The sequence below is a fragment of the Neoarius graeffei genome, chromosome 20 (assembly GCF_027579695.1).
Source record: "Neoarius graeffei isolate fNeoGra1 chromosome 20, fNeoGra1.pri, whole genome shotgun sequence".
Taxonomy (NCBI): Eukaryota; Metazoa; Chordata; class Actinopteri; order Siluriformes; family Ariidae; genus Neoarius; species Neoarius graeffei.
The window spans coordinates 43,706,634-43,994,991 of NC_083588.1; the positions used below are offsets into that span (position 1 = coordinate 43,706,634).

The 288,358-nt window shown below is 42.4% G+C and overlaps 4 protein-coding genes across 4 annotated transcripts in view; 3 read left to right on the plus strand and 1 right to left on the minus strand.

Annotated features, from left to right (window-relative positions):
- Window positions 1-7,987: 7,987 nt before the first annotated feature.
- On the plus strand, window positions 7,988-9,544 carry LOC132869053 (paraneoplastic antigen Ma2-like). Its single transcript, XM_060902408.1, has one exon. It carries the CDS (start codon window positions 7,988-7,990, stop codon window positions 9,542-9,544), a length of 1,557 nt encoding a protein of 518 aa, XP_060758391.1.
- Window positions 9,545-38,013: 28,469 nt separating this feature from the next.
- col1a1a (collagen, type I, alpha 1a) lies at window positions 38,014-58,441 on the plus strand. The gene is made up of 51 exons (XM_060901756.1): window positions 38,014-38,241; window positions 39,929-40,120; window positions 40,914-40,936; window positions 41,179-41,214; window positions 41,948-42,040; window positions 42,534-42,608; window positions 43,183-43,227; window positions 43,547-43,600; window positions 44,036-44,089; window positions 44,373-44,426; window positions 44,530-44,583; window positions 44,677-44,730; window positions 44,824-44,868; window positions 44,974-45,027; window positions 45,547-45,591; window positions 45,733-45,786; window positions 46,244-46,342; window positions 46,447-46,491; window positions 46,597-46,695; window positions 46,827-46,880; window positions 47,096-47,203; window positions 47,490-47,543; window positions 47,683-47,781; window positions 48,145-48,198; window positions 48,494-48,592; window positions 48,679-48,732; window positions 48,863-48,916; window positions 49,049-49,102; window positions 49,198-49,251; window positions 49,869-49,913; window positions 50,038-50,136; window positions 50,273-50,380; window positions 51,868-51,975; window positions 52,082-52,135; window positions 52,350-52,403; window positions 52,663-52,770; window positions 53,060-53,113; window positions 53,223-53,276; window positions 53,396-53,557; window positions 53,710-53,817; window positions 54,065-54,172; window positions 54,318-54,371; window positions 54,499-54,606; window positions 54,734-54,787; window positions 54,896-55,003; window positions 55,230-55,283; window positions 55,382-55,489; window positions 55,586-55,865; window positions 56,098-56,288; window positions 56,391-56,633; window positions 57,045-58,441. The coding sequence occupies exons 1-51, from the start codon at window positions 38,160-38,162 to the stop codon at window positions 57,189-57,191; spliced, it is 4,350 nt and encodes a 1,449-aa protein (XP_060757739.1). The 5' UTR covers window positions 38,014-38,159; the 3' UTR covers window positions 57,192-58,441.
- Window positions 58,442-91,030: 32,589 nt separating this feature from the next.
- ppp1r9ba (protein phosphatase 1, regulatory subunit 9Ba) lies at window positions 91,031-233,942 on the plus strand. The gene is made up of 11 exons (XM_060901757.1): window positions 91,031-91,156; window positions 94,682-96,093; window positions 187,548-187,680; window positions 188,043-188,163; window positions 194,777-194,881; window positions 208,553-208,688; window positions 222,951-223,094; window positions 223,462-223,515; window positions 223,626-223,855; window positions 227,085-227,181; window positions 233,336-233,942. Exons 2-11 carry the CDS (start codon window positions 94,729-94,731, stop codon window positions 233,387-233,389), a joined length of 2,439 nt encoding a protein of 812 aa, XP_060757740.1. The 5' UTR covers window positions 91,031-91,156; window positions 94,682-94,728; the 3' UTR covers window positions 233,390-233,942.
- Window positions 233,943-240,486: 6,544 nt separating this feature from the next.
- The window catches only part of rapgefl1 (Rap guanine nucleotide exchange factor (GEF)-like 1), a 91,629-nt gene continuing 43,757 nt past the window's right edge, over window positions 240,487-288,358 (minus strand). Inside the window, exons 2-15 of the mRNA XM_060901758.1 lie at window positions 278,888-278,966; window positions 273,657-273,807; window positions 270,502-270,599; window positions 266,236-266,348; window positions 265,504-265,671; window positions 263,823-263,920; window positions 262,949-263,071; window positions 262,649-262,827; window positions 262,369-262,459; window positions 261,842-261,892; window positions 260,013-260,100; window positions 255,353-255,417; window positions 255,161-255,215; window positions 240,487-242,604 (exon numbers count right to left, since the gene is read on the minus strand). Coding sequence (XP_060757741.1) covers window positions 242,480-242,604; window positions 255,161-255,215; window positions 255,353-255,417; window positions 260,013-260,100; window positions 261,842-261,892; window positions 262,369-262,459; window positions 262,649-262,827; window positions 262,949-263,071; window positions 263,823-263,920; window positions 265,504-265,671; window positions 266,236-266,348; window positions 270,502-270,599; window positions 273,657-273,807; window positions 278,888-278,966 — 1,484 coding nt within the window. The 3' untranslated portion in view covers window positions 240,487-242,479. The remainder of the gene's footprint in view (window positions 242,605-255,160; window positions 255,216-255,352; window positions 255,418-260,012; window positions 260,101-261,841; window positions 261,893-262,368; window positions 262,460-262,648; window positions 262,828-262,948; window positions 263,072-263,822; window positions 263,921-265,503; window positions 265,672-266,235; window positions 266,349-270,501; window positions 270,600-273,656; window positions 273,808-278,887; window positions 278,967-288,358) is intronic.

The window sequence follows — 288,358 nt, forward strand, 5'->3', positions numbered from 1 at the left end:
GGGGCGGAGGACTCTGTCCATCAGCCACTGAAACGTAGCGGGTGCCCCAAACAGCCCAAACGGAAGGGTGACGAATTGGTGTAAACCAAACGGTGTGGAAAAGGCCATTTTTTCTCGGGATAGGGGAGTCAAGGGGATCTGCCAATATCCCTTCGTCAAATCCAGTGTCGAATAAAAGCGAGCAGTGCCGAGTCGATCGAGCAACTCATCAATACGAGGTATTGGGTATGCATAGAATTTAGACACCGAGTTGAGTTTTTGGTAGTCCACACAGAGCCGGACCGACCCGTCGGCCTTGGGTACCAAGACCACCGGGCTGCTCCAGTCACTGTGGGACTCCTCGACAATGCCCATTTCGAGCATGGTCTCAAGTTCTTCCCGAACCACCTTTTTTTTGTGTTTGGGTAGTCTGTAAGGGTGGCTATGCACTACTACCTCTGGGGGCGTCTCAATGTGGTGCTCTATGAGGTTAGTGCGACCGGGCAGGGGCGAGAACACATCCGAAAACTCGGTCTGCAACTGGGCGACCTCCATGAGCTGGGTCGGGGAGAGGTGGTCTCCACAGGGGACCGGAGGGGTACATGATGTCAATGCCCCTTTTTGAACCTCCGGTCCCAGCTCTGCCTTCTCCGGAACCACTGACACCAACGCCACGGGGACCTCCTCCTTCCAGAGTTTAAGCAGATTGAGGTGGTAAATTTGTAGCGCCCCACCCCTGTCCGTTCACCTCACCTCGTAGTCGACGTCCCCGACTCGCCGTGTGACCTCAAAGGGCCCTTGCCACTTGGCGATCAATTTGGAGCTCGAAGTGGGCAACAGTACGAGTACTTTATCTCCCTGTGTGAACTCCCTAAGGCGCGTACCCTTGTTGTACAGGTGGGCTTGGCGTTCCTGGGCCTGCCGCAAATTCTCCTGGGTTAGGTGGGTGAGCGTGTGGAGTTTTGCGCGCAGGTCCATAACGTATTGAATTTCGTTCTTGCTTTGTGAAGGTCCCTCCTCCCAATTTTCCGGCAGCACGTCTAGGATGCCGCGCGGCTTACGCCCATATAATAATTCGAATGGGGAGAACCCCGTGGAGGCTTGAGGAACCTCTTGCACTGAGAACAACAAGGGCTCGAGCCACTTATCCCAATTACGTGCGTCCTCACTTACTAATTTTTTAATGATATTTTTGAGGGTGCGATTGAACCGTTCCACTAAACCGTCCATTTGTGGGTGATACACACTGGTGCGGATCGGCTTAATCCCCAATAACCCATACAGTTCGCGCAGTGTCCGTGACATAAATGTAGTGCCTTGATCAGTCAGAATCTCTTTCGGGATTCTGACTCGGGAGATGACGCAGAAGAGTGCCTCTGCAATACTGCGTGCTGAGATATTGCGTAGAGGCACTGCTTCCGGGTATCGCGTTGCATAGTCCACCAGAACTAATATAAAGCGGTACCCCCGTGCTGACCGATCTAATGGCCCGACGAGATCCATCCCAAGTCTCTCAAATGGGGTCTCGATCAATGGAAGAGGGCGCAAAGGCGCTTTTGGAATGGCCGCTGGATTCACTAACTGGCATTCGCGGCATGCCATACACCACCTACGAACATTGCCGCAAATCCCTGGCCAATAGAATCGGGCCATTATTCGGGCTAGTGTCTTATCCTGCCCTAAGTGTCCAGCCATGGGATTAAAGTGTGCCACCTGGAATACCAATTCCCGGCAGCTCTTCGAAATTAAAAGCTGCGTGACTCGCTCTTTAGTTTGAGTGTCCTGCGTCACTCAGTATAACCTATCCTTCATAATCGCGAAGTAGGGGAAGGACGGGGTGGCGTTTGGCTGGAGCGTTTGACCATCGATTACTCTCACTTGGTCAAACGCATGTCGCAGAGTCTCGTCTCGTGATTGCTCTAATGGGAAATCTACGAGGGATTCCCCAAGAGAGAGAGGAGGGGCTGGAGGCTCCTCACTCTGACGCAGAGATGACGTAGACGGCTCTGTGACAGCTGCTCCCGCCAAAGCGACACCGGGACCTCCCCCTGTTAAATGGCAGGACCCACTCTTGACTAAGTGCGCCATTAAATCCCGAAATCCCGGCCAATCAGTCCCCAAAATTAAAGAGTGGGTAAGGCGAGGATTAACCGCCACCTTCACTATAACTTTTTCCCCTCTGAAAAAAATGTGGACCGACACCAAAGGGTAGCTGTGAACGTCTCCATGCACACACAACACCTTCACCCCCTGTGCTCCCCCCAATGCCTCGTTTTGCACCAGGCTTTGGTGAACTGAGGTCTGATTACAGCCAGAATCCACCAACGCCTGATATGTATCCCCTTGGATACTCACCAGTATGCGATACACTCCGGCCCGATCGAGGGCAGCCTCTGGCGCATCGGGGAGCCAAACCACCGTGCCCACTTCCATTGCTATGCACTGCTGTTGAAGGTGGCCCGGCTCCCCGCAACGCCAGCAAACCGGCCCAGGCTTTCCCTCTGCACCGGTGTTCTGGGGCTCACTCACCTGAGGGGGGGGAGAGACAGACACAGAAGGAAGAAACGGGAGGGCACCGCGGGTGCGGCGGGCTGGCTGGGGTGGGGCCGGCCCCCGCCTCCGCGGTGGGGGAATGGGGAGGAGGGGGAGAGAGAGAGAAGAGGAGAGAAGAGAAGATGCCGTCTGCTGTCCTGCCACCGGGACAGCCGCCAAATGGTCCTCTGCCAGCTCGACTGCCTGATCCAGCGACGCCGGGCGGTGGCACTGGACCCACTCCGCGGTTCCCGCTGGCAAGCGAGCGATGAATTGTTCCAGCACCACCTGGTCGATGATTCCCTCGGCGTCGCGGTTGTCGGCCCTCAACCACTGCCAGCAGGTGTCCCGGAGCTGCTAGCCAAACGCGAACGGCCGGCCGACTTCCTCCAAGTGCAACGCGCGGAAGCGCTGGCGCTGCTGTTCTGGGGTGCGCCCCACGTGCTGGAGGACGGCCTGGCGGAGGTCCGCATAGGCCAGCCGGCGGTCGGCGGGGAGCTGTAGTGCGGCCAGCTGTGCCTCTCCCGTTAGCAGGGGGAGGAGGCGCGCCACGCACTGCTCCATCGGTCACCCCAAGGCTTCTGCAACTTGCTCGAAGAGCGTGATGAATGCCTCGGGGTCGTCCTGTGGGCCCATCTTGGTGACGGTGAGGGGAGACGGGCCTGCGGTAGGAGCACTGGTGGACCCCGCCGACGCAAGGAGGTGCCGGAACGCCTCTCGGTCTTCTTGTTGGGCCAGCACCAGGGCCTCGAAGCGTCGCTCTTGTTCCTTTCGGAGGGTGACGAGCGCCTGGTTCTGGCTTTGCTGGGCCGTGGAGAGGGTGTGGACCAGGTCGGCGAACGGGGAGGACTCCATGGGGCTGATCGGCTGGTGCTCCACTTCCCAGGTTTTGACACCACTGTAGCAGTTCGATAGGTATGAGTGGAGCACAGAGGACGGCAGGACAGAGATCAGGTTGATACACTGTTTATTTGTCACACTTTTCAGTCTAACAACTGTAGTTTAAAGGTTACAGACACCCACACACTCGGCGTCTGGTTCCGGGCAGAGCTCCTCTGCTCTCGCTCTCCCTCCTTAAATAGGGCGTGGTCACTGGGAAGACACACACAAACACAGGTTAATTGCTGTCAGGTGTAGTGATTCTGCCACTTACCTTTCCTGACTCCGCCCTCCTGTTGCAGACCGGCGCTTGACCACGCCCCCGCTGCCACATATGGATTTATCACAAAAATACATGCATGTATTTATTTTGAAAACCCACCAGCTGACTGATCTGGCACGTTTTAATTGTGTGACAGTAATGACCGAAATACCAGCGCGACAGACTACTGTCCAGAAAAGTTTTTTCAGTTTACAAATGAGTTCACTATATAGTCCTCTATATAGTAATTCCCTATATAGTGAGTAGGGAGTAGTGAACGAGTGAGCGATTTTGGACACAGGGTACGTGTGATTCCATCTGAGATATTTGATCCCGAAGTTAGCCAATTGTGCGTACAGTATGGTGCCAATGGCTGTAAACGTCATCACTTCATGGTCATGTTAAACCAACTTGGCCACCGAGGAGGCAAGAAATCCGTCTCTTACTTGCAAAAGGAAAGGTTGCTGGTATTACCAGGCCAATATGTTTTATTTTCAATGTAAGCCATCTGTGGGTAGACACTGTAAATTTGTTAAAAATGGCATTTTCCACTAAATGAGTTATGGCCCAGAGACCCAAATATTTCTACCGCAGTTACCATGGCAACCACTGGACCCTGGGGTCGGATATTGTACCATGAAAACAAGTGCCTAGGTACTGTCTTTGGACAAAATATGATGAAAATCTGTGCGATACTATTTTCCATCTAAGTGCTGGTTTTCTCTGATAATGCCTCTTAAATCATCTTGCTAACTCAGCTCTAATAAACCCAATCCAAACCTGCCACAAATTCATAGACCAAACCAAAACTGGTTATCTCCCACTGTTTTCCTCTCAACATACAGAGCCCTGTGCTCCCCCTTTTCATTCTCCTTATCATCGAGCCATGGTCACCATCTGTATTAGTCTAAGGAGGGCTTCAGTGGGCACCTGTAATTGCTATAGTTGAATTTACCTTGATGCTAATGACAGACATTTATAGACGTCTCCACCAAAGCCAAGGTGGCTCTAAAAAGGCTGATTTCTCTCCCCCTTACTCACCCTGTTATTTGTCTGGAACGTGAGGAGGTTATCAAAGCAGGAGTGCTGCCATGCTTGTGCCAAGCGGCTGTGCAGGCAGGGTGAGGGACTGAAAAATACAGCTTGGAGCATAACATTTAAGTCATCAGCACCACTCTGTCCCTTTTCATCCAGGTAGCTCTCTCTATAGGAACCAGGATGCAATCTCATTCTTACTCGTAGATTATTTTTTCCTAATTTACTTGATCACATATGTTTAAATCAGAAGCAACTGCTTTAAGACAATATGGGAAGCTTAGCCTACCCTAAAATGTCATTAAAATGCAATAAAATATTTATCAGTGTGTCTATATGAAGAGTTTGGCTCCAAAACGCGCGATAAACACCAAATTTGAAAAATTGAAACTCCTGCCACCAAACCATCAGCAATTATCATATCTTACTCGTACCATATTCAGTTTTTGCCAAAACGTGATATCTGCCATTGATTTGCACAATGCATTACGGCCTTTCATTCCAAAACGCAACACGCGCCATCACCGATTTTTCTCAAAACCAGACATATCCATTTGGCCAATCAGAGGCCGCCATTGGCGTGAAGTCTTCTAAGATGGCTGCGCCCATGAAGGAGGAAATTGCTTTGTCACTTCTCGCATTTATTGGACAATTTCATGCTGAATTATGAATAATTTTGATAAAATAATCTAAAAAAATTAAATTATCTATAAAATAAAATAATCTGTCATGAAAGAACATGGTTAAATACACTCTAAATACAAAGGGATATGTAACATTTTGGGGGAAAATGCCATGGCGTGGGGCAGCACGGTGGTGTAGTGGTTAGCGCTGTGGCCTCACAACAAGAAGGTCCGGGTTCGAGCCCCGTGGCCGGCGAGGGCCTTTCTGTGCGGAGTTTGCATGTTCTCCCCGTGTCCGCGTGGGTTTCCTCTGGGTGCTCCGGTTTCCCCCACAGTCCAAAGACATGCAGGTTAGGTTAACTGGTGACTCTAAATTGACCGTGAGTGTGAATGGTTGTCTGTGTCTATGTGTCAGCCCTGTGATGACCTGGCGACTTGTCCAGGGTGTACCCTGCCTCTCGCCCGTAGTCAGCTGGGATAGGCTCCAGCTTGCCTGCAACCCTGTAGAAGGATAAAGGATAGAGATAATGAGATGAGATGCCATGGCGTGGATATGTGGCGACTTGACAAAAAAATTATTACTTGTTTCAGTTAAAAGCTGTTAATTAGTTCTGGATTTCATTTTTGAAGTTTATTATCATTAAGGAGTTAGTCAATAAATTTTAAAACAGGATACAGTGGTTTTCCTTTTATCATTTCCTGTAATCAGAAAAAGTGATTTTTCTCGAAACAGTGGAATTGGATATATAGTGTTTTGGAACCAAACTCTTCATATTATTCATCACTCTTGGTGAAATACAATATTAAAACACACTGTTCGTTCGTTTTCTACAAACTTTATTCAGATCTGTTTTCTTCAAGGGACAGATTCATGACAGATACAATACACTGGTGTAACCCTGTTGGAATTTATTACTAAGAAGTTAAAAGCTGATATGAATAAATAAGTTCATAGTGAAATAAATAGCTCAAAAAGTTAAAAGGTTAATGGTAATAAATAGTATTAAGGTTAAGAAAGAGTTAAAACCCATTGGCCAGGACGGGGTTAAATGGGAAGTGTTATGTTAAGTGAAATGGATGTTGGGTAACATACATTATCTTTCTGGGGGTTATAGATTTGCAATGTATTCTTTTATTTCATTTTATTTATTTACTTTTGAAAGGTGAATGTTAATGTGTTAAAACTGTAAAAACTGTGTACATGTAAAAAGAATAAAGTTTGTAACAAATGTACTTACCTGTTACGTTAGCCAATCAGAGTGGGGGTTGGAGGTCGAGGGGAAGCAGGAAGTGTGAGAGGAAAAAGAGCATGCAGAAAAAAAACGGAGATGACTAAGAGTTAGGCTGTGACGCATGTGAACTGCAAAGTTGGCAAAACGCTAATTTGATGTATGTATATGGTAAATGTTTAATGACAAACGGACAGTGAGTCGTTTATGGACATTCTGCCTATGCATAGTAGTGTTACACGCGAGTTTAGTGGAAGACTTTGACCAAAAGTTTCCCGCGAGGATACCGTGAGTGATAGTCAACCAGACTTCGCTTGTTGGAGTTAAGTGAACTGTGCAAGTGAGTAGCCTGCCCGGCTATACTACTTCAGTGACAGATCATCATACTCCGATCCTCGGAGGCATATCTTCGGCTGTGACATCGTCGGTGCTCCTTCAGCACCGCCAGCACTGCGACGCTACCGAGAGCCCGACGCCGACAACAGCTGAAGCAGTGAGTTTTATTTCATGCGCCACGGCGTGAAGCGGCCATGTTGCTTTAGGTCTCTCCGCTCCCAAGCCACACTAGTCTACAGGCCTGCATCTTTTGACTTTCACCATGCTTTGGTTGGGTACCCATTTCATTTTTGTTTCATTTGATAGTATTTCAGTTTATGATATAAACTGCCGGCATTAGAATAAGGTGTAGCCTATGAGGTTTTGCTTGAAGATTTGAGTTGTGAATATTTGAGTTTGGATTACAATTGAAACTGAGTTGAATTATTTGGACTCTAACTGAACTGGAACTAAAAGAGAATATTTTGTTTGTATGTTATATATATATATTTTTCTAATTTTAAGTAAACTGTTGAACTTAATGTTTTGTGCATGTGTGCATATTTCATGTAGGGAATTCATACAGAGGTAACATTGAACCCTGAGTTTAGAGGTTAAAGGGTAAAAAAGTGTCATGTCATATTGTTTAAAGGGTAAACAGGTCATTTGAGACGTATTTCATGTCGAGGTATTTACAAAGTAAGACAATACATTAAGAAAGAGACAGGATTTCATGGTTAATTCATCAGTTTGATATCTTTATGTTAAATGTGTAAAACCGTAGCCTAGTGTCATGATTAGCATCATTAAGTAGTTTAAATAGCAACATTCAAAGACATTTCTGATTACATAAATTAGAGCATTAGTTAACTACATAGAGAGAGAGAGAGATATCTCTCGCCATACATGGATTCGGGGAGCGCACTCCAACAAATAGCCAGGTCAGCTAGGGGGGCGCTACATAAAATGGGGGCTCGTCCGGGAGCGTAAACACTGTTAATTAATGTGACTAATTACTTTAGGAAATTAAATAATTAAGGATATTTTTAGTTTATTATTAGCATTTGGTAGCTAACTGCTTAGCATAAATAGGATTAGCATTCCTTTTGAAAAGACTCAAAATTAATGTAATTATGGAGACTTCAAGTAGCCATTCAGAGTTAGCAACGGAGCTAAGGGGATGGTGCCGTGGCGAGGCTGTACCTGAGGATCATGCAGTCCTGCTACTCATTCCCAATGAAGTCGACATCAGCCTCATCGAAGAGACGATGCAAACAGTGAAGAGTTTAGGACGTGTGCGAGTCCGAGGGCGAACTTTCAGTACACGGCACAACAGCTACCTTGTCCTGTGTGAGTGTAGAGAAACAGCAGAAAGAGATAATGTTCCTCCTGAGATCTTTCCTATTGAAGGTGGAGAAGCATGGACTGTAGTCATAGCAAATGGAGTTCCACAAGGTGATGCTCCACTGCCAGCTCCAGGCGCCAATGCACAGGATTTTAGTCAAAAGTTAGCTGGGCTGCTGCAGGCTGAAGGTAAGACTGTAGAAGACCTCCGCAAAATGTTTCCTGTTAAAGATCCTAACTCAACGGAGTTAATCCTGCAAGCGGTGGGGGATTTTCTTCAAAAAACTTCAAAGCTTTCAAGTGACAACAGTTATCGCCGTCTACGATTTTTCTCTGGGACATTGCCCACCCCATCCGGAGAAGAGCAGTTTGACCACTGGCTGGGACAAGCAAAGCTCATGGTGGAAGAGTGTGATTGCTCTCCCAAAGAGAAAAGGCGAAGACTCATGGAGAGCCTCAGAGGTCCGGCGTTGGAGATTATCAAAGCAGCTCGAGGGAGTGATCCTGATGTGTCACCTGAACACTGTTTAGAGGCACTTGAACATGCCTTTGGGAGTGCAGAGTCAGGAGATGACTTGTATTTTGCATTTCGCTTACTACAGCAACAGACAGGTGAAAAGCTTTCAGACTTTCTCAGGCGGCTAGACCAGTCGTTGAACAAGGTGGTCCAGAGAGGTGGTCTCCCTCCTGCTTATGTAGACCGAGCAAGACTAGATCAGTTGCTGCGTGGTGCTGTCTCCTCTGATTTGATGGTAGTCAATCTGCGTCTGAGAGAGAGGAAACTGATCCCGCCATCTTTTCTCCAACTGTTAAAAGAAATAAGAGAAGAAGAGGAATATGAAGCCTCACGAAAGAAAATCAGTCCCTTTGTGCAGAGTGCCTATCTAAGGCAAGATAGTGATGTTAAGCAGTCTGAACTTCAGAGCTTGAAATCAGAAATAAAAGAGCTCAAGTCTTTAGTCACTGCTGCAGTGTCTAAGCCAGCTTCAGCTATGCTGGGTAGCACTGAGAAAACTCCCCTTAAACCTGTATCAAATGAACATTGCGCTGACAGTGAACTGACAGCATTGAAGCAAGAGGTGAAACGCCTGCAACAGAAAGTTACTCAGAAAGCGCCTGAGCCTCAAGCTGCTATTTCAGCTGTAAATACGCCAAACCCAGTTGCCAGCTCTCCACAGAGATCAGCCAAACGCTCTGATGAGTATTTTTGTTATCGCTGCGGGGAGAATGGGCATTTTGCAGGGAAGTGTGAGAACCCAGAGAACCAAGCCAAAGTTATCAAGAGACTTATCCAAGCTTTGAAACTGTCAAAAAACAACCAGCTGATGCCACTGCTAGTGGAGTGAACAGTGTAGTGAAGAAAAGCGCTGCTGATGTGCCAGAAAACGCCTGCATCCCTGAGGGTCTAGTTGGTCCGCCCAGTTTAGTGCCATTGAAGATTAATGGGCACTCCTGCACTGCTCTGTTAGACAGTGGCTCGCAGGTGACAATTATATTTGCACCATGGTACCAGAAGCATCTGTCTGATGTCCCTATTCAGCCCATGTCTGGTCTGTCCCTCTGGGGATTAAGTGAAACGGGTGTTAGCTATCCCTATTGTGGGTATGTGGTGGTTGACATTGAATATCCAGCTGAGGTGTTAGGAATCAGTCAGACGGTGACTGTCCTTGCTCTCATATGTCCTAGCCCCAGAGCTGAAGATCCGACATCTGTCATTGTGGGCACCAATGCTAGCCATGTTAGACGCCTGGTGAAACAGTGTCAAGACAATGGTGTGGATGTTGCACGTGTTGAGCGAACACTAGGTCTCCGTGTTAGTGTTAATGAAGAAGAATCCACTCTCCATAGTGGTGCTATCCCTGTGCATGAAGATGAGGTTGGTTGCGTTAGATGGCTGGGTCCAGGCCCTCTGAACATCCCACCGGAAGGCGACACACAGGTAGTGTGCAAAGTTGAGTTACTGAAGCCAGTTGAACAAGAGATACTGATGATCGATGCATCACCCAAATCTGCATTGCCCGCTGGTGTGTTCCTCCATCCCATGGTTGTGCCCAGTGGCGCATTGGATGTCAACATCTTCAGAGTGTTAGTCAAGAATGAATACACGAGAGAAACATCCATACCTGTTGGAACAGTGATTGGCTGCATGTATCACATTGACTCAGTCGCGACTATTCCCCCTAAAGAGACTGCTTGCACTGAGTTTGATGCAAGCTTAATAAACTTTGGAGACACCCCAATCTCTGAATCATGGAAGAACAGACTAAGACAGAAACTAGCACAGAAGTCACATGTATTCTCAATGCATGAGTGGGACGTGGGGTTAGCCAAAGGTGTAGAGCACAGAATCCGTCTCTGATCCCCGGCCTTTTCGTGAGCGGTCACGCCGACTAGCTCCTGCAGATATTGAAGATGTGAGGAAGCATTTACAAGAACTGCTACAGGCAGGAATCATTACTGAGTCTCGAAGCCCCTATGCGTCACCAATTGTAGTCGTACGAAAGAAAAATGGCTCTATTAGGATGTGCATAGATTACCGACTGCTGAACAGCCGCACAATCCCTGACCAGTATACGACGCCTTGCATTGAAGATGCACTGAACACCCTGTCAGGAAGTCAGTGGTTTTCTGTTCTGAACTTGCGCTCTGGGTACTACCATATAGCCATGTCCGAAGACGACAAAGAGAAAACGGCCTTTATTTGCCCACTGGGGTTCTTTCAATTCGAAAGAATGCCGCAAGGAATCACAGGCGCTCCAGCGACCTTTCAAAGGTTAATGGAGAAAGCTGTTGGAGATATGAACCTTTTACAAGTACTAGTATACCTGGACGATCTGATCGTGTTCGGGAGGACGCTTGAAGAACACGAGGAGAGACTGCTCAAGGTCCTAGATCGCCTTGGGGAGGTTGGGCTGAAGCTCTCTGTGGACAAGTGCCAGATCTGTCTGCCAAGGGTGAAGTACCTGGGGCATATAGTGTCTGCAGAGGGTGTCGCCCCAGATCCAGACAAAATCGAGGCTGTTGCAACATGGCCAAGGCCGACGAACCTGAAGACGCTGCAATCCTTTCTTGGATTTTGTGGCTATTATCGCCGTTTTATTCAAAACTATTCAGCAATTGTTAGGCCATTGACTGAGCTCACCAAGGGCTATGCTCCTACTCAGAAAAGTAAGAAACCGTCTTCAGCCATGAACAAAGTTTATCTAAAAGAGTCTGAGCCCTTCGGGGATAGATGGGATGAATCTTGCACGGAGGCATTTCATAGCATAATACTCTGTCTGACACATGCACCTGTACTGGCGTTTGCCAATCCTCAAAAGCCCTACATCCTGCATGTTGACGCAAGCCTAAAGGGTCTTGGTGCTGTCCTATATCAAGAGCACCCTGAGGGCCTGAGACCAGTTGCTTTTGCAAGTCGAAAGCTAAGCTCATCCGAAAGAAACTACCCCATACACCAGCTTGAATTCTTGTCACTCAAGTGGGCTGTAGTTGATAAGTTTCATGAGTACTTGTATGGGGTCAGATTCACCGTACGCACGGATAACAACCTGCTAACATACGTACTGTCTACAGCCAAGCTCAATGCGGTAGGGCATCGCTGGCTTGCTGCTTTATCGACGTACGAATTTGATGTTCAGTATCGCCCCGGGCGTCAGAACGTGGATGCCGATCTGTTGTCAAGGAAGGTGCCAGCTCACTAGCATATGTCGCTCAGCTTGGAGCATCTCCCCACTGTATTCCAGACATTTATGCCTTTCCATCGCACATGGAATTGAAGTCATTGGAGCTCATGTCCAAACAGAACATAAAGAAAGCTCAAGAAGATGATGAGGCCATTGGACCAGCCATCCAAGCCTTGAAGTATGGACATTGGCCCGAGGATGGGAACATAAATCAAGAGCTGCTGAGACTGAAAAGAGAAGCTGGGAAGCTAGCCATGAAAGAGGGGCTGTTGTACCGGTTTAGTAAGAGGTCATCTGGAGAAGTGGTCAGTCAGCTTGTCTTGCCGAGAGAGTTCCGGGAGATGGTTATGCGCGCTCTGCATGATGACCTAGGGCACCTCGGACAAGAGAGAACCCTTGACCTGCTCAGAAGTCGTTTCTTTTGGCCTGGGATGTCAGTGCATGTGGAAGCATACATCAAGAACTGTGGAGAGTGTGTTTCCCATAAGACACCTGTGCAGAGAGCTGCTCCATTGCACCAAATCATAAGTCAAGGGCCCATGGACCTAGTGTGCATGGACTTTCTTTCTATGGAGCCTGACTCTAAAGGTATAAGCAACGTGTTAGTAGTCACTGATCATTTCACCAGATATGCCCAGGCTTTCCCAACAAAAAGCCAGAAAGCTCCTGTTGTGGCCAAAGTCCTGATGGAAAAATACTTTGTTCATTATGGATTACCTTCCAGAATCCATTCAGATCAAGGAAGAGATTTTGAGAGCCGTTTAATCCGAGAGCTACTTACCTTGATGGGGATACACAAGTCGCGGACGACGCCGTATCATCCGCAAGGAGATCCGCAGCCAGAGAGATTCAACCGAACTTTGATCTCCATGCTCGGTACACTAGGAAGTGAGAAAAAGCGAAGTTGGAGTCAACACGTACCTTACTTAGTACATGCGTACAATAGTATGAAGTGTGATGCTACAGGATATTCGCCTTACCACCTAATGTTCGGCCGAGAGGCAAGACTTCCTGTAGACTTGTGTTTTGGAACGTCCCCTGATGGTATTGAGGACGTGTGCCACACCAGATTTGTCACTAAGCTTAAAGAAGATCTAAAGCAAGCCTACAAGCTAGCTTCTGAAGCTGCAGACAAGAGACACCAAAGGAACAAGAGGTTGTATGATCACAGAGTTACATTTCAGTCCTTGGAAAGTGGCGACAGGGTTCTGCTCGGAACTTAGGACTGCGAGGAAAGCACAAGCTGGAGAGCAGGTGGAATCAGGAGCCCTACGTTATAGTGGAAAAGATGCCCAACCTACCTGTGTTTAAAATCAGAAGGGAGGATGGAAGACCAGGAACCAAGACCATCCATAGGGACCATCTTCTTCCTATTGGCCAGCTGGTGAGGATGCCCACCACCAAACAGGTCCAAGACCCTCCTGCCAAGCCAAGAACCAGAGCAGACCCTCGGCCAAGGGACTTAAGTCCGGAGGCTCAAGAGCTAGAAGAGTTTTCCAATTCGTCCTCTGACTGGGGCTACTATGTTCCTCCGCATGACTCAACGTCCTGGAGAGAGCTAGCGCAGAGAGTGACTAATGCCTCCAGGCCAGTAGTTGAAGTAGAAGAAGACTTATCTTTCACTCCTGAAGTGGAAGACCGTAACTCCTTACCTGATCATGACCCTGGAAGAGAATCAGATCATGAACCTGAAGTTGAACCTGATGACGGAAAAGAACCAGAATCCGAACCGGAGGAAAGCAACTCTGAACCTGGCCATGGGGATGAGAGGGAGGAAGAGCGTAGTGGAGATGAGGCTCCAAAAGAGACCTCGGAAGCTGAAACTGCCCATGAAGATGTGGACGAGGTCCAGAAAGCTGATAAGATCAGACCTAAGCTAAGACCTCAGAGAACAGTGAAGGCTACTATTAGACTCACATATGATGAGCCTGGTAGGTCTCATGTGTAAAACCATAGCCTAGTGTCATGATTAGCATCATTAAGTAGTTTAAATAGCAACATTCAAAGACATTTCTGATTACATAAATTAGAGCATTAGTTAACTACATAGAGAGAGAGAGATCTCTCGCCATACATGGATTCGGGGAGCGCACTCCAACAAATAGCCAGGTCAGCTAGGGGGGCGCTACACTATGTTTTAATGGAAGCTAAGATTACTGCTCATTGGACCACAGGCTTTTAGTGTGTCCTTTCGGGTCCTGCCTGGATGCACAGCTTCACTGGAAGTCAGTGAATTTATTGGTGGGTGGGTTTTACACAGAAAAAAAATATCTCAACATTTATTGGACAATTTGTTTTTGCTTGTTTTTGATGATGGGCATTTATTTGGGAAATTTTTGGTTTGCTTATACGTGTAGCTAGCTAGATATGAGTACCTTCTTCAGGGAAATTTAGTGAGCTGATTATCAGCTTAGCTGCTTATTAAAATCATCTGCTTTAAAAAACAATGCAAAATAATGTAATCAGGAACACCTAAATAGTGCATGATGCATACAGTATGTATTCACTCTGTTTGGTTTTGTTACTGTGCAATGTCTGGGTAGAAGCCACCAAAAAGATTTTCTCATCTCATCTCATCTCATTGTCTCTAGCCGCTTTATCCTTCTACAGGGTCGCAGGCAAGCTGGAGCCTATCCCAGCTGACTACGGGTGAAAGGTGGGGTACACCCTGGACAAGTCGCCAGGTCATCACAGGGCTGACACATAGACACAGACAACCATTCACACTCACATTCACACCTACGCTCAATTTAGAGTCACCAGTTAACCTAACCTGCATGTCTTTGGACTGTGGGGGAAACCGGAGCACCCGGAGGAAACCCACGCGGACACGGGGAGAACATGCAAACTCCACACAGAAAGGCCCTCGCCGGCCACGGGGCTCGAACCCGGACCTTCTTGCTGTGAGGCGACAGTGCTAACCACTACACCACCATGCCGCCCCAAAAAGATTTTATGTACAGTTAAAGAAGCATTTAGACGGCACTCCTTGAACACCTCAGGGTTATGATACCTCTTTTCATAAGTATAACTTAGGTCTCTATCTATGTCTGAGCCTTTTAAACATGAATCATCAACTCACTCACAGTCTCTTAAAACACACACACACACACACACACACTGCTCCATTGAAAATGTTCTAGGTATTTCCCGTGAGACTGAAGTATTCTGCCCAGAGTCCTCACCTGACATCATGCTTTGCTTTCAGACCTGCAAACAGACAGCTATCCCGTGGTTTAATCATGAATGGAAGAAATGGCAATTCCCATCTCCAGTGTAGTATGTAGCTTCATCTCTAACCATTTCTTATCCATCCATCAGCTGTAGCCGCTTATCCTGTGCAGGGTTGCAGGCAAGCTGGAGCCCATCCCAGCTGACTATGGGCAAGAGACAGGGTACACCCTGGACAAGTCACCAGGTCATCGCAGGGCTGACACACAGAGGCAAACAACCATTCACACCTACAGTCAATTTAAAGCCACCAATTAGCCTAACCTGCATGTCTTTGGACTGTGGGGGAAACTGGAGCACCCGGAGGAAATCCATGCAGACACGGGGAGAACATGCAAACTCCACACAGAAAGACCTCCGGCTTGAACCCAGAACCTTCTTGCTGTGAGGCGACAGTGCTAACCACTACAGCACCCTGCCACCTCATTTCTTATCATATTAGGGAAAAGTTTTATCTGGTATGCAAAAGTTCATGGTATAATATATAGAAAATAAAAATATTCATCAGCTCTGATATTGTGTTGAATTTGACTGTATTTGTATATATGATGTGTCAGTGCACCCAAACTTCATCACGTTTACATCAAAGAACCACATGCAATACAAGACCGTCATTGACGGCGTAGTTCACTCTGGCCCTGTCTAGTCCAGACGGAACGATCTAAAGTGGGCCACCTTGCGCAATAAATGTTGCAAGCTAGATACACTATATACAAGCTATATATAGGCGCTATATACACCCTAGGAATACCAACCTATTTGCCAGAAAGAATCTAAATCAGCAAGGAATTGACTGAGAAGAAGTGATTTTTGTTGAACTCCTCATTAAGGCTTAATTAGTCCATAACTTCATTAAAGGTAGACTGCCTTTCAGATTTTTCAGGTTTAGATCATAAAAAGAATTTTTCCTGACACCCAATTATTTTTGTTTAATGGACCGAAAGTTACTGAATTCAAATCACAGACTTCCAATTTTATTAGGTTTTTTAAAATAGAACAATTAATGAGTTTAGGGCCACGTGGCTCTAAATTCTCCGCTATTTTTTCCTGCTTCACCATGACCCAATTCAAGATACTACATCATGCATCACGTGCTAGGCTTTCCTCATTCATGCAAGGCATTGTGGGATACAAATTTGAAACAGGAGAGAACAATGGAGGACATGAGTGTGCGAATGAAACGTGAAAGACTTCAGTCATGGAACTACAGTACAGTACCTGACTACAGTAACAGAAAGCAAGAAGAAAATACATTATGTTGGGAAGGAAAGGAAATGCAGGACCAAACTAATAAATATTGGCGGTCAGCGAGCACCTCGGTGTGATCAGCTGTTCAGTTAGCAACAGAATGATGTAACTACAGTAACGGAAAGCAAGAAGAAAAGACTTTCACCCGACTACAGTTATGGAAAGCAAGAAGAAAAGACATGTTGGGAAGGAAAGGAAACGCAGGACCAAACTAATAAATATCGGTGGTCAGTGAGCACCTCGGTGTGATCAGCTGTTCGGTTAGCAACAGAATGATGTAACTGTCAGTGCACGGTCAAGGTAAAACTGTAGATGCCAGTAATGCAACACTATGGATGTCAGCTGCCGTAAAACCCAAAAGAAGAAGAAGCAGGTAAACCTGCGCATGCGCACATACAGTGGGGCAAAAAAGTATTTAGTCAGCCACCAATTGTGCAAGTTCTCCCACTTAAAAAGATGAGAGAGGCCTGTAATTTACATCATAGGTACACTTCAACTATGAGAGACAGAATGGGGGGAAAGAATCCAGGAAATCACATTGTAGGATTTTTAATGAATTAATTGGTAAATTCCTCGGTAAAATAAGTATTTGGTCACCTACAAACAAGCAAGATTTCTGGCTCTCACAGACCTGTAACTTCTTAAGAGGCTCCTCTGTCCTCCACTCGTTACCTGTATTAATGGCACCTGTTTGAACTCGTTATCAGTATAAAAGACACCTGTCCACAACCTCAAACAGTCACACTCCAAACTCCATTATGGCCAAGACCAAAGAGCTGTCAAAGGACACTAGAAACAAAATTGTAGACCTGCACCAGGCTGGGAAGACTGAATCTGCAATAGGTAAGCAGCTTGGTGTGAAGAAATCAACTGTGGGAGCAATTATTAGAAAATGGAAGACATACAAGACCACTGATAATCTCCCTCGATCTGGGGCTCCACGCAAGATCTCACCCCGTGGGGTCAAAATGATCACAAGAACAGTGAGCAAAAATCCCAGAACCACACGGGGGGACCTAGTGAATGACCTGCAGAGAGCTGGGACCAAAGTAACAAAGGCTACCATCAGTAACACACTACGCCACCAGGGACTCAAATCCTGCAGTGCCAGACGTGTCCCCCTGCTTAAGCCAGTACATGTCCAGGCCCGTCTGAAGTTGGCTAGAGAGCATTTGGATGATCCAGAAGAGGATTGGGAGAATGTCATATGGTCAGATGAAACCAAAATAGAACTTTTTGGTAAAAACTCAACTTGTCGTGTTTGGAGGAGAAAGAATGCTGAGTTGCATCCAAAGAACACCATACCTACTGTGAAGCATGGGGGTGGAAACATCATGCTTTGGGGCTGTTTTTCTGCAAAGGGACCAGGACGACTGATCCGTGTAAAGGAAAGAATGAATGGGGCCATGTATCGTGAGATTTTGAGTGAAAACCTCCTTCCATCAGCAAGGGCATTGAAGATGAAACGTGGCTGGGTCTTTCAGCATGACAATGATCCCAAACACATCGCCCGGGCAACGAAGGAGTGGCTTCGTAAGAAGCATTTCAAGGTCCTGGAGTGGCCTAGCCAGTCTCCAGATCTCAACCCCATAGAAAATCTTTGGAGGGAGTTGAAAGTCCGTGTTGCCCAGCGACAGCCCCAAAACATCACTGCTCTAGAGGAGATCTGCATGGAGGAATGGGCCAAAATACCAGCAACAGTGTGTGAAAACCTTGTGAAGACTTACAGAAAACGTCTGACCTCTGTCATTGCCAACAAAGGGTATATAACAAAGTATTGAGATAAACTTTTGTTATTGACCAAATACTTATTTTCCACCATAATCTCATCTCATCTCATTATCTCTAGCCGCTTTATCCTGTTCTACAGGGTCACAGGCAAGCTGGAGCCTATCCCAGCTGATTACGGGCGAAAGGCGGGGTACACCCTGGACAAGTCGCCAGGTCATCACAGGGCTGACACATAGACACACACAACCATTCACACTCACATTCACACCTACGGTCAATTTAGAGTCACCAGTTAACCTAACCTGCATGTCTTTGAACTGTGGGGGAAACCGGAGCACCCGGAGGAAACCCACACGGACACGGGGAGAACATGCAAACTCCACACAGAAAGGCCCTCGCCGGCCACGGGGCTCGAACCCGGACCTTCTTGCTGTGAGGTGACAGCGCTAACCACTACACCACCGTGCCGCCATTTTCCACCATAATTTGCAAATAAATTCATTAAAAATCAGACAATGTGATTTTCTGGATTTTTTTCTCATTTTGTCTCTCATAGTTGAGGTATGCCTATGATGAAAATTACAGGCCTCTCTCATCTTTTTAAGTGGGAGAACTTGCACAATTGGTGACTGACGAAATACTTTTTTGCCCCACTGTACCCTGTGTCCGAAATCGCTCCCTACTCACTATATAGGGCACCGTATAGTGGGGGCACCATTTTGTAGTGCTGTCCGAAACCTTAGTGAGGATTATTTACACCCTATATAGTGCACTCAAAGTATCCCACAATGCATCACGAAAAGTAGTGTACAACCGATGGTCACTAACCAAAGCAATATATCCCATCATGCATTGCGGTCGCGCTGAAAGAAATCAAATTAAAAGTCTCAAATTTGATTGAATAAAAGGCAGCGGCAAAGAAGAAAGTATTCAGCCTTGATTTAAAAAGAACTGAAAGATGCAGGTACTTTGTATTGATTAATGTGGGAAATGCGCTCAGTATAATATGGATTTATCACAAAAATACATGCATGTATTTATTATTTTGAAAACCCACCAGCCGGCTGATCTGGCATGTTTTAATTGGGTGACAGTAATGATGTAAATATCAGTGCGACGGACAAGTGTCCGAAAGAGTTTTTTCATTTTACCAATGAGCTCACTATATAGTCCTCTATATAGTAATTCCCTATATAGGGAGTAGGGAGTAGTGACCGAATGAGCGATTTCGGACACAGGGACGGACTTCCTCTGTCTGCTTGACTGCGCAAAGTGAGCAATTTCATGCACATTATTTGCTCGTGAATCCCCTCAAATTAAATAACTTCCCAGCCACAGAATGGCCTGGGTTTTTTTTGTTTTGTTTTTTTAGATATTACAGAAATAAACATATATCACAATGACCAAATTTCAGAGGGAACTAAATTTCACTGATTTTATGAAATCAAAAGGCCGTCTAGCTTTAAAAATTGTAATTAAGCAAATCCGGGTAGAAGTTATATGCACCCTAGGTACCCCTACCTTCATGCCAGAAAGAATCAAAATCAGTGAAGAATTGAGGGAGAAGAAGCAATTTTCGTGAAACGTGGATGACGCCGGACGGACGACAGATGACGGACAACACATGATGGCATAAGCTCATCGCCTGTCGGCTGGATGAATTAATAAAGTTTATCTATTGTTGACAGTACCAAGGAAGTTACATTACAAAGGCATGGCTGTGGAAGAAGAGGGTGCCTGTCCCCTCTGTCAGCAATAGAGAATGTGTGGTGAATTTTGAAATGAAAAATATGCAGACGACCCTGCACTGTTGCACACCTTAAGACCCGTTTGCAAGAAGAATGGGACAAAATAACACCTGAAACAATTCATCACTTGGTGTCTTCGGTCCCTAAACATCTTTAAAGTGTTGTGAGGAGGAATGGCAGCATTATAAAGTGGTGGATGCTTTACAATCCCAACTTTTTCTAATTTGGGGTTACAGTACCTTTACAGTTTTATGTCTGAGTGTTACAAAGACTGACACTTGAGAATACTACTATCAGTGAGAAATAAATGCCTCCTGTGTACGTCCCTGAGTAAGTTGCTATTATAGAAATAATAATGTATTAGAATGATAAATAGAATGAATATAAACCTACTGCCTGAGCTGCTGTTATTAAAATGAAAAAAAAAAATCACTTTGCTTTTGGACCAATCAGAATCAAGTAGTGTTGAGCAGTGTTGTGATAAGCAAACTTAATTATAGATGTGATGCTGCAACAATGATTTGTGTGTAAATGTATCTGTCAGATACTGTAACTTACAGCATGATCGTCAGTACACGCCGCTAAAGCTGAAATGGCAACTGGAAAAGCATTTAAACGCACTTTCGAGCTCCTTATTCAAGCAATCCAGCCTGCTTGATCAAACAGCACACGTGTTATGTTGCAGGGTGTGACTTGGCAGGGAGTGCGCTGTAAGTCTGAAGTGATTCCTGATGCTGTAAAGCCTGCATGAGTTTGTATGGGAGTCTGTGTGTATGTGTTAGTTTCCTCACCTGCTGGGCAACAGAAGCACCTTGGCAAAAGCAGGCGCCAACGAGCTGATCCTCTCTGCCCCTTAACTACCAGCAAAAGTTCTTGAAGTGTGTCTCACAGCATGACAGCATGCAACTAACTGCCTTAGCACACAAGTGTGTGTACACAAACTGACACTGAACACACAAAAAGGTGTGTATCCCCAGCTACACAACTATTACTCTCCCAGATGCAAAGCACACAGGACGGAGCGAAAGGATGGAAAGAAGCACAATGTAGTTTTCTTTTCTGTGTGTGTGTTTATTTATTTTTTTAGGTTTATGTCTGGCGGCATGGTGGTGTAGTGGTTAGCGCTGTCGCCTCACAGCAAGAAGGTCCTGGGTTCGAGCCCCGGGGCCGGCGAGGGCCTTTCTGTGCGGAGTTTGCATGTTCTCCCCGTGTCCGCGTGGGTTTCCTCCGGGTGCTCCGGTTTCCCCCACAGTCCAAAGACATGCAGGTTAGGTTAACTGGTGACTCTAAATTGACCGTAGGTGTGAATGTGAGTGTGAATGGTTGTCTGTGTCTATGTGTCAGCCCTGTGATGACCTGGCGACTTGTCCAGGGTGTACCCCGCCTTTCGCCCGTAGTCAGCTGGGATAGGCTCCAGCTTGCCTGCGACCCTGTAGAAGGATAAAGCGGCTAGAGATAATGAGATGAGATGAGGTTTATGTCTGCTCTTTGATTAATAATCAGAGATGAAATTTTTAGAAAAGGACTTTGTCGTAGATAAATAAGGCTGAATTCAAGGAACAATATGAAGGAAACCTACATGTGTTCAAATGATTGACTTCAAGCCACATTTTCATATTAAAAATCTGTTTAATTTTAAAAGTGTGTTACTCATTTTTTTAACAAGGAAAATAAACCACGCCACTGTAGGGAAGCCTTGTTCTGATTTCACTTACTGTAACATAAAAGATGCCAACTGACTGATAGGCCTCTTCCTAATGAGGTACCTACATGGAGTCCAATCTAAGTATACAATTTTGCTTTAAACCTGCCTGGAGCAAGTAGTTCACACAAAAACATCTGCACACAAGCTGCTACAAGCAGCGAAACACATACGGTATGGGGAGGTATCTAACCACTCAAATTGGTTGCATGCTCATTAGGTTTCATTAAATAGTGTATTACAGAAAGCCAACTGGGCATGTTATCATGGTGGTTTTGTGTATAAGAATCCATGGATCATTCAAAGTTTTTATCTGTGATTATCTTTGGATCAAGTCGTTTATACTAACACAGGAAGTTTAACAGTTTGTAAACCATTCCATTGAACATATGGATGATCCTGGGTTTAAATCTGTATGTCTTATATGGGCAAAAAGCCAATATACAAATTAGATGGTTTTTTAGACCCATATTATATTTTTTATTTAAAAAAAAACAACACCACGTATTTGGAGCAGCGGTGGTTTGACTGGTTAAGGCTCTGGATTACTGAGCTGGGGTTTGAGCCCCAGCACTACCAAGCAGCCACTGTTAGGCCCTTGGGTAAGGCCCTTAACCCTACTGGCTCAGCCTATCATCATCACCCCAACATAGAAGTAGAGAAAAAAGAAGATTAAAAAGAAGAAGGGGAAAAAGTATGTTTAATCAAGCAACATCTGATTATGCAACTGAATAGGAAATTTGATTAGGTGGTGTAGTGGTTAGCACTGTCACCTCACAGCAAGAAGGTTCTCGGTTCGAGCCCCGTGGCCGACCGGAGCCTTTCTGTGTGGAGTTTGCATGTTCTCCCCGTGTCTGCATGGGTTTCCTCTGGGTGCTCCGGTTTCCCCCACAGTCCAAAGACATGCAGGTTAGGCTAATTGGTGGCTCTAAATTGACTGTAGGTGTGAATGTGAGTGTGAATGATTGTTTGTCTCTGTGTATCAGCCCTGTGATGACCTGGCGACTTGTCCAGGGTGTACCCCGCCTCTCGCCCATAGACAGCTGGGATAGGCTCCAGCTTGCCTGTGACCCTGTAGAACAGGATAAGCGGCTACAGATAATGGATGGATGGATGGATGGATGTAAGGGGTTAAAGCGTACACCTTTATGTCATAACACTTTAGGCACAGTAGTGTGTTCGAGTCTCATGGAAAGCACTGTCTTGATACTGTATGTCTAAAGGATGTTAATGATCTCATCTCATCTCATCTCATTATCTGTAGCCGCTTTATCCTGTTCTACAGGGTCGCAGGCAAGCTGGAGCCTATCCCAGCTGACTACGGGCGAAAGGCGGGGTACACCCTGGACAAGTCGCCAGGTCATCACAGGGCTGACACATAGACACAGACAACCATTCACACTCACATTCACACCTACGGTCAATTTAGAGTCACCAGTTAACCTAACCTGCATGTCTTTGGACTGTGGGGGAAACCGGAGCACCCGGAGGAAACCCACGCGGACACGGGGAGAACATGCAAACTCCGCACAGAAAGGCCCTCGCCGGCCACGGGGCTCGAACCCGGACCTTCTTGCTGTGAGGCAACAGCGCTAACCACTACACCACCGTGCCGCCCAGATGTTAATGATATATGGCATATATGACAAGGCAATGAAATCTCTCTCAATATTCTCACCTTTACTATAGTCAAACATTATGACAGAATAAAAATGCTTGGCTAAAATTCATTTAACAATACATGATTAGAAGAGAGATGGAAAAATAAAACCTCGCCTCAGCTGATGAGCACTTTATATTTAAAAGCTATTCTAAAGCCCTAAAGACAGACACTGAAATGTCCAATTTACTGGTGCCCTGGTCCCTGTTTTGCGGATGTATGCAATCTCTGTGTGTGTGTGTGTGTGTGTGTGTGTGTGTGTGTGTGTGTGTGTGTGTGTGTGTGCATGATTATTAGGCTTTGTTGGCCCCCCATCTCCCACCCGCTAACAGTGCTTTCAGCAAGCATGTGGCTTCTGACAACACTTCAAACGCTGGGCTTCCGTTCATAAAAGCAGGGGGCTTTAAAACGAGGCAACTTTTGGTTCAGGAGCTTTGTGAGGACGGTTACAATGTACTCGTTAGTCTTTTCATATGAAGAGTGACGGAAAAATAAATGTTATAAATCCTTCATAACTTGCTGCGATACTCAAGTGTTGTTAAATGGCCTAAATTAGGTTTAAGTGGCTTTAATCAGAAGATTGTTGGCTTTGGGTAATAAAAAATGACTTATGTTTGTTATTAAACTGGAGTTGTTTTATTATACCAATCAGTGGTTGGCTATAATACAAGGGAGTAAGGGTAAGGGAGACTAGTTTGCTAAAATACATGTCATAAAGCCATATTGGGTAACTATGTTTTAGATTATATATAAAATATTATATATGAAGCTGCTTAACTTGAAGGACGCCCCAATTTTCTGTTGAAGAAAGAAAGATGAAAAAAAGAATGGTCATATATCAGATGATGATGAAATCTGTAGCCACATTTAGGCTTTTTCATGCTGGCCATTTTTCCCCAACTGTAATTCAACATTTTTGGTTTCAAAACAACTTCTACCCACATTATAAGTTGCACTGTCTTTAAAAAAAAATCCTCCTTCTTCATTCCAAGCTTAAGCTGCCTGCAATCTCAATTAGTTATTGTTTTTTTATGTGCTACTAAGAGAAAGTGGGAGAGAGAACAATAAGAAGTAGAAGTTTCCTCTTTGTAGGACAGAGCTAAAGTTTGTCTCCAGTCAAGCTCCAGGCTGCTACGCAGTCCAGCAGCACTCCACCCATAATCACCAGTTTGAACCCAGAGAGACGTTCGCCACACAACTATAGATTACAAAGACTAGGGTCGGATGAGGAGGTTGTGTAAAATGGCAGTTTCTATTTCCACCCAAAACCCCAGCTGCCTCTGTTCCACTCCTGCACTACTTATTCAATAAGCCATAGGAAACAGCCATGGGAGGACTTAGTGCATGATGAGGGTGTGGCTAGCCTTACATTTCTATACCATATTACCTTCACGAGGGTTTCTTAAGATTTTTAAGAAACCACTTTTCATTCATCTGCATAAGCATGACCATGTGAATAAAATGTACAGATACTGACAGAAAAGCGTATGACAGAAAAAGTACGATCAAGTTCTTATCCTGGTTCCATTCTTCACATTCCTCGTATGTATTTCCATTCCAAGACAATTTGCATTCAAGTGTCTAGCAGACCTGAGCTCCAGAGTAGAGGATTTTTCCATGCTACCTGGACTGAGTCTACATTTAAATAAGCTCTGTGGTTAATACAACTGCCAAAAAATTTATCTTCATCTGATCTTCATCTCCCTGCTTAATCTTTGTCTAGTGTGTAGCTAGATTGAAATCTGTAGCCACATTTAGGCTTTTTCATGCTGGCCATGACTGTTTGTTTATTTGAACCAATTTGTGTGTGTGTGTATATATATATATATATATATATATATATATATATATATATATATATATATATATATATATATATATATATATATATATATGAGTGTTTCTAGTTCATATCTAGAGTGTTATACTGTTTATACTGTCTGTTTGAGTGTTTAGTCTTTGTCTAGTTCTTATCTAGTGTTTACACTGTTTATATTGTCTGAGTGTTTAGTCTATGTCTAGTTCTTCTTATCTAGTGTTTATACTGTTTATTTATACTGTTTATATTGTTTGTCTGAGTGTTTAGTCTATGTCTAGTTCCTATCTAGAGTGTTTATACTGTTTATATTGTCTGAGTGTTTAGTCTTTGTCTAGTTCTTCTTATCTAGTGTTTATACTGTTTATTTATACTGCTTATATTGTTTGTCTGAGTGTTTAGTCTATGTCTAGTTCCTATCTAGAGTGTTTATACTGTTTATACTGTCTGTTTGAGTGTTTAGTCTTTGTCTAGTTCTTATCTAGTGTTTACACTGTTTATATTGTCTGAGTGTTTAGTCTATGTCTAGTTCTTCTTATCTAGTGTTTATACTGTTTATTTATACTGTTTATATTGTTTGTCTGAGTGTTTAGTCTATGTCTAGTTCCTATCCAGAGTGTTTATACTGTTTATATTGTCTGTTTGAGTGTTTAGTCTTTGTCTAGTTCTTATCTAGTGTTTACACTGTTTATATTGTCTGAGTGTTTAGTCTATGTCTAGTTCTTCTTATCTAGTGTTTATACTGTTTATTTATACTGCTTATATTGTTTGTCTGAGTGTTTAGTCTATGTCTAGTTCCTATCTAGAGTGTTTATACTGTTTATACTGTCTGTTTGAGTGTTTAGTCTTTGTCTAGTTCTTATCTAGTGTTTACACTGTTTATATTGTCTGAGTGTTTAGTCTATGTCTAGTTCTTCTTATCTAGTGTTTATACTGTTTATTTATACTGTTTATATTGGTTGTCTGAGTGTTTAGTCTATGTCTAGTTCCTATCTAGAGTGTTTATACTGTTTATATTGTCTGTTTGAGTGTTTAGTCTTTGTCTAGTTCTTATCTAGTGTTTATATTGTCTGAGTGTTTAGTCTATGTCTAGTTCTTCTTATCTAGTGTTTATACTGTTTATTTATACTGTTTATATTGTTTGTCTGAGTGTTTAGTCTATGTCTAGTTCCTATCTAGAGTGTTTATACTGTTTATATTGTTTGTTTGGGTTTTTTTTTTTTTTCAATTATTCTATTTTTATTTTTATTTATTGCATTGCCTGTTTGCACCGTGGGTCAGAGAGGACTGAAATTTCATCTGTGCTGTATGTTGAGCATGTATAGCATATCTGACAATAAAGTTGACTTGACTTGACTTGAGATTGCAAATAAATATAGCTCGAGGGGGGTTACATAATTTTCATGCAAAAGTAATCAGGGGAAACTATCACACGAGCAACTGCACACTGAAAAAAAATAAAGACTGAAAAAAATGATACACTCACTAAGTACTTTATTAGGAACATTACTAATACGGGGCTCATGGATTCATGCTTTTGGTACGAATTTCTGACCCTATATTTGTGTGCCTCAGAAGAAATTGAGATTCATCAGACCAGCCCACATTTTTCCTGTCTTCAACTGTCCAGTTTGGGTGATCCTATGGCCATTAGAGCCTCAGCTTTCTGTTCTTGGCTGACAGAAGTTGAACCTGATGTGGTCTTTTGCTGTTGGAGCCCATTCACCTCAAGGTTTGACGTGTTGTCCATGCTGAGGTGCTTTTCTCCTCACCATGGTTGTACAGAGTAGTTATATTCATTATTGTAGCATGTAAAAAAATCAAAAAGCACTTCCGTTGGCAGAACTGCTGCTCGCTGGATGCTTTTTCTTTACAGCACCATTCTGTGTAAACTCTAGAGACTGTTGTACTTGAAAATCCCAAGAGATCAGCAGTTATAGAAATACTCAAACCAGCCTGTCTGGCAACAACACTCCTGCCACAGGGGAAAAAAAATCACTGAGATCACATTTTTTTCCCCTGTTCAGATGATTGATGTAAATATTGCCCAAAGCTGCTGGCCCGTATCTGCACGATATTATGCTTTGCACTGCTGCCACATGATTGGCTGATTAGATAATAGCATGAATAAGTAGGTACACAGGTTTTCTCAATTAAGTGTTTGGTGAATGTAGTTAGTAGTAGTTGCTATAGATGCTAGTTATAGCATTTTTACTGTAATGTTTATCTACAATAATGTCTGGACTATTTTAGTAGTACCGCTTTAAAGGTCCCATGGTATGAAATTTTCACTTTCTGAGGTTTTTTAATGTTAAAATGAGTTCCTCTGACCTTCTTAAGTCACCCGAGTGGCTAGAAATTTCATAATGTGTAAACCAAACTATGCCCAACATTTGAGAATGGCGCGTCAAAACGGCGCGTTGATAAACTCTTCCCTTGCCTATGTCAGCAAGGGAGATGATCCCCACGGCCCCCCTCTGGATTCCCACCCGCTGTATGGATTGCCCCGCCCAGTTGTAGTGAGGAGACCATAGAGGGAGGACACAACATGGCGAGCGAAACATGGAAATTGCGCTGTACATGGATGTGACAACACAGAAAAGAGTCTGTTTTTACTGCCGACGGGAGAGCCCCTGAAGATGCAGTGGCTTAATTTTATTTACTCCAATAATATGCCGTCGAGTCTACCTAAGACAGTGTATGTTTGTCGGAAGCATTTTCCTGATGAATGTTTCCACAACTTGGGACAGTACAGGGCAGGTTTTGCACATCAACTGTCACTGAAGCCTGGGTCCGTACCAAGCATCCCTGCCGCATCAGCAACAAACACCGAACAAGTAAGTGTATAACTGTTAAGTCGTTTTGCCGTGTTTTAAAATCGGTGTGTTTGCAATGGCTACATTAGCTGTGCAGCTAACCGCTTCCTGCAGTTAGCCAGGTACTCTGCGCTACCTCTGTTATAATAGCCAATCAAAACAGTTTTTACAAAGACACCCACATTCTTTTTTTTAAGTCACTCGTTCATTTTATTTGTTTGTTTGTTCAGTAAAAACCCAAACATTTGTTGAATTTATTTTATTTCCTCGTGTCGCACCTTAATGACGTCAGCGCACGGTATTTTTCCCTGATTCTGGGCCGGGGTGTCGTGAGTGGCAGAGCAGCCCCATCGCTGCGATCCATTGAAAGTCAGCCCTAGATCCAATCTTTTGTCGGGAGCCGAGGTCGCGCGGGCGGCCCTCCAGCGGCACCGGCCGCCCGTGGAGGCAGCGGTTCTCCCAGAGGCGAGTAAACGGCAAAGTCCCCACTCCTCCATGGTAAAACTGCTCAGTTTTACCATGGGCCTCAGGCTGAAAAAAAACCCGACAAAGTCCCAGTTTTACCATGGGCTCGAGTTGTACCATTTTTTTAGACAGGGCGGACGGACCAGGGCATTCGCCCGCCTGGCCGTGCCCGACGAGGAGCACTCTCGGCCGGCTTGGGAGACAGACGGCAGCCCCTCCCCCTCCCCCCATGGCATGCCCCCCCTCCCCCCATGGCATGCCCCCCCTCCCCCCATGGCATGCCCCCACCCTCTACCCTTCCCCGCCTCCTGCTTCTCATTAGCAAAACGACGCACTGGAAAAAGTGCTGAAATGGGGCTTTCTCCCAGGAGGCTATATCTACGTTCCGAGGGTTCATTTCGAGAAAGGCTGTGGATATAACATCCGGAAGCCTCCACGATCCTGTTTAAAGCATCAACAAACCACCATGCCATGGGACCTTTAAATATTGATTGAAATATCACTGAAATTGTACAGTTACACTTTAAACCTTTATTGCCAAATCTACATCTTAAATAATTGATTATTAGAATGTTGTTATAAAAAAAGACGTGTCTAGGGTATTTACATGAAACACCGGGGTATTTAAATAATACTTCAGTGTCTTCTAGGAAGACATGGGTGTATATGGAGGATGCAAGAAATCATGCGTGTCTATTATAAAGACACTGGCGTCTATCCGTAGACACAAGACATGTCCAGGCATTGCTAAATACCCTAAACATGTATTTCAAGTATTTTTAAATACCCAAGACATGTCTTCTAAGTGTTACATTTAGGGGTATTTCAATAAGACATGCCTAAGCCATTTTTTATTTACAGTGCAGGAGTTAGCTATTAGCTAGCTATGTTAATGTTAGTCGAGGAGCACAGTGTAACGATGATCTCGCTTAGTATCAGTCAAAGCTTCCAGTGTTTGATGATTGGTATTATAACTTGTATATAAGTAGCTGCTGTTAACTGTATGGATTACCTGTTTAAATTTGAGGCTTTTTGGTAGCTAGCTAGCAAACATTAGCAGCACTTACTTACTTAGTTTGCTGGCATTATTGAAGCCATGATGTGTTATCAAAACTTAAAAAGTACAGACGATGGTCATTTGGTGCACAGTTTTACAGTAAAGTCAATAATATTGTGCATAGTTACAGCAGTATTACAGTAGCAATACAGTAAAAGGTCCTGATGGTACTGTAAATATTTTCCCAGAACACCTCCTGTATCAAACTCTAAGCACTTTTGTCCCCCGCTGGCCAAAAGGCCCGAAGGGGGATTATGTCATGGCGACGTCCGTCTGTCTGTCCGTCCATCCTTCCGTCCGTCCCGGGAAGGGTACTCACCTTCTGAAATCAACTCCTCTCACAATTTTTGTTGGAATTTCACGAAACATGGCAGGATTCTTTGTTATATGTCGGTAATCTGCATATCGCAATTTCGTTCAATTCAGTCACATTTTACCAGAGTTATGGCCTAGTTGCCAGTGGGGGATATTGTGCTCTCAAAGCACTCTTGTTCAGTATTGTACTGGTTTGACACACAGACACATGAAGAAATTGCAGAATTTCTTTATAGGTTATATGTACAGGAGCATGGATCAGACTGGCTGCGTCATTCTGCTTTTCACATGTAATTAAACGCTTCTCCACCACATGACTGAATCCTGAGAGAATACACACAGGACTGAAGGTGTTTTGTGGTGAATTATATTTATAGCTGACAGCAGTATTGCTGTTCTGACTGTTTGCTTTTAACTCTTTTGCTTTAATATTTTCAGCATTCAGCAGAAACACAGAAGATGCATTGTGTAATGCTTTATTTTCTTTCATTTTAGCAATAAGCAATACTGCTGTTCTCCGGCCTGCTAATGAACATACTTTTTTACCAGCAGCATAAATGCTAATCTGTCTAAAGGAAGCAGAAGAACTTTTTTTCCATCAAATGTTAAAATATAGGTGAAATAAATTAAAATAGAAGAAAAATGATCAGATGATCACTAACTCCATATCTCACCTACCGACAGGCAATGAGCTTATGCCATCTTGTGCTGTCCGTCGTCCGTCCAGTGTTGTCCACATCGCTTCTTCTCTCTCAGTTCTTCACTGATTTTTATTCTTTTGGCAGGAAGGTAGGTCTGCCTGGGGTGCATACAGTCTACCTTCTACTCAAATTTGCATAATTGCAATTAATAATGAAGATATGGAGTAATTAAGCCCTAACAAGCAGTTTCCACACAAATCGCTTCTTCTCCTTCAATTCTTCACCGATTTTGATTCTTTCTGGCATGACAGTAGGGGTATCTAGGGTGCATTTAACGTCTACCCAGATTTGCTTAATTAATGAAGTTATGGACTAATTAAGCCTTAATGAGCAGTTCAACAAAAATAATTTCTTCTAGGCTAATTCCTTGCTGTTTTAGATTCTTTCTGGCAAATAGGTCGGTATTCCTAGGGTGTATACAGCTTCTATATATAGCTTGTATATAGTGTATATAGCTTGCAACCTTTATTGTGCAAAGTGGCCCACTTTAGATCATTCCTTCTGGACTAGACGGGGTCGGAGTGAGCTACGCCGTCATTGACGGTCTCGTTCTTCACATGCCATTTGCAAAAATTCTTTATCATGCAATTCCAGAAAAAAAATATATCCATTCTATATCTGATTTTTGCTTGTTTTCAAACAGGACTAAAAACCATTGATAGGATGAGGAGCTTTCTAAAGAACAACAGTTGCAAAGGCTACTTAATGGGGCAACTCTGGTATTTTTGTCATGCCAGGATTCTGTTTCATGAAAGCACAGTAAGTGTAGGAACACCTGACCGTCTAAAACACATACCTTCCCATCAAACAGCAGTATTTTAAACCACATAAGGCTCATCTGGACATCTTAATGACATGATGGTTGGGCATCAATACCAGTGTACCCCTATGAAGATCACTGCTGATTGATGTGGACATTCATAATACTTAATCAACTCTGCAAATGTTTTAATCAATATTCAGCCATGGCCTGAAGGTTAGCGAAGCACCCCAAAGGGTCGCCAGTTCAATTCCTGGGACCAGCAGGAAAAATGTGAGGGGAGTTGAGTGAATGAACAGCACTTTCCCCTCCCTCTGTATCATGGCTGAAGTGCCCTTGAGCAAGGCACCTAACCCTTAACTGCTCCCTGGGTGCTATAGCATAGCTGCCCACTGCTCTGGGTATGTGTGTGTGCGCCCTTTGCTCATGTGTGTATTCACTGCTTCAGATGGGTTAAATGCAGAAGAGGAATTTTGCTGTGCTTGTGTACATGCGACGAATAAAGGCTTCTTCTTCTAAAATAGATATTTATTAAGCAGGATTAATTTGGCACTCAGTGCCAAAATCACATTTTCCCCCCAAATTTCCTTAAGATTCATTTTTATAGAATATAAAATGGGCTAAATTGCTGCAGCAAACAAACACAATACATTCATTGAACTGATTTTTGTGGCTGCTTCCAACACACAGTAATGCCAAGGAGCAACTTCGAATCTATATCTTGTCTCACATGGTAATAAACCTACTCTAAAAAAGCCAAGCCATGAAAAGATGAGGTTTTAGGAACACTCTTCGCAGGCTTTTCTATTCCCTGTGTCTTGTCCAGGTTGGAGCCATCTAAGCTCTCAGTGTTTTGCTTGGCTGCTTCTTGTTCCTGCTGACTTTGGACAACGTGAAAGCTCCCAGAAGTCTTCATTCTCCATGGATAAATACTAACACTTGACTTTTCTCTGTTGCTTCTATTTTCCTTCATTAGCAAGTCCCTTCGATCTCCATATATTTTCAGTTTCTTGAGTTACAACTCTGTATGCATGATTAAAACAGGAACAATCAGACTGAGAACAGATGGACGACTGCAGGTTTAGAATGGCATGGTGAGATCTAAACGGGACCTTACTGTGCAAGCCTTTTTGTTAGAATAAAAACATCTGCACTCTTTTTCAGATAGGGATAAACTTTCAGCACTGAAACAAGCAATGTTGAAGAACTAAGGTTGTTTATTTCTTTATTCCCCCAAGCCTGGAGTATACACTCGATATTTCTTGCTCAAACTCAAGCATAGCTGCTATGAACATGTAATTTAAATGAGTTATAAATTACAAATCTTTGAATACCACCATTTAAGCTATTATATATCCAACAGCAGCACTGTTGTCTCACAGCAAGAAGGTTCTGGGTTCGAGCCCAGTGGCCGATGAGGGCCTTTCTGTGCGGAGTTTGCATGTTCTCCCCGTGTCCACGTGGGTTTCCTCCGGGTGCTCCGGTTTCCCCCACAGTCCAAAGACATGCAGGTTAGGCTAATTGGTGGCTCTAATTTGACCGTAGGTGTGAATGTGAGTGTGAATGGTTGTTTGTGTCAGCCCTGCAATGACATGTCAATTTGTCCAGGGTGTACCCCGCCTCTCGCCCATAGTTAGCTGGGATAGGCTCCAGCTTGCCCGCGACCCTGTAGAACAGGATAAGTGGCTGCAGATAATGGATGGATGGATCTAACATAAGCAGTCAACTGTACATTGGGGAAACCAAGAGAAGGTTGGTGGATTGTATTGTTAAGTCCCTAGGTACCATCAGAAGGGCTTATTTCTCAGTAAATCTTCCAGAAGGATATCTTCTTTGCAATGCAAGCTTAAATGGCCATATTTACTGTAAACATACTTGATGCTTGTGTGTGAGAATTTTAAACTGTATATACATCTGTGCTCTGGATATATAAGTAGACGTTTGTTTTGGGGTGTTCATTGTTCACTTTCTCACCGTTTGTGTGTTTGTTTGGTTATTTGTTGTGGCCCCTTGTGCCAACGACCTCTTTTGTAGCTATTTAAGAAGAATTGTGTGTGAAATCCAAACCAAACGGTGTTTAGGTAATGAATCCTAGAAAAGCTATTCATCCTCTACAAATATGAAATAAGCATATTAAAAATATCAATGAATTGATTTCAGCTTTCATTCATTTTCAGTAACTGCTTTATCCTGGTCAGGGTTGTATTGGGTTATATTGGATGTTGGATATTGGCAACACTGCATTGGGCATGAGGTGAGAAGACAACCCGGATGGGATGCCAGTTCATGGCAGGGCACCATGCACACACATTCACACACTCATTCACACTTGGGGCCAAGTTAGCATAGCAAATCCAGCTTGTGGCATGTTTTTTGGGAGGTAGGAGGAACCCTGAGGAAACCCGTGCAGACATGAAGAGAATATGCGCAGATACCTGAGCTCAGGATTAAACCAAGGACTGTGAGGTATCAATTCCGCTATTTGTGCCACCACACCATGCTGCCTGCTATCAACTTGACCACAAGAACAAATGGTTGTTAGACATAAGAACCATAGAAAGGATATGGGAGTCTTGATGATGATGATGATGATGATGATGACGATTTAAAAATGAAGATTTTAGCAAGTAAAGGGTTTTTTTAAAAAATTACAAATGTCTCATCTCCCATCTCATTATCTCTAGCCGCTTTATCCTTCTACAGGGTCGCAGGCAAGCTGGAGCCTATCCCAGCTGACTACGGGCGAAAGGCGGGGTACACCCTGGACAAGTCGCCAGGTCATCACAGGGCTGACACATAGACACAGACAACCATTCACACCTACGGTCAATTTAGAGTCACCAGTTAACCTAACCTGCATGTCTTTGGACTGTGGGGGAAACCGGAGCACCCGGAGGAAACCCACGCGGACACGGGGAGAACATGCAAACTCTGCACAGAAAGGCCCTCGCCGGCCACGGGGCTCGAACCCGGACCTTCTTGCTGTGAGGCGACAGCGCTAACCACTACACCACTGCGCCGCCAATTACAAATGTCAAAAAATAAAAATAAAAAATAAAAACATGCATGTTCAGAATAACAAATGGGTGTTACAGCTGTCCCTAACATGGGGACAGTTGTAACAAAAGTTCATATATATATATATATATATATATATATATATGAACTCGCCTCACAGCAAGAAGGTCCGGGTTCGAGCCCCGTGGCCAGCGAGGGCCTTTCTGTGCGGAGTTTGCATGTTCTCCCCGTGTTCGCGTGGGTTTCCTCCGGGTGCTCCGGTTTCCCCCACAGTCCAAAGACATGCAGGTTAGGTTAACTGGTGACTCTAAATTGACCGTAGGTGTGAATGTGAGTGCGAATGGTTGTCTGTGTCTATGTGTCAGCCCTGTGATGACCTGGCGACTTGTCCAGGGTGTACCCCGCCTTTCGCCCGTAGTCAGCTGGGATAGGCTCCAGCTTGCCTGCGACCCTGTAGAACAGGATAAAGCGGCTAGAGATAATGAGATGAGTGTAGGAGGATATATATATATAAAATAGTGCTGAGTCAGCTATAAGCCATGTACGACAAGATTGAGTGGAATAACTGCTTTATTATATCCACATTCACTGGATTTTGAGAAACAGAGTATTTTTATTTTTTGCAAATTTGATAAATAAAAACTTTGGACAAAACATCCGACCAAATTATTTCCGCTTAGAATGGAAACAAACCGGCAAAATGACAGTAGCAATTTGTGGAAAATGCTGTAATAATAATTCTTGAAAAATAAAAAAGATATGTTCATTCTTACCATCAACTACTTTTATTCCATATTTTTTTGCTTTTTATCCCCCCCCGGCCAAAAGCCCCGAAGGGGGATTATGTCGTGGCGATGTCTGTCCATCCCAGGAAGGGTGCTCACCTTCTGAAATCAACTCCTCTCACAATTTTTGGAGCAATTTCACAAAACTTAGCAGGATTCTTTTTTATATGTCGGTAATATGCATATTGTAATTTGGTTAAATTGGGTCACATTTTACCAGAGTTACAGCCCTTGATTAACAAAATTATACTTTGACAATTTCATGAGAGTGTGTTTTCCTTCTGAAATCAACTCCTCTCACAATTTTTGGAGGAATTTCACCAAACTTGGCAAGAGGCCTTGTTATATGTCGGTAGTACGCAGATTGTTATTTTGTTCAATTTGGTCGTATTTTACCAGAGTTATGGCCCTTGATTAACAACCTTATACTTTCACAATTTCATGAAGGTGTGCTCGCCTTCTGACATCAACTCCTCTCTTAATTTTTGGATGAATTTCTCAAAGCTTGGCAAAAGGCCTTGTTATATGATGGTAATATGCATATTGCGATTTAATTTCGTTTGTGAAAATTTTACCAGAGGTTTATTTATTTTGTCCTTGGTTGGTTCAGCAACACATGCCACTATTTTGTTTTTCTCTACTCATGGTATATGAGCTACTGTAGTAGCCTAGTAGTAGAGTAGTCAATCAGAGTGTGCGAATGCTCATATCCAGTGAATGTGGATAGAATATATATCGTATATATGTGTGTGTGTGTGTATACATCCACATTCACTCTACTACTCTATACTAGAGAGAGAGAGAGAGAGAGAGAGAGAGAGAGAGAGTACTGTGGAAAAGTCTAAGGCATGTGTAAAGAAACGCTGTCGACCAAAAATGGCTTAAAAATAATGAAATGAAATGTTTCTACATTTAAAAATAAATACTATAAACAGCAGTAAGTCATAATAAGTGAAATAAAGTCAATATTTGGTGTGAGAAGAATCTTTGCTTAAAAAATAGTAGTCTCAGGTACAGTGAGTGCAGTTTTACAAGGAAATGAGCTGTAGGTTTTACTGAGCATCTCACAGAACCAGCCACAGTTCTTCTGGACACTTTGACTGTTGCACTCGCTTCTTCATTTTGCACAGTTTTGTACTGACTTGATAATGTAGAAGTCCATCCATCCATCCATCCATTCTCCATAACGGCTTATCCTGTGCAGGGTCGCAGGCAAGCTGGAGTCTGTCCCAGCTGACTATGGGCGAGAGGCGGGGTACACCCTGGACAAGTCGCCAGGTCATCACAGGGCTGACACACAGAGACAAACAACCATTCACACTCACATTCACACCTACGCTCAATTTAGAGTCACCAGTTAACCTAACCTGCATGTCTTTGGGGGAAACCGGAGCACCCGGAGGAAACCCACGCAGACACGGGGAGAACATGCAAACTCCACACAGAAAGGCCCCCATCAGCCACTGGGCTTGAACCCAGGACCTTCTTGCTGTGAGGCAACAGTGTTAACCACTACACCACTGGGTGCTTAAGACTTTTGGACACTACTATAATAAGTATTATAGAGTAGAAAGGTCTGATTTTTAAGTCTGTTTTCCATCTACAGGTAAAGAGTTGTGAGTTAAATCCCCCTATAGCTCCACTGGCTGCACTGCTTCAGCACAATGAAGAGCAGGAGTTTTTCCTCTGAGGTTAAACGCACCTGAAGGCGATGAGGTGGCGTTTTTTTTTTCTTTCTCTCACGAGCGCTCACGCTGCTTTCACCTCCCAGTGTTTAAAGGGAAAAAGAAAGCAGAGTCAGTTCTTGGATGGCAAAAAATATACACGGATCCAGAATGAGGGGGCAGAGCTGTGACTGGATCCTCACAGAGCTGCGACGTCTGCGGAAGAGAAATGAAACCCTGAAATCGAATTACTGTTGTTTTTCTTTTTTGTTGTTATAACATCAGTGCGCATGTGCGTAAAGCGGCTCGTGCGTGGCGCGCGCTGGAGCACGTTGGAACGCGCGCACGCTGCTGTGTATCTGTGAGGTTCAGCATCTTTCTCTATCACTCAAGCATGGTTAGTTTACTTTCTTTAATAAATATTCTCACCGCATTCTGTGACTTTTCAGAAACGAACACGAATCAATACTTTCCAAACTGAATCTGCATTTTATATACCGTATATGTCAAAAAAATCCCACTTAAATTCACGTACCTACACAATATGACACAGCCATGTGTTATTACTTTAATGTATGCATTGTTTTAGCAAAAAACCCTTCAAAACGTACCCATGCATTGATGCATTGTTGCCAGTTTACCAACACCCCTGTTTTAAGGTGACTTTTATTCGCAAACCTGCACGAGATGTGAAGAAATTCTTCTTTTAAAAAGCACTACTCGTTATTCATTTAAGATAAAGTGATCAGATTTGCACTAACCTGTACCAAACTGCACATCAATGCTTTACTACAGGCCTAGTTATGTTGCACCAGGAAATCCTAAGAAAGTAATCATTTCATTTGTCCATCATGACTAAACACATTTGTTGTAAGTGAATATAGGGGGGAAAAAAAGTCCCCAGTCGTATTGTTTTGTTGTGCTGTTTAATGCTGAAACATCATAGTTCATTTAACACTGAGGCTTGAAGTTGTGTGCGCTGAGATAAGAATGCAAACGCACACGAAATGAACAAATATCCAGGCCTATATACTCCTGAGAATACCTGAAAATCTTCTCCACTGGTTTCTGCAGGAGCTACATCAGTAACTTTTAGCTGAAAGATGCTTATGGCATGCCACTCTGTCCAACTGAATCCAGAAGAGAGTGTGTGGTGTGTGTGTGTGTGTGTGTGCATGTGTGTGTTTCTTTATTTTTTTATTTTTTTATTTTTTTGCTGGCTTAACTCTCACCTTTTCTTTAAAAGATCAAGTTTCTTCAGATGTTAGGGATGAAGAGGGGAAAAAAAACCTTTTTAAGACAACCCCTTAGTCTGATGAAGGAGGGACTTTTTCCCCGTTAAATGGGAACATGCCTGAGTTATCTGGTGTGGCCAGCACCTCCCCAAAACTTTGGAGTATAAAAGCCTGGGTAAAAAGTTTGCTTGGGCAGTAGGGAGTTTCTGCTGGGGTCCACATTGGAATCAGAGGAGACCGGACCCTACTGTGTATGACTGGAGTCTAAAGGGAGCAAAAAGAGAACTTCTCTTGCCTCAAAGAGTCTACATGTCTAATATTTAGACATGTTCAGCTTTGTGGATATCCGGCTGGCGCTGTTGCTCAGCGCAACAGTGCTTTTCGCAAGGGGACAAGGCGAGGACGACCGTGAGTATAACTCGATAACTTTTTTTTTCGTACTTCTTTTAACTGAAGAAAAGCAATGCTATAACCAGGATGCAGGATCAGGCAGAGGCCCCAGTGGGAAAGGGCGTCCTCTGGACTTGCAGAGCTGCTTTCTGTTGCTCAGTGGTGCGTTCCTCTTTCTCGTGGCTCATTTTGTGTGTGATAGAAGTGGCTCCGTGTTTGAGGCTCCCAGTGACCCCTTTTTTGCGTGCTTGCGAGCTCGAACCTGTGGAGGCAAGTTGGGGCAGGTTTGGAGACGTGTCCCTCCACCCAACCCATGCACTAGACCTACACCCTGAAGCTACAGCTTTTACGTCTGCACATTAACATCACCTTCAGAATTGGTCAGGCATTGTTGAACTTCCAAAGCCTTTTATGCTTTGTATATGGGGGGGTTGGTGGAGCCCAAATACTCCAAATTTACAGCGTAGCATGCTTGAGAAGATAAGAAATAAGATTGAAAATTGAGAAGCTTGTAAATAGATGTTAAATGAGTATAAACATCTAGATTTAAGCGTTCCACTGAATTACAGAAATCATTTTAAGCGCGTGTTCTTCCCCTCCTCTTTCTTTCTCTCTCTCTTGGAAAAAGTGATGATCTCATTTTTGGATAAGTGGATGGAGTGGATCACGTAGCAGAAAGCCTAATAAATGTCTAATAAATTAGAGTAGCGGTATGTGGCTTTGCTAGAGCTAGAATTAGAAATGCTGGTGAGGGATTGAAGAGCTGAAGCCTGCTTTAAATGAGAATTTTAACCAAGTTGTTAGAAGGTTAGTTATTGAGATCTTTGTCGCTCCAAAGTGATCTGAGTTCTGTTCCCATAATCCGACAGCGCCTCCACGTGGCTGTTTGGAATCTAATCTCTTGGCAACTGCTTACGAAACCCCACCTTTGGTCACTCCCCCATCCCCCTGTACCCCCTCCCACCCCCCCACTTTTTTTTGTGTGATAATGTAAAACATATGTGGACTCTGCAGACTTTCCATGAAGAGAAAAACGCAAGTCGTTGCCAAGCCGACAGTTTTCAATTACCTGATAGTCACTCAAACCCAGAAGACGTGGAAGTTTTCTCTAAGGTTTTTTTTTTTTTGCCTTGAGGGCATGGCCTATATTTTACACCGTGCTGCGGTGCCACCTAGTGTCCAATTTATAGGCCATTTCAGGCATATTTGTTTATTTACATACATGCATCTATATATATATATATATATATATATATATATATATATATATATATATATATATATATATATATATATACACAAATTTATTTAGTGCTAAACGTCACCACTTTCCATTCCAGAAGTGCCTTGAATTGCCATGGTGACATGATACTACAATCATATATATATATATATATATATATATATATATATATATATATATATATATATATATATATATATATATATAATTTTAAACACAAGGGTTTCACTTTTTAGCCCAAAGCATGGACATACTTGGATAATAAGAGCATTAAAGCACAACTTCAGTTCATCCTCATTATTGTGTAAAGTTAAACAGTTAAATTTTTTTCTCACAACTAATGAGATTTTTAAATTATTATTATTATTATTATTATTATTATTATTATTATTATTATGCACACTATGTAGAGTGGTTTAGTAGCTACATAGCACTGACATACTTTTTCTTCTTTCACTTAAGGCATAGGCAGCAGCTGCACGCTAGAGGGTCAGGTCTACAATGATCGTGATGTGTGGAAACCAGAGCCATGCCAGATTTGCGTGTGCGACAGCGGCACGGTCATGTGTGACGAGGTGATCTGCGAGGACACAAGTGACTGCGCCAACCCAGTGATTCCCCCTGATGAGTGCTGCCCTGTCTGCCCTGATGAAGGTATGCTTCTTCTAGCTACAGCGTTTCAAATGGCACCTTATCATACTCACTGGTCCATACACCAGAAAACTCGAAGCTCATAGAGAACAGAATTCATGTACTTCATGTAAATGAATCATTGTGCTCATCATTCTATGACAGTCACCAAAGCCATGCCCATTTCACGATATAGATGACTATATAAATCCATGTGACACATTATTGGTATTCTGAACTCACTCGAGCACATCATTTGCATTTTGTGTTGCATTGTAGTATTTCAGAACTGTGCTGCTTATTCTGCTCCAAACTTGGTTACAAAATGTCAGAAACACAAAATATTGCTGTATGTACAAAGTGGGGTGTGGTTTCATAGATGGCAGCCACCATCTTTCTTTGACAATGGGAAATTTGCTTTTGGCAAAGCACAACTGATTCTTTTTAATAGTTTAATAATCAAGGGCCTGATTATGTTGGCCTCAGAGGAAAAATATACTGGAGATTATCAACAAATTCGTCTGGATTTCAGAATGAATTCCCTTTTTGAGATGAACTATATTATTGCTCTTGTTATCCCAGAGCTTGTGTACTTCTACCAGTAGGCCCAACTATGCATTTATCCCAAGACCTTGGCCCTCTTATTAAATATGGGAGGAGGATACAGGGTACAGCATCACAGTCATGCTATTAGTTCGCAAAGGTCATGGACTTACTATGGATAAAACATCTCTTACTGGATTTAAAAAGACATCATCTATTATTTTCTTTTTATTCATTTATTTTTCCCATTTTTCCCTTTGTTTCCATTTACCAGAATACCAAGAGCCTGCAATTGTGGTAATTCCTATTTCATCATAACTATCAAAAATAATTTTATCTCTATTTATTTACTTAGTTGTTTGTTTATATATTTAGTCTACCATTTGTGATATATACATATCTAGTTCAAATTGCAGTCACATCAGTGTATTAATTATATGAACTGCTCCAAAATATTTATATAACATCAAATTAATTCATAATATTGTGGGGGAAACCATAAGTAGCTCATTTTATATTTTTTCTTTGCTGTTTATTAGGGACCCAGGGGTGACCCTGGCGAGAAGGGCGACAGGGTAGGTTTCTTTTCCTTTTTATCTTACCATCACTAATGTTACTTAATTTTATTGTTTTCTTGCTTTCCCTGATGTTAGGATGGTATAGGAAGACAAAATGTTTTTTACACACAGTATGTGATTCACTAACAACATTGGCAATGATAACTGTAATGCTATAGCAACTGTAATATATGGTAAAGTGATATATAAGATATAAAGATCTATTTTAAAAAATATATGGTAAAATCCTCAATACTGAATTAACACTTCATAAATACAGTATTATTTACACTGTACAATATGTACAGTGTTCATTTGTGTCTAGCTCGGTTTATCCTCACAGTCAGTGTTCATTCTGTATTGTTATAGCTTGCAATTTTATGCTTCAACACATTGGATAGCTGTTTGCCATACAATTTTAGATATAAATATGAAAAAAATGCACCATAGAAGTTATGTTTTTTTACAGATATTTAACACAGATGGAATACAGATCTATGGATTTTTATCCTGTGTATTTATTTGCAATCAAGGAATATTAAGCAGCATGCTGACTGTAAACAGGCAGCAGAGTAGTGGCTGAATGCCATTCCTCTACAGTTAGGTGCTTACCATATGCAATAAAACAGATGCTAATACAAATCAGCATAATTAAACATGATAGAGTATGTAAGCAAAATTATATGCCAGAACCTTTTCTTACCCAAAGAATTCATTTCTCATACACACTCTTATTTTCTCCTGTTATCAGGGTCCTGCTGGTCCTCCCGGCAATGACGGAATTCCCGGACAGCCTGGCCTTCCTGGACCTCCAGGCCCCCCTGGACCCCCTGGCCTTGGCGGAGTAAGTAGACAACTGGAGAAGGACAATACCAGACAGACCACACAGGAAGAAAAGCAGATTGTCATGCATGCCCTTAGTTACTGCTGATCAATCAGATTGATCTGTGATCCAAAGTTAGTCACAGGTCAATGTAGAAGAGATCGAAGAGAACCACACAGATTAGTACAAATATATTTCAGCACCACTGGACTGGACAGCGCCCTGTAGGTGGACCAGAGTTTTGCAGTATTCCTCCCTGAACGCTATAAAAGGGATCAAATCAATACTAAACTGTCTTGCTGTGTTGTTCTTGACTTATTTGCATCCTTCATATGCATCTCAGTACTTTTATGCTTCACATTTATGTTTTTTTTCTTCCTTCGTCCTTGTACTAATAGCCATTACGACCTTCAGTTGGACAAACTGGGTTTTGATACTTAAGAACGTTGTTGAACTGTTCTTTCTAACACAAAAATGGTTCTCTCTCTAAACCTGCTTTTTGTATTTTCCACAGAACTTTTCTCCTCAGTTGTCTGGAGGTTATGATGAGAAAGCTGGTGTTGGTGTCATAGGTCACCCTGGCCCTATAGTAAGGATAGACATGCATGAACCAAAACAGCCCAAAAGGATGACAATTCCTTACATTACCTCTTTTTACATATGTATAACCTTAGAGTCATAATTTAAATACTATGGGCTTGACTAGCCACAATACTACAGATAATTATGTTTCCTTCTTCGAACACACCAAATTCAACCACAATCAAGTTCTTTTAAAAGAGATCAACTCTGCAATGTGCTGTTACAAGTTTTAACCATTGCCCTTTCCAATGAATATGACTGAAAGGGCTTGAGCATTAGATGATCATTTGCATACAAGTGTTTGACAGGCATCTATTTTTATTTCCTGATCCTGCAAGGAAATATTTTCAATATTTATTAGTTAAACTACACCATTTACACATGTAGCAAGATTTTCTCATGTTATACCCTGAATTAACGCATTTAGAACACCACAAAACTAATGCATTTTTGTTCTAAGTGATTTGACATGACATATATGATAGAAATGCTATTATAAACAAATGTTGTATGAAGCATGGATGGATAACAATAACAGCTGACTGCTACATTTCAATGCTTCTCTTCCCTGTGTCTTTCAGGGACCCATGGGCCCTCGTGGTGCCCCTGGAGCTCCTGGACTTGCAGTAAGTATTGGTTTATTTAATTATTTATACAGTTTGTTAAGAAGAAACATGCTGGGGGGGGGGTTAATAGCATTTTACTGAACGCAACTCTAAACTTGTATTAGACATATTAGAAGCTGGTGTTGACCAGCCTATTCATACTAATGTCTCCTGTACTCACTGTAAATCGTTATAATGAAAATTGAAGCTAGTTAAATTAAGCTAGTAGTAACTGAGCTGACCTTAACTGATTTTACAGCTGTTTTAATTTATCCACAGTCTCCATTTAGATGAAATATATGAATCTCATATTTAATTTGTGCTTTGTTTCCAACTGTAGGGACCTCAAGGTTTTACTGGCCCTCCCGGTGAGCCTGGTGAGCCTGGTGCTTCTGTAAGTGTCTGAATATACGGTACATTGTTAAGAACCACTCAGACATGTACATAAACATCATTTCCTTACATCACTCATTCAGTAAATACAGAAATCTGCTCCTGCTATATTTCACCTCAACTAGCAATTCACATATTTGTCAATTTACATTCAAGCACATCTTGCAGTACATTTTGCAGTAGGCATTCATGCATGAAATAAGCCAAGTTCAAAAGGTCACCAGTGTAAATGAGTGCTGGTCCGAGTGTCTCTCAGTACCACAGCACTTATGTAATGCTTGATGTTTTATAGCAATGCTGTAATAATTACAGTGACTTCATTTTGGGCGATAGTTTTCCTGTTTACGTTTATGCTCTTTCTCTTTCTCATTTGCATACACACATAGAAATACATACACACCTGGCTAACCTGGTTTGTTCTGCTTGTCTTCTGCAGGGTCCAATGGGTCCCCGTGGTCCACCTGGTCCTTCTGGAAAGAACGGAGAAGATGTGAGTAGCTCAGTCCATCTCAACCCGCCATTGTCCAAAGACAAGTTATTTTAAATTTAATTTCCAACTACTACTGAATATTCATAGTATTAGCTGATGTGCACATCCAGTATGCTGTATCTGTAATAGTATGATACCAATATATATGTGTATGTGTTCCAGTATGCTGTGTCTGTAATAGCGTGAGCTAGTATGCCTCAAAGCATGTATGCATGGATAGCAGTCTTGGCCAATTTCTTTGTCCTCTCCAGCCTTTTTTATTCACTGTTCCTGTCTACTATAGGGTGAGTCTGGCAAACCTGGTCGCCCCGGTGAGCGTGGTCCTCCTGGCCCACAGGTTAGTATCTCTTCATTGAGCATTGGAGTTGTTAACAATGCACATACACTTTTGTCCTTATTTAGCTTGATCTCACCCAATTCTTGTCTGCTCTCTTACACAGGGTGCTCGTGGATTCCCTGGAACTCCCGGACTTCCTGGCATCAAGGGACACAGAGTGAGTGTCTATGCTAGGCACTGTCTTCAGCTTGGTGGATCTCAGCATCACCCAACTTATCCTGAATCTTTCTTGTCATCTTCTCTGTCTTAGGGTTTCAGTGGTCTAGATGGAACAAAGGGAGATAGTGGCCCTGCTGGACCTAAGGTTGGTGCCGCGTTCTAAATTCTCATCATAATTGCATTCGAAGCTGCAGATTACTCTGTGCAGTGCTTTATAAAGCCCTGATTTGCCCCACAGGGAGAGGCTGGTGCACCTGGAGAGAATGGAACCCCTGGCGCTATGGTAGGTGTCAGCAATTCATAATCTAGTTAATAAAGGAAGGAATTCCTTATTTTGTAGTTGTGCTCCATTCTGACTTCCTGTTTTTATCCAACTTTTTCCCCCCAGGGTCCTCGTGGTCTTCCTGGTGAGAGAGGCCGTGCTGGTCCACCTGGAGCTGCTGTAAGTAACTTCACTCGCTGACCTAAAGACTCTGAATCTCACATCACTGAAAATGTGGCCTTCTTTCAACTGGGCCTATGCACCTAATTCCATAAAATCCATACTGTTTCATAGACTTAAAAATGGTTTGTTTCAGCATTAAAAAAGAAGAACTAATTTCAGAAATCAGATGCTAAAGTCACCTGGAGTTGAGTAGACTAAGAGCTTAGCCTTCGTTGCTAAGCCTCTTCTCATATTCTCGACTCATCTTAAAGATGAGTAACTACTTAATTATAATGAATGAAAAACTGTGATGTTCACAGTTTTTCATTCATTGTAGATGTATGTACAGTTTTAAACTTCCCAGGTGTTGGTGCTCTAGCAAACAACCAAATGCTGTTACACTTTTCCGGTCAGTTCATTTGTCAGACTTGGAAGGAATATATTATTCCAGATTTCTTCTTAGTGTCGAGCTGGTACGTTGTGCTGCTGTCTCGATGTTGAGATGGAAATTCTCTAATACATCTTCTGTTTTCGCAGGGTGCTCGTGGTAACGATGGTGCTGCTGGAGCTGCTGGTCCTCCCGTAAGTAGCCAATCTTTATTAATTTTTAATCCACATGATGTATTGTGATGTATGCTAGTACTTTGGTTTTGACTTCATTTAAAGATAACACAAGAGTGCTGTCAGCCTGAGGCCTGACATACTTTTTATCATTTGTTCTAGGGCCCAACTGGCCCTGCTGGTCCTCCCGGATTCCCTGGTGGCCCTGGAGCTAAAGTAAGTGATCTCTATCAGCACTACCTCAAGCCAAAGTCTGTAGAGCTAACTTTTTGTTCTAGCACATCTACTCGATGAATTGCATATTTTTTCTGCTCAGCATTTTTTTTATGGCACTCTGAAATTAGTCCTACCATTGGTTCATTTGTATTGGTTAAAATAAATAAACAATATGAAAGCTTCATTAAAAGAGAGGTTATTTGAGGTCAGCATGTTAATAGAGTAAATAAGGGTAAATTGGTGAAGCTTGAGCAATTTCTATAGAGTAATAGTCGTTTATTTCAATCATTGTTTGAATCTGCCATGTATCTCATCAAACAGCAATAGGTCTTCACAACAAATTGGATTTATCCTATTAGGATTTGGTTATCATAGGCCTATTCCTTTCTTACTAGAGGTAAGAGAAAATGACTTTCTGATAGGCATGAACTTAATTGGTCTCCTGCGTACCTTTCAGGGAGAGACTGGTCCTCAGGGAGGTCGTGGATCTGAGGGACCCCAGGGTGCTCGTGGTGAGCCTGGTAGCCCTGGTCCTGCTGGACCTGCTGGACCTGCTGTAAGTGGATCTTCTTGAATTTTATTGCAATTTATTCATGATAAAGCTGGGGCATTACATAGATTCCACTTTGATTCCACCATTTTGGTTTTCTTGTCTTCTAGGGCAACAATGGTGCTGATGGTGCTCCTGGTGCTAAGGGTGCCCCTGTAAGTATGATGTGTTTAAAAAAAAATCCAATTTGTCATTGTCATTTATTTTGATTTCTTTTAACCAACACATACATTGCACTGACTCTCTGCTGCACTCTACAGGGTGCTGCTGGTATTGCTGGTGCTCCTGGCTTCCCTGGACCCCGTGGCCCTCCTGGACCTGCTGGAACTCCTGGTGGTGTTGGTCCCAAAGGTAACACTGTAAGTATATATTTATGTTGTCAACTTATCAAATCTTTATATATATATATATATATATATATATATATATATATATATATATATATATATATATATATATAGTTCCAGCATTAACATTTTCTGTTTTACAGGGTGAGGCTGGTGCTCATGGTGCCAAGGGAGATGCTGGTGCCAAGGGAGAGACTGTAAGTGTATCATCCCAACTGCCTTATTTTACAATCCTAATTAAAACTGAATTCAAGACTGTTTTGCTGAACCATAGTTCAATCAGTATTTAGTTAGCATTGCATCCATTTAGGCTACACAGGTTAGCATGAGTTAATATTCATTCAGAGTACCCAATACTGATTCATCGGCCACTTTGTCTGATGCTTTCTCTCTCTTCTATGTAACTATTCAGGGTGCACCCGGAGTTCAAGGTCCCCCTGGCCCCCCTGGTGAGGAGGGTAAGAGAGGAGCCCGTGGTGAGCCCGGTCCTGCTGGTACCCGTGGAGTCCCTGGAGAGCGTGTATGTATACCATATACCACTTGTCTCATCGTCTTCTCTCCTGTTTGCTCTAAAATATGTTTCCAAATTTCCATAACAGTTTCTCTGGTCCTTGATTTGGAAATAAAAGATGTTGACAAAGCTTTATTGGTCCTTATTCTGTACAGAGAGAAAGAAAACAAAAGGTCCCCTGCCAATTTTCCCACAATTTCCTTGTTCAGATTATTTATGCACACAGCAAATACTCTATACAACAGAGCGTAAATAAGTGACACTAAGCTTGATCCACTTATTCTTCCTTGTACAGGGTGCTCCTGGTGGTCGTGGTTTCCCTGGTGCTGATGGATCTGCAGGCCCCAAAGTAAGTAGAAAAAAATAATTTCCTGGAATATAGCTGGAAAATTATAGACAGTGTATTCTTCTGTGCAAAAAGCCATTCCTTATATAATGGAACTCATTAGCCACTTGTCAATTCCATCATGTCCTTCTTTTTATTATAGGGTTCCCCTGGTGAGCGTGGAGGCCCTGGAGTTGTTGGACCTAAGGGTGCCACTGGTGAGCCTGGCCGCAACGGTGAGCCTGGCATGCCTGGATCAAAGGTAGGAACTAGTTTCTTGTATTTTTCTTATATCTGAGAATTAGAAGGGTTAGAATGGATACTACCATAGTACCATGTTGACTTGAGCTGGTACATCTAAGATAGATGCTGGGAAAATGAAACCTTTCCCCAGAAAGCACTCCCATTTAGTAGCAGTCATTACAGATGGCATTCCAAATTGAAGATCACAAATGCCTGATAACTGACACATGAAATTGTGGTCATTAAAAAAAAAAAAAACAGTATCCATTCTATTCATTTGTATGTCATCTTTTATTTCATCAACTTAAAATATCATGCTTTTGAATATAGTATTTACTTCTTTATCTTTCCTGACCTTTCTTCACCTCACGCTGCATTGTAGGGTATGACTGGTAGCCCTGGCAGCCCTGGACCTGACGGAAAGACGGGACCTCCTGTAAGTTCATTGCACAACAGCCATCACTGACAATATTTATGCATCAATTCAGTTTTAATAACATATCCCTCGTCATCCATGAAAATAGCAATATTTCACTGAAATAGCAAAATATAGCTTTTGCTCTGTTTGAATAATAGTACAAATAGTATGCCATTCTGTCACACAAGAATGTTCAACCTGATGGATGACATAGCAAGGGTAGTCTGCTAATTTCTAGTTAACAAAGTGCTAAATGCCAAGAAATACACATATCCATACACATATCCACATATATCTGCTTTGTTTCTGACAGGGTCCTGCTGGACAAGATGGCCGCCCCGGACCCCCAGGCTCCGTTGGAGCCAGAGGTCAGCCCGGTGTTATGGGATTCCCTGGACCTAAGGGTTCTGCTGTACGTATTTCATCCTTTCACCCAATCTCCTGATTTTTATTTTAAAGCTTATACAATTTGGTAACATTTTTTTCTACTTTCTGTAGGGTGAAGCCGGCAAGCCTGGTGAGAGAGGTGTGATGGGTGCCATTGGTGCCCCCGTAAGTGTCAACATCTTTTCTTTGCGACACAATAAAATTTGAAAAAGAAAAATGTGATTAATAATTTTGGGGTTGTTTTTTCCCTCTTTCACTCATCATATGCATTTGTGTATTATATATATATATATAGGGTGCTGCCGGTAAGGATGGTGATGTTGGTGCTCCTGGTGCCCCTGGCCCTGCTGTGAGTATCTTTTCATATATCCCTGTATCTCAGATAGCATCTTCTCTCAATTTCTAGATAACTAAGTCCTCTGGACTAATTACATTTCTATTATTATTATTATTATTATTATTATTTTGCTTTTTTCTGTAGGGAGTTGCTGGTGAGAGAGGTGAGCCTGGACCTGCTGGTCCACCTGGATTCCAGGTGAGTGCCTATTGCCCTGGACAGAACACAGCCTCTCCTAGTACAATGATTCTTACAATTTGTGTACTCATTACTTTGATTTCTTTCTGTAACAGGGTCTGCCTGGACCTCAGGGTGCTACTGGTGAGCCTGGAAAAGCCGGTGACCAGGTAAGACATTAATTTACTTTTACAGCATTTCCCAGATGCCTTTATCCAGGGTGTCTTAGAAATGTGTTTTGTAATTGTCATCAAAAACCATATCCTCACTTCTAATAGTTCAGGGTCTCAGAATACCATTAAGCTAAAACCTTGAAAGACAGGAATTACTTCAGTGGGTTATTATATCACCTAATGAGTTGAGAGTTTTTACACTGATCTGTATAAAGGCTTGTTTAAAATCTGTCAAATCTGAAATTGCTGCTTCTTTTGAATTTCTAGTAAGCATGTCTATTCCACTGTCAGCCCTGTGATAACCTGGCAACTTGTCCAGGGTGTACCTCGCCTCTTGCCCATAGTCAGCTGGGATAGGCTCCAGCTCGCCTGCGATCCTGTAGAACAGGATAAGCGGCTACAGATAATGGATGGATGGATGGATGGATGGATATCTATTCCACTTGTATAGTTCTACTGTTCAATCAACAACAGACCTGAACTGACTATGTCTCTCAAGCTTAAAACGAGTCAACAAAATTACAACCAGCGTTGGAGTAACAGAAAAGAATAGTAAGGTTGCCTGTACTTCAAAACTGATTGCTGTGATACAAGTAAAAACCTCTTTGTTACAGGGATTGCCTGGTGAAGCTGGTGCCCCCGGACCTTCTGGCGCTAGAGTAAGTATCCATTGCTATAGAATTTATGGGATTTTATTTGATAAATCTGCAGACCAGACCTAAAAACACTCAAAACTTCAGTCCCCAGAATGATACTCATTCTTCCTCTCTTCCCTCTGCTCAGGGTGAAAGAGGATTCCCTGGTGAGCGTGGAGCCCCTGGTATTGCTGGTCCTGGTGGCGCACGTGGGTCTCCTGGTGTAGTTGGAAACGATGGTGCTAAGGTGAGAGCTACATGTCCAGCTTGGGTGTCAGATCAGAGAAATGTGATCTCTAGTTAAGTGTTTAGCAAACCAATAAGCTGGACTGATACAGAGTTAATTACTAGTCTACTTTCTTTCTGTATTTCTTTTTCTTTAGGGGGAGGCTGGTGCTCCTGGTGCCCCTGGTGCTCAGGGTCTTCCTGGTCTTCAGGGCATGCCTGGTGAGCGTGGTGCTGCTGGTCTGCCAGGCCTCAAGGGAGACAGAGTAAGTGCCACCATGTTTCACAGAGATTTTCAACTGGACTGTGTTTAATTTAATTTCAATAACATGAATTTCCGCAAGTTATGTTCTACAATGTTAATGGTTTTGTACAGTGTGACATTATTTTGTCCACTGTGTTCATTATCACAGGTGGCATGGTAGTGCAGTGGTTAGCACTGTCGCCTCACGGCTGACAGGGGCCTTTCTGTATGGAGTTTGCATGTTCTCCTCGTGTCTGCGTGAGTTTCCTCTGGGTGCTCTGGTTTCCTCCACAGTCCAAAGACATGCAGTTAGGTTAACTGGCTACTCTAAATTGTCCATAGGGCTGAATGTGTGTGAGAGTGGTACAGCCTGGGTGTTCATCTCAGCTCGCTGAGCCACTGTGGACAGGCCTTGCCACCATCGCCACAGGCTTGCTCATTGGGAATAGATTAGGGATAAAATTAGCTCATGTTTTAAGTCGTTCAAATTCTGTAAAGCTGCTTTGCGACAATGTTTATTGTTAAAAGCGCTATACAAATAAACTTGACTTGACTTGACAGGCCCCTGGGCCTAAAAAGCAGGGTTGACTTATACACGCCAACTTTCACTTCAAAAACATATAGTGCATGCGGGAAGTTGTTACCCTTCCCATTGAGCTTCGAAATCGAATAAAACTGCCACACACATTATCACATTCATTGTTACAAGCTTATTGGAATGGCTCGAAACTTTATAAGGCGTGGATATGACAAACACTAGAGTAGGATATAAAACTAGGTTTTGTACAGTACAGATAACAATAAAGCTGAATAATAGATAATGCATTGTCACAGTGGCTATGCCATATTTTTTTTAATCCAAATAAACAGTATAAAGCAAAATAAATGAAAAAGATATACTTTCAGTGTGAAAGTATACACTGAACCAATTTTATGCACTGCAGAGGCATCATACAGTCTTTCCCCACCGACTTTAAGCTTTTACTATGTCAAGCCATGTCTATCACTAAATTATTAAAGTACTACTTCACTACAGTGCACAATTTCCTTCCCTGTCTATGTTCAGGATATGACTTTGTTGGTTGTAAATGCTCAATTTCAGTGGCTTCTGAGTGGAAAAAAGAGGAAAATGTACATTTAACACTCTCTATAATATTTAATTCCAACCAGTTAAAATGAGCCTGAATACTGCACCAAAATATATGGCAAACTTAGTTAATGTCCAAGAACCAAAATAATAAAATCAAAGTTGTGATCCCACAAGAAGGCAAGCATATCACATCTGACTGAGTTAAAACAGATATGTCATGAATGTATGGGTAAAAATTGGCCAATCAGTCTTGCAGTGCTAGAATAGATATGTCCAGAAGGGCCATACTAGTCAGTACAGAATAGTCCTTTCTTGTAATTAATGCATAGCAATATTTCTACACAATAAAATTGTTAAAGGTGTGATTCAGTATATATTGCATCAGGCAAACACTGATGTCTCACTGTCTTTCTACATAGGGTGACCAAGGTGCTAAAGGTGCTGATGGTGCCGCTGGTAAGGATGGCGCTCGTGGTTTGACTGGACCTATTGGACCTCCTGGACCAACTGGCGCTCAGGGTGACAAGGTTAGTCTCTTCAGTGTATATGTCTATAGCTTGATATCCATTGTTTCTCACCACTAAATATCCTGTCATATTTGAGGATGACTGAGTTTGTTCTATCTTTACCAAGGGAGAGCCTGGTGCTGCTGGAGCTATTGGACCTACTGGTGCCCGTGGACCCCCTGTGAGTATTTTTTTTCTTCTCTGGATACCAGATGGATATCACCAAATATCATTTCCTCTCAAGGGATACAAACATGGTTTATTTTGATAATATGGACACTGATCATTAATTATGCCATAAGAATTTCCAAATCATGATATTTTTATTGATAGTGTTTATTGCGAATGTCTGCATGTTATCTTAGTTCCCATGAGTGACTAATGTCCACTTCTAGGGAGAGCGTGGTGAGACCGGTGCACCTGGACCTGCCGGATTTGCTGGACCACCTGTGAGTATCTATATAAATTCCAAATCAACCATATTGATGCGCGATGTAGCATATTTGTCTGGGCATTTAACTTAAAATTCAGCCTTACCAATGATCCAATTGTATCTCTAAAATCCATTCCAGATTAATCATATTGTGTTCTAAAACTCAAATCACTAAGAATATGTATGCTATTTAGTGAAGGAACCATGTGAGTCCTTGTGGATCTGAGTTAGCTTTTGAACAGGTTGCACTTAAGATCTCGATGTTTCTCACATAGGGTACTGATGGTCACCATGGTGCTAAGGGAGAGCCTGGAGAAACTGGTGCCAAGGGAGATGCTGGTGCTCCTGGACCTGCTGGAGCTACAGGTGCACCTGGACCTCAGGTACATACAACATCCAGAGCTCTCTTTCAACTTTGTTTAATTTTCTATTCAACTTTTGTAGAAACTGATGAAAGCCACATACAATGCTCAAATGTTTTGTCAAAAGTGTATCATACATATAAAAAAGTATATTATGTGAAATAATTAGTATATAGGGGCATTATAATTAATTTCTCCCTTGAATACTTTAGCCATAAACCTGTTGCTTGATAAACTTATAAAGCTCTAATTCTAAAATTTAAGCTGAATATATTTACAATACAGCAAACACAACATTGCTTTCTTATAGGGTCCTGTTGGTTCTACTGGTCCTAAAGGCGCCCGTGGTCCTGCTGGTCCTCCTGTAAGTATCACTTTCTTAAAAGATACTAGGCTTCAACGTTTACTTAATCACTCTCCTAAGATCAGGATTTTTTTTTATATTCAGATCAATTTCTGTTTCTTTTGTTAAGGGAGCTACTGGCTTCCCTGGTGCTGCTGGAAGACTTGGACCTCCTGGCCCTGCTGTAAGTTATTTAGTACAGCTACAAGGCAAAAGTCTTTAACCACTTTTCCAATGTAGCTTTAGTATAACTTCTTGATGACACATTTAGCTGCCATTCCAACCTTGCTATTATCTTTCCAGGGTAACCCTGGACCCTCTGGGCCCTCTGGACCCCCTGGAAAGGAAGGTGCAAAGGGTGTTCGTGGTGAGACTGGAGCTGCTGGTCGCACTGGTGAGGTTGGTCCTGCTGGTCCTCCTGGTCCAGCTGGTGAGAAAGGAACTCCTGGAGCTGAGGGTCCCCCAGTAAGTTTCTCTTACTGGGTCTAAAAATAACTTCAGTCTTATAACCCAGAAAAATTACTGGTTTAGTGCAGTATTTTTGGCATTCATGTAGTGTGTATGTTCATTCAAATATAAAGTACCAGACTTTCTTCAGCATTGGCTTTTCTTAACAGGGATCTGCTGGTTTACCTGGACCTCGAGGTATTTCTGGCACTCGCGGTATTATTGGTTTCCAAGGACAGAAAGGAGAGCGTGGTTTCCCTGGTCTCCCAGGACCATCAGTGAGTATTCCAAGTGAATGCTTTAAACATACCCTTAATATCTCCAGTCAGTGTCAAAGAATCCAAAGTTTTGTTAAAAACAAATACTAGATAACATCAGTTTTGCCTGGTTGAGCAGACTAAAAAAAAAAAATCCCTTGCCCTCTACATGATAAAACCATCAGTGGTACTTCAGTTATTCAGAGTACTCAATATGTTGTGGAATTGCATGGACATCAACCCAGCACTTGCTCTTGTCATCTTGTAGGGAGAGCCTGGTAAGCAGGGACCTAGTGGCCCCTCCGGTGAGCGTGGACCTCCTGGACCCATGGGAGCCCCAGGACTGGCTGGACCTCCAGGCGAGCCTGGTCGTGAGGTGGGTACATTCACCTGTTCACTCCAGCTTCATTCAGACATAATGAGTGACCTTGCACCATCTTGACTTTAGTTAGCAATGTGCATCGAAGTTTGTTGGAGTCTATAGACAGTGCAAAATTAACTGCTGAATATTTCACCATTAGGGAACTCCTGGTAACGAGGGAACTGCTGGCCGTGATGGTGCTGCTGGTCCCAAGGTAAACTGCACTATGAATAAACACCGTAACAGTAAATCAGTCCTATTGCCACAAAATAATTAAAACATGGACTTTTCCTGACTGTTTTTTGCTTGTGTTGACCAAGTTCTTTATGCGTATCCTATAGGGTGACCGTGGTGAGACTGGCCCTGCTGGTGCTGCTGGTGCTCCCGGACCCCCTGGAGCTCCTGGACCTATTGGCCCTGCTGGAAAGACTGGTGATCGCGGAGAGTCTGTGAGTGGTTATTTCAGAATTAAAGATAATCTAGTTACAACTGCAACTACTGTTAATTAACTTGGAACACAGTGAATGAATGTCTGAATGAGTTCACTCAGCATCATTTGTCACTTTACTCCATTAGGGTCCTGCTGGTCCCGCTGGCCCTGCTGGCCCTGCTGGCCCCCGTGGCCCTTCTGTAAGTTTATACTTTAGTTATTCTGTTGTTACCACACAAAGATCTGATTAAATGTGACCCAGTAGGGTAGTTCATAATACTCTAAGGCCAATATATAACTCTGTGTAGGGACCTGCTGGAGCCCGTGGAGACAAAGGTGAGACTGGTGAGGCTGGAGAAAGAGGCATGAAGGGACACAGAGGATTCACTGGAATGCATGGACCACCTGGACCTCCCGTAAGTGATGACCCATTTGCCTGATGGAAGATCCACAACCTTTAAAAATTATATCTTTATATTATATATTTACTAGTGCATAAAACCAAAATACCTAAATTCACTGGTTCCACACACACAAACTGGTGTTTTATATTTTTGTTTAAATATTCGCAAAGAAGACAAAACACTAGCACTGTAATGGGGTCACAAGAGTGAACTGGAAGGATTTGTTCTTTTACTATAGGGACCTTCTGGAGAACCTGGACCTGCTGGATCTTCTGGCCCTGCTGGACCTAGAGTAAGTTTTTTTTTTTTCTAATTTACTTTCCATCGATAGAAAATTGATATGTTATTATAACAGATGTTCCCTCATTTTTTGAACTTATGTAATAATAGGGACCTGCTGGAGCTGCTGGTTCTTCTGGTAAGGATGGCATGAGTGGAGCTCCTGGACCCATTGGACCTCCTGGACCTCGTGGTCGCACTGGTGAAATTGGACCAGCTGTGAGTTGCCTTTTCTTTTTCACTTTAATTTGATGTTTTCAACCAACACACAAGATAGCCATTTTATACTAGTTTTTCCACCATCCTTTGATTTAGGGACCTCCTGGACCTCCCGGACCCCCTGGACCTCCTGGACCATCCGGTGGTGGATTCGACATTGGCTTCATTGCTGCACCCCAGGAGAAAGCCCCTGATCCTTATCGTCACTACCGTGCTGACGATGCCAATGTGATGCGTGACCGTGACCTGGAGGTTGACACCACCCTTAAGTCCCTCAGCCAGCAGATTGAGAATATCCGCAGCCCTGATGGCACCAAGAAGAATCCTGCCCGCACTTGCCGTGACCTGAAGATGTGCCATCCCGACTGGAAGAGCGGTATGCAAAACTCAGCATTCTTTGCAAATTGTGATTAAAAAATAGGCAATTTCAACCTACCATTCAAATGCATATTGGGTCTGCAGAGAGACTTGTGTTTCACCTTGGTATAATGAAAACAGGCCACAGTGGAATTCAATCAAAAGAGTGTATGTTTAGTAAAAACAACGCCACCACATGATTCTGCTCTTGTTCAGGTATTTGATATGTGGTTTTGTAATACCTGTTCTAGGTGAGTACTGGATTGACCCTGACCAGGGCTGCAACCAGGATGCCATCAAGGTCTACTGCAACATGGAGACTGGTGAGACCTGCGTCTACCCAACACAGACTGACATTCCCAAGAAGAGCTGGTACACAAGCAAGAACATCAAGGAGAAGAAACATGTCTGGTTCGGAGAGGCTATGACTGATGGCTTCCAGGTGAGGGTCCTCTTAATTTGTGCATCGTTTTAAAAAGTATTATAACTAGTTATATGCAGCATGTTCTCAACCTCATTTTGCCTTTCTTCTGCTTCTCTTCAGTTCGAGTATGGCAGTGAGGGCTCCAAGCCTGAGGATGTCAACATCCAACTTACCTTCCTGCGCCTTATGTCCACTGAGGCCTCCCAGAACATTACATATCACTGCAAGAACAGCATTGCCTACATGGATCAGGCCACAGGCAACCTTAAGAAGGCTCTGCTGCTGCAGGGCTCCAATGAGATTGAGATCAGAGCAGAAGGCAACAGCCGCTTCACATACAGCGTCACTGAAGATGGCTGCACGGTGAGTCATTTTCAAAGTATATCCCCACTGTATGTCCACAGTAAATGGTTATTTATCATGTGCTCCAGTGTATGTCTGGGCTGTGTTCACACCAACATGAAATTTAAAGTTAAAAACCTAGATTGGGTGGCACACCACTCGTAATAACTGCAAGTAGCTGATATTGAAAGGACAGTTATTAAGGGCAAAGAAGTGACTTAGTTTTAAGAGATGAATTTATTAATGAGCTTATCTTTATGACACAAATTAAGCCTAGTCTTGGACTGAGCTGCAAAATTAGTGACAGCATTACTTTGGGGAAAAAAAGCTGTTTAGTTCAAAACCTTAAAAAATAGGCCCATGTTTTTATTGTTATTTTAATGGTCAACTGTTACACCACAGTGCTTATACTTTTCTTTTCATTCTCTGCAGTCGCACACTGGTGCATGGGGCAAGACAGTCATCGACTACAAAACAGCGAAAACATCTCGGCTGCCCATTATTGACATCGCTCCTATGGACGTTGGTGCACCCAATCAGGAATTTGGCATTGAAGTTGGCCCAGTCTGCTTCTTGTAAAAAAGAAATCTGGACTTGAAATTGTTTGTGTGTTGCGTGTGTGTTTTTTCTAGCAGTCATCTCTCTAAAATCTTTTCTATGCATTAAAAAAAAAACCCTAGACTTCGATTTGGCTGTCTGAATGGTCCACTTGCTTAGAACTACGCTTCAGAAGACAGTGGTTATGTGTTATCAAGCTTTTTTTGGGACCACTATTTTACCACCACCAACACCAAGGACACTTTAGAAGACCGATTTGTTTCACTGGCCGCAAGAAAATAATATATACTTGTAAAGTGTTAAATCCCCCTGGAAAAAGGAAAAAACCATATGAGACACAGGTGACTTTTTTTACCACTGCGGAAGGACAATGAAAAAGAGAAAACAAATGCTTTGTACCATGTTCAGGTGTTAAATAAATCTGTAAAATGACATTTAAGTGTCTTTGTGTTCTACCCATCAGAACAAGTGATCAACAGGCACAACCATCATTGTTCACAGACAGAACAGATTTAATATGAGACAAGGGTTCAACTTCGTATTGATATCTTATGTCTACCTCAGAAAAGAAACCTATATTATTACCAAGTGTTGACCAACACCAGGTTAGGATTTTACACAGAAGTATGCTTAAGAAAGCAAGAAACAGCTGCAAAAGGTGCTATTTCATGAGGTCCTGTTAGTGGGATGTGTTAGAGCAGTTTCTAAAATAATGTATTATTTCACTCTTACTCACAGGGCCTTTGGTGCTAAAATCATATTCTTTTGCTGTCCAGTTATAACACATGTCTCTCTTGCAAAAGGACTTTGCTTCAATTTCAGTAGCAGAACCTTTGTTAGGGAAATATGATTAAGCTTTGATGCACATCGTCTTTTCAAGTGTAGAAATAAGCAGGTGGGGTCTTTTATTTTTCCAAAACCTTTTGACACTTTTTGGTTGTTGTCTTGATTTCTTTACAATACATCCCCATGTTGTCCAGTGATTACATTCAGTGCTTCCATTCTACCACTTTTGTACCAGGATTTCTTGGTTTTCAGTTTTTTGTTTTTTGGGGTTTTTGTTTGTTTGTTTGTTTGTTTTGTTTTGTTTTACCTAGGGCTTTTCAAAGATTGCAAGAGAAATAGGGATCCCCAAAACTAGTGAGAGACGCATACACACAATAGGGGGTTAAAACAAGATGATCTGTACCTATTTTGTATATGTATAATAATTTGAGATGTTTTTAATTATTTTGAGTGCTGAAATAAAGCATGTTAAGTGGTCGATCTAATGTTTGTCAGAAGTGGTCTTGACTCATCCCTAAGTGCCCGATGGACGTTAATGAAGCACAGCCTGCACCTGTTACAGTTGTTTTGACTGGAAGGAAGATTAAAGAAAAATAACAAACAGAATTGTCTTACAATTGTACCTTCTTTTTTACTCACAAATTAAAATCGTAAAATCGAGTTTTAGTTTGTTCTACTCATACAGATACCCACGGAGTCACTGAATTTGACCAACAGTGAAGTTTTAATGACTAGCATTGCCTAATGCTACTCTGTAAAGGTTCAGCTATGGCCTAATGGTTAGAGATGCAGCTTTGGGTATAAAAGGTTTCTGGTTCAATTCCCTAGACCAGCAGGAAAGGCTTAAGTGCCCTTGAGCAAGGTGCCTAACTCCCAGCTGCTGCTCTGAGTATGTTCTATGTCACTCTGGATAAGAGTGTCTGCTAAATGCCTGTAATGTAATTACCTGCTTTGAGTCTGAACGTCGTCTTCTGCTGCTGCTTTGTATAAAACCTGATATAATCAAAAAAGGGGGGGGGGTCAACTGATTCTCCATTGTCAGTCCCATCCATCTGCAGAATCTCTACCATAAATCCATGGAGAAACTTCTTTGCTCTCAGATTTTATCTCCGCAAAAGTAAAAAAGTACATCCGACCAACTGAGTCATCCGGGTCACTCCATGCAGGCTCACTTTGTCGACAACTTTCATCATCGACCAGACTCGGCTTCCACCTTTACCGATACCTCACAGCCTTGGTAGGGTACTGAAGTGATCTGTGCGCCAACGTGTACTGAAGAAATCTTCATGGTGAAGGGAAGCTTGTCTTGCTTGATACAAGGAAGCCATTGTGTGGCTAGGTATGTGCAGGCTTTCATAGTGGGGGGCTAGCTGAAATGTGAGCTGTTCGACTGCTTTGATTTCATGTGGTATTCTGTACTTTCCCACCGTAATATCTTATTTACACTGCTATGAATATGTTTAACCTGTATACATTCGTATAAGTTTGCTTATCTTCACAACACATCCATTTTTGTAAGGGCTTTGTCTGTTTAATACACCGTGTAGCCTATCTATTAGTCTTATGGCCACTGTTTAAGCAGCGCATACAGCACTGGTGCTCCCAAATGGCTCCTTATTTCCACAATAAGTCCATGATATAGTGTATAATAGAATGGCTTTTAGACTCTACATAGTGCTCTAATTATGTGCAGAGGTGGACAAAGTACCCAACTTCATTACTTAATTCAAAGTACCGATCCTGCTGGTCAAATGTTACTCCAATACAAGTGAAAGTTGTCCAGTCAAATTTTTACTTAAGTTAAAGTACTGAAGTACTTGCTTTTAAAGATACTTAAGTATTAAAAGTACTTTTAACGCATTGCTAATGCATTGTTGTATTACTGCCACAATGCTTACTAATGCCTCTGAAGCTACCGACTGGATTTACTGACTAACTTGTCAAACCTGTGTAACTGAAGCTCCACCTGACGCTAGCAAACTCTTTTCAAACTCAAAATCATATTAGATAGCTAACGTTACTAGAAAAGAAAGATTTCTACATTCTGTTTATTTGGCAAGATTATGCTAAAATATATTTCTGAAAGGACTTCAGATAAGTTAACGTTATTCATGTTAGCGTAACTCCGTTTTTACATGCTAACTAACAGTGTCCAAGTTAACTAGCTATGTGTTAATGTTAGACATGGACAAGGTGATGGCAACTTGGCGGGCAAATCCATAGAAAGTCATTTGACTAACCAGACTGCATAGCTATTACAACATTATCGCTAGCTCTAAAAGCACAGACAACTTCATTGCAAGCTTTCTCTTGGAATAAAACGTTTATATACCTCAATATGCTTCCACAGGTTGGACGGCGGCGGCACGGTGGTGTAGTGGTTAGCGCTGTCGCCTCACAGCAAGAAGGTCCGGGTTCGAGCCCCGTTGCCGGCGAGGGCCTTTCTGTACGGAGTTTGCATGTTCTTCCCGTGTCCGCGTGGGTTTCCTCTGGGTGCTCCGGTTTCCCCCACAGTCCAAAGACATGCAGGTTAGGTTAACTGGTGACTCTAAATTGACCGTAGGTGTGAATGTGAGTGTGAATGGTTGTCTGTGTCTATGTGTCAGCCCTGTGATGACCTGGCGACTTGTCCAGGGTGTACCCCGCCTTTCGCCCGTAGTCAGCTGGGATAGGCTCCAGCTTGCCTGCGACCCTGTAGAACAGGATAACGTGGCTAGAGATAATGAGATGAGATGAGATGAGATGAGATGAGGTTGGACGGCGAGTTTTTGTAGGCCGTGATGTGGTTCATTTTAAGCAAACAAAGCAAACATTTAAAATGAAACAAATCTTTAATCCTTTCAGAAAACTGAAACATGGGTTCATGGGCCATGGGTGTGTGCATTTCCCAGAAGAACCGTCTTCCATTCTGCCATCAATTGATCGTGTTAAATAACGCTGCTGAGAAATCACTGAACTTGATTTTATCCGGTCTACGGACGTGACATGACCCTAGTGATTACTGGCAGGCTCTCAGTGTCACCTGCGAAAAAACCAATCACGTTTTAGAAAAGAAAAGAAAAAAATCCACTTTCAAAGCTGCTTCATAGTAACAAGTAACGAGGACCTTAATAGAAATATAGTGGAGTGAAAAGTACAATATTTGTCTTTCAAATGTAGTGACAAAGTCATAAATTTCAAAAAAACAAACAAACAAAAAACTCAAGTACAGATACTCAAAAAGTGTACTTAAGTACAGTACTCAAGTACTTTGTTACTGTCCACCTCTGATTATGTGCAATGGAAGGTGTTTGGGTTAGGGTTTTATCCTCGGAGTCATGCTTAAAAAAATCTTATAAAATAAAGCTGGGGTTAATGAACCCAGATTAAATGTGTTGTACCGGGTATGTCATCTTTTCAGATCAACCTTTACATCAGATTTCACAACTCAGAACATTAATTATGAGCAAAATCAACTACGTACTTTCTGTGCTGTAATGGAATAATAGAGAAGGAGTACTTGGGGAAGTAAGGGAAATGACCTATACTGGCATGGGCAGCACAGTAGTGCAGTGGTTAGTGCTGTTGTCTCACAGCAAGAAGGTTCTGAGTTTGAGCCCAGTGGCTGACGGAGACCTTTCTGTATGGAGTTTGCATGTTCTTTCTGTGTGGGTTTGCTCTGGTTTCCCCCAAAAACATACAGTTAGGTTAACTGACTACTGTAAATTGCCCATAGGTGTGAATATCTGAGCATGAGTAGTATGGTGGCTGCCAGCAGCACCTTTGTATGCCTTTGACTCCTTCATAATTCAGCCATCCAGTGCTATTGAACTCATGGAAATGGTGCTATATAAGTCAGTTATGTATGGATGTGTACCTAAACTACAACATTGGCTCTACTTGTGTACTTAAAGGTGCCGTCAGCGATTCTAACCCAATACACTTTTTGCTCAAATTCAGCGAATATCTGCTCACGGTCTGTTAGCTGTCTATTCTGTGTGCGCTCTGAAAAAAATCTGGTGTTCGTACACAACCCTGGCCCTGTAAACAGAAAACAAATAAAGTGTCATGGACTGAGCCATGCAACACTATTCCAGCCAATAAGCAACAGGTGGTAACAGGGCCGTGGGAGCTAGAGGGACTGTACGTGTTGGCACATCTGGCACATGTTAACATGCTGAACTCCACAACATAATCACTGTCTGTGTCTCACTGTGAGTATCGCCGTCTGGAGCTGGTGTGCCTGCTCTGGGAAACTGTCTCTTCCTCTCTGTATGGTAGCTTTCCGGCAGCAACTGTAGCAATTTTGCTAACCTACAACCTAACTAAGCCTAGTTACATTACTTGATGTGTCATTGTTTGCTCTATATCATGCTATTTGTTTGTATAATGTCTGCAAAGGGTTTTATAGCCATGAAGACCTAAAAACACAAGTTTGCTAGCACAGTGGGATTATTTGGATTGATGCATAATTAGAAATGCTATGCTAGTTAACTTTTCCTTCCTTGTTCGCTTAGCTACCAACCTATAGTCCACTTTTTGCTCACTGTAGTTTTGTAAACAATTAACTCGCTTTAGCTATGAGAAAGAGACTTCCACTTCCATGCCGTATCAGGCTGGAACTTCTAGACCATCTCCACCACTTGTGTCAAACTTTGGCTCTCAGTCTTTGTCTGAAAGTTGAGGTAAACTGTTCTGATTTATGGATGATAATGGATTCTGTTATAGTTTTCTTTTGGTCAGCTAGCCCAGTTGTTAGCGTTGTTGCTTTGGCAATGTACATTCGTGAATTAGAGGGACGGAGCTTCTGAAGGGAGGTGTGTACTTGTTTGGCTATTGAGTTCAAATATCAACAATTTTTCTCCAGAATTGTAGATCTCATCTCTAGCCGCTTTATCCTTCTACAGGGTCGCAGGCAAGCTGGAGCCTATCCCAGCTGACTACGGGAGAAAGGCGGGGTACACCCTGGACAAGTCGCCAGGTCATCACAGGGCTGACACATAGACACAGACAACCATTCACACTCACATTCACACCTACGGTCAATTTAGAGTCACCAGTTAACCTAACCTGCATGCCTTTGGACTGTGGGGGAAACCGGAGCACCCGGAGGAAACCCACGCGGACACGGGGAGAACATGCAAACTACGCACAGAAAGGCCCTCGCCGGCCACGGGGCTCGAACCCGGACCTTCTTGCTGTGAGGCGACAGTGCTAACCACTACACCACCGTGCCACCCTGAACTGTAGATTCCATCTTTAAATTATAACACTGTCTCTACTTGTGTACTTAAATTACAACACGATCTCAGAAGGCTCAAGAAGCCACTGAAAAATAAAGTCGAAAGATGAAGTGAAGTAAGAGATCAAGTGTGCAAGGTGTCAAAACCTGTATCATTTCTCAAGTTGAGCAGATTTCGCTTGAAAATAACAAGAGAAAATCTGATCTAAATATATTTTAAAATATGCATAAAATAAAATAAAAGCAGGGTGGCATGGTGGTGTAGTGGTTAGCACTATCACCTCACAGCAAGAAGGTTCTGGGTTCAAGCCCAGTGGCTGACGAGGGCCTTTCTGTTGCCCCTTTTCCACCAAATCAGTTCCAGGGCTGGTTCGGGGCCAGTGCTTAGTTTGGAACCGGGTTTTCTGTTTCCACTGACAAAGAACTGGCTCTGGGGCCAGAAAAACCGGTTCCAGGCTAGCACCAACTCTCTGCTGGGCCAGAGGAAAGAACCGCTTACGTCAGCTGGGGGGGCGGAGTTGTTAAGACCAACAACAATAACAAGACCGCGAAAGATCGCCATTTTTAAGCGACGAGAAGCAGCAGCTGTACAAACGCGAAGTCATCCATTATTATTGTTGTTGTTGTTGCTGCTGCTTCTTCTTCCGTGTTGTTTTTGCTTCGATATTCACGCCAAGGTTTATGCAAACGTAGCAACGTAATGACGTATACAGTGACGTAACTGACATATATAGCGATGTAATGACGTGGCTTCCCTTAGCACCGCGAGCTATGGAAAAGCAAACTGGTTCTCAGATGGCTCGCAAGTTGAACGAGTTGTGAACCAGCACCAGCACTGGCCCCGAACCAGCCCTGGAACTGATTTGGTGGAAAAGGGGTATGTGCGGAGTTTGCATGTTCTCCCCGTGTCTGTGTGGGTTTCCTCCAGGTGCTCCGGTTTCCCCCACAGTCCAAAGACATGCAGGTTAGGCTAAGTGGTGACTCTAAATTAACCGTAGGTGTGAGTGTGAATTGTGTCAGCTCTGCGATGACCTGGCGACTTGTCCAGGGTGTACCCCGCCTCTCGCCCATAGTCAGCTGGGATAGGCTCCAGCTTGCCCACGACCCTGCACAGGATAAGTGGTTATGGATGGGTGGATAGATGGAAAATAAAAGCAGGTAGAACAGCTGGAAAATGTACCACGTTAACAGATGTGCCTAGTTAACGAAGTCAAATGTGTTCGTCTGGAGGAATTAATGAACAAAATATTTTCTTTCATGAATATTTTCTACCAGTACTTTGAGTTGCATTATTGAAAACGGTGAAATCCCACTGAAATATAAAATTATGAACTTGTTTTACATGATTTTCCAACGTGCCACTTTTTCAGGTGCCAGGGCCAAATTTTGTAGACAGACAAATATCGACATCTAGTGGCCATGAAGGGTCAGCAATTAAATAGTGAACTAATAAAAGTTAGGAAGTACACTGTAAAAAAAAATCTTGTCAAATTTACAGTGAAAAACTGGCAGCTGTGGTTGCCATTTTTTCACCGTAAAAAATACAGTGACAGTGTATATGGCTTTACGGTAAGGTATATCAACACTTGTAAAAACAACAGTTCAATTTTACAGGTATTCAATGTACAATAATCAGTACATAACTGTTAATTTTACGGATATTCATTGTACAATAAACAATGATTCAAAATGATGGTTACAAGCAATGATCTACTAGACAGATATATATATATTTTTTAGAATTTTTTTGGGCTTTTTTCACCTTTATTGGATAGGACAGTGCAGAGACAGGAAATGAGCTGGAAAGAGAGACGGGGAGGGATCGAGAAATGACCTCAGGTCGGAATTGAACCCAGGTCCCCAGATTCATTGTATGACACCTTAGTTGACTGAGCCACAATGGTGGGCATGTTTTTGTTTTTTTAACAGGGCAATGATGTAATTTTAACCATCACATTCTGTTTTAGTCTTACAGTTTGTGTTTAAACTACAACAATTTGTAAATTATACAAAAAAATATGATCAATTCAACATATTCTTACTGTTAAATTAAGAGTGGCATTTGGTTAGGAGTTTTACAGTATATTGATGTAAATTACACACTGCTTCATTGTTTTTGTATTTACAGTTTTTTTATGTCATGATTTTACATAAATTCACTGTTAATTCTACGGACATTTTTTACAGTGTATTTTATGCTGTGAAGTTAAAGTTATTTTAGTTATGTCACTTTAATTCGCTTGGTTAAAACCCATAATAATAATAATAATAATAAAAATGGGGGGCGGCACGGTAGTGTAGTGGTTAGCACTGTCACCTCACAGCAAGAAGGTCTGGGTTCGAGCCCCGTGGCCGGCGAGGGCCTTTCTGTGCGGAGTTTGCATGTTCTCCCCGTGTCTGCGTGGGTTTCCTCCGGGTGCTCCGGTTTCCCCCACAGTCCAAAGGCATGCAGGTTAGGCTAATTGGTGGCTCTAAAAATTGACCGTAGGTGTGAATGTGAGTGTGAATGGTTGTCTGTGTCTGTGTGTTAGCCTTTGTCTGTGACCCTGTAGGACAGGATAAGCGGCTACAGATAATGGATGGATGGATAAAATGGGGTGGCATGGTGGTGTAGTGGTTAGCACTGTCGCCTCACAGCACGAAGGTTCTGGGTTCGAGCCCAGTGGCTGACGAGGGCCTTTCTGTGTGGAGTTTGCATGTTCTCCCTGTGTCTGCGTGGGTTTCCTCCGGGTGCTCAGGTTTCCCCCACAGTTCAAAGATATGTGGTTAGGTTAACATAATGCAGCCTTGGGCTGAAGTGCTCTTGAGCAAGGCACCTAACCCCCAACTGCTCCCCGGATGCTGTAGCATGGCTTCCCACTGCTCTGAGTATGTGTGCGTGCTCATTGCTCACTTGTGTGTGTGCATGCATGTGTTCACTGCTTCAGATGGGTTAAATGCAGAGGATAAATTTCACTGTGCTTGAGTGTGCATGTGACAAATAAAGGATTATTATTATTATTATTATTATTATTATTATTATAGGGTGGCATGGGGCAGCACAGTGGTGTAGTGGTTAGCACTGTCGCCTCACAGCAAGAAGGTTCTGGGTTCAAGCCCAGTGACCAAAGAGGGCCTTTCTGTGTGGAGTTTGCATGTTCTCTCCGTGTCTGTGTGGGTTTCCTCTGGGTGCGCCGGTTTCCCCCACAGTCCAAAGACATGCAGGTTAGGATAATTGATGGCTCTAAATTGACCGTAGGTGTGAATGTGAGTGTGAATGGTTGTTTGTCTCTATGTGTCAGCCCTGTGATGACCTGGCGACTTGTACAGGGTGTACCCCGCCTCTCGCCCATAGTCAGGTGGGATAGGCTCCAGCTTGCCTGTGACCCTGCACAGGATAAGCGGTTACGGATAATGGATGGATAATAAGAATAATAACAGTAATAATAACCCAGCATGCATAATTTGCAATCAACATCAAGAGACAATCGACCCTCTGGTCTCAGGCTGCTTGGAACTTCCCAAAACAGAGACCATGCAAAGGCACAATAAGGCAGCAGCGTATCTCCATTGGGCAGTCTGCAAGCACTAGAACATCAAAGTGCAAGACTAATACTACAAACATGAACCGTCAACAGTCACTGAAAATGAAGTAGTTACTATACTCTGGGACATACCGATCCGAACTGACAAAGAAATCATGATGATCAGACCACATGTTGTAGTGAAAGACAAGAAGGAGAGAAATCATCTGCTCATTGACATGTCTATCCCCAGAGAAAGAAACACCTCCATGAAAACAACAGAAAAACTCTTCAAGTATAAAGACTGAGAAATAGACATAGAGAGAAATTGGGGCATGAGAACCACAACAATACCAGTGGTCATAGGTGCTCTTGGACTCTTCAAGAAGGGGATGGAAAGGTCCACCAGCAAAATCCCCGGGAACATCAGAATGGAAAAGCTACAGAAGATCGTCCTCTTTGGAACTGCTCACATACTCAGGAGAACCCTATCATCAACTAATCCATCACACACTTATGATTGCCCCAAGTTCAAGGGATGAACTCAGCTTCATAAGAGAAAAGAGCTGAACTTCAAGGAAAATAATAATAACAAGAAGTGTTGCCAGGCAAAACAAATCTTGCCGGTAGCACTTATGATGAATATGAAGGAAGATATCGCGAAAAAAATCGGTACCCTATGGGTACATGTGGCTACTGCTTATAAATAAAATTGTTTTCTGATCCCATGTCCATACAGTAAATATAGCATGTATATTTACTCTATGAGGCAGTAGCCACAAACATGAAGCGTAATCCAAAAATGAACAATTTAAAAATCACGATACCAAGTGTCTGTACTTTATATTATTCTACTCTTACCTCTTACAGTTTTCGAAACTGAAATCTCCGAACCGAGGCTGACATACACATGCTGTCGCCGTGACCCAAACTCTTATTTCCCAAAACTGGCCTGGCGCTAGAGCTCAGTGGAACGCACTTTCCCCTCTGTAATAAACATAAACATGTCTGAAAGCGATTTCTTTAGTCTAGTCCAGTGATTCTCAAACTGTGGTACGTGTACCACTAGTGGTACGCGGGCTCCATTCTAGTGGTACGCCAAAGAATCACTTAATTAAATATAAATTAAAAAAATAATAAAACGTGAAATACTATCCATAATATCCGAATGGATGAAAATATCTTATCAACCGATGACAAGAAAATGAAAGGAGATACAAATTAAGTTAATAATTTAAAAAAGTTTGCAAGTGCTTCTGGGTAGCCATATGTAGCGTACGTACGCATTCCCGCCGGTTCCGCTGACAGACGGTTATCCGCCATTGGTAGCTACAGACTAGGCTGTGATGGGAAAAGGTGGAGGTGGCTTTGCTAATTATGATGAGTACGACAAAATTACTGTCGTGGCTTAAATCCGCGAATGGGAGCGTGGATCGGGGAGAGGGAGAACTGAAGAGGACGTGTGTGAGCCGAGCGCAGATGCTAACGACAGTGGCAAAACCAGCCCCAGAACTGCTAGCAAACGGCAGAAACCAGTGAGGAGGAAGTATGACAAAAAATACATAAAACTGGGATTCATTTGGAGTGGGACAGAGGAGCTGCCCAGGCCGCAGTGTGTTGTATTCGGCGACGTTCTGAGCAATGAGTCCATGAAACCATCGCATGTCAAACGGCATCTTACAACCAAACACACAGCACTAAAGGACAAACCAATGGATTTTTTTTTTTTATGAAAACGTGATGAACTGAAGCAGTCCAAGTCTACCATTCTGTCCTATGGTACACCCGTAGCCAAAGCACAGGAAGCTTCATATCGTGCCAGCCTCCTGATCGCCAGAGCTGGTAAGCCGCACACAATCAGGGAACTGCTGTGTTTGCCATTAGCCAAAGAGATGACACGTATCATGTGTGGAGAGAAAGCTGCCAGAGAGTTAAACTTGGTGCTGCTTTCAAATGACACCGTGTCAAGGAGAATAAATGACATGGCTGACGATGTTAAAAAGACACTGATTGAGCGCATTAAGAACAGTAGATATTTTGCCATACAGCTTGATGAGGCTACAGATGTTGCAGATTTGGCCAATTTATTGGTTTATGTGAGATATGAATATGACGGTGTGGCACAGGAGGACTTCATGTTCTGTAAATCACTGGAGACCAGAACTACATCAGAGTAAATATTCCAGTTACTGAACAAGTTCATCCAGGAGCATGGCTTGGACTGGGAAAAGTGTGTGGGTGTATGAAACACTGAAGGTATCTTTCAGAAAGCACACTCTGTTGGACTTTTGGATAAAGCAGTACAGTGAATACCCTGTGCTTTCTGACAAGGCTGTGCGATTTCTCCTTCCTTTTGTGACCACCTACCTGTGCGAGAAAGGCTTCTCTTCACTTGTTGTCATAAAAACAAAGTACAGAAGCAGGGTGGATGCTGAGCCAAACCTGAGACTGAAGCTGACCTCCATTGACCCAGACGTTGCAGGACTGTGTTCACAGAGGCATGCACACCCATCACATTAAGCTCAGTAAGCTGTCAATCAATAGTCAGTCAATAGTCTGTGTATATTTAACTACAGCTGTTATTCTTAATGCTTTTCCTCACTTTTGTTTTATTCTTAATCTTATTGTTCTTCCTCTGTTTGTGGGTGTGTGTTTCTGTTTCAGAAAGCAGTCACTGGAGTTAAGAAACGGCAAGAACTGCAGCTATGCATAGCCTGTTTTGATTTTTTTCAAGTACATCAAGTACAGTACTTTTTTTTACTTAACATTTAAGTACAGTACAGTTATTTAACTTTTAAGAACATTTTCATTTAATCTTTAAGAACTGTCTTTTAATATTTATTTTAGTAAAATGTTTATTTCACTTTTATGTGCAATTAATTTTATTTGATTCATTATTTAAGTACAGTGTTTTATTTTCCTATATTTAAACACAGTGTTACTGTTCAAAGTACTGTGTGTAATGTTACAGTGGCCAACAATATTAAATATACTTGTTAAATAAAACCTCCGCCTTGTTTTTAATGAATACTTAGGCCGACTACGCTACTGTATTTTAATGTTGGTCATTATGGTGGTACTTGGAGAGCCAAGTATTTTCTGAGGTGGTACTTGGTGAAAAAAGTTTGAGAATCACTGCATTATGGGGTATAGCCGGGGTCGGTAGCTGTGCAATATAGCAGATCTCATCTCATCTCATCTCATTATCTCTAGCCGCTTTATCCTGTTCTACAGGGTCGCAGGCAAGCTGGAGCCTATCCCAGCTGACTACGGGCGAAAGGCGGGGTACACCCTGGACAAGTCGCCAGGTCATCACAGGGCTGACACATAGACACAGACAACCATTCACACTCACATTCACACCTACGGTCAATTTAGAGTCACCAGTTAACCTAACCTGCATGTCTTTGGACTGTGGGGGAAACCGGAGCACCCGGAGGAAACCCACGCGGACACAGGGAGAACATGCAAACTCCACACAGAAAGGCCCTCGTCGGCCACAGGGCTCGAACCCGGACCTTCTTGCTGTGAGGCGACAGCGCTAACCTCTACACCACCGTGCCGCCAATATAGCAGATGTTAAATTAATTTTATGTGAGAGGAGCAATTTTGCCGTGTTCGGTTGTGGAAGACAATGAAATTGGTGATTTAAAGAGGTGGATAACATGTCGAGGGTTTACAGCAGAAAAATCAGAATCCAAATCAAGCTTGGTGAGAAGGTAAGACATAAGTGACAAGAATTCGTACAACCTAGAGATTAACCGAGTCGACCACACTGTACAACAACAACATCAAATCTCAGAATGTCTTATCAAAACATTTATAAAGGAGTGATTAGTTAAATAAAACTTGATATATGGAAACATTACAAAAAAAAACTTTGGAAACCTGCTGATCTGCCATGTCATGTTCAGTATAAATGCATTTACTTCGATAAATGCTGCTAGTGAGGTACAGTGAACATTATACATACCTGAAAGAGAACCCTTCATGGTTTGGGAGTTTTATCGGTCCGACAGGCTTGTTTGGCTACCGAGTGCTTCGGTAGGTTGAAAGGCAAAGGCCGAAGAACGCTTCTTTGTTTTACAGGCTTTGGAATATCGCTAGTTTCAGACGATGAACAGTGTCAATCGTTATAATCTTCTATAACCGAAGGCCATTCCGCAGATCATGGAAATATTGCTGAGTTATAGTTTACCCACCAGAGAAATCTAAGCTACAAACACTTGTGCATTTTGATTCAGTTCACAGGTTTTCATTGCGGATAAAACTTATCCATTTCTTTCTTCTCTTCTCCTCGACTGGCAGCTGATAAAAGTTCAAATTAGGTGTTCTTTTTGTTGTGGAGACACAATAAGGCACACAGCAATTCACTTTAGGCATGGTTAAAACCAGTTAGACAGAACACTGCAGTGTTTAACAAAGGCGAAGGTAAACAATATGGCGGAGCTGATCCCAAGTATCGCCCATAATGCATTGCGGTAAACAAGCAATGACGTAGTCAGGGGTTATGGGTTATTAGATTTCTGTTCTTGATTGGCAGGAGTGGAACCTGATGCGGTCTTCTACCTGTTGTAGCCCATCCACTTCAAGGTTTGACATATTGTGCTTTCTGAGATACTTTTCTGCTCAGCATGGTTGTAGAGAGCAGTTAGTTGACTTACACTAGACTTCCTGTCTGGCAATTCTCCTCTGATCTCTCTCATCAACAAAGCATTTCCACCTGCAGACCTGCTGCTCTCTGGATGTTTTGTTTTTTCCCCCCACACCATTCTTTGTAACCTCTAGAGACTGTTGTGTCTTAAAATCTCAGATCAGCAGTTTCTGAAATACTTCAATCAGCCCATCTGGCACAGATGCACCCCCATACCATGACAGTTGCTGACTTTTGAACTAGGCACTGATAACAAGCTGGATGATCCCTGTACTCTTTACCCCAGAGGACGCAGCATCCATGATTTCTAAAAAGAATTTCAACTTTTGATTCATCAGACCACAGGACAGGTTTCCACTTCGCCTCAGTCCACCATAAATGACCTCAGGCCCAAAGAAGGCGGCAGTGTTTCTGGATCTTGTATGATCTATATATGATTTTAACTTGCATTTGTGGATGCAGTGATGAACTATGTTCACAGACGATGGTTTTCCAAAGTGTTCCTGAGCCCATGCAGCAGTTTCCATGACAGAATCATGTCTATTTTTAATGCAGTGTCGCCTGAGGGCCTGAAGATCACAGGCATCCAATGTTGGTTTTTGGCCTTGTCCCTTGAGTACAGATATTTCTCCAGGTTCTCTGAAGATTTTAATGATACTATGTACTATAGATGATGTGGTGCAGTGGTTAGCACACCTTGTTGCCTCACAGCAAGAAGGTTCTGGGTTCAAACCTCACAGCTGACAGGGGTCTTTCTGTGTGGAGTTTGCGTGTTGTCTGCATGGGTTTCCACCAGGTTCTCCGGTTCCTCCCTACAGTTCAAAGACATGCAGATTAGGTAAAATACCCAGTTGCACAAGCTAGTGCATACTTAGTGCCAATCCCAACCCCGGATAGATTGGGGAAAGTTGCATCAGGAAAGGCATCTGGTGTAAAACCTATGCCAAATCAAAAATGCGGAACAGATCCACTGTGGCGACCCCTAACAGAAGCAGCCGGAAGACGAAGAATGTACTGTAGATGATGTGATCCCCAAATTCTTTCCAATTTTACATTGAGGAACGTTATTCTGAAACTGTTGCATGATTTGCTCATGCAGTCTTTCACAGAGCAGTGAACCCCTCCCCATCTTTACTGCTGAAAGACTCAGCCGCTCTGGGATGCTCTCTTTATACCCAATCATGTGACTCACCTGTTGCCAAGTAACCTAATTAGTTGTGAGATGTTCCACTAGGGTGTGTTTTTTTTTTTTTTAACAGTACACAACTTTTCCAGTCTTTTGTTGCCCCGTCTCAACTTTTTTGAAACGTCTTGCTGGCATTAAATTCAAAATGAGCATTTAAAAAAAAAAGAAAATTTCTCAGTTTCAACATTTGATATGTTGTCTTTGTATGATTTTCAATGAAATGTAGGGTTTCCATTGTTTGCATCGCATTCTGTTGTTATTAATATTTTACACAGCATCCCATTTTTTGTAAACAGAGTTGTAAATTCTTTTGTTTGTGTGTGTGTGTGTGTGTGTGTGTATATATATATATATATATATATATATATATATATATATATATATATATATATATATATAAAATGGCATACTTAAGAATTTTTTAAATATTTTTAGTATTTTAATATTAACTTCCTGACACTTGTGTCTTTTGTGTTGAAAGCTCTTTGATTTTCCCTGAAGCGACAATGGGATTTTACACTCCCAACCTCATAATTATATGATGGCACTGATGAGTTTGTTTGCAGTTGTATTTTTTTTAGGGATATCAATTATTTTTTCCATTTTTAAAGAAGAAATTTAAATAATTTTAAACCTATTATTTAAAATAAATATGACTGTTAGAGGAAATGTTCACCAGTTGTTTGAGTGAAAAATTAAGTCATTGCAATGTTTTATGTAATAATGTTTGGCCATTTTTAAGTGTGGCATTACAGGTAATTCTCAAGGCAAACCCAAATCATCATCTGAACCAGATTAAAATCAAAGAACACATGTTTGCTCAACACCAGCTCCACAGTCAAGAAAGCCCAGCAGCGCCTCTATTTCCTACAGAGGCTGAGGAAAACCCATCACCCATCAGCCATCCTCACAATATTCTACACAGGGACTACTGAGAGCATTCTGAGCAGCTGCATCACGGTCTGGTTTGGGAATTGCACTGTCTCGGATCGCAAGACTCTACAGCGGATAGTGAGGACAGCTGAGAGGATCACTGGAGTCTCTCTTTTCTCCATCACAGACATTTACACCACATGCTGCTTCTGGAAAGCCACCAGCATTGTGGATGACCCCACTCACCCCTCACACAATCTCTTCACCCTCCTGTTGTCTGGAAAAAGGTACCAAAGCATTCGGGCCTTCACAGCCAGACTCTGTAACAGTCTCTTCCTACATGCCATCACACTCCTCAACTCTGAGGGACTAGACTGATACTTGCTGGCTGTTGAACACACTACTCACACTGCAGTCTTTGCACAGCGGACAATAATGCACTATTGCTTTACAATATTTACAATGTCTCTTGCACAACAAGGTTTACATTTATTTATTACCTTCTCATATACTACCTCAATATGCACACTCAAGTCTGCCCCTTATGTTGTTTGTATCTGCACTTTATGTTGTTTGTGTCGTTTATTGTCTGCAGTGTTGCACTTGTTGTACTCTTGCACTTTGTGTGTGTTGTAGATTGTAGTCCTGTGATGTTTTATGTCACACCTTGGTCCTGGACAAACGTTGTTTTGTTTTAACTGTGTAGTGTACCAACTGTATATGGTTGAAATGACAAATAAAATAACCTTAACCTTAACCTCATTCTAATTGTAAGAAATTTGGTGTTGCATGGGTTTTTCTTTATTTTATAATGCAGAACTAAATGGCCATTTCACATGAATTTACCATGCATTTATCCAAAACTCCAATAGCAAAAAGCCATGAATATCAGGGTGGATAGTCTTCAGGTAGGGGCAGCCAAGGCCTAAAGGTTAGCGAAGCAGTCATGGGCCCAAAGGGTTGCTGGTTTGATTCCCTGGACTGGCAGGAAAATCCATGGCTGATGTGTCCTTGAGCAAGGCATCTACCCCCCAACTGCTCCCCAGGGTGTGTGTGTGTGTGTGTGTGTGTGTGTGTGTGTGTGTGTGTGTGTGTGTGTGCTCGCTGTACATTGCTCTGGATAAGAGTGTCTGCTAAATGCCTGTAATGTAATGTTGCCTTCAAAAAATTTTTTTAATTATTTTCAAACTAAAAAAATTTCCTTCAAATGTGTTCCACCATCTGCTTCCACAACTGCAAATGTAACAACTAGATACACAATGGAAAAAAATACACAACATAATAGACAATAATCAGACACAGGTGAAGCTAATAATGGGTTTACAAGACAAGAAACAATGAACACAGAATGGGCAGAGTAAACAAAACAAAAACAAAAATAGAAGCACATGTGGATTAAAACTCCAGGGACATCTGGATTCCAGGTCCTACTGCCCTGAAACAATTTGTCCTCTCTTGCATGGATGCAAGGCAAGTGAGGAGGTTGGTAACTGAGGAAACATTAGCAGGGACTTGTTCCTGATGGATGAGACAGTTCTAGTATACCGTAAAATACCAAATAATAGCCGAGTTCCAATTAACCGCCGAGTTCCCTTTAACGGCCGGGTGTACGCGTGTTGTGACAAATAAAGGCCGGTTCCGAATACTCGCCGGGGTCTAAAAAAAAAAAAAAAAGCGTCCGAACGTTCTATCTAGAATCTTGAGGCCCAGCACTTTTCTGGTTTTCTGGTGTTTAAACGATTTTGCATTGCATAGTTTTCTACCGAAACAATATGAATGAATGAATGAATGAATGAATGAATGAATGAATGAATGAAATTATTTCTATAATACTGTTTACAACATTTTGTTACGTGATAATAAACATGCCATTTCAATGTTATAATCTTGGTCTACCGTAATATTTCTTGAGGAATGCAACTCCGTAACTTTTGACAGATGTCTTAGCCACCCCTTTGGGTATACCCAACGAAAGCCAGCGTGTGTGGTGACATTGAGGACTGCGGGTTTCCAAGGTTGGACTGCTGCTTCTGTTAAACGACCTAAATTGCCGAATGCATGCGTCAAAGCACACACTGAGTTTTATTAAAGACCTTATACCATTTCACTTGCCCTTACCCATTCGGATCTGGAAGACGCTTTACAAAAAAGGTGAGAGCGTTCTAACATGCGTTTCAGTCTGCTCGCGGCCAATCTAATCCAAGGGGCCTTTTCAACAAGTAATCTGTCGTGCAAGTTGGGCAGAAGCACGCGTCAGGCAGGCAACATGTAGCCTACAAGTCAGTAACCTATTCAACTAACTTTCATCCGAACTTTAAGTTTTCTACGGGGTCGAGCCACCGTACCAGCTCACTCGGGGAATAGGCTCATATCGGCCAAATAGGGAGACGTCTTGGAGAGAAACGTGATGCAAGATGACAGTATGTAGCCACTGCAGGTCACTTATTTTTCAGCATAAGAAAAAACCCTTTGGTTTGACACTTCGCACCCTAATTATGTTGCTTCAACGTCGCGCCCTCCGTGCAATTTCAGATTGACAGACATCGCGAAGCGCAAAGGGTGGAGGCTGCATGGGTGAGGGTGATAGCAAGTGACCATAACTTTGCAGAGTAATTAAATCACAGTGCTGCGCACAGACAATGGTGTGGTTTCTTGATTATTTTGTAAAGCATGCGCTTAACTAGTCATTAACAGGAAAAGGTGTGTGATTTATCCTTTATCCACCCCGACTGTGCCATGCGAAGATGCATTCTGCGCGTCTTCAAAATTCCCCGAAGTCAGCACCGTGCTATCTGTAATCTAACTCTAAACAAACTGTAAGTTATACTGGTTAAAAGTAGGCCTATCTGAGAATGATTTTTTTCCCCGTTTTGAGGTAGATTTTGGGGAAGGTGTTTGTGAAGAAGGAATTAATCGCCTGTTCCAAATAGCCGCCTAGTCTCTAATACGCGCCGGGTCTCTTACGTGATTGAGACAAATAATCGCCCGGGCTATTATTTGGTATTTTACGGTATTCAGCCTTGGGGAGAATTGCTATAGACTAAACTCAGAGGTGGAAAAACCCGGGTGCAGAAAGTAAAAACCCTGCCACATTTTTGCTCCAGCCAATTCAATGAACCAGCTGATCCTAATTACCACATCCCCTAAGCCAGGTTGATGAGCTAATTGGTGAAATCACCTGTGTTGAGAGCACAGGCAGAAGGAAAACCTAAGCAGGACTTTTACTTTGTCAATCCAGTTTTTCCACCTCTGACTAAACTGAAATGACAGAGTATGTCATTGAGGACTTCATTGGCAAAGGCCTGGAAGACAGAAGTGGTGTTGGCAAGTCCATGCAGCATCACAACCTATTCAAAAAAGTCCAGGGTGGTGGACAAAGCCATCTTCCATTAATTTCCTTCCCAGATACGTATAAAATTGTATGCATTTCTGAGGTACAACTTTTTGGCAATGGCTCCACTATAGCTGGACGCAAGGTCAAGGGTTTGAGGTACTTGTCAGTGACCTTGGTACAGAGGCAGATATCACCATCTCTCTTCTCCATAAAGAAGAACCCTACAGAGGCTGATGAAAGTTTTGCACTAAACAAAAACTCAATGGCACAGTCACCTGGTATATGTAGGGGAAATTCTGTACCATTGGTCTTGATAAACACCAACACTGGATCTCTGTAATCTAAAAAGAGATGTTAGGTTGTGATGACGATGAGACTGGCTCTCAAGGGAGGTGGAACCACAACGGAGTGTGAGACAGCAGCTGTAGCAACAAGTGAACCTATCTGTCAACTCTGTGTAAGTCCAGGAGAGCAGGGGATCATGGAGAGTGAGCCAAGGGAGTCCTAGCATCAGAAGGTGATGAGATGGCTGAATGACAAAAAGCTCTATCTCACAAATCCTTAATACTTAATCTCCATAATGATCTCCAAATAGTAGCGAGATCAAAAGTCAAAGTCCCTCCCATGCCAGGACCTGGTCTTCCCAGGCAGTCTCCCATCCAAGAACTAACAAGGCCCTTAAGGGGCATTGGGTGGTGCCAATCTCTGCTTCTGTAGCCCTTGGCCTCTCATACAGCTAGGGTTACAGTGGGGGGCTAGTCCTCTGGTAACCACTAGAGTTTGACTCCCACTTGTATCTGTATTGCAGCATGCCTTGCCAGATGGCAGTAGGTACCATTTTTATGATGGTCTTTGGTATGACACAACCGCAAGTAGAACTCGTGATCTCCCGGTTGAGAGGCGGACAGACTAACCACTAGGCCAGCTTGCAGCTTGAGTAGTGAAATGGGAAGTGTTTTTTTTTTTTCTCAACCTTCCACAGGCCGAGAGGCCAGCCAGCCAGGTCTTGCCCATGTAGTGGTAACTTGCAGGGCACTACAAAGAGCTTCAGGACTCTGGCCAAATACCAATCTATGAATTAATCTATGAATCCTACTATTCAGGTAGAATAAAGTAATTTTAATGTGAAAGACTACAGAAGAAAACTGTACTTTACTCACCTCTGCATTTTTATGTGTGTTTGGGTAAGCTCCACAACTGGCACTGAGATGATCTGAATTCCTGCAATACAAGCACAGGCCTTGTTGGTGTCTACACTGCCATTACTCCAGGGAAAGCATAGTCCTTCCCACCTTCACGGGCTCAGGAAAACTGGCTGAATAAGTGCTGAGTGGTGTTTTCCTCTCTCTGAAGAGATTGTCCTGATGGATTGAGAGGACAATGGCCTGGTCAAGAGACAGAGAGCCATAATGACATGCTAGCGTACTGTGACTCGTCCTGCAATTTGCAGCAACATGTGTTGGTTTGAGCAGAGTGATTTCAACTGTTGTTAACAGGCAGCATATGAAAAGATGGTGCATATTCTGCTGCTAGTTTATTTCCATGAGCCAGACATAGCCGTTTTTCTTCTTACACTCTGTCCTCTGTAGGATGATCAAAAACTACCTTAAGGCAGGATGTGATCATAAGACCATATCTCTGTCCCTTGCAGCCCCCATGGGAGCCCATTCTCTAATTTTCCCCACAAGCAAGCAGAGCACAAAAGAAGTATTCTGATCAGTTAGAAATAGAGTTGGATTGTGTCTAATATACAAAGAACACTGTAGTATGAAATCTTCACATTGTTCAGGCTTCAATACTACAGACTTAAGTTGGGGTGACTGGTTCCTCCTCCGTGGAAGTGCTGAGAAAGGAGCATTCAGTGTGGTCAGTTGCTGTAAAATCCTCCTGGTACCGAGAGTTCACTTCTGGAGGCTTTGCTGCTCTTGTTCCAGGATTTGCTTCTGTTGCGATTGAGCTATGCTGTTTTGATGTTCCCACATCTGTATCTATGTTCAGAGTATTCTTCCATCATGCAAAACCAAAAGACATAAAGAAACTAATAATGCAGACTCATGAATAATATTTAATTGCAGCGCAAAAGAAAAAAACACAAGGATTTACAAAGAGATAGGCAGTAAAGGATACTAAAACAAATGGAGTGCTACATGGGAGGTGATTTTAGTTATATACAATATACAATCATTAAACAGGGCAGCACGGTTAGATTAGATTAGATTAGATTAGATTAGATTAGATTAGATTAGATTAGATTAGATTAGATTAGATTAGATTAGATTAGATTAGATTAGATTAGATTAGATTAGATTAGATTAGAACCCCGATTCCAAAAAAGTTGGGACAAAATACAAATTGTAAATAAAAACGGAATGCAATGATGTGGAAGTTTCAAAATTCCATATTTTATTCAGAATAGAACATAGATGACACATCAAATGTTTAAACTGAGAAAATGTATCATTTAAAGAGAAAAATTAGGTGATTTTAAATTTCATGACAACAACACATCTCAAAAAAGTTGGGACAAGGCCATGTTTACCACTGTGAGACATCCCCTTTTCTCTTTACAACAGTCTGTAAACGTCTGGGGACTGAGGAGACAAGTTGCTCAAGTTTAGGGATAGGAATGTTAACCCATTCTTGTCTAATGTAGGATTCTAGTTGCTCAACTGTCTTAGGTCTTTTTTGTCGTATCTTCCGTTTTATGATGCGCCAAATGTTTTCTATGGGTGAAAGATCTGGACTGCAGGCTGGCCAGTTCAGTACCCGGACCCTTCTTCTACGCAGCCATGATGCTGTAATTGATGCAGTATGTGGTTTGGCATTGTCATGTTGGAAAATGCAAGGTCTTCCCTGAAAGAGACGTCGTCTGGATGGGAGCATATGTTGCTCTAGAACCTGGATATACCTTTCAGCACTGATGGTGTCTTTCCAGATGTGTAAGCTGCCCATGCCACACGCACTAATGCAACCCCATACCATCAGAGATGCAGGCTTCTGAACTGAGCGCTGATAACAACTTGGGTCGTCCTTCTCCTCTTTAGTCCGAATGACACAGCGTCCCTGATTTCCATAAAGAACTTCAAATTTTGATTCGTCTGACCACAGAACAGTTTTCCACTTTGCCACAGTCCATTTTAAATGAGCCTTGGCCCAGAGAAGACGTCTGCGCTTCTGGATCATGTTTAGATACGGCTTCTTCTTTGAACTATAGAGTTTTAGCTGGCAACGGCGGATGGCACGGTGAATTGTGTTCACAGATAATGTTCTCTGGAAATATTCCTGAGCCCATTTTGTGATTTCCAATACAGAAGCATGCCTGTATGTGATGCAGTGCCGTCTAAGGGGCTGAAGATTACGGGCACTCAGTATGGTTTTCCAGCCTTGACCCTTACACACAGAGATTCTTCCAGATTCTCTGAATCTTTTGATGATATTATGCACTGTAGATGATGATATGTTCAAACTCTTTGCAATTTTACATTGTCGAACTCCTTTCTGATATTGCTCCACTATTTGTCGGCGCAGAATTAGGGGGATTGGTGATCCTCTTCCCATCTTTACTTCTGAGAGCCGCTGCCACTCCAAGATGCTCTTTTTATACCCAGTCATGTTAATGACCTATTGCCAATTGACCTAATGAGTTGCAATTTGGTCCTCCAGTTGTTCCTTTTTTGCACCTTTAACTTTTCCAGCCTCTTATTGCCCCTGTCCCAACTTTTTTGAGATGTGTTGCTGTCATGAAATTTCAAATGAGCCAATATTTGGCATGAAATTTCAAATGAGCCAATATTTGGCATGAAATTTCAAAATGTCTCACTTTCGACATTTGATATGTTGTCTATATTCTATTGTGAATACAATATCAGTTTTTGGGATTTGTAAATTATTGCATTCTGTTTTTATTTACAATTTGTACTTTGTCCCAACTTTTTGGGAATCAGGGTTGTAGATAGAACTTTACTGATCCCTTTGGGAGGGTTCCCTCAGGGAAATTAAAATTCCAGCAGCATCATTACAGGATAAACAGAGAATAGAAAATAGAGAAAACTTCTAGATAAATTCAATTCAATTCAATTCAATTCAATTCAATTCAATTCAATTAAGTATTTACATATACAAATATAAAAAAGAATAAGATATGGGGGAAAAAAGTCCAGCAGGAGAGGTATTGCACATTATATTGCACATTTATATTGCACATTGTCCAGTATTGCTTTTTGTCAGGCTAGGCTACTGCTCTTTCCCATCCTCTGTCCTGCTGTTACACCCTCTCCCCCCCAGAGAGGAGAGAGGAGTCGTACAGTCTGATGGCGTGAGGGACAAAGGAATTTTAAAGTCTGTTAGTCCTGCACTTGGGAAGGAGCATTCTATCACTGAACAGGCTCCTCTGGTTGCTGATGACGGTGTGCAGAGGGTGACTGGCATCGTCCATGATGTTCAGTAGTTTGTCCATAGTCCTCTTCTTTGCCACTGTCACCAGAGAGTCCAGCTTCATGCCGACCACAGAGCCGGCCCACCTGGTCAGTTTGTCCAGCCTGGATGTGTCCTTCTTGGATGTGCTGCCCCCCCAGCACACCACGGTGTAAAACAGGACACTGGTGACCACGGACTGATAGAACATCCACAGGAGTTTCCTGCAGATGTTAAAGGACTGCAGCCTCCTCAGGAAGTATAGCCTGCTTTGTCCCTTCCTGTACAAGTGGTTGGTGTTGCAAGTCCAGTCCAGCTTGCTGTCCAGCCACAGCCCAAGGTACTTGTAGGAATCCACAGCCTCCACCTCGACTCCCTCAAACAGAATTGGTCGTGACCTTGGTCTGGACCTCCCAAAGTCAATGACCAGCTCCTTGGTCTTCGAGGTGTTGAGCTGCAGATGGTTCCTGTTGCACCAAACAGCAAAGTCCCTCACCAGGCTCCTATACTCCTCCTCTCTGTCGTCCCTGATACACCCCATGATGGCTGTGTCATCTGCGAACTTCTGAATGTGACACAGATCTGAGTTGTAGCAGAAGTCCATGGTGTACAGGGTGAAGAGAAGAGGGGCCAGCACCGTGCCCTGGGGTGCTTCGGTGCTGCTAATTACAGTGTCAGACGTGATGTCCTTCGGCCCGACGTACTGCGGCCTGTCGGTGAGGTAGCTGGAGATCCAGGTGACCAGGCAGGGGTCCACTCGCATCCTGTTCAGTTTGTCCTGAACCATAAGGGGCTGGATGGTGTCGACGGCACTCGAGAAGTCCAAGAAGAGGATCCTCACTGTGCCATTTCCCTTATCCAGATGCGAGTGGGCTCGGTGTAGCAGGTAGAGGATGGCATCTTCCACACCAACACCTGCCCGGTACGCAAACTGCAGACAGTCCTGGGCATGTTGCACCTGGGTGCAACATGCCCAGGTGCAACGGTGGTGAAGTGGTTAGCACTGTCGCCTCACAGCAAGAAGGTTCTGGGTTCAAGCCCAGTGGCCAACAGGGGCCTTTCTGTGTGGAGTCTGCATGTTCTCCCTGTGTCTGCGTGGGTTTCCTCCAGGTGCTCTGGTTTCCCCCACAGTCCAAAGACATGCAGGTTAGGCTAACTGGCTACTCTAAATTGAATGGTTGTTTCCCAAGCCCAGAAATGGGAGGGTTGCGGCAGGAAGAGCATTCGGCATAAAACTATGCTCCAGTTAATATGACATGTGGATCAATAGGGTCCACATGGACCCCGACCTGGCAAAAGTGCTTGGAGAAGAAGCTGCCGCTGATGATACACTCATCGAGCACTTTATTAGGACCACTATACTAATACTCGTCAGGGTCTCCGTTTGGTCTCAAAACAGCCTTAATTCTTCGTGCCATGGATTTCAAAAGATGTTGGAAATATTCCTTTGAGATTATGGTCCATGTTGACACGACTGCATCACACAGTCCCTGCAGATTCTTCACATACGGTACACTTTCATGCTTTGAATCTGCTGTTCTACCACATCCCAAAGGTGTTCTGTTGGGTTCAGATCCAGTGCCTGGGAAATCCACTGAAGGACTTTGGAGTGATTGTCGTGTTCATGAAACCAGTTTGAGGGCCCGAAGTGTGCCAAGAAAACATTCTCCCCATCATTACACCACCTCCACCAGCCTGGACTGGTGACAAAAGACAGGTTGGGTCCATGGATTCATGCTGTTGGCACCAAACTCTGACCCTACCTACTGTGTGACTCATCAGAAATCAAGGTTCATCAGACACGGCTATGATTTTCCAGTCTTCTCTCCAGGTTTGGTGAGTCTGTGCCCACTGTCGCCTCAGCCTTCTGTTCGTAGCTGGCAGAAGTGAAACCTGACACGGTCTTCTGCTGTTGTATCCCAGCCGTCTCAAGTTTTGCTGTGTTGTACGTTCTGAGATGCTTTTCTGCTCACTACAATTTGTACATGGTGGGTAGCAGTGTTTCTGTAGCCTTTCTGTCAGCCTGAACCAATTTGGCCATTCTCCATTAACTTCTCTCATGACTTCATAAGACATTTCCATCCACGGAACCATTGCTCACTGGATGTATTTTCTTGGTGACACCTTTGTGATTAAACTCTAGAGACTGTTGTGTGTGTGAAAATCCCAGGAAATCAGCAGTTATAGAAATACTCAAACCAAACTGTCTGGCACCAACAGACATGCCATGGTCAAAATCACTGAGATCACATTTTTTCCCCATTCTGATGGTTGATGTGAACATTACCCGAAGCTGATGGCTCATATCTGTGTGATTTTAGGCCACAAGATTGGCTGATAAGAGAATTGCATGAACAAGTACTGTATGTGTGCAGGTGTTCCTAATAAAGTGCTCAATATGTATACATACATACATACTTACATACATACATGTAAACGAAATACAGCTGTACATATTAAGAGACAAGTCAATCAAAGTGCAAAACTGTGGTATGTTTACTTAAGAGTATGTCGCTCAAGAGCAAGTACCAAATGCTTTCAATAATAGTACAAACAGCTGATGTCTTTTCTATATATTTCATTTACATAACAAGGGGAAGCCATGGCCTAAAGGTTAGAGAAGCAGCTTTGGAGCCAAAAGGTCATTGGTTTGATTCCCTGGACCAGCAGGAATGGCTGAAGTGCCCTTGAGCAAATTACCTAACCCCAGGCTGCTCTGGGTATGTTGTATGTTGCTCTGGATAAGAGTGTCTGCTACAGTGGTGCTTGAAAGTTTGTGAACCCTTTAGAATTTTCTATATTTCTGCATAAATATGACCTAAAACATCATCAGATTTTCACACAAGTCCTAAAAGTAGATAAAGAGAACCCAGTTAAACAAATGAGGCAAAAATATTATACTTGGTCATTTATTTATTAAGGAAAATGATCCAATATTACATATCTGTGAGTGGCAAAAGTATGTGAACCTCTAGGATTAGCAGTTAATTTGAAGGTGAAATTAGAGTCAGGTGTTTTCAAATCAATGGGATGACAATCAGGTGTGAGTGGGCACCCGGTTTTATTTAAAGAACAGGGATCTATCAAAGTCTGATCTTCACAACACGTGTTTGTGGAAGTGTATCATGGCACGAACAAAGGAGATTTCTGAGGACCTCAGAAAAAGCGTTGTTGATGCTCATCAGGCTGGAAAAGGTTACAAAACCATCTCTAAAGAGTTTGGACTCCACCAATCCACAGTCAGACAGATTGTGTACAAATGGAGGAAATTCAAGACCATTGTTACCCTCCCCAGGAGTGGTCGACCAACAAAGATCACTCCAAGAGCAAGGCGTGTAATAGTCGGCGAGGTCACAAAGGACCCCAGGGTAACTTCTAAGCAACTGAAGGCCTCTCTCACATTGGCTAATGTTAATGTTCATGAGTCCACCATCAGGAGAACACTGAACAACAATGGTGTGCATGGCAGGGTTGCAAGGAGAAAGACACTGCTCTCCAAAAAGAACATTGCTGCTCATCTGCAGTTTGCTAAAGATCACGTGGACAAGCCAGAAGGCTATTGGAAAAATGTTTTGTGGATGGATGAAACCAGAATAGAACTTTTCTGTTTAAATGAGAAGCGTTATGTTTGGAGAAAGGAAAACACTGCATTCCAGCATAAGAACCTCATCCCATCTGTGAAACATGGTGGTGGTAGTATCATGGTTTGGGCCTGTTTTGCTGCATCTGGGCCAGGACGGCTTGCCATCATTGATGGAACAATGAATTCTGAATTATACCAGCCAATTCTAAAGGAAAATGTCAGGACATCTGTCCATGAACTGAATCTCAAGAGAAGGTGGGTCATGCAGCAAGACAACGACCCTAAGCACACAAGTCGTTCTACCAAAGAATGGTTAAAGAAGAATAAAGTTAATGTTTTGGAATGGCCAAGTCAAAGTCCTGACCTTAATCCAATGGAAATGTTGTGGAAGGACCTGAAGCGAGCAGTTCATGTGAGGAAACCCACCAACATCCCAGAGTTGAAGCTGTTCTGTATGGAGGAATGGGCTAAAATTCCTCCAAGCCGGTGTGCAGGACTGATCAACAGTTACCGCAAACATTTAGTTGCAGTTATTGCTGCACAAGGGGATCACGCCAGATACTGAAAGCAAAGGGTCACATACTTTTGCCCCTCACAGATATGTAATATTGGATCGTTTTCCTCAATAAATAAATGACCGAGTATAATATTTTTGTCTCATTTGTTTAACTGGGTTCTCTTTATCTACTTTTAAGACTTGTGTGAAAATCTGATGATGTTTTAGGTCATATTTATGCAGAAATATAGAACTTTCTAAAGGGTTCACAAACTTTCAAGCACCACTGTAAATGCCTGTAATGTCATATAGCAGTTCAAAGTTGTTTTTTATATGAACACAAATGCTAAGTGTAATTTGTTAATTAATGTTCAGAAAAATTATTTCCTTTTAAAACATACCTGGCTTCTCTAAATGAGTTAGATGACATGTAGGTTAAAAGCAATTATATAATCTTACGTAATGGTGGGCAGATTTCGTATAAACAAGGCAATTTAAAGTAGCCAGTTGACCTAATCCGCAGCTCTTTGGACTGTGGGAGGAAACAAGAGCGTTCAGAGGAAACCCACACAGGCATGAGGAGAAAATGCAAACTCTACACAGAAAGGCCTCGGTCGACTGTAAGGTTCTAACCCTTAAGCTTCTAACCTGCTTGCTGTGAGGCGACCGTGCGATCCACCGCATCACCATGCTGCCCCCTGTGTTTTAATCTGGATAGATAAGCCTATGATGCTTTAACGTGGTTATGGGTTTACAAAATTATACTACGAAACTTCAAATTTTATTCTCACCTTAGCACATACCCGCTTGTCCCTTTAGGTACTAACTTCCAACCCAGGCCAATATCGATATCTGAAGGCCTTGTAACAGTGCAGGTTGAATCCATGAATGTGAAAAATCCGGGTCATCGTGGTGGCAGTGAAGAGGAGGGGTTGCTATGGAAACTGGATGTGTAAAAGGAGGGGAGTGCAGCAGTCTTAAGCTGCTTCTGCACAAACCACCTGCATTTATACATCAGCACCTTCTCAGAATATACATCGAGATCGTACAGTTTAATGATTGTTACTTTTCTTTCATTTTTAGTGGACTTTATGAAACATTGCTGAATTCCATTAGTCAACACCTATTCACCAATAAGCAGTTTATAAGACATAAGCATGAGTCACATGCTAATATGCCACATACAAGCTCACTTAGCGTTGTCTCTAATGTGTAAGTGGTACTGCACTGATTCTGCAAATTTTATCCAAACTGCCCACAGATACCAAATGAGAACTGGATCACAATGAACTCTTACTCATTAGATTAGCTGACCATATCAGCAAAGAAAATTTCCACAGATGCATTATTGTGCTTAGCACTTTATTGTTTCCTGAACTTGCTAAGGTAGGCTTTGACATCATAATAAATTACAAAAAAAGATTAATTTAAAGCAATAGGTCAGGTAGCAATGATGTTCCTCTAGGCTCTACCGTAGGTGTCATGTCTCCAACCCGTCAAGTGATGTCGCTCTTCTCAATGTGCTTTCCAGAGGAGATGCACATCATGCCAAAATGGGTCAGTGTGTCTCCTACAGTAGCGTAGTATCAACTGCTGCAGTGAGTTCTTTCATCTTGTCTGATGATGAATTCACTCCTCACTTAAATTTGGTCTTAATCTTGCAAATTAAAACCTAAAATTTGCTGTGGATTTTAATAGTAAGGGTTATTAACTTCGATCAACAAATGTTCTTTTCATCCATCCATCCCCGATTATCCTGTGCAAGGTTGCAGGCAAGCTGGAGCCTATCCCAGCTGACTATGGGCGAGAGGCAGGGTACACCCTGGACAAGTCACCAAATCATCACAAAGCTGACACATAGAGACAAACAACAATTCACACCTACGGTCAATTTAGAGCCACCAATTAACCTAACCACATGTCTTTGGACTGTGGGGGAAACCGGAGCACCCGGAGGAAACCTACCGAGACAAGGGGAGAACATGCAAACTCCACACAGAAAGGCCCCCGTTGGCCGCTGGGCTCAAACCCAGGACCTTCTTGCAGGTTAGGCTAATTGGTGGCTCTAAAAATTGACCGTAGGTGTGAATGTGAGTGTGAATGGTTGTCTGTGTCTATGTGTTAGCCTTGCCATTACCTGGCGACTTGTCCAGGGTGTACCCCGCCTCTCGCCCATAGTCAGCTGGGATAGGCTCCAGCTTGTCTGTGACCCTGTAGGACAGCATAAGCGGCTACAGATAATGGATGGATGGATAAAATGGGGTTGACCTACAGTCAAGTTAGAGCCACCAGTTAACCTAACCTGCATGTCTTTGGGTGAAACCAAAGCAAACCCATGCAGACACGGGGAGAACATGCAAACTCCACACAGAAAGGCCCCCATCGGCTGCCAGACTCAAACCCAGGACCTTTTTGCTGTGAGGCGACAGTGCTAATCACTACACCACTGTGCCACCCCAGGGCACTCCAACATCCATCCATCCATTATCTGTAGACGCTTATCCTGTCCTACAGGGTCGCAGGCAAGCTGGAGCCCATCCCAGTTGACTAGGGGTGACAGACAGGGCTGGACAAGTCGCCAGGTCATCTGACACAGAAACAAACAACCATTGACACCTACGGTCAAGTTAGAGCCACCAGTTAACCTAACCTGCATGTCTTTGGGTGAAACCAGAGCAGACACGGGGAGAACATGCAAACTCCACACAGAAAGGCCAACGTCAGCTGCCGGGTTCGAACCCAGGACCTTTTTGCTGTGAGATGACAGTGCTAACCACTATACCACCGTGCCGCCCCAGATGTTCCTTAACAATAAATTGCTTCACATTGTAGTTCATAAAAATAACTTTATTATTAAAAGAAAACATTTTAGTGTACTTTAACGTGCCTTTTTTCTGTTATCTAATGGCAACAGGAAAAGGCACAGAAGAAAATACACACTATATTTATCAACAAAATCAAGCAAATCATAAAAGGCCCCAATCTTTGTGACACTCTCTGTCCTGTGGCAAACCTGTGTAATTTAAAAAGACATTAATATTTAGAAACGTTAGTATACACTGTTATATTTTATAACGAAATAACACTTGCTATGTTTAATACTAAGTAAATGTTTCCAGTAAGACTTTGTCCTCTCAGTTTCTTAAAATATTGCAAAGGCTGCAATTTGATTATTCGGTAAACAATTTTTTTTGTAAAAAAGTGTCTCATCTTCATCTTATTTAGTCTATTTCTTCCCTGCATGTTGTTCATTGCTGAATGTCATGGCCTACATCATGTAATCCTAATGAGTCTTTTTATGGGTAAACAAACCACACTGCAGATGCTTGTTTCTTCTAAACTGGAACGTTTTTTGGGGGGCCTAAAGTAAATTTATCTTGTGTAGTCATTAAAAGTGGATGAATACAACTAACTTATATGTCTAAACATACAAGTTAAACAAAGCCAGCATGATACAGTATATAAATTAAAGCAGATTTATAAAAAAAAAAAAAAACCTGCAGCCCAGGGCTCTGAGAGATCAACTGTAGGGCCTTTGCCTGTCAATTCAATCTTTTAGTTCTTTTCAAGAGTGGATACTTTAATCAGAATTGCTAAATAAATTTTGTTAGTATTAAAAAATGTGCATTGCCATTTCACACCTCCACCTCCATGCTCAGGTTACTGTTTGGGAATGTCTGTGTGGGTTTCATCTGGGTTTTCTGGTTTCACCCTCATTGTCCATAAACATGCTGGCAGGTAGATTAGCTAAGATACATTCCCTTTAGCTGGAAAGTGTGTGTGTGTGGGGGGGGGGGGGGGGGGGGGTACACCTTGTGATGGACTGGCTTCCAATTCCCAGGGTGTATTTCCACTTCATGTCTACTGTTTGTTCCTTGGGTAGACTCCAAACCACCGTGACCCTGATTAGGGTAAAATGGTTACTGAAGATGAATAAGTGAGTGAATGAGTGAATGATATAAACAGTGGAAAATCTGTTAAGAAATAATTTGCATGCCTATCATTTGGCTTTACAACTATTTTCAATCTCCTTTGCTCAGTAATCTAACTTGTAATGTTTGGTCTTTAAGTTGGAACATTGGTTATTTCTGAATAAATTTCTTAAGCAAGAAGGTTCTGGGTTCGAGCCCAGGGGCCTTTCTGTGTGGAGTTTGCATGTTCTCCCTGTGTCTACATGTCCCCCACAGTCCAAAGACATGCAGGTTAGGTTCGCATGGGGCAGCCATGGCCTGAAGGTTGGGCTGAAGTGCCCTTGAGCAAGGCACCTAACCCCCAACTGTTCCGCGGGCACTGTAGCATGGCTGCCCACTGCTCTGGGTAGGTGTGTGTGCTCATTGCATAGTTGTGTGTTCACTGCTTCAGACGGGTTAAATGCAGAGGAAGAATTCCACTGTGCTTGAGTGTACATATGATAAATAAAGGCTTCTTGTCTTCATGTGGATTGTTGTCTTGTTCCAGGGCACTCCATCCATCCATTATCTGTAGCTGCTTATCCTGTTCTACAGGGTCACAGGCAAGCTGGAGCCTACCCCAGCTGGCTATGGGCGAGAGGCGGCATACACCATGGACAAGTCGCCAGGTCATCGTAGGGCTAACACAGAGACAAACGACCATTCACACTCACACCTACATTCAATTTACCACAAATTAACCTAACCTGCATGTCTTTGGGTGCTCTGGTTTCCCCCACAGTCCAAAGATATGCAGGTTAGGCTAATTGGTGGCTCTAAATTGACCGTAGGTGTGAATGTGAGTGTGAATGGTTGTTTGTCTCTGTGTTAGCCCTGCGATGACCTGGCGACTTGTCCAGGGTGTACCCCACCTCTCACCCATAGTCAGCTTTCTGCAACCCTGTAGAACAGAATAAATGGCTACAGATAATGGATGGATGGATGGATGCATGTCTTTGGACTGTTGGGGGAAATCGGAGCAGACATGGGGAGAACATGCAAACTCCACACAGAAAGGCTGGCCGCTGGGCTCAAACCCAGGACCTTCTTGCTGTGAGGCGACAGTGCTAACCACTACACCACTGTGCCACCCCAAGACACTCCATCCATCCATTATCTGTAGCTGCTTATCCTGTCCTACAGGGTCGCAGGCAAGCTGGAGCCTATCCCAGCTGACTATGGGTCACAGGCAAGCTGGAGCCTATCCCAGCTGACTATGGGTGACAGACAGGGCTGGACAAGTCGCCAGATCATCTGGCACAGAAACAAACAACCATTCACACCTACGGTCAAGTTAGAACCACCAGTTAACCTAACCTGCATGTCTTTGGGTGAAACCGGAGCAGACACAGGGAGAACATGCAAACTCCACACAGAAAGGCCCACGTCGGCTGCCGGGTTCGAACCCAGGACCTTTTTGCTGTGAGGTGACAGTGCTAACCACTACACCACTGTGCCACCCCAGGGCACTCCAACATCCATCCATCCATTATCCGTAGCCGCTTATCCTGTCCTACAGGGTCACAGGCAAGCTGGAGCCTATCCCAGCATGTCTTTGGGTGAAACCGGAGCAGACACAGGGAGAACATGCAAACTCCACACAGAAAGGCCTCGTCGGCTGCCGGGTTCGAACCCAGGACCTTTTTGCTTTGAGGCGGCAGTGCACTTCTTATTTCAATATATATATTTTTTCAGATAAAACCATGGGGATGCAAACTTTTGCACGTAGATGCAGCACGCATCGAACCCGCTGCATGTTTCTAAGCCCACAGGAGGAAAATGTGATGGAAGCAGTGATGCCATGCGCGAGCAGAGGGGCGGGGCTGCGAGCTGAGCTGTGAGCGCGAGCCGGGGAGAGACAGTGCGGCCGCGTCACTGCTGTTCGCTCGCGGGGGAACCGACACGCTGAGAACGGCTCGCGGACACAATGGACTCGGCAGCGCACGCACTTTGACGCACCGGGGAGTTAATGAACACCGAAAACAAGGTGAGTCCGTGGAGTGACGGTGCCGGTGGTGGGTTTTTGTCCTGCTTTCTGTCTTCGGAGGAAAAAAAAAGAAAGGAAAGAAAAGAGAACCGTTATTTTTGGGCGACAGAAGATGCAGGAAGCGACGTAACCGAGACAAAGGCGGCCGTGCAGAACCGTCTCCTGATGCACGGAAGCTCGTGCACAGCGCTCTGTTTTGGCACATTGCTCTTTTTTGCGTTATTATTCGGACATGCGGCTTGTTGGTGCGGTCGGACTGCGGTGTGGGATGGAGTCTGTGTCTCAGCAGTGAGTGAACAGGGGCCTCGAACCTTTCCGCAGGGTCCTACTGTCGTGTTTTGACAGGCTCACTGATCGCAAATTAATCGCATATTATTCCAAAATCCTGCATTAGTTATTGCCGCACGGGATTTGAGCAACACAAAGTATAACCAGGATGCCGAGAACTAAAGCCTAACCTGCTTAAATCAAATTAGTGGCATCAGTCTGAGGCAGGGTTTATAACAAAGCCTACTGCACCATGCCAGGGTACAGCAGGCTATAGGAGCGCATCCGGATTTATTCCTTACAACCCGAGGAAAGCTTATTTCATCCAGATCACACCTTTACATCAGGACCTGTACAGTATTCCACCAACACCTTCTGATTTTAACGCAGTTATAGCCTCGTTCCCAATTGGCATAATAAATCAATCACACAGCAAATGCTATTTTATTTAATGTTTCTAACTGCCATAGTTACATAATGAAAATAATTCAAACAGGACATGAAATCATATACATCAAATCAAGGCCTATGTTGGAGCCTGTCGTACCCACAAACTGGGTAATGAAGCAGGTTAATAGCAGATTCCGCGCTCCTTATTCAGCCTGATTATACAAATTGACCTGAGAAACGGTGGGTTTTGTTGGATTTCACACCAATAAAGTCAAAAGAAAAGGTATGGATGCAAACCCCGCCCCTAGCCTGAGACTTTTCTTGGGAAAGAAAAGGCTTGATCGGTTATGTTTTGCAGAGAGAACCTTTATTCAGTAGAACCCTACGACCTCTAGTTTTCTAAAAGCAGAATCCTTTTAGAAAACTAGAACCTAGACCCATCTAAATACTCATAACTTTCGTATCTTTCAGTATGATTGAGTTGCGTGAATTGTTCAGATTTGCAAGTGGGACGCCATATTGGCCATCTTTGTAGGTATGGCTACAACGACCTCTAGAAAAGGCTCCAAGCAGAATCCTTTTAGAAAACTAGAACCTAGACCCATCTAAATACTCATAACCTTCTTCGTATCTTTCAGTATGATTGAGTTGGACGCCATATTGGCCATCTTTGTAGGTATGGCTACAACGACCTCTAGAAAAGGCTCCAAGCAGAATCCTTTTAGAAAACTAGAACCTAGACCCATCTAAATACTCGTAACTTTCGCATCTTTCAGTATGATTGAGTTGTATGAATTGTTCAAATTTGCAAGTGGGACGCCATATTGGCCATCTTTGTAGGTATGGCTACAACAACCTCTAGAAAAAGCTCCAAGCAGAATCCTTTTAGAAAACTAGAACCTCGACCCATCTAAATACTCGTAACCTTCGTATCTTTCAGTATGATTGAGTTGGACGCCATATTGGCCATCTTTGTAGGTATGGTTACAACGACCTCTAGAAAAGGCTCCAAGCAGAATCCTTTTAGAAAACTAGAACCTAGACCCATCTAAATACTCATAACTTTCGTATCGTTCAGTATGATTGAGTTGCGTGAATTGTTCAGATTTGCAAGTGGGATGCCATATTGGCCATCTTTGTAGGTATGGCTACACCGACCTCTAGAAAAGGCTCCAAACAGAATCCTTTTAGAAAACTAGAACCTAGACCCATCTAAATACTCGTAACCTTCGTATCTTTCAGTATGATTGAGTTGGACGCCATATTGGCCATCTTTGTAGGTATGGCTACAACGACCTCTAGAAAAGGCTCCAAGCAGAATCCTTTTAGAAAACTAGAACCTAGACCCATCTAAATACTCGTAACTTTCGCATCTTTCAGTATGATTGAGTTGTGTGAATTGTTCAAATTTGCAAGTGGGACGCCATATTGTCAATCTTTGTAGGTATGGCTACAACGACCTCTAGAAAAGGCTCCAAGCAGAATCCTTTTAGAAAACTAGAACCTAGACCCATCTAAATACTCGTAACCTTCGTATCTTTCAGTATGATTGAGTTGGACGCCATATTGGCCATCTTTGTAGGTATGGCTACAACGACCTCTAGAAAAGGCTCCAAGCAGAATCCTTTTAGAAAACTAGAACCTCGACCCATCTAAATACTTGTAACCTTCGTATCTTTCAGTATGATTGAGTTGGATGCCATATTGGCCATCTTTGTAGGTATGGCTACAACGACCTCTAGAAAAGGCTCCAAGCAGAATCCTTTTAGAAAACTAGAACCTAGACCCATCTAAATACTCATAACTTTCGTATCGTTCAGTATGATTGAGTTGCGTGAATTGTTCAGATTTGCAAGTGGGATGCCATATTGGCCATCTTTGTAGGTATGGCTACACCGACCTCTAGAAAAGGCTCCAAACAGAATCCTTTTAGAAAACTAGAACCTAGACCCATCTAAATACTCGTAACCTTCGTATCTTTCAGTATGATTGAGTTGGATGCCATATTGGCCATCTTTGTAGGTATGGCTACAACGACCTCTAGAAAAGGCTCCAAGCAGAATCCTTTTAGAAAACTAGAACCTAGACCCATCTAAATACTCGTAACTTTCGCATCTTTCAGTATGATTGAGTTGTGTGAATTGTTCAAATTTGCAAGTGGGACGCCATATTGTCAATCTTTGTAGGTATGGCTACAACGACCTCTAGAAAAGGCTCCAAGCAGAATCCTTTTAGAAAACTAGAACCTAGACCCATCTAAATACTTGTAACCTTCGTATCTTTCAGTATGATTGAGTTGGACGCCATATTAGCCATCTTTGTATGTATGGCTACAACGACCTCTAGAAAAGGCTCCAAGCAGAATCCTTTTAGAAAATTAGAACCTAGACCCATCTAAATACTCATAACTTTTGCATCTTTCAGTATGATTGAGTTGCGTGAATTGTTCAGATTTGCAAGTGGGACGCCATATTGGGATCTTTGTAGGTATGGCTACAACGACCTCTAGAAAAGGCTCCAAACAGAATCCTTTTAGAAAACTAGAACCTAGACCCATCTAAATACTCGTAACCTTCGTATCTTTCAGTATGATTGAGTTGTGTGAATTGTTCAAATTTGCAAGTGGGACGCCATATTGGCCATCTTTGTAGGTATGGCTACCATTTTAGCCGTCTTTTGCACTCACCTGACTTGCCAGCCGTTATATATTTAATAAAACCTTCACTGTGTTCACTTTCCTATTTATGAAAGGTTCTTCTGTGTGTCAGTTTGCCTGTTTCATAATCCTGATAATGGTCCCTGGTTTGTCTCTGCTTCATGTCTTCATGTTTGCTGCTGCTGCTACTACTGATGGGGTTCCGCCTCTAGGGGAGGCTATGCCGTTTCAACTACTCTTTACCACCATTTGATTCACCATGATGAAGACTGAACCCCCATCTGCACCTAGCGGCACCACAAGCACCACGCTTGGAGCCCGGAGTGCGTCACCACACAGGAATGCATATGAGGCAGGAATCCAGTCACTTAAGCCAGTCAAAGACCCTGATGCTGCGAACGGTGAGGATGTCAAAGAGGGGAAGTCACGGCCTCTAGGACGGGGTCGCAGGTACGGCTCCAATGTCCATCGCATCAAGAACATGTTCATGCAGATGGGCTCCCCTGGGGAGGAAGAAGATCCGTCAAAGATGAAAGACCAGACAGTGCGGCTCTCCCTGCCAAGAGCCAGCAGTCTGAATGAGAATGTAGACCACAGCGCACTTCTCAAGCTAGGTGGAACTGTTTCTGAGCGTGTGAGTCGCTTTGATGGGAAGCCTGAGGCTGGAGGTGCCCGTGGACCTTCCTCTGGCTTCTCTAAACTGCAGGAGACACGCAAGATTTTCGAGCAGCGCCACCTGCAAGAGAAGCAGGCTGCCACCAACCGCATCCTCCTGAAGAAGGAGCGTGCCTCAGGTTTCCAGGACAGCCGTTTGGACGTGGTCGTACGATTCAATGGCAGCACAGAAGCCCTGGACAGACTGGACGCAGAAGGTGGGCCTGTTGAAGCAGTGTCACCCACTGTCAGTCAGCTGAGCGCTGTGTTTGAGAAGGCAGAATTGCGGAACAATCTCCACAGGCCGTCTTCATCCTCACTTCTGCCCTCTCGCCCCAAAATCATCCCTAAAAAGGTGCGTACATTCCCTCAACCAGGAAGCCAGGAAAATGAATCACAGGCTAAGGAACAAGAAGCAGCCCCTAGAAGTCCAAGGAGAACAGGATCCCAAGCTAATACAACGAGCAACAATCCATCAGCAGATGAGGCATCTGTTTTGTCTGCAGAATCAAACGCGAAGCAGTCAAAGGAACTCCAAGGCTCTGCAGGGACCAGTACAGAGAAGGACTCCAAACCTGGGGAGCAGGATGCTGCTAGCAACCAGGAAGCAGGCAACAGATTGGTGCATGCAGAGGTTCATGCTTCACTTGAGAATGGCGAGGCTGAAAACAGTCATGAGGCTGCTGGGCAGAGAGGTGAGCGCAGGCAAGGAGACACCTCCACTCAAGAGGAAGAGGCAGCAGAGGAGGAGCCCCTAAAGGAGGATTATTCAGAAGCTGACCTGATAGACATCAGTGCCTACAGTGGTATAGGAGAGGACTCTGGTGGGAGTCAGCTGGATGAGGATGAAGAAGCTGATGATGATGAGGCTTATGAACCGGAATCTAGCTGCACAGAGATCCCAGGACTGCCAACTGAAGATGAGCCTCCAGCCAGTAGGAAGATCCGGTTCAGCACTGGGCCGATTAAGGTAAGCATTTTGAGTGATTGATGTGGTTTTTAGGAGTCAACTTTTAATTGTAAAATAATCAATAATGCACTTGTGGTCATTGGGATAACAGAAACCTGGAGGATATTTTGCTCACATCACTCGATTTTCCTGCTCAGACTATCCTGCATTATCTTCTGCAAGATTCTGACGACCCATAGTGCTCTGCTGCTTGACAGATCTTTTCAGTATCCGGTGTTGGCAATGCACACATACAGTTTGATTTTTTTTTTTCTTTTCTGTATTGTTCGCATTTCGGGTGGCATTTTCAGTCTTGCACTGTCGCCTCACAGCAAGAAGGTTCTGGGTTCAAGCCCAGTGACCAAAGAGAGCCTTTCTGTGTGGAGTTTGCATGTTCTCTCCGTGTCTGTGTGGGTTTCCTCCGGGTGCTCTGGTTTCCCCTACAGTCCAAAGACATGCGGGTTAGGTTAATTGACCGTAGGTGTGAATGTGAGTGTGAATGGTTGTGTGTGTCTATGTGTCAGCCCTGCGATGACCTGGCGACTTGTCCAGGGTGTACCCCGCCTCTCGCCCAGAGTTAGCTGGGATAGGCTCCAGCTTGCCTGCGACCCTGTAGGACAGGATAAGCAGCTACAGATAATGGATGGATGGATGTTTGCATTTCATCTGAACATGGTACTCAAGTGTAATAACGTTATGTTACACCTATGTTATTTATGCCAAGTGTGGCTGACAGGTTTTAACTTAGAGAAGGAATGTCAAAGGTTAACTACCAAAGACTGCTGTTATTTTTACTATCACATAAATCACTTAAGGAAACGCAGAGATCATTTGAAGCACGCATTGGCCCTGTGTCAAGCAGGTAGCCATTTAAGCAACACACATTTCAACCAGTGACAGTCAAGCTGTTGGGTAGCGTACAGTCTCCTGTGGGTTTGCTAAGCACTTTGTGTCAGTTTCATTCGGCATACCTACATATCTGTATCTTTTACTGCAGGGTACAGCCACTTCCTGTAATAACTATATTTGATCAGGTGCCTTCACATGATCGCATGCTTCTGCAACGACCATCACACTGGCATCTGCACCCTTAAGAAAACTGTTACGACCCTGTCGTGGTTTTCTCTCTCTCTCTCTCTCTCTCTCTCTCTCTCTCTCTCTCTTTTACAAGCTACTTGCTTCATTTCCAGTAACTCAGGATATGAAAGCAGCATATCAGATTCTTCTATATAGGGAAGAAATATGAAGTATTTATATCAACTCTTTTTCATGGACTGACTGTTCTCTAATGTTCAAGCTTCTCTTTACGGGTAAATATTTCAGTTCTGTGGTCAAGTGCTGTCTGGTATTAGTGCTCTTATGGCACACTGAGCTAACAATTTTGACTCAGCTAGTGTACAGAAGCACTTCCTGTTTAGTTGATCTTTGGCATAGCTAATCACAACGTTTGCTTATTTTGTCGCAAAGCCATGATTATAAGTCAATATATCAGATCACTGATGCCTATATAATGTCTATTGATGGGAGGACGTCCATATCAATGGAATATGAGACCTAGTGTTCTGTAAATACGAGATGATCATTGAAACAGGTGCATTTACTATTGACATTATCAGAAGTGCAAAAGTAGAGCATCATATCCAGACTGCGTCACGTAAAGTATTCACATAGTATTATATATTTAAAGGAGAATTGAAGGCAAATTTTTTATCATCAAAATTCTATTTATCTCATTTTATTAAATGTAGGAATGCATTTCTGACAGCTATTTTGTCACTGCTATGGCAAGTTCTGAGTGTTTGAAATATGCTCTGTAATATATCAGTCCATATGTCAAAGCAATGGCCGTAAACGAGATTCGTTGAGACCTGTGCAAGACATCGTAGGACGGAAGTAAAACGTACAGCCGAAATCAAAGTGACTGACATCTGCCAACGTTGTCAAAAGACGCGCGCGCCCTCCTCCGAATGCTGATATAATCAAGCCGGAAGTTCTGTTTGTTTTGATAGCAATCAGGAAAGTTTGAAAAAAGTAGGCAGTAATCGTCAATTAAACTCGTTTTTGTGCAATATTTCGCTTGGAAAACAGTTTTCAAAATGGCGGCACTGACACCTGGCTGACACTTCATGTTTCAAAGTCTTGCACAAGTCTCGTGAAGATCGCGTGGATAAGTGACGCCTGCCGTGGACCAAACGAACTAAATTTAACACGGCTAAAAACCGAATAGGCCGATAAGTATAATATTTAATTGCAATTAGTTGCTAGTAGGAGCCACTATGGTTTAAGGTTACTAAAACCGAAAATGTAATTGAATAACATATTAATTAAGAAATAAAGCAAGTTTAAAAATTACTTCAGTTCTCCTTTAAGTAATATTGGCTGGCGTTGAGGGGCGGCACGGTGGTGTAGTGGTTAGCGCTGTCGCCTCACAGCAAGAAGGTCCGGGTTCGAGCCCCGTGGCCGGCGAGGGCCTTTCTGTGCGGAGTTTGCATGTTCTCCCCGTGTCTGCGTGGGTTTCCTCCGGGTGCTCCGGTTTCCCCCACAGTCCAAAGACATGCAGGTTAGGCTCTAAATTGACCATAGGTGTGAATGTGAGTGTGAATGGTTGTTTGTCTCTATGTGTCAGCCCTGTGATGACCTGGCGACTTGTCCAGGGTGTACCCCGCCTTTTGCCCGTAGTCAGCTGGTATAGGCTCCAGCTTGCCTGCGACCCTGCATAGGATCAGTGGTTACAGATAATGGATGGCTGGTGTTGAGTGGTATATCAGATATATTCAATTCAGCTAGCATGATACTGAATGATGAAGATGAGTAGCTGAATGGAATATATCTGATATAACATGAAAAAAGCCAGCCAATATTATTATTGTTATTATTATACACATTCCTTTTGGATGTTCGATGCGTCTTTCTCTTTCAAAATTCTCTGAAAATCTTCCGTATTTAACAAAGCAAACCTGGTGGCCATGTTTGTTTACAAATTGTCACAGTCGCTCGCTAGTACAGAAGTTTTACGACTCTGACGTATGACATCATGTTGTCTTGACAACCATGCAATATCGTAAACCATATTCAATGCTCATTCTCCACTGGGTAGAGTGACGTAATACACGTAGGATAAGCGATACGCTAATAATATTGCATGTTATCAAACCAAATGAATGAAACCCGCTAGAAGGGAATAGAATATGTCAAGTCAAGTCAAGTCAAGTCAAGTTTATTTGTATCGCGCTTTTAACAATAAACATTGTCGCAAAGCAGCTTTACAGAATTTGAACGACTTAAAACATGAGCTAATTTTATCCCTAATCTATCCCCAATGAGCAAGCCTGTAGCGACGGTGGCAAGGAAAAACTCCCTCAGACGACATGAGGAAGAAACCTCGAGAGGAACCAGACTCAAAAGGGAACCCATCCTCATTTGGGCAACAACAGACAGCCTGACTATAATATTAACAGTTTTAACGTGAAGTCAGTTTTGTTGATGCTATAAACTCTTCATTGATGGAAACTTGAGTGCAAAACTGTTCACTGTGCAATACGTGTTTATATTCCTTCGAAAAAGTGTCCTGTATGGATAATAATGTACTTTATGAGGTTCCTCTTTGAATGCTTCAAGGATAGCAGTAATTAATTTGTCTTTAGGCAGTGTGCTGTAAGTGTCAGGCAATGAAAAAGCTGCATTCAGCACTGAACCTGCGTGACCTGGCAGTCATATAGAGGAACTGAAAATAGGGTATTATAATAGGTTAGTTCAGTTCTATTCATCAATTGACGTAACATATTAGACCTCTCTATCTCTTCAAGTAAACATGGAAACACAAAACTGGACTTAATTCCAAATACTAGGAATAATCTTTTTCTCCAGGGATGTTGAAAAATGGTTGTTCCTGCAGTGTTGCGAGAAATGTCATTTACATTTATTTATTTGGCAGACAGGCGGCACGGTCGTGTAGTAGTTAGCGCTGTCGCCTCACAGCAAGAAGGTCCGGGTTCGAGCCCCGTGGCCGGCGAGGGCCTTTCTGTGCGGAGTTTGCATGTTCTCCCCGTGTCCGGGTGGGTTTCCTCCGGGTGCTCCGGTTTCCCCCACAGTCCAAAGACATGCAGGTTAGGTTAACTGGTGACTCTAAATTGACCGTAGGTGTGAATGTGAGTGTGAATGGTTGTCTGTGTCTATGTGTCAGCCCTGTGATGACCTGGCGACTTGTCCAGGGTGTACCCCGCCTTTCGCCCGTAGTCAGCTGGGATAGGCTCCAGCTTGCCTGCGACCCTGTAGAACAGGATAAAGCGGCTAGAGATGATGAGATGAGATTTGGCAGACAGTTTTATTAAAGCGACTTACAATTGAGCTGAGCAGATGAATGGTAAGGGCCTCGCTAAAGGACCCAGCTGTGGCAGCTTGGCGCTACCGGCATTCATCATGCTTGTCAATCACGAACATAATCCATCAGTGATGAAGAGAAAATTACTAGCAGTCGTCACAGTGATGAATGTATTTGTCATCATTATCGTAAGTCATCTTTTCGAGAAATCCCTCCACAAATATCTCCGTTTGCCGAAATCCAACCCCAGTGAAGAGACGGCGGGAAGCCAGAGTGTAAACAATGAGCACGTGCTTGTGACCGATAAAAATCCACTACACGTAATGACCAAATGAGCGCCAAGCTTTTGACCAATCGCAATGCAGCTTAATCAGTCTGGTGTGGTGGTGTAATTATTTCTGCATGAACCAAACAATGGTGCAGTCTAAGCTGACGAAGATTTTGGGCGAGCTTCTTCAAGCACTGAAGATGATTTAAGGGCTGAAACAGCCATGAGGGAGGCACACTCAGAGCCCTTACCGTCCCTGAGCACATTGGATTGTGTCAGTAATACAGGGGTCGGTAAAAAAAAAAAGCCGCCAAAATGAAAGTGCTGTCAGCTGACAAGCGACCTAAGGGAGCTCCGTTTCAGGCGGCGTGGCGTGTTGAGTTCCCGTGACTAATGTATGATGAAAAACGTGGTGTCATTTTGTGTTCAGTTCGTAAATCAACGGGAAATTTGAATTCCCTCACTGTTGGTTGGTCCAAGGTTCTTCTCAACTCTGTTCAATTGTAAATCAAGTTTTGTGTTGAAGTAAAGGCTAAAGGAAGTCCCAATACCTCTTTTGAATAATTTCATGCTAAAGTAGCCTTCAGTAAGCTCAAACTAAAGAGGTGTATTTGAGCTTGATGGTGCACAGGGCGCCCAAAATCAAGTCTTTCTGATTAGAGTCTGGAGTGGAGCCCAAATTTTATATGTATTGGACAGGCCGAGCTGCATCTGTACAAATATTTGAATTGTGCCGGTTTGGTTGGTATAAACCTGTATTAAGTCCACTTTAGGGGTGTTCACACGGCAACTTTTACTCCGGTGTAGCACCGGGGCTGCCCCGGTAGAGCGTTCACACGGTACAAAGTTGTACCGGTGTAGCCCCTGAAAGCTGCTTAAACTGGTGCAAATCTAACCCTGCTCGGGAGGTGGTTTAAGAAATTTACTCCGGAGTAAATGCTAGTTTGCGGGGCAGCACCGATATAAAATGGGACGTCTGAACGCTACAGGGGTAGACTCGCTACGCGTGAGGAGAGTTGATTACATACGGGCATTGCATAATTTGCATCCTGGTATTTTGCGCTTCCAAAATGGCGAATATCAACAACAACAGAACTGCGTGTCTTCCAGTGTTGCCAGATTGGGCAGTTTCAAGTGCATTTTGGCGGATTTGAACATATTTTGGGCTGGAAAACGTCAGCAGTATCTGGCAACACTGGTGTCTTCATCCACGTTGTTTTCCCGGCGCTTGGTGATGCCATGACAACCGGGAAAAGGAAGTACATTTTCACGCATGCGCATATTTCATCTCATCTCATTATCTCTAGCCGCTTTATCCTTCTACAGGGTCGCAGGCAAGCTGGAGCCCATCCCAGCTGACTACGGGCGAGAGGCGGGGTACACCCTGGACAAGTCGCCAGGTCATCACAGGGCTGACACATAGACACAGACAACCATTCACACTCACATTCACACCTACGGTCAATTTAGAGTCACCAGTTAACCTAACCTGCATGTCTTTGGACTGTGGGGGAAACCGGAGCACCCGGAGGAAACCCACGCGGACACGGGGAGAACATGCAAACTCCACACAGAAAGGCCCTCGCCGGCCACGGGGCTCGAACCCAGGACCTTCTTGCTGTGAGGCGACAGCGCTAACCACTACACCACCGTGCCGCCGCGCATATTTCATTTCCGCATTATTACTATCGTATAGCACGGTCGCAAAAACTGCCATGTGAACGCAAGTGGGGCTGCACCGGTGCTAACACGCTTCTCTCTAGTAAGCAGGTTTGTGACGTGTGAACGCTCCACAAAATTTACACCGGTGTAAGATATATCGCAACAAAATACATCGGTGCAGCATCGATGCAAATATGTGCCGTGTGAACACCCCTTTTGATAAGTTGGGAATGAAGAAAAAGTACAGACTAAGAAAAAGTGAAGAATACTTCTTTGACTTGATTTTTCAAGGAAAAACGTGGAGAATATTTTTTTCAGAACCCCGGGGGACCCTGACTTACATCTTTCCAATCAGAAGATCAGAGTCAGAACTGCTAAGCCACTCCTTTTCAATACAGTGTTTACTCATCCTGTTGTCTTCTTCCCTATTACAAAAGTATGTAAGGCCTATATTACATAAGTGACCACTTGCCAAACGAAGAAAGCAATTCGATACGCAAAGCCTAATTTATTTGTCGCAAATTGAATGTTATGGTTTAAAAATATTTATTACTGCAAAGTATTTTAACGCTCTGGATTACCCTTTTTCTGTCCCAAATCCATTGAGCCGGATCAGAATAATTTCTGCCCCTTATGTCGACATTCATGCTTATGCAGTCACTCGTCTCTCCGAGGGGTCTTCTAACACATTTTTTAATAATATAAGCGAATACAGTAATGGACTGGCCCTTAAGATGGTGTCAGGGATCGCTCCAAGGACAAGAGACAAGGGCAAGGCAGCCGGTTAAAAACCGTACTGAAACAGGGTATAGTGATATGTGTAAGAGAATTAAATCCTCTTTGAGAGAAGTTAAATTGTGTTCGGAAATCTTTCCGAATTAAATTTTCACACAGTATTTATTTTATACGTGAGCATTTTGTGTGTCTGCTCATAATGCATACGGATTTTCTGGTCACAGTGAAAATTTAAAGGAACAGTCCACCGTACTTCCATAATGAAGTATGCTCTTATCTGAATTGAGACGAGCTGCTCCGTACCTCTCCGAGCTTTGCGCGACCTCCCAGTCAGTCAGACGCAGTCAGACGCGCTGTCACTCCTGTTAGCAATGTAGCTAGGCTCAGCATGGCCAATGGTATTTTTTGGGGCTGTAGTTAGATGCGACCAAACTCTTCCGCGTTTTTCCTGTTTACATAGGTTTATATGACCAGTGATATGAAACAAGTTCAGTTACACAAATTGAAACGTGGCGATTTTCTATGCTATGGAAAGTCCGCACTATAATGATAGGCGTACTAACACCTTCTGCGCGCTTCGACAGCACATTGATATCTGAGCTCCGTATCAATGCGCTGCCGAAGCGCGCAGAAGGTGTTAGTACGCCTGTCATTATAGTGCGGACTTTCCATAGCATAGAAAATCAACACGTTTCAATTTGTGTAACTGAACTTGTTTCATATCACTGGTCATATAAACCTATGTAAACAGGAAAAACGCGGAAGAGTTTGGTCGCATCTAACTACAGCCCCAAAAAATACCATTGGCCATACTGAGCCTAGCTACATTGCTAACAGGAGTGACAGCGCGTCTGACTGACTGGGAGGTCGCGCAAAGCTCGGAGAGGTACGGAGCAGCTCGTCTCAATTCAGATAAGCGCATATTTCATTATGGAACTACGGTGGACTGTTCCTTTAAAACGATGCTAACAATACCAAGAAAGGCTTTATCTATTCATTCACTTAAAGGCAATGGATTTTTCCATGAATACATCAGTGCCACCAAACTGAAAGCAGTTTGTACGTGGTGCTTTGCAGTGCCAGGCTCCCAGTATGTAGGCAGAATACACACATTGTGCCAACGTATTGACATAACAAATATCATTGAAAGCGTCTTGTCTCGGCACCAGTGAATAAAAGCATACAGTGCTTAAGGTTTTACTAATACTTTAGGCTTTACTAGTGCTGCAGAGCTTTTCATAAACACTGCCATAGTGACTTTACTATATGAAATACTTTTAAATTATGCCCAGGCTGTTCACTCTGTACCATTCAAGCACCAACAATTTTCGTTGTGACTTGTTTTGTCTTGCAGAATAATTACAGGCTGCAAGAACAGCCTTCTTCACAGTGAAGCTTTCTTTATCCACGACATTAAGCACTGTAAGGCAAATTAAAAAAAAAAAAAAAAAGTCTAAATAGCAAGAGAGGGCAATTTCTGCCAGCCTGAGCCAGTCATTTGCTCTTCTTTTCATTTTGTCCTCTGTCGGTCGTTTGTTTCTCCTCCCTCCCCCTGTTGTTCATCTCCCATCTGTAAACTTTGCAGCCTTGCAGATAACGCTGCAGCAGCTTACAGTACTGCTCGAAACTAGCTGCATATTCGACAGACAAAAATGATATGCCATTGCAGTTTTGCATATGGTGTTGTTATTAAATGTTGTTGTTTTTTAAAGAAGCAAGCGTCCGTGTGGGGTCTACCGGTACATGTGTGTACATGCCCGGCTTTGTGGCTGGCCTTATTATTAAGTGCTTCCTGATTCCAGGCAGCTCTGGGCGGCCCCTCTTATCCTTTCAAACGCAGGAAAAGGTCCAGCAGTTGTGTGCAAGGAGGTGGCCGGCTTCACCGAGCTGGAGATACTTGTCCTTTTGTGCTAGTCACAGACCACTACGGCATTTTCTTTGTTCCGTAAACGTAATGCTGGGGTTCAGCTTTTAAAGTACTCGCCTTTGTAGACCCATCATTCTTGCGAGTGAAAGGTCAAACGGTGTTATGTGCGAACAAGAACTATCAAGGCAATCAAAGAATGAGGATAGATATCGATTGTGTCGGTGCATAACATTCAGTTCAAAAGGGCTGATATCGGATATCAGAGTCGTGTGTGAGCTCCCATTGCTATACAGCTCATGCTAATGTTGCTACTGCTCTTTTAGTGTAAACATTCTTCAGGAAGAAAGCTTGAAAACGTTCTCGGTTAGGTATTTATGAAGTATAGACAATATGTGCTCTTTATTCAGACGTAATTTCCTCACTTGGCTGCAGAATGACAGAGGAAAGCACACTGTCAGTCCAGTAGTGTAGTGGTAGTGCAGTGCTAAGCTGTTCAAGTGCTGCGTTACGTAAGCAAATGGCTGCTGTGTGGTTTTAATGAAACCCAGGAAGAGCTAACTGCTAAAAACAAACAGATTCAACACCTTCCCTCAGACTTTACAACAAATCCCTTCCCCCAAAACACAAGGTTTGAAACGTGGAAGAGAAACAAACCGGCCGGTTCTTGGTGTGTGTGTGTGTGTGTGCTGTATATTTACATAGCCTACCTGATTAAAATATATGAAATATGATCCCTTCTTGTTTATAGCAAAGCCAACCTCTATGAAATGTAGCAACGGCTCAGTTTTGATTAGCTACATCTCAACAAACGAGTCTAAACAACAATCTAAGCAAACACTCATAACTCACCTAGTAACCAGTGAGCTTAACATCTATATAACAAAATGTTAGATAGCATTACAGTTATCTAAAAAACAATGTGGCTAGATTACACATTAGCTGTAATTACGTCTCATCTCATTATCTGTAGCCGCTTTATCCTGTTCTACAGGGTCGTAGGCAAGCTGGAGCCTATCCCAGCTGACTACGGGCGAAAGGCGGGGTACACCCTGGACAAGTCGCCAGGTCATCACAGGGCTGACACATAGACACAGACAACCATTCACACTCACATTCACACCTACGCTCAATTCAGGCTACATCCACACGACAACGGTAACGAGATTTTATTAAAAAAAATATCGCGTCCACATGGGCAACGGATCAGTAAAATATCAGGTACATATGGCAACGCAACGCTTGCTGAAAACGATGCAATACACATGCCACACCTCTAGGGGCGCTGTAAGACGGTCCCATTGGAGACACCAGTACAATAGAAGAAGTAGACGCATGCGCATAAACCCCTTCTACTACCCGGTGTGAAGCACTCACGAACAAACACACAACAAGAAGAAGATGGCTGCGAATACGCGAGGAAATCGTGCCTTCTGCGTGTACAAATTAGTTTTATTAGTGTGCATAGTTTTATATAACTTAATTTTCTTATTGTGTGTGAACATTTTGAAAAGCGTTTTTATATAATTTATATAACTTTTTATATTGTGTGTGAACATTTTGAAAAGCAGTCTTATTCAATAAAAAAAAGAAATTCAAGAAATGGTTCAGCAAGAAGGTCCTGGGTTCGAGCCCCGTGGCCGGCGAGGGCCTTTCTGTGCGGAGTTTGCATGTTCTCCCCGTGTCCGCATGGGTTTCCTCCGGGTGCTCCGGTTTCCCCCACAGTCCAAAGACATGCAGGTTAGGTTAACTGGTGGCTCTAAATTGACCGTAGGTGTGAATGTGAGTGTGAATGGTTGTCTGTGTCTATGTGTCAGCCCTGTGATGACCTGGCGACTTGTCCAGGGTGTACCCCGCCTTTCGCCCGTAGTCAGCTGGGATAGGCTCCAGCTTGCCTGCGACCCTGTAGAACAGGATAAAGCGGCTAGAGATAATGAGAGAGATGAGAAGAAATGGTTCAGTTACTTGTTTATTTAAAAGAAAAGCTGTATACAAAAGTGAATGCAATGCAGTGGTTCATACAAAACAGCGAGAGTGCTGCTTGTTCTAGTCATGTGGTTGTGACGTCATCGTAAACAAATCCGTTTTACTCATCCAGACGACTTCGCAATGGCGCCGTTGCCAGATTTTTCCACTCTGGAACCCGTTCTCAAAAAATATCGTTTTGGGGCACCCAAAACGCCGGTGCCGTGTGGACGCCAGGCCGAAACGATAAACAATTTTATCAGATTCACCTGAATCCGTTGCCGTGTGGACAGGGCCTAAGAGTCACCAGTTAACCTAACCTGCATGTCTTTGGACTGTGGGGGAAACCGGAGCACCCGGAGGAAACCCACGCGGAGAACATGCAAACTCCGCACAGAAAGGCCCTCGCTGGCCACGGGGCTCAAACCCGGACCTTCTTGCTGTGAGGCGACGGCGCTAACCACTGCACCACCGTGCCGCCCTGTAATTATGTAGGACAGTTAACTAAAAACTTAACACAAACCACAGGATTCTACATTGTTTAGTAAAATATGAGATTTTGTTATACTTCCTGGTATTTCTCTGCGCTTCCAATCTTTCTCGTTAGTCCACCATAGCATGTTGTACCATGAGCACTCTGGTTACACACAAAACAATCAATATGTATATATTTTTTATTTTCAGGATATGGAACAGTCATAGATGCTGTTTTTTTTTTTTTTTTAAATCTCAGATGAGCTTGAACTTGAGTACCGGGGCAGCATGGTGGTTAGCACTGTCGCCTCACAGCAAGAAGGTTCTGGGTTCGAGCCCAGTGTGGACTTTGCATATTCTCCCCGTGTCTGTGCAGGTTTCCTCCGCGTGTCCCAGTTTCCACCACAGTCCAAAGACATGCAGGTTAGGCTAATTGGTGGCTCTAAATTGACCATAGGTGTGAGTTGTTGTTTGTCTCTATGTGTCAGCCCTGTGATGACCTGTGTCAGATGACCTGGTGACTTGTCCAGGGTGTACCCCACCTTTCACCCATAGTCAGCTGGGATAGGCTCCTGCGACCCTGCACAGGATAAGCGGTTATGGATAATGGATGCCACAATGCACCGTAAATCCATGCCAGTGGCAAAGAATAGTTTCCTTAGTCTGTGCAGGTAGGCTCATAGATGTCTCAGGGATCAGCACAGTTCTGATTAATTGTGTATTTATGGTTTTTACTGCACTTTATTTTAACCCTTTCACCACTGCAGACCGCTATTCTAGTCTTGTTGTAGTACGGAAACCCCTCATGCTGATTGGTTGAGAAGCCTGGGATTTCGAACAATGTAACTGAGATAAGCACAATGTTATTTTATGCTAATTAGGGTTACACATCTTTCTTTCGGTAAATATTAGTAGATAAAACGCAAATTTACCTGTTTTCAGTTTATCGTCATAGGTGTTGCATATTCTCGAAGCAGAATTCCTACAATTTCCAGCATGTCACTATGGTACACACTCTAGTTTACGATATTTTCTTTTAAAAGTTTGTACTGGGGTGGCACGGTGGTGTAGTGGTTAGCGCTGTCGCCTCACAGCAAGAAGGTCCGGGTTCGAGCCCCGTGACCGGCGAGGGCCTTTCTGTGCGGAGTTTGCATGTTCTCCCCGTGTCCGCGTGGGTTTCCTCCGGGTGCTCCGGTTTCCCCCACAGTCCAAAGACATGCAGGTTAGGTTAACTGGTGACTCTAAATTGACCGTAGGTGTGAATGTGAGTGTGAATGGTTGTCTGTGTCTATGTGTCAGCCCTGTGATGACCTGGCGACTTGTCCAGGGTGTACCCCGCCTTTCGCCCGTAGTCAGCTGGGATAGGCTCCAGCTTGCCTGCGACCCTGTAGAAGGATAAAGCGGCTAGAGATAATGAGATGAGATCTAAAGATTTTATAATAATCTCATAATCTAATTTTCTGTCGGGTAGCTTGGAGGTAAAAAAAAAAAAAGCTTTCTAATTTTAAATGCGTGGTTGCACAACTGTCTTACTGGTTCAAAGGAAGCCGAACCATCTTACTGGGCTAACATGGAGTAAACTAACTGGGGCCTCTGTGTTCGCCACAGTGTTTATTTGCATTTGAGGCCATGTGCCTTAAGTGTCTTCTGTAAATAAATATTTTTGACATTTCTGTCGTGATATAAATACAGGCTCCGAATATAAATACATGTTACTGAGTAATGTACCAAAGTGCAGTTCAAAATTGTGGAAGTCCTTTATTAAACTTGTACTGTAGTTTCACTTTCAACTTCACTCAGGCTTTTTTTTGTGTGTGTGTGTGTGTGTGTTGACATGTTTAGAAATTATGAAGATTAAATAGAAGGCATTAAAATTAGAGGCCAGAGTGTAATCATGTAGTGAACAATGATGATAGAGTGCGTTTTGCTCCGGTTTAGTCGCTCTTAGTAGCATGTTTTACAATTCTAAGATTTCTCCGTTATGTTTCTCCCTCGGGTTTCTCGGTCTTCCTTGAAGAGTCAGAATGAGCATTGTTTTGCACATAATAATCTCTAGATGAACATTAAGCTGGTTCATGGCCTTGTGAAATACCAATGCCTACCATTGCGAAATTTGAGGAACAACTCATACGCAACTCATACTCTGACTGGAAGAAATGAAGAAGCCTGAATCCGGCTCCAGTCTGGGTTTTCTCTGAGGTGTGTATCTTTTTGAAGAAGTCCATATTCATTTTTATAGTCATAAAATCCGCTGTATCAACGTTATCTTTGTAAGACCAGCCTTCTTTGTAACAAAACGAAAATTCATTTGCATACACACAGTTTGTGCATGTTGGGTGGTTTAGCTGGCGTGTAGCATGCCACGCCCACCACGCTGTCATTCCTGACTCAGCAGTTAGCAGTTGCGGTTGAGGTAGTTTGTTTCAAATGAATACGAGTGATAGGCCTTGGTAACCAAGATTTGATTTGTGCCCTTGATTACTGAATGCTCTGAGATGTTTTTTGAAATCTAAGGGCGTATTCACACCTACGTTGTTTGGTCCAGACCAAACGACCAAACGAACCAAATTTCCCTTGGTCCGGACCTTTTGGGTTGGTCTGAATACAAACCACCGAACTCTGGTCCGGACCAAACAAGCGGACCGAGACCGAGCTGCAAGGTCAGACTCGGTCCGGACCAAAGGAACTCTGGTGCGGACCTTTTGGAGGTGTGAAAGCAGACCGGACCTAATCCGACAGTTTTGCTTTTTTGTACCTCGGGAGCTTCCGTCGTTTGTCGAGCATTATGGGAAACAGAGTCTTGACACTCCACCGCAAAGTGCAAACACTGTTTCGGTTGTCAAGGGAACCTTACAACAGTCGTTCAGTCATTCAGACCAGTGGTAGGCTAGACTACAGAGTACAAAAAATGAGTAGGGGGCAAACGTGGGCCGAGGAAGAAACGCGTACCCTTGTGGATATATGGGCAGATGTCCACATATCTGAGCTTTTGGAGAGAACACACAAAAATGCTGACGTGTTTGCTGTATTCAGTGAGAAAATGAAGGAGAAGGGGTTCACGCGCTCCCCAGAACAATGTCGGCTAAAAGTGAAGAAACTCTGTCAGACCGACATTAAAATCAGGGACATTCTTTCAAAAAGTGGCGGTACTAGCGACGCAAAAAAGAAATTCATCTATTACGATGGATAAAGCGAATATCCCGACACATACCTCCTCCGTGTTGCGTGAAGAGCCAGAACTGTCACAACATGGTGTGCGCTCATCAGCGCTATCCTCCGTAGCCGCCTTACCCTTTGTCGTCGTCGTTGATAAATTACTTGTACAACAGCACAGTAATCGCACAATTGTAAAAACTGGAAAAAACATATAGCTTTGATGACATTAAAAAGAATAACAGCACGGAAAGCCTCCATGACTACTTTTGAACTTAACGCTTTGTGTGCGTGTTGTCTCTGACCAATAGCTGAACGACCTCAGCGCGCGTGGCTTTGTTGACAGATTTTGGTCCGCTTACTAAAATGTACAGTGTGAAAGCGAACCGCACCAAAATGAAAAAATAAAAAAAACATTTGGTTCGGACCAAAGCAAGTGAACTATCAAACTATCCTGGTCTGAATACGCCCTAAGACCCCGTTTACACGTAGCCAAGTATCTATAAAAACGGATATTTATTTATGCGGTTGCACCCATCATTTACACGTAAACGGAGGTTTCAGTCACTGAAAACGGCTGCTTTTGAAAAGTCCAGGCAAAGTGGAGATTTGTGAAAACTCCGTTTTCATGCCTGCGTGTAAATAGTGGAAAACGGAGTTTTCTCCGTGTTATGGGGAAAACGGAGTTTTACGGTAGCATTGTGATCTGACGGTCCCTCTTCCTTGGCTTTCAGGTCTCTGGTTGCCTTTCTATTTGTTTGACATGTTTTTGACAGCCTTCCCTGGCTGTTTTTGAGCATTGTGTAAGCGGAATTATTTTCTGGTACGGGGAGGAGAAGATACCCATTTTCATAAATACCCGGCTACGTGTAAACAAAGTATAATTCGCCAGGGTATTCTTTAAGAAGTGAATTGTTTACGTAGCCAAGTTATTTTGTTCCTACAGATGACTGGATGATTGCGTAGTGGACACTACATGGTCTAAAGAGTTTCAGAATCAATGTGCTGCCCATGAAACACAATCTGTATTTTACCTGGGGCCTTCCTGGACAAGCACAATTTGATCCCAAATACCCACTGTGTCCTGAAAATAAACATGAGAATTGCTTCATCATGGAGACCGGGCAACTTGCTGTCGTTGCTGTTTCTGTGCTTGTTTGTTCATAAACATGTAATTAGATCATTCTGAAAAAAAAACAACAAAAACCTAGAAAGGTTATCCAGTATCAGGGGTCGAAATTAACTTTTGAATGTACTTGGCCCTCAGGGCAACCAACCCCAAAAATTGACTTGCCCGCATGCATGTATCAGTTGCCCTACTTTTTTGCAGGTTGACTGGGTAAGTAATTTGCATAAAAAGCAATCTGGATGTATATTATAGAGTATGCAATAAAATATTTCAACTTGTTTTGCCATTGTTTGATTACTGATTGATAGAAATAAAATTATAACACTCATATGTGTTCGGTGTTTATTTCATCATGATGAACAGTAAAACAACTCGGTATAACTACTAGTATCTTCTATTAAACATGTTAAACAGTCAGAAAACATCATGTCGTCATGGTCAAGTGTAACTGATCAAATCAGAATTAAAAATCAGTCCAAAAAGACGCTTCGTTCGTTCTAGCCTACGTGGCGCCTCGTGTGAATAATCATAATATCATGTAGCGCCATCTCGCGAATGGAAGCGTCAACTACCGCAATGAACCAAAGTCAAGGACAAACGAAAGAGAAGACGGGAAAAATAAAGTTTTCGTTCTGTTTCTGTTAGGAATCACAACAACTTAATTTTTCTTGGTAAAATAGACATTCAAACACAGTTGTCCGACGGACAACTAGTGATCATTTTATTGTTGCCCGAGTATGAGAATGACTTGCCCATGTCCGTCGGTACATGCTTAATTTCGACCCCTGAGTATGAGCATGCTCATACCAGTCTTGCCTTTATTTATTTTCTGCATGTACTGTATTTTGGATATAGATTGTCCTTGATTGATTTGGATGCAGGGGTGGCACGGTGGTGTAGTGGTTAGCGCTGTCGCCTCACAGCAAGAAGGTCCGGGTTCGAGCCCCGTGACCGGCGAGGGCCTTTCTGTGCGGAGTTTGCATGTTCTCCCCGTGTCCGCGTGGGTTTCCTCCGGGTGCTCCGGTTTTCCCCACAGTCCAAAGACATGCAGGTTAGGTTAACTGGTGACTCTAAATTGACCGTAGGTGTGAATGTGAGTGTGAATGGTTGTCTGTGTCTATGTGTCAGCCCTGTGATGACCTGGCGACTTGTCCAGGGTGTACCCCGCCTTTCGCCCGTAGTCAGCTGGGATAGGCTCCAGCTTGCCTGCGACCCTGTAGAAGGATAAAGCGGCTAGAGATAATGAGATGAGATGATTTGGATGCAATAGCTGTTGATGCTCTGGTTGTTCCCATATTATCGCTTCTGCTGTTCCTATTTACCGGCTATTAATGAAAATGGTTGGTTTTTACGACTTATTGTACGTACATGTGCTCAGACTTTAAGTTGGATCACAGATAATACTGCTGCCCACAGACTGAGCAAATTGCTTTGGGAGGGGTGGGGACAGTGTCTGACTTGGTGGTTGACTTGAGTAGTACAGACTGACTGGTACGTATACCTGCAAAGCAGCAGACAAACAGCAGCGTTTATGCATCTATACAGTAGTTGTAGTCAGTAATAAACAATATTATTCTGTCCACATTCACTGGATATGAGCAGTCATGCTCTCTGATTGGCCATGCCACTACTAGGATATCAGCTCATATACCATGAGTAGAGAAAAACAAAATGGCGGAGCGTGTTGCTGAACCAACTGAGGACGAAATAAAAACGCTACTCGAAAACAAAACCCCAAAAAATGCAAAAAAAAAAGCAACAAAATATGGAATGAAAGTATTTGATGGTAAGACTGTATCTTTTTTTATTTTTATTTTTTTCAAGAATTATTATTATCAAACTTTTCACAAATTACTACTGTCATTTCGCCAGTTTGTTTACATTCTAAGCGGAACTGATTTTGTCGGACATTTTGTGTAAAGTTTTCATTTATTGAATTTGCTAAAAATAAAAATGCTCTGTTTCTCAAAACCAGTGAATGTGGATATAATAAAACAATTATTCCGCTCAATCTCATCGTACATGGCTTATAGCAAACCTAGTACTACGCGCCTCATCAGCTGTCAGCTCACGTACGACTCGATTTCGTGGAATAACTGTTAATTATTCTGACTCCATAGTTAAACATAGGAAAGGTTCCTTTCAGGTTTGTATTTGGCCCTACAGTTTTGGAGATTAAACAGAAACTGTTGAAAATTGCGACCCTTGAAATTTCTTGCTGTTTTTATTAAAAGCAGTCACTATTGATTACGTGGTTATTGGCCTCCACATTTTTCTTCTTGTTTTGTTGGCCTGGCTTTTTTTCAAGGACTCAGAATCGATCCAATATGCTTAAAAAATCTGCAGTTCCAAGTCGGAGCAGCCATTTGAGGATTGAATATCATCGTGTGGCCAATCGTAATTTGTTGTTATGTAAGAGACAGTCCTTAGACCACTGCGGCCATACTGAGTCAAAGAGCAGTGAGGATAATAAGATTACTACAATTGGTCCATTCTCTAAGAGCATGCTGAACAGTAGTGAAGTTCGTATGACTGGAAGACATTGTTGGAGTGCCAGAAGAATAAACCCCAATGTTTATTATCCATCTACAGTGCCATAAAGTCTAAATCCAAGCTACCTTATAAACTGTGGCTGGTGAACAGCTTTCACTGATCGTCTGAAATGTGCATTTTTGCTACAGAGAGATTTTGGATAATCAGTCTGACTATTTTGAACAAGAAGAACATTTTCACAAGATGTACCCGAACATGAATCATATTGACTTTAATATGACGTCCGTTTGCTTGAAAAGTTTCCTGAACAGACACTGAATGATGTTAAGCTCAAATGGAGTGGAACTTGTGAAGGTTACGTCTTTGATTCTCCAAATGTCACCCGCATCAACAAGGCTTGGCATTAGGACTTATTGGCAATGTGTAACAGAACCAGCGCTAATCCAGCTGTTGCTCATTTTGGAACTGGATCGAGAGCTAGACTAGAGAATTATTTTAAACAGCTTGAGAATTTGGCTAATATTTTGGGTAATATTACATTACATTGCTTTACATTAGAGCAATTCCAGCGTTATGGACGTGACACTTGAACTCAAAATGGCAACAAATGACCCAGTGCATGTTTTATTGTCTCCCAGTATTTAAACAGGTGTTGCATATTTTAAGGCTGTACCATACTGGAGAAGTGATAGAACAAGAACAATTCCCATAGTACATCTAGGGCATGCCAGAAAATGCCAATAAAAGATGCGTTATGGATGTGACAGAAAAAGTATCACTTTTCTTGGGTGACAGTACGTTTTTATCAAACTCTATGAAATTGTAAACCTAATGTCGAAATGGAGATATCCATTTGATAGAGGTGTCCAAGGTGAATATTAAAAAATCTTTGTTTAAAATATTTTGTATTTCATGCAGAGTTTCGGAAGGAAAAGTCAGCGTTATGGATGTGACGAAATTCCGTTATGGATGTGACGCGTCTGAAATAGACATGGCATATGTTTAGAAAATCAGCAATTTAACCACCATAACCCTTTGAAAAACTCTCTAAATATCAGCTAAAACTATCAAAATTCTTAAATAGTATTTAGGATGGCCATTGTTTTGCTGTTTTGTGGATTTTAGCATACATTTCTGTGGCTTGTGGCAATAATATAGAATTGTACATGATCAGAGTTGATTTTAGCTTGGGTTGTACATTATAAGAAAGAAAGACTGACAGGGACATATTAGGTTAGTTACAAATTGGTTCAACTTATTCACATCTGTAAAATACAGGCCTAGGTGATATCTCTGGGAGTGGTTTTGATGTATTACATGTTTATTTTTGCATGGTGAGGTTGACATTTACATGGAATTGCCCATTACAGGCATTTTATCCAGAGCGATGTGCAATGTACCCAGAGCAACCTGGGGAGCAGTTGGGGGTGAGGTGCCTTGCCAGGCTTGTAGTACTCGAGTCCAGGACTCAGACTCGAGTCTGACTCGTGCCCTAATTTTAAGGACTCATGACTTGACTTGGACTTGATCACTGATGACTCGGACTTGGACTCAGACTCGTGCATTAACTGCATTCGGACTCGTAAATTGGAAACGAGGACTCAGATTTTTTCTTTAATTTTTGTAACATGCCATAATAATTTGGCATAAGATATTTATATCTACATTAATTTTTATACTGATTTTGTGCACGTTCACCTGTTCATACGTCATGTTCAGGAACAAACTAACGTTAATGGCGCTAAAATGCCTGGAGAGAACGTCCCTAGGATTGTCCGCCTTGTTTATACAGACTTCTCGTGCAGTGGGGAAAAAATGCACTGCTATGCGTTCCATATGTAGAAGAACTATCGAGGAGACGACGGGGACAACCTCGAACTTCACTCGTCATTTGGCAAGACCACACCCAGAGAAGGAAGTGACATGCTATGTTCATTGCCCTGTTGATAGTGGGGCTTGCTTGCTGACCGATGAACTAGCTAGTGTTAACCCTCTCTCATGTTATTTGCCCTGTTGATAGCGGGGCTTGTGTCGGACTCGACTCGGATTGGTAGCGGACTCTGACTCGACTCAAAATTTTATTTAATGACTTGGACTTGACTCAAATTTGAACACTGGGCACTCGTGACTGGACTTGGACTCAAGGTTTAGTGACTCGACTACAACACTGTGCCTTGCTCAAGGGCACTTCAGCCACTCCTGCTGGTCCAGGGAATTGAACCGGCAACCTTTTGGTCCCAAAGCTGCTTTTCTAACTATTAGGCCAAATAAGAAACGTAACAGCTCCTTATTAATAGTACTCTAAATCTAGTCATTACAGTTAAATTAGCGAAAGCAGCAGGCAGCATAAATAAATTCCTCATGAAGTGAACGCGACATGATGTAGACCATATTATTCACGAGGCATCGATTTATTATGTAAACCTAAATTGTTCTAAAATCTAAAGTAGCTTTAATTTTCGCTTGGTGATGGGAACTACTATGAAACAAAAATTCTGTGTGGCGTGGTGATGTACTCTGATTTTTTTTAATTGAATTGAATTTTTTTTTTTACAAAAGGATATAATTTTGAGTATTTTTAGATGTCGCCCAGCCCTACCTATCTTCCCTTACGAGGTACACTTGGTGTCTCCGTTCAGCCTACTTTTCTTCTCAAGAGTAATGGAGTAAAGACACAAAAGGAGGTCACAAAAGAAATAGACCTGCACTCTAAACAGCAAGACTCAATAACGACCAAACTCTCAGGTCCTTCTTTTTTCCTCTTCTCGTAAAGCCTGTCTATAAATAGCCTCCACATTTTTTGCTCTCTTCCTCATGCAGATTTCACTGAGGTATCATAAGCAATGCATTTATTCTTATATTAGTCTCTTACAGGAAATGGGTTCAGAAATACCACAATGTATCATGTGTTCATTGAATTATAGAGTAACACAGGGATGAAGCCAATGTGTAATTAGTTATTAAGGCCAATTAAAATGGTTTATAATGCAAAGGTAGCAAAGTTCTGTTTGTGGATATACGATTGTTCAGAAGCACAATACAGTCAACTCCAGAATTATTGGTACCCTTCGTGAAAGCGAGCAAAAATAAATATATAAATTGGCTATCGCATGCGGGCGGCACGGTGGTGTAGTGGTTAGCGCTGCCGCCTCACAGCAAGAAGGTCCTGGGTTCGAGCCCCGTGGCTGGCGAGGGCCTTTCTGTGCGGAGTTTGCATGTTCTCCCCGTGTCCGCGTGGGTTTCCTCCGGGTGCTCCGGTTTCCCCCACAGTCCAAAGACATGCAGGTTAGGTTAACTGGTGACTCTAAATTGACCGTAGGTGTGAATGTGAGTGTGAATGGTTATCTGTGTCTGTGTGTCAGCCCTGTGATGACCTGGCGACTTGTCCAGGGTGTACCCCGCCTTTCGCCCGTAGTCAGCTGGGATAGGCTCCAGCTTGCCTGCGACCCTGTAGAATAGGATAAAGCGGCTAGAGATAATGAGATGAGATGAGAGGCTATCGCATGCCGTAACAGCACTGAGGCACTTCCTGTAATGTACTAACTAGGTTGGAGATACTGGGAGAGGGACCGTGTTCCACTCCATCCATCTTGAAAACATTTCAAGCTATTTTTCATAGTGTTCTTAGTTTGCACTTGTGCGCTGTCATCTTCAGTTCAGATCACAGGTTTTCAACTGGGTTCAAATCCAGAGTGAGAGGGCCATCAGGAAATGTTGATTTTATTTTTCACAGGTTTTGTTCTGTTTTGATTTGAATGTATGTGAAGTAGAAGAAGAAGAAGCCTTTATTTGTTATATGTACACTCAAGCACAGTGAAATTCCTCCATCTGAAGCAGTGAACACACACACATACCCAGAGCAGTGGGCAGCTATGCTACAGCGCCCAGGGAGCGGTAGGGGGTTAGGTGCTTTGCTCAAGGGCACTTCAGCCATGAACCGACTAGTGGCCTAGTGGTAGTGTGTCCGCCTCTCGATCGGGAGATCATGAGTTCTATTCACGGTCGGGTCATACCAAAGACCATCATAAAAATGGTACCTGCCGCCATCTGGCAAGGCATGCTGCAATACAGATGTGCATGGGGAGTTAAACTCTCATGGTTACCAGAGGACTAGCCCCCCACTGTAACCCTAGCTATGTAATAGGTGAGAGGCCGAGGGCTATGGAAACGGAGATCGGCGCCGCCCGATGTGCCACATACAGGTTGGGCCTGGTTAGTACTTGAGTGGGAGACTGCCTAGGAATACCAGGTACTGTAAGGCGTGGGAAGGTCTTTGACTTTTTGACTTCAGCCATGATACAGAGGGAGGGGAAAGTGCTGTTCATTCACTCAACTCCCATCACAGTTCTCAGCGATTCTGGGAATCAAACCGGAGACCCCTTGGGCCCAGGCTTGCCTGCTTCTCTAACCTTCAGGCCATGGCTGCCCCCATGTACGGTGTCGATATCCTATAGTGGGAAATTTTAACTTCCTGGCAGTGGCAACCATTTTTGGACTGAAATACCATGGTATTGAACAGAATTCATGATGACATCTGTCTTCACAAGGCACCCTGAATGACTAGCCACTAAACTACCCCAAAGCATATATGATCAATTACATGTCTTTTTTTTAAAGGATGCCAGAAATTAATAGCCATGTAACGATTCACCCAATTCACAGTTCAATTTGATTCACGATATTCAATTCACAATTCGATTTTCCAACGATGTGTTTAAAAAAAACAAATAAATGAAGAAAAGTTTATTACCAAAAAAATGCAACATTTATTTTCCTAAATTAGAGTTGTGTTACTTCTGCCTAAGGTGAAGTCATGTGCGTTCCTGCTATTGTATGTTATTGTTCCCTCTGCCAGAGATGTCCACAAGCGGCGATGACCGGTGGTTTTCTCCACCTACACAGATGGTCTGCGCCGGCTACTTGATCCCACAGGGAAAAAAAAAACTGCCTTTCAGGGTTCAAGTTTGTCTCCGCTGCCCATAATTTGCTGCAAAAACAATTATTCCACCACGAAATTGTCTTCGATTCGGGTCTAGCATGACCAGAAGCGATGCCATATTTGTTGACCGATTCTCATGCTCTGATTGGCTGAGCCAGACCATGTGACCATACCGTAGTGTATGTAGTTATGTTACAGAGCCAGGCAGCATACTACAGAAGGGTAACTGAGAAAGCCAAGCACACACACACATCTGGAGGGAAATTTCATACATATTTTGTAAGTATTTTACAGGGAAGTCAGCTGGGATAGGCTCCAGCTTGCCTGCGACCCTGTAGAACAGGATAAAGCGGCGAGAGATAATGAGATGAGATGAGAGATTTTACAGGGAAATGGTTATTAGTAATTTATTAGCTGAGAATGCACCAGAAGCTACCAGAAGGCATGTAAATTTCAAAATTTTCTGAGGGGGCATGTCACAGACCTCCCTAGTATTAGCATGGCTTCGGTGCGCTGTGGCGGCTTTGCCGCTGCAAATTCCAGAGCCGCCTACTACTTTTTTTTTAGCTGGTTACTTCAGATTTTCTGGAGAACCCTGCTCTGCTGCCTAAAACCGCAATTACAGCTAGGAAAACCTAAGAGATTATGCAACCTGATAGTAATCACAATTCATTATCTCACGCGCTACGGAGTAAGTGGGGCGAGGTATTGTTTTCGGTCAGGTTTCTTTGTTTCTTTGTTTTTTTGTTAGCAACATTGCAGGAAAATGGCTGGACCAATCTTCATGTAACTTTCAGGATAGATGGGCATTGGTCTCAAATAGAACCTCCAACATTTTGAGGGTCATCTGGTCAAGGTCAAGGTCACGGTGACCAAAAAGGTAAAAAAAAAAAAAAAAAAGCTCTGAGCTCAGGGCCTCTGCATTTTCTTGTGACAAGGCTTTCGCAGATAGCTTTTCGCAGACAGTTGTAATTTATCGTTGAGCGGGGAGTAATAGGCGTGCGCGATGTTATTCACCGCCACAACGCAAGGGGGCGCGAAGTCGCGAAATCGCTAGGAGTAGTTGGTGGGTGTGGTTAGTGGAGTGTTTATCCTCCGGTTACTTATAATGACTAGAACTGGAGTCGTATAGATGTACATACTTCCTCACTTCCTCGATCAACCGCTCTTCGTGCTGCTCCATCTTCGCTCGTGTTTTTAAAAATGACGGTCGTGAAAACAAAACAAACCGGGAAAGTAGGGAAGCAGAAGTGCGTGTACAGCGGATGTAGAGTGGACCAATCAGAGCCCTCTTGTCTGCGATGCTGTCTGCGAGGCTTCTGCGGTGGTCACAATTTTTGGGAGGTGCGCGCAGAGCGTCTGTGAAGGAGGGGGGGGCTTCGCAGACGCCATCTGCGAGGATTGGGTTGTCAGCATAAATTGGCCTTCAGACTGCAGGAGCCGCTGCCTCGAAAAGACTCCTCCCACAAACACGCTGATTGGATCACTACCTGCCTCATTTGCATACACTGTGCTGTCATTGGATGGTTACTTGGTTCATTAACATACGGAAAGGAAAGGGGTTTGGCCACGCCCACTTTTAAACCCCATTGATAAAAACTTCCCCGCTCTGTTGATCTATTATTACTACCGCGCCTGCTATGGACTAGACTAAAGAAATCGCTTTCAGACATGTTTATGCTTATTACAGAGGGAAAGTGCATTCCACTGAGCTCTAGCGCCGGGCCATTTCCAGGAAATAAGAGTTTGGGTCACGGCGACAGCGTGTGTATGTCAGACTCAGATTGGAGGTTTCAGTTTCGAAAACTGTAAGAGGTAAGAGTAGAATAATATAAAGTACAGACACGGTATATTTTACTTCTGTGATTTTTAAATTGTTCATTTTTGGATTACGCTTCATGTTTGTGGCTACTGCCTCCTAGAGTAAATATATATATATATATATATATATATATATATATATATATATATATATATATATAGGCTATATATACTGTATGGACATGCTATCAGAAAACAATTTTATTTATAAGCAGTAGCCACATGTACCCATAGGATACCTATTTTTTTTTTTTTTTGCGATATCTTCCTTCATATTCATCAGAAGTGCTATCGGGTGAGGTTTCTTTGCCTGACAACATTTTTTTTTTTATTTCATCGATTCAAATTGTCATAAATTTGTATCGCGATTTATCATCACACAATGTATCGTGACATGCCTAGTAATTATTTTCGTATTCACCAACAGGACCTTTACACTTATGGTGCCCTATAGCATAAACAAATAGTGTAAGGTGTGAAGATTAGACAACAGTCAAATATGGAATTTAACCCACACAATTCAGATCTACTCCTTTATGAAACCTTGGGTATTCAAGAAATATTCTGATCTGGATAATGATGCTTTGTGATATTGGGTTGTCCAAGTGCTATAGAAATAATGGAAATGTAATCAAAATTGAATTGCTTTCCACTGTAGTGAAATAGGTTGTTTGTGTCTTCTTTTTGAAGGTCTTGGCCTTGGCAAGTTGGAAAAATGAATGTTTTTGCAAGCAGATCTACAAGGAAACGTAGTGTAGGATATCAGTCTTCAAAGAGCTTTTTCGTGTGTGCTGGAAATGAAACAGCTGTGATAATTGTGTTTATTCTACTCCCAAGGCCACCAACAGAGGACCGAGTGAAATAAATGTATGAATCTGACTGTCTGACTCTCCTTGACATCCCCCGGTTTCCCTCGCAGTTATATAAGCACATTAAAGAGACCAGTGACGCATAAACACGTGCTAGTCAAAGCAAAGGCCAGTGCAGGATTTGCTATTGCATCGCCATCAGTTGTTGCCCTAATGCATTTTGCATCATTTGTGAGAAGTGACAGAATATGTTTTCCATTTGGTGTCGGGCACCACAAGACCACAAGAGAACAAACAAAACCGTAAGCATTTTAACTGTTATGTGGTAAAATGCATTTGTTCTGGTAAAATGCAACCCTTGTTTATGTACAGTTGTGGTCAGAAGTTTACATACAGTGACATGAATGTCATCTTGGATATGAATGTCATGGCAATATTTGGGCTTTCAGTAATTTCTTTGAACTGTTCGTTTCTGTGGCAGAATGATTGTACAGCATACATACATCTTTAATAAAAAAAAACAGTAGAATTTGGTGCACAAGTTTTAATTTTCTTTGGGTTTTCTGAAATCAACCCAGGGTCAAAATTATACATACAGCACACCTAATATTTGGGTAAAATGTCTCTTCGCAAGATTCACCTTGACCAACCATTTTTATTTACCATGAAGAAGCTTCTGGCAGAATTCTGGTTTGATATTTCACGACTCTTCATGGTAGAATTGGTAGAGTTCAATTACATTTTTTTTCTTGGCATGGACTCGACCTTTAAGTACGGTCCATATATTTTCAATAGGGTTGAAATCGGGATTTGTTTTAAGCTTAATGTTAGCCTGCTTTATCCTCCACAACCAGCGCTGATGCGTGTTTGGGTTCATTGTCCTGTTGTAAGTTCCAAGTCGTGTTCAAGTTTCTGATGGTTTTTGCTGAAGAATTCTGAGGTAGTCCTCCTTCTTCATTATTCCATCCACTTTGTGCAATGAACCAGTTCCACTGGCAGCAAAACAGCCCCAGAGCATGATGATCCTGCCACCACCACCAGCTGGTACAGTGTTCCTCTGTACATGGTGGTCATTGTGGCCAAACAACTCAATCTTTGTCTCATCTGACCACACAGCTATCCTCCAGAAGGCTTCTTCTTTGTCCATGTGGCCAGCTTCAAATTTTAGTTAAGCTTGAAGGTGTCAATTTTGGAGCAGGGGGTTATTTCTTGAATAGCGGCCTCGTAGTCCATGGTGATCTGAACTGTAGACAGTGATCCATCAGCTTCCAGTTCATGGCAGGGTTGTGCCATGGTGGTTCCCAGGTTGTTCCTGACCATCCAAACCAATTTCCTTTCAGCTGAGGGTGACAGTTTGGGTTTTCTTGAAGCAAAGTGGCTTGGCAAAGTGACTGCACCTGAAAATAACTTGGATACTATTGTTTGAACTGATCTTGGAATTTGCAGTTGTTTAGAAATGACTTGAAGAGACATTCCAGAGTTGTGTATATCTGCGATCCTCTTTCTCAGACCTGCACTGAGCTCCTTGGACTTTCCCATTTTACTGTGTGTTGGTCAATCCAATGAGTACTGTAAGCAAACCCTTTTTATGAAGGCACAGAGAAGCTACCAGCTGTAGTCAATCATGATCACTAACAGGAAGTTAAGAGACCTCGGCCTTGGCAAGATAAGACATTTTGGAAGTTTCAGTACCTCTGAATTAATACTCTAAGTGAACGTATGTAAATTTTTGACCCTGTATGTCTAATTTTGACCCTGTGTTGATTTCAGAAAACCCAAAGAAAATTAAAACTTGTGCACCAAATTCTACTGTTTTTTTTATTAAAGATGTATGCTGTACAATCATTTTGCCACAGAAAAAGAACAGTTCAAAGAAATTACTGAAAGCCCAAATATTGCCATGACATTCATGTCACTGTATGTAAACTTCTGACCACAACTGCAGATTGTATTATAATAATAGTACCAGTAATGAAAAAAATTTCGGCTATTATTATTATTATTATTATTATTATTATTATCTGTATTGCGCTGCTTTAAATTGCCTGTTCACACAAATGCGTTAGCGTAAAATCTCTCCGAAAGGCCTTCACTTCACATTACAGAGCCACAATAAACACTTTCCTCATTCATCAAGTGTGTAGAAAGTGCGTTTCATCATATCAAGCATATCAATGACAGTTATTTGGCGATAATTCTCACCCAGTCTCATAATTAGTTTCATAATTCCAGGATGATGAATTCATTTTTTCTAAAAGACTGGAAACAGCAAACCCTCCTATCATTCTGAATTCTTATAAATTAATTATACATACAGAACACTTTTTCCATGGAATAAAAACACGTGTTCTATTCCCTTCCAGTGGGTTTCATTCATTTGGTTTGATATCATGCGATATTGTTAGCATATCGCTTATCCTACATGTATTACGTCACTCTACCCAGTGGAGAATGAGCGTTGAATATGGTTTACGATATTGCATGGTCGTCAAGACAACACGACGTCACACGTCGGAGACGTAAAACTTCAGTGCTAGCGAGCGGCTGTGACATTTTGTAAACAAACATGGGTGCCAGGTTTGCTTCGTTAAATACGGAAGATTTTGAGAGTTTTGAAAGAGGAAGACGTATCAAACACCCGAAAGGAATGTGTGTGTATAATAATATTAATAATATTGGTTGGGGTTTTTTCGTGGTATATCAGATATATTCCATTCAGCTAGCATGATATTGAACGAGTCGAAGACTCGTTCAATATCATGCTAGCTGAATGGAATATATCTGATATACCACGAAAAAAACCCCCAATATTATTTAAATATTTACAAGGTATAAATACTTTATAAGTAAGTAATTTATGGTGTACAGAATAACAAAAAAATTTGATCAGGTAATATGATGTAAACTCAAAGCTTGAAGGCACCTTGACCTGGCCTAGTGGTTAGTGTCTCTACGTCTCGACTGGAAGATCGCGAGTTCTCCTCGTGATCGGGTCATACCAAAGACCATCATAAAAATAAAAACGGTATCTAATGGCATCTGGCGAGGCACGTCGCAATACAGCTGTGAGTAGGGAGTCAGTCTCTCATGGTTACGAGAAGATTGGCCCTCCACTGTAACCTCAGCTATGTAATAGGCAAGAGGCCGAGGGCTATTGAAATGGAGATTGGCGCCGCCCAGTGCGCCTCAAGGGCCTGGTTAGTACTGGGAAGACCAGATCCTGGCACGAGAAGGGGCTTTGAACTCGAAAAGCTTGAAGCGAGCTGAGTTACAGCCTGATAAACAATAAACAGCTCATCTGATGAACTGAGTCAGGAGCAGCGCTGAGTTACAAATCCTCGGAAGACAACTAATCCAATTGCAAAACTCTTACCAAATTTCACGTGACCACAATATTAGGAACATTACCTCAGAGTTGACGAGAAGCTGAGCTGTAAACTCTAGTAAACAGATAATAAATAAAGACATGTTCTTCAAGTCGAATCTCAGTGATTCTTGCATTCAGATCGTGAACAGAGTACTGTCATGTCTTTTTTTCATGGACGCTTTATAACGGCGACGGTCAAGAGAGCGGATTCTTTGACATGACATATAGGTGTTTTTTTTTTTTAAATATCTGTCATTGGGTGATCTGTATGGCTGCCATTGAAGGATACAGATTAACAAAGAAGCCTTAAAATAAATGGAAGTAAGCTAGGATTGTAAATGTTGAGCCAAAAAAATCCCCCCGCAAAATCTGTGCGTAAATAAATGCAGGGTGGCCGCGGGTCCTTAAAACATCTTAAAAAGTCTTAAATTTAATTTTCCTAAAATAAGGCCATTAAAAAGTCTTAAACTGTCTTAAATTTCAAACCCCGTGGTCTTAAATTTTCAATCTTAAATTTATGGAGATTTTACTCAGTCATATCGTTAAAATGTGGTACACTTTGGATGGGGAAAAAGTTTAATCGTTTTTGATGCTCACAATTATACCGCGCAGGCTCCGAATCCACCGGTTGCTAGACACGCGCGTGCTTGACAACCACTCAGTGCCTGATCTGTTGATGGAGGGTAGTCCGAGCCACAATGGGTAAATGTAAATTTAATGATAACTGGCTGCAAGATGCAAAATACTCGTGGTGGCTGAAAGCTGTACCCAAAGATGCCAACGAGGCGTACTGTGTAGCATGCTGTAAGACTTTTAAGTTGGGCACAATGGGGATAAGAGCGGTGGACTCTCATATGAAGAGCGCCAAGCACGTTGCTTTTGCTAAAGGCCGCGAGCATCCGACTTCAGCGCTGCCACCACTAACGGTCGTGGAGAAGAGGATAAATCTGCGAGATGTAAGAGAATATTGTGTGTGTGTGTGTGTGAGAGAGAGAATATATTCTATTGCAGGGGTGGGCAATTATTTTTTCCATGGGGCCACATGAGAAACAGAAAATTCTGTGGAGGGCCGGACCAAAAGACTGAACTAAATTCTGCATAATATTAATTGTATTTCTTTATATAAAGCAGTAAATCTCATCTCATTATCTCTAGCTGCTTTATCCTTCTACAGGGTCGCAGGCAAGCTGGAGCCTATCCCAGCTGACTACGGGCGAAAGGCGGGGTACACCCTGGACAAGTCGCCAGGTCATCACAGGGCTGACACATAGACACAGACAACCATTCACACTCACGGTCAATTTAGAGTCACCAGTTAACCTAACCTGCATGTCTTTGGACTGTGGGGGAAACCGGAATACCCAGAGGAAACCCACGCGGAGAGCATGCAAACTCCACACAGAAAGGCCCTCGCCAGCCCCGGGGCTCGAACCCAGGACCTTCTTGCTGTGAGGCGACAGCGCTAACCACTACACCACCGTGCCGCCCCATAAAGCAATAAATAACACTGTTTTTACAAGCTGCTAAGACTGGTAAGAGTATGGAAGAAACGAGGTTGCCTTACAAAAAATGTCATTTATTCAATCAAATTTCCCAAAACAATGGTTAACAAAATGTGAACGTTTGTACCATTTTTTTTCGGTCACATTCACCCCAAAACACAATAAAGACATCACAATATTCTCTTTCTACTCCAAATATCAAGCAAGATACATCAGATTATAATAATGATGCCCACATTTGTAGTCTAATCACCTCATTTGGTGTTTTTTATTTGTTCAGTGAGAGAAATCTAGTCTCTGTTGGTCTTTAACGAGTGCATCAGAGTCAGGTTGAATGTCTGAGGTGGAGATGCGAAGCACAGCTGACAGATGATCATCAGTCGATTCGGTGTAGGAATCAGATCTACAGATCGGCTCGGGCTCCGGCGCCTGCTGGTGACGTCACACGATGTGATTGGCTGGACCGTTTGAAGGATGACGTACAAGTTTGTGGTTGGTCTGGACAAATTACGGAAGTAGTTATCGCGGGATTAGGTTTCGTGGGATTTCATGTCATGTTCATGTCGCGCGCATTGCGTTTTTGTTGAACACAACTTCAAAATAAAAGCGATGCACATTCAGTCCATGCATGAGGTAAAATTAGAAAATACGTTTATTTTGTAATTTCTAATTAATCTTACGCGGGCCGGTCAGAATGAACCAAAGGGCTGGATGCGGCCCGCGGGCCAGAAAATGCCCAGGTCTGGTCTATTGCGTGCATGTGAGAGAATAGTATTGTTTGTGTGTGGGTATTGTTCCAAGTGTTTTAAGAAGTGCAAGTGAGCGTACCTTTCAAGTGAGTGAGCCGAGGTTTCAGGTGTCTGTGCATTCACATTGTTTAACTGTTGTTTTCTGCATTGTTGTTTGACCAAAGATGGAATTGAACAATTCTGCTTACAATGTGACTCCCCAAGCAGAGAAAATAATAATTAAAAAAACCTGTTGCATTGGATTCTGTGTGTGTGAGACTTCATTCACATTTTCACAGTGTTACATTGGATTCAAACGCTGTGACTGCATTCTGATTGTCACATAGTTATAAGTTTATCCGATCCTTATATTGTGTTCGGAGTGTGTGAACGCCTGTCAAGGAAAAGAAATGAAGTACTTCTACTAGAATAGTGTTTTCTGGTGAATGTTTACAAGAACAATAAGTTACATTAAATTATATAGTGGGGTGGCACGGTGGTGTAGTGGTTAGCGCTGTCGCCTCACAGCAAGAAGGTCCGGGTTCGAGCCCCGTGGCCGGCGAGGGCCTTTCTGTGTGGAGTTTGCATGTTCTCCCCGTGTCCGCGTGGGTTTCCTCCGGGTGCTCCGGTTTCCCCCACAGTCCAAAGACATGCAGGTTAGGTTAACTGGTGACTCTAAATTGAGCGTAGGTGTGAATGTGAGTGTGAATGGTTGTCTGTGTCTATGTGTCAGCCCTGTGATGACCTGGCGACTTGTCCAGGGTGTACCCCGCCTTTCGCCCGTAGTCAGCTGGGATAGGCTCCAGCTTGCCTGCGACCCTGTAGAACAGGATAAAGCGGCTAGAGATAATGAGATGAGAAATGATATAGTTTTTTTTTTTTTCAAAAGAGTACGTTTTTGCGTGACTTTAGATTTGGTCTTAATTTTTTTTGGAACATGGTATGAAAACGTCTTAAAAAGTCTTAAATTTAACTTGGACAAACCTGTAGACACCCTGAAATGGCATGTCATAAACAGCTTAAACACTACACTTCCCTTATGATATGCAGGAAGTGAAATATGTTAATGTAGTATACAGTTTAAAAAGAGCAGACTGTTTCTTAGCTGCGTTTTATGCCCTTTTTTTTTTTTTGAGGGCAGAATGTCACTGTGGCCCAGTGGCACTTAGAGAGTTCTTTGTGATCGAGTGTTAAGCAGAAGACGAACACAAAGCGTCTCTTTTACAGGAGGACCCTTATTGAGGTTTCATCAAAGCGTTAATCTTTGGAGTATTTTCGTGTTCGTTCTTTGAGCTTTGTCAGATTTTCTCAGCCTTGAAGTGAACGTAAAAGCGTATACCACAATGGTGGATATTTCCACCTCTGGTTATGGTGCGAAGAGGCCCTCATGCTGTAGTCAGTGGAGTGGAGGGAGTCACGATGGAGTGTCCAGCACGCTCGTTCAATCCCTTCCTTCTCCTCCCCCTTCCTCTTTAGCAGTCTTCTGGTGGCCTGCGGCACACTGCACCCTCTGTTCTCATCTCATGTGCCTTCCTCTCTCTCTCTCTCTCTCTCTCTGACATTCCCTCTGTGCTCTCACTCTTTCAACTCTCTTCCACAAACAGCCTCTTGCATACGGCCTCCTCTTCCAGACACGCTCACTATAATCTTCTCTCTCTAAATATATCTCCCTTCTCTGACATATTGCCCTGTTTCTCTCCACTTCCCGCCTCCACACTGTCTCCCGTTCTCTCAAACGCTCTTTCCTCTAGTTCTCCGTTTATTTCTCTCATACATACAGTGTATCGTGAAAACGTACATACATGGTCTGAAGGGAGAAAAAGAGAAAATAGTGACGTGTCGAAGGCAAAAGAGAGGAAGGACGTGTTATGCTCAGGACCGGGAAAAGACACAAAGCATATAAGGCTTGTTCCTTTTTTTTTTTACAGCATACTCTCTTTGTCTTCACCTCCCTTTACATTTTTTTTCCGTTTCACATAGCCCTTAAATCAGCAGATTGGAGGCTAGAGAGCTAGTGGCTGTCATCGACTCAGGGGTGTTACCTCCTGGCTTGCTGGAAACTGCATTCATTCTGTTCCTATATTATAAATTCATGCTCTTGATAATGATGGTCGTGTTTCTTTACATGAACGGGTAATATCTGCCCCCAAGCTGTGCTTTTGTATTTTCTCTGATAATGTTATCTACAGCTTCTTATTCAAGCGCAAAAGCATATATACCGTGCTGGGAGAAGGACAGAGCTGAAAATGCGAATGAACCATAAAGACAGCACATATAAATGTGTTGATTGTGTAGTGTAACTTATTATACACTCTTTATTTCTCTTGCGCTTTGTCGTTTACATTTCGCAGCTTGGTACTGCTACTATAGTGCGAGACACAAATTGAGATAAAGGATGCTGATCCACAGTATGGATGAGAGATGCTCGGTAGTAATAAAGTATAATCTTTTGTAGTTGATACGAAAGATAATAACCGTTGACAAGGTGGTGCGATGCGGCTCCGACACAAAGCCGAGTTATTTATGTAGGAAATAAAACCTGACTTGGTGTGCTGTTATGGGAAAATAATCAACCATGATGTGGTATGAGACAGCCCGAGGCAAAGTGTCCGATAACAGATTACTGTTATACCACAGCAGTTTGCCGACAGTTTTTTATGCCTCCGCCACCGTAAGGTGCAGGAGGCATTATGTTTTCGGGTTGTCCATCTGTCCGTCCGTGCGTGCGTCCGTGCATGCATCCGTCCGTCCCGAAACCTTGTGAACGTGATATCTCAAAGGCTAATGAAAGGAATTTCGCCAAACTTTCACCATTTGTGCGCTTTGGGACAAACATGAACTGATTAGATTTTGAGATCAAAAGGGCTAAGGTCAAGGTCACTGTGAGGTCAAATGTCTGTCCGAAAACCTTGTGGACACAATATCTCCAAGGCTAATACAAGTAATTTCACCAGGTCAAGATTACTGTGAGGTCAAATGTCCATCCCCAAATCACAACTTAATAAGGCGTGTAGTCTACCGGGCGGAGGCATCCCCATCGACGCCGTTGGTGTCGAGTTCTATCTTTTTTTATGTTTATTATGCCTCCGCCACCGTAAGGTGCAGGAGGCATTATGTTTTCGGGTTGTCCGTCTGTCTGTCCGTGTGTCCGTCCGTCCCGAAACCTAGTGAACACAATATCTCCAAGGCAAATGAAAGGAATTTCACCAAACTTTCACCATTTGTGCATTTGGGGACAAATATAAACTGATTAGATTTTGAGATCAAAAGATCTAAGGTCAAGGTCACTGTGAGGTCAAATGACTGTCCAAAAACCTTGTGAACACAATATCTCCAAGGCTGATACAAGTAATTTCACCAGGTCAAGATTACTGTGAGGTCAAATGTCCATCCCCAAATCACAGCTTAATAAGGCGTGTAGTCTACCGGGTGGAGGCATCCCCATCGACGCCGTTGGCGTCGAGTTCTATCTAGTCATACCATTTATGGTAAGGGTTAAAGGAGAACTGAAGTCTTTTTTAAACTTGCTTTATTTCTTAATTAACGTGTTATTCAATTACGTTTTCAGTTTTAGTAACGGCGGCACGGTGGTGTAGTGGTTAGCGCTGTCGCCTCACAGCAAGAAGGTCCGGGTTCGAGCCCCGTGGCCGGCGAGGGCCTTTCTGTGCGGAGTTTGCATGTTCTCCCCGTGTCCACGTGGGTTTCCTCCAGGTGCTCCGGTTTCCCCCACAGTCCAAAGACATGCAGGTTAGGTTAACTGGTGACTCTAAATTGACCGTAGGTGTGAATGTGAGTGTGAATGGTTGTCTGTGTCAGCCCTGTGATGACCTGGCGACTTGTCCAGGGTGTACGTCGCCTCTCGCCCGTAGTCAGCTGGGATAGGCTCCAGCTTGCCTGCGACCCTGTAGAACAGGATAAAGCGGCTAGAGATAATGAGATGAGATGAGTTTTAGTAACCTTATATCGTGACTTGTATTGGCAACTAATTGCAATTAAATATTATACTTATCGGCCTATTCGGTTTTTACCCATGTCGAATTTAGTTCGTTTGGTCCATGGCAGGCGTCGCTTATCCGCGCGATCTTCACGAGACTTGTGCGAGACTTTGAAACGTGAAGTGTCAGCCAGGTGTCAGTGCCGCCATTTTGAAAACTGTTTTCCAAACAAAATATTGCACAAAAACGAGTTTAAATGACGATTACTGCCTACTTTTTTTTTCAAACTTTCCTGATTGCTATCAAAACAAACAAAACTTCCGTCTTGATTACATCAGCATTTGAAAGAGGGCGCGCGCGTCTTTTGACAACGTTGGCAGATGTCGGTCACTTTGATTTCCGCTGTACGTTTTACTTCCGTCCTACGATGTCTCACACAGGTCTCAACGAATCTCGTTTACAGCCATTGCTTTGACATATGGACTGATATATTACAGAGCATATTTCAAACACTCAGAACTTGCTATAGCAGTGACAGAATAGCTGTCAGAAATGCATTCCGATATTTCATAAAATGAGAAATAGAATTTTGATAATAAAAAATTTGCCTTCCGTTCTCCTTTAATGTTACGGAACATCTGTGAAGCAAAGACATTCCTGTATCGGAAAAATTAAAGGAACAGCGTAACCTGTGATTGTCACAAACAAAGCACTGGAGACTCATTCCAAAATGCATTTAGCAGACACTTTTATCCAGAACACCCAGGGGAGCAGTTAGGGGTTAGCTGCCTTGTTCAAGGGCACTTCAGCTTGTCCAGGGACTCAAACCAGCAACCTTTTGTTTCTAAAGCTACTTCCCTAACCATTAAGCCATGGTCTCCTCCAGAGAAGCGGCTCAGCACAGAAAACCAATTGGGGTGGCACGGTGGTGCAGTGGTTAACGCTGTCTCCTCACAGCAAGAAGGTTCCGCGTTCAAACCTCGCAACCGATGGGGGTCTTTCTGTGTGGAGTTTGTATGTTCTCTCCGTGTCTGTGTGGGTTTCCTCCAGGTGCTCCGGTTTCCCCCACAGTTCAAAGACATGCACATTAGGTAAAATACCCAGCCACTGGGGTTACACAAGCCAGTGTATACTTAAGGCCTCTGCATGCTCTTGCGACAAGGCTTTCGCAGATAGCTTTTCGCAGACAGTTGTAATTTATCGTTGAGCGGGGAGTAATAGGCGTGCGCGATGTTATTCACCGCCACAACGCAAGGGGGCGCGAAGTCGCAAAATCGCTAGGAGTAGTTGGTGGGTGTGGTTAGTGGAGTGTTTATCCTCCGGTTACTTATAATGACTAGAACTGGAGTCGTATAGATGTACGTACTTCCTCACTTCCTCGATCAACCGCTCTTCGTGCTGCTCCATCTTCGCTCGTGTTTTTAAAAATGGCGGTCATGAAAACAAACCAAACCGGGAAAGTAGGGAAGTGGAAGTGCGTGTGCAGCGGATGTTGAGTGGACCAATCAGAGCCCTCGTCTGCGACGCTGTCTGCGAGGCTTCTGCGGTGGTCACAATTTTTGGGAGGTGCGCGCAGAGCGTCTGCGAAGGTGGGGGGGCTACGCAGACGCTATCTGCGACGCCATTTGCGAGGACTGGGTTGTCAGCATAAATTGGCCTTTAGTCCCAAGCCCAGATAGATCAGGGAGGGTTGCGTCAGGAAGGGCACCTGGTGTAAAACCTATGCCAAATCAAATATGCGGAACAGAGCCGCTGTGGTGGCCCTGAACGAACGGGAGCAGCCGAAAGAAGAAGATCACAGAAAACTTGTCAACGAGTATGCGCAAGTTTATTTGGAGTGTTCATCGTATACAAGTCTCCGTGTACATCTTTACTATAGAAATAACAACATATTAGAACTTGCACATGTTTAATATCGGAGCTATTGTCAAAGAAACCAGCCAGAAATAAAGAAACGTGTGTTCTGAAGTTTTTCATAGCACTTCGTTAAAGAAAAGCATGTTGTAATTTACATTGCATGTAATGTTGTGGTACCTCTGCGAAACCAGTCATTTACACTACCGTTCAAAAGTTTGGGGTCACCCAGACAATTTTGTGTTTTCCATGAAAAGTCACACTTTTATTTACCACCGTAAGCTGTAAAATGAATAGAAAATATAGTCAAGACATTTTTCTGGCCAGGGGTGGCACGGTGGTGTAGTGGTTAGCACTGTCGCCTCACAGCAAGAAGGTCCTGGGTTCGAGCCCCGGGGCCGGTGAGGGCCTTTCTGTGTGGAGTTTGCATGTTGTCCGTGCGGGTTTCCTCCGGGTGCTCCGGTTTCCCCCAAAGACATGCAGGTTAGGTTAACTGGTGACTCTAAATTGACCGTAGGTGTGAGTGTGAATGGTTGTCTATGTGTCAGCCCTGTGATGACCTGGCGACTTGTCCAGGGTGTACCCCGCCTTTCGCCCGTAGTCAGCTGGGATAGGCTCCAGCTTGCCTGCGACCCTGTAGAAGGATAAAGCGGCTAGAGATGATGAGATGAGAGATTTTTCTGGCCATTTTGAGCATTTAATCGACCCCACAAATGTGATGCTCCAGAAACTCAATCTGCTCAAAGGAAGGTCAGTTTTATAGCTTCTCTAAAGAGCTCAACTGTTTTCAGCTGTGCTAACATGATTGTACAAGGGTTTTCTAATCATCCTTTAGCCTTCTGAGGCAATGAGCAAACACATTGTACCATTAGAACACTGGAGTGAGAGTTGCTGGAAATGGGCCTCTATACACCTATGGAGATATTGCACCAAAAACCAGACATTTGCAGCTAGAATAGTCATTTACCACATTAGCAATGTATAGAGTGCATTTCTGATTAGTTTAAAGTGATCTTCATTGAAAAGAACAGTGCTTTTCTTTCAAAAATAAGGACATTTCAAAGTGACCCCAAACTTTTGAACGGTAGTGTACGTTACAGCAGCTACTGTACAAACAGTAATATGCACTGGCTCGCTTTTACTCTCTGGTCTTGAAGCATTTCTCTTTGCACTGGAGTGTTACAAAGTGCTGATGCTACAGTCACCTTTAATAAATGTTCATACATAAATCTTGTTCGTTTCTACTTTAGAAATGGTAATGTGCTACAACAAGTGCATATAGAGAGGATATTACTGTACACGGTAGCGCAAAGATATGAAGTTTATCTTCGCGTGTTGAACATATTCACAAGTGAGCGAAGCAAACGAGTGAAAATATTTTCAACACAAGAAGATAAACTTCATATCTTCTCACCACCGTGTAATATTCTTTATATTGTATGGACACATTCACAACAAAAAAAATACACAAGTTAATCGAAAGAATTTTAATTTTGAACCAGTTCGCCATTTTGACAATGCACGTCTAGTCAGCAGGAGTGACGTGATTAGAGTGAAATATCAGCAATTATTATACATACAGGACACTTTTTCCATGGAATAAAAACACATGTTCTATTCCCTTCTTGCGGGTTTAATTAATTTGGTTTGATAGCATGCGATATTGTTAGTGTATCGCTTATCCTACGTGTATTACGTCACTCTACGCAATGGAGAATGAGCGTAGAATATGGTTTACGATATTGCATGGTTGTCAAGACAACATGACGTCACACGTCAGAGATGTAAAACTAACATATTGGCGAGCGACAGTGACAATTTGTAAACAAACATGGCCACCAGGTTTGCTTCGTTAAATACGGAAGATTTTGAGAGAATTTTGAAAGAGAAAGACGCGTCGAACACCTGAAGGGAATGTGTGTATTACGATAATAATAATAATAATAATAATAATAATAATAATAATATTGGCTGGCTTTTTTCGTGACTCGTCTTTGACTCGTTCAGTATCATGCTAGCTGAATGGAATATATCTGATATACCATGAAAAAAAGCCAGCCGATATTATTTAAATATGTCACTCAGAACCGCAATGTGGGCGGCACGGTGGTGTAGTGGTTAGCACTGTCGCCTCGCAGCAAGAAGGTCCGGGTTCGAGCCCCGTGGCCGGCGAGGGCCTTTCTGTGTGGAGTTTGCATGTTCTCCCCGTGGGTTTCCTCCGGGTGCTCCGGTTTCCCCCACAGTCCAAAGACATGCAGGTTAGGTTAACTGGTGACTCTAAATTGACCGTAGGTGTGAATGTGAGTGTGAATGGTTGTCTGTGTCTATGTGTCAGCCCTGTGATGACCTGGCGACTTGTCCAGGGTGTACCCCGCCTTTCGCCCGTAGTCAGCTGGGATAGGCTCCAGCTTGCCTGCGACCCTGTAGAACAGGATAAAGTGGCTAGAGAGAATGAGATGAGATGAGATCCGCAATGTATTTCATATGAAAAATGTGAGTTTTTCAACACGGGACAATAAACTTCATGTCTTCAAGCCAATGCATGATTTTCTTTTTATTTTACAGACACATTCACAAGTACAAAGTATCCAGATGTACCAAAACAATTTATTGATTTACTCACGAGTGACATGTAGAGATTTGTCATGGTTTTGAATCTCCATGTCCTGGATGTAGCTCGTATGAAAAATACAAGTGGTGTATTTCCCAGTGAAACACTCATGTCCATATATATATATATATCTCATCTCATTATCTGTAGCCGCTTTATCCTGTTCTGCAGGGTCGCAGGCAAGCTGGAGCCTATCCCAGCTGACTACGGGCGAAAGGCGGGGTACACCCTGGACAAGTCGCCAGGTCATCACAGGGCTGACACATAGACACAGACAACCATTCACACTCACATTCACACCTACGCTCAATTTAGAGTCACCAGTTAACCTAACCTGCATGTCTTTGGACTGTGGGGGAAACCGGAGCACCCGGAGGAAACCCACGCGGACACGGGGAGAACATGCAAACTCCGCACAGAAAGGCCCTCGCCGGCCACGGGGCTCGAACCCGGACCTTCTTATTGTGAGGCAACAGCGCTAACCACTACACCACCGTGCCGCCCGTATATATATATATATCCATCCATCATCTGTAGCCGCTTATCCTGTCCTACAAGGTCGCAAGCAAGCTGGAGCCTATCCCAGCTGACTATATATATAAAATGGAATTTGCTTTGCAGTCAGCACTACGTCATGCTGTTATAGAAAATTCGTAAATGCCATGGTATTTGATTGAATGAAGGTTTAAAAGCTGTCTGTTGATTTTTACAGATCATTAGTAAAGGTAGCTTTAATAGAACATGGACTCTTCTGCTGTATCCAACAAGTCTAACTTCAAATAATACTAGACTGGTGTGGACCTTTGTGTGTGTGTAAGACCACAGGTCCTTTCCCCGTCTTGACAACATGCACTGAGAAAACACAGAGTATGGTCCTAATTGCCTCGGCCCCTCTGCCCTGATCCTCTGGCCTTCCTTAGCAGGAAGTAAACAGTTTTATCTTGGCTCGAGTAGACATTAGGATCTACACAGGATGCACGGATATAATACAGTTTACAAAATGTAGACTTTTTCAGTGCAAGCTATCTGATCCGCATTTCAGAACTAGATATCACTGATTACGACTGATAGTGTGCACAGTTAGTAGGCCTGCTGGAGGTGATTTATAAAGGAACATTAGTCATGGCGACGCATGAAAAGTAACAGCAAACAAAAGCAGCGCTCCTGATGAGTGTATGAGCAAAATATTTGCAAGGCACAAAATCAACCTCATCTCATCTCATCTCATCTCATCTCATCTCATCTCATCTCATCTCATTATCTCTAGCCGCTTTATCCTGTTCTACAGGGTCGCAGGCAAGCTGGAGCCTATCCCAGCTGACTACGGGCGAAAGGCGGGGTACACCCTGGACAAGTTGCCAGGTCATCACAGGGCTGACACATAGGTGGGGTTTACATTAGACCGTATCAGCGGATCATCAGATTAACGTTTTTAAAAACGATTAGCGTGCACACAGCAACGCCAATACACAATTCGCGTGCACACAGCAACGCCAATACACAGATACGCTAATCACATGACTAATTAGACGGCACGTAAGTTGAAATGTATAAATGTGTAATGTGTAAATTTCTCCTCAGCGGCTCGGCTCCGCAGGCATCCTGCGCTCCAAATCACTCTGCCCTGAACAGCGAGTGCCCTCTGGAGGGTGCGCACTCCGGCCCTGCACAGCTCACAGAGCGCGCGAGTGAAGCGCACGAGCAGTGATTCGGGACTGAGCCGCTGTGTGTGTGATCCCAGTGCATATCGGGCATGCGCAAGTCACTCACCACTTGCAAGTGGAAGGACGGCAAGCCTAAAGACAATCATAACTACACAATGGGCAGTATTTGCATCAGTATTTGCAGTATTTTCATACTTTTATACTCTTTAATGAAAGGTGATACAAGGCGGAAGTCCGCGCCGTTTTTCAGCAGTCACGTCACATGACCAACGCCAGCGAATCAGGAAGGTGGATGTCACAGTGACGTTGTCCAATGACGACATCAGCTAGAGCTCAGCACAGCGTATCCGCATATCCTCAATGTTTACACAGCACCGGACCACACACGAACTGGGTTGAATACGTGGACCCTGGCAGATTCCCGTTTCCCGGCGTTTTAATGTGAACGGACAGTGCATCCGCGAAGAAAACAAGACAGATACGGTCTAATGTAAACTTGGCCATAGACACAGACAACCATTCACACTCACACCTACGGTCAATTTAGAGTCACCAGTTAACCTAACCTGCATGTCTTTGGACTGTGGGGGAAACCGGAGCACCCGGAGGAAACCCACGCAGACACGGGGAGAACATGCAAACTCCGCACAGAAAGGCCCTCGCCGGCCACAGGGCTCGAACCCAGGACCTTCTTGCTGTGAGGCGACAGCGCTAACCACTACACCACCGTGCCACCCACAAAATCAACCTGAATAGAAAAATAATATTATAGCATATGAGTTGTGTGTTGTAGTGTTGTGTATTTCGCATCAGTAAATTGCTGCATTATCTTGTGACAGTGATACCGATAATGAGATACACATCGCAGTTACGATACATATTTATTCTTTTCTTTGACACTGCAGGCCATGAGCAGAGCTGGACAGTAACGAAGTACATTTACTCGAGTGCTGTACTTAAGTACACTTTTTGAGTATCTGTACTTTACTTGAGTATTATTTTTTTTTGGAAACTTATGACTTTAACATCACTACATTTGAAAGAGAAATATCGTACTTTTCACTCCACTACATTTCTGTCAAGGTCCTCGTTACTCGTTACTGTGAAGCGGCTTTGAAAGTGGATGGTTTTTTCTTTTCTTTTCTAAAGCGTGATTGGTTTTTTTTTCCTTAGGTGACACTGAGACAGCCTATCAGTAATCACTAGGGTCATGTCACGTCCATAGACTGTATAAAATCAAGTTCAGTGATTTCTCAGCAGTGTTATTTGAACACGATCAGTTGATGGCAGAATGGAAGGAGGCGGTTCTTCTGGGGAATGCACACAGCCGTGGCTATAGCTAGAACCCATGTTTCAGTTTTCTGAAAGGATTAAAGATTAGTTTCATTTAAATGTTTGCTTTGTTTGCCGAAAACGAACCACATCACGGCCTACAAAAACTCGCCGTCCAACCTGCGGAAGCATATTGAGGGATATAAACGTTTTATTCCAAGAGAAAGCTTGAAGTGAAGTTGTCTGTGCTTTAAGAGCTACAGTACGTTGCAGTTGCTATGCAGTCTGGTTAGTCAAATGACTTTCTATGGATTTGCCCACCAAGTTGCTGTAGCCTTGTCCACAGCTAACGCTAACACATAGCTAGTTAACTTGGACACTGTTAGTTAGCATGTAAACACGGTGTCACACTAACATGAATAACATTAACTTATCTGAAGTCCTTTCAGAAATATGTTTTAGCATAATCTTGCCAAATAAACAATGTAGAAATCTTTCTTTTCTAGTAGCTTTAGCTACCCAATATGATTTTGAGTTTGAAAAGAGTTTGCTAGCATGTCAGGTGTAGTTTTACTGACTAGCTAGCTAAATGTTAAACCACCATGATGGCACAGCATGCGTTCATTTTGTGAATTCACATTTCTGTCTTTGGTAACGGCGTTGGGTTTTGTCAGCGTTGTGGCAATAATACAACAATGTGTTGACAGAAAATGTACTTTTAATACTTAAGTATTTTTAAAAGCAAGTACTTCAGTACTTTAACTGAAGTAAAAATTTGACTGGACAACTTTCACTTGTATCAGAGTAACATTTGACCAGCGGGATCTGTACTTTGACTTAAGTAATGAAGTTGGGTACTTTGTCCACCTCTGGCCATGAGCCAGAACCAACACCACGACATTTACTGTGGTGTGACTCTGTTGGGTGTCTGGTGTTCAGCAGTGAACCAGCACTTTCACTCTACATCATTACTATACAAGGTGTTTCAAATAATTTGATATTATTTGAGATGTAAATATCCCAGAAACTGCACACTCCAGGTAAACGAAACTGAACAGGTTTAATGTTGAGCAATATAAGATCTCATCTCATTCTCTCTAGCCGCTTTATCCTGTTCTACAGGGTCGCAGGCAAGCTGGAGCCTATCCCAGCTGACTACGGGCGAAAGGCGGGGTACACCCTGGACAAGTCGCCAGGTCATCACAGGGCTGACACATAGACACAGACAACCATTCACACTCACATTCACACCTACGGTCAATTCTTGCTGTGTTCACATATATACCGGTACGATAGTGGTATAACTGTATCGATACAAAGTATACCGGTACAGTTTAGTGCATCTGTCCACACTAGCGAGAAATGTTTGCGGTTTTCTTTCACGGAAGTTGAAATGCGCGTGCGCGAAATGTTTCCGTGGTTACCGAGTAACTTCCTTCCGAGAATATGGCGGATGAAACAACGTGTGTGCGCTTTTTGTTGTCAGTGTACAGTCTGTATTTCTGGTGGTCATTTATTCAGTCGAATCGTATAAAACACGCGAGGCAGTTCTCCCCCCTCACCTTCTCCCTCTTTCCTTCTCTTCCCCTCACTTTCTCCCTCTTTCCTTCTCTTCCCCTCCCTTTCTCTCCCTTTTCCTCCTTTCTTCCTCCCTCCCTCTCTCCCTTTCTCCCCCCTTTCTTTGTTCCATGTACCTCCACGGTTGTTTTGAGCCATTTTGACGTTTTATTTACAGCTGGAAAGCACGGGCGTATTGTATTGTATTGTATGAATAACCCGGAAGACGTAGGAATGGTTCATTGCGCATGTGCATTATATTTGTATCGATACAGAGCCGCTTCATCTGTCCACACTACAGCGAAGCGCTACAGTACCGATACTGTACCGGTATGAAACCCATACATTTGTGGGTTTCGTACCGATACAGTACCGGTATAGTTGCTAGTGTGGACAGGTGTTGCAGAACGAAAGTAGTTTCGTATCGGTACAAAATCCCTAGTGTGGACAGGGTATTAGAGTCACCAGTTAACCTAACCTGCATGTCTTTGGACTGTGGGGGAAACCGGAGCACCCGGAGGAAACCCACGCGGACACGGGGAGAACATGCAAACTCCGCACAGAAAGGCCCTCGCCGGCCATGGGCCTCGAACCCGGACCTTCTTGCTGTGAGGCGACAGCGCTAACCACTACACCACCGTGCCGCCCTGCAATATAAGATTTATTCCTCAAAATATGAATAAGAATTTCAAATGTGTGTATGTGGATTCCATGAACGATTTCACAGATTTTCAATTTTTGCGAACCCACTCTCTCGACCATCTCTTCCGATGCTGGCAGTCGTCCAGATCCTTTTTCCCTGCTGCACAGACAGCCTTCCTCTGTGAACTTTTTGTGCCGTGTCCAAATCTGCATTGCACTTGGTGTATTTTTAGAGAATTCTCTCAAAAATGCACGTTGCACGGTCTTGTTCGCGCGTACTCTAACACACAAAACAAAACGCCTTTTCTTTTCCAGCGAGTGGCATTTCTATACCTAAAAAGATTTTAAAAAACAAACAAAAAACATTAAACATAAAATTTTGACCCATTTCCACACATGCTGTTAAAATTTGAGGTCAATTGAATGAGAATTGGCAAAGTTATTAGATTGTGAAATGATATCAAATTTTTTTGAAACATCCTATATAGTTACGGTTCAATATTACTGGACATAAGAACTAATCAGTATCGATTGGCGGTAGTTTTGGATTATCGAACACGAAGGAAAGATGCTCATCATTGCTATTGAACTAGACAATAATTATTTACATGAGTGTGCAGAGTAAGAAATCATTCAGGTAAAAAAAACCATGCAATGCAACGCTACGTTGCCGACTATGAAAAAACAGTAGGATAAAAACCTTTGGGGAAAAAACTGCTGGAAAACTTAATCCTCGACCGAATGCAGCATATGAGCCCCGAGGTGCGATCTTGATCTGTCAAACAGTTGTCTGGTTATCAGGTTCTGGTTAGGTGTCAACTGTCCAACAAGCTAGTGGACTAATAAAACTGTTTTGACTAGCTTTCTATGAAACTGTCGTGAATATTTTCCGTAAAATCTGTTAGTAAATAATAACTATTTATTAACTGAGTGTGAGGTTTTTACAGGAAAATATCAGACTGAATTCTTGACAGTACGGACCGAGCCGTAGGCGAGCACAATGGTGTAGTGGTTAGCACTGCTGCCTCACAGCAAGAAGGTTCTGGGTTTGAGCCCAACGGCCAACGGGGGCCTTTCTGTGTGGAGTTTGCATGTTCTCCCCGTGTCTGTGTGGGTTTCCTCCAGGGAAAGTGCTGAAGTGCCCTTGAGCAAGGCACCTAACCCCAACTGTGGTATAGCAAGCGGCCCACTGTTCTGTGGTATATGCGTGTGCTCATTGCTCACTTGTGTGTGTGCATGCGTGTGTTCGCTGCTTCAGATGGGTTAAATGCAGAGGATGAACTTGAGTGTGCATGTGACAAATAAAAGCTTCTTCTTCAAAAAAAAGACAGAGGTCTGATAAAGACCGAGCAAGCAAGGAGTTTATTATATGGCTTTTTTATTTCTAAAATTAAAATAGACGCTCATTATAACGAGGCATGACGCTGCTTTCAGTCACGTCATATTTGTAACATAGTTGTCACACACGCTGAATAAACAGCTAGTGGCTTCAAAACTGAATTTCTGTTAGCGGTTAGCGGTGTCTGAATGCTCTTCGTTACTCATTTTTTGAATAACTCGGGAGACTCTTTTTTGTCTTTTGTGTTTCGGCTGTTTTTGATTTCCAATAAATCTTTTTTGTCGCTTTGTTTTTGTTTTGTTTGTTTGTTTTTTGGGCGGCACGGTGGTGTAGTGGTTAGCACTGTCGCCTCACAGTAAGAAGGTTCGAGGCCGGCGAGGGCCTTTCTGTGTGGAGTTTGCATGTTGTCCGCGTGGGTTTCCTCCGGGTGCTCCGGTTTCCCCCACAGTCCAAAGACATGCAGGTTAGGTTAACTGGCAACTCTAAATTGGCCGTAGGTGTGAATGTGAGCGTGAATGGTTGTTTGTCTCTGTGTGCGATGACCTGGCCACTTGTCCAGGGTCAGAGGTGGAAAGTAACGAATTACATTTACTCACGTTACTGTAATTAAGTAGATTTTTTTTGTGTAATTTGTAATTTTTATATAGTTTTTGAAATGGGTAATTTTACTTTTACTCAAGTACATTTTGAACCAAGTATTTTACTTTGCTACATTCGAAAACCGCCCGTTACTGAGTAAAAAAAATTAAATGCAGGGGAAAAAAAACCCCAATTGGCCTGAACTGAAAGGAAACTGGCGCAGGCGCGCGCGCGGAATATCCATATTAGCCTGCATGTATGGTTGGATGATGGCTGGTGCCGAGGTAGCCGAGCAAGAGATAGAGGAGGTCATGGAGGAGGTTGAGGATTGCCAAGAAGAGAATTCCCGTGGAACAGATGCGCCGGACAGCGAGGGAAATCCTTGGCCGTATCTCAGCCAGTACTTTGCATTCAAACGCAAACGAGGCAATAACATAATAATGTAATGCAAAATGTGCCTGCCCCGCCGTACAGAGCTATCAGTCTACAAAACTTCTACATCAAATCTGCGGAAGCATGTGGTGGTAAGAAGATATGTGCATTTACCTGTGTATCCCAAACGTTATATTTATCGTTTGATTAAAACCTTCCACTGTTGAGTAAAATGTGCCTTCATTATCAATTCTTTTGGCCGCCTAGCATCCATACTGCTCACTAACGTTTCAAGTGAAGTAGCCTAAATGAAATGAATCACCTCACGTTTACAAATTTGTTTTATCAGAACGACAGTCAGAAATAATACGAGTGCATGGTTTTAGTTGCAATTGGTCTCTTATGAAAAAATCCTAATTCATGTATAGACTCGCTCCTGGGTTGTTAGCTGTAGCCTCGACTAGAGCTTTGGGAGGTCACTGATAGGCCATCAGAACATTTTCACTGTCTTGGATACTTTGTTTGATTTTGGTTTTCTTTTCTTTTTTTATTGTGGTGTTTGAGTTGGACCATACAATTCAGAATTTGGCACTTTGCTTAAAAATGTTTTATGGGGTGGTCTCAACATAGTTTGCACATTACCTCTCGACAGGTTGTAAACATTATGCAGTTAATTTGTCAATTATATTTTCTATATAAGGAAGAGCACAGTGTTACTAAGGAATCGCTTAGCTGTCTTTAAATCGTGAGAGCCCTGGACACTGAGTTTGGTTGGTTTACGTTTCATATGTGTCATTTTAGTAAGTCTGCTTTAGTGGCTTTAATAGATTAGATTCACTTTATTCATCCCACATTGGGGAAATTCACGTGTTACAGTAGCAAGAAAATGTCAAACAGATAACAAATAAAACTGAAATACAAATTAGACAAACGAAAGATTAAATACAGAGGGCTATTTGCATTATCTACCGTGAAAAAGTATAGAAAAATTGCCTTATTGAGAGGCTCGGAAAAATTGCACATTACAGGTAGACTGTGTGTATATATACACACACATACTGTACCGTATATACATAAATTTTATATATATATATGAGTGATTCCACGCTTATGGGTACTGAAATGGGGACATGAACTTATTCACCTAAAACCATTTCTTTTTTTACCATCAGGTCACAAAACATGTAATCTTTAATGAATGATATGTTAAAAGCTAACTTTAATTTTCTGAGATGTAATAAAAACATATTTATATGCCAAAGTCAAGCCTATGAGTTCCAAAATGATGTCTGTTACATTACTTCTGTTACGATTGTCCATCTCGCGTCTGTTACAAATTAATTACAATCTAGCTATATACCATGTTAATCTTATTGAAAGAATGTGTATGTTTATTCTACTACACATGTTTATTAATTATATTTGCTAAAACATCACCTTCCTGTGTTTCAAAAAGTAATTCTACATTGTTAAAATTGAGAATATATATGTCCACAACACTTCTGTTACGTTCTGACTTTGGCATATAAATATGTTTTTATTACATCTCAGAAAATTAAAGTTATCTTTTAACATATCATTCATTAAAGATTACATGTTTTGTGACCTGATGGTAAAAAAAGAAATGGTTTTAGGTGAATTTTTAAAAATAAGTTCATGTCCCCATTTCAGTACCCATAAGCGTGGAATCATCTCATCTCATTATCTCTAGCCGCTTTATCCTTCTACAGGGTCGCAGGCAAGCTGGAGCCTATCCCAGCTGACTGTGGGCGAAAGGCGGGGTACACCCTGGACAAGTCGCCAGGTCATCACAGGGCTGACACATAGACACCCATTCACACTCACGGTCAATTTTAGAGTCACCAGTTAAACTAACCTGCATGTCTTTGGACTGTGGGGGAAACCGGAGCACCCGGAGGAAACCCACGCGGACACGGCGAGAACATGCAAACTCCACACAGAAAGGCCCTCGCCAGCCCCGGGGCTCGAACCCAGGACCTTCTTGCTGTGAGGCGACAGCGCTAACCACTACACCACCGTGCCGCCCCAGCGTGGAATCACTCATATATATATATATAAAGTATGCATAAAAATAGCAAGCGTTTGCCAGTAAAGGAAAAAAATGGATGATAGAATTTACAAGTTATGCCACTTGTACTTGAAAATGTTTTATGGGGTAGTCCAAACAAAGCTTTATACATTATACTGCCTGAAAGGTTATTATGTGGACTAATAGTTCATTAAAAACAATCTGATTTATGACTTGTCCTTTCTTTTTTTACATCAAATAATTGAAAGTAACTAAGTAACTTTTACTCAAAGTACATTTTAAATTGAGTACTTTTTTACTTTTACTCGAGTAGATTTTTAGATGGGTACTTTTACTTTTACTTGAGTAGAATTTAAGCAAAGTAAAGATAGTTTTACTTAATTACAATTTTTCAGTACTTTTTCCACCTCTGTCCAGGGTGTACCCCGCCTCTCGCCCATAGTCAGCTGGGATAGGCTCCAGCTTGCCTGCGACCCTGTAGAACAGGATAAGCGGCTACAGATGATGGATGGATGTTTGTTTTTTGGAAACATGGGCATTACGGGAAAATTCTGCCAGCCAAGGAAACAATCTGAGTGCGCAATTTTACCGGAAGTAGCTAGTGCTATATAATAATCCCACGTTATTCTTAAAAATTAAATTAAAAATAAGCACTGGATAAAAACCCATCTATCTTATGGAAATAAAAATACAAATTTTATTGTCTGCTGGTCAGGTGTTTATAAGATACGTTGTCTTGCACTTACGATCAGGTTCCCTGTGGCGGTACACATACATCGTTGGGACGGATATCGTACTTTCGCAAAAGCCATCAAAAATCACATCAGTGCATTACCATCACACACGCGGAGCTCTGCTATTATTGCATGCACTACTTTTTTAAAAGCAGTGACAAGTTTGTATCGTCGCTAGAGACTCCCTGAAGAGTAAACTAAGGGCCCGTTTACACGAGGACGCTGTCGGTTAAAAACGACTAAATATTTTATCGGAAGTGCCTTTCGTCTACACGGGGACGGCGTTTCCGAGGCTGAAAAACGAAAAAAATTGAAAACGCCTTCCAGAGTGGATAAGTTAAAAACAGCCCCCGTTGCATATCCGTCTAAACTACCCAATACGCGAAACTCTGCTCGGATCTGCTCACATCGGGTACGCATTTACGTCATACATATGTCATATGCTGTACATGCCAGCCTGGGAAGTAAGAAAGTAAGTAAAAAAGTAAGAGCATGTCTGATTACATCGATCCAACGGACCTTCAAGCTGCTCTGGCACATATCTGAATCCGAATCTGCACATATACCGTTAATGAACAGAGGCGGGTATAGTATGCTCTTACTTTTTTACTTACTTTCTTACTTACCATAGCCAGAGTAGTCAAAGTTTTCGCGGCGCAGATGTGCAGATCAGACAAGACGGAAGACGTTGCGCATGCGTGCAGACATAGCGGAGGTCTTTCACAGCACCACCTAGCCGCCTGGCATGCACATCCAACTGAATTCCACACATTTATGCGTCACCGTATAGACGCAGATTTCCTCCTTGAAAACGGTCGTGTAGACGCGGAAAAAAGTGAGAACGAAAACGGACTTTTGTGTTTTTGTTTCAGACCGTCCCCGTGTAAAGTGGGCCTAAAGCTTGCCATACATAATCAGGCTTTGGGCAGAATGGCAATTAACAGCAGTAAGAGGCATCGAAAAGCAGCATGAATGTAAAACACGGAAGTGTGGCCATGAGTGTGTGTTCTGTTTATAATATATTAGTACAGAAGTAGTAGTAATGTAAATGAGTTGATTCTGAGTCGGCGCTTCTAGGTTTATCATCTGGAGTCGACTCTGAAGAGCCTTTTGGAGGTTTTTTTTTTTTTATTTGAACCACACAAACAGGTTCTGGGACACGTGTATGGAAAATCCATCAGTAATTTGTAATCAGGATTCTCTCTGTTAATCACATCCACATCCAGTGAACTCAGATGCTGTTGTTTTGCACGGCATAACAATGTCAAGCCGCTTCTAGCGGGAAGGTTAGGAAGTGTGTTTGACTCGTTTCTGCATGTAACCGAGGCTGGATGAGGGTCCGACTGCCTGCTGCTAGTTATTGCGTGGAGCGGAACGGATTCGAGAGGTGCATTCATATCACCATGAATGGGCACAAATCTTCTTCAATTTGAACTTCAATCAAAGTGAAGTGCAGCCATAACATAATAATAATATTGAGACAGGGATGATTGTTGTGAGGCAATGCAAAGACGTAGCACCTCATTGTTTTTACATTTATTTAAATGAAATGTAAAAGTAAAAACTAGAACGCTCGTTTGATATTCACGATATTTTATTAACCCTCTGAGGTCGAGAGCTTCACTGGCGAAGCTCGATAGGTTGAGGATGAGTAGGTCATGTATTGAGATAAATATCTTCAAGTTTTTCATCATACAAGCATGATAAACATATTGGCAGAAACTTTACTTTTTACACTTTCCTATGTGCCCACTGCCAAATAATATCATAGTTTTTAAATGATCTAAATGAGATGAAACATAAAACTTGTCACCTTACTCAGCCACACCGGAGTCGGAGCCCTGAGTGCGCAATTACACATTCATAAAAGACTGTTCAGATGGTAACGGCATGATAATCACTTTCACTCTTAGGGTTTCGATTGGTTTCTCTTTCGCCATGGGAACGCCCAGCGTAAACAGGATCAGATCTGTCAGACATAGTTTAGGCTATTTGGAGGTAAAACTTGTTGCAAGATGGCAAGTGGATTTTATGCGTTTGGATGATTCAGGACAGCGATTCAATTCATGATTCAATTCATGATTCAGAACAGCGATTCACTTCAATCTTGAGAACTGCGACACTGATGATGAGCAGGGCCTTTTTTATTTTTAATTTCGAGTCGATCCAGCCGAAGATCACCTCAAGTAAGCGCAAATATTTCTTCTATTTCTGATGAGCAGATCGATTGATGTGCGTGCGCTGTAGTGCATACACAGGAAAAATGACTGAGCAATTTTTCCGGAGTTAAAAGCATTTTCCTCAAAAATAGTTAATTTTGCTCCATTTTGAGTTTAGAGAGTAAAATTTGGAGTTGGAGTTGAAGCAAAATTACAGAGAAATTGTGTAACAGAGTTGGTTGTGGCTCTGAACTGAGTAAAATAGTACAAGAGTTAATTTCGAGACACACTGAATCGAGTCAAATACCAAAATAAAGTCACATACCAGATAAATGAAGCTGTTGTAAATAGCAGTTTTAGAACTGTGTTGGAATGTGTGAAAAAAACATGACCTGATGGGATTAAGAGTTGGCAGCGGGAGGGGTTTTCACTCTTCTCAATGAATGGAACTGAAATTTTTGCTCTTCTCATTGAATACCCCTCCCACTGCCAACCCTTTATCCCAAAACAATAGGACATAATTTTTTCGATGGCCAGTTAATTGTCCAAATCAATGGAGCAGGTTTAAGTTTTTGTGCTTGATACATTCCTAAGACTGAACAGAATCACCTCAAGTGACCAAAACGGTTTTTCACAATGGGTAAGGTCATGTTTTTTCACACATTTCAACACAGATCTAAAACTTTTTTACAACATCTTCATTTATCTGTTATTTTTTTAAAGTACAATCATGACATACATACTACAGAGATACAGTACCGTTCAAAAGTTTGGGGTCACTTTGAAATTTCCCTATTTTTGAAAGAAAAGCACTGTTCTTTTCAATGAAGATCACTTTAAACTAATCAGAAATCCACTCTATACATTGCTATATGCACTTGTTGTAGCACATTACCATTTCTAAAGTAGAAACGAACAAGATTTATGTATGAACATTTATTAAAGGTGACTGTAGCATCAGCGCTTTGTAACACTCCAGTGCAAAGAGAAATGCTTCAAGACCAGAGAGTAAAAGCGAGCCAGTGCATATTACTGTTTGTACAGTAGCTGCTGTAACGTACACTACCGTTCAAAAGTTCGGGGTCACTTTGAAATGTCCTTATTTTTGAAAGAAAAGCACTGTTCTTTTCAACGAAGATCACTTTAAACTAATCAGAAATCCACTCTATACATTGCTAATGTGGTAAATGACTATTCTAGCTGCAAATGTCTGGTTTTTGGTGCAATATCTCCATAGGTGTATAGAGGCCCATTTCCAGCAACTATCACTCCAGTGTTCTAATGGTACAATGTGTTTGCTCATTGCCTCAGAAGGCTAATGGATGATTAGAAAACCCTTGTACAATCATGTTAGCACAGCTGAAAACAGTTGAGCTCTTTAGAGAAGCTATAAAACTGACCTTCCTTTGAGCAGATTGAGTTTCTGGAGCATCACATTTGTGGGGTCAATTAAATGCTCAAAATGGCCAGAAAACTGTCTTGACTATATTTTCTATTCATTTTACAACTTATGGTAGGAAATAAAAGTGTGACTTTTCATGGAAAACACACAATTGTCTGGGTGACCCCAAACTTTTGAACGGTAGTGTATTATTGTAGCTGAACTTGTGCTGAATACAAAAAAAAGTCATATGATTTTGAAAATACTGCTAGGATTTGTTGAAATTGACAACAAAATCAGAGCATGCCAAAATCATTAGCGTGCTAGAAAATACCCTCAGACCCCAGAGGGTTAAATAGTTTAAACTATAAATAGGTAAAGAATGATAAATGGCTGCTTTTGAAAGAAACTGGCAGTGAGCCGTTAATGTTAAGGTTACATGTAGCCGGTTGATCCATGAAAAGTGTGGCTGGGACCTACCGTGGCCATTCCGGCAGATTTTGGCAGTGATTGGTTGCATAAGTTTGGACGGAGTAGATATGCAAATGAAGCCACGGTAGCTGCGACGGAAGATGCCGGTAAAACTAATGACGGCAGCGACGTGTAGTGACCTACAGCCTAATGGTAATGATGGCAGTGTGTACAGATTTCATGACTGCAGCATGGCATAGCAACGGCAAGACGAAATAAGCCACGCCCCCGAGGCAAACTTTTCACTCATTGCAGAATGTTCTGTGAATATTTTGAGCTCAATGGTGTGCAACAGAATGCTACGGCAAGCCCCGGTAGCCCACATAAGCCTCATGGATGCCTCAAGGATGTTCACGGATGCCTTCACTGTTGTGAAGGATGAATTCTTCCAGTGCTTGACCCATGGCAATTTTCAACCCAATGAAACTTTCCAGGGATGGAAGCCACGCCCTTCCGGTTGTCAAGGAAGCTCCCCGGCTCTCAAATATTCCGATGAAAGGGCCCAGAACGTGTGCCAGTTGACCCACGGAAGACTCAGAAACGTCTAAATTGATTCCAGCTTTGTGAGACCTTTGCATTAGGTGTAAAAAGAGTCGTCTGTTATTGTGAACTGAGGCGAGTGCTCTGACTCTGGAAGTCCTGTCACTACTGCAAAGAAAAGCTGTTCATGTGAACTTTCATTGCTGTTGTCATCGGAAGTACAAATTTGTGGTGAATAGTGAACAGGAAACCAAGCTTACTGTAGAATTTTTTTAATATCATTTTTCAAAACACTCTTGTTACTTAGATATGCCTTTTTCTCTGTAAGTGGCAGAAAAAATGAACACGCAAATTTAATACCTACCTTTCGGGAGGTTCAGTTTGCACAATTTATTTTGCATTATTCATGAACAGACTTTCATTCTTAGCAAATTACATTGCGGGTGTGAAATTAATCTAATCGCATAGACACTTCGCTGTAAGTAGAAACACACACAACAGATAAGACATGCTGTTTTAGGCATTTGAGAAGAGAGATCTAACTTCTCATACATCCTGCTCGTAAATAATACACCTTGAATATTTTTGGGGTGTTATCATGCTTCTGTGTGTTTATGCACAAGCGAACCTTTGCTACTCCATAAGAGCCTTCATTATTAGACGTTATAGGTGCATATTGTAGGTCCGCTGTAGCTCATGTGTTGCTATTCATAATCTTTCACCATCTAAGATTAATGGAAAGATAACGGATGAAAATTGTGCATCGAGAAAAAGACGAATATCTTCGGTAATGTTGTACCAAAAAGTTGTGCTTAATTGAGCAGGTTTAAAACCGTAGCAGTACGAACTGCACTACCTGGACAGTAGTGTCAGAGATCAGGAGTAGCACATGGCCACACCTCCTGTGTGAGATTAATCCAGGAGCCTGACTCTCAGGGATTAGTGTGAGAAGAGAGATGGTCGATATTTGAGACGATATTTGAGACGATATTTGGATGTGATCCAGCCACGTTAGAACATTACCCCTGCTCGCCTCCAAATATCGTCTTGTTTATGCTTCTGTTGTCCATTGACTTGATTAGTTTTGCAGATCTGAGGAAGCTTTTGCAGAGGTGAATAGACAGGTGACTCTTTGTGCACTCATTCAGGCACAGACAAGGATTTTAGGCTCATACTTTTAGCTTTGTGTGTCGAAATCAGACCAACGTTCATTCTGATGATTACAGAAACAACACACTGTTTAACACATTCTTTTTGAAGTGACCTTCATCTGTAGATTATGTGTGTGGCCTGGTACTCTGTAGCAGTGTTGTAGTCGAGTCACGAAACCTCGAGTCCAAGTCCAGTCTCAAGTCCCCAGTGTTCAAGTCCAAGCCATTAAAGAAAATTTAGAGTCGAGTCCGAGAACAAGACTCCAACTGCACCATTTGACGGTGGCTGTTGTTGCCTTTATGTGAAACCGTCTCTGCTACTGTGTTGGACTAACGTTACTGCTCGACTGCCGCATTTTAGTTAATAGGCTATAGATAAAAAGCTTGTTCATCGCTCAGCAAGCCCCGCCCACTACCAACAGGGCAAATAACATGAGAGAGGGTTTACAGTAGCTAGTTCATTGCTCAGCAAGCCCCACTATAAACAGAGCAATGAACGTAGCATGTCACTTCCTTCTCTGGGTGGAGTTTTGCCAAATGACGGTTGAAGTTCGAGGTCGTCCCCGTCGTCTCCTCGATAGTTCTTCTACATATGGAACACACAGCAGTGCATTTTTTTCCACTGCACAAGAAGTCTGTATAAACAAAGCGGCCAATCCTAGGGGCGTCTCTCCAGGCATTTTAGCTCCATTAACGTTAGTTTGTTCCTGAACATGATGTATGAACACGTGAATGTGTATTCTCTTGCACGAAATTAGTATAAAAATTAATGTAGATATAAATAGCTTATGCCAAATTATTATGACGTTACAAAAAATAAACAAAAAAACCCTAGTCCTCATCTCCAATTTACGAGTCCGAATGCAGTTAATGCATGAGTCTGAGTCCGAGTCCAGGTCATCAGTGCTCAAGTCCAAGTCAAGTCATGAGTCCTTAAAATTAGGGCACGAGTCGGATTCAAGTCTGAGTCCTGGACTCAAGTACTGCAAGCCTACTCTGTATTGCTTGGTGCAGTACATTTCATGTATGCTCTTTTTTTGTTAATTAATTTTTTCAGATGTTAATTTTTAGATGTTAAATTAAACAATTGAAACCATTGTTGTAGCTTTTTTTTTTTTTTTTTGAGTGCTGGTAACTCAGGACTTGACATTGATAGTAGTCCGACTGTCCGGGACAACCAAATGTTTTGTCTGAATACGTCAAATCCACACCTGCCTGTCCAACTGGACACGTTGAATATTTGTTGAAAGTCACCATTTTTATAGTAATTATTCAAGAGTTACATCAATAAAGTTCCAACAAAACTAGTTCAATTTAGTTCAAAACTAGATGTGTGTAAAAACAACCACATCGTAATAGACTTTAAATTCATCGAAATCAGAAATGGTGATCAAATACCTCAATACAATAAATATCTGTGGTGAATCTTTTTTTTCAGACATTCTATGCATTTTTCTTTTGTATGGGACACATTAACCATCACAAATGTCGTAAAATATTTTGCGGGAATTTTCTAACAGAGCCGAACTCACTTTCGGTTCGTTTTCATTCACAACGTGATTCTGTCCCCCTTATCATGTCCAACTCGTTTTCTTTCTGTTTCATTTCTTTAAATTAATTTACACTTCATGTTTTACTGGATTAATCAAGATTTAACTTTATTTCCTCCAGAAGCTTTGAATTTGGGTGAGTCGAACTCTTAAAACTGCAGATCAGGTAATGGATTAGAACAACACACGCACCATAATGGGGCATTGGACAGTTGTTGGTTTTTTTTTTTATTATTGTTACAGTTAAAGTTTGAGTTTTATTGAAAAAGTATAAATCATTAAAACATAATGATTACCATAACCATACCTGCTTTTTAATAAACTTTGTTAATCACTTTTCTTTCACTGAATTATTAAATACAGAGGAATGAAAAGGTTATGGTCAGGACAAGTGAAAAATCTTCCTGCATGTCCGACTGGACGAGTGGAGTAAAACGGTAATGTCGAGCCCTGACACTCTGATAACTTTGCCTTATTGTATTTATTTGAGGTGATCAGGATTATTTGAGGTGAACGCAATTAATTATTGGATTTTACAATCATAAGTTTACATACTTATTAAACCTTGTCATAAATGATTAGTCGATTTAGATTTAGTAGATGTTGAACCTTTGCTAGTTTCACAGTACAAATAGTAAAAAAAGTCAAATATGTTTTAAAAAAAGAGGTAAATTTTCTTCAATGTTCAATGGTGATAAACAGCTACTGTATGTGTGTCTGTATATTACAGCACTACTATTGTGCTTATAAGATATTTCACTTAACAGTTATTCCATGAAATCAAGTCGTACACGAGCTGATAGCCGATGAGGCGCGTAGCACTGAGTCGGTTATAAGCCATGTACGACGAGATTGAGTGGAATAACTGTTTTATTTGATTCGCATTCACTGGATTTTGAGAAACAGAGCATTTTTATTTTTATTTTTTTGCAAATTCGATAAATAAAAACTTTATACAAAATGTCCGGCAAAATCAGTTCCGCTTAGAATGGAAACAAACCGGCGAAATGAAAGTAGCAATTTGTGAAAAATGTGATAATAATAAATAATTCTTGAAAAATAAAAAAGATACGTTCTTCCCATCAAATACTTTCATTCCATATTTTGTTGTGCTTTTTTTTGTATTTTTTTGGGTTTTGTTTTCAAGTAGAGTTTTTATTTTGTCCTCGGTTGGTTCGGGAACACGCTCTGCCATTTTGTTTTTCTCTACTCACGGTATATGAGCTGATAGCCTAGTAGTAGAGTAGCCAATCAGAGCATGTGATTGCTCATATCCAGTGAATATGGACAGAATAAAATCTAATATCCTGTATCGATATCAGACTGATACTAGTTAAAATCCTGGATCAGATTAAAAAAAGGGTAAAAAGAATGAATCTGATCAGATTGATCAGGTTTGAATCCAGCCTGAAATATTACAGACTTGCTTATGTTGAAATGTAACATAAGAAAGGAATATCGCATCACAGGTTTTGTTGTTGGAGGAAAGCAATCAATGAGGAGGAGTGCAGGGCTCGAAATTCGCGGTGGTCCGGTCGCCCGAGGCGACTTAATTTGTCATTTGGCAGGTACCGTAATTCCTGTCACTAGCCAGCCCGGCTGGCTAGTTGAAAATAAAAAATATATATGAAGCAAAGATTCAGACACACCGTCAACTAAAGCCACCACATATTAAGCGTGTGCCCTGTCTGTATTAATCGATGTGTTTATCGGCAGGACGGAAAATACCGAAGAATTCCGAATCATATCGTGTACGAGTCAGGCTGTTGTTTTTTTCACTACTGCGCATGCATATAACGCATCTCGTTGAATATCGCGGTAATCACGTGTAGTATTGGACCAGGTGGGTGGAGCACAGAAGCACGGCAGGCCAGAACTGAGTTCTCAATGAACTATTTATAGCTAGCTTTTCAGCCTTTTATCACTTCCCAGCACACACACACACACGTGTTCTGGTTGGGGAGAGGGAGCTCCCTTTCTCTGCTCTCCTCTCCTTTTAAAGGGCGCGGTCACTGGGGAAGACACACAAACACAGGCTAATCCACATCAGGTGCAATGATTCCACCACTTACCTTCCCTGACTCCGCCCTCCATTCACAGACCGACGCTTGGCCACGCCCCCGCTGCCACATCACGTTATCAAATTCAATAGATGTGGCCACATTATCGCCCATTTAAACACGTGTTTTTGTTGTTGTTTACATCTACATCTGCCAAAGCTACGTTGCGATGTGGAATTTTCTGAAAGGTGTACAGAAACCGCCAGAGACGGGGACAAAGCGACCTCGGTCTGAAGAGGAGAAACGACAAAGGATTTATAAGCAAACGTGGGAGCAGGATAGGCCTTGGCTGCGATACGATTTTTTATGGAATAATTCATTTTTTTCAAGTTGATTCCTGGTCAATATGAAGCTCCTAATGCTTTCTCTCTCATAAATGGTTAAATACAGAAAGCATGTTGGACATATTTTGGGTGCTATAGTCATGATAGTAAGTATATTTGTTTTCAATACTCATACACCAAGTTTTCCAATATATTATTATTTGTTGATATTATATTATGGTGCTCTGTGTTGTTCTCATTTATGTATTTAACAACAGTATCAAAATACTCGGGTCTTGAAATAAATGCACATTAGTCATGAACAATGGGAACTACTCTCTTTTGCGTTATTTTTGACAGAAGTAAAATTCATACTTGAACAAATTTTGGCGAGTTGATTTTCTGTTTGGCGAGTTACTTTGGAAGGTAACTAGTCCGGCTGGCTGGTGAAAAAAAAAAAGAATTTCGAGCCCTGGAGTGACATGGCACTCTGGCACTAAGCAGGAGGTCATTGCTACTCCAGAGTTGATTATTTTTCTCTAACAGCACGTCCTGAAGTGCTTTATTCCCCAGAGAAATGTGTCTGTGATTACAATTCTTTAATTATTAAAGAACACATTTCTCTCTGTCTTCCTCTTGAGCTTGCCACACAACATAAGTCTTCTGTCCTGAAGACTCTCCTCATGATGGAAACTTAAACGAACCGCTTTAGCTCAAAGCTTTCGGTCTGACTGACATCTTCTTTCATAAATACTCAACAGAGAAAGCTTCACCAGAGCCGTTGGCTGGGATTTGCCTTGCAGTCGGGGCTACTATCTGAGCCATGCTGTTATAGAAGATTATTTAACACTTTCTAACCAATCGGGTTCAGCAGTTACACAGCACTGTGGTAAAAAGCAACATGAAGTAGGTCATGGGATAATAATAGTAGCCACCGAAGTTACCATAACAGCAGTTATTTAGCAAAGCATGTGTGGGAGTTCCTATCATGTCAGCTGTGTGGAAATACTTCACACACAATAAAAAAGCTGGGTTTATTTTTTTGTGTTTTTTTTTTTTGTAAGACATGGTAATGGTTATGTATTTCTTCCTGTACTGCAGTAAAGGGTTTGAGCAGTTTAGGTAAGGTAGCTTTAGATGGCCATCTTAAAGGGCTCCTGACAGCAAAATTATGCTCTAAAATAGGTTTCTGTAATAAAACTACAAACACCACTGATCACTTTCATGATAGAACTAACCACCAACAGAACGAAATCAGTAGATTTGTCTTTGTGCGAAGTTGCGTCAATCTGGCCAAGCGCTAAGACGCTGTCAGTGGCTGCCATATTTGCCGTGACGTCACATGCAGAACGACTGCTCGGCCTTCAAGGCAGCTATGGCCGACGAAACAGAGCGATTTTCTGACCAGTCTTCAGAAACTGAGGCCCTTTTTGAGGTTGACACTGGACATGTCGGATTACATGAAGACGAAGCAGTGGGTGGCATTTTGCCTTATCGTTTTGAGCCGTATCTGGACGATTTGCCTGCAGAAGGCGAAATTACCTACTTGGACACAGACGACGACGGGCCCAACGCAGAGGACGTCGTGATCCCAGCTGACATCAGGAGGCTCCAAAACACTGAATGGTAATATAATAATAATAGATCTAGTCCTCTGGGGGGGCATGCGGACAATATTACCGCACTGATTTCCTTTTTAAAAAATATGCTCTCTTGAAAGTTCATGGTCTTTTAGATTTGGGCCGTTTTCTCACTTTTTTTTTTAAGGATATTTTTTGGGGCTTGTTCCACCTTTATTGGATAGGACAGTGTAGAGACAGGAAATAAGTCAAGTCAAGTCAAGTCAACTTTATTGTCAAATATGCTATACATGCTCGACATACAGCATAGACGAAATATCAGTCCTCTCTGACCCACGGTGCAAACAGGCAATGCAATAAATAAAAATAGAATAATTGAAAAAAAAACAAACAATATAAACAGTATAAACCCTCTAGATAGGAACTAGACAGACTAAACACTCAAACAATATAAACAGAATAAATACAGTATAAACACTAGATAAGAACAAGACAGACTAAACACTCAGACAAAATAAACAGTATAAAACACTCTAGATATGAACTAGACTAAACACTCAAACAATATAAACAGTATAAACACTAGATAACAAGACAGACTAAACACTCAAACAGACAATATAAACACTAGATATTAACTAGACTAAACACTCATACACACACACAAATTGGTACAATAACCAAACAGTCAAGGGCACTTGAGGTATAGCAGGTAAACATGAAACATGCAGAATAAGCAAGCAGGAGAGAGAGACGGGGAGGGATCGGGAAATGACCTCAGGTCAGAATCGAACCCGGGTCCCCAGATTTATGGTATGGTGCCTTATCCAATTGAGCCACGACGCCCCCCTCACATTTTTATTTGATAAGAATAAAAACTTCTATGAACTGATGAAATTCAATTGCATGTTAGGCCTATAAGGTCCAGCCAACACGGTATTGCAGCGGAACTGTGGCAGAACTTTGAATCATGAACAAATTCACCTATTGCTATTATTTATTAGTAAATATCTCATTACAGGATGGAGATCTACACCGAAAAATCATCAATCAACGACTAATCAAACAAGTGTCACATGTCTGTCAGAGGCCCACCTGTCATTGGGAGTCCACATGTCCCGTGTCCGGCGCACTTTGTTTTGCCCGCTCTTCGCGTCTGATGGGATCCTTGGGAAAGGTATACAGACTATACCCGGCTTCCCTGGTGTTTGAGCAAAACCCAGCCACACAACGAGCAGGCATATTCACCAAAATAAACGACTCAGACGCAAAAATATTCACTTGCAAAGCACTGGTGAACAACAAGAAGTTGAGAAAATGTCTGTCAGTGGTTCTGCATGTGACCTCATATCCGCCTTCTTCCTCGGCCGTGGGTTGGCTCGCTATGATATCGATTTATCTGCGTGGCGGGCCATTCAAAACGATGTTTGTTACTATTCTGTCGCGCGATGTGTAAAGTAAATATGTCATTTTATTCAACTCAATATGGCTGAAATTAACAATTTAACATATTTTTTGCTGTCAGGAGCCCTTTAAGTGATGTGCTTCAGTTAAAATCAGTCATTTTAGAACGTTGTAGTTAAAGAAACATAAAGGATCAGCATCAGAAAAGGAAAAATGCTGTTTTACTTTTCTCAGATGTTTCAATTATAACATTGGTCTAACTGTGCTCAACCGCGAGTTGGCCTAGTGGTTAGCATGTCTGCCTCTCGACCGGGAGATGACGAGTTCTACTCGCAGTCGAGTCATACCAAAGACCATCATAAAAATGGTACCTACTACCATCTGGCAAGGCACGCTGCAATAGAGATGTGAGTAGGGAGTCAAACTCTCACAGTTCCCAGAGAACTAACCCTAGCTGTATAGGCGAAACGGAGATTGGCGCCCCACCCATATACCTTAAAGAGCTGGTTAGTACTGGGACAGAAGACTGCCTGGGAAGACCAGATTCTGGCACGAGAAGGAACTTGACTTGACTAACTGTGCTCATGGTGTGCTTATCGTTCTGTGCCCAAGCACGCTTACATCAACAAGAAAAGTGCTCTCGCATAGCATCATGGATGTGTTTGGGTTTTTTTTCATGACTCTTATTGTGGACCGCCAACTTTGTTGAGCGAGGTTATGTTTTCGCCTCCATTTGTTTGTTTGTTTGTTTGTCTTTTCCCAATGTAGCTCAAAAAGTAGTGAACGGAATTTGATGGAATTTTGAGGAAAGGTGAGCCATAGGAATGAGCCAAGGAACCATTGATTAGATTTTGATGCAACCCAGATATGTATGTAAACATAGTAAATATTCTAATATGTGGCTTGGCGGAAGTATTCACTCTATCAATTGCCCTTCTAGTTTAAAGTCGTTTTGGGCGTGGTGACACAGGACCCTCTCACATGCCACACAGGTTTCTCAGTTATGCAGGACAGTGCCTTGTGAATCGTCCCCCTGGGCCTCTGTAGTCCAGAAATAAATAGTCTAGTGAAAGCTATCTGGCTAGAACATCCTGAAAAAAGATAAATGCTCGATTAGACCATCACTTTATTAGGTCCTTCAGGAAGCTCATAATCAGTCACTCGTCTCTTTGGCCGCGCATCCCGTGCCATTCATCTCAACCCTGGAGAGGACTAACACTTTAATTGCAGTGAACAGTAAACCACTGTTCTGTCTCACTTCATCACTCTTTTTCACACCTCCTACCATCAGTGGTGCAGTGAATCAGACCAAAACAGCTGCGTAACTCTCTGTGCCTCCGTCTGATGATTTGACCTCATCAGATCTCAGTAAGCCTCTGTCAGAGCTCCTCCATGCTCTAGTGCGTAGAACAATACTGAAGACGTTAACACTATGAAATAATATTTGGAACTTATATGGAATTATGTGGTAAACAAAAAAGTGTTAAAAAACAAAATATGTTTCATATTTTAGATTCTTCAATATGGCCAGCATTTACCTTGATGACGCTTTGTACACTATTGGCATTATCTTAACCAGCTTCATGAGGTAGTCACCTGGAATGCTTTTCAGTTAACAGGTGTGCCTTATAATATATATATATATATATATATATGGGGCGGCATGGTGGTGTAGTGGTTATCGCTGTCGCCTCACAGCAAGAAGGTCCGGGTTCGAGCCCCGTGGCCGGCGAGGGCCCTTCTGTGTGGAGTTTGCATGTTCTTCCCGTGTCCACGTGGGTTTCCTCCGGGTGCTCCGGTTTCCCCCACAGTCCAAAGATATGCAGGTTAGGTTAACTGGTGACTCTAAATTGACTGTAGGTGTGAATGGTTGTCTGTGTCTATATGTCAGCCCTGTGATGACCTGGCGACTTGTCCAGGTTGTACCCTGCCTTTTGCCCGTAGTCAGCTGGGATAGGCTCCAGCTTGCCAGCGACCCTGTAGAAGGATAAAGCGGCTAGAGATAATGATATATATATATATATATAAACTCATCTCATTATCTCTAGCCGCTTTATCCTGTTCTACAGGGTCGCAGGCAAGCTGGAGCCTATCCCAGCTGACTACGGGTGAAAGGCGGGGTACACCCTGGACAAGTCGCCAGGTCATCACAGGGCATATATATATATATATATATATATATATATATATATATATATATATAAAATTTATCATTATTATTATTATTATTTTAAACAGGGAAATATACCACTCGTATTTTTCATTCGAACTATATCCGGACAAGCCGCTAGTTGCTCTATTGGTTAGCGTGCCCACCTCTCAACCAGGAGATCTGCTCGTGGTTGGGTCATACCTAAGACCATCATAAAAATGGTACCTACTGCCATCTGGCAAAGCACACTGCAATACAGATGCAAGTAGGGAAGTCAAACTCTCGCAGTTACCAGAGGACCAGCCTTCCACTGTAACCCCAGCTGTATAGGCGAGAGGCCGAGGGCTATGGAAACGGAGATTGGTGCCGCACCCATGTGCCTCAAAGAGCTGGTCAGTAGCAGGACAAGAGACCGCCTGGGAAGACCAGATCCTGGCATGGAAGGGACTTTGACTTGATATCTGGACAGCAACTGTGATATCTTTAAATAATATTGGCTGGCTTTTTTCGTGGTATATCAGATATATTCCACTCAGCTAGCATGATACTGAACAAGTCGAAGACGAGTAGCTGAATTGAATATATCTGATATACCATGAGAAAAGCAAGCCAATATTATTATTATTATGCATACACTCTCTTCATATTAGCATATCAGCATTCTCAAAGGCCAATGCTAGCTTACCTATGACTCGGTGCTGTCAATGCGGCAGTGCATTCACCTTCCAGCCAGTATAGCGTTCATCGATAGTGTTAGTGAATGCTAATAAAGCGGTCAAGCTAGTGATATTGAGAGCAAGAAGCACAGACTAATGACTGAGAAAGTAAGATTTCTGTCTCCAGACTCTTCTTCCACGCACGCTCACTACAGTATTTTTCACTCAGACTTAAGTATTCATTTCCCTGTGTAATTTACCAAGTTACTTTTCAAATCAACATCGACAACTACACACAACGGTGCGACCTGGCAGCCAAAATTCACTCAAAATCTTCCATATTTAACAAAGCAAACCTGGTGGCCATGTTTGTTTTCAAATTGTCACAGTCACTCACTAGCATGGAAGTTTTACGTCTCTGACGTGTCTCTTTTCCAGTTTTTCAATGTCCATTGGTATGTTTTTCTCTTGTAAGTATGCGTGAAGAATACCTAATGAAGTTTTGGTAGCCTTTCGGGTGTTCAACGCATCTTTCTCTTTCCCAGCGAACAAAGAAATGCTTCTGCTCATGCGCAGCAGAAAACTTTCTCATTGGATATTCGCGTCAGCTCCGACGTGTGACATGATGTTGTCTTGACAGCTATGCAATATCGTAAACCATATTCAATGCTCATTCTCCATTGGGTAGAGTGACGTAATACACATAGGATAAGCGATATGCTAACGATATTGCATGCTATCAAACCAAATTAATGAAACCCGCTAGATGGGAATAGAATACATGTTTTTATTCCATCGAAAAAGTGTCCTGTATGTATAATAATTCTATTTATTTTTTTCACGGCCCGGTTTCCATCAAATCCTGCGTTCTGAATGGCTGGCGAGCGGGTCCGTATCCTACAGTACGGACCCCGGTTACGGACCTCTGGCGACTCGCTCGTTCACAACAACAAACACAGTAGCAATTTTTGTCAACATTTATCTTTTTTATAAGATTTATTTATAAGATTTTTATCAAAAATCTTATAAATTTTTGCCAGCATTTCTCAGGATAATAGCATTAATTTTACATCATGGATAGTGATAACAACAGTGTTCACAGCGAAAGCGAGTTTTACTACCCTGAGGAAGAAGAAGCAAAAGAAAACATTTCAGGAGAAAGCTAAAAACCTGTAACTGTTGCTAACACCGAGCAAAAACATGGCTGAATCCTGAATGATTCCTATTTTGTATAAATAGGGGACTACATAGGCAGCAAAATGTAGTTTTTTTCCTGCCATGGAAGTGCACTTGTATACCGAGGAGGAAGCCATTTGCATTACAGCCGTGAATGAGGATTCAGAATGGCGGCTCGGCTCAGTTTTCCCTTTCGGGCGCTCTCGTTTTCCGTTAGAATTTGGTAAAGAAAAAAATAAATATATTATTTACCAGTTTAAGGTCGGTCCGTATGGTGAAATACCGTGACCTTGGCCTTGGATACTGACCTCAGCCCAGAGGGCCTTGCTCAGTACTTTCAAGACCTCAGTCACGGTATTTCACGATACGGACCTCTCAGCTGGTAAATAACATATATTTCACTCTGATGACGTCACTTTCGGTATTTTCCCACTGACTGGAAGTGCGTTGTCAAAATGGTGAGCCAGTTTGAAATTAAAATTCTTTTGATTAACTTGTGTATTTTTTTTTCTTTTGTCGATGTGTCCATATAATATAAAGAATGTTACATGGGATGCGAAGATATGAAGTTTTGCTTTGCTGACTCCTTCTACAGGGTCGCAGGCAAGCTGGAGCCTATCCCAGCTGACTACGGGCGAAAGGCGGGGTACACCCTGGACAAGTCGCCAGGGCTTTGCTGACTCGTTTTATATATATATATATATATATATATATATATATATATATATATATATATATATATATATATATACCGTATCTCATCTCATCTCATTATCTCTAGCCGCTTTATCCTTCTACAGGGTCGCAGGCAAGCTGGAGCCTATCCCAGCTGACTACGGGCGAAAGGCGGGGTACACCCTGGACAAGTCGCCAGGGCTTTGCTGACTCGTTTTATATATATATATATATATATATATATATATATATATACCGTATATATATATATATATATATATATATATATATATACCGTATATATATATATATATATATATATATATATATATATATATATATGAGTGATTCCACGCTTATGGGTACTGAAATGGGGACATGAACTTATTTTTAAAAATTCACCTAAAACCATTTCTTTTTTTACCACCAGGTCACAAAACATGTAATCTTTAATGAATGATATGTTAAAAGATAACTTTAATTTTCTGAGATGTAATAAAAACATATTTATATGCCAAAGTCAAGCCTATGAGTTCCAAAATGATGTCTGTTACATTACTTCTGTTACGATTGTCCATCTCGCGTCTGTTACAAATTAATTACAATCTAGCTATATACCATGTTAATCTTATTGAAAGAATGTGTATGTTTATTCTACTACACATGTTTATTAATTATATTTGCTAAAACATCACCTTCCTATGTTTCAAAAAGTAATTCTACATTGTTAAAATTGAGAATCTATATGTCCACAACACTTCTGTTACGTTCTGACTTTGGCATGTAAATATGTTTTTATTACATCTCAGAAAATTAAAGTTATCTTTTAACATATCATTCATTAAAGATTACATGTTTTGTGACCTGATGGTAAAAAAATAAATGGTTTTAGGTGAATTTTAAAAAATAAGTTCATGTCCCCATTTCAGTACCCATAAGCGTGGAATCACTCATATATATATGTATGTGTGTGTGTGTGTGTGTGTGTGTGTGTGTGTGTATAGTCACCACTCGAAGATAAACTTCATGTCTTCACGCAACTGTGTAATGTCCTCTGTGTGTGTTAAACTCACTTGTACATTGCTAGACAAAAGTCAGAATGAATAATTTGACAGACCCTGAGCAATTAGCGTTTTAAATGTGAACAGAAGGGCTCTGGGTGGGAAGCATGGCGTTAGTGTCCCTTGCTCTTGCATGGCATTATGTGAGCTCATGTATGCAGAAGTTTTGAGTCACAGGAAGCATGTACTAACCTTCACTATCCCTGGCTGGCAGCGGCCATGTGACAGGGTGGAGACAGCTAGCTGGTGGGTGGAGAATCGCAATGACCAACTTGGGATAAAATGGAGTTAAGGGGAGATTAATCAGGGATCAGACGACTGATTCAGCAGTTGATTGTCTGCCATTATAAACAGATACACATCAGTAGCATCCTCTGTAGGATTTTTTTTCCCTTAGATACTGTTAACTTGCCATACATGCTGAATAAAGGCTTAAACTGTTATTATCCAAAAATGGTTGCATTCTTACAAACAAAACATCGGATGCTCTTCCTTCTGTGATATTTAGTAGGCTGAAGAGCCTCGAGCATATGTTCAGGTTATAAAAGCCATTTGCCTGCAAGACAGTGTTCTCCAACAGCCATAAAAAATGTCAATAGACAGGAAAGCTGAATATAACGAGAATCTTGAGAATGCTAATGATGACGCCTCACTGAGTGCAGAATGTTTTCATTTTGATTTCTGACTCGAGAGCTGTTTCTGTGCTCTGTGGTACGAGCCAGAGCTGAGCTACACCCTGGCCATGTGAGTATCTCTATATATGTTCGACCAATATGGTGGTTTCACAATGTTTCCCCTGCTGATCACAATCCACAACTTCCTGTTGTTGTAACTGGTTTCCTGTTTCTTCTTTAGTCTCTGCGTATATGCTTGTGAGAAACAGCAAGGCCACTTTCTGTTCCAGTGAAGATTCTTTGCACATTTCGATAGCAAAAGATGTTTGAGATGTCCTTAACTATAAAAACTATTTAAAAAAAAAACTATAAAAACTGGCCTCATTTTAGTAGTGACAGCTGTACAGCTGTGTGTTCCAGTGCAGACGTTGGAGTGTATTTAAATCAGAGCCCGGTTGGCAGTGATAGCAGGAATGATGGCATACTCTTAAAGGGCTGATGACACGAACATGACTCTATGCAATTTCTTAAATAAACTATACAACATGGCAAACATGTTAGATTTCTGTTATAATTACGTGAAAAGAAGCTGTTGTTACGCAAATATCCAACTTTTAATTGCACAGCGCAAGAAAACTGGGTCTGTGGCTCGCGGCCATGTTGTGACGTCAGCGGAAGAACACGCTGCGGTTCACTGGCTGTTCTACTCTGGTTCTACTCAATGGAAATGGCGCATGAAAACGCCGGTGAACTCTCTAGTGCTAGCTCTTCCTCTTCTGGGAGTCTAGAATTGTGTTGATCTCTTCCGAATAGAATCTATGATAGCCTACCCTCTTTACCCTTTGCCTCTCGTTGCTAGGCGGCAGTTACATGAAAGCCGCAAGCTTTCACAAGCAAATACATGACTGATATCACGCCGACTTTATGATTACATTTATGATTATCATGTAGAATCTATAGCTCTACGTACCTTTATCTTATGTCGTTTCACAACACATGTTCTGACAGGAGGACTGTCTTTGGATTCGGCATAGCTACGAGTAGACCCCCTCCGGAATACTGGCAGTGTTGCCAGATTGGGAGGTTTCCTGCCCAGTTGGGCGGTTTCAAGTGCATTTTGGTGGGTTTTGAACATATTTTGGGCTGGAAAACTTCAGCAGTATCTGGCAACAGATACTGCTGACGTTTTCCAGCCCAAAATATGTTCAAAACCCAGATACTGCTGAAGTTTTCCAGCCCAAAATATGTTCAAAACCCAGATACTGCTGAAGTTTTCCAGCCCAAAATATGTTCAAACCCCAGATACTGCTGAAGTTTTCCAGCCCAAAATATGTTCAAAACCCACCAAAATGCACTTGAAACCACCCAACTGGGCGGGAAACCTCCCAATCTGGCAACACTGTGTAGGCACTGCTGATGGTAGTAACACACGTTTATGCTGAACTGAACACCCAAAAGATTCTTTTAAGCTGGGAAGGGTGTCAAAACAATCCAAATCGAAGTGTTCAGAGTAGGGATGTCCCGATCAGGTTTTTTTGCCCTCCGATCCGATACCGATCATTTGATTTTGAGTATCTGCCGATACCGAGTCCCGATCCGATACTTCTTATAATCCATAAAAAAATAAAGACGAGGAAAGAAATGGATCCAGGATGTTCCTCATTTTTTATTTAACACCTTATTTTAACATCCAACAACTCCGTTAGCAAACAGAGCACTTACGTGAGGCAGTTTGAACAATAAATAACAAATTTAAAAAAATAACCTTAAAATACCTGGCAGGAATGTAAACAAATAAAAAAAATAAAGTGCCACGGTGCCGGTAATTTGCTTTTAAGAACGCATCTCACAGTGGTGTACAGTAATTTCAATTAAGGAAATGAATGTTTTTCTTGATGAAAACAAGCATTTCTACCCTTTCAGGTTTGAGCCTGTTTCTTTTGTCATCCAACGAAAAAAAAAAAAGATCTCATGCTTTGCTTTCCGCTTCGAACTGCTTCCGTGTTCAACTTTGCCGGCCACAGGCAGCCAATAACCAATAGCGTCTCCGCTACAAAGTGATGTCATGCCGCACGCGTTGATGTTGCTGTGTTGAGACAAGAGGTCTGGTCTCACTCTGTGCCAACGCATAGCTATTGATGTGTTAAAAATGAGAATATATTATATAGATATATATCCGATCCCTGATCGGGAGGCAATGCCCGATTCCGATCGAGTCTGAAACCATGTGATCGGGCCCGATTTCCGATCACGTGATCGGATCGGGACATCCCTAGTTCAGAGCACAGGACGGATGTTGGTGAGGGCTCCCACTTGTCACGAGTGCGCCTGACTTGCTTCACCCACGTCGCATGCAGCTCGGGATCTCTGGGAAACTTGAATAAACTTACCCAATCCTTGTGGGTTTTGGAGCAAAAGCCGGCAACACAACGCGAAGGCATAATAACTATATATATAATAATGTATAATAATGTATAATAAAAATACTAATAATGATAAACTGAACACCTGTCGCATCAACAACAAACTGGTAAGTTAGGAGGAAGGTTCTTTCGCTGACGTCATATAGCTCCTCCTCCTCCTCCGTCTCCTGGGTGCTGCAGCCCCGTCAAATTTGCCCAAATAGCCGCGTTTATCATCATAACTTGTAAAATAGGCGCCTTCGTGAATTAACATATGGATCATCGGGAATTACTTTTTATGTTATAAAACATCGCCAAAGATGTCAAAAACGTGTCATCAGCACTTTAAAGATTGAGTTTCACATGTATTGTCAGAGTTTATCAGAGGTGGACAGTAACGAAGTATATTTACTTGAGTACTTAAGTACACGTTTTGAGTATCTATACTTTACTTGAGTATTTTTTTTTGGAAACTTATGACTTTAATGTCACTACGTTTGAAAGACAAATATTGTACTTTTCACTCCACTACATTTCTGTCAAGGTCCTCGTTACTCGTTACTATGAAGCAGCTTTGAAAGTGGATGTTTTTTCTTTTCTTTTCTAAAATGTGATTGATTTTTTTCCAGGTGACACTGAGAGCCTGTCAGTAATCACTAGGGTCATGTCACGTCCGTAGACTGTATAAAATCAAGTTCAGTGATTTCTCAGCAGCGTTATTTAACATGATCAGTTGATGGCAGAATGGAAGGAGGCGGTTCTTCTGGGGAATGCACACACCCATGGCCCATGAATCCATGTTTCAGTTTTCTGAAAGGATTAAAGGTTCGTTTCGTTTTAAATGTTTGCTTTGTTTGCCGAAAACGAACCACATCACGGCTTGCAAAAACTCGCCGTCCAACCTGCGGAAGCATATTGAGGTATATAAACGTTTTATTCCAAGAGAAAGCTTGCAATGAAGTTGTCTGTGCTTTTAGAGCTAGCGATAACGTTGCAGTAGCTATGCAGTCTGGTTAGTCAAATGACTTTCTATGGATTTTCCCATCAAGTTGCCACAGTCTTGTCCACAGCTAACGTTAACATGTAGCTAGTCAACTTGGACACTGTTAGTTAGCATGTAAAAACAGAGTTACGCTAACATGAATAACATTAGCTTATCTGAAATCCTTTCAGAAATGTTTTAGCATAATCTTGCCAAATAAACAAAATGTAGAAATCTTTCTTTTCTAGTAATGTTAGCTACCCAGTATGATTTCGAGTTTGAAAAGCATTTGCTAGCATGTCAGGTGGAGCTTCACTGACTAGCTAGCTTAACGTTAAACCACCATGATGGCACAGCATGCGTTCATTTTGTGAATTCACAAAATAATCCAGTAGGTTGCTTCAGAGGCATGAGCGTTATGACAATAATGCAACAATGCATTGACAGAAAATGTACTTTTAATACTTGAGTATTTTAACTGAAGTAAAAATTTGACTGGACAACTTTCACTTGTATCGGAGTAACATTTGACCAGCGGGATCTGTACTTTGATTTAAGTAATGAAGTTGGGTACTTTGTCCACCTCTGGAGTTTATTCAGCAGAAATATACTAGCCTGGGTTGACGGGGCAAGCAAATAATAGGGGTGTTCACACGGCACATATTTGCATCGATGCTGCACCGATGTATTTTGTTGCGATATATCTTACACCGGTGTAAATTTTGTGGAGCGTTCACACATCACAAACCTACTTACTAGAGAGAAGCGTGTTAGCACCGGTGCAGCCCCACTTGCGTTCACACGGCAGTTTTTGCGACCGTGCTATACGATAGTAATAATGCGGAAATGAAATATGCGCATGCGTGAAAATGTACTTCTTTTTCCCGGTTGTCATGGCATCACCAAGCGCCGGGAAAACAACGTGGATGAAGACACCAGTGTTGCCAGATACTGCTGACGTTTTCCAGCCCAAAATATGTTCAAATCTGCCAAAATGCACTTAAAACCGCCTAATCTGGCAACACTGGAAGACACGCAGTTCTGTTGTTGTTGATATTCGCCATTTTGGAAGCGCAAAATACCAGGATGCAAATTATGCAATGCCCGTATGTAATCAACTCTCCTCACGCGTAGCGAGTCTACCCCTGTAGCGTTCAGACGTCCCATTTTATATCGGTGCTGCCCCGCAAACTAGCATTTACTCCGGAGTAAATTTCTTAAACCACCTCCCGAGCAGGGTTAGGGCCTCTGCATGCTCTTGCGACAAGGCTTTCGCAGATAGCTTTTCGCAGACAGTTGTAATTTATCGTTGAGCGGGGAGTAATAGGCGTGCGCGATGTTATTCACCGCCACAACGCAAGGGGGCGCGAAGTCGCGAAATCGCTAGGAGTAGTTGGTGGGTGTGGTTAGTGGAGTGTTTATCCTCCAGTTACTTATACTGACTAGAACTGGAGTCGTATAGATGTACGTACTTCCTCACTTCCTCGATCAACCGCTCTTCGTGCTGCTCCATCTTCGCTCGTGTTTTTAAAAATGGCGGTTGTGAAAACAAACCAAACCGGGAAAGTAGGGAAGCGGAAGTGCGTGTACAGCGGATGTAGAGTGGACCAATCAGAGCCCTCTTGTCTGCGATGCTGTCTGCGACGCTGTCTGCGAGGCTTCTGCGGTGGTCACAATTTTTGGGAGGTGCACGCAGAGCGTCTGCAAAGGGGGGGGGGGGGGGCTACACAGACGCTATCTGCGACGCCATCTGCGAGGACTGCGTTGTCAGCATAAATTGGCCTTTAGCCCTTCCCTTTAGCTTTAATGTGTGTGCACATTTCAGGAAAGTCAATGAGTATGAAATCCCCTGTTAGTATTACACCAAATAATTAAGTATTTTGTGATCTATAGTTTATACAACTATGAACAAACATACCTATAAAGACTTGACAAAAACCTACGCCTTATTTTATATAAAGAACTTTTCGAAGCTTTGAAGTCATATCCGTACTCGTCAGTGATTCACATACGATTGTAGTACACATCAAGATAATAAAACAATGTTAAGTATGTTATCTAAGCCGTTTATTAGCCTTATTTTTAGGCCATGGGAAGTCATGGCTTAATGGTTAGAGAAGCAGCTTTGGGACCAAAAGGTTGCTGGTTTGATTCCCTGGACTAGCAGGAATGGCTGAAGTGCCCTTGAGCAAGGTACCTTGAACCCCTAACTGCTCCCCAGGCTACTCTGGGTATGTTGCTCTGGATAAGAGTATCTGCTAAAGATCTGTGATGTAATTAAGAAATGGGGTCTCTACGACTCTGAAAGAAATAGAAAATATATTAATTTTCAATGTGGGTATAAAAGTGTAGAGATGATGTTAGGAAATTTCAGTCACTTCTTGGAGATTAAAACATTTTTAAAAATGTTTATCATCCTGTATACAGTATGATGCTTCAGATCATTGTCCTGCTGGAAGATCCATTGATGACCCAGTTTTAGTTTCCTGGCAGAAGAAGCCAGAGTTTGATTTAAAATGTCCTGGTATTTCATGGAGCCCATGATGCCATGTACCCTAATAAGGTTTCCAGGGCCTTTGGAGGAAATACAGCCTCAAAACATCACAGAACTTCCACCGTATTGTACAGTTGGGATCGGGTTCTTTTCATCATAGCCGTCCTTCTTTTTACGCCGAACCCACCTTGAGTGTTTATTGCCCTGAAGCTCCATTTTTGTTCTATCAGACCAGAGAACACAGTTCTAGTCAAAGTTGTAGTAGCGTTTCACAAACTTCAGGCGCTTATGTTTGTGGTTAACTGACAGAAAAGGCTTTTTTCTGGCTAACCTTCCACATCATCTGTTGGCATGAAGGTGGCGTCTGATGGGGGGTTTGGAGACTTGGAAACCCCAAGATTTTACTTTTTTATCCCCCCTGGCCGAAAGACCTGAAGGGGGATTATGTCGTGGTGATATCTGTCCGTCCGTCCAGCCGTCCCGGGAAGGGTGCTCACCTTCTGAAATCAACTCCTCTCACAGTTTTTGGAGGAATTTCATGAAACTTGGCAGGATTCTTTGCTATATGTCGATAATACTCGTATTGCAGTTTCGTTCATTTGGGTCACATTTTTACCAGAGTTACAGCCCTTGATTAACAAAATTATACTTTGACAATTTCATGAGAGTGTGTTTTCCTTCTGAAATCAACTCCTCTCACAATTTTTGGAGGAATTTCACCAAACTTGGCAAGAGGCCTTGTTATATGTCGGTAGTACGCAGATTGTTATTTTGTTCAATTCGGTCACATGTTACCAGAGTTGTGGCCCTTGATTAACAACCTTATACTTTCACAGTTTCATGAAGGTGTGCTCGCCTTCTGACATCAACTCCTCTCTTAATTTTTGGACGAATTTCTCGAAGCTTGGCAAAAGGTCTTGTTATATGACGGTAATGTGCATATTGTGATTTAATTTCGTTTGTGAAAATTTTACCAGAGTTTTGACCCTTGATTAAATAACTTGTACTTTGACAATTTCATGAGGGTGTACGTTCTTCTGAAATCAACTCCTCTCTCAGTTTGTGGAGGAATTTCACCAAACTTGGCAAAAGGCTTTGTTATATGACAGTTATACGCATATTGAAATTTCGTTTAATTTGGGCAAATTTTCCCAGAGTTACGCCCTTGATTATTAACAAACTTGTACTTTGGCAATTTCATCAAGGTGTGCTTGCTTTCTGAAATCAACTTCCCTCACAAATTTTACCCCCCGCTGGCTGAAAGACCCGAAGGGGGATTATGTCGTGGCGATGTCCATCTGTCTGTCCCAGGAAGGGTACTCACCTTCTGAAATCAACTCCTCTCACAATTTTTGTTGGAATTTCACCAAACTTGGCAGGAACCTTTGTTATATGTCGGTAATACGCATATTGCAATTTCGTTCAATTCAGTCACATTTTACCAGAGTTATGGCCTAGTTGCCAGCGGGGGATATTGTGCTCTCAGAGCACTCTTGTCTTGTAATTCACCAGCAGTGACCCTTGGGAGTTTATGTAGAGCTGTATTTTAATTCAGCCCAAAGTGGATGACAGTCAAAACTGCCAAAGCTTCAGAATATAAACCAGTAAATGAAAAAGTACAAGCATGCGTTTATCCATATGATAAGTCAGCGGAATAAACGTCGCCTCATCAGCATTTGAGTGAGACATCAAGCGCACACTAGTTTCTAGGCAACCAAATGACAGACTAGGCAGGCTAGGTAATAAATGTAATTCTTAAAAAAAAAAATCCTGATCCTTCTCCCATCTTGTTGTCCGTCTCTGTTCTGCGTGTCGCCTCTCTTGCAGCGTAGTCACATGCATGCATGAATTTTCTTTTGTTTCTAGAAATACAGGAGGCTTGCTGTTCTAGACTCGAGTCAATGGACAAAACCCGCAGTGCTAAGAATAGTTGTCGCAACCCCCTTCAATGCCTGGGGGCTCTCCTGTGAGCACTTTATGGTGTGTGTGTGTGTGTGTGTGTGCGTGTGTTGTCGCCTGTCTGCACAGAAAGGCGATCTCCATAGCAACAGGCTCGGGGTGTCAAAATAGGGCCTGGAGTGCCTGGTTTTCTCCAGTCATGGAGAGGCGTGAAAGCAGCTGCCTGTTCCAAAATTGGGAAGAGCTGCAAGTGAGAGAAAATACACACACACACACACACACACACACACACACACACACACACACACACACACACACACACACTTGCACACAGTTGAGTTGTGTGCATTCCCTTATACTCAGTCAAGTGGTTTTCTGGACTAGACACAGATTATGTATAGGCTCACAGACTCAATAAACACGTGCTGGCTATTAGAAAAAGCTGTTGAATATTGCAGGTTTCTCTGCAAGTGTGTGTGTGTGTGTGTGTGTGTGTGTGTGTGTGTGTGTGTGTGTGTGTGTGTGAGAGAGAGAGAGAGAGAGAGAGAGAGAGCATGTCATTATATTTTGGTTGGGGACAAAACATCCCCATAAGGAAAGGAATATCTGATCTCTTTGACCTTGTGTGTACCAGCCAAATCATACCGTTTCATTTTGCTTACTGTGGTGAAGGTTAGGTTTAGGTTTAGGTTTAAAGGAACAGTCCACCGTACTTCCATAATGAAATATGCTCTTATCTGAATTGAGACGAGCTGCTCCGTACCTCTCCGAGCTTTGCGCGACCTCCCAGTCAGTCAGACGCAGTCAGACGCGCTGTCACTCCTGTTAGCAATGTAGCTAGGCTCAGTATGGCCAATGGTATTTTTTGGGGCTGTAGTTAGATGCGACCAAACTCTTCCGCGTTTTTCCTGTTTACATAGGTTTATATGACCAGTGACATGAAACAAGTTCAGTTACACAAATTGAAACGTGGTGATTTTCTATGCTATGGAAAGTCCGCACTATAATGACAGGCATACTAACACCTTCTGCGCGCTTCGGCAGCGCATTGATATCTGAGCTCCGTATCAGTGCGCTGCCGAAGCGCGCAGAAGGTGTTAGTACGCCTGTCATTATAGTGCGGACTTTCCATAGCATAGAAAATCGCCACGTTTCAATTTGTGTAACTGAACTTGTTTCATGTCACTGGTCATATAAACCTATGTAAACAGGAAAAACGCGGAAGAGTTTGGTCGCATCTAACTACAGCCCCAAAAAATACCATTGGCCATACTGAGCCTAGCTACATTGCTAACAGGAGTGACAGCGCGTCTGACTGCGTCTGACTGACTGGGAGGTCGCGCAAAGCTCGGAGAGGTACGGAGCAGCTCGTCTCAATTCAGATAAGAGCATATTTCATTATGGAAGTACGGTGGACTGTTCCTTTAAGCATAGCATTAATTAGTTGCGTTAATAATTATGTCGATGAAACCTCTGCACAAGGACAGTAAGACAAGTGTGTGTCTGTGCATATACACTCACCAGCCACGTTAACAGGAGCCTGTTCCAGTACACCTCCACTTTCATACAGTTATCCAAATAGCCAATCATGTGGCAGCAGCACTCGGGATAAAATCATGCACATACGGGTCAGGAACTTGACATGGCATGGTTGTTGGTACCAGACAGGCTGGTTCGCATATGTCAGAAACTGTTGATCTACTGGGATTTTTACACACAACAGTGTCATAACAGCGTTGATCCAGAATGGTGCGGAAAACAAAAAAACCATCCAGTAAGCAGCACTTCTAAGAGGTCAGAGGAGAAAATAAGCACTCTTTACAAATGTGCTGAGCAGAAAAGCATCTCAGAACACAGATGGCTGGGCACATACAGAACTTTAAGGTGGCATTAGAAGACCACATCAGCTTCTGCTCAACAACAGGAACCTGAGGCTGCAGAAGGCACAGATAACTGGATAGTTGAAGAGTGAGAAGAGACCAGGAGATGTTTTTCCAAGCTTCAGTGATACAGATGTTCCTGTTAAAGTTGCCAGTGAATCTGCAGCAGTTACAGCATCAGCACTCCAAGGGCAGTGATGGACAAGTTAGGTAGTGGTGGAATAGAAATCTCATCTCATCATCTCTAGCCGCTTTATCCTTCTACAGGGTCGCAGACAAGCTGGAGCCTATCCCAGCTGACTACGGGCAAGAGGCGGGGTACACCCTGGACAAGTCGCCAGGTCATCACAGGGCTGACACATAGACACAGACAACCATTCACACTCACATTCACACCTACGGTCAATTTAGAGTCACCAGTTAACTTAACCTGCATGTCTTTGGACTGTGGGGGAAACCGGAGCACCCGGAGGAAACCCACGCGGACACGGGGAGAACATGCAAACTCCACACAGAAAGGCCCTCGCCGGCCACGGGGCTCGAACCCGGACCTTCTTGCTGTGAGGCGACAGCGCTAACCACTACACCACCGTGCCGCCCTGGAATAGAAATGTTTAATTCTATTATTATTCTACTAATGTGTAATGTTCTGTGTGTGTGTGGGTATGACAGACTGATCATGTATGTCAGTGCTACCGGTAAGTTCTGTTATTCATAGGGGCACCTTGTATAGTGTGTGTGTGTGTGTGTGTGTTTGGTTAGCTATGCATAGTTGCGCTGTGTGTTTGTATGAGAAACAGACTTTTCTATTATGCTAACACTTCATGATCGTCCTCTGCATGCCTACGGGACCTCGGGAACGGCTGAGTCAAGCACATCTGAAGAAATAACAGTAGCCAGAACAGCTGCTGTCAATGCATGCACACACGCACACACACACATACACACACACACACACGCACAAATTCAGGCTGAAGAAACTGAAATAAATAAATTGTAGAGTTTAGAATTTTCAGCATGTAGGAGCTGTTCGTTAGGCAAAGCCCATACAAAGCCTCCACACTTCCTGCTTCATCTTGCTGTCTCTCGTCTGTTGTGTCCCTTTTCATCTCGTCTCTCCTTTCCCTGTCTCATCTCTTGTCTGTTTATACTGTTTCGTTTAGCTTCATGTTGTCTCATCTCATCATGTCTTGTCTCCCCTGCCCTTCTTTCTGCAGCTTTTCGTTTGTCTCCTTGTGTCTCGTCTCGTCAAATTTCATCCTGTCTCATCTTCAGCCTTCGTTTTTTTTCTTGTCTCATCTTGTTGCATCTTTGCTTCTCTCTCCCATCCTCTCTGGGTTTTTTTTGTCCCCCCTCTTTATTCTCCTCTTTTCCTTTCTTCTCCTCTTCGCACCTATCTTCTCCAAGATATATCAGAGAGGTCGTGCATGTGTCTCTCAGGCACATCTGGTGAGAGAGAGAGAGAGACTCCAAGCAGACACACACACAGCACCCAGACACACGTTCCTCATGAAAGTCTGGATAGCAGCTGGAATAGAGTCGAATATGGGCTGCTGTTTTAGCCAGCAAGATGATGTTGGAAAATATGAAGAAGAACCATGTGAATATGAAGATCATACCGAGTGCGTAGATTTGCGTCTGTGACAGTTCTTCAGAAAAAAAGAAGAGATGGAGATGAAAAAGAAGTGTTTGTGTGAGTGAGAAACAGAAAGAAGAACAGAGAGAGAGATAAAGAGGGAACGCCTGGGGGTTGCCATGGAGATGGGACCATGTGAGCAGAGCGACGGCATTCATAGTGAGGGGCGATGGCTTTGCCTACTGCTGTCTTACACACACACACACACACGTATGTACAAACACACTGGTAGAATGAGAGATGAGTTGAAGCGGAATGAGGAAAAAAAACAGAATAAAGGCTGTGGTTGAGTCTGGCTGGGCTGCAGACCGAGATGTATGGTTCGATGATAACGGTAGAAGAGTGATGCGAGCGATTTCGGAATGACGGAGCTACGAGTGAGCAGAGCTGAGAGCGCAAACAGCTGAGTGTTAGCATGGCCACAGGAGGGTATGAACAAAGAGGAAGAGAGCACCAGGGTGAGAAGAGCAAAGGAAGTAAAACACGAAGCAGTCAAATAAGGAAGCTGATGAACAGGAACAACTGATAATCCAGTCAGAAGTGAAAGATACCGAAACATTTACAGCGTCGTTTTTTGCATGACTCAGAGACTCTGCCATTATTTGATGAAACGAGTGAGATGAACAAAGAGATAGCGAGAAAACGATTAATCAAAAAGGATTTAGAGCAGCATTGTTTGAACCTTTTACATTTGACACCTGCGTAGTAAAATGTCTAAACTGAATCGAGAAATACACTCAATGAGCCCTTTATTCGGAACACTACACTAATACTGGGCCGGGCCTCCTTTTATTCTCAAAACATCCTCAGGAGTGATGCGGCGAATGATTGGTATTAACAGACCCAAAGTGTGCCAAGAAAACCTTCCCCACACCAGTACACAACCTCCACCAGTCTGAAATGTTGGCACAAGGCAGATTGGGTCCATGGATTCATGCTGTCAGTGCCACGTTCTGTCCCTACAATCTGTGTGCTTCAGCAGGGTTCCCGCTGGCGCTCGTCACACTCATCATTGATGAACATGATCCATCGGTGACGAAGAGAAAATGACTAGCAGTCGTCACAGTGACGAATGTATTCGTGCAATTATAATGTGCATATACTGTACATATAGATGCAGGTTTGTGAGTGGAAAAATGGCTTATTAGCTAGCTCAAGAGGTGTCAGCTCCAGGGTTATAAGTGCCTGGTTGGCTGTGGCAGCTCACTAGGTGAAGTACTGGGCTACTGGTTGGAAGCAGGGCTTTGAACCAGAATTTTTTTCCTATCGGTTCGTTCCGAACAGAAACGGAATTTTAACGTTTCCGGTTTTGGGTTCCACCATTAAATAGACGTTCCCGAACCGGTTAGAACAAAAAAATTTAGTTCCCGGAACGGTTAATTACGTTCCCTGTCAGCTGTTTAACAAATGGCTATAAAATTATGTCTCTGTTTCATCCAGCTTAAGCCAAATGTAGGCTAATTCTATTACAACCTTCATTAAATAAGACAAGAAATAATTCAAAACAACTATTATTTCAAATGTTGGCGATTTGGATTCTCAGTATGTCTTCCCATCTACACAAACAGAAAAAGTGCCAAAAATGAAAGATAATTCGTTTAGTGTGTTACCAAAGGCTAGTCAGGCCCTATAGAGGGCTACCGTATGACGTCACCGCGCCGCGAGATTTTGTTAGGCGCCATATTGGAAGACCAAGTACACATCTATGCAAGTACATACATACATAAAACAAACTACACCTGAAATGTAGCCAGGGCCGGTTCTGCCCTAATCTGGACCCGGGTGCAACACCGCCCCCCCGCTGACGTAAGCGGTTCTTTCCTCTGGCCCAGCAGAGAGTTGGTGCTAACCTGGAACCGGTTTTTCTGGCCCCAGAGCCAGTTCTTTGTCAGTGGAAACAGAAAACCCGGTTCCAAACTAAGCACTGGCCCCGAACCAGCCCTGGAACTGATTTGGTGGAAAGGGGGCATGAGTGTTGTGTGACTGCAGCGACTCTGTATGGGAATAAGACAAATGGAGCTTGTCTTTTTGTAAATCGCCACACTCGATGCTCTACAAGCGACATTAAAGAGCCATCAGAGATGGATGAGGTCTTCAACAAGTATTTTCCTGTTAGTAAGGCTACGTTTACATTAGACCATATCGGTCTCGTTTTCTTCGCGGATGCACTGTCCGTTTACATTAAAACGCCTGGAAACGCCGGGAAACGGGAATCCGCCAGGGTCCACGTATTCAATCCAGATCGTGTCTGGTCCGGTGCTGTGTAAACATTGAGAATACGCGGATACGCTGTGCTGAGCTCTAGCTGGCGTCGTCATTGGACAACGTCACTGTGACATCCACCTTCCTGATTCGCTGGCGTTGGTCATGTGACGCGACTGCTGAAAAACGGCGCGGACTTCCGCCTTGTATCACCTTTCATTAAAGAGTATAAAAGTATGAAAATACTGCAAATACTGATGCAAATACTGCCCATTGTGTAGTTATGATTGTCTTTAGGCTTGCCATCCTTCCACTTGCAAGTGGTAAGTGACGCGCATACCCGATATGCACTAGGATCACACACACAGCGGCTCAGTCCCGAATCACTGCTCGTGCGCTTCACTCGCGCGCTCTGTGAGCTGCGCAGGGCCGGAGTGCGCACCCTCCAGAGGGCACTCGCTGTTCAGGGCGGAGTGATTTGGAGCGCAGGATGCCTGCGGAGCCGAGCGTATCCGTGTATTGGCGTTGCTGTGTGCACGCGAATCGTGTATTGGCGTTGCTGTGTGCACGCTAATCGTTTTAAAAACGTTAATCTGATGATCCGCTGATACGGTCTAATGTAAACCCCACCTAAGAAGAGCCAATACTTCTAACCAGTAGATGAACTCAATTCTCCTGACACTGACTCTTAATTATCGCTCACTCGTGCCCTCCTCTCCTTCTTCTCTCATTCTGCCCTCACCCATAAACGTATTACCATATGTAAAATACTGTGGCAGGAATGTTTTCACAGTCCAATGAGGCCCAACTTATTTTTAACAAAGAACAGTTTTTTTTGTTCTGGTCAGCAGATGAATTAATGATCTAAGCTTTTTTGTGAATTTGATGAATCATTCATTGTGCTTTGACGTTTGGAGTTTATTTTAGTCTACATTAAGGTGCAGATTGAATTCTCTCCAGCTGAAAGGTTTTGCCATTACAGCAAAGTAGCACACACGCATACACAAGGAGAGAGGGATACAAATTTCCATAGGGTTCTGTTGAGTGCTTTCAAAAATGCAGTGTATCCTGTCATGAAGAGAAGTAAAACAGATTAGATCATTTCAGTAGGCGTTTCCCTCCATCATCTGTATCCACAGATCCACACCTGAAGGTGCTGGTGTTATCTGAGAAGACTGTCTGGTGTTATCTGACCTGCCTGTTTCCTCTTGATATCTCAGGGGTGGACAAATCACTGGCTCAGGCGCCCAGGACAAGAAGATTACATGTCTGGACTATCAGCTTATTATTCATATTTGACCAGCAGAAAAGAGTTAGTAAGCTAGGGTTACTGGCATTTTTTTCCTCATTCAGCCACCATAGAAAGAAACTAGAAGGGTCTCTGGGAGAGCGCAGACCTCCACCAAGGACAATAGTCGACTCTTCTACAACATTAAAATCTGTAACCGCAACCACTTTATATGTTTCAACAATATTTAAAAGTAGACGGCCTTTCAAGTTCATAAAAATCAGTGAAATTTAGTTCCCTCTGAAATTTGGTCATTGTGATATGTGACACCTCACCGAATCCAGGGACGCATGTCGGCCGAAACGAATCCGAGATAATCGCAAAAGAAGCATTTTTTTTCGAAATTTGTGATTTGCGTTTTTTTCCATCATGTGCAAGTTGAGATCTTGAAGAATGCAATCAGTATTTCAGATAATAGATTGTTTTGTTGGAAAAGCATACATTTTTTGTTGCAAATTGTCTCGTTTTTGTCAGGACTGTAGCCTGCTATATGGGCCATTCACATGATGATTTAAGTCTTTTGGTTTTTTTTTCACGAATCAGCTGTATGATACGAGCTGAGCTCGTGGCTACTTAACCTGCATGCAGGCATGTAATTTCACTATGGAATGAGCAAGCTAAACAGAGCGCAGAGGAGCTGAAATACCGCGAAGCAAACAGACGCACGGTATTTACATCGGCGATAACCATTTCTAGCAAAAAAAACCGCAACCAAAAGGAAGTGTTCTAGGACTACATTCCATCGGAGGCATTGGTGTGTGCAAGGCGACGTTTCTCTTTCTGATGGGGTAAGTTTATTAATCTAAGGTTGTGTTTTGCATGTAACGGAGAGTGTTGTGGTTTGGTTACATGAAACTAGTGTTGTGTTAGTTGTGTCATCATCGTGCTATCTTTCTTTCTAACGGTGTAATTTTTCAACCACAAAATGTTAAAGTATACTTTAGGACTTATTTTTGTACTTCATAATTGTGTTGGGCATACTTTGCATGGAAGGAAAATTGACGTGGTGATCTTTATTTACATGAAAGTAGTATCGTGCTAGCTCGTAGGGGGTAGGGCTTTCCTTAATGTCATGCAAATGAGCAGCATTCTGTGCCCGCCCTACACCCAGAGTAGCCGAGATGGAAAACTTTGAGGGCGATTTTCTCTCTTTTCTGTTTTAAGAGGTATGCACTTTCAAAAGGCCACACATTCTTCAAATATTGTCAGATCTCCACATGGAAGGCATCATTGGAAAGCTTAGAAACTGTACTTTCTGAATCTGTCAATAACTCAAAATGCCGCCGGGCCGACATTTGTCCCTGGATAACGTTATCTGACACATATACGTTTATTTCTGTAATATCTAAAAAAAAAACCAGGCCATTCTGTGGCTGGAAAGTTATTTAATTTGAGGGGATTAAAGCAAATAATGTGCATGAAATCACTCGCTTCGCGCAGTCAAGCACACGGAGAAAGTCCGTGTGCGCATGCGCAGGTTTACCTTCTTCTTCTTCATCATCTTTTGGGTTTTACGGCAGCTGGCATCCACAGTGTTGCATTACTGCCATCTACAGGTTTACCTTTAACTGTGCACTGACAGTTACATCATTCTGTCGCTAAACGAACAGCTGATCACACCGAGGTGCTCACTGACCATCGATATTTATTAGTTTGGTCCTTCGTTTCCTTTCCTTCATATATAACATAACGTCTTTTATTCTCGCTTTCCGCTACTGTAGTCAGTCTTTCACGTTTCATTCACGCACTCACGTCCTCCATTGTTCTCTCCTGTTTCAAATTTGTATCCCACAATGCTTTGTGCGAACGGGGAAAGCCCACCACGTGATGCATGCTGTAGTATCTTGTATTGCGTCATGGTGAATCAGGAAAAAATAGCAGAGATGGTTATGTTTTATCCATCCATCCATCCATTATCCGTAACCGCTTATCCTGTGCAGGGTCACGGGCAAACTGGAACCTATCCCAGTTGACTATGGGCGAGAGGCGGGGTTCACCCTGGACAAGTCGCCAGGTCATCGCAGGGCTGGCTATGTTTTAGCACTATTGAAATTTACTGACATCTATTGGATATTAAGATGTATGAGCACAGACTTCTACTGATATCTTAGTGAAAGTGAAAATAAATTTGTGGATCCACTCCATGACTTGGATCTGCTCCAGAGTTTAATGGGTTCTTCTTTGGTCCATGTTACACCAAGTTTCATGGAAATTGGATCAGTAGGTTTTGTGCAATCCTGCTGACAAAAAAAGACAAATAACCTGAAACCCTAACCTCCTTGGCAGAGACGGAAATAAAAATCTCTGCTTGTTATTAACTTTCAAAATTGTTTTTTTTTTTTTTGTTTGGTTGGTTGGATGGTTTTTGTTTTTTGTTTTCTTGTTTTTTGGTAAGAAATTTTTCTATACATTTCCACAAAATGTAGTTCACCCAAATGAGCATGGGTTCCCTTTTGAGCCTGGTCATGTCAGGGATTTTTTCCTTCCCGCTGTCACCTCAGGCTTGCTCATTAGGAATAAATTTATAAATTCATCTGTTTAAAATGTATATCTGGGATTTGTATATTTCTCTAAAGCTGCTTTGTGATAATGTCGACTGTTAAAACGCTACACAAATAAAATCGACTTGACTTGACAGTGGTGTAACACACTTCAGTGCAGTAGATATAGCATGTGCTACTCGTTCTGAATCCTATCACTCACTGCACGACACACATCCGGTCTTACTATTCAGATTAATGAGCGTGCACGGGTGACACAATCTTTAGAGAATTAGGAACATGCATGTTTGTGAAAAACTAAAGCTGCCATATAAATGGAAGGATGCTGCAGGAAAGCAATGGAGATTTCAAAAGACTCTTCACACCCCGGTCATTGTCTCTTCCAGCTTTTGCCATCAGGCAAGAAATACAGAGCAATGAAAACCAGGACAAACCGCCAAAAAACAGTTTTTATCCCAAAGCAATCATGGCTTTAAACTCAAATGTGCAATAGAACTATTCTTGGCCAATGTGCGATTTGTCTCATTCTCATTATCTCTAGCCGCTTTATCCTGTTCTACAGGGTCGCAGGCAAGCTGGAGCCTATCCCAGCTGACTACGGGCGAAAGGCGGGGTACACCCTGGACAAGTCGCCAGGTCATCACAGGGCTGACACATAGACACAGACAACCATTCACACTCACATTCACACCTACGGTCAATTTAGAGTCACCAGTTAACCTAACCTGCATGTCTTTGGACTGTGGGGGAAACCGGAGCACCCGGAGGAAACCCACGCGGACACGGGGAGAACATGCAAACTCCGCACAGAAAGGCCCTCGCCGACCCCAGGGCTCGAACCCAGGACCTTCTTGCTGTGAGGCGACAGCACTAACCACTACACCACCGTGCCGCCCATGTGCGATTTGTGATATATATATATATATATATATGGGGCGGCACGGTGGTGTAGTGGTTAGCGCTGTCGCCTCACAGCAAGAAGGTCCGGGTTCGAGCCCCGGGGCCGGCAAGGGCCTTTCTGTGTGGAGTTTGCATGTTCTCCCCGTGTCCGCATGGGTTTCCTCCGGGTGCTCCGGTTTCCCCCACAGTCCAAAGACATGCAGGTTAGGTTAACTGGTGACTCTAAATTGACCGTAGGTGTGAATGGTTGCCTGTGTCTATGTGTCAGCCCTGTGATGACCTGGCGACTTGTCCAGGTGTACCCCGCCTTTCGCCCGTAGTCAGCTGGGATAGGCTCCAGCTTGCCTGCGACCCTGTAGAACAGGATAAAGCGGCTAGAGATCTCATCTCATTATCTGTAGCCGCTTTATCCTTCTACAGGGTTGCAGGCAAGCCGGAGCCTATCCCAGCTGACTACGGGCGAAAGGCGGGGTACACCCTGGACAAGTCGCCAGGTCATCACAGGGCTGACACATAGACACAGACAACCATTCACACTCACATTCACACCTACGGTCAATTTAGAGTCACCAGTTAACCTAACCTGCATGTCTTTGGACTGTGGGGGAAACCGGAGCACCTGGAGGAAACCCACGCGGACACGGGGAGAACATGCAAACTCCGCACAGAAAGGCCCTCGCCGACCCCAGGGCTCGAACCCAGGACCTTCTTGCTGTGAGGCGACAGCACTAACCACTACACCACCGTGCCGCCCATGTGCGATTTGTGATATATATATATATATATATATGGGGCGGCACGGTGGTGTAGTGGTTAGCGCTGTCGCCTCACAGCAAGAAGGTCCGGGTTCGAGCCCCGGGGCCGGCAAGGGCCTTTCTGTGTGGAGTTTGCATGTTCTCCCCGTGTCCGCATGGGTTTCCTCCGGGTGCTCCGGTTTCCCCCACAGTCCAAAGACATGCAGGTTAGGTTAACTGGTGACTCTAAATTGACCGTAGGTGTGAATGGTTGCCTGTGTCTATGTGTCAGCCCTGTGATGACCTGGCGACTTGTCCAGGTGTACCCCGCCTTTCGCCCGTAGTCAGCTGGGATAGGCTCCAGCTTGCCTGCGACCCTGTAGAACAGGATAAAGCGGCTAGAGATCTCATCTCATTATCTGTAGCCGCTTTATCCTTCTACAGGGTTGCAGGCAAGCCGGAGCCTATCCCAGCTGACTACGGGCGAAAGGCGGGGTACACCCTGGACAAGTCGCCAGGTCATCACAGGGCTGACACATAGACACAGACAACCATTCACACTCACATTCACACCTACGGTCAATTTAGAGTCACCAGTTAACCTAACCTGCATGTCTTTGGACTGTGGGGGAAACCGGAGCACCTGGAGGAAACCCACGCGGACACGGGGAGAACATGCAAACTCCGCACAGAAAGGCCCTCGCCAGCCACGGGGCTCGAACCCAGGACCTTCTTGCTGTGAGGCGACAGCGCTAACCACTACACCACCATGCCACCCCCACGGCTAGAGATAATGAGATGATATATATATATATATACAGAACCAAAACAATTCTGTTCGTACTATTTTAAGTGCAATCCGTGTAGATATAGAACCATACAATAGATTTCTGTTTATACCATTTTACCAGTGCAACTCTGTATACTTTGCTATTTATTTTTATACGTTATTTGTTCTGCCCCCCCTTTCTTTCTTTCTTTAACTCATAATGAGTCAACAGCACCTTCAATTTCATTGTACCTTTGGAAGAGTGACAATGACAATAAAGACTTATCTTATCTTATCTTATCTTATCTTATCTTATCTTATCTTATCTTATCTTATCTTATCTTATCTTAAATCTCCTGCTATCATCACCTGCAGTCACCTGTCTGTTTTAGAGACGTGGAGAGAAGAAAAATTATAGCCAGACTTTACTTACGCACTTTGTGTGATGTACAGAGAAAACACCACAGCTCCAAACATTAAATGCCAAACGTTGACCAGCAGTTTGCTGACATTTCATTTGAGGCACGACAACAATTTGCAACATCAGATACTGTCTTAGAAAAGGATAATGACTATGGCTGAATTGTTTTCCACCCTTCATTTATACTTTACTCACCATACTTTATTACATTCCCTGAGATACCTTTTTTTTTTTTTAATGACACTGGACAGCATATTAGAGCTTTCTCTTAACTGCTGGGCCAGATAAAGGATTTCTCATTTGTCTTTTTATAACAAAGGCAGATTTTATTGTATTGCATAAAAGGCAGGATTTTAGTCAGGGATGCATTTTAGATCATAAACAAGACCATCAATGACGGTGTAGCTCATTCCGGCCCCATGAGAAATCAAATCTGGGTAGAAGTTATATGCACCCTAGATACCCCTACCGTACCTTCCTGCCAGAAAGAATCAAAAGTGGTGAAGAATTGAGGGAGAAGAAGCGATTTGTGTGGAAACTGCTCGTTAGGACTTAATTACTCCATATCTTCATTATTAATTGCAATTATGCAAATTTGGGTAGAAGCTACTGTATGTGCACCCTGGACAGACCTACCTTCCTGCCAAAAAGAATAAAAATAGGTGAAGAACTGAGAGAGAAGAAGCGATTTTCATGAAATGTGGACGACACCAGATGGACACCGGACAACACATGATGGCATAAGCTTATCGCCTGTCGGCCAGATGAACTAATAATGAGTCATGAGTTTAAGCAAACAGTAAACGTGTATTCACGTTTTACCGTTTCATCTGTTTTTGTGTTCTGATTCAAGATTTAAGATTCAAGAGAGCTTTATTGTCAATACACCCATATACAAGTATACAGTGCATTGAAATACAGTTTCCCTCAAGGTCCATGGTGCATGTATAGAGAAAATAGATTAAGTAGGGGTGGCACGGTGGTTTAGTGGTTAGCACTGTTGCCTCACAGCAAGAAGGTTCTGGGTTCAAGTCCAGTTCAAGGTGAGGGCATTTCTGTGTGGCGTTTGCATGTTTTCCCCGTGTCTATGTGGGTTTCCTCCGGGTGCTCCGGTTTCCCCTACAGTCCAAAGACATGCAGGTTAGGCTAATTGGCTACTCTAAATTGTCCATGACTAAAAGCAGTGTAGCAGAGGAGAGGCGAGCTGGCTGTACTTACTTACTTAGCCAAGAAACCCTAGGAATGGGGACCCAACGCAGAACACACTGGATGGGTGAAGAAGAAGGAGCTATGTAAGGAGACATTTAGCAATCTAAGTACAACAGATCGCAAGACTATCCCTGTGTCCGAAATCGCTCACTCGTTCACTACTCCCTACTTGCTATATAGGGAATTACTATATAGAGGACTGTATAGTGAGCTTATAGATAAAATGGAAAAATGCTTTTGGACACTACTCCGTCGCGTTGTTATTTACGTCATTACTGTCGCATAATTAAAATGTGCCAGATCAGTCAGCTGGTGGGTTTTCAAACTAATAAATACATGCATGTATTTTTGTGGGCGGCATGGTGGTGTAGTGGTTAGCGCTGTCGGCTCACAGCAAGAAGGTCCGGGTTTGAGCCCCGTGGCCGGCGAGGGCCTTTCTGTGCGGAGTTTGCATGTTCTCCCCGTGTCCGCGTGGGTTTCCTCCGGGTGCTCCGGTTTCCCCCACAGTCCAAAGACATGCAGGTTAGGTTAACTGGTGGCTCTAAATTGACCATAGGTGTGAATGTGAGTGTGAATGGTTGTCTGTGTCTATGTGTCAGCCCTGTGATGACCTGGCGACTTGTCCAGGGTGTACCCTGCCTTTCTCCCGTAGTCAGCTGGGATAGGCTCCAGCTTGCCTGCGACCCTGTAGAACAGGATAAAGCGGCTAGAGATGATGAGATGAGATGTATTTTTGTGATAAATCCATATTATACTGAGCATATTTCCTACATTAATAAATACAAAGTGCTTTGTGTCTCCTGCATCATTCAGTTATTTTAAATCAAGGCCGAATACTTTCTTCTTTGCCGTTGGCTTTTATTAAATCAAATTTGGGGTTTTTGATTTGGTTTCTTTCCACGTGACCGCAATACATGATGGGATATATTGCTTGGTTAGTGACCATCGGTTGTACACTACTTTTCGTGATGCATTGTGGGATACTTTGAGTGCACTATATAGGGTGGAAATAATTCTCACTATACATTCGGACAGCGCTACAAAACGGTGTCCCCACTATATAGTCCACTGTATAATGAGTAGGGCGCGATTTCAGACACAAGGAAAGACAGTGGCATTTGTGTGCAAATGTTCATTTTAGTGCAATTTGAAGAGTTCAAGTTTTTCCAGGATATTAAAACAAGACAAGACAGGTGCAAAGTGCGCATTGTGCATTTGTGTGCGTGCAAATGGGCAGTGTAGTGCAGCTGGATCAGAAGTGGATGAGAAACTGTAGTTTCATTTTGTTTGACTACTGTCAGTTCTTTGGGGTGAACCAGTGAGCTGAGGACTGACTGCCTGGGGGAAGAAGCTGCTGCAGTGTGTGGCAGTGATGGTTCGGATGTTCGGGTACCTTCTGCCAGACGGCAGGAGGGAGAGCAGAGCAGGATATTCTGATATACTAAGCTTCCATATTCTGTTCTGCTGCTTTACCTTTGACCTCCAGGTGTTCACTACGTACTCCAACGAGGATTATGACCGACGTAACGATGACGTCGACCCCATGGCAGCCTCAGCTGAGTACGAGCTGGAGAAGAGAGTGGAGAGGCTGGACCTTTTCCCCGTAGAACTGGAGAAAGGTAACACATTTTAGCTCAGCTTCAATGCACAAACACTGTTGGGTGGTCACACTGTTAATACTAAATTCTGTCAAAACCCGAAATGGTATAATTACAAAAGCTTTTATGTCAATCTTGTACATGTAAGGCTTTTAGGATTGTATTGATCATCTGAGATATTTTATAGGACGCCAGAACCCTAATTGATGGCAGTTGCACTGAAAAGGCTGTAGTTCATACCAAAGTGATCCATTAAATGTTTGTGGTAGCTCCTGTATTTTATCTATTTAAACGTCATTCATGTAGAACTTTATTATGAATCTACTGACAGTATAGTGCTGTTTAAACCATGAAGATCTTTCTGTGTGGTTGTACACGGTCAGATGGAGACGGATTGGGGATCAGTATCATCGGAATGGGCGCCGGCGCAGACATGGGCCTGGAGAAACTTGGAATCTTCGTCAAGACTGTGACGGAGGGAGGTGCTGCTCACCGTGACGGGAGGTCAGAAATATATTCAACAGATATACTGTGTCTAGAGGTTTTCGAAGGATTTGGCTGAAATTGGTGTGAAGTCAGTTCAGAGGATTAACTGTACTGTACATCAGCAAACGCGCAGCTGATATAAAAAGTGCCAGTATTATGAATTTAGCTCATCACAGGAACCACAGAACAGACCTGAAACCTGATTCTGCTTATTTACAGCTTCAGTTATACTTCATCAAGAAATGATTTTCATCTTATGCAAGAACAGCTCGCGAAAAAAAGGTTCGATTTTTATAACATTTAGAGAAGTGAGACTTGGGATTCAGGTAAAGCTGAACTCAAACACAGCTGATGCTAAACGTGAAAACTCTACATAGTAGGGCTGTAACGATATGCGTATCGAAATCGAAATCGCGATACGCAGAGCCACGATCCGTATCGCGATACAAGAAGGCAGAATCGCGGTACACCCTTTCAAACTTCTCCTCAGCCCAAAAACAGAGGCGCTTCCAAACTTCAATTTATGAATAGTTTACTTTTTATTTAAATTACATTTTAAACTTACTTAAATTACTTTTATTTTTTTATATCTATTAGTAAGTCGTTTTTTCGCCGACCTGCGACAATCTTCTGCGAGTCACGCAACGTCCACACTCGCCACTGGCAGAGCATTCATTTCTTTTAAGCGGTCGCCATTCTGGTTGCGACGCGGGGAGCGAATCTGTAAACAAGCAGCTCATTGGCTGGCTAGGTGTGCCACAAGCCAATCACAATCACTTGACCAGAAAGGCATGCAGTGTTGCCAGATTGGGCAGGTTTAGGTGCTTTTTGGCTGGTTTTGAACATATTTTGGGGTGGAAAACGTTAGCAATATCTGGCAACACTGAAGGCATGTCTGCTTGGGCGGAAGCCTTCTGCGGCAGTTACATTTTGACACGCGAGCAATGTTTCACCATAAAAATTCCGTAATTTCCATCTGTTTTCCGCGATCACAGAAAATCATTGGCCCTATGAGAGTGAGACAGTGAGAGAGCCCCCCCCCCCCCCCCAAAAAAAATCTTAATGGATTTACACGATTTGGAAAAATGACTTTTTCAGAACTGAAAAAAACAGAGCTTCCGGCTCAACAGTATTATTTTGAGAAATAAAACAATCTTTGGATATACATTTGTTCATTTTTGCATACATATTACTCATTCTCTGCAGTGGTCTGAATTATTTGTTATTTAATAGTTAATGTAAGTAAGTAAATGTTAATAAGTCAAATTTACTACTTTAAAAAAAATTTAAAAAAAAATCGTGGGCGTATCGAATCGTGGGTCAAAAATCGCGATACGACTCGAATCGTGAGTTGGGTGTATCGTTACAGCCCTACTACATAGTGAACTGACGTTTTTTTGCTGTAGTATTTAGGTCTGAAAAATCCACAGACTTTCCTGAACTGAAATGCATGTCTATTTTGCATGCGTCTCACAAAGAATACCTTTTTCTGGTTACCCAAAAAGTGAAAAAGGAGAAAATTCTGTTTGAAAATTCCATCGCGTCTGCGCCGAGGGAAGCTCACAGACATTTTGAGAGCAACTATCTGATTGCAAACTGAACAGTTTCGATTTAAATCAGTCTCCTTATGGCCAAAATCTATTCAAAAACTTGGTCAAGGCATGAAATTTACTGTGTGAGACAATCACTCTTAGCTACTGCAGGTTTTAGATGGTATTCTATGTCTTTAGACAGACATCATGCAGGCTTTTACGTCTGCATTTTTTAAACTGCAGAGATGTCTACAAGCGCCGGCGATCGGCGGTCTTCTCCGCCTACACAGACGGTCTACTCAATCCCAGAAAAAACAAAAAACTTGCCTTTCACTGTTCAAGCAATTTACAGTATATCATCTCTGCTGCCCATATTTTGCTGCAAATCCAATTATTTCACCACGAAATTGTCTTCAATTTGGGTCTAACATGACCAGCAGCGACGCCATATTTGTTGATCGATTCTCACGCTCTGGTTGGCTGAGCCATGTGACCACGCCAAAACAGTTTTCCTCAATTTATTAGATTAGAAGGTATGAATGATAAGTAAACTTAAAGAAAATAATTAGAAGATTCATCATTCTCGATCTAAGAATTGTTATTTTCATATCCAGAAGCTACCCGAAGTGCCAACGTTCCCATAGAGATGTCTGGTCCCTTAGCTAAGGCTTCATACTTATAAAGTGCAAGTGCAAATAACTAACTGTGTGCAAATATTTATGCTGAAATTAAAACTATACAATACACAACACAACACTAGAAGCACATCGAGTAATTTACACACGCACCAAATAAGCTTACCATGTAGTTATGTTACAGAGCCAGGCAGCGTACTACAGAGGGGTAACTGAGAAAGCCAAGCGCGCACACATCCGGAGGGAAATTTCATACATATTTTGCAAGTATTTTACAGGGAAATGGTTAGTAATTTATTAGCTGAGAATGCACCAGAAGGCATGTAAATTTCAAAATTTACCTCCCTAGCATTAGCGTGCCTTTGGTGCGCAAATTCCAGAGCCACCTAATACTTTTTTTAGCCGGCTACTTCAGATTTTCTGGAGAACCCTGAACTAGATTCATAAGCATCATGATCTTTGCATAAAGCCTGGAAAAAAAGTAAACTAAAAACTTTTTCATGCCATTTTGGTAAAATATATTTACGGTTTTGTAAAGTTGTTAATGGGCGGTGCGGTGGTTAGCACTGTCACCTCACAGTGAGAAGGTTCCAGGTTTGAACTTCACAGCCGATGAGGGGCCTTTCTGTGTGAAGTTTGGGTATGTGGTTATTTAGTACAAGCCTTTTAGCACAAGTTCTAAAGTCTCTTAGCACAACTCTCTATTCTTTAACACAACTCTGGATTATGGTCACAATAATAAAAAAAAAAAAATACTCATCTTGATATAGGAAGGGACTTGTCCAGGGTGTACCCCGCCTTTCGCCCGTAGTCAGCTGGGATAGGCTCCAGCTTGCCTGCGACCCTGTAGAAGGATAAAGCGGCTAGAGATGATGAGATGAGATGAGATATAGGAAGGGGTTTATTATGATTGCTTCGAGACTGGAAGCCAGAATTTCTGCTGCTGTGCATGTTAAGGATCAGTTGTTGATCCCTGAAACGTGGACTGAAAATCCGATTCTTTGGTGTCTTTGGATATTTGCAGTTAAGCCATAACAAACCTTGAACTCTGGGCACCTTCATAGATAACTTCAGTCGCTTCTGATCATATCACAAATTCAACCAACTGTCAATAATTACGCGTTCGCCGAATTAATTAACCGGGGGATTACGTCTCTTGCCCTGCTTGAATAGGAATCTATTCCTAAAAACTTACTCAAATTATTAAAAGTCCATTTGATATCACATATTACTGTTTTCATATGTATTTGACTAATAAAGCTACAAAGTCCATCCATCCATCCATTATCTGTAGCTGCTTATCCTGTATAGGGTCGTGGGCAAGCTGGAGCCTATCCCAGCTGACTATGGGCGAGAGGCGGGGTACACCCTGGACAAGTCGCCAGATCATCGCAGAAGCTACAAAGTCTTTAACCGAAACAAGACCAATTTCAATGAGAAAAATGAGAATCATGTCTCCTTAGTAACCAACAGTTGCGATATGGAAACAAATGAAAGAAACTTCCACTAAAGCATCCTAGAACGAATGGCAATTAAATAAAAGTGGAATATAAACGTTCAGGAATGACAAAACAACCAAAATTGATATATCAATTATTTATAATACGGCAATCGTGAAGGAAGAAGAAGAGATGACGCTAAGACGTGAGGGTTGTTTGATCATCAAGACAAGTCTCGAAGCTGTGGGGAGTTTACAGGGAAATTCACTTTATTGCAGCATACTTATATTTGATTTCAGTATTTATTTTTTGTTCAATGCTATCAACCGCTAAAAACGTTATTTAACACTAAATTATCAAATCAATAAACCACAAACACTCATTTGTAGGTTGTGCGAAAAAAACACAGTGCACAGATTACAGACAATTCATACAAGTCGATCAGATCAAGAACAGCTTGCACTTTATTTGAATAATAATAAAGTCTATTGTGGTTTTGCGTCGTTCCTTAAACCTGTTGTTGAAATAACAACGGGATAAATGGGAAAATTTTCACTTCTCTAATCCTATTGTTTTCTTTTAATTGAGCACTCGGTGAACAGAAATGGATGTACAGTATATACTATGATATCCACCGTAGTGTGGAAACGCATCTATGGACCCTTTTCACGTGACGTCACGACAAACGCGGCCGCCATTTTGGACATGTACTACCAGTAGTTTACCACAGCCAACATTGAGGAACGGCAGCAAAGAAAGTGTTTATTTTCAGCAAGACTTCCATCATGCCACTATATTGTTGTGCACCTGGATGTAGTAACCATCAACAAACAAGGCAAGGGTTATCATTTTATCGGATCCCGGTAGATGCTGACCGACGGAGAAGCTGGATAGCGGCATACCAACGCTTGTGTAGTGACCACTTTGTTGGAGGTAAGACGAATAAAATTAGCCAGAAAAGGCATTACATTGCTGTTAACATTCCATTCTAGTTTACTGTAATTATGATCTGCCAGCTATTTACACCGGATCCAGTGTAAATAGCTGCCGGAGCCAACGTCCGAGGTTCCGGAGCGCGCTAGCTCGCGGCTGGCCGGAGCGCGCTCGCTCCGGCAAGCTCGGACGTTGGCTCCGGCAGCTATTTACACTGGATCCGGTGTAAATAGCTGCCAGATCATAATTACAGTAAACTAGTAAATACAGTTTTCTGCATCTCGCTCCTTTTTCTTTTATGTTTGTCGCTTTCCTCGCATTCAAACCGATTCGAGCCGAAGTCCACTACATGTCCAAAATGGCGGTCGCGTTTACGAAGGTCACGTGACTGAAAAGGGTCTATAGCCACGATCAACGCATGTGCAAGAAACGTGTTGCTGCATCGGAATCTTGGCAACTTTCATTAAAAAATCCATCAAACATCTTTAAACATGATCAGTAAGTATTCATAATAAAGATTAAGTGAAGAGTTTGGTTCCAAAACACTATATATCCAATTCCACTGTTTCGAGAAAAATCACTTTTTCTGATTATGGGAAGTGAGAAAAGGAAAACCACTGTATCCTGTTTTAAAATTTATTGACTAACTTCTTAATGATAATAAACTTCAAAAATGAAATCCAGAACTAATTAACAGCTTTTAACTGAACCAAGTAATTTTTTTTTTTGTCAAGTCATTGCATATCCACGCCACAGCATTTTCCCCCAAAATGCTACTGTACATATCCCTTTGTATTTAAAGTGCATTTAACCGTGTTCTTTCATGACAGATTATTTTATTTTATAGATTATTTTATTTTTTTATATTATTTTATCTAAATTATTCATAATTCAGCGTGAAATTGTCCAATAAATGCGAGAAGTGCCGAAGCGATTTCCTACTTCATGGGCGCAGCGATCTTAGAAGACTTCACACCAATGGCGGCCTCTGATTGGCCAAATGGATATGTCTGGTTTTGAGAAAAATCGGTGACGGCGCTTGTTGCGTTTTGGAATGAAAGGCCGTAATGCAGTGTGTAAATCAATGGCAGATATCGTGTTTTGGCGAAAACTGAATATGGTACGAGTAAGATATGATAATTGCTGATGGTTTGGTGGCAGGAGTTTCAGATTTTCAAATTTGGTGTTTATCACGTTTTGGAACCAAACTCTTCAAGTGTTCTTGGAGCTTGTGCTAAAGAAATTAGAGTTGTGCTAAGAGACTTTACGACTTGTGCTAAAAGACTTTTGTGCTAAATAACCGTAAACCGGAGTTTGCATGTTCTTCCCGTGTCTGTGTGGGTTTCCTTCGGGTTCCACCAAGTTCAGATGCCCTAGACACACCAATGATGGACTGTTAAAATGTCATCATCGGTGCCCTTATAGCTCTTACTGGCTATGGGAAGAAGAAGAAAATCGTTAATATGTGTTAATATATTTCGTCCATTTGGTAAATTTTGGTTTTCCCAGATTGCCACCCAAATATTTTACTAGCATTACGCTTTGTAAAGCCCACTGTCTTATGTTTCTGAGTGTCCTGGAGCAGTTGCACATGCAGAGACCATGAATATGATGTCCTGCACTTTCATTCAAACAGTGGGACAGGCATTAAAGCCCACATCAGTCCTTCACTGGCCATCTGAACTAGCCTAAACAAATCAGAAAGTAAGCTCCACATAAGGATCCACTCTTTATGATCGAGGAGGCAGAGAGTAGCAATTCATCATTTTAATAGCCATGAATTACTGAAGGCCAGCTCCTCCCTTAATGTTAGCCCTAAATGTTTTGGGGTTTTTTCAGACTGTCTTACGATATAACAGCTCAGTGTGTATTTACAGTTAAAGCAGAAATTGTTGACAGTGATTCAACTGCGCAACTGTGAATCTAATTTTCCCAATTATTCATTACTATAATAGTGAATTTAATAAAGGTGCTGAATATTCATTCAGCACCTTTATTAAATATACTCATGATGGGAAAATGGCTTAACAGAATTACTAACACTGGCCTGTATCTCATGTTCCTGAAAGCTGCTTTGTTTCCTCACCGCCAGGATCCAGGTGAATGACCTGATAGTTGAGGTCGACGGCACCAGTCTGGTGGGTGTAACACAGAATTTTGCAGCATCTGTCCTGAGAAACACCACCGGCACTGTCAAGTAAGCAAATGCATGCCATTGTTTCATTTGTAGTGTATTTATTGTAGTAAATGGAGTGTATTAGTGAAATCATTAGATATACCTACATTTATAAACTATACTCACAGTCCACGTGATTAGGAACATCTGTACACCTGCACATCATGTAGCAGCAGTACAGCGCATAAAACTGTGCAGAAACGGGTCAAGAGTTTCAGTTCATCTTCACATCACACTTGGATCAAATGTGAGCTCTGTTATGTTGACCGTGGCATCGTTGTTGGTGCCAGAAGGGCTGGTTTTGAATATTTCAGAAACTGCTGATCTCCTGGATTTTCACACAAAATCTGAGAACAGGATTCTCCAGAATTTACATAGAATAGTGCGAAAAACAAGAAAGGTCAGAGTGGAATGATGAGACATGAAGGCTACAGTAACTCATACTAGAAAGAGACTATGACTAAAGTCATAGTAAATTGCGCTAGCTGTTGCAAACAGGGCCGTCTGGTCACCATACCCTATTGATCCAGAACAGTAATGGATAGAGAATGATGCTTAGCAAGGAAAAGTTGCGCCGTGCCGCCCTGAACAAAATATAAAAAACTCTGATTGAAAAAAATCTTAAAAATTGACAGAGTTATAAGTGATTGGAAAAAAAATCACATTTTTCATAGATCATTCCGGATCAGTGATCCAGATCACCACCAAAAGTCATAGCAATGTAATTCAGCCCAGAGGTATTCTTCATGTGAAATTTGGTGATGATTGGTTGAAAACTGAGGGAGAAATAGCGTCCTAAAAACATTAGTAGAATAATAATAAGAAGAAAAAGAAGACAATGAATAACTAGATAGAGACTGTGACTAAAGTCACAGTAATTTGCGCTAGCTGACCTTTATCAATTGAAGGTCAAAGAAAAGTTGTGCCCTGCCGCCCTGAACAAAATAAAAAAAAAATTAAAATAAAAAAAGAGTGAAAAATTCATGAAAATTGACAAGTAATTGAAAAAAGGCCGTTTTTCATGGATCATTCCGGATCAGTGAGCCAGATCAGCACCAAAAGTCATAGCAATGTAATTCAGCCCAGAGGTATTCTTCATGTGAAATTTGATGATGATTGGTTGAAAACTGAAGGAGAAATAGCGTCCTAAAATACGTTAGGAGAAGAAGAAGAAAGTAGAAAGATCCTGAGAGTAACAGTTTGCGCTACCGCTGTTAGTGCAAATTAATGTCAAGTCGGTTTATTTGTATAGCGCTTTTAACAACAGATATTGTCACAAAGCAGCTTTACAGAAAATTAAAGACTTTAAATATGAGCTAATTTTATCCCTAATTTATTTCTGATGAGGAAGCCTGTGGCAACGTTGACAAGGAAAAACTCCCTCAGACAACACGAGGAAGAAACCTCAAGAGGAACCAGACTCAAAAGGGAACCCATCCTCATTTGGGTGATAACAGATAGTGTGATTATAAATAACTTGCTTCTATAACGGTGTCCTATAAAGTCACAAAGTATAACTGTGTAACCAGGAAAATCATTATAGTTTTAACATGAAATCTGTTTTGTTGAAGTTATAAACCGTTCATTGATGGAAACTTGAGTGCAAAACTGTTCATGACAACCACAGTCCTAAAGTTAGCAAGTCAACCATCGTCCTCAGCCATAAAAGCATTACTACAACCCCTGGCAAAAAGTATGGAATCACCAGTCTTGGATGCGCACTCATTCAGACGTTTTATTCTGTAGAACAAACTGAGATCACAAACATGATACAATAATGAAGTCATTCCAAAGTGCAACTTCTTGGCCTTCAGAAACAGTAAAATAAATGAAGAAAATACATTGTGATAGTCAGCAAATGTTACTTTTATAGACCAAGCACAGGGAAAAAATATGGAATCACTCAATTCTGAGGAAAAAAATATGGAATCACTCAATTTTCAGGTAGAAAATAAGGACTCACCCAGTCAATTTCCTTTCCCTAAATTGACACCTGCCTCAGATTAGATCTGCTCGTTAGTCTGCAGTTAGAAACAGCGCAGTTATCACACCTTGGAGGGCTGCTGGACCAAGTGGATTGGCAAGAATCATGGCTCCAACAAGAGAGATGTCTCTTGAAACAAAAGAGAGGATTGTCAAACTTCTTAAAGAATGTAACTCTTCACGCATGGTTGCCAAAGATGTGGGCTGTTCACAGTCAGCTGTATCTAAGATATGGACCAAGTACAAACAGCATGGGAAGGTTTTTAAAGCCAAGCGTACTGGTAGACCAAGGAAGACATCAAAGCGTCAAGACAAAAAACTTAAGGCCATATGTCTTGAAAACCGAAAAAGTACAACAAAACAAATGAAGCATAAATGGGAGGAAGCTGGAGTCAATGTACAAGTATGTGACCGAACCGTGAGAAATCGCCTAAAGGAAATGGGATTTTCATATAGAAAAAGCTAAAAGAAAACCATCATTGACACCTAAACAGAAAAGAACTAGACTACAATGGGCTAAGGAGAAGCAATCATGGACTGTGGATGACTGGATGAAAGTTATCTTCAGTGATGAATCACGAATCTGCATTGGACAAGGTGATGATGCTGGAACTTTTGTTTGGTGCCGTTCCAATGAGATTTATGAAGAGGACTGCCTGAAGAAAACATCCAAATTTCCACAATCCTTGATGATATGGGGCTGCATGTCAGGCAAAGGCACTGGGGAGATGGCTGTGGTTACTTCTTCAATAAATGCACAGATTTACATTGACATTTTGGACAGTTTTCTTATCCCTTCAATTGAAAAGATGTTTGGGGATGATGAAATAATTTTCCAAGATGACAATGCATCGTGCCATAGAGCAAAAACTGTGAAAGCATTCCTTGGTGAAAGACATCCAGTTAATGTCATGGCCTGCAAATAGTCCAGATCTCAACCCAATAGAAAACTTTTTTTTTTAAAGATTTTTTGGGGCTTTTTCACCTTTTATTGGATAGGACAGTGTAGAGACAGGAAATGAGTGGGAGAGAGAGATGGGGAGGGATTGGGAAATGACCTCGGGTCAGAATCAAACCCGGGTCCCTGGATTTATGGTATGGCGCCTTATCCACCTGAGCCACGACGCCCCCCCAACCCTGTAGAAAACTTGTGGTGGAAATTGAAAAAAATGGTCCACGACAAGGCTCCGGCCTGCAAAGCTGATCTGGCAACTGCAATCAAAGAGAGTTGGCACCAGATTGATGAAGAATACTGTTTGTCACTCATCAAGTCCATGCCTAAGAGACTGCAAGCTGTTATAAAAGCCAGAGGTGGTGCAACTAAGTACTAGTGATGTGTTTTGAATGTTCTTTTGTTTGTCTGTTTTTCATGATTCCATATTTTTTTCCTCAGAATTGAGTGATTCCATATTTTTTTCCCTGTGCTTGGTCTATAAAAGTAACATTTGCTGACTATCACAATGTATTTTCTTCGTTTATTTTAGTGTTTCTGAAGGCCAAGAAGTTGCACTTTGGAATGACTTTATTATTGTATCATGTTTGTGATCTGAGTTTGTTCTACAGAATAATCTTGTGAATGAGTGCTCATCCAAGACTGGTGATTCCATACTTTTTGCCAGGGGTTGTATAAGTGTCCAGAGCCATCTTCCAAGTGCGACTTTCGACTGTCCATAAGGGGCCGTCCTCCACAGGAGCAACGTGATGAGACTCCAGCCAGACGTAGGGCATCAGGATGGATCAAAGTTAAATAAAGTAGAAAGATCCTGAGTGAGAGTCAGAATTTGTGCCAGCACTGCTAGTGCAAACTAATAATCACTCTTTACATCCATGGTGAGCAGAAAAGAATTTCAGAATGCACATTTGCGCAGAACCCTGAGGCGGACAGGCTACAGGAACAAAAGACCATATTGCGTTCAACTCCTATCAGACAAGAACAGGAATCTGAGGCTACAGTGGGCACTGGCTCACTCAAATTGGACAGCTGAAGATTAGAAAACCATCGCCTGGTCTTTTCCCAAGATTCCAATTTTCCCCACTCTGATGTTCAATATGGACGTTACCAGAAGCTCTTGATCTTTGTGATTTTATGCATTGTGCTTCTGAATGAGCAATAGTGCAGGTGATTCTGTGAGGCAGGTGAGTGTATTAGGGCTGTAACGATATGCGTATCGAAATCGAAATCGCGATACGCAGAGCCACGATCCGTATCGCGATACAAGAAGGCAGAATCGCGGTACACCCTTTCAAACTTCTCCTCAGCCCAAAAACAGAGGCGCTTCCAAACTTCAATTTATGAATACTTTACTTTTTATTTAAATTACATTTTAAACTTACTTAAATTACTTTTATTTTTTTATATCTATTAGTAAGTCGTTTTTTCGCCGACCTGCGACAATCTTCTGCGAGTCACGCAACGTCCACACTCGCCACTGGCAGAGCATTCATTTCTTTTAAGCGGTCGCCATTCTGGTTGCGACGCGGGGAGCGAATCTGTAAACAAGCAGCTCATTGGCTGGCTAGGTGTGCCACAAGCCAATCACAATCACTTGACCGGAAAGGCATGCAGTGTTGCCAGATTGGGCAGGTTTAGGTGCTTTTTGGCTTTGTTTTGAACATATTTTGGGGTGGAAACCGTTAGCAATATCTGGCAACACTGAAGGCATGTCTGCTTGGGCGAAAGCCTTCTGCGGCAGTTACATTTTGACACGCGAGCAACGTTTCACCATAAAAATTCCGTAATTTCCATCTGTTTTCCGCGATCACAGAAAATCATTGGCCCTATGAGAGTGAGACAGTGAGAGAGCCACCCCCCCCAAAAAAATCTTAACGGAGTTACACGATTTGGAAAAATGACTTTTTCAGAACCGGAAAAAACAGAGCTTCCGGCTCAACAGTATTATTTTGAGAAATAAAACAATCTTTGGATATACATTTGTTCATTTTTGCATACATATTACTCATTCTCTGCAGTGGTCTGAATTATTTGTTATTAAATAGTTAATGTAAGTAAGTAAATGTTAATAAGTCAAATTTACTACTTTAAAAAAACATTTTTAAAAAAATCGTGGGCGTATCGAATCGTGGGTCAAAAATCGCGATACGAATCGAATCGTGAGTTGGGTGTATCATTACAGCCCTAGAGTGTATATATACTGGTTTACTGAGGAGCTGTAACAAATAGATAGTACTTGACTTCGGCAAGTCAGATAAATGTTTACTGATTGTACCACTACCCAACAGCTGAAATCAATCCTCCCCTTCATATTGCCCTTCAGTATTGTTGTAGGATAGTTTCTACTTGCTGTTATTGCATAACGGTCATGTTTGTGTGCTGAAATCTGAACCTACGCCATTCTAAAAAAGGACACGTTGTATCCACTGTATGTACTTGTTTTTTCCATGAAAAGAAACACATTTCCAGAATTTTTCTGTGGATTTGAGTGAATTGTCTTTGGTATGCAATGATATGATCCCACATCGTGAGTTTTCTTTGGTTAAGTGAAATTGCAGTGTAGTCTTTAAATAGATTCGATTGTGTTGTGAGCAGAAAAGTGCATTTCTCCAGCGTACTGTTTTCTTACAACTTGAGGAGTGTCATTCACTCTCACACGGATACTCAAAGACATTATCAGTGATGCATGTTTATAAATTAAAACCGTCACTTTATTTTTGACAGATAATGTACTTTCTGAAAACTGTTTCACACTCTAAACCTGTGTTATTATCCCCCGCCCAAACGAAGTTTGGCAGAGGATATAGAAACGGGTTCCGGCTGTCCGTCTGGTCAGGTTTTCGTTTCTGGGCTATATCTTTAAAACTACTGAAGATATCTTCATGAAACTTTGTATGCATATCAAGCAACATGTGAACTGGTGTCTTTTGCTATTTTGGATTTTCTGAAAAAAAGTGTTTTTTACATTTTTACATAAAATTTTGATTTTGACTTAGTTTCTAAGAGCAATGTTCGTTTCTGGAGCATATATCCAAAACTATTCATGATACGGATTTGAAACTTGGTATATATGTTAAAAAGGTGATGTAGATGTGCCTTTTCATACTATGAAATTTGAGAAATTTTAATTTTTCATGTTTCCATGGAAACAATTTCAGACTTAGTCTCTCAGGTTAGTCTTATGGGTAGGTTTTGTTTCCGGAGCAGAACTTGAAAACTACGAGTGGTATGGTCTTGAAAGTTGATATATGTGTTGATTAAGTAATGTATATGTGCCTTTTGATACTAAGCAATGTGAGAAATTTTAATTTTTAGCTCACCTGGACCAACGGTCCGGTGGATTTATGCCATGGGCTGCTGAGGTCAGTGTAAAGAGGTAGGGTTGGTTTCCTGCAGCAGAACTTGAAAAATGTGACAAATAATATCTTGAAACTTGGTATATAGTTGGTATATAGGGCGGGGGATATAGATGACTCTGTCTTCTTGTTATTATGAATATAGTATATATCATGTTATAAATATACAAACCCCCTTTCCAGAAAAGTTGGGATATTTTCCAAAATGCAATAAAAGCAAAAACCTGTGATTTGTTCATTCACGTGAACCTTGATTTAACTGAAAATAGTACGAAGTTTCAACAGTTTCAACAGTTTCACTGACCAACTTAAGTGTATTTTGTAAATATAAATGAAGTTAGAATTTAATGCCTCGAGCACACTCAAAAAAAGTTGGGACAGAGGCATTATTACAATTGTATTACATCACCATTCATTTTAATAATACTTTTTAATCATATGGGATCTGAGGATACTAATTGTTTCAGGTTTACAATCGGAACTTTTGTCCATTCTTGCGTGATACAAGACTTCAACTGCTCAACAGTCCGCGGTCACTGTTGTCTGATTCTCCTCTTCATGATGCACCACACATTCTCAATAGGAGACAGACCTGGACTAGCAGCAGGCCGGTCAAGCACACGCACTCTGTGTCTACGAAGCCATGCTCAAATAAGCATGGACTTCCTGGGAAGAGACGTTGCCTTGATGGCAAAATATGTCTCTCTAAAATTTCAACATACGCCTTTGCATCACTGGTGCCTTCACACACATACAACTCACCCATGTACCCCCATATCATCACAGATGCTGGCTTTTGCACTTTTCTCTGATAACAAACTGGATGGTCTGGCACTGAGAACTCGATGTCCAGTTTTCCTGAAAACAAGCTGAAATGTGGACTCATCTGACCACAGCACGTTTCCACTGTCTTTTGGTCCATCTGAGATGAGTTCAGGCCCAGAGAAATCGGCAGCATTTCTGAATAGAATTGACGAATGGCTTCCTCCATGTGTAATACAGTTTCAGGTTGGGTTTCTGGATGTAGCAGCGGACTGTGTTACATAACAGTTTTCTGAAATACTCCTGAACTCATGTGGCTATATTTGTCACATTAGCATGATGCTTTCTCAGGCAGTGCCACCTGAGGGCTCTAAGGTCACGCAATGGACATATAAGAAATCAATAGATTTGGTTGAGTTTACGGTTCAACCTGTTTTGTTTGTCCACGACCAGTGGGTATTTTGAGTAATTTTGTAGTCAAGCACTGAAACAGTACCAGTTTATCAATTAAAGCTTAATATTTTCCCTTTCAGGCTGCCTAGCAAAAAAACAGACATCCAACTGAATAAATTAAACAACCAAACTAGTGTTTTAGACAGAATCCCAACTGGCATCCTGTTCACTGAATATGCTCAGTACATGGAGTACAGCAGGTTTGGGCCCTGTAGTTCAAGTGAAGGGAAATTGTATTGCTACAGCATACAAAGGCATTCTATACAATTGTGTGCTTACAAATTTGTGACAGTAGTTTGGAGAAGAACCACATAGGGTTGTGATGGTCAGGTGTCTGCTTACTTTTAGCCATTTACTATTGTAAATGCAGCTAGTAGAACACCATGTGAGAGTCAAACACAGAAAAAAAAAAGTTGTTGAAAATTGCGTGTTTATACTGTACACCATCAGTTCGAGTACATTTTGTTATTTGTGGTGTGGCGGCATGGTGGTGTAGTGGTTAGCACTGTTGCCTCACAGCAAGAAGGTTCTGGGTTCGAGCCCAGTGGCCGATGGGGGGCCTTTCTGTGTGGAGTTTGCATGTTCTCCCCATGTCTGCGTGGGTTTCCTCCGGGTGCTCCGGTTTCCCCCACAGTTCAAAGACATGTGGTTAGGTTAACATGGGGTGGTCTTGGGCTGAAGTGCCCTTGAGCAGGGTATCTAACCCCTAACTGCTCCCCAGGTGCGTGTGTGTTCACTGCTTCAGATGGGTTAAATGCAGAGGATGAATTTCACTGTGCTTGAGTGTGCATGTGACAAATACTGTAAAGGCTTCTTCTTCTTTATAAAGGAAAAGACTGATTTAACCCTTTGGTGACTGACCCCTTGAAAATGGTTCCTCCAGGAACGATGACGTTTCAGTTGTCAAGACAACGGAAAAACTAAAATACAAAAACAGAAAGATACGTCACAATGCTCTTGTGCACAAAACAAAATGCTCTTGTATTTGTATTTTAGTTTTTCCGTTGTCTTGACAACTGAAACGTCATGGTTCCTGGAGGAATCATTTTCAAGGGGTCAGTCACCAAAGGGTTTAAAGTAACTGTAAATGATGTACTGTATATTTAGACCTTTTCCTACATCAAGTGACACATGACTTTTTTTTGGTCAGTATTTAGGAGATTATGTGTTTCAGTGGACTTACTATAGCCAACTAACATAAAACGATTTTTGCCTTTGAAAACCTGAACATTATGAAATTTAAAAAATAGACTGAAGACATCAGTGTGACTTTATTGGCTTCTGTCCATACACGAACCTGCAGCTTACATTTAACTCCTTCCTGTTTACTTGCTATTTAAAGTGTATGTAACGTCGCTAAACCCCACTTTTTTCCTTGTACAAAGCACCAATCATTATGTTGATTGACCATGTGTTTTTGAACCATAGCTGATCCAAAAGGCCATAAATTGATGGAAAATCAGTAAGATTAGCCGATTTTCACGGAATCTCCCGAGACTTGTCCGGAAGATCCCAAAGGGGTGCGTGACGTCACATGTGTAACAAGGAAGCAGGTATCGGTTTCGTTCCCTTGTACAGCAGTGGTTAGACCTGTGTTAGACCAGCCTCGATATGGAATCACACTTTGGAGAGAATTCCGATAGTGATTGGGATTTCTGTATGTGGGATGAAGGGGCAGAAGATTATCAAGGATATTCCAGGGCTGTCTTTTTGTAGTCTGGCTAACGCGACTTCAAAGCTCTGCGAGCGTTTGGTCTGGCAAAGATATTAAGCCCAACCGTTTCCCAAAGTGCGTGGTTGACCCGCCTCCCTGAAATGCCTCAGTTTGCTACTGGTCGAAGCCAGAAAAGGCTGTGACGAAGCTTAAACCAATCACATCACTCTTTCCTTTGACGTATGTGACGCGACGGGGCTAACTGGTAGATTAAACTCTTACCGAAGCCGGTCGGGAGCAAGGCGAAAACGTCTTTCCTTTCAATAAATACCTCCAGGGCTGCTCTTTGCTCCGTTTTCAATGAGAACTTGCTCCATGTTCGTAATGTTTCTAGTGAATGAAGCGCTTCCGGCATAGATTCTGTAAACAATCTATGGCTTCCGGTTGCAGTTCTACTACGTCACTGCCTTGAACACGCCTCTACCCAGGGCCGTTGGAGATGCTCAAAGTTGATTGGCTCCCGATTTTTCGGGAGCTTGGAAGAGCTGTAGATAGCTTGCCTGGCCAGACTAAGCTCACAACAGGCCCTTGTGTTGCGTCACACTTAGGATGGGCGGGCCCAGGCTAGTCTTTTTGAGCCCCCGAGATGAGAAACTGCCAGTTCACTCGGTTCACGACAGTCCCACTCACCACCGAGAGCGCACCAGCAGCCAGAGAGAACTGGAAACACAGATTGGTTTGTGGATTTTTATTCTAAGCTGAACCAAATGTCCTGTTGTATAGCAATTTGAGCATCCAAACACAATGCAGTGCTTTCACATCGTTATTTTTGCAAGATTCTTACAACAATATTCAATCTCAGTGAGTAAACAAGCACGGAATCAGATGAATGGAAATGACCCAGATAACCAGGGTTCTACGTGTGACATCGTGCGAGATTAGCCCTGAGGCAAGGCTGCCTTTTTCCGGGATACGAAAGCCACGATTTATCAATAGTTTTGTTCTTGATAATAAAATAACAAATGATTTATATTGGGTGGCACGGTGGTGTAGTGGTTAGCGCTGTCGCCTCACAGCAAGAAGGTCCGGGTTCGAGCCCCGTGGCCGGCGAGGGCCTTTCTGTGCGGAGTTTGCATGTTGTCCGCGTGGGTTTCCTCCGGGTGCTCCGGTTTCCCCCACAGTCCAAAGACATGCAGGTTAGGTTAACTGGTGACTCTAAATTGACCGTAGGTGTGAGTGTGAATGGTTGCCTGTGTCTATGTGTCAGCCCTGTGATGACCTGGCGACTTGTCCAGGGTGTACCCCGCCTTTCGCCCGTAGTCAGCTGGGATAGGCTCCAGCTTGCCTGCGACCCTGTAGAACAGGATAAAGTGGCTAGAGATAATGAGATGATTTATATTATTTTTTCCCCTGCTTTATTAATTCATTTTAGTCGCTACTCATGACACATATTCATTTTAAAGCATTGCAAAAAGGCATGATATACATTTTAAAGTACACGTATGAAAGGAGTTTGGGGGTCAAGTATGAACTTTTCAGATTCCCACTATTTAACCCTTCACCTGAAGACTTCTTCACTTTCCCCAGCTTCCTTCCCAGGTAGATGAGGTAGCTTGGCTTCTTATTGTCATCAAAGCCGTATTTATCATACAGCAACACCACCAGTCTGGTCAGGTGCTCCGGCGCATACTTCTCACGTGCCTTCCTGCCACAACTATGTCTTTTTCTATGTCTGTATTGCTGGCATTACACAGCGAGCCTGGAGAGAGACCAACTGGAACCCTGGGCTATAGATGCCATTTGGCACAGCTGTGGATTAGATTTGATTCATTGCCACTGAATGCAGAAGCAGTGCTTTCGCTGGATGAGCTAGCCCAGGGCAGCAAGTGTACACTTTACGTTGCTGTGTTTCTGCTTCAGTTTAATTGGCATTTTAAAAATGCAGGGTTGCTGAAATTTCATTGAGGGTTACAAAATAAACACATAACATAGACCAGTTTCCGCTGTAGTCATATTTCTGACCTGACTGGTTCTTCATTGTGTATGGCAAGAAAATAAGGACAATAGTGACCACAAACAACATTCAGACACAGGACATTCACAAATAACATTGAAACAGCATTGCAAATGAAACAACCCCTGTGTCTGAAATCGCGGCCTACTCACTATATAGGGCACTATATGGTGGGGACGCCATTTTGTAGTGCTGTCTGAAACGATAGTGAGAATTCTTACACCTTTATATAGCGCATGGCGGCACGGTGGTGTAGTGGTTAGCACTGTCGCCTCACAGCAAGAAGGTCCTGGGTTCGAGCCCTGTGGCCGGCGAGGGCCTTTCTGTGCAGAGTTTGCATGTTCTCCCCGTGTCCGCGTGGGTTTCCTCCGGGTGCTCCGGTTTCCCCCACAGTCCAAAGACATGCAGGTTAGGTTAACTGGTGACTCTAAATTGACCGTAGGTGTGAATGTGAGTGTGAATGGTTGTCTGTGTCTATGTGTCAGCCCTGTGATGACCTGGCGACTTGTCCAGGGTGTACCCCGCCTTTCGCCCGTAGTCAGCTGGGATAGGCTCCAGCTTGCCTGCGGCCCTGTAGAACAGGATAAAGCGGCTACAGATAATGGATGGATGGATATACTGTATAGTGCACTCAAAGTATCCCACAGTGCATCATGAAAAGTAGTGTACAACCGACAGTCACTAACCAAAGCAATATATCCCATCATGCATTGCGGTCGCGCTGAAAGAAATCAAATTAAAAGTCTCAAATTTGATTTAATAAAAGGCAGCGGCAAAGAAGAAAGTATTCAACCTTGATTTAAAAAAGAACTGAAAGATACAGGTACTTTGTATTGATTAATGTGGGAAATACGCTCAGTATAATATGGATTTATCACAAAAATACATGCATGTATTTATTATTTTGAAAACCCACCAGCCGACTGATCTGGCACGTTTTAATTGTGCGACAGTAATGACGTGAATACCAGCATGACGGACTAGTGTCCGAAAGTGTTTTTTCATTTTATCAGCTATATAGTCCTCTATAGACCCTTCCCACTGACGTCACCGGAAACCGGAAGTAAACAAACCCTGCGCCATATTGGAAGACCAAATCGGGTTTTCAGAAAAGGAAAGAAAATAAACGCAGGGTCGAAAATACAAAAAAGGAGGCAGAAAAAGCAAAACGAGTTTTAAAGTAGGACAAATGGTTACTTTTCTGAGGCAGCCCGCCGTGGCTGCCTGCAGGCTTATTTATTATAGCCCATTTAGTTAAAATAGTTGATATAAAATGTTTATAGTTATAGTTATGTGATGGTTGTCCTCAGTGTTCGAACTATGCCGATATTTTTTGGGGGTCCCTTTTTTTCCCTGGGGGGTGCTTGCGCTTGTCTCGGAGCGCGGATCTCCAAACACATGACAAGCCTATCTTACGCACATATCACGCGGACTCCACACCTCCACACACGCATCGCGTCTGAAGTCATAACTCATCAGGGGAAATCGTGTCCGCATTGGCATGTTCAAAAAACAACCTCGCGTCAACAATGATACCACACGCAAGAACAAAAAAAACAGTCAAGCTACTCAACAACCAACCTGGCAGCAGCAGTCGTTGTCATATCGGTTTATTTAATCTTTGATGTAAACACAACACTTCGGATATGCAAATGCTTCCCGTTACACACGATTGCTATGTCAATAAACATCATTTTGCCAATATTTTAGAGACCATCCAACATTTCCCAAATCATGTTTTCAAGGGATCTCATGTCTGTTTCAGGGGATCTCAGATCCCCCGAGTACCCCCATAGTTCGAACACTGGTTGTCCTGATTTAGACTGGTGTGTTTTGTTTTTGTTTTTTTTTGGGGGGGGGGGTTTGCGCGATGTTGCACCCGGGTCCAGATTAGGGCAGAACCGGCCCTGGCTACATTTCAGGTGTAGTTTGTTTTATGTATGTATGTACTTGCATAGATGTGTACTTGGTCTTCCAATATGGCGACTACCGAAATCTCGCGGCGCGGTGACGTCATGCGGGAAGGGTCTATATAGTAATTCCCTATATAGGAAGTAGTGAACGAGTGAACGGTTTCGGATGCAGGGAATGAAAAAAAAACGGGAGCAATCATACTGATAAACAATATTCTTGTGAATGGCTTAAAATATGATAATAAGCAGTGTTTACTGGTTTTGGGCTGGATGAGGATGGTCGCCTGCACCACGGCTTCTATTACAGAGCATTTGGACCTGAACAAACAGTTAAAGGAGTCATATTTAAGTCTTCACGTTTATTTTAGAACAAGAATTATAACGATGGTTACAATAGAACTGTACTGCTGTTTTCTTTGTTTGTTTTTTTGGACCTTAAAATGTTTGTGTATGGGGGGAGGCTTTCAAGGGGAAGTGCAGGGTCCTGTTGGGGGGGAGCACCCCCAATATTATGGTAGGGGAAACACTGATGAGATTAAATGCACAAGTCATTCCATGATGATGAGGTGCTACAACTAAAACATGTCACAACGTGTGTACTGCAGGTTTATCATTGGCCGAGAGAAGCCCGGTGAGCAGAGTGAGGTAGCACAGCTGATCCAGCAGACGTTGGAGCAGGAACGCTGGCAGAGGGAGATGATGGAGCAGCGATATAACCAGTACATGGAGGAGGATGAAGAGGTGAGGCCTCACAGCCCCATACAGGACCGTTTCACACACAACTAGCGGGACGCTCACTTCTTCAAAACTTGTAGAATCAGGAAATTTAATTCAGCTCAAAGTTTCAACAGTCAGAAATGAGGAACTCTTCATCGGATCATCACTTCACTACTTGATCACTGTATTTTCGTTTTGTGTACACACAGTAAAAGTAATGGCTGTAAGTTAACGTCATGTTGATAGAGTCAGGATCTGTCCCAAAGCGTAGCTTCAGGGACTGTATACCCAGAACTAGAGTTTCATTATAGTTAAAGCTACAAGCTACAACTTTCTGCCTGATTAGGACAGTGTGGGTGTGGAAGTATCACACTGCATAATGATTGGCAGCAACTTCTCCTCTGCAACATAACGACACTGAAACTGGGGAAAAAAAAAAGCTTAGAAGAGGACGAAGTGGATTGTTGCTGCTGGACTTTTACTCATGAGTAATACATCTCTCAGTATATATTTCATACGGACACAGTGAGTAACATAAATATGATAAGATTGAGATTTTTTTGCCTGCTTGATTCTTGCATAGCAGCTACAGTTATTAACACGGGATTATACTAGAGCGGCGGCTACAATAATCGACAGTCCATAATTATCGACACCTTTTCAGATTTACCAATAAAAGACCATTTTACAAAGGTGAGTTTCAGTTACAACAGTTATTATTGGTTAATTAATCAACTGGAAGACCCCCTTGTCGTCTGATGACACAGCTCTTTACCTGAGATGGAATATTTTTTAGCACAATCAGCAATTTAAGGAAAACCCGGGCGTTATCATCGCAGGTAAACATGGTGGAAAGATCATGGACATGTTTTTACTGATCAAATTCACCGATATTTCATGATCTCTTTGTCAAAACCTACTTTATTTCTTACTCTTTCATGTGACAGTCGCTGTTTTGTATCTAAACGCACGTTTGAGAAGTCACGTGAGGTGTCGATAATAGTGATCACTTTCACCAGTGTCCACCATTATCGACACCCTGTGGAATTAAATGACATTTACAACTGTTATGGCTCGATCTTTGTGTAACATTGCTGAAGTAGATGGAGTACTTTTAAAAAAATAAAAGTGCTGTGATTTATAATATTTTTTTTTCCTGATTCATAACAGAATGGAATGTTTATAGAGTATTTGGAATCCGATTGCAATAAATAGAATTAGACCAGAATTAAATTCCTAGCATATAAAAAATTACATGCTTGAAATATTCCGATTTTTCTATTCCATTCAGAAAATATATATGTATATATTTTTTGCAGTTTGTTGTAAATATCTACCACATATTACAATGTCAGTAAACATTTTATTGAGGTATTTCACCTGACGTCACAGGGTCACGTGACGCCCCGGTGTCCGCCATTTTGAAGGTCAAGCTAGCTAATGTCAACAACATAGTAGCTAGTATGTTACTGTAGCAATGTTTACGTTCAGTCATTTGGATGACTGTTAAAACCTTTCAGTCTCAAGTTTTTCCTTTACTGTATTTACTAGCTTACTGTAATTATGATCCGGCAGCTATTTACACCGGATCCAGTGTAAATAGCTGCCGGAGCGCGCTCCGGCTTGCTCCCCCTCAAATTAAGCAGCGCACTCCGGCTTGCTCCCGGAGTGCTCCGGCCGAGGTTCCGGAGCGCGCTCCGGCTTGCTCCCCCTCAAATTAAGCAGCGTGCTCCGGCTTGCTCCCCCTCAAATTAAGCAGCACGCTCCGGTTTGCTCCCGGAGTGCTCCGGCCGAGGTTCCGGAGCGCGCTCCGGCAGCTATTTACACTGGATCCGGTGTAAATAGCTGCTGGATCATAATTACAGTAAACTAGTAAATACAGTAAAGGAAAAACTTGAGACTGAAAGGTTTTAACAGTCATCCAAATGACTGAACGTAAACATTGCTACAGTAACATACTAGCTACTATGTTGTTGACATTAGCTAGTGCTAACAGCTAGCTGCTAGTACACTGCTACAACACAGACACCGACCCTAATAATACAGTTCTTGGTCATTGCCTGGTAACAGCAAATTTATAACGGGCCATGTCTCAACAGACTAAGAAGTTATTTCAATGACATTTAATAACATTTTGTTTATCCTGAGGACCGAAAGTAAATGAAAATGTGAACAAACCTTAGCTGTAATAAGATGGCGACCACCGGCTCCAGGGACGACCCGCTGATGTAGGCATGTTACCCAGCCTGACACAAAATATTTGTAGGCATCCAAACTCTTATACGCTTTCAGATCAATACCTGTGTATGGCGATGGGTTTTTAACGACATGGGTATACAGATCATGTGGGCCGAAGTCAGGTAAAGACGAGGGCTTCGTGTACTTCCGTACGTCAGTGAACAATCCTGGTGGAAGCAGGTAAACGTCGTTCTCTAAGCCTGCTAACCTCAATTTTTGCAAATACCTCTCCCTCTGCTCGCCCTGTAAATGCCCTACGTCGCTGGATAGTGAAGGTGTTTTCTGCATCTCGCTCCTTTTTCTTTTATGTTTTTCGTTTGTTGCCTTCCTCACATTCAAACTGATTCGAGCCGTGACGTCCAAAATGGCAGCCTAACGATGCATCACATGACTTGGTCACGTGGGTGAAAAACCTCAATACTTTGGTTCGAGGAATGACATGCGACCTTTGACCTGGATTTTCACGTGGTTACGATGTCAATTCCCTGTTGACATTTATTATTAAATTACAAAACTAGAAATTAATACAAACAACAACGAATGATGACCAAAATGTGATCGACGAAAATACTTAGAAAGTGGGTAGAAAGTGGAACAAAAAGATTTTCTGACAGGTTAAACATTATCAGTTCATTTGTTTACAAACATTAGAATTACTTCCTCATTTATGTAAACACCATCATCGATATATTTGTATGAAAGATATTTTGTACTAAATATAAATCTGTGTAAAACAAATTTTACATAAAAACTATGTTTTGTTAATTTGATACCACATACCGAATATTTTTTTAATAAATAATCATCTGGATGTCGATAATTGTGGACAAAGGTGTCAATACTTGTGGAATGGTGTCACGTGATCTGATACACTAAGTAATTGGGCGGGAATCAACTCATTTTTTTCCAGCAGAAGTTTGAGTAATTATTCATGCACAATTTACGTACTGAAAGTCTTTTCTACTTTTGCAACGGCCAAAAGATCATTAAGGTGTCGATCATTGTAGCCGCCACTCTACTATATTGAGTGTTGTGATTGTGTAGAAGCAGTGCAATCAGTGCTTTCTATTTAAAACAAGCTTTTATTTCATCATAGTTAACTTCCTGCGATCACAGCAAAGCAGAGTGTACAGTGGTGCTTGAAAATTTGTGAACCCTTTTGAATTTTCTATATTTCTGCATAAATATGACCTAAAACATCATCAGAGTTTCACACAAGTCCTAAAAGTAGATAAAGAGAACCCAGTTAAACAAATGAGACAAAATTATTATACTTGGTCATTTATTTATTGAGGAAAATGATCCAATATTACATATCTGTGAGTGGCAAAGGTATGTGAACCTCTAGGATTAGCAGTTAATTTGAAGGTGAAATTAGAGTCAGGTGTTTTCAATCAATGGGATGACAATCAGGTGTGAGTGGGCACCCTGTTTTATTTAAAGAACAGGGATCTATCAAAGTCTGATCTTCACAACACGTGTTTGTGGAAGTGTATCATGGCACGAACAAAGGAGATTTCTGAGGACCTCAGAAAAAGTGTTGTTGATGCTCATCAGGCTGGAAAAGGTTACAAAACCATCTCTAAAGAGTTTGGACTCCATCAATCCACAGTCAGACAGATTGTGTACAAATGGAGGAAATTCAAGACCATTGTTACCCTCCCCAGGAGTGGTCAGCCAACAAAGATCACTCCAAGAACAAGGCGTGTAATAGTCGGCGAGGTCACAAAGGACCCCAGGGTAACTTCTAAGCAAATGAAGGCCTCTCTCACATTGGCTAATGTTAATGTTCATGAGTCCACCATGGCAGGGTTGCAAGGAGAAAGCTACTGCTCTCCAAAAAGAACATTGCTGCTCGTCTGCAGTTTGCTAAAGATCATGTGGACAAGCCAGAAGGCTACTGGAAAAATGTTTTGTGGACGGATGAGACCAAAATAGAACTTTTTGGTTTAAATGAGAAGCGTTATGTTTGGAGAAAGGAAAACACTGCACTCCAGCATAAGAACCTTATCCCATCTGTGAAACATGGTGGTGGTAGTATCATGGTTTGGGCCTGTTTTGCTGCATCTGGGCCAGGACGGCTTGCCATCATTGATGGAACAATGAATTCTGAATTATACCAGCCAATTCTAAAGGAAAATGTCAGGACATCTGTCCATGAACTGAATCTCAAGAGAAAGTGGGTCATGCAGCAAGACAACGACCCTAAGCACACAAGTCATTCTACCAAAGAATGGTTAAAGAAGAATAAAGTTAATGTTTGGGAATGGCCAAGTCAAAGTCCTGACCTTAATCCAATCGAAATGTTGTGGAAGGACCTGAAGTGAGCAGTTCATGTGAGGAAACCCACCAACATCCCAGAGTTGAAGCTGTTCTGTACGGAGGAATGGGCTAAAATTCCTCCAAGCCGGTGTGCAGGACTGATCAACAGTTACCGGAAACGTTTAGTTGCAGTTATTAACCAGAGGACTCCATTTTACAGCACATATACGGATTAATCGTCGATGATGACTGCTGGAAATTGTGTTTATATCATCGTCGTGCAGCAATTCTGCTAATTCACTTTACTCTGTCTTGAGCACACACACTGTAGGCCTGGAAATCATGTATACAAAATGCTAGATGCAGTTTTAAGTCTGAACGAGTATGAAATTATTTGGAATTACCGATACTGAAGAAGAGAACAAAACAAAGATATCTTTTAGGTGAAAAGATCAACATCAGTCTTTCCTTTGCAGTCGGGAATAAGTTGACATCAGAGCAGAAGTTACTACTGAACATAAAGTGCTCTATAATTTGAAAATCATTTGACAGATGGAGATTTGAAGTCGTTTCTGGAGTACTCTTTCATTAGGGTCATTTTGTTCAAGTTATTTGCAGAATGCAGGTGTGTATTATTGTTCCTGTATTCCTACAAAGTATTCACACCCTCCCTCGTGTATCAAGTCAAGTCAAGTTTATTTGTATAGCACTTTTAACAATAAACATTGTCGCAAAGCAGCTTTACAGAATTTGAACGACTTAAAACATGAGCTAATTTTATCCCTAATCTATCCCCAATGAGCAAGCCTGTGGCGACGGTGGCAAGGAAAAACTCCCTCAGACGACATGAGGAAGAAACCTCGAGAGGAACCAGACTCAAAAGGGAACCCATCCTCATTTGGGCAACAACAGACAGCATGACTATAATACATGGGCGATTGCTCTAAGACAACGAGGGAGGCTCAGCCTCCTCTAAAAATGACGAACATATAACATTGCTATTTCAGATCCAGAATCATAGAAATATATGTGCTCAACCCAACTACAGTGTGAAATCATTCCGTTATAACTTTCCCCAGTTCGCCTAATGTGTGCGTGAGTTTTTCACCCTCGTGACAGCGCGATGCAGCCCAGCCTCAGTGGACTTCAATGGCATTTGGGAGCTATGCGCTTGTCAATCTCAAAATGCAAGACAGTTATTGGACAAATACTGTGAAAATGCCCGCCCACGGAGTCTCACTGACTCCCAGCCTCAGTGGACTTCAACGGCATTTGGGAGCTATGCGCTTGTCAATCTCAAAATGCAAGACGGTTATTGGACAAATACTGCGAAAATGCCCGCCCACGGACTCCGAGCCTCACAATGGGAGGGACATGGCAGTTTCCGCGAGGAGACTGGTGATTGGTGAAAGCGTCCGGATATTTTCTTTGAGTGACAGCTCGTTTCAACTATAGACAGGCAGCGGTGAATTTCAGTTCAGTCCCATGCGGAATCGGAAGCAGTGTTGCCAGATTGGGCGGTTTTAAGTACATTTTGGCGGGTTTTGAACATATTTTGGGCTGGAAAACGTCAGCAGTATCTGGCAACACTGATCGGAAGTGCTGTGGTGTATTGTAAGAGATCAGCTTACATTTCGATTTCATTCATTACATACAGTTTCTACCAGCTTTTTTAGTTTGTATATATTTTCATTGTAAATAAAGTGTAAATATAGTGTTGTCAAGTTTGCTATCTTAGTTCCAGAAATTTCATTTATTTGAGTGACTGAACTTGAACTTGAGGGGGCTAGTCAGCTAGCAAGAAAGCTGCGCACGGATGCCAAGCATTGCTGATTTAATTTTGGCAAAGCCATTTGCCAGTCTTCCTTTCGAGGAAAAAATTAAAATTAAAGAGCAGGGTAGAGCAACGCCTCAAATTGACTTGGTGAAAAAGGTAGGGAATAATACTCGTTCCTTTCAGCTCTCCTGGTACGAGAAAGTGAATTGGCTAACAGCAAGTGACCCACATCAACAACAGTAAATAGGCTACTTTAGTAATATGTCATGGATGGACCAAAAATATAGAATCTATTTAAAATGTTTATGCTGAGTATATTATATTGGAATATATATTTTTCTGGATATGAATTAAACACAGCTACAATTTGGAAAACATTTTTAAACAAAAACACAGCCGAGAACATTTCACACTACAGACCTGGATTAAAAGTGAAGGGTTATCAAAATTGTCAATAAAACATTTCTCAGTCAAAATAAGTAAAATATAGGGAAAGTGTCATTGAATGAAATGTGTGGCACCCAGCTCTATGTTTGGCTCCCCAAGGTCAGTGCTTGTGCCTATTCCAGAACACTCTGCTGTTACTGCTGAGGTTCCTGACAAAGAGCTGCTTTCAATAATGATCAATTTTTAAACAACATGCCACAATTTTAAAATATAAAATGTTAAAATATACCCTCCCCCAACACCACCATCATGTATATTGGACAGTAGGCTAATGGGCCAAAAGAACCTGTTATTTCACAGTTTGTGACCCTGCCAACAATCAGCCAGATCAGAGGCAAGAGTATGGGCAAAATTTATGTGTTTTTTCTTTTTTCTTTTAAAATCTGGAAATATCGTAACCGACCAGCCTCCCCTGTTTGAAAGACTACCAGCCGCCACTGCTATAATATTAACAGTTTTAACATGAAGTCAGTTTCGTTGATGCTATAAACTCATCACATTGGGTTTTCTAGCCAGACCTTCCTCTGCTCCTCCTCCTCCTCCTCCTCCTCCAGGTGTGATGCGTTTGGGTGTAAAGCAAGTGGTAAATAATTCATCGGTGGAGGACGTGCTGTGATCAGGTTGGGTAGGACGTGGGCATGAAAGCAAACGCCGGCAGCTTGCTATGGCTCCTCTGTGTTCCTTCCACACACTGTGTCATTGTGGCAGTCTCACACTTCCAGAATATTCAGCTCATCCGCGATAATCTTTACAAACACCAGGTTTAATATCGAAACCTAAGCACGAATGCAGTGGGCAGATTTTGGGAACATGACCTGAATAACCAGATTAGAGCCTCAACCACATGACATTGCCTTTGTATGTCTTTGCATTGAAAGACAGCACAACATTTTTGATTTCTCAAGTTAATGGTCATCGGAGCGCATTTTGTTCTGAGTAAAACCTGAGGCTGTAGCTGCAAACAGTGCAGTTAGATCTGTGCTACGACACAAATATATCCTCTCGCATCAGTTACATTGACATTTGTCAGATGTTTCATGCAAAGCAAATTAAAGCTCAGCTGTTTTAATGGAGATCAGTACTAGTGCTCTGTATTTTCGTTCTGAAGTTTCCTAACAGCACTGACATTTAGACTAGGGGTCTGTAGGAATGAGTTCCGCCTCTTCACCGCAACACGTATAGTGCTGTGACTCAGTCACTGCACATCTGCTGTCTCTATTTGGAGAGGAAGTGTATTGTTTAAAGGCCCAGCAATCACTGATGGTGGAAACCAGGTTTTGGGACTACAGGGACAGACGGCTTGTTTGATCCAAAGAATTCTTTGTCAAGAATATGGTGAAGCATGACTCATCTGACTAGATCACTTTTTCTTTTTCTCTGTAGGACAATGCTTAAAGGAGAACTGAAGTCATTTTTAAACTTGCTTTATTTCTTAATTAACGTGTTATTCAATTACATTTTCGGTTTTAGTAACCTTATATCGTGACTCGTATTCGCAACTAATTGCAATTAAATATTATACTTATTGGCCTATTCGGTTTTTAGCCGTGTTGAATTTAGTTCGTTTGGTCCACAGCAGGCGTCGCGTATCCGCGCGATCTTCACGAGACTTGTGCGAGACGTCGAAACGTGAAGTGTCGCCATTTTGAAAACTGTTTTCCAAACAAAATATTGCACAAAAACGAGTTTAAATGACGATTACTGCCTACTTTTTTTTTCAAACTTTCCTGATTGCTATCAAAACAAACAAAACTTCCAGCTTGATTATATCAGCATTCGAAGGAGGGCGCGCGTGTCTTTTGACAACGTTGGCAGATGATGGTCACTTTGATTTCCGCTGTACATTTTACTTCCGTCCTACGATGTCTCGCACAGGTCTCAACAAATCTCGTTTATGGCCATTGCTTTGACATATGGACTGATATATTACAGAGCATATTTCAAACAGGGTGGCATGGTGGTGTAGTGGTTAGCGCTGTCGCCTCACAGCAAGAAGGTCCGGGTTCGAGCCCCGTGGCCGGCGAGGGCCTTTCTGTGTGGAGTTTGCATGTTCTCCCCGTGTCCGCATGGGTTTCCTCCGGGTGCTCCGTAGGTGTGAATGGTTGTCTGTGTCTATGTGTCAGCCCTGTGATGACCTGGCGACTTGTCCAGGGTGTACCCCGCCTCTCGCCCGTAGTCAGCTGGGATAGGCTCCAGCTTGCCTGCGACGCTGTAGAACAGGATAAAGCGGCTAGAGATAATGAGATGAGAATGAGATATTTCAAACACTCAGAACTTGCCATAGCAGTGACAAAATAGCTATCAGAAATGCATTCCTATATTTAATAAAATGAGAAATAGAATTTTAATAATAAAAAATTTGCCTTCAGTTCTCCTTTAAGGTTTTTACACCACTGAACTCTCAAATGTGTGTTCGGCTTTGCAAGCCTACTGTAATATCCCTCACTGTATAGTTCTTGATGGACCGTTCTTGTTTAAGTTTATTATTACTTATATCGCGCATGTTTCATACAAATATGTTCACATGCACATTACAATAATTAAATATGCCTACAACAATATTACACAAAATGTAACCCCTAAAATGGCTTAAAAGGAAAGCCTAGAACATAACCACAAATCATTTTAAAACATGATAATAAAATAAATTAATAAAACCATCTAAATATACACATTAAAAGTAGACGGCTTTTCGATTTCATAAAACCGGTGAAATTTAGTTCCCTCTGAAATTTGGTCACTGTGATACATGTTTATTTCTGTAATATCTAAAAAAAACAACAGGCCATTCTGTGGCTGGGAAGTTATTTAATTTGAGGGGATTCCTGACCAAATAATGTGCATGAAATCGCTCGCTTTGCGCCGTCAAGCAGACAGAGGAAGTCCGTGTGTGTGTGCGTGCGCAGGTTCACCTTTGACCGTGCACTGACAGTTACATCATTCTGTCACTAAAACGAACAGCTGATCACACCGAGGTGCTCACTGATCGCCAGTGTTTATTAGTTTGGTCCTGCGTTTCCTTTCCTTTGCAACATAACGTCTTTTCTTCTCGCTTTCCGTTACTGTAGTCGGTCTTTCATGTTTCATTCACACACTCACGTCCTCCATTGTTCTCTCCTGTTTGAAATTTGTATCCCACAATGCCTTGCGCAAACGGGGAAAGCCCACCATGTGATGCATGACGTAGTATCTTGTATTGTGTCATGGTGAAGCAGGAAAAAATAGCGGAGAATTTAGAGCCAGGGTGGCACGGTGGTGTAGTGGTTAGCGCTGTCTCCTAATAGCAAGAAGGTCTGGGTTTGAGCCCCGTGGCCGGCGAGGGCCTTTCTGTGTGGAGTTTGCATGTTGTCTGTGTGGGTTTCCTCCGGGTGCTCTGGTTTTGTCCAAAGACATGCAGGTTAGGTTAACTGGTGACTCTAAATTGACCGTAGGTGTGAGTGTGAATGGTTGTCTGTGTCTATGTGTCAGCCCTGTGATGACCTGACGACTTGTCCAGGGTGTACCCCGCCTTTCACCCGTAGTCAGCTGGGATAGGCTCCAGCTTGCCTGCGACCCTGTAGAACAGGATAAAGCAGCTAGATGAGATGAGAATTTAGAGCCACGTGGCCCTAAATTCATTAATTGTTCTATTAAAAAAATCTAATAAAATTGGAAGTCTGTGATTTGAATTCAGTAGCTTTTGGTCCACTAAACAAAAATAATTGGGTGTCAGGGAAAATTCTTTTTATGCCCTAAACCTGAAAAATCTGAAAGGATGAGTAGCATGCTATAGATGCACAATGGTGTAACATAGGGAAAAAAATTACAAATTCAGGTTTTGATTTTATGTACTGAAATAACTATTAGGCACAATTTTTACAATATCTATATAAATTAGTTGTTTTTACCCATTTTAACCTTGAAATCAGCATTTTAATGATTACCCATAATGCATTATCGCGTTAAAACAAGCAAAAACGTCATAAGACAGTGGAAATACTACCTTTACTACCTTCACGTGGCGTCTTTCTCGATCGCACGTGCCTAGAAGTGTACCTTCTAGAACATTCCTGGGTGGTCACGGACTGTCAGGTAGCCTAGTTCGGTTGTGAAACTCGCTAGGATGGAGTATTTTCGCGAGTTTAGTGGCAAACTTTTGCACCGCAATTTCTCTATTCTCGAAATTTGTAACCTGAAACCCTACAAGAAATGTTTCATAATGTTTGAGATTTTGAAAAATGCTTCTAGTAAATTTATTTTGCTGTATTTTTCCGTGAAACTTGGCATAAATCATCCTTAAGTGATGAGCGTGACATTGTTATTTTGGTCTGGGTCACGGAGTTAGTTGGAAGCGGGAGAAATGAGAGTTTCTCAACTACAGCAGCACTTCTCACCATAGATGGCTGGCGTGTTTCACAGCGTTTGGGATTTACTAAATCGACTAAATCTCTAGATCTACTGAAGCTACGAGGATATAAATCACCAGGATTCTAATTTACTGGGTGAGAAGTATTATATATATTTTTGAAAGGTTTATTCGCGCTACAAGTCCACGAAAGTTGGAATTGTTCGTGAAGGGGTTAGTTAGATTTTGGTAGCGTGACGCGCACAACAAGCAAAAGAAAAAAATTTTCTTCCGAATTTCCTTGCTTTATCAAAATTATTTTTTGATACGTTAAAAGACTGTGTTTATAATATTTAAGCGATTTTTTTTATTATAGAGAATATTTGATCAAAGCTTTCAAAACAGCATTCAAAGTGATTTTTCACGGGTGTAAATGTTACGCGTGACGTCCATAATTACGTTAAATTTTAAGAACTAAAATTCTGTTAAAAATTCTAGATTTGTGCTATCATTCTGGGGTTTTGCTGAATAATACTTTAGGGAGTTCTCTTACAATGCTGAAAATTCAGTGAGTTTTGGTGAAATTCTAGAAAAGTTATTTACATTTTAACGCGCCTGATAGCGATTGTGCTCACACAGCGTGCTACTCATAAAAGGCAGTCTACCTTTAATGATGAAAAGCCTCTTTAAAAAGATAAGTCTTAAGTATCCATCCATTATCTGTATCCGCTTATCCTGTGCAGGGTTGCAGGCAAGCTGGAGCCTATCCCAGCTGACTATAGGTGAGAGGCGGGCGGGGTACACCCTGGACAAGTCACCAGGTCATCGCACAGAAAAAACAACCATTCACATTCACACCTACGGTCAATTTAGAGCCGCCAATTAGCCGAACCTGCATGTCTTTGGACTGTAGGGGAAACCGGAGCACCCGGAGGGAACCCACGCAAACACGGGGAGAACATGCAAACTCCACACAGAAAGGCCCCTGTCAGCCACTCGACTCAAACCTAGAACCTTCTCGCTGTGTGCTAACCACTACACCACTGTGCCGCCCAAGTGTTAAGTAATTTCTTAAAAATATCTACAGATCCTTTCGTTGCGAAGCTCCCTGGGTAATTTGTTCCATAGTTTGGGCGCCGCAGATACAAAAGCGCGGTCATCCAATGTTGTCATTGTCAGTTGTCCTTTTCTGCCTTTTTTTACACTTGTGTTATTACTTTTCTTACACTCTCAAGTCTTTCTCATGGAGATAAATGCAGATGTGATTGTTCCTATTGAAATCCATCCACTGGAGTAGTCTTTGTGATTGAAGCTGTGCTACTGAACTCGCTTTAAAGTGAATTAGATTACACTTTTGCCATCTTGATCCAAAATCGTGGTCACCCTGGCCCGATCAGAGCATGGAAGGATGCTTAGGTGTTTAGTTGTATCGGCCAGTACACCTGACTGGAAGCATTTGCACTTCTGATGTTTGCTTTAAATGGGATGAAATTCTGTCACAGAAACACTGTGACATCATCAATTATTCATATTACTGTATGTCCATCCATATTGTGTGACAAGACCAACGTTACCCCAGTTAGACAGTACTTATGGGTTGAGGTTGTGTGTTACTTTAGTAGTATCTACAATATCTCTTAATTTTCTCACATACGCCTCCTCTGCATTAACTCATCTAAAGCAGTGAACACACACAAGGTGCCTTGCTCAAGGGAGCTTCAGCAGGAGATGGTGCTATTCATTCACACAATTCCCCTCGCATTTTTCCTGCCAGTCCTGGGACTTGAACCAGAAACCATTTGGGCCCAAGGCTGCTTCCCTAACCTACAGGCCGTGGCTGCCCCCGTTCTCAGTTTATTAAAAATGTCTGTGTTGCCTATATTACAGAGATGAGTGCTGCAGTCCAGTGATAACACGGGTGAAAGGTATGACCTTATCTCATGCACAGCTTACAAATATCCGGTTGGTGTCTGCAAAGACTCTGACACCTTGTGGCCAGTTGTGGAATTGTCACTGATGTTTGACTGCATCACACACACCCACAATTTGCATAACAGCAATGTGGCAGTGCAGTGGTTGGCACTGTCACCTCACAGCAAGCAGGATCTGGGTTTGAACCTGCTGGCCCACTGGGGCCTTTCTGTGTGGAGTTTTCATGTTTTCTTCGTGCTCATGTGGGTTTCCTCTGGGTGCCCTGGTGTCCTCACACAGTCCAGAGATATGAGGATTAGGTCAACTGGCTAGTCTAAATTGCCCATGAGTGTGAATGGCTGTTTTTCTAACCCCATGATAGACAGGGTGTCTCTCGCCCAGTGTCAGCTGGGGTTGGCTCCAGCCCACTTGCGATCTACAATGAATAAAAGGCACAGAGAATGAATGACTGAATGAATGTAGCACGGTGCATCTGAAATACCAGGAAATATTGCAAGTTAATCGAGTCATAAACTAGGGCTGATCTTACAGTTGGCCGTGAGGTGAAAACACTGCACAGATTAGCACAGGGCTTTGGACCATAGTCACTTTCCTCCCCGGTGCTGATTGCCATGGATTATCTGTCATTTTAATGATGAGACTATTAAGGAGATGCTGCACTAAAATTCAATAGTGTTACTGGGTTAATGAATTTCTCTCTCTCTCTCTCTGTCTGTCTGTCTGTGTGTGTGTCTCTTTCTCTCTCTCTGCCTGTTTGTGTGTCTGTCTCTCTGTCTCACTCTCTGCCTGTCTGTCTGTCTGTCTGTCTGTGTGTCTGTCTGTCTGTCTCTGTCTCTCTCACTTTCTCTCTCTCTCTCTGTCTCTCTCTTTCTGCCTGTCTGTCTGTCTCTCTCTCTTTGCCTCACTCTCTCTGCCTGTCTGTCTGTCTCTCTCTCTCTGTCTGTCTCTCTCTCTGTCTCTCTCACTGCCTGTCTGTTTCTCTGTCTGTCTGTCTCTCTGTGTCTGTGTATGTCTCTTTCTCTCTCTCTCTGTCTGTTTGTGTGTCTGTCTCTCTGTCTCACTCTCTGCCTGTCTGTCTGTCTGTGTGTCTGTCTGTCTCTTTCTCTCTCACTTTCTCTCTGTGTCTCTCTCTCTTTCTGCTTGTCTGTCTGTCTCTCTCTCTCTCTCTCTCTGCCTCACTCTCTCTGCCTGTCTGTCTGTCTCTCTCTGTCTGTCTGTCTCTCTCTGTCTGTCTCTCTCTCTCTGTCTGTCTGTTTCTCTCTCTCTGTGTGTCTCTCTCTCTCTCTCTCTCTCTCTCTGTGTGTAGGCGGGTGAGTACGGCACAGATGAGGATGAGGAGATGAGCCCCATGTTCCCTAATGCTATTGAGGTGTTTGATCTGGCTGAGAGCGAGGACATGCTCTCTCCTGTGGAAATGGACCCAGAGAAACTCACCCACAAGTTTAAAGAGGTCAGTGCTATCAGCGGCCATCTGTCTTCCTCCTCTTCTGACCTCACAAAAGAGATATATGTGTACAGTACCAGTCAAAAGTTTGTACCCCCTACTCATTCGTAGGTTTTTTCTGTATCGTGACTATTTTCTACATTGTAGAACAATACTGAAGATATCAAAACTCTGAAATAACATATATAAACAGATATATATACATTGTATTAAAAAACAAAGAAAGAAAGAATATTGAATTAGAAGGTGTGTTGACTTTTGACTGGTAGTGTATTATGTATCAGAAATGCGTGTACTGCGTATCAATAATTCACTTCTCGCACCCATTGTGTGATCTCTCACACGCATTTGCTCCATCATCCTGTCTCTCCAGCTCCAGATAAAGCATGCTGTGACCCAGGCTGAGATCCAGCAGCTGAAAAGGAAGGCAAGAACATCACAACTGTTTCAAATTTACAAAAGCTAGCAGATAATAAAAAGGTTTTCAGAAGACACAGTGAGAGTCTCAACCTTCTTTTTGCTCTCTCTCTTTTACAGCTGGCTCATGCCGAGCAGGAAAAACTGCGTTGGAGGATGGAGAAGGCCCAGCTGGAGCAGACCGTGCGAGAGACGAAGGAACGCATGGAGAAGCTCGAGGGCTACTGGATGGAGGCCCAGAGCCTGTGTCAGGCAGTGGACGAGCATCTTAAAGAGACACAGGCGCAGTACCAGACACTGGAGCGCAAATACAGCAAAGCCAAACGCCTCATCAAAGAGTACCAGCAGAAGTGAGTGGGCAGGGAGTGGAAGACTGCTGTGGTGGGAAATGTGATATCATGTGATGTGATGTGATATGGAAAGCCAAATGGTAGTGGCATGGAGTTCAAAATGGCTTCATAGATTTAAAGCGAACGATTAGAGAATATGCAGGTGTAAAGGAAAATAGGTCCTGTGATGAGCTTTAGGTGGTGTTTACATTAGACCGTATCAGCGGATCATCAGATTAACGTTTTTAAAACGATTCGCGTGCACACAGCAACGCCAATACACGGATACGCTAATCACATGACTAATTAGACGGCACATAAGTTGAAATGTGTCAGTGCGGCTCAGCGCTTCCTCCTCAGCGGCTGCGCTCCAAATCACTCCGCCCTGAACAGCGAGTGCCCTCTGGAGGGTGCGCACTCCGGCCCTGCGCAGCTCACAGAGCGCGCGAGTGAAGCGCACGAGCAGTGATTCGGGACTGAGCCGCTGTGTGTGTGCTCTCAGTGCATATCGGGCATGCGCAAGTCACTCACCACTTGCAAGTGGAAGGATGGCAAGCCTAAAGACAATCATAACTACATTATTTGCATCTTACCATGAACAACATTAAGAATGACAAAGCAAAGCATTATATTCATACTTTTATACTCTTTAATGAAAAACAAAAAGGTGATACAAGGCGGAAACAATAGCAGGAAGTGAAGTCCGCGCCGTTTTTCAGCAGTCGCGTCACATGACCAACGTGGCATGAACGACGCCAGCGAATCAGGAAGGTGGATGTCACAGTGACGTTGTCCAATGACGACGTCAGCTAGAGCTCAGCACAGCGTTTCCTCGTATCTCAATGTTTACACAGCACCGGATCAGATACGAACTGGGTTGAATACGTGGGCCCTGGCGGATTCAAGTTGTTCCGCCTGTGGAGTCGTTTCCCGGCGTTTTAATGTGAACGGACAGTGCATCCGCGACGAAAACGAGACGGATACGGTCTAATGTAAACACCACCTTATACTCTTTGTGCAGGTTGGGTGTTAGTACGTTACACCACACCAGGAAACTCAGAGTGACGTAGCGCACTATTGTCACCTGGATAATGGACGGGAAACACTGAACGATTAAAGGTTCACTAGTCAAGATTAGTCGAGATTAAAGCTCGAGTAGGTGAAGTACTACAAAATGTTTTTAAAAAAGTTCACTCCTTGGACCTGCATCCCACTCATGCCCATGTGCACTGAGCACACCCCCACAGTCCACAGTGGCCAGTGGAGCGAAATTAGCCGAGTCATGCTGTTAGCATTTTAGCCTAACCTTAGCATAATCACTAAGTTATAACACTCATAATCAGCTCATACTGATTTGCCTTTGCTGTCTTGGTTTTCTTTGTAATGAGCTCTTATACCATCCAGTTTTTCATCCAGCCATCACTATACGTGTGAGCTGGTTAGCACTGTTAGCAGCACAGAAGCTAACGTTATATACATTTCTATGAACATAAACGTACCTTACGTGGCTCGCTAAGTGCTAAAAACGTATCTCCTTGATTCATTTTATAAAAACAGACATTCAGATTACATTACAGGCATGCTTATCCAGAGCAACCTTGGGTTTGGTGCCTTGCTCAAGGGCATTCAGCTGGTACAGGGACTCAAACCAGCAACCTTTTGGTCCCAAAGCTGCTTCTCTAACCTTTAGGCCATGGCTTCCTGTCAGTTTTATACAGGTTGTGTTTACATACCTGTCCAGGAATGATGGCGCTAATTCCATGTCCAGCTTCATCCCCTTTGCCACTAATAAATTTCTCTACCTTGTAAAAGGGCGTGACTAACCTTTATTCTAATTTTGCCGTTTCTGTCATGTTTTTTTGCAAGTATGGAATGTTTTTTAGCTGAACGTGTATCAGGATGCACTGGGCACTTACTGGTTTCTGATATGTTTCTTTTTTTCCTGAGAAACTGAGCTATAAGGCAGAGTTGCGGGGTGTTGGGATAGTGTCTATAGCAAGACTGACAGGAGGCGCTTGTAAACACAGATAAGCGTTATGTTCCACACTGAATTTTTCCAAACTGATTTTCGCAGACACATAATACACTTATGTTGATGCCATTACTCCAACAGTATTTTTTTTTACTGTGGGAAGTCATGGCTTAATGGTTAGAGAAGCAGCTTCAGGACCAAAAGGTTGTTGGTTTGATTCCCTGAACCACCAGGAATGGCTGAAGTGCCATTCCACCATTGGTTGTATTCTTTGGCATAAAATACAATATATTTTGACAACATGTATAAACAGTATCACTAGATAGGGAAATCTTTTAGCTTCAAAATGATATATTAAACATAATTTTTTGACAACGACAAGTATATTAATTTTGCAACCAAAGTCACCTACCCTTTTAATTTCCGTGCGTGATGTCATCGGCAGGTTCCCCTTCTTGTGTACCGTGTGACGTGGCACATATTATCAGCAATGGCGGATAGAACGCGATAAAAATAATACCAATAAACCTAGCTAATACCAATAAATCTAGCTAACTGAAAGATTAACTCAAAATTTTTCGCAATTTTTTTGGCCCCCGTATACGAGGAGAAATGACTCTCTCACTTTGGGGGTTTCCTGGTTTAAAAATAGACCGACACGTGGTACACAAGAAGGGGAACCTGCCGATGACGTCACGTTTCACTACCGCGCGGAAATTAAAAGGGTAGCAAAATTAATATACTTGTCGTTGTCAAAAAATTATGTTTGATATATCATTTTGAAGCTAAAAGATTTCTCTGTCTAGTCATGTTGTCATAAAATATATTGTATTTTATGCCAAAGAATACATCCAATGGTGGAATGGCACTTTAAGCAAAGCACCCAGCTCCCGAGACTACTGTGGGTATGATGCTCTGGATAAGAGTGTCTGCTAAATGCCTGTAATGTGTACGTATTTTCCAGGTTGGTTTTCTAGTAAGAAAAATAAGTTAAAATCCACTATTGAATTTAATTGCAGAACGCTGTTTGGTCTTGAGCGCAGTGTAGAGGCCAGAGCCACCAGAGTGCACTGTGGTGTCAAAGTCGGCTGAACTGACAAATGTAAATGAGTCCAAAAAAAGTTAAACATGACATTTTGGGATTTGAAAAAGGGTGGTTGTTCCTATCAAGGCTGTTATTAGCACAGACTCATGATATAAGGTACTGTTAAGTGTCAAATGGTAGTCTGTGTAGTCTGGGTGTGGTCAGTAACTGGTGTGTGTGTGTGTGTGATACAGAGAGATTGAGTATCTGAAGAGGGAGACAGCACAGAGACGTGCACAGGAGGAATCAGAGGCTGGCCACAAGGAGGAGACAGACAGCCTGCAGGAGAAGGTACACAGGAAGTGGAAAAGCAAAGAGTCATTTCCTAAGTGACTGCATTAAATTACAGATTCAGCCCAAGCAAGCATTAAAGGTTTTTTCTCCAAGAATAAATGAAGGGGCTTTGCAGATCAGAACAGATTTTCACCATCCATTAAACAAGTGAAGGCAGCACGGTGGTGTAGTGGTTAGCACTGTCGCCTCACAGTAAGAAGGTCCTGGGTTTGAGCCCAGTGACTAGCGAGGGTCTTTCTGTATGGAGTTTGCATGTTCTCCCCGTGCCTGAGTGGGTTTCCTTCCCCCAAAGACATGCAGGTTAGGTTAACTGGTGACTCTAACGTGGGGTTTACATTAGACCGTATCAGCGGATCATCAGATTAACGTTTTTAAAACGATTAGCGTGCACACAGCAACACCAATACACGATTCGCGTGCACATAGCAACGCCAATACACGGATACGCTCGGCTCCGCAGGCATCCTGCGCTCCAAATCACTCCGCCCTGAACAGCGAGTGCCCTCTGGAGGGTGTGCACTCCGGCCCTGCGCAGCTCACAGAGCGCGCGAGTGAAGTGCACAAGCAGTGATTCGGGACTGAGCCGCTGTGTGTGTGCTCTCAGTGCATGTCGGGCATGCGCGTCACTTACCACTTGCAAGTGGAAGGATGGCAAGCCTAAAGACCATCATAACTACACAATGGGCAGTATTTGCATCAGTATTTGCAGTATTTTCATACTTTTATACTCTTTAATGAAAGGTGATACAAGGCGGAAGTCCGCGCCGTTTTTCAGCAGTCGCGTCACATGACCAACGCCAGCGAATCAGGAAGGTGGATGTCACAGTGACGTTGTCCAATGACGACGCCAGCTAGAGCTCAGCACAGCGTATCCGCGTATTCTCAATGTTTACACAGCACCGGAGCTGACACGATCTGGATTGAATACGTGGACGCTGGCGGATTCCCGTTTCCCGGCGTTTCCAGGCGTTTTAATGTAAGCGGACAGTGCATCCGCGAAGAAAACAAGACAGATACGGTCTAATGTAAACTTGGCCTAAATTGACCGTAGGTGTGAATGTGAGTGTGAACGGTTGTTTGTCTCTATACGTCAGCCCTGTGATGACCTGGCGACTTGTCCAGGGTGGACCCCGCCTTTCGCCCGTAGTCAGCTGGGATAGGCTCCAGCTTGCCTGCGACCCTGTACAGGGTAAATGGTTACAGATGATGGATGGATGGATAAAACAAGTGAAGTGCATGGATGAGAATCGTGGACTGAACAGGCTCGTTCTTGTAGTAAACTACGGATCCTTAGACAACATTCTGAAGACACATAGCGTTTTTTTTTTACTGTGAGAAAATCAGTGGAAGAGAAAACACTAGTATAGGATTCCGCTGGCTCATTAAAGAGCTCAAACTCAACAGCATTATTATCGCCCACACGGAGTGAAGCCCCATACTTAAAGAAGAACTGAAGGCAAATTTTTTATTATCAAAATTCTATTTATCTCATTTTATTAAATATAGGAATGCATTTCTGATCGCTATTTTGTCGCTGCTATAGCAAGTTCTGAGTGTTTGAAATATGCTCTGTAATATATCAGTCCATATGTCAAAGCAATGGCCGTAAACGAGATTCGTTGAGACCTGTGCGAGACATCGTAGGACGGAAGTAAAACCTACAGCGGAAATCAAAGTGACCGACATCTGCCAACGTTGTCAAAAGATGCGCGTGCCCTCTTTCGAATGCTGACGTAATCAAGCTGGAAGTTTTGTTTGTTTTGATAGCGATCAGGAAAGTTTGAAAAAGTAGGCAGTAATCGTCAATTAAACTCGTTTTTGTGCAATATTTCGTTTGGAAAACAGTTTTCAAAATGGCGACACTTCACGTTTCGAAGTCTCGCACAAGTCTCGTGAAGATCGCACGGATACGCGACGCCTGCCGTGGACCAAACGAACTAAATTCAACATGGCTAAAAACCGAATAGGCCGATAAGTATAATATTTAATTGCAATTAGTTGCCAATACGAGTCACGATATAAGGTTACTAAAACCGAAAACGAAATTGAATAAACACGTTAATTAAGAAATAAAGCAAGTTTAAAAATGACTTCAGTTCTCCTTTAAAAGGAATGGTCATGCATCAACCTGATTTTTAATGGCTTTTGCGACCGTACAACATCCGTATGTACATACATATACCACCACAGGGAACCCGATCGTAAGTGCAAAGCAACGTATCTCATAAACACTTTACCACCAGACAATGAAATTTGTATGTTTATTTACATAAGATAGATGTTTTTTTATCCAGCGCCTATTTTTAATTTGCTTTTTAAAAAACAGCGTGAGATTATTTACTAACACATTTTACAAAAAATATTCACAACAGTTTCATATAAAACTAGTTACAACCATTTTATTACTCCACTAACTTGTTGGACAGTTGACAGTTAGAACCAGACAACTGTTTGACAAATCAAGATTGCAGCTCGAACCCTTGGAGCTCACACATCACGCTCAGGTTGTGGAATCGAACTATTTTCTGTATTTTTATTATTTACTATTTATTGTTTGATCTCAAATGCATTAAGAAGGCAAGAAATTGCACTCATTAACTTTTGACGAGGCACCTGTTAATTGAAAAGCATTCCAGGTGACTCCCTCATGAAGCTGGTTAAGATAATGCCAGTAGTGTGCAAACCGTCATGAAGGTAAACGGTGACTATCAGTATTGTTCTACAATGTAGAAAATAGTCAAAATACAGAAAAACCTATGAATGAGTCGGGGTGTACAAACCTGTAGAGCAAAGATGCCTTCAAAAATAATGAAATTAAATGTTTCTATGTTTTAAAGATAGCCTGCCTTTCAGATTTTTCACATTTAGGTCATAAAAAGAATTTTCCCTGATACCTAATTATTTTTGTTTAGTGGACCGAAATATACTGAATTCGAATCACAGACCTCCAATTTTATTCATGTTTTTTTTTAAATACAGCAGTTAATTAATTTAGAGCCACATGGCCCTAAATTCTCCGATATTTTTTCCTGCTTCACCATGACACAATACAAGATACTAGGTCATGCATGACGTGGTGGGCTTTCCCCGTTTGCGCAAGGCATTGTGGGATACAAATTTCAAACAGGAGAGAACAATGGAGGACGTGAGTGTGTGAATGAAACGTGAAAGACCGACTACAGTAACGGAAAGCGAGAAGAAAAGACGTTATGTTGCGAAGGAAAGGAAACACAGGACCAAACTAATAAACACTGGCGACCAGTGAGCACCTCGGTGTGATCAGCTGTTTGTTTTAGTGACAGAATGATGTAACTGGGGCGGCACGGTGGTGTAGTGGTTAGCGCTGTCGCCTCACAGCAAGAAGGTCCTGGGTTCGAGCCCCGTGGCCGGCGAGGGCCTTTCTGTGCGGAGTTTGCATGTTCTCCCCGTGTCTGCGTGGGTTTCCTCCGGGTGCTCCGGTTTCCCCCACAGTCCAAAGACATGCAGGTTAGGTTAACTGGTGACTCTAAATTGACCGTAGGTGTGAATGTGAGTGTGAATGGTTGTCTGTGTCTATGTGTCAGCCCTGTGATGACCTGGCGACTTGTCCAGGGTGTACCCCGCCTTTCGCCCGTAGTCAGCTGGGATAGGCTCCAGCTTGCCTGCGACCCTGTAGAACAGGATAAAGCGGCTAGAGATGATGAGATGAGATGAGATGATGTAACTGTCAGTGCACGGTCAAGGTAAACCTGTAGATGGCAGTAATGCAACACTGTGGATGCCAGCTGCATAAAACCCAAAATAAGAAGAAAAAGAAGCAGAAGGTAAACCAGCACATGCGCACACGGACTTCCTGTGTCTGCTTGACTGCGCGAAGCGAGCGAGTTCATGCACATTATTTGCTTTAATCCCCTCAAATTAAATAACTTCCCAGCCACAGAATGGCCTGATATTTTGTGAGATATTACAGAAATAAACATAAATCACAATGATCAAATTTCAGAGGGAACTACATTTCATTGATTTTTTGATATTGAAAGGCCATATAGATTTAATAATACACTATAAAGAGCACTGAACAGTAATAAATGAAACAGTCAATATTTGGTGAGAGACGAGACTTTGCTTCAAAAAAAAAAAGAGTAGTCTCGGGTACAGTGAGTGCAGTTTGAGAAGGAAATGAGCTGGAGGCTTTACTGAGCATCTCACACAACCAGCCACAGTTCTTCTAGACACTTTGACTGTCACACTCGCTTCTTCATTTTGCACCAAAACCCAGCAGCTTTCATTACGTTTTCTTTTTTCATCTGAAAAGTGATGTCTTATGTAATATGCTGCTTTCTTTCCTGCCATACAGAAAATTCTCTGTAATGTTTAATTTTGTGCTGGAAAACTAATGTCTCATCTCATCTCGTTAGCCACTTTATCCTGTTCTACAGGGTCGCAGGCAAGCTGGAGCCTATCCCAGCTGACTACGGGCGAAAGGCGGGGTACACCCTGGACAAGTCGCCAGGTCATCACAGGGCTGACACATAGACACAGACAACCATTCACACTCACATTCACACCTACGGTCAATTTAGGTGGGGTTTACATTAGACCGTATCAGCGGATCATCAGATTAACGTTTTTAAAACGATTAGCGTGCACACAGCAACGCCAATACACGATTCGCGTGCACACAGCAACGCCAATACACGGATACGCTCGGCTCCGCAGGCATCCTGCGCTCCAAATCACTCCGCCCTGAACAGCGAGTGCCCTCTGGAGGGTGCGCACTCCGGCCCTGCGCAGCTCACAGAGCACGCGAGTGAAGCGCACGAGCAGTGATTCGGGACTGAGCCGCTGTGTGTGTGCTCTCAGTGCATGTCGGGCATGCGCATCACTTACCACTTGCAAGTGGAAGGATGGCAAGCCTAAAGACCATCATAACTACACAGTGGGCAGTATTTGCATCAGTATTTGCAGTATTTTCATACTTTTATACTCTTTAATGAAAGGTGATACAAGGCGGAAGTCCGCGCCGTTTTTCAGCAGTCGCGTCACATGACCAACGCCAGCGAATCAGGAAGGTGGATGCCACAGTGACGTTGCCCAATGACGACGCCAGCTAGAGCTCAGCACAGCGTGTCCACGTATTCTGAATGTTTACACAGCACCGGAGCTGACACGATCTGGATTGAATACGTGGACGCTGGCGGATTCCCGTTTCCCGGCGTTTCCAGGCGGTTTAATGTAAACGGACAGTGCATCCGCGAAGAAAACGAGACAGATACGGTCTAATGTAAACTTGGCCTTAGAGTCACCAGTTAACCTAACCTGCATGTCTTTGGACTGTGGGGGAAACCGGAGCACCCGGAGGAAACCCACACGGACACGGGGAGAACATGCAAACTCCGCACAGAAAGGCCCTCGCCGGCCACGGGGCTCGAACCCAGGACCTTCTTGCTGTGAGGCGACAGCGCTAACCACTACACCACCGTGCCGCCCTGTGTTAATGTAGAAGTTCATTCATTATCATTATCTCTAGCCGCTTTATCCTTCTACAGGGTCGCAGGCAAGCTGGAGCCTATCCCAGCTGACTACGGGCGAAAGGCGGGGTACACCCTGGACAAGTCGCCAGGTCATCACAGGGCTGACACATAGACACAGACAACCATTCACACTCACATTCACACCTACGGTCAATTTAGAGTCACCAGTTAACCTAACCTGCATGTCTTTGGACTGTGGGGGAAACCGGAGCACCCGGAGGAAACCCACGCGGACACGGGGAGAACATGCAAACTCCACACAGAAAGGCCCTCGCCGGCCCCGGGGCTCGAACCCAGGACCTTCTTGCTGTGAGGCGACAGCGCTAACCACTACGCCACCGTGCCGCCTAATGTAGAAGTTATAAAATAAAAATCTATAAATGTTTTTCCCAAAAAAAAAAGTAAATTGATTAAGGCTTTTGCCCAGCACTGTATATGATGGGGTTCTGCCTCACTTGCCCCTGTGGATAAGCCACTACTGTCAAGTGTGTAACTATTTTAATATCTGGTCTCTTAGTATGCGATGTAGCTCTTATACACTCTTGAGTTTCGATGTCAAGTCAACGAGGGCCTGTGAAACAGAATATTGAAATAGTTACACGTTTCTAAAACCTCCATTGTTGCTGTTTCTTTTTTAGATCACTGACCTAGAAACGAAGGTGGGTGCACTCAAGAGCCCAGAGCCCTCCTAAACCTGCACAGGAACCGTAGAGAACGAGGGAGAGAGCAGGAGAAAAGTCTTTCAGCCCTGGACGTCCCTCCCTCCTGCATGTTTTCCCCTGCGGCATGCAACAACGGACAACCAAAAGACTGCAAGAAACATTAAAGGGATGTTACTGGGGGAAAAGGGGCGTGACAGAGAAATCATAATGTCCTGCCAGACACGGGGCACAGACCTGCTCACCTCTAGTCTTCATGACAGCCCATGTAACGTAGAACAATTTTGCTTTCAAACAGTATTTGATTTTTTTTCCCCTTTTTTTAATGGCCCTATAAACCATGACACAGCTTAGTCTTGGCAACTCACAGCACATTTGAGCGACACACGAATCAAACGAACGACCCGGACCCAGTGCCAAGCGAACTGAGGGGAAAAAAACATGCAACAGACTTTTTTTTTTTTTTTTTGCATCATCTGTGGCAGAATGAGTCGCTGTGGGTTGTACAGCAGTGTGAGAAGAGCTGATGTTGTTTGTATATATTCTTCAGTGTATTTAAAATGCTTAAGCAGTGAGCTGTAGGGGATCGGGGGAAGACACGGGGTGGAGGGGGAGGTTCGATGTTCGATGGGTAACAAGAAACGTGAACGCAAACAAATTTCCCAGTTCTAGACTGGCACAGGCGGAGTTGTGTATTTCGTTCATGCTTTTTATTTTATTTTATTTTTTATTTTTTTCCAAGCAAAATGGCAAACAGGGTGTGAGATTGATGTAAGTTGACCTTTCGATCTACCTTTCACACTTTGCTTTCTTCCAGACAGTATTAGTGGAAGTGCGTTGTGTGATTCAGGCCTCTGGGTCTCCTGCATTTCCGTCACGCATCACTCACTATCGGAGAGAGAGAGAGAGAGGAACTATGGAACACGAGGCCTTGTGTGGTGAATTCTACCTTTTATTAAAACAAAAAAGAAATCATTTCTGCTCACCAGATTGTTCTTGCACGGCATCAGATGAAAGTGACAGGACGTGTATAATTGTAGAGAAATACAGCAGTCACACTTCATCATCACTTCTTTCAGCTGTACAGACAGGGTGAAGATTCTTTTTTTCTTTCACTGAGATAAAAATTCCAAACAAATGTCCCGCTGTATTACTGAGTTATTTATCTTAAAGCACAGGGTTCGGTAGCGACAGTGTATTATTCTGGAAGAGGAAAGGCATGTAGTTACGAGAGTGAAGAATGTACCGACAGATCCCGGGAGTTTCAGGGGTTAAAAACGTTAGTAGATTAAAAGTAATTCTTGTATTCGTGTAATGATAACTGCAGTCTTTTAGCTTTCGCTGATGTGTTATTGGTGAGCAGGGTTTTTTTTTGTTTTTTTTTTTTCCCTCCCCTGACTTGAACTCAAGCCGAATTTTACTTTTCTATTCAATCAAAATAAAACGTTATGAATTTGGGGAATTTAGATCGAGTTAAATCCAGCTGTTAAATAGACACCGGCCTTGACCAGACGAGATCACAGCTCAGCCGTAACATTAAAGGATCATTCTGGTATTTTTGAACAAATGTGTTTTTCCTCAGTAAGGGCATTCGAGCCAGACGTTTTCATGCATGAGGCGCTTTTTAGTCTTTTTTTTTTTTTTTTAATGAAGACGTGTTTAGGTGACCATCAGGCTGCAGTTACTTTCACCTGTATGCGTTTAGTTCAAAACTCCTAGTGTAATCCTTTAAGGACTGGTGTGGAGTCTGCTGCAATAAGAAAGAGACTCCACTGCTGGTTTCTGTTTATCCTGAATTTCAGATAAATGTACTGAACGTTGATTCTGGAAGGACAGTATTAGTTTGGGCAGATCGACTGCATTAGCTGTAGTTTCCATGGCTTTCTCATTCATGTATGTAATTGAACTCAATCCATTGCTTCCACTTGCTATGTTTTGTGATGATAAACTGTCTTTTACGATGCAGTATTGAAAGCGACGTCTGGGGTTTTATCCGAACTTTTAACAGATATTTTAGTGATACAACAATTATTCCTCTGCAACAATATATAATGGGCTTTGTTATTGTCAGTAGAGTATAAATAGAGTTTTTATGTGTGGAAATAGATCTCGTATCATTCACTTGCTCTGGATCCAATTGGACTTTTGTGCACACATGCAAGAAGAATCGTAACAGAGTGCACTGCGATAGTCCAGGGCCTGTACGTATCAAGCGTCTCGGCTCAGCTCAGCCATGTATAACTTTATTCATCGACACGACAAGCCGAACTCATCGTAAAGAAACGCTTTTGCGCTTGAGACGTTTGATACGTAAATACAATCCCTGAACTACCTCAGATCCATTTTTCTTTCCATTTGTGTTTTTTTTTTTCCCCTTCCTGGTCTTTTGACTATTTTTGCACATAGACAAATAGAACATCATTCATAACTGGAAAAAAAAATGTGTAAATGCATTGTAATCAGTTCTACTTGCTACAGTGAGGTTCATTTGATGACAGTCAGCATGATGTAAGCTTGTCTCTACTCCAGCTGTGCAGCACACCTCTGTATGATCCACTCAGGTTGAACGAGTATCGAGTATATGGACCTATTCTGGAGAACAAACAGGACTCGTTTTTGCGATCACGTCCCAGGAGGACACTGGAATTTCCTTATCTTCTTCCTGGCACAAGGATTTGTTCCGTGCTCAGTGTGTCACTGTTTACTGAATCAGCAAGAACAGAATTGTGTCCTCGAGCACGCACGATCATTTCGGGTCAACTTTTGCCTTTTGATACATGTGACTAACATAACGGGACCTGATCCTGTATCGGAACTCCTGATGGACGGGCCAGTAAAGATCGGAGCACTATCAGGATGAAAGAGCAGGACAAGCCACATGCTGAGTGATTATCAGAGCACTGAAACACTAGTCAAACGTTCATTCAGAACTTTCATTCCATTCTCGGAAGTTCATTTGCTTCTGTGTACAGAGAGGAGCTCGTTCCTCGTGCTGGTGTAAGGGTGTTACTCATTTTAACGTGAACTAAAACTTGATTCCATTCCTTCACCGTTGAGTTTTTTTTTTTTTTTATTGCTTTGAGTTGCAACCATATAAATAACAAAAAGAAAATGTTCCATTTGAAAGGAGCATCATGTTCATCTTGCATAATTTACTGTCATTAACAATAAATGCAAAAAATGTGTTTAATGAGATGAGAACTTTTTATGAATGCGTATGAAGTCTTGTGGACGGTGCAGTGGTTAGCACTGTCACCTCACAGCAAGAAGGTTCTGGGTTCGAGCCCAGTGGTTGTCAGGGGACTTTCTGTGTGGAGTTTGTATGTTCTCTGCGTGGGTTTCCTCCAGTTTTCCCCAAAGATATGTGGTTGTTTAAACGGCTACTCTAAATTGTCCATAGGTGTGAATGGTTGAGAGGAGAAAACCTCTATAATAATCCAGTAGAAGGCAACAGGAAACCACTACTGTAATGCTTCCCTAGGGACTTTAAAAGAAGTCATTTTTAAACTTGCTTTATTTCTTAATTAACGTGTTATTCAATTACGTTTTCGGGTTTTAGTAACCTTATATCGTGACTCGTATTGGCAACTAATTGCAATTAAATATTATACTTAGCGGCCTATTCGGTTTTTAGCCATGTCGAATTTAGTCCACGGTAGGCGTCGCTTATCCGCGCGATCTTCACGAGACTTGTGCGAGACTTCGAAACGTGAAGCGTCAGCCAGGTGTCAGTGCCGCCATTTTGAAAACTGTTTTCCAAACGAAATATTGCACAAAAACGAGTTTAAATGATGATTACTGCCTACTTTTTTCAAACTTTCCTGATCGCTATCAAAACAAACAAAACTTCCGGCTTGATTACGTCAGCATTCGAAAGAGGGCGCGCGTGTCTTTTGACAACGTTGGCAGACGTCAGTCACTTTGATTTCCGCTGTACGTTTTACTTCCGTCCTACGATGTCTCGCACAGGTCTCAACAAATCTCGTTTACAGCCATTGCTTTGACATATGGACTGATATATACTCAGCAAAAATAAAAACTTGACACTCATTATTTTTCAAATAGTGTTTAGAAACATTTCTTGAAAGAGTTCTTGTTGTGGCGGCACGGTGGTGTAGTGGTTAGCGCTGTCACTTCACAGCAAGAAGGTCCTGGGTTTGAGCCCCGGGGCCGGCAAGGGCCTTTCTGTGCGGAGTTTGCATGTTCTCCACGTGGGTTTCCTCCGGGTGCTCCGGTTTCCCCCACAGTCCAAAGACATGCAGGTTAGGTTAACTGGTGGCTCTAAATTGACCGTAGGTGTGAATGTGAGTGTGAATGGTTGTCTGTGTCTATGTGTCAGCCCTGTGATGACCTGGCGACTTGTCCAGGGTGTACCCCGCCTTTCGCCCGTAGTCAGCTGGGATAGGCTCCAGCTTGCCTGCGACCCTGGAGAAGGATAAAGCGGCTAGAGATAATGAGATGAGATGAGTTCTTGTTGTGATTATGGTTAAATGCATTGTCAAGGGCATTACGTCACACATTCATTCTACTGGTCGGGCCTACGTAGCACGTGCGAGAGCACTGCACGCTAAAATCACGTTTCCACGTGACACAAGTGACGTGACCTATTGATACTCGTGCAATTGATCTCACGGTAGCAGAGTAGAGTGTCATCTCAGAAAAACAAGGTTTTATGGTTAATTATTCGTTAATTTGCAACGCCACGACTGTCAAACATTCAGCGTGAACGTGCCGTTGGCATGCTGAATACGGGAACATCCGTCACTGACCTTGCGAGGGTTATGGGATGCAGTCGACAGACCATCCATAATCTCCAGACACGTCTCCATCAAACTGGCACCACAGCCGACCGTAAGGAACCCTCCACAGAACTTGCAGGAGCTTGGTGCCATGTTGGTACAAATATGGCGGCGCATTCCCCAAGCTGTGTTCAGACGCATCATCCAATCCATGAGGAGACGTTGTATCACAGTTGTGAACGCCCATGGAGGACACACCCGATATTGACATGATTTCATTAAGTTGTGACTCTCAGTTTTTGATCATGGACATCGTCGTCGCATTTCCGGTGGAACCGATTCCATGACAAACATGATCTGTATGCTATAGCATCTTTAATGACAAGATAATTGAATACAATCGTTATTTCAAACCTATTTTCCAAAATGTTCAAATTATTGACTTTGAAACGAGTGTAAAGTTTTTATTTTTGTTGAGTATATTACAGAGCATATTTCAAACACTCAGAACTTGCTATAGCAGCGACACAATAGCTGTCAGAAATGCATTCCTACATTTAATAAAACGAGATAAATAGAATTTTGATAAAAAATTTGCCTTCAGTTCTTCTTTAATGGCTGAAGCCGTCAGAGCGGACCTGCCATCAGGCAGAACACTAAAGATGAAGTCTCGTGCTTAGCTAATTATATTTAGGGGAAAAAAAATCTTGATAAACCTTTGATAATGTGATTAATTAATTTGCACTCGCACAAATTGTTACTCTCACTCAGGATCTCTCTACTTTATTACCTCACTCAGGATGGAGTCCGCCAGGTTTTGTTTTCAGTCAGGTTTCTTTGTTAGCAACATTACGGGACAATGGCTGGACCAATCTTCATGACACTTTCAGGATAGATGGGCATTGGTCTCAAATAGAACCTCCAACATTTTGAAGATCATCCGGTCAAGGTCACCAAAAAGGTCAAAATTGTTTTTGGTGCAAATGGTGTCCCAATGTCCCGAATGTGTCCCAAATCACTCCCTGCTCACTACATAGTGGTGAGTCAGGTTGCCATTTTATAGTGCTGTCCGAATGTATAGTGAGCATTATTACACCCTACCGTATATAGTGCACTCAAAGTATCTCACAATGTATCATAAAAAGTAGTGCCACGGCAAAGAAGTTGCTTTATTATTTAAATCAATGAGCTCACTATACAGTCCTCTATATAGTAATTCCCTATATAGTGAGTAGGGCGTAGTGAACGAGTGAGTGATTTAGGACACAGCATTTGTAACCAATCAGCACTTATCCTGATCAAGTTCGATTACCTGTTCTATTTCTTGATAAACTTTGGAACTAATCAGAACTAGAAATGAAATAAGAGAAACCTCGTTATAACTTCGTAGTATCGGAAGATAACCAGCAGATAAAAATATAAACGAAATTCACTTTGTGGTTCACCAAGGCTACGGATTCGATATCAAGTAAGTGGTGTTTATTTTAAGAAAATTTATCTTTTGGTTATCGCGGCTTTTGTTTGGTCCTTCTGAAAAGTCAAATGAAAGGTTTTGTAAAAGGTTTTTTTGTTTGTTTTTTAGATTTTTGGCAGATATTTAGTCTTTACACAAGTGTTTGTGAAACAAAATGTTCTCATTAGTATTCGTGACCTTGAAAGAACAGAGATCACACTTGTGAGATTGAATCAGTTGTTATAACGCTAAAATAAGCACTACCAGGCAAGGTTTGTTTTACCTGACAACACATTCTCCTAACGTTTTTTTAGGATGCCATTTCTCCCTCAGGTTTCAACCAACCAAATCATCACCAAATTTCACATGAAGAACACCTCTGGGCTGAATTACATTTTTATGACTTTTGGTGCTGATCTGGATCGATCCATGAAAAATGGGATTTTTTTCCCCCCAATTGCTTATAACTGTCAGATTTCTTTTTTTTTTATTTTGTTCAGGGCGGCAGGGCGCAACTTACTCACCAAGCATCATTCTCTATTTATTACTGTTCCAGATCTATAGGGTACGGTGACCAGATGTACCAGTTTGTAGCCGCTAGCGCAATTTACTATGACTTTACTCACAGTCTATCTAGTATTAATATCTGCTGACTTCTGGTTTCCTTCCACAGTTCAAAGACATGGATTTGGTCAACTGGCTACTCCAAATTGCCAATTGTGAACATTTCCATGTTGCCCTGCAACAGATTAGTGCCCTGTCCAGGGTGAACTCCACCTCTCAACCAAAGTCAGCTGGGATTGGTTCACCCATGACCTGTGATGAAGCAGTATAGAAAATGAATGAACGAAGAATATTGTAGTTATAAAATAACATGAAATCCAAAACTACAGCTAGAAAGTATATCTAAAAACAAACACACAATTTGACTCCTGAGCTCATCAGAAGAGGCTTTATTGAAGATTTGTTGGGAATTTGTTTTTTGTTTTTTTTGGAGATGGAGGCGGAGCAGCGCCTCCTCCTGACCCGCCTTCCTCTCACCTCACTGGACACGTCTGAGTTTCAGAGGAGGGCACTGTAAACACGGACTTCTGTACAAAAACCAAAAAAAAAAAAAACCCAGAGATTGTAGATTACCCGCTTTAAAGAAAAAAAAAATCCAAAACAAAAAAACCCAAACAAAACCAATAAAATCCAACTAAAGCGAACACATGCTGTACAATTCCAGTAAATCACTAAATAGTAAACAAGCCAACAAAAAGATAAACAAAACTATAATATATACACATCATCTACTACAGCTAGGAACCAAATAAAAACTGCAATGCAACAAAACCAAGAGGAAGATATGCTGTACAGTTATTTCAGCATGAACATTAGACTCTTAAGATCTGTTCTTAAAATTTACAAGCATGTTTTTACCCCCTCAGATATACAAAACAAGTATTCTCATTGAACGTCCATCTTATTTCTCATACATAAAATAGAGTCTTCATATTTATTTCGCTATTTACATGAACATATGTACACGGAGGCTTTTCAGACAGGCCTCTGCAAAAGGTTCTCAGCAGGAAGAAAATCCTGAGAGAGTCGCATCTGAGACGAGTAAAAGCAGCCAGCAGCGGTTAGATGTTTTCCCTGCGGCCCGTCTGAGAGCAGGTTTGCTTTATAGCTTATGATGGCTCCATTTAGGGTTTGGCAAGAGATGGTGAACTGTGTTTGAGAGCAGAATAATGGCCATGGCATTTATAAAATAATAATAATTAAAAAAAAAAAAAAATCAGGTAAGGGCGTAATTCATTAGTAGTTAATCAAGATATCAATTACTGCCTTTGTTAGGAATTAAGAGAACTGAGTGTGGGTTTGAATTGTAAGAGAATCAAAGAAAAAACAGATACAGTACATAAATACGAATATATTGAAATCTTGCATCTAAAATGAAGAGTAAAAACCTCCCTCATATACAGTGAGTGACAGTTTTTTTGTTTTGTTTTTTTTCATGAAACTCACTCAAGGTGGCTAAAGGCCTCAGCATACTTTATATGGAGACGATGTTTGGACAAACAATATGAAATAATTGCGGAGTAAATGGATGTTGTGCAGAGGTGCTCGCTGTGTCTCACACACACACAGAGCAATGTGACAAAGCCCGAGACTGGAGCTTTCATACACAACAACCAATAAAAAAAAAAAAAAAAAAAAAAACAGACACACTTTCAATTTCATAGACGTCGTCTCTTCATTAAATACACTGAGGCCTGAACTCATCATGTAGCATGAAGGAGCCAGTCTTGGACTGGCAACTGGTGGTGGTGGTGGGGGTGTTTAACACAGAGCTGAGGGCTGCCAGGTTACAGTAAGTGCCAAGTGCCTTTGTTGGTTTGCGCAGGAGGGAAGAGAGGACAAACTAAAGACAAAGTCCATGAGGTCAGACTGTCATGTTTTAGTGGGGTATTTTTTTTTTTTAGTGCGAGGTAAAACAGGTGAAGTCCGAAAGCATCCAGAGGAAAATGTAGTGTCATGTGATCCATCGCATTTGCTTCGGTTCCACTGATGGCAGTGCAAACTGGACAGATCACACCAAAAAAAGTGGAAAAAGGAAAGAAAAAAAGGGAACCCCCCCCCAATATATAATATAGAGGGAAAAATCTGAGAAAAGCCTCCAGGGAACTGATCAAAAGGTCCTCACAAAGTGGGGGAAGGAAAAAAACAAACAAACAAAACACTGAAATGTTGCAGACGTTGTGTGTGATGAACAAGAGTGCTGTAGAACATTTAACTCCGTCCCAAAGTCCAGCCTTCCAGAAGCAGGAGTTCCTGCTTTACGTCCCGACACATTTTCACTACTCTTCCAGCAGTCCAGCTGTGATGGAGAAGCAGAAAGTTGTGTTATGAGGAGGGAGGGGTCTGGATGGCAGATGATTAGCCCTGTTACATATCTTTGGGCTCGAGCTTGCATGACATTTCAAAAAGCAGGTTCTGATTGTCGATGACCTGCAGCTGGCGCACATACGCCTTGGTCTGGAGGTGGGAGGGAGACGGCTCGGCTTCCATCACTGTCACACGCACACACACACACGAGAGAGAGAGAAAGAGATGCAGCACTTCAGACAAAACTGACAAATTCCTTTTAAATAATTCTTTTGAATCTTAATTACTTGTATGTGCATCTGAATATTAATGAACCAACATTTTGAGACATAAAAAAACTGAATTTTGTATCAGAAAAACCACAGGAGATGAAAATTGTGTTCCTTAATTAAGCAAAGCAGACAACATTATAATATTAAGTCGACTGATGTTTCATACTCCCTTTTATCTAGGATTGCAGTAATGTTTTATATTACATTACAGGCATTTAGCAGACGCTCTTATCCAGAGCGATGTGCAACATACAGCAGCCTGGGGAGCAATTAGGGGTTTGGTGCCTTGCTCAAGGGCACTTCAGCTGGTCCAGGGAATCAAACCAGCAACCTTTTGGTCCCAAAGCTGCTTTTCTAATCATTAGGTCATGGCTTCCCCTAGATCACTGATATTTATTCATATGCAAATAAGCCATTCATAAAGCCTTTTCCAACAGGATGTCAATTCTGAGGTCAAGCTGATGCGTCATCATAAATGTTTACACTTTATAACGGCTACGAAAAATACTTCATACAGGAGTACTGCATCTGCAACTGCGCCAATGTACTCTATCCCACCACAAGGTGGCCACGTTGAGAAATCTCTTAACCTCTTGCACAAACACGTGCAGGTCCATTTGACTGCAGGAGTTCAGCATCCGTTGCTAAGACACGCTTAGAGAAAGACAGGTTTTGAGAGAATGCGTGTTGTGCCTGAGAGGAAAGAAGAGCTATGAATAGCTCCAGATTGTCCTCTCATTTCCAGAAACACTCTTGCAATTCCCCTGACCACTCGCAGCCCATCAGCCTTCTAGTTCTTGCTTTCGCAGCAGTCCTCGACCAAATCCGAACTGAAAAACCGTTCCAGAGGACTTTTTTTTTAAACCGATAAGCACAAGTGCCAAATCAAGCTACTCCTCAAACAGCCTGTCTTTCCCTGCGCATTAGATGTGATTACAGCTCAATTAACACCTACATCCGACTCACATTTGAAAGTTCAAAGCCACTGAGAGCAACATGAAACTCTGATGTGCTGCAGTTTGCTTGAAACGCCAGTGGCCGTGATGGGAGGCTTTGGACCACAGTAAAATGACGCCCTTTAACGTCCTCGCATCAGTGTCATTAGAAGGTGCTGAAAATGCCATTACAGTTAGGATCGCGTGCACAGTACCAATCTCACACAATGCCTGGAAACACACTGCCCTGCAGTGTCTCCGGTTTTCCCCGGCTCCTGATTATGGGGGTCAGGATTTCACCATTAGTCGGCATATTCTGATGGTTATGGTCTCATCTCATCTCATTATCTCTACAGGGTCGCAGGCAAGCTGGAGCCTATCCCAGCTGACTACGGGCGAGAGGCGGGTACACCCTGGACAAGTCGCCAGGTCATCACAGGGCTGACACATAGACACAGACAACCATTCACACTCACATTCACACCTACGGTCAATTTAGAGTCACCAGTTAACCTAACCTGCATGCCTTTGGACTGTGGGGGAAACCGGAGCACCCGGAGGAAACCCACGCGGACACGGGGAGAACATGCAAACTCCACACAGAAAGGCCCTCGCCGGCCATGGGGCTCGAACCCGGACCTTCTTGCTGTGAGGCGACAGCGCTAACCACTACACCACCGTGCCGCCCATGGTTATGGTCACTGTTGCCAATTAAAATCCAATGCCAGTTTTCATCTATTATATCGTTGTTGTTGTTTTTTTTTTTGTTTTGACGCCATCATGCAACTCCCCAAAAGTGCAGGTTGAATTTAGCAATCCCCCTCTGGAGTCCCCCTAAATCATAGTAAAATATCCTCACTTCCTCTGCACAGGGGACACAGATGCATTAAAAACACTAGAAACATGTTTACAACAGTGCTTTCATGAACAATAGCTATCAAACATGGAATTTTTTGTTTGCAAATCACATGACTTTTTGCCTCCTGGTTCACTTCCAGTTTCTAAGTGACGGGCCACAATCAAAGATGGCGTCCAAGCCAAGTACGCATCTGTCATTATCTTAGTCAAATGTAGAATGTTTTGCACATGTTAACGGACTAGAACCAAAAAATATAGATATCAAGAAAAATATATTTATGCGATGGACTGGACCCCTACAGTTTAAAAAAGACAGACTTTTCAAGCGATTTCAACAACCTTCCGAACATACAGTTTCTGGACATTCCCAATTATCTGGTAGTCCAAATATCATTTTACATGAAGAATCAAATGAAAGCTTTCAAGTCTTGAAGCCGATAACTTTCACTTGTAGCTGGGTTCATGACTTCTAAAGCAGTGTTTCCAAACCTTTCTTGAGCCACGGCACATATTTTACATTCGAAAAATCCCAAGGCACACCACCAAACAAAAATGTCACAAAAAGTGTACATATAATGAAATATAATGATCATCTAGTCTCAATTTACTTACTCAGTGTGAAACCTGGGCCTGTTTAGTTGAACACAAAGCTGATATACTTGCAGGAATTGAAGAAAGACACACACAAAGATCTTCCTCAACAGCTCTGAGTCTCTCTCCTTTTTTTTTTTAGTTTTTATAGCAGTCATGCTTGAAAAGCCCAGCTCGCATAGATAGGTTGTGGAAAATCAGTTTTCTTGCTTTCTTCTGACCTCTGCTCATACTACGGCCTTCATCTGGGTCAGAATTTTCTCCAGGACCCAGTTTGGCTTGTGCACTTTTTCTTTTCAAATATTTATCCATCGCTGTCACACCTGAAGCATTACTAATTCTATTGTTTGAATGGCAACAGGTAGATACACGGGTTAATTAGCTACCTGCCGCCATCTAGTGGAAGAGTATTTAATTGTTCTGCCTGTCACTATACGTCGCTGGCATAGACGAACGAAGACAAATTATTTGCAGTAAATAAATAAATAATTTTCGGAACAATTAAGTGAAATTGGATAATTTCCCACGGTACACCTGATGATCTCTCACGGCACACTAATGTGCCGCGGCACAGTGGTTGGGAATCACTGTTCTAAAGGACAATAATAGACTTATTTTTGCAAGTGTAAGTAATGTAAGCTGAAGTGTAGTATGTGATTCAAGTCAGAACTGCTGGAGGTATTTTTGCAACGATAACTTACATTTTATTTCATGACATTTCAAACATTGCTCGGACTTATGAATCGACATCATTGGACAACCTGGATGAAAAGAAAGAAAAAAAAAAAGAACCGGGGGGGAGGGTGCGGCACACACCCCAATCGAGTTTTAATTGACGCCGACCTACAAACTAGTTTCATCGTTTCATCAACGGTTTGTTTTATGACATCCAAAACGTAAGAAAAGTCATTTAATATTAGAAGTTTTGATTTCAGATACATAAAGTTGACGTATGTGCATTTAACTAAATGATTGCTGCAAACATGAGCATGTGGATTCAATTCCTTTCAAACAGTGAAATGTTTGTGAGCCATTTTTCACAGCGTCTGAGATTTTTCATTTTTCACCCTTGTGCATGACTTCTTTTGGTATCCTATAAAGCCTTTAGTCTTTTTCTCGATTTGATCGGTTTGAACATCCAAATACAGAGCAACAAATCTGGCATATTTGGAGGCAAAACACAAAAAACTACTGCAAAGCGACTAAACAAATACGATACCCATCAGCTAGAAATCTGAATAAATAATGAGGCGGCTCACTACCGGAAGTGACTCCTATTGCAAACAAAGAATTGCTGATCACTAAACTATGAGCTATTTTTGGTTAAGAACTACTATATACTGCCACGCCAGTTACATCTTTCTTGTTTGTTTGCTGGATTAGTGTGCTGACTTTCCTCACAGCCGATCTCTCAGATTATAAAGACTGTGAGATGTACACTGACAGTGTAAGAAGTTGGGAGGGGGAATCAATCAATCAAATCATTCTTAAAACTAAAATAAGAACAAATCAGGCAATTTGATCTGAAACGTGCAGGTAGATTCTTGTACATATTAGACGACTTAGTTCCTTCCTCTCCAGTAACCTCTTTATCCTGATCAGGGGTGCAGAGATCCGGACGCGGTCCTGGTATAACCAGGATCAATTCAGGATGGTTACATTTATATACGAGGGGAAGTCAAAAAGTTCTAAGACAGATGTTATCACTTCAAAATATGTGAAAGATATCCCCCAGAATTCTACAAAGAAGGAATTTTCCGATGGAAACACCGCTTGCAGAAGTGTTTAGACTTAAATGGAGGATATGTAGAGCAATAGCTTTGTTATTTTCATAAATAAAGATTTTTTTCAATTTGTCTTAGAACTTTGACTTATCCTCGTATATATATATTTTTTTAAAAGGTTTTTTTTTCTTTCAAGGTTACTGTGAAGAAGATTTTTGATCAGTAGTCACCAGATCCGCTTCGTTGACTCAATATGCAGCAGGCCTACTGAGAGCAGGAAATAACCTGCCATACACACAACTAACATGATGCATCTAAACTAACATGCAAGGTAATGCTTCTCGAAACAGAACTCCTTTAACAACCAATAGGAGACGAGCCTGAACCGTATTAAGAGAATGAACACACAGGCTCGATGTCTACACCAGGCTGGAAGCGAGTGTCTGGTTAATTCAGCAGCAATCCCCTTAAGGCAAACCAATAAGTGTAATCCACTCAAGGGGATGACTTGGGAAAAGCACTCCAATGATTAAGCCATGAGAACACGCTTCAGTCAGAGAGCGAGAGGCAAGGTTCTGATAAACGGAATATTTCAGCTTCTCAGACAGATCTGAACCTAGAAAACAGATTCCTTACTGAAAAAGATGTTCCACAATATTAATGTATGGAAAGTTTCTTTATTAAAAGATCGATATGTAGACTTTAAGGGCCTTTACACCCCGGATACAACATGAAATTGTAATGTGAAAACGCAAAACATTTGTATGCAACGAGTCCTACGTGAGAGTTTCTTGACATGGTATTCTATTTCATGCTTGTTTCACACCGTGACTAAGTACTGTCCTGAGTGAATGAGAGAGATGTCTAGCACTGATGGAGACAATAATAATTATAGACACGATCTCAGGAAAGAGAAAGTCTTGGGTACAAATGACAGCAGGGAGAGTTTCGCAATCTCATTAAAGAGGTGAAGCTGAGAGTCAGGATTAGGGATGTTAACCGATGACCGTTTGACCGAATCAACGTCAACCGGTTAAATTTTTTTTGGTTGTCGGTTAAAAAAAAAAAAAATCAATCGTTTTGAAGCTGCCGATTTTGGAGCGGAGATCCTGGAATTCTGTGTTGTGAACGCTTGGGGCATGCCATGTGGTGTAAGGACGACAGCTGACAAATCAGAAACACCCATTCAGTCATGTCCCGCCCTCCCGCCCCAGTTGAAGACAGCTGCCACTCGGCGAAAGAAAAGTCTCAGTGTTGGATTACATTTTACTACGATGTTAACCAGGTACGCAACATCAAGGAAATTCTTGACTATCAAAGAAACAAGAACACGGCGCATGAATGAAGTCGATGGTTGATTAGTCTGGTGAATATTAGTGTCAACGTAATAATAATACACAAGATCTGAACTAAAACCTGGTTACTCACTGATGTTACTTAGCATCAGACAGTTGCTATATTAGCTTAGCGGCTAACCAGCTCAGCTCCAGCTATCCCATTCCCAATGGCTGTGCACAATTAGCAGCCATGTAACCGTAATATCAGTAGCTGGAAAACAATTGCAGTATGAGGTCTCTGTGGCTCACTTCGAAGAAAAGTGCCTAGTCCGTAGCAGTATGCTTCAGAGCAACTTCAATACCATGCAGTAATGGCGTGTTGATATTGGTAACGGCGTTATAACGATTGTAGCTAATTAATTAGATTACCCGGCGTTATAACAGCCTTTATTTTAACGCCATTATTCCCATCACTGAATGTTACGTACTTCTTCTAGCACTTGACTTTATTTTCAGCGCCATCATGGCCAACTGAAACTGTCTCTAAGCTGGAGCCATTTGTCCTCCGCTCCAATACAAACCCCTCGACATCAGTGCCGCGTTTGACTAAATGTTTCGCGCTGTAGAAAAGGTAATGTGAGTGAAGGGCAGCGACTGGGACTGAATGTACAGATGCTCGTGGTTAGATTTAGAATAAATTCTAATAATTCCAATTCTAGAATTTTAAACTCATAGGTTAACCGACTTTAACCGGCTAATGAGGCTCGGTGGTCGGTCAAGAATCTTTTTTAGTTTTCGCCATCCCTAGTCAGGATGTTGGACAACGAGAAAGAAAGCAACGCTCAGTGTTGCGTGCTCACGGGTTAAACGATAGGGAGTTTTATTCTGATCTTTTAAGTCCAACAAGAAAATGAGAGCGCGCAGAAATCTGTGAGCAGAAGATTCACGAGCGCACAAAGCAGTCCGAGTGTGAGCAGGGGCTATTTGAGAGAGTGAGGGCGACACATTGCAAAATCTGAATGCGAAAAAATAAATACTCCGATTGAAAGACCACACTCTTGATTAAAGATGGGAATAAAACTCCATAGAAACATTCCCACTCAGATCCCAGATGTGAGGGACGCTGGCACATAGAGGTTCGCTGCTACATTCGAGGCTGTCTCCTGTCACCACGTAACATCTGTTCTGCATAACGTGATTGGGCGATGCCTTCATTTGTGGTACAGAAGCTCAAAAATCGACCTCCGTGCAAAAAAAAAAAAAAAAAGGGGGCGTGGTGTGTGTTTGTCACTCTTTCGCTACATAATATTTGCGTTCTGCGTGAAAGCACTCATGACAAACGACAGTTTTGAAAAATAGACATGCAAATTAATTGCACCCCAACCAAAACCCACCCCCAGTGTGTAAATGCCTTAAGAAAAACATCTTACCATGAAAGAGATGTAATATTATTTAACTATTATACTTGATTTCTAACAGCGTAGTTTTTGTGAAATAAATTACATCAGATGCACATAAGAGCAACACAAATGGTAACGTATGTGTAAAGTGTGTGTGGTCTTCATCGAATGCTACTTTCTCCTACAGTGGACCTCTCTGCTCTTCTGCCAGACTCTTAGTGGTTTGCTGCATTAAACGGAGCAGGCGCAGTAACTAATCTTCAAATACGATTTGTGAACATTTCATTTCATGTCTCTGATTAACTGCCTGTGTGACCTGGAACACTACGCTGAGTAAACGCTGAACTCTGAATGAACTCAATCATTTTGGATCAGCTATCAGGATTAGGCAGCTGATTTGGGGAAATGAGTTTCATTCAAAACACCCGAGATTTGAATAATCTAAAGATGGTGAACAGTGAGATTTCCACATGCTTGTATTATTAAAACTCTGCATTTACTCAGAAACATCACCTTTATTTAACCCTCCCCCCACAAAGGTCTGATCCTATTTTGCTTACATCATCAATATTGTGACAACTTGTCAAATATGCAGTTTCTGAAATATTCTGAATATCGTAACATTAATCTCATCTCATCCCATATCATCTCTAGCCGCTTTATCCTGTTCTACAGGGTCGCAGGCAAGCTGGAGCCTATCCCAGCTGACTACGGGCGAAAGGCAGGGTACACCCTGGACAAGTCGCCAGGTCATCACAGGGCTGACACATAGACACAGACAACCATTCACACTCACATTCACACCTACGGCCAATTTAGAGTCACCAGTTAACCTAACCTGCATGTCTTTGGACTGTGGGGGAAACCGGAGCACCCGGAGGAAACCCACGCGGACACGGGGAGAACATGCAAACTCCGCACAGAAAGGCCCTCGCCGGCCACGGGGCTCGAACCCGGACCTTCTTGCTGTGAGGCGACAGCGCTAACCACTACACCACCGTGCCGCTCTAAATATTTTATAATTTTTTAAAAAATATTAAATTAGTTATCCACGTCATCAAAACATTTAAATCATCGCCACAATTTTTGCTGACAGTAGTTTAAGAGCAATCCTGTCTGTTGTGATGCATACTGTATATCGCAGAAACACCTTCGAGAATCCTTTACCTTATACCACAGCTTACCAATCACTTCTCCTTGTCTTTATTTAAAACATCATCTCATTTGATATACTATAAAAACATTATTGGCCATGAAAAAGTTCATCCTTGGAAGTGGCCCTAATCAGAGCCTTTCTGTTACAGAAAGTTCATCAGGACCTTCTGACCAATTAGAATCCAGAGTTCAACAGCTCTGTGTCGTAAAGGGATGTGATTCAAATAAATAACGACCAAGGAAGTGTTTACCGGAGTCATATCTCCATTTAAAGGGGTATCAAATATAATATATACAGTTGCTGATGTGACAAAGTAACGTATTCTTAAGTATTCTATCAAATTTATATACTAGAAAACAACGAAATATCTTGGTAATTGTAAATATAATAGTTGGTACGCTAAACGGCACAAGAGTCGCCATTTTTAAAAGACCGTGACGTCAGCCCTACCCACTGCACTAGGAGAGAAGCGTGTAATCATGGCGTTGGGCGTATCAAGTGAAAGCGACAGCTCTGTCGAATCATACGAAGAGATCCCGCAAGACACACTGCAAGCAAGCTATGGCTTAGAAGGGTACCAGTTTGAACCTAGGAGAGGTACTCTCGACTCCGGTGATGACGAAAGAAGAGAAGAAAGCTCGAACTCGCTTGGTGTTTTTCAGCGGAAACGAGTGAAAAGTCACGTCTGGAGGATCGTTATGCTTTCCATCGGTCCTGTTACTACACCCGAAAGCAACACACTGTGGCATTGTGTAGCCGATCACTTACAATTCATCCTACTTTCCGATTCACACGTGCTAGTCCCAACCTCAATGAGCCAACACAACTGGGCACATACATACGTCATGAGTGTTACGCAGAGAAAATGAACGTGCATTCTGATTGGATAAAATTAATATCATGGCGGGCTGTTCAAACTGCGGAAATAGTTTGCTCGAGCTACTTTCAAAACACTATAACTTTCCAACCTTAGAACAAAAAACTTTTGTAAGTCTTGAATAAGGTTCGTTAATGTGTGTTTTATGGTTATATTTACTCTATATTGGAGGTATTTCACCTGACGTCACAGGGTCACATGACGCCCCGGTGTCCGCCATTTTGGACGGCAAGCTACATACTAACGCTGCAGACAGAGAGGGAGAACCAGCTTGGAAAAAAACGTGTTACAGACACCTAGAATAGATTAATTTGTCAGTAAGCACTCTATAAATAACCATGGTGTTTGCCTGTTGTGCTGTGGGCTGCCACAACAGACAGGGACAGCGTGCAGGACGCTCCTTTTACCGGTTTCCTACTGACCCAGACAAGAGGGCCAAATGGATTGCAGCTGTGAAGAGACAGGATTGGGAGCCAACAGAGTACTCCAGACTTTGCAGTGATCTTTTCATTTCAGGTTAGTTTATCAGTCAACACAATTTTGATAAAATATATAGCAAAAAGTAAATGGGTCAGTGTTTGTTAACCCATCTGAGCAGTGAAACAAGGCAGTGTTAATTTGTCTAGGGTTGCATGTAGCAGACATTTTGTTCTCCTGTTTGTCATGTATTATTTTCCTTTTCATGAATAAAGTTTATAAATGCTACTTATATCATGTCATAGCTGGAGCTCGCTAGCACGCCGGGGAGCTCGCTAGCGCGCTCGGGCGCCGGGGAGCTCGCTGGCATGCCGGGGAGCTCGCTAGCGCGCTCGGGCGCCGGAGCTCGCTGGCGCGCCGGGGAGCTCGCTGGCGCGCCGGGGGAGCTCGCTGGCGCGCCGGGGGAGCTCGCTGGCGCGCCGGGGGAGCTCGCTGGCGCGCTCCGGCTATGACATGATATACAACCCGGATTCCAAAAAAGTTGGGACAAAGTACAAATTGTAAATAAAAATGGAATGCAATAATTTACAAATCTCAAAAACTGATATTGTATTCACAATAGAACATAGACAACATATCAAATGTCGAAAGTGAGACATTTTGAAATTTCATGCCAAATATTGGCTCATTTGAAATTTTACGACAGCAACACATCTCAAAAAAGTTGGGACAGGGGCAATAAGAGGCTGGAAAAGTTAAAGGTACAAAAAAGGAACAGCTGGAGGACCAAATTGCAACTCATTAGGTCAATTGGCAATAGGTCATTAACATGACTGGGTATAAAAAGAGCATCTTGGAGTGGCAGCGGCTCTCAGAAGTAAAGATGGGAAGAGGATCACCAATCCCCCTAATTCTGCACCGACAAATAGTGGAGCAATATCAGAAAGGAGTTCGACAGTGTAAAATTGCAAAGAGTTTGAACATATCATCATCTACAGTGCATAATATCATCAAAAGATTCAGAGAATCTGGAAGAATCTCTGTGCGTGAGGGTCAAGGCCGGAAAACCATACTGGGTGCCCGTGATCTTCGGGCCCTTAGACGGCACTGCATCACATACAGGCATGCTTCTGTATTGGAAATCACAAAATGGGCTCAGGAATATTTCCAGAGAACATTATCTGTGAACACAATTCACCGTGCCATCCGCCGTTGCCAGCTAAAACTCTATAGTTCAAAGAAGAAGCCGCATCCAAACATGATCCAGAAGCGCAGACGTCTTCTCTGGGCCAAGGCTCATTTAAAATGGACTGTGGCAAAGTGGAAAACTGTTCTGTGGTCAAATGAATCAAAATTTGAAGTTCTTTATGGAAATCAGGGACGCCGTGTCATTCGGACTAAAGAGGAGAAGGACGACCCAAGTTGTTATCAGCACTCAGTTCAGAAGCCTGCATCTCTGATGGTATGGGGTTGCATTAGTGCGTGTGGCATAGGCAGCTTACACATCTGGAAAGACACCATCAATGCTGAAAGGTATATCCAGGTTCTAGAGCAACATATGCTCCCATCCAGACGACGTCTCTTTCAGGGAAGACCTTGCATTTTCCAACATGACAATGCCAAACCACATACTGCATCAATTACAGCATCATGGCTGCGTAGAAGAAGGGTCCGGGTACTGAACTGGCCAGCCTGCAGTCCAGATCTTTCACCCATAGAAAACATTTGGCGCATCATAAAACGGAAGATACGACAAAAAAGACCTAAGACAGTTGAGCAACTAGAATCCTACATTAGACAAGAATGGGTTAATATTCCTATCCCTAAACTTGAGCAACTTGTCTCCTCAGTCCCCAGACGTTTACAGACTGTTGTAAAGAGAAAAGGGGATGTCTCACAGTGGGAAACATGGCCTTGTCCCAACTTTTTTGAGATGTGTTGTTGTCATGAAATTTAAAATCACCTAATTTTTCTCTTTAAATGATACATTTTCTCAGTTTAAACATTTGATATGTCATCTATGTTCTATTCTGAATAAAATATGGATTTTTGAAACTTCCACATCATTGCATTCCGTTTTTATTTACAATTTGTACTTTGTCCCAACTTTTTTGGAATCGGGGTTGTAAGTAGTATTTATAAACTTTATTCATCAAAAGGAAAATAATATTCTATTCAATATTCTATTCTGATCGCCCAAACCTGTGTATGGCGATGGGTCAGTGAGCAATCCTGGTGGAAGCAGGTAAACGTCGTTCTCTAAGCCTGCTAACCTCAATTTTTGCAAATACCTCTCCCTCTGCTCGCCCTGTAAATGCCCTACGTCGCTGGATAGTGAAGGTGTTTTCTGCATCTCGCTCCTTTTTCTTTTATGTTTTTCGTTTGTCGCCTTCCTCGCATTCAAACTGATTCGAGCCGTGCCGTCCAAAATGGCAGCATCACATGACTTGGTCACGTGGGTGAAATACCTCAATATTGCCCTCTGTTCCCCTTTAAAACAAAAACAAGTGTGTGCTTCTATTTAACAGTTCATAAAGTTTGATAAAGCTTCACTGAAAGAAAGGAAACCCTGGGTGTGGAGGTGTAAAGTGTGATTATAGTGCACCAGGCTGAATTACACTGTGCTTTAGCAGCACGCGATGAGCTTCAACATTATTGCCTGAGGTGAAATCATGGTTGCCATGGTGCCTCGGCTTTTGTTTGTCTGATTGGTTTGATTTTAAATGAAAATATGTGAGCGGGAAATGAAGGTACTGGAAGCCAAACAGCTGCTACACACAACCTGATGCTTTCAGGCTCATCAGGGAGGGGCTGCCTATTACCAAAACCCTACAGTAATGTTACACAATAAACTGAATTGTTTTCAGATCAGAAAATAGTGCTTGCGCACACACACACACCCCAGACCTTACAATAACACGTGCACTAGAAGCAATTGATTCTATTATGTCAGGAGTGCGTGCGCACACGCTTTGAAGTGCTGCTTGCTGTTCTACTGGCCCTCAGGGCTGTGCTGTTCTACAAAGATGGGATGTGGCAGGGCAGAGCAGAGCTCCCCAAAATTAATCCACTCACACAGGTGTGTCCCTGAGCACGTGTGTGTTTTTGGTGGAGCTGTGGTCTGCTTTTTACAGTCATCCTTTTTGGCAAATTGGTTTCAGTCTCTGAATGTGTGCGCGCGCGCACACACACACACACACGAGACAGAGGAGTCACAGTCTTGGATTACCCTACCTAGCTGAGTACTCCTGTACCGCCTGATGCTCCTCACCATTTCTGCAACTTTATGCTGAGAGGAGAGAGGGAAGAAAGAAAGAGGAAAAAAAAACATTGAATTTTTCTGGGAAAAAAAAAATTCAAACATCACTCACTACAGATCTGCTGGCAATACAACAGGATGTGCTGTGCACATGTACTGTCACTCACCATCTTCTCAAAATTAACCAGCTCCCCATGGAACGTCTTACAGCTCTCATGAAGGAACGTCAGATCTAAAGAAAAAAAAAAAAAAGACAAAAAGGGACACAGTTAAAGCATGGTAACACAATGGCAGGTGCTTAGACAGCCACCTGCTCTCCTGCAGTGCATCAGCATGGTGCACACATCAGATGAAAAAGTAAGAGACAGAGTACAAATGTGAGGACTAAAGATGCTCAACATGCCACGCTCAGCTCCGTCTCTTCAGCTCCACTGCACTACTCTGTAGAGGTGGCGAAACAAAAAACAAGGCCAGATGAACACGCCGAGACAAGCCAATGCATACCAGGAGTGAATATCTGAATACAGGTGATTCATTAGAGAGCATAATACAGAGCCAGACAGAGAGGGTGTTTAGGTCATCCTCGGATAACTTCGTCACCCTGCAGCTGGTAAACCCTCATTAAAAATGCAACACCGAGGCACAAACATAACCTCAGCAAGTTCCCAAAGGGCCACAATATCTACAGTGGAACAGCTAGTAATAATTCATCAACAAAAGAAGCTGGATGATGAACAGCACAGTGAGACTCTATAAAAGTTACAAAATATTTCTGTTAATACTCGTTAAAGACTATCATACACTGCTAATACCGCGAGAGCCTGGGATCACCATGTCAGTCCGTAGTTCCTAGTAAGGTATCAATAGAGTTTTTGGTCATTTGACCCATGCACAGTAATAAGACACGGTCAACTGCAAAAGTTTTGGCACCCTTAGAAAATGAGGGTGCACTATATGCATATTTATTTTATATGCAAACACATGCAATGAGTGATTGAAATGAAACAACTTATTTTTTATGCAATCCTAAAATGTTTTCTTGCATGGTGCATTTTTCTATTCAAATTTTTGGCACCACTATAATTAAACTTGAATATTCAGTGAATATATTGGGGAAGCCATGGCCAAATGGTTAGAGAAACAGCTTTGGGACCAAAAGGTCACCGATTTGATTCCCTAAACCAGCAGGATTGGCTCAAGTGCTCTTGAACAAGGCACCTAACCCCCAACTGCTCCGGCAAGAGTGGTGACGTACCTTGTGTCTGATTAGCCAGAGAAAAACTGGTGTGATCATCAGTTCTAACTAAATTCAGTGACTCCGTGACATGGACCCTAAATAACAGCACTAAGCCTCTTTCTATAAGGTCTAACAAGGTTAAAAGACCTGTTTACAGGCAACTTATTCTCCTCCATTAAGAACAATTTCAACCCACGAGTATAATGTTTATTTCACACTCATATCCGCTTGTACTCTTAAATGGTGCCTTATAATGTTAACTCGGGGTGTAATGATGTATCAATTTAAAAGGCAATGACTTATGATTGTTGCCACAATTCAATTTAATAAATTATTAGCAATAGTCAATTTCCAAGAAATTATAATAAAAAAGGACAGATAACATATGTAAAAATTACTCTTATTTTTAAACTGATGTGTAAATAGGGGCGGCACGATGGTGTAGTGGTTAGCGCTGTCGTCTCACAGCAAGAAGGTCCGGGTTCGAGCCCCGTGGCCGGCGAGGGCTTTTCTGTGTGGAGTTTGCATGTTGTCTGCGTGGGTTTCATCCGGGTGCTCCGGTTTCCCCCACAGTCCAAAGACATGCAGGTTAGGCTAACTGGTGACTCTAAATTGACCGTAGGTGTGAATGGGAGTGTGAATGGTTGTCTGTGTCTATGTGTCAGCCCTGTGATGACCTGGTGACTTGTCCAGGGTGTACCCCGCCTTTCGCCCGTAGTCAGCTGGGATACGATCCAGCTTGCCTGCGACCCTGTAGAACAGGATAAAGCGGCTAGAGATAATGAGATGAGATGTGTAAATAGACTGGGAAGGTGATTTGTCTCCAACTCCGATGGTTTAAATACAGGGAGAGTGCTGTATCCATGGGGGATATGTTCGAACATGGATAGCAGCAAAACATACAGTACACAGAGCTTGTTTTTGTGTACATACATACCTGTGATGAAGTTTAATTTATGAATTGTGCACATCATGACAAGAGCAGCAACTACTAATAAAATGCTATGTGAATGTGGGCTCTCTCTTGCGCACCATTGTATGAATGGGACTCTGAGCTTTACACTTGATACTTTTGGGCAGGGATACACCGCTGATAACTGAAACTGTGGTTACCGAGTCAAAGGATACAGCGATCCCGATGCATTACCTTCACCAGGTCGTCATCATTTGCAAATTAAATGGTAATCCTACCCCAGATTCTGAACAAAGCTCTCTCTCATATCAATAGAAGAATACTAAAGAGAATCACATCAGTGCTATCTACAATTAGTATAAATATGGAGGTGATTATAGGAAATTGCGTGCGCGGATTGGTCGAGAAATTCAGACCATTTCTCGATATCACCACCTCGAGTGACTCCGCAAAATGGCGGCCAATCGTTTCGTCACTGTAAGTGAGGAAGAATTACAAGTGAAAGAAAATGCTGCTCCTAAAAGCACTAAAGATGCTACAAAGTTTGGTCTAAAACTATTCAAAAGGTAAGGTGGAATTGTGATTTGATTTATCTATTTCAAAACAAAGTATTTTATGCGAGTCCGTGCAGACGAGTGACAAGTCTGTGCCGCGTCATTACATTTGCATGCCGCTTTTGAAGTTTGAAATAAATTTAATATGATTTTTTTTTTTAAATCACCACCTGCATATTTATACTAAAACAATAATTGTTATATATCAAATCATTCTGAATCAAAATACCGTATCGTGTTAAAAGTGAGGTTTAGGTCCCTAATGCAGGAATTCTTTTTTTTTTTTTAAATACAGTTAAGTGTGGGTGGCACGGTGGTGTAGTGGTTAGCGCTGTCGTCTCACAGCAAGAAGGTCCGGGTTCGAGCCCCGTGGCTGGCGAGGGCTTTTCTGTGCGGAGTTTGCATGTTCTCCCCGTGTCCGCGTGGGTTTCCTCCGGGTGCTCCGGTTTCCCCCACAGTCCAAAGACATGCAGGTTAGGTTAACTGGTGACTCTAAATTGACCGTACCGGTAGGTGTGAATGGTTGTCTGTGTCTATGTGTCAGCCCTGTGATGACCTGGTGACTTGTCCAGGGTGTACCCCGCCTTTCGCCCGTAGTCAGCTGGGATAGGCTCCAGCTTGCCTGCGACCCTGTAGAAGGATAAAGCGGCTAGAGATAATGAGATGAGATGACAGTTAAGTGTGAATTCGGAGCAGAGTTGAAAGGGTAGAGTAAGGAAACCATTTCAGAAAAATGATCAGGATGGCTCATGTATGAAGATTCATTACCCCCAAAAATACAAGGCAATGACTGAACAAATCTCCAGCACACTCTTGGAAATAAATATAAAATTCCACCAAGTCAGTTGGTTTATTACACGTCATAAACACAAATTTGTGCACTTTTAAAAATTTAAGATTAAAGGCAGTAAGTCTGAATGGCACTCCGTCTGAACGTGGCCAGTATGTGAACAAAATCGCAGGTTTCAAGATAGAAAAGACTAAAAACTCAGACACAACATTTAATTACGCATCATCATAAGGCAGACTTAAAAGGATGCTTGGAAGTTACAATAACATGGTGGAAGAATGCAAAACAACAATATTTAGATAATAACAGATGCAAGAATGCTTTTAACTAGTGTTATGTCTGCAGTGCTTTCGTCAGCGCTGAGCTCATATCAGAGTCTGATGGTAAAGTTGAACTGACAGCATTCTGGAGTCAGAAGGAGCTGAAGGGGAGGTGAAATGAGTAACAGCCTGAGCATCAGTCAGACTGGACAGGGAAGAGGGATAAGCAGGAAGGGTTTTTGCTCAGAGTGTTCATGGAGGCATGAATGCTAATTACTCTGTTTTTCAGAAATCGGAAACATCACAGCGTGTGCTGGAAACAACTTGGATTGTGTGTGTGTGTAGTAATGGTGGACACCAAGGAGAAAGGTGTGTGAGCACAGAGTCGGGGTTAAACCCAGCGGGGTGTTCACTCAGAGTCTGGCTTGCACACGTATGGAGAACTGAAAGGTGTTAATTAGCCTAGCTGGGTGCTTGGGTTGCTTTTTACTCAGGCAGTGGCAAGGCTGCCTCAGCAGGACAAGGTTTTATAGAAGTACATCTGGACAACAGCTGCTTCTGGATTATGTGTACAGATAATGTGTTTGTGTGGTGCAGACCATGTACAGTAGCATGTATGAGGCATGTGTGTAGAGTAGTGTTGTTGGACTCGAGACTGCTCTCAAAACCACTTTTTAAAAAGGTCTCCGTCTCATCTAATCAATCATCGACCACATTTTTACTCCGTCTTGTCTCGGTCTCGGACATAGATGACTCAGGATTTTATTTCAAGGCCACAACTGTGGAGATTTCACTAAACTGCCTGTGCATCGTCTGATTTATTTTCAACATCGTTACTGTGATTGGATGCAAAACATCCTGCTCCAAATGCAAATCGATAACGAGACGCATTGCTAATTTGAAATTTTTTTTTTTTCTGTTAACAGGCGTCACCCCTCCCCCACCCCCTTCACACACACTGGTCTGGTCCTGCCTTGATCTCAACCCCTCAAAATCTTGGTCTTGGTTCAGGTGCTCTTCACGATAACACTAGTGTACAGATGTCAGTCGTGTGAATGTGTTTTCAGTCTCACCTTTGAGCAGTAGTGGGGTGAAGGGGATAAGTGGAGTCCTCAGACTGGCTAACAGGTCCCGGTATGACTTGTGGTTCCTGGAGGGATCCTGAATGAACGAACACACACTTTACAAACGCGCCAGATTTCTAACCTAATGCTGTGTGAACGCAGTATATTATTTGACTATCAGATCCACTACACAAATACTATTCCAATCTTCATAATATTGACTTATTTAAAGATCAAAATCCACATTAAAAGGTTTATTACATGTCCCATTTTTAGTCAAAGTCTACCAACCAAGAAACCTTCACCAAGACCCTTATAAGTTGATTAAAAAAAAAAATAAGAAGAAGAAAATGCATGTCCTTTTGTTTTCACGTGTGTGAGACTGCCTGGGGAAACTAGTCAAGTGTCGCCGTGGCTGGATTCTGGCAACCAACCAAAAATTATAAACAGATTTTGGCCAAAATAGTTTTTCCTGCCTACAAGATACTTGGACTCCTCAACTTCAAGAAACTCCAAATTTTTCACCAAAACAAGGTGAACATTTTATTTATTTGCCACAAATATGATTTCACAAAATATATATTTCACCAAAACAAGATGGAAATGATTTATTTATTCCACCTTGGAGCCAGTTTAACAAAACTCATCTACATGTCTGGAACACTGCTAATTAAGAATGTTTTTCATCATGCAGTGAATGTCATGCTTTGATGAAGTTGATGTATAGCTACACGCCTTACGGAAACAGAAAGAAGCATCATCCATTTCGGTTGTACTCGCATACGGACTGAAAACACCCGTGACGCTCCTGCACTGCAGTCGGAATGGAATCTTGAAATGCTATTGCTATTTAAATGCTCTTTCCCCCTCTTTTCACTTTCAGAACTTGGTAACTTTTTGAACTTTGAGTTGCACTATATGGCCAAAAGTTTGTGGACACCTGACCATCACACCAATACGTCAGTCTTCCCAAAACTGTTGGCATAAAGTTGGATGAACACAATTGTATAGAATATCTTTGTATGCTGTAGGATTGTAATTTCCCTTCACTGGAACTAAGCAGCCCCGCCCTGTTCCAGCACAACAAGACCCCTATGCACAAAGCGAGGTTCATAAAGACAGTCTGATGAGTTTGGTGTGGAGGATCTCCAGTGGCCTGCACAGAGCCCTGACCTCAACCCCACTGAACATCTTCAGGATGAACTGAAATATCAATTACCAGGTCTTATCCAGCATCAGTGCCTGGCCCTGCAACTGCCTTTTTGACTATACAGGGTGTACCCCTCCTCTCGCCCGAAGTCACCAGAGATTGGCTCCAGCTCCCACGCGACCCTGATGGATTAGCGGTATAAGATAATGGATAGTTGGACAGATGGACTGTATAGGCCCAAATTCTTAGACACACTCCAAAATCTTGTAGAAACTCCATATTATTGGCCATGGTTTTGAAACATGATTCCCAACTAGCTCACATCCAGCAAGTGTGATGGTCAGGTGTCCACATACTTTTGTGAAAATAGTATAGCTCCTTTGTTTTAAAGTGCTGACTACACAGAAACATACAAGATGGTATATTTGGCATCTTCCTTTCTCTTAGTTACTGTAATCCTAACTTCTTCTAACGAACTTCCCTGTTAGTAGGCGTCTATGGAAACATTCCAAAAAACAAACTCAGGATTTTTTTTTTTGCTGTGTAAGCAAACTAACATGGAACAGGGTCATTGACCTCTGTGAGAACCAATTGTGGTACTGTGCATGCAAACTATGAGGAAATTATTCAAAATATTCAACAGCATTTAAGACATTCGATTACAAAAAGTCATTTCATGATGGCTCACCGCAATGCTCTCAAACTGCTGGAACTGCTTCCTGAATTTTCCGGGCAAGCCCTGTCGAAGAAAAAGGAAAAAAAAAAAGGCACAAAGAACATGGACGTCTCAGAAAAATTAATCCCTTTCTAACACAAGCTATATGTTGAGAGGAAAAGGATTAAAAGGTCACTGCACTGAAAAATCACAAGGTGTGATTGAGAAGTGTTTCCTTTAAAAATGTGCTGCTTAGTCAGTTCAGTTGCCATGACAACAGCTAACAGGCCAGGAATAACACTTGGCTCTTGGCAAATGAAAGGAGGCAAAAAACATTGTAGCTACAAGTGTGTGCATGAGAGAGAGAGAGAGAGAGAGAGAGAGAGAGAGAGAGAGAGAGGAGTATTCAAGCAAGTTAGAGAGGGAGAAAGAAAAACAAGATATGAGAGAGAAAATGTGTTTGTGACAGTAAGGGGCAGGAATTACAGATAGATGGTGAGAACTTTAACCTGGAAGAAAAGGGAGAGAAGAAACAAAAGAGGAAGACACGTGGTGCTCACCTCCCAGGTAAGGCGCAGACGGCTAACTGCAGGGTTGTCCAGCCCCAAAACTACAGCAAGGAACGACAGCAGGTCCTGCTGCTGCTTACACCTAAAATAAACCCCACTAGACTTTTAGCACTGAAAATCCAATAATGATTTGATAATTAGGTGACAATTATACAAGTATTACCGGCTAATTGTCATGCCTTTCCTTGTTCATTCAGGATCAGCCACTAATAACAGCCAAACGGAATCAAAACACACATGCATGCACACACACATACACCTTTTTACTTACAGAGCTGCGATCTTGATAAACTTGCGCAACAGCTGCACCCTTTTAGGCAGGGACTGGCACTGCAGGATCTCTGTAGCAACCCAGTGCTGCACCTCACTGCACCGCTGCAGTACCAGCTCGAGGTTGAGGGGGCGCCATCGAGCCTCCTCTCCATGGAACACATAACACACAAACTCCACCTGTTTAAACACAAAATCCTGGTTGGCACATGAAGTGATTTCCCCCACCCACCCCAATATCTGCACTCAAGGGTGAGGCAGCTGTCGAGAACTGATTGTGTGTGTGTACACTTTGTCTGACCTCATGCACACAACTGAAGAGCTCCCAGTCAAACACCACCAGCTGGTTGGCCACTTCCTCTGCACTCATGTCATGGAGTTTGCTGTCACCTGGGGACCAGTGGATCTCCTCAGGCAGGGGCATCTAACGTTTGTACACACAGACACACCTATAAGAACTCTCCACGCATGGTGAAACTACAGGGTTGGACTTGTGTTTATCTGATTCTTAACAACAAAGCAATTCCTCACAGTTGATCTCTGATTTGTACCATCACAGCACACACCATTCATGCAGAAATAAAATGTACTGCAACTGAAACTGGACAGGTCAAGACCAGACGATATTTTTTTCTTATCTTCAACTGTCCAGTTTGGGTGAGACTGTGCCCATGATGGCCAAGAACAGGAATCTGAGGCTAACAGGAGTGGAATCTGATTTGATATTCTGCTAGTGGAGTCCATCCACCTCAAGGTGGAATGTTTTATGTATGTGGAGATGCTTTTCAGCTCACCATGGTTGTAACAAGTGATTATGTAAGTATATACATCCTGGCAGCTCAAACCAATCTGTCCAACTGGATAATGACATAAATGAGCATGTGTGTATGCAACAACTGTTCAAGTGTTTTGTCTTAAAATAGCAGTGAAAAACCATATTAGAACTAAATTTTAAACTTCTGATAGGTTTCTGACCCAAAACTGGAAAACAGAAATCAACTCGTAATATGTCATCACTGATGCAGTGCAGCTCGACAGTAATAGTTAAACCAGAAGGCAAACATGGCTAATACAAACTCAGAGACACCAATTAGTACAGTGTCAGCTGCATAGTTAATTAGAACCTGTTTTATTTCAATTTTTACATGAAGGTGACTCAGTGCACCATTTCTCACCAGGCTCTCGAGCTCAGAGGGTTCGCAAGCGAACAGGTGCGTGTTGACACCTAGAGTGGTGAAAACAGCCTCATCACTGGGACGGAACACAGCCTTCTCTGTGTAAAAAGACAAGAGCACAGATTGCAGCAGGATGTTAATGTTGCACATGTGAATTCAACCCACACTGATAAGCACATCCAAACGTCAACACATCTCGCACACAGTCAGCTGCCTGCAAGGCCATCACACTGCTGTCAGCCGGGTCTCGACTGGTCTCTCACAGACTAAACAATATGCAATTGTGACCGCTACTTCATGGGGATATTTATAAGCATTTATTTGCAAGGAACTAGTAAATTATACATGTACGAGTGTTTCTAGGACTACTGAGAAATGTGTCCCAGAGCCATCTCTAGGCCTGTGGAGAGATCTAAAACCTGTACATACAGCAAGTACTCCCTGGGGCCTACTGTGAAAAAAAACACAGTAGACCTCTGACATTTCTTAGTTGTCAAAGCAAGTGTGAATATGGCCAACTTGGCTTGTCCCACCTGCAACCTTGATTTGAACCAAGTGTTATTTCTCCACTGAAAGCCAGCAGACAAGATTAGCCTCTGTGCATATCATGGATATGAATGTGTTTAAAGGGGAACTGAAGTCCGTCATTTTTAAACTTGCTTTATTCCTTAATTAATGTGTTATTCAATTACGTTTTCGGTTTTAGTAACCTTATATCGTGACTCGTATTGGCAACTAATTGCAATTAAATATTATACTTATCGGTCTATTCGGTTTTTAGCCGTGTTGAATTTAGTTTGTTTGGTCCACGGCAGGCGTCACTTATCCACGCGATCTTCACGAGACTTGTGCGAGACTTTGAAACGTGAAGTGTCAGCCAGGTGTCAGTGCTGCCATTTTGAAAACTGTTTTCCAAACGAAATATTGCACAAAAACGAGTTTAAATGACGATTACTGCCTACTTTTTTTCAAACTTTCCTGATTGCTATCAAAACAAACAAAACTTCCGGCTTGATTACATCAGCATTCGAAGGAGGGCGCGAGCGACTCCTGCCAAATTTTGTGAAATTCCTCCAAAAATTGTGAGAGGAGTTGATTTCAGAAGGCGAGTACCCTTCCCGGGACGGACAGACAGACAGACAGACAGACAGACATCACTCCGACATACTTTGGGCCTTTTGGCCAGCAGGAGATAAAAATTGTGAGGGAAGTTGATTTCAGAAAGCAAGCACACCTTGATGAAATTGCCAAAGTACAAGTTTGTTAATAATCAAGGGCGTAACTCTGGTAAAATTTGCCCAAATTAAACGAAATTTCAATATGCGTATAACTGTCATACTACAAAGCCTTTTGCCAAGTTTGGTGAAATTCCTCCACAAATTGTGAGAGGAGTTGATTTCAGAAGGTGAGTACCCTTCCCAGGAGGGACTGACATCGCCGCGACCTAATCCCCCGTCGGACCTTTCGGCCAGCGGGAGATAATAAAACTGTTTCTCCCATGCCTTCTACTTTGTTTTTTGTGTTTCATACAGTGGACTCTTTCTTGGTTTAGAATCTTTGGATCACATTCAATCAAAACTGTTTTAGAATTTCTCATAAATTGGACGAAGATTTGTTTTTTCTATTCCACGTCCCCCTGAGTACTTGGATCTAACATTCAGAGTTGTTTCATGACACTTACCTCCAGATGAGGTGACCGCCACCAGGATGAGGTTGCCTGGTTGGGTCGGTTGCTCCTCACTGTACTGGAGCTTTTCTCGGACCAGAGCCAAGATCTCTCCGACGCGGCAGGACAGGCGGCTGCGGATGGTCACGTACGAGTGGTCGGGTGTGTACACCCTACAAAAAACTACAGAAGCAAACGTCTACTAGATCAAAAATCCCTGCAAACTTGAGCAAAACAACCTGAGCTTTGTATTACTTTGGGGGGGGGGGGGGGGGGGGGGGGGGGGGGCACACAATAATAATTCCCACACTATTTTATTAGCATGTTTTAGTTTAGTTTTCACTGCTAAACAGTCAACAGGTCAAAAGTAACTGTCTCTTTGATCAATATATTGGTTTACTGTCTGCTTCCTGGTTTGGTCATACATCTTCACTACAAATAGCCCTCAGCAGGCTGGCGAGTTCAGCAGCCATTTCCTCTTTAGGATTGCTTATTGACTAATTGCTCGGTGAGTCTGGAAAACACTTGGCTTGAGTCACATTTCTGATAACATCATACTAACTAATGAAGTCCAGTCATTTATTAAAATAACAATAAAAGTGGGCTGTCCCCATGACCTCACTTCTGCCATACAGTGCTAATTGGGACTCTTCCATTAGCAAATAGCTGGAGTGCCAATTTTACGGTAACCTTTTTTTATTTTTAAGCTGTAGAAGTCACGCAGTTAATGAAGCAGTCTGAACTCACTTTCATCTGAGCCGCGGAAAGCCTCTCGCGGCTGCAGGCAGGCATCGATGCGTCTGAAGTGGCGGAAGAGTGGACGCACCTGCTTCTTCCGACTCTCCTTGTCCTCCTCTGCCCTGGAAACAGAAAATACAGAGAACATCAGCAGGGCCTACTGTGAGGGAATTCAGCATAACTTCTAACACAGAGCCATGCAAGAGAGCGCAAAAAAACAAACAAACATCGCTACTATGTGCACAATTTATATCAACAGCATAAAATGACACCAACTCATCTCCTCTGTCCAGCATCCTTTGGGTATAAAGTATGATCCAATCCCATCAGTTCTGAAAAGCATCCGTTCCCCCGGTAAACTTTATTCAATCTTTGCACTCTCAGCATGCAATTAGCACATTCAGCTTAAATTCCCTTCATGCAACTTTCCTCCAAGAATTAATTACATATGTAACATAGCCTACTGCTTTGGGGTGTAGTGTAGCCAAACGCCTCGCGACACAATTAGCAACTGAATAAATATTAATGAAAAAAAAAAAAAGCAGAGAATAACAAAACGTGCATTCACAGTGATCAAAAAACAGCTGTAGTGAACTTCTCAATTAGCAAACGAGCTGCGAATTAAGATGCAATTTGTGCAAATTAACTTAAATAAAATACTGTGGCAGGATTTCTAGGGAAATGTAACATGTTGGATATTACACAGTTGCATGAAGATATGAAGTTTGTCTTCGAGTGGTGAATGTATACATCACGAGTAGGGTGCATCAGTTGCCCTCACTTTCATAAAATCTGATGCATTTTTGTTCGGGTGTTCCTTTTCACCAATAAAGACATGCTGTAAAATATTTTGACCATATTCAAAAGTCTAATGGTGGCACCATGAGGTTCATTTTTTGCCAAAAAAAAAAAAAACCGCTCATTTTATGTTTTCGCGTAAGGTTTGAATCACAACGTTGGACTCCATTTATTGATTTCTTGTGAGCCAGAGATCATGTTAAGAACCTTTGCAAGGGATCGAGAAGCATTAATATGATTCATAATACATTTGTATTGTTTAAAAGTAGTTGAACAATGATTCAATGAACAGCTAAAACTCAAACTGTGCTTGATAATATATTTAGAATATGGACTAAAAATGTGTATCTAAGATATTTGGTATACTCTATAAGGTGCTATAATGTTTCATGAAAAGTGATCGAAATTTTGTCATAAAAGTCATAAAATAGCAGCTTTTTCCATAACTTTGAGCTCCTGGTGCCACCATTAAACTTTTGAATTTTGTCAAAAATATTTCACCCAGAGTGTTTTCTTACCAAATGGAACATAAAAACAAAAATGCCTCATGATTGGAGGAACTTTTCATTTTTAGGGGGCAAATGATGCACCCTAATCACGAGTGAGCGTAGCGAATAAGTGATATATTTTCAAAACAAGAAGATAAACTTCATAATCTTCAAGCTAACATGAGATGTTATTATATAGACCCATCCACAAACAAGAAGTACCCAAATTTATCAAAACAATTCATCGATTTCCTCACAAGTGAGGATATTGGAAATTATTATTATACGTACAGGACACTTTTTCGATGGAATAAAAACGTGTTCTATTCCCTTCTAGCGGGTTTCATTCATTAGGTTTGATCACATGCAGTATAGTTAGCATATCGCTTATCCTATGCGTATTACATCACTCTACCCAATGGAGAATGAGCGTTGAATGTGGTTTACGATCTTGCATGGTTGCCAAGACACCGTGACGTCACACGCCGGAGACGTAAAACTTACACGCTAGCGAGCGACTGACAATTTGTAAACAAACATGGCTGCCAGGTTTGCTTCGTTAAATACGGAAGATTTTAAGAGAATTTTGAAAGAGAAAGACGCGTTGAACACCCGAAAGGAATGTGTATGTATAATAATATTGGCTGTCTTTTTTTCGTGGTATATCAGATATATTCCATTTAGCTACTCGTCTTCGACTTGTTCAATACCATGCTAGCTGAATGGAATATATCTGATATACCACAAAAAAAAAAAAGCCCACCATTATTATTTAAATGTGTCATTGTTGTGGTTCTCAAACTGACAAATAAATGCACACAAAAACTGCAACAGACTCAAACACACCCTTATTAAGAGAAGGGTCTTCCGCTGGCTCAAGATAATAATCTGAATTGCTAACCATTTCTAATCAACACATCCACATGCTTCTCATGTCTTTGGAAGTGATATAACAATTGTTTTTATGTCTGGTGTGTGTCCAGATAGACAACACTGAACATCTGTCCTTATCAGAAAGCAAATAAGGAACATTTACCAATACTGCAGCTGCAAAATGTGTTTCCTATTATTCACTCGTTCATAATGCATGATAATGCATTTATTCTGTTACGTGAGGATAAATTTAATCCCCCCCGTGCATGTGTAGTGTGTTTTGGCTATACAGTAGTTTCAGAAATTAGACTTTAGTTACCTTTTCTAATCTTCCATAACCAAAGATAATCTACCTGTGTTTTTTTTTCCTCCAATCCCCTTTTCAGGGCATTTAACCATGTTATGAAAACAGCTCTGCTCCCAACACTCCTTCACACTTTTTACCCTTGGTATTGCACGTTATTGCTGTGAGCTGCACACAAATAGCACTGCAATAAATTAGTGCACTGAACTGGCAGACAAAGCAGCACAATTAAGGTCCAAAGAGAATGCTTTTATTCATTTATTGCGTTTTGGTTGGCGGTCCTAATTTATTCACTTTTTGTTCGAACTTTTAGCCAGACAAATGTCTCAGAAAATCCCCGGGTTTGAGCCCGAGTCACCCACATGCAGCTCAACTGTGTGTGGGGGTGTAATTAAATTTAAGAAAAAAAAAAAATAAAAAAATATAAATATATATATATATATATATATATATATATATATATATATATATATATATATATCATCTCATTATCTGTAGCCGCTTTATCCTGTTCTACAGGGTCGCAGGCAAGCTGGAGCCTATCCCAGCTGACTACGGGCGAAAGGTGGGGTACACCCTGGACAAGTCGCCAGGTCATCACAGGGCTGGCACATAGACACAGACAACCATTCACACCTACGGTCAATTTAGAGTCACCAGTTAACCTAACCTGCATGTCTTTGGACTGTGGGGGAAACCGGAGCACCCAGAGGAAACCCACGCGGACACGGGGAGAACATGCAAACTCCGCACAGAAAGGCCCTCGCCGGCCCCGGGGCTCAAACCCGGACCTTCTCGCTGTGAGGCGACGGCGCTAACCACTACACCACCGTGCCGCCCTCTCTCTAATATATCTCATCTCATTATCTGTAGCCGCTTTATCCTTCTACAGGGTCGCAGGCAAGCTGGAGCCTATCCCAGCTGACTACGGGCGAAAGGCGGGGTACACCCTGGACAAGTCGCCAGGTCATCACAGGGCTGACACATAGACACAGACAACCATTCACACTCACATTCACACCTACGGTCAATTTAGAGTCACCAGTTAATCTAACCTGCATGTCTTTGGACTGTGGGGGAAACCGGAGCACCCAGAGGAAACCCACGCGGACACGGGGAGAACATGCAAACTCCGCACAGAAAGGCCCTCGCCGGCCCCGGGGCTCAAACCCAGGACCTTCTTGCTGTGAGGCGACAGCGCTAACCACTACACCACCGTGCCGCCCTCTCTAATATTAAAATATATATATATATATATATATATATATATATATATATATATATATACACACACACACATACACACACACAAATGAGCAATATAATTATACATAAGCAATCTGCCAATGGTGAATGAATAGTATTTACAGGGATAAGTTTTATTCCCTTTGTCAACTCAAAATAAAAATTGCGGAGTTTAAAGGCTTCATTAAGTGGTGAAGGGATTTAACATCACATAAGGAACAAATCAATTACCACATGCAACTCCATTCCCAATTAGCATCTTCACAGAACCATGGCCTCGTGGTTTCTAAAAGGCGATAGTACGTCTGCTCTTAGGGTTTTACAGCTTGCTACTGTATAATAAAGAAAGGAGCCAAACATATCGTAATGGGGAGGGAGTCACGTCAGATCTTATTTTTAAATTTCCTTTAGTACCTTGCGGGGACCTGTAAAGCTGGAATTGGGAGTTAATGAGCAAAATGTGGATTTGTACTTTAATCAAAATCATACCGTGATGTTCATCACAGTGCTATTAACTTGCACAGAAAAGATCAAACGTGGAGCAACCACCATGTTTATGCCACTCACGGGTTGTGGAGGATCTCAGTCCAGCGCTGGAGCTTTAGAATGTCCTCCACGAGCTCGGGGAAGCGGCTGAGCTCTTGCACAGCAGAAAGGTACAGGTCCTACATCAGCAGAGAGTAAGAACAGGAGAACATACTTTAGCAAATAAATAAGCAGACTGGGGACATGCCCTGTGTCCGAAATCGCTTCCTACTCACTATATAGTGGGGATGCTATTTTGTAGCGCTGGCTGAAACCTATATGAGGATTATTTCCACCCTATATAGTGCACTCAAAGTATCCCACAATGCATCACGAAAAGTAGCGTACAACCGATGGTCACTAACCAAAGCAATATATCCCATCATGCATTGTGGTCACGCTGAAAGAAATCAAATTAAAAATCTCAAATTTGATTGAATAAAAGGCAGCGGCAAAGAAGAAAGTATTCAGCCTTGATTTAAAAAAAAACTGAAAGATGCAGGTGCTTTGTATTGATTAATGTGGGAAATACTGTACGTTCAGTATAATATGGATTTGTCACAAAAATACATGCATGTATTTATTATTTTGAAAACCCACCAGCCGGCTGATCTGGCACGTTTTAATTGCGCGACAGTAATGACGTAAATACCAGCGCGACAGACAAATGTCCGAAAGCGTTTTTTCATTTTACCAATGAGCTCACTATATAGTCCTCTATATAGTAATTCCCTATATAGGGAGTAGTGAACGAGTGAGCGATTTCAGACATAGGGTTAGTGAGCTACCAGGAGTTCTAATAGCTTCTTTTCTTCAAGGGAAACAAAACTGATCTGTGTGTTTGCTGGAGAGGAAAAAAAAAAAGTTTGATTTGGAAAAAGCAACCAAAACAATTACGACCTCAGATAGACTGTGCTGAGTCAGTTTTATTGCCATGGTTACACTAATAGAGTCCTGCAAGGAAGAATACTTGAAACCTCTGTAGTGTTTTTCCTCTTGGATGTGTGAGTAGCAGGGATGAGAGTGGGTCCTGATGAAAAACGCAGAAAATCTGTAATAAGGGGGGGTCTGGGAGGACACCCCCCCGGGAATTTTTTTTCAAAATGAGACCTTACACACCCCATTTCCTGCAATCTGAGCTGTAGTTAATTAAAACACCTGATGCCTATTTTAATACTTATTGAAATAAAAACACTATTATATAGAACAATATGTATCAAAATCAATATGTGTATTGCACTAATTCAAAATAATATCTACATTTTATGGGGACTGGTTATTACTCATCGTCAACATCACTTGTTTTTCTAAAAAATGTCCATTAAAATTTCAGTTATTTACAGTTCCATTAATAATTCAAATTTTCATATATTCAATATATTGAATTAAATAAAAACATTCATATATTATGGAAACTGACCTTTTCCTAATGTCCACATTACTTGTATATGATTTCTTCACAATGTCTATTTAAACTTTAAAAGTTATATAGTTATCAACACAGGGCGGCACGGTGGTGTAGTGGTTAGCGCTGTCGCCTCACAGCAAGAGGGTCCGGGTTCGAGCCCTGTGGCCGGTGAGGGCCTTTCTGTGCGGAGTTTGCATGTTCTCGCCGTGTCTGCGTGGGTTTCCTCCGGGTGCTCCGGTTTCCCCCACAGTCCAAAGACATGCAGGTTAGGCTAAATGGTGACTCTAAATTGACCGTAGGTGTGAATGTGAGTGTGAATGGTTGTCTGTGTCTATGTGTCAGCCCTGTGATGACCTGGCGACTTGTCCAGGGTGTACCCCGCCTTTCGCCCGTAGTCAGCTGGGATAGGCTCCAGCTTGCCTGCGACCCTGTAGAACAGGATAAAGCGGCTAGAGATAATGAGATGAGATGAGTTATCAATTGTCAGCTATAATTCAAATTATCATATATTCAATGTATTGAATCAAATGCATATTTTATGGGGACTGTCTCTATCTTACTGTCCACATCACTTGTATGTTTTCTTTCAAAGGAAAATGTCTATTTACACTTTTTACAGTTAAAAGTTATTTACAGTTCCCAGTTATTTTTGAAACAAGTTTTCATTTGATCATTTAGAATTCTTCTTCAGCTTCTTGGCCAAAGCCAAAATCTTCTCAATCCCCTCTTTTTTCCTTTTTCTTTCATTAGCCAGCGCCTCCTGTGTTTTGACATGCTCTAACCTGGCTCTCTTCTGCTCTCTTGCTTTCCTTTTGCTTTGCTAAACTTGTTTTTATACCAGCATCAATTTCATGTACCTTCGCTTCATCTCGCTTGTCAATCGTATTCGGCATCTTGAGAAAAAACGCCGATTAGAGGAAAGTATTTTTGATATGCAGCTCATGAACATGTGTAAGTTTTGATAAAGAAAGCGGATGTGGGTGTCTTTGTAAAAACTGTTTTGATTGGCTATTATGGTTTCGACATCGATGCTTTGACCAATAACAATGTAGATAACACGAATTTTACATCACATTCAATGAGATTAAACGAGACTAAAGATGGCGACTTACAAATAATGTGTAAACATCGTTGGAGTTGATAAAGTTTGAACAGCATGAAGGAACATACCCCAACCCCCCGAAATTAATTAAAAAAAAATTTAAAAAAAAAATTTCTCAACGGATTTGGCATAATATAAAAAGTTTGGTTTTTTTACTCAGAAAAAGCGGAAATCCGCCGAAAAGCGGAAAACTCTCATCCCTGGAGTAGGGTGGGTGAGGGTGCGTGTGTAGCTACTTTTTAACCAACAGGGAATGGGTTCTTGAACCGGTTCCATTCAGCATTCTTTGAACCTTGGTGCCAGCTAGCGAACCAGCCCACGTTTTTCACCAGTTTTGAGCAGAACCATTGTAATCAAGGATGGGTCATAAACAGAGGGTGTTACACAACAGGAGTAAATATTAGTAGCAAGATGGCAGAGCACATCGATTACCTGTCAGCTTTTGTTCCAATACTGCCGATATTTTTTTTTTTTGGAAGATGCATCCTTCCTCTCCAAACTAAATGACACCCACTGATGTCTTCATGGATCATGCTGGAAAAACCAGCCATCATTTGTTTCTAGCTGGGAACCAGCATTTACTCATTTTGGTCAAAATGCTCTGAATGGTTAGAAATTTGGTGCGTGAACCAGAACGGAGCCTGTTTCCTGTTGGTCGAAAAGGGGTGTGTGTGTTGAAATGTGTACCTTAGGAAAGCTGTTGGACCTGTCCCCCTCTTCCTGTAGCAGTTCTCTGTATGTGTCCAGGTAGCGGAAGGCCACACTGAGCACAGCCTGCTTCCTCTCCGGTCCATCCCAGGTGGGCCAGGCCTCGCCTTGCTTGGGTTCAGCTCCAAACCTGAGCACATCGTTAAGGTGCATCGCAACCGGTGTACATTAGCTGGTGTGTGCTAGAGGACCTCTTGCACGCAAGTATCGGCAGAAAGGATGAATGAGAATATCGCTGCATCTCAAATTCACACAGGCATGTGCACGCTACACTGCCTTTTATTGTTTAAAAAAAAAAGGTAGCTAGAACAGAGGGTCCGTTATATGAAGAGTGAACTACAATTCCATCAAATCCTATATCTGTTGAATTCTCGATTCTGATTGGTCAGAAGGTGCCGACTAGTTCTCTCTAACTGAGGTGGTGTTTACATTAGACCGTATCCGTCTCGTTTTCGTCGCGGATGCACTGTCCGTTCACATTAAAACGCCGGGAAACGACTCCACAGGCGGAACAACTTGAATCCGCCAGGGCCCACGTATTCAACCCAGTTCGTATCTGATCCGGTGCTGTGTAAACATTGAGGAACGAGGAAACGCTGTGCTGAGCTCTAGCTGACGTCGTCATTGGACAACGTCACTGTGACATCCACCTTCCTGATTCGCTGGCGTTGGGATCTCACACACAGCGGCTCAGTCCCGAATCACTGCTCGTGCGCTTCACTCGCGCGCTCTGTGAGCTGCGCAGGGCCGGAGTGCGCACCCTCCAGAGGGCACTCGCTGTTCAGGGCGGAGTGATTTGGAGCGCAGGAGGAAGCGCTGAGCCGCACTGAGGTTTATTTACACATTTCAACTTATTTACCTCCTTCAGGCGCTTAAACTCAGTGAGAACATGAACATCACAGCCAGGTGTGTTTATCTGCTGGAGAAGGTGTTCGCTTGCCATCCTTCCACTTGCAAGTGGTGAGTGACTTGCGCATGCCCGATATGCACTGGGATCATGTGACGTGCCGTCTAATTAGTCATGTGATTAGCGTATCCGTGTATTGGCGTTGCTGTGTGCACGCGAATCGTTTTAAAAACGTTAATCTGATGATCCGCTGACACGGTCTAATGTAAACACCACCTTAGACTAGTACACTCATTCTAATAGCTTGTTTCTATAGTAACAACTCAGAGGGACTTTTATTGCAGACTAAACCGATTTTTTTTTTTTTTTTTAAAAGTGAAATTTTTTGTGAGGAAAACATTTTCCAGTTTTGGAAGGAGTCTCCAGTGCTATGAATAGCGATCTCGACATCATGTTGCTTTGTCCTGCTGTAAAGCACAAAGCGCGACAAGCGTCAAAAAGATGTGATCCTATTGGTCTCTGATCGCCTAACAAACCAAACCAAGCATGGAAAAAAAAACACAAAGAATAGCATGTGGCCATCCAGGCAACATAATTATAACCTCAGAGAAGTGGTGAAGGCAAAGGGACACACCCATCACGTCTACACGCACACACAAGTTTCTTCCCTCGTCTCGTGTAGTTTGTTATTAGCAGGGCTGTACAGGAAGTGCAAACGTATTCGCATCGCCAACAGACAAAACAGTCAGGCATCTTAGTCATAGGAGACAAAATATTGCCTTCGAGGGTCTCAAAATGCATCGCACCTGTGTGGTTGTCAATAATGATTAAAACATTCTAGGTTGATTTGTTTTACTGCCTTCAAACTTATATTTAGGCCAGTCTGAAGTTGCCCTGGTTATCTCCAGCTCTGCTCTGAAGTTCTATTTAAAGAGTGGCTCCCTAACACCCTGTCCACATTTAAACTACTATTCCTGTTCAAAAACGGCCAAGCAGGACACGCACACAAGCTGCCTTTGATGGCAGTCCAGATATAGTAACTATTTATGTCCGCTTCTTGCCAAAGATCCAAACACTGTGTTGAGCTCCGTGGCACCTGGTTCTTAGTGGAGCAAACCATCTCAGTGTGTTACAAAGAGCTCAGGCTATGGGCTTTCATCACTCACTCACACAGTGCGTGTGTGTGTGTGCGCGAGCGCGTGTCGTGCGCTAAGTAAAAAGACAGGAGTTCTGTTTTAAAATCTAATCCAATCAGGAATAGCGAGAGGGAAGAGGACCAAGGGGCTTTCCCTTTGTCTTCAGGTTGAGCAGGATGCAGACATGTTTCTACAACAAAAAGGTTTAATTAGGTCTGGATTTCCAGACCTGGAGAAGGGTTTTGAGGAGGAGGTGAGATAATCAGGGAAGAGAAACACAGACAGCGGAAAAACAGGGTGCAGACACTGAGCATTAGGAGCAGCGAGGCATGCAGGCTTCCCAGCTTTATGCTCTGGGAGCAGACAAGTCCCTACAGTACTTGAGCTACTGTAGTTCAGAGGACAGGCAGACTCTTCAAAACAGGGAATCTAGGTCATACAAGGAGATTGGGGGCAATGGCTGTCCTCTATTCACATACAAACACAAACAACCACCACACTCCGGCAAGAACAGATGTTTGGCATCAAAATTTTTGTATATACCTGGTTTCAGTTTTCTAGATTTAAAAAAAAGTACCGTTTAAACACATCCGAGGACAACGTGGCAGTGGACAGTATGACAATATGACATTGTAACCCTTCACTATAACAATTTTTTTCCCCCCCAGATGAGGATTGTGGGCATCAGTAATCCTATAAGAGTAAATGTTCCTTCTTGTTCCATCAAGTTTACTTTTATGAGTGATTCCACGCTTATGGGTACTGAAATGGGGACATGAACTTATTCACCTAAAACCATTTCTTTTTTTACCATCAGGTCACAAAACATGTAATCTTTAATGAATGATATGTTAAAAGATAACTTTAATTTTCTGAGATGTAATAAAAACATATTTATATGCCAAAGTCAAGCCTATGAGTTCCAAAACGATGTCTGTTCCATTACTTCTGTTACGATTGTCCATCTCGCGTCTGTTACAAATTAATTACAATCTAGCTATATACCATGTTAATCTTATTGAAAGAATGTGTATGTTTATTCTACTACACACGTTTATTAATTATATTTGCTAAAACATCACCTTCCTATGTTTCAAAAAGTAATTCTACATTGTTAAAATTGAGAATCTATATGTCCACAACACTTCTGTTACGTTCTGACTTTGGCATATAAATATGTTTTTATTACATCTCAGAAAATTAAAGTTATCTTTTAACATATCATTCATTAAAGATTACATGTTTTGTGACCTGATGCTAAAAAAAGAAATGGTTTTAGGTGAATTTTTAAAAATAAGTTCATGTCCCCATTTCAGTACCCATAAGCGTGGAATCACTCTTATAATATTTCTGACTGGGGGGGGGAAAAAAAAAAAAAAAAAAAAAACACCCCAGCATTGGATTTATTACTTCATTTTTTGTGACCATGCTCACGTCACTTTTTAGTACGTTTCTTGTAGACGTCAGAGATGCCTACCCCAAATTTTGAATTTCAGTATTCTTGAAAACATTTTTCAGTATTTTGGAATGACTTTCAGTAACATTAATTTATGCGCATTTCCATTATAAAGAGGTGTATATACCAATATGTTTAACATTTAAATTATTAAAAAGAACTGTTTTGTGTGAATTGAATAAACAAAACGCGAGCAGCCATCTCAACTGAGTTTCCACTCAAATTTCTAGAGCGTACAATATATCACATTTTTATAAATACAATAGTGTTCCCTGTTTGCAGACATTACGGTTGACTACCAATCATTGGTATTGAATGTAACTCCTCAAAAGTATTATATTATATTGCCTGGAAAAATGTTCTACCTGTTAACGGATTCTAATAAAATTTTTTAAAAAATTTCTTATTTCATGCCAAAGAGAGTCCGACATTGTTATCTTAATGTCTCAATATATAAATACTTCAGCATAATGCTTCAGAAGAGACATTGAATAAAATGACATTTATAATTGTATTTAAAACAGTGGAATGATCAATTTTTTGCCACAATCCCAACAACACTAATCATAAAATTCTGTTTTTGATCATACTACATGTACATTTGCACTTGCAACACTGAAAAGACTTTGAATTAAAGAAGTACAGCCAGTGTTTGATATTTCAGTGAATAAAAATCAGACATGGAAAAAGAAACTGAATAAGTTTAACTCACATTTCATGGCACTAATTGGCAAGTTCAACTCCAAGCACAGGTCAACCATCACCACTTCAGCACGGGTCACGTTCCGTGTCTTTTCATCCACAGATTTTGTAAAAAACTGCTGGATACCCCCAGATTTACTTTCCGCCTGACTCGCCATTTCAGCATACTCCATATGTTTTTTTTTTGTAGTTGACATGCCGCGTGCAGTCATCGCGACCACCATGAGTGATGTTAATGTCAGTTCTACACAGTTTGCAGTGCGCGTATCCATTGCCCTTTTGACTGGGTGTAATGCACGGCCATTCTACCGTATCGAAAATAGCGTGAACAAATGTGCGGAATCTGCGCATGTCACACACAGCATGTGTGGTTGTCGTAAAAATAAATAGCCGTGAATCGCGCATGGATTGAAAAAGTCGCTTGGACATTTAAAAACAACTCACTGGAATTTAAGACTTTATAATAATTCCGTACAGAATAACACTGTTTGCCGTAACATCGTATTTACGTAACTTTTCCGTACAAAATACGGCCAATCCGTACTAGTAGGCATCTCTGGGACGTGGAGCAGCTGTTACTGTTGTCGCTTGTGGATGTGCCCTGTCCAGTGCTTTTTTTTTTTTTAAAGTTCTGATGAGAAATGGTAGTAGCCAAAATGTAAAGCCTACATCTCACGACAATTTATGCACACCACTTTTCGTCTAAAATGTATTCAATTTTGATGGACATGTCACAGGTTAGGCTTCATACAAACTTTATGACAGAGTGGCATTTTTGCCTAAAACACTGCTCCCGAGTGGCACGACAGAAGAAGTGTTCGCCCTATCGTCAAGAGATTGCGAGTTCAAATTCCAAATTCTTCCCGACAATAAACAAACAAAACCTGCTGCTCCACGTCTGAGGAGAAAAAAAAAAAAAAGCCACCACACCCCCAGATTGTACATGGTGTGCTTTAACCCTCTCTTCCTCCACCCCCCCCCCCCCCCCCCAAAAAAAAGGGGTTGATATAAAAAACTCTAAAGGACATGCTCCTTAAATGCACACGACTGATGCTGATGTATTGGATACTGCTGAAGCAGGACCTGCTGGAACTTGTCGGACGCCAGGAAGATTGGGTGTGTCAACATGAAGTCATCCAGGAGTATTTCTGCGGGGGGGGGAAGAAAAAGAGGGGGAGCATGTTAGCATATCAAAAACATGGTTACAAAAGCTGTTGGATGTGGAAACAGCAGGTTTACTTCACAGAACTTCACAGGCTAAAATATCATTAATCATGCGATGCATTCACATCTCCTCACTGCCAGACTTGCTCGACCGGTCATGAACCCAAACATCTTGGTGTGAAATGAAGTTGTATTTTATCTTCTCAACTGTCACTTGGTTTTTAAATATCTTTTAATCCATTGAACAAAGGATGCCTGAGTAAACGCTTTCCACATTCCTTTAAAAATAGCTGCTGGCTCTTGCACGTATGCAACTAAAGCAGCTTCGGCTCCCCCCCACAACCGTCACTGGTTCTCGGGAACTTGGCTGAAAATTTGATCGGTCTGATGAAAACACATCTGATGTGTGTATTCACCGATATGGTGTAATTTTCTATATTTGGAAGGAATCTCTAGTGTCAGCATTTAACAGTCAAGAGGTAATGTTCCAAGTTTTCAGGATGGACAGCTTTGCTGTTTCTCTGGAACAAGGCACACAATTTCTTTTTCGAGAAAGAAGGAAGACATTCCTCAAGTGTATAGCACGTCATTCTTTAACCCTTTCTCACAGTACACCTTCATTAAAATCAACTTCAATATTTTCAATCAGTATAAATCAAATTAATTACTTTACCGCCACAAGTCTGTTATCAGATTAGTCAGGACACTGTCGGGGGTGTGTGTGTGTGTGTGTGTGTGTGTGTGTGTATATATAGAGTACTGTGACACTGTTGCCCCTTTTCCACCAAATCAGTTCCAGGGCTGGTTCGGGGCCAGTGCTTAGTTTGGAACCGGGTTTTCTGTTTCCACTGACAAAGAACTGGCTCTGGGGCCAGAAAAACTGGTTCCAGGCTAGCACCAACTCTCTGCTGGGCCAGAGGAAAGAACCGCTTACGTCAGCGGGGGGGGGCGGAGTTGTTAAGACCAACAACAATAACAAGACCGCGAAAGATCGCCATTTTTAAGCGACGAGAAGCAGCAGCTGTACAAACGCGAAGTCATCCATTATTATTATTATTGTTGTTGTTGCTGCTGCTTCTTCCATGTTGTTTTTGCTTCGATATTCGCACCAAGGTTTAAGCAAACGTAGCGACGTAACTGACGTATACAGCGACGTAATGACGTATACAGCGACGTAATGGCGTGGCACCCCGAGCGATGGAAAAGCAAACTGGTTCTCAGCTGGCTCGCAAGTTGAACGAGTTGTGAACCAGCACCAGCACCGGCCCCGAACCAGCCCTGGAACTGATTTGGTGGAAAAGGGGTGTGTGTTTAGCTGCTGGTGAGCAGGGCAATGGAGAAAAGAGGAGGGAAGGGGAGGGGTGTGAGCCCCCTGCTGAGCAAACAATTCACACCTCTTCACAATAACATTGGTACAGAAATGTAATGGACAGCACGGCTAAAGGTGTTTGATAGTGTAAATTAAAATAAATGTATACAACTGCCACAATAAAACTACGAATGAAAACGTTTCAACCTAGTATGCTAGGTAGAAAAAAAAAAAAAAAACCAGAAATTCTTAAAGCCCTGGGTGTCTACTTTCATATGAGCTGTTAAACACTATTGTGGAGTGACGCATCACAAATAAATTCAATGCTGAACATGGGCACGCCCAAAACAGGTGGAAATTCCATTTTTTGGCTTCGGATTTAAAAAAGTGAATACATTTGGGGGAAAAACTAGATAGAACTCCATGCCAACAGCGGCGATGGGGATGCCTCCGCCTGGTAGACTACACGCCTTATTAAAGTGCCATTCCACCACTGGATGTATTCTTTGGCATAAAATACAATACATTTTATAACATGACTAGACAGAGAAATCTTTTAGCTTCAAAATGATATATCAAACATAATTTTTTGACAACGACAAGTATATTAATTTTGCGACCAAAGTCACCTACCCTTTTAATTTCCGCGCAGTAGTGAAATGTGATGTCATCGGCAGGTTCCCCTTCTTGTGTACCACGTCACGTGCGACGTGGCACAGATTATCAGCAATGGCGGATAGAACATGATTTCCACTTGTCGATTGCTGTGCCGATATTCACCATCGACCGTCTCCTTTGGGCATCACTTGCTATTTTCCTTCGCTTCTTTTCCGAAGCTGACAATCGCGTTCTATCCGCCATTGCTGATAATCTGTGCCACGTCGCACGTGACGTGGTACACAAGAAGGGGAACCTGCCTATGACATCACGTTTCACTACCGCGCGGAAATTAAAAGGGTAGGTGACTTTGGTCGCAAAATTAATATACTTGTCGTTGTCAAAAAATTGTGTTTGATATATCATTTTGAAGCTAAAAGATTTCGCTGTCTAGTCATGTTGTCATAAAATATATTGTATTTTATGCCAAAAATATACATCCAATGGTGGAATGGCACTTTAAGTTGTGATTTGGGGATGGACATTTGACCTCACAGTAATCTTGACCTGTGACCTTTTAACCTCAAAATCTAATCAGTTCATGTTTGTCCCAAAGTGCGCAAATGGTGAAAGTTTGGTGAAATTCCTTTCATTTGCTTTGGAGATATTGCGTTCACAATGTTTGCGGACAGACATTTGACCTCACAGTGACCTTGACCTTAGACCTTTTAACCTCAAAATCTAATCAGTTCATGTTTGTCCCAAAGCGCACAAATGGTGAAAGTTTAGTGAAATTCCTTTCATTAGCCTTTGAGATATCGCGTTCACAAGGTTTCGGGACAGACGGACAACCCGAAAACATAATGCCTCTTGCACCTTAAAGCGGCGGAGGCATAAAAAAATCATTAGCGTTGACAGACTACTGTGTTATAACAGGAATAAAACACTTTGAGGAAACACTACACTGTTATTGGAAACTAATCAACTTCAGGGTGATAAGTACGTCACTCGATTCTTTTCTAATAGCAGCACACCCCATCACATTTTAACCTTTACACTGAGTGGAGTAGCTTTTGACTTGCTTTGGCATGTATCCTATTCCTTGCTTGTACTGTATGTCATGTTATTTATGTACAGTGTGTGTTATTTTTAGCCATGAGCCAATCACAGTGACTTTTCAAATGCATCTCGTGTGACATAGAAATAGACAATATAGAACTGAAGACAAAAATCTGCAGATTTCAGTTTTGCTCCCAACTTCTAAACACACAACATAAAGGTTTTACTGATATCCTTTTAATAAACATTACACAGAACTACACAAGCACAAGGTTCTGTGTTATTTCTACATACAAGTCTATATATTCAACACAAGTCTTATAGCTCATAACATCCATATACCCTTCATTAGGTTTTTCCCCCCACTATATCTAGGTCACATTAATCTGTAGCACATTAATCATTGATTTAAAAAATAAAAATAAACCCAACAGCATGCACTGCCACTTTAAAAAAAAAAAAAAAAAAGATCCAAAAGAGTAACCTCAAAATGAACACAGAACTGAAAAGTAGGCCACATCCTTCACATAGTATGCAAAAAGCACATGCAAACAACTATGAGACAAACCCCAGGCTATTACCCAAAGAGCAACACAAAGGGGAAAAAATTCACAAAAAGACAAAACATCTGAGCTCAGTGATATGATATCAAATTGGATAAATGACACTGGGCATTTAAGCTTATAACCGGATATCACAGGTTTCTGTTATTGGACTCCACTGCTTCTTTTTCCCCTCATGTTTACACTTCACGTCTTATTCCCCTGTTGGGTGGCATGGTGGTGTACCGTAAGTGGTTAGCACGGTCGCCTCACAGCAAGAAGGTTCTGGGTTCGAGCCCAGTGGCCAGTGGGGGCCCTTTCTGTGCGGAGTTTGCATGTTCTCCCTGTGTCTGCGTGGGTTTCCCCCACAGTCCAAAGACGTGAGGTTAGGTTAATATGGGACGGCCTTGGGCTGAGGTGCCCTTGAGCGAGGCACCTAACTCCCAACTGCTCCCCGGGCGCTGTTAGCATGGCTGCCCACTGCTCTGGGTGTGTGTGTGCGCGCTCATTGCTCACATGTGTGCTCACTGCTTCAGATGGGTTAAATGCAGAGAGGAATTTCACAAGTGCGTGAACTCTATATTTTCCACTATTCTGCTGTTATGGTGTCTTGTGGGAATGGAAGCACAACAGCAAAGTTAAATGTTAATCTTCCCCTTGACCACCTAGTAACATTTTGCTAGTTTCTGGTGGTGATGTAAATGTAGTGATATTACGACAGAACGACTTATACTGCCTCAATGTAAGGCAACCAGCAGCAAACTCAGAACGATCGATAACCCACCCCAACACTGGCAGATCAGGGCTTTGAACCAGAATTTTTTTCCTATTGGTTCGTTCCGAACAGAAACGGAATTTTAACGTTTCCGGTTTTGGGTTCCACCATTAAATAGATGTTCCCGAACCGGTTAGAACAAAAAAATTTAGTTCCCGGAACGGTTAATTACATTCCCTGTCAGCTGTTTAACAAATGGCTATAAAATTATGTCTCTGTCTCATCCAGCTTAAGCCAAATGTAGGCTAATTCTATTACAACCTTCATTAAATAAGACAAGAAATAATTCACAACAATTATTATTTCAAATGTTGGCGATTTGGATTCTCAGTATGTCTTCCCATCTACACAAACAGAAAAAGTGCCAAAAATGAAAGATAATTCGTTTAGCGTGTTACCAAAGGCGAGTCAGGCCCTATGCATTGATAGGCTAACAGAGGTTAACGTCATTTAATGTTCGCGAGCCTCTCATTAACGTGGACAAATATATTGATATCGTGTTTGAAATTGACGTTTTTGAATGACGATAGACTGCAATATTTACCTCTTATTTAAGATGTGGAGACGTGATAGTAGTCCACCCTCCCGCTCTCTCCATTCAGTCAGCGAACGTCACACAGGAAGTGAACCCCAGCGGGTCATAGAAACTTGCGCAGGAGAAGAATGACTTTTTTATTTGTAGGCTACGGAAACTTTGAGGAACGAAATAAAAACCGGTATTAACCGGTTACCATTATTTTTAATAAGTGTTTCTGTTCCGGAACATAACAAATAATAAAAGTTTCTGGTTTCGTTTCTGTTCCATGTGAAATAGAAAAAGTTCCCGGTTTTCGTTCCTTGAACTGGTTCAAAGCCCTGTGGCAGATACAATCAAAAATGCTATAAAACACCTCTCATCTCATCATCTAGCCGCTTTATCCTGTTCTGCAGGGCCGCAGGCAAGCTGGAGCCTATCCCAGCTGACTATGGGCGAAAGGCGGGGTACACCCTGGACAAGTCGCCAGGTCATCACAGGGCTGACACAGACAACCATTCACACTCGCATTCACACCTACGGTCAATTTAGAGTCACCAGTTAACCTAACCTGCATGTCTTTGGACTGTGGGGGAAACCGGAGCACCCGGAGGAAACCCACGCGGACACGGGGAGAACATGCAAACTCCGCACAGAAAGGCCTTCGCCGGCCACGGGGCTCGAACCCGGACCTTCTTGCTGTGAGGCGACAGCGCTAACCACTACACCGCCGTGCCGCCCCTAAAACACCTCTTCTTGAACAAAATAAAATGTTGAGAAAAACAGGAAGAGAACACTGAGGCATGATGTAGCGCCACTCATGCCATGTTGCTAACTAGCCAACGTCTCAGCTTTGGCTTTTCACAACAAAGGACTTTCTGCCTCATTAATTGTGTTATATATGTGGTCACACAAGGTTTACACCTCTTGCGGAGCTTGGTGCTCCAAAGCATTCCGTTACGGCGGTGTAGTGGTTAGCACCGTCACCTCACAGCAAGAAGGTTCTGGGTTCGAGCCCAGCCGCCACGGGTGCCTTTCTGTGTGGAGTTTACATGTTCTCCCCGTGTCTGAGTGGGGTTCCCCCACAGTTCAAAGTTAGGTTAACATCGGGCAGCCTTGGGCTGAAGTGCTCTTGAGCAAGGTACCTAACCCCTGACTGCTCCCCAGGCGCTGTAGCATAGCTGCCCACTGCTCTGGGTGGGTGGGGGTGTGCACACGTGTGCGTTCAGTGGGCCATCCTTAAAAAAAAAAAAAAATTCGTTTCCTGTCCACCGGGTGGGCAAAAAAAAATTTCAGTCGGGAGGGAGGGATTTATTTATTTTTTTTATTTTTATTTTTTATTATATATGGATGGATAAGAAATCGCAATGCTGTGTTTGCTTTTTCTTTCAGTACTTTTTATTACAAAAGCAGACACATTTAATAAAATATGACAGTTAAATCAACTGAAACTTGTACAAAAACTAAGTTAGCATTTTAAATGCTGACTGCAACATTTGCAAAACTTTTACAAAGGTACTTAAAATGTCCGACACACGGACTTTTTGTAGTTCTAAATCGACCGTTAGGCCTAGTTCGGATGAAATTACACTATTAAAATGATCACTGAATGATTTGTTTTTCTGAATCTTTACTATTTTGTTGTTCGCTAGAATACCATTTTGCGATTTCACACTTAAGCAAATGTTTGAAAACTCCGGATCTCCTTCCTTCATGGTGGCTGCCATTTTTTTGTGCCGCACAGCGCATGCGCAGAGCTGATTCGACAGGGCTTTCCACAAGCGCCGGCCACACAATTAAGTCCAGCCGGCTACTTTAATGACTATTTTTGTAGCCCACAGGCTCTAAATATTAATTTTTGATTTTAATAAAATTAAATGTTTATCTAACGGACTGACAATAATGTCAAACTGAACCGTTGATCAAGGGAGAGTAACTCATCCACGCCCCGACATGCGGTGTGTGCGCACTCGGCGCATGCTCAGTTGCATGAATGTGTTATGCACCGAAAATAAGAGATTTATAAGCCAGGAACGCCTCATGATGCAATACGCAAGAAAATAAAGAAGATTTACTGCCATTTTACTTTGTATTTGAGTAAAGTGAATAAATAAATGGTCTGTGGAAAATACACTTAACCCTGGGAACTGCGTGCACAGGAGTTTATTTTGTGTTTACCTCCCCCCCGGCTGGCTACTTATTTGTCATGGCTGGCTAGTATGAGCCTTAGTGGAAAGCCCTGGGAATGCGGAAATGTCAAGTTCGATTTTAGATTTACGAACCCGAAAAAAATGTCGAAAAACCGGCGTTTAAAAAAAAAATTTCACCCGCACAAACGGCACTCACCCGGCCGGTGGACCGGAAACAGAACATTTTTTAATAATGGCCCTGCTTCAAATGGGTTAAATGCAGAGGATGAATCTCGCTGTGCTTGAAGTGTGCATGTGAAAAATAAAGGTTTCTTCTTCTTCTAAATACAGTCAGGCGGGAATACATATCCAGTACTTTTCTATTATGGAAGACTGAATGGGAACAAAAATGTCTTATATATTCTATGTTTTTACCCCAACAATAACATGTTTTGTATATGAAAGGGGCTTTTGGACAGAGTTAAAAGCCAGATCAAATCAGTGTTTACTGTCTGTGTTTCAGACAAACAAAAGTTGTGACTAGCTCCGGAGCAGACCTTGCTGTAGCTGCGCTAAAGGCCAGGGCAGACGTGTGGGAGAGGATCCTGACTGGTTGAGGCTTGTCCTAGCTCCACATGGATTGACGAAGTTTTTCTGATGTGATGTCAACAGGCTTCAGTAATTGTAGGTGAAGTGAAAACAGCGAGTGGTGTAAAAGCACAGTGAGGCATAAACCGACACAAAAAGGGATGAAGTGCTTAACATGGATGGAAAAAAGGAAAAAAAAAGGCTGGAGAAGGAGGAAAATGGTGGACTTGGCAGAAGTGTAAAGCTGAAAGTCATTAATTTGCAGATTTATACCTGACTGTGTGTGTGTGTGTGTGTGGTGTGTGTTACTGTCTAATTTTGCTGTTGGAGAGGATATATTAATTTTTGCCATTAAAGCTCGCCTTCAAGTCCTCCCAACAAAATATAATCTAGCCACCTGGTATCCGTCCAATCAAGACCCATACTGTATTCTCCATACCTCCACTCGTGAAAACGAAACAATAGCACATGTCCTTAATGGCTGTCATTTTTACAAGGGCCTTTATACAGCTAGGCATGACCAACTGGTTGACATAATTGCAGATAGCATTAAAGGAACATCTGAAGTGCCCACCAGTATGTATAAACATAGTGCTGTGCAAATCGCGTGGTTTAACTCGGACATTACTAATGTACTATTAGATAATTTCCCAAACACTCCAGATATAACCATCATAGAGAAAAACAATAGAATAGCAATAATTGTGGAAGTAGGTTGCTCTTTTGATCTGTATATGGACACATGCTTTAATTATAAAATGTTGAAATACCAGCCACTTGTCAATACTATCATGGGCTTTGGATTTCAATGTAAACTAGTTGTTCTAGTATTTGGGAGTCTTGGACATGTACACAAACTTGTTCTATCAGGAATGCAACTATGTGGGCTACGAAAAACAACCGCAAAGAGACTGGCGAAGTACTGTTCCATATCTGCCATAATACCGTATTTATCCTTATAGAAGCGCCCTCCCTATTTGACGCGCCTCCACGATTTTCAGAGCTAGAATAGTATTTACCAACCATTTTCTTCATTTAACAAACTTTAAATCAACAAACCACAACAGAGACGTTCAATTTCACCGCTGATTTTTTTTTACCGGAAATCGCGTTAGTAAACATGGACAGTATAAAATACGGACATTCACTCTGCTGCGGATATCAATACGGGTGGAGATGTACCTTTTGTTTGCACCACTCTTGTACACGTTTACGGTGAACATTAAATGTTTTTGCAGCTAAGTGTTTGCCTTTCTGCTCTGCCAGTTCTACAACCTTTAACTTAAAACTAGCGGTGAAGGATCGTTTTGACGACGACATTTTGTTTTGTGAGCTCATAAACATCGACGATGACGTGAATTGTGACGTCACTACAAATAGTTTACTTACCAATGTTATCCTTATAAGCGAGCGGGACATTGTTTAATTGACTTTTTGGACATATAACTGTATTTTCATGTGTTTCAAAATAAATGTTTTAAATTCCGATGATTTTGTCATGTTTGATTTTTGTCATTTAAGGGTCGAAATTGACGCTCCCCCTTCATGTTTTGCATCGCGCCCGGGCGCGTTTATTAGGATAAATACGGTAGGTAGCTTGTCCATTTGGAGACGGAGATGTCATATTTTTCCATAGATATTGTTGGATTGACTAATTGAATGATCACTTTTACAAATCTGCAGTGGTTTCCAGTAATGTTTGGATCTGTGGATTTTTCTTGTGCTGTGATCCAAATAAAAGTACTAAAATGTGTGTGTGTGTGTGTGTGTGTGTGTGTGTGTGTGTGTGTGTGTGTGTGTGTGTGTGTGTGTGCACGCGCGTGCAATAGTGGGTGATGGTAGGTGCATTAGTTAGAGCCTTGT

What these genes read in the sequence shown, in the direction of transcription:
- LOC132869053 (XM_060902408.1), top strand. Translation starts at nt 7,988, where the DNA reads ATGGAGACTTCAAGTAGCCATTCAGAGTTAGCAACGGAGCTAAGGGGA.
- col1a1a (XM_060901756.1), top strand. Translation starts at nt 38,160, where the DNA reads ATGTTCAGCTTTGTGGATATCCGGCTGGCGCTGTTGCTCAGCGCAACA. An exon ending in CCGGACCTTCTGGCGCTAGA is followed by an intron (nt 49,914 to 50,037) that starts GTAAGTATCCAT and finishes CCCTCTGCTCAG; the next exon opens with GGTGAAAGAGGATTCCCTGG. An exon ending in CCGGATTTGCTGGACCACCT is followed by an intron (nt 52,404 to 52,662) that starts GTGAGTATCTAT and finishes TTTCTCACATAG; the next exon opens with GGTACTGATGGTCACCATGG.
- ppp1r9ba (XM_060901757.1), top strand. Translation starts at nt 94,729, where the DNA reads ATGATGAAGACTGAACCCCCATCTGCACCTAGCGGCACCACAAGCACC. An exon ending in AACACCACCGGCACTGTCAA is followed by an intron (nt 194,882 to 208,552) that starts GTAAGCAAATGC and finishes TGTGTACTGCAG; the next exon opens with GTTTATCATTGGCCGAGAGA. An exon ending in TCCAGCAGCTGAAAAGGAAG is followed by an intron (nt 223,516 to 223,625) that starts GCAAGAACATCA and finishes TCTCTTTTACAG; the next exon opens with CTGGCTCATGCCGAGCAGGA.